The sequence below is a fragment of the Opisthocomus hoazin genome, chromosome 6, assembly GCF_030867145.1.
Source record: "Opisthocomus hoazin isolate bOpiHoa1 chromosome 6, bOpiHoa1.hap1, whole genome shotgun sequence".
Lineage (NCBI taxonomy): Eukaryota > Metazoa > Chordata > Aves > Opisthocomiformes > Opisthocomidae > Opisthocomus > Opisthocomus hoazin.
This window is the reverse complement of record NC_134419.1, coordinates 16,575,105-16,860,354: the sequence shown is the minus strand read 5'-3', so window position 1 is coordinate 16,860,354 and position 285,250 is coordinate 16,575,105. Positions and strand designations below refer to the sequence as shown.

Sequence of the window (285,250 nt, the reverse complement as noted above, 5' to 3'; positions counted from 1 at the left end):
TGACTTTATTATAAAACTTCCTGTAGCAGTCAAGAATCGTGAGCTGGTATTTTTTAATTTTTAATTTGGGTTCAGATTTTCCAGTAGCTACTTGCCTGCTCTTGTGTCTTATTTAAGACACAATTCTGAAATACAGGATGTGGGATTCAATACTGGATTGAGCAAAAGTGGTTGTAGTTTTAATAATTAATTTAATACTTTAGCACTAAAATCTTTGTTAAATCCTATCCTTAAGAAAATAAATTGGATAATGGGTGGTTTGACTTAAGACATTTGGAAGTTCTTTTGAGAGTTGCACAATTTTCTTAACATATTACTAATTTCCCATGAGTGTTTCACTTCCCGTAATAAATACACCCTTGTCAGCTTTTTAGCTGGCATTAATTCTTAGCATGTTATTGTTCTGCTTAACATAATAACATCTAGTAGAGCAAAGAAGCAAACAGGAGAGCTAGAAAAAAATACTATCAAGAGGAGGTTTCTGATTACTCCTTCAGAGAATTGTTATCTAAGGACATGAATGAGCCTGAACTTAAAGAAAAACAGAGTATGCAATACTGTAAATAGGACCAGGATCATCATTACAGCTTGCCCAAGACAAAGCTTGCCTCTTCCACTAACAATAGAAGAAGGTGGTTAAAGTCCATGTGGTTTTCGTAATAAGGGAGGGAATAAAAACAGCTAGATATGAAATAAAGTGAGATTATCTGAGATTATGTTCCTACTTCATAATAAGATGGTAATAATAGATGGGTAATTTACAGATAGGGATACTAACAATGACAAAAATATACTTCAGTAAATATCTAAATAGAGGATTACTGTTGCTGAAGAAGTATTTTAATCATTTTTCCAAAAATGTGCCTGAAAATAAGAACAGGAGGTTATAGATTATAGGTTTATTTGCTTTGTAGGTATTTTGTTAATGAAAGAATGATGTTACGCAATTCGCTAATTTGCACTTTTAAAATTACCTAGAATAATTTAGCTTTGTTTTAGACAGGTTACTGGGTTAAACTGTATGGTTAAGTAGCTGACTAATCTTAGAGTGAGATTTTAAAAGTGAACTGCAGTACCTCAGTAGCCTAGTATACAAATTCCACAACATTTATATAATTGATGTCTTTTTACAAGATAACTTCAAGAATATACAAACAAATGCTCCAAAATTCTGAGCTTCTATATGCATTAGAGAGTTTCTGAAGACTTTACAGATGTTAAAGTCATGTCATCCTCTTAAATTCCTGATTTTCTGGACTGGAGAATTAAAGCTGATTGAATCTTCTTCTGTGTCAGTTCTGCTCTCAGTGCGCGTAAATCAGATGCTGCCTGCTTTCGCATCTGCGGAAGAACCAGTAATTTAAGGAATTCCAATTTCAGGAAGTTTGGGGAGTTGACAAGCATATGGGTTTATATAACTAAGACTGAATTTTATACAGGATGGCTGAATACAGGATACATCTTTCGTCTTTAAAATTTTACACATCTAATTAGATGGCCTAGTTCTAGCAGTGCTTTCTTCTGTACTTTGCCTTGGTGTTTTCAGCGACAACAGTGAAATGCATTGTTCTTTCTGTTCCTTGTTACACAATGAAGGAGACCTAAGGAGTACCTCCACCCTGGATTACCCAGTAAACAGGGGCATGGGCAATCTCTGTGATGTAGAGGACTCCAATTTCAAGCATTCAATGCTGAAAAGCTATCCAATGTGAAGGCCTGTACCATCATCTTCCTTCCAAAAGGAGCCATAGGCAGCATTGGCATGGAATAAAGCAGATGAAGAGGACTGCCATCTGCTTGAAGAGCCATTCTCTTTTTTTTTTTTCTTTATACCATTTTAAAAACTTTTTCTTACCCATGGTCTACGACTGATCAGTGCCTCACCAAGTATGTTCCCTCAATTACCTTTACAGTGAAATGGGAATTTTATGAAAGAGATTGTGAAGCTCAGCCTGCATAGTACCTTGAAAACCTGCTTGAATGCCATACATTCAAAATCATCTAATAACCTGGTGTTCTGGAGTAATTTGGCTCAAATTATAAAGTTACGACAAATAACACCATAAAACTAACAGCATAAAACAAGAATTGTTTGGCAAATATTTACATCAGCTAAGGTTTGGGAAGATCTAAGGTTTTTTTTATACATAGTAACATTTAGACTGTTTTAATTAAAAGGCAGAGTACCTTAATTTCTATAATGAGTTTCATTTTTGTATCATCCAGCTTCCTCCTCAGTTGATCAAGTTCATGCTGCACTGTAGTAATCCGGATGATTGTGTAATTCTATATGAAACAACAACAACAAAACTTTTAAGTGCAGCATTAGTGCATCGCTTCATTCACTGGGTGTTACTCCACCCCTTGGAGACAATCCTCTCAACTTTTTACAAATCCCCTGCTTTCCTCCAGTGCTTAATGTGTGCTGGGCTTGTCTCCAGTCTGCAAGCTGTCCGCTCTTTAAGAGAGGGCAGCTCCCTTCAGCTGCCAGCCCTTCAGCTGGGTGCAGAGGTTCTTCCACTCCCTATTGCTTTGGGAAGTTAAGATCCAGATCAGATCTCCCAAGAAACAGCACACTTTTTTGCAGTTGTCTCTTATGGCTACTCCCCACGTATAATAAAAAGGCATACTTCAAATAATATGTTTTTTCTCTCACAGGCTTAGCATCACTCTGTCACAGCACATTTATTGATGAGATATTGCTACACTCCTTTAATGTTCAGTGCAGACAAACTCCTGGTTACACAGCACATCATTTCAGCTGTAGCTGTAGGTGGGCCTGTCTTTGAAATAACATGTAAAACTAAAATTCATGCTTTCAAAGTGTAGGTTCTGATATTCAGCTTGTGTAAGTCAGCAATGGTCCCTTGATTTCAGTAACACTGCGGGGCATGTGTGTGTGGTAATCTCTTGATCTTCCAAGTCTTTAAAAATGCTATTAAAGTGCCAGCTGAAGCAAATCATGTGATAAAGCTGCCCGTGCAAGGGGTCATTAAGTGATACCTGTAGCTTGTCATCTCTGAGCTCCTGCTGTAAGCAGCTCCCCACCCAGGGGTGTAGCTGCCTGAGCACAAGGGTCCAAGTCCCAGCTCTGACACCACACAGCTGTGTAACCCTGGCTCAGACCACTGAGAAAGCACGAAAGATACAGTCCTGAAGGAAAAAAAACCAGGCAGGGCCATCAGACTAGCTGAGGGCTACTGAAGAATCCTCGTGTTGTTGGGTTGAGTCACCAGTGCAGACAAAGCTGGTGGAAGCAGGGAAACCAGCAGCTGTGGGATCTGTTCCTGACACCTCCTGCCTGGCTGATGCCTGCTGGGCCAGCCAAGGCCCCACACGGAGCTTACAAGGGGTCGAGAGCCTCACAGCTCATTAAATCCCGGCTATCTTCGGTGTGTGCTAGCCAGTCGATAACTGCCATATGCGGGTTAAATTGTGTGTGTCCTTCACATAAGGCCTCTTTGTGCCTAGCCAGAGAGACCTAGAAAAACCTGACAGCCCCCACAAAAGGAGCACTAACATATCTGAACATAGCTAGTAACATAATGTAATATCAACCCTATGAATCTTTTACATTGTAGATATTTATATTAAGATAACTCAAATAATACACATTCGTATGTAATATACACTCTTAGATTGTATATGTATATGAAGAGTTAGAATGTACCCTCAGCAAGTTTGCTGATGACACAAAACTTGGAGGAGTGGTGGATATACTGGAAGGCTGTGATGCCATTCAGCAAGACCTGGACAGGCTGGAAAGTTGGGCAGAGAGGAACCTGATGAGGTTCAACAAGGGCAAGTGCAGGATCCTGCATCTGGGGAGGAACAACCCCATGCACCAGTACAGGCTTGGGGCGGACTTGCTGGAGAGCAGCTCTGCGGAGAGGGACCTGGGAGTGCTGGTGGACAACAGGTGGACCATGAGCCAGCAGTGTGCCCTGGCTGCCAAGAAAGCTAACGGGATCCTGGGGTGCATTAGGAGGAGCGTGGCCAGCAGGTCGAGGGAGGTTCTTCTTCCCCTCTACACTGCCCTAGTGAGGCCCCATCTGGAGTACTGTGTCCAGTTCTGGGCTCCCCACTTCAAGAAAGATGAAGAGCTACTGAAGAAAGTCCAGCGGAGGGCTACGAGGATGGTGAGGGGACTGGAACATCTCTCCTACGATGAAAGACTGAGGGAGCTGGGCTTGTTCAGCCTGAAGAAGAGAAGGCTGCGAGGGGACCTAATAAATGCTTACAAATATCTCAAGGGCGATTGTCAGGAGGATGGGGCCAAACTCTTTTCAGTGGTGCCCAGTGACAGGACAAGGGGCAGTGGGCACAAACTGAGGCACAGGAAGTTCCGTCTGAACATGAGGAAGAACTTCTTCCCTCTGAGGGTGACGGAGCACTGGAACAGGCTGCCCAGGGAGGCTGTGGAGTCTCCTTCTCTGGAGATATTCAAGACCCACCTGGACAAGGTCCTGTGCAGCCTGCTGTAGGTGACCCTGCTTCGGCAGGGGGGTTGGCCTAGATGACCCACAGAGGTCCCTTCCAACCCCGAACACTCTGTGATTCTGTATATACATTCTCCCTTTCAGATACAAGAAAGGGACACTTATTTTCCCTAGTCTAGCTTCAGATTTGCCAACAGACTGGCTTCCATTAACGCATTTAGAAAATTAGTAGATACAGCTGTTGGTAAGGGTGTTTCCCCCTTATCTTATATCTTTTATCTTTTTTTAAGTCCTCTCTGAACTTCCCATGATTTGACACCAACAGCATGACAGGAGACTCATGGTTGCACAACAGTGCAAGTGCAACCACTCCAAAAGCCTCCGAGATGTTTCTCGTTCTCCAAACACAACTAGAATTCATTACCTCTGTATTTGAAATTTGGGATCATGTGAACAATGTATAACTGAACAATTCATTAATCATACTGAACAAAAGGGGATTTTGTTACGAAAAGGTGTACAAACACAAAGCAGAAAGAATCAAATGCTTAGACTCGAGCACATCTTCAGTCTTTTTGAGAAGAATTCTACACCTCACATCACTGAGGACTATTTGACTGCTAAAGCTAGTTTACAAGTCATTGGTTGGTGACGAATTTGTTACTATAATTTATATTTTGTACAAAAAACACCCAGGCTGTGTAAAAAGAGAGATTAAATAATACAAGCAAATACCTTGGAGTTTGTCATATTGTTTGGTCGTTTTTGGCTCTCTCTGGCTTCCAATTGCAAGAGTAATTTCTGGTGGTAAAGCTCTAAATCTTGTCGCAGTTTGTTTAAAGCATCCTCCAGTGAAACTGTAGCTTTCTTAGTTTCAAAGTACTTCTTTTTCCATTCCTCACGAACTACACAGGAAAACAGTAATGCTGTTTGGTCTTGTTCACCTTATCGTAAGGTCTGTTGAAGACAGTAACGGCCAACTAATCTCACAAGATTCAGTTGGCCAATGCATGCATTAAAAATTGGCAGTATGTTTCTTTAAAAAAAGCAGTTAGTGAAAATCTTAATTAAAATTACATTCACTATAAGTGCAACTGAATTTTCATAGAATAGAATCATAGAATGGTAAGGGTTGGAAGGGACCTTAAGGATCATCTGGTTCCAACCCCCCTGCCATGAGCAGGGATATCTTACACTAGACCAGGTTGCTCAGAGCTCCATCCAACCTGGCCTTGATCACTTTCAGGGAGGGGGCATCCACAGCTTCTCTGGGAAACCTGTGCCAGTGTTTCACCACCCTCATGGTGAAGAATTTCTTCCTAATATCTAATCTCAATCTGCCCTCTTTTAGTTTGCAGCCATTCCCCCTTGTCCTATCGCTACACAGCCTTGTGAAAAGTCCCTCTCCATCCTTCCTGTAGGCCCCTTCAGGTACTGGAAGGCTGCTATAAGGTCGCACCGGAGCCGCCTCTTCTCCAGGCTGAACAGCCCCAACTCTCTAGCCTGTCCTTGTAGGAAAGGTACTCCAGCCCTCTGATCATCTTCGTGGCGCTCCTCTGGACCCGCTCCAACACATCCATCTCCTTGTTATGTTTGGGGCTCCAGAGCTGGACGCAGTACTCCAGGTGGGGTCTCACACAATCACCTGCCACAAAAGGCTCTGTCTGTCCACTGAGATATAACACAAGGTCCAAACCCAAAATTTCATTCAGCCTGGCTGTTCTGTGGGTTTCAGTGGCACAATAAGTGCTCCAGACCTGTGAAGACTGGTACGCCCACCACAGCCCAAAGTCCACAGCTTTACTGTAACGGAATACTTAGCACTATACAGTTATGCAAAATTTGAGCTCTGCAGGCCAGAGATTTTGAACAGCTCAGTTTTATATAGAAGTCCTAAGACTATGGGAGAAGTTATTTACCTTTACACTTGCCTATGATTCCTCCTATATTGTTAATGTGCTATCAACAGCTGGCACATAAATCCCCCCTATATCTGGTGTGGCAGTCTTAGAGCCACATACATCCACTGGTCTGCAAAGTGTCTTAAATGACTCCTTCTTTCAAGGCATATTGTAGGAAATCAGGACAACTGCTTCTCAGAAACCTATCAAAAAGAACCCGGCTGTTGGAGGACTATACGGTATGTAACTGAGAGTGACTGTCAGCATGGCAATCTTAGGAGCATGTTAAATTCCTCCAGAATATGTTCTTCCCTTCATACCTTGTGAAGAAACATGTCTGCAAACGCGCTTACTTATGAAACTACAGGTCTCATAAAAATACTTCAGAAGTGGAGACGCTTCTTAAAGAACCTGCAGAAGCTGTTTGAATCCTTGTGAAATACCCTTTATTTTACCTAACTGGATAACATAATTTAAGACAATGCAGAAGCCATTTAGGGCTTATCTCAGCAGGATAAATTAGCTTGCCTTGCAGCTCCATGCTACTACAGATTCACTGCTTCAAGTACCCAAGTTTGGAGGTTTTTTTAAATACAACTTCACCACGCTGCAGAGCACAGTACAGCCATGCCCATATCTGAAAGAATGCGCTTGTCTTCTTCTTTCGACAATGCTACAAGCAACAGTTGAGACTCCTAGTGATTTAGTTGTATTTAAGTACAAAGAGAATACTCTCACAACATCAAAGTGATTAAACCTCATCTCTATGCAACTGGAATGTGACAGGGAGGATAGTTTAAGTATAAACTTGAAAATAATTTTATAAAGAAAATTTGGGTGGGATTTCAATGAGATTTTACCTTGTTAAAAAACAAGGTTTGTCAAGCTTGTCACGACAGGCTTGTAACTTCCATGCCATAAGCCGAATATCATTAGATAGGAGGAACAAAAAGTATTATGCTGGCAATTTGACTAGAAGTCCTGTCAGCACAGTAAAATCCTTTGTAAGCACCGGCTAAAGTCAGGTTTAGAACGTCAGCTGCCCCGGGCCTCCAACAGCAAAGCGGCCTGCAGTAGCTCTCTGGGCACTGCACTTGGGGGGACATGACTTGAATGGTTTACAAATCCCAGGGTATTTCTAGATTTACAAGACTGCCACAAAAAAAGTGGACAGAAATATTGCAACCTTGAATCTTTCCAGTATGCTGGAGTGAGCCTTCTTGGAGCTACTGGATAGCAAACTACTCTCTCTGTAATTAAGCTCACTGACAAAGAGACAAACATTTTCACCTTGGTTTCAGTGTCATTTCTCAGTCATTCCAAATTCCAAAATAAATTAAAAGTGTACCGTGGTATCTCCTCAGCTTATTTTGTTCCAGGAGCCCTTTAGCTTTTTTGATCAGTTCTTCTCTAGTTTTTTCCATATGCTTTCTGTCTTTCTTCATTTGTTGCAATTGTTCTACCATCTTGTTTTCTAAAGATATTATAAGTATATTTAGCAAGCATCTGGATACCATAAGTAGGAAGGATCAGTCAAGATTTTTGTAATGCACCCATCACAAATCATGCCAAAAGCTCTGTCAGAACAGGCAGTAGAAATTATTTTATTTTAATAAGTAGCTCTTTATATACTATATAAAGATATTTCCTCCTCAACATACTTTGCAATATGAAATCCTGCCATACTCTATGAAACAGCCCATGCAATTATAAATGTCTGGAATTTTCCAACCACAAACAAAAATTTGTAACAATAGTGTGAACGAATGTATGTACAAATTCTTTCATAAAGTAGGCATTTCTGTCTTCATTAACTATGCAGTCTTGACTAAATGTTCACTTCCCTGCAATTTCTTGGAATCACATACTCACTTGCTGCCTGCATTGCAGGAACTTGCGCTGGATTTACAGAAATTGCCAGAAAAGGTGGACTAGGAGGTGAAATATATTCTTTCGGACAAGTAAAATGATTTTGCTTGTTTTCATCTGCCTATAGAGTCGAAAGACACCACTGTAAGTATGTAACTCATAATCCTGAATAATTACAGTAGACACATGCCCTGAAAGTGGCCTGAGTGAATGGACGGGCTGCATTTGAATTCTGCATACAAGCTTTTTTATTCTGTTACCAGTACAAATGATTACTAAATTACAAAAATAGATGGACATTTGCAAATAAAATCAGAACACTGAACACTTACATTGCAGAGAGCATACAGACAAAACGTAGACTATTGCCAATTGTTCTTGCCTACATCCACAATCCCACAAGTTACTGGTGCTCCCATGCAAGATCAGGAACAACAGGCCTCAAAACTGCCACCTGGCTCATTGCTTACGAAGGCTGGACTGCCAATTTCTAAACTAAAATTTATAATACCAGATGTTAAATTTCATTATTATTTTCACAAGACTCCATTACTACCATTTCTGCACAAGACCTCACTGGCAACAGTTAATAGTGACAGCTATTATGCCATATAGTTGCATGTGGGTGAGGAGTCTTCCTAATTATGTTCTTATTCTGATACTATGACTATATCATATCTATGTTTTAAAAGGATTTTATAGTTTTTATCAGAAATTTTGCTTGGCTTGAGAGAAGAAAAATTTATCCCACAGGAAATGTGAAATTATAAAAATGTCACCGACAAACCCAATAAATTGTCACTGTCAAGAAACCATAAAAAAATTCAGCTAACATTAATAATACTGAAACAGTTATTGTATATGTAGTTCCTATTAAATTATAACCACAAGTATAAGTTCTCATGATTTCATTGTTTAGAAATACAGTTGATTTTTCATTAGCAAATCTGCTAAGTAGCACTGCATGAATTAACTTTTCTTAATTTCTCTCAAATCTACATTTGAGTATTTCATATTTCTAACGAGTTACCTGTCTTATAAAATTAGACTATTTCTAGGCGGACGATAATATTTTTTGCTCAAGATTACTAAGAATATGTTACGTTGAAAAACACACCTGATTATCCAGTTTTTCACCAGGATCAGCTATAGACTTGCTAGTTCTGCATTGCTGCAAGCTAAAGATAAAATCAAAGCAGCAAGTGAAAATTCATGTAATGAAATGTTTTTTTCCCCTATTTTCTTTCAGTTACTTGAAGTCTGTAAAAGAAGTTTCTATCTATGAATTAATATTATCCATTATTTTAGCAGATTCATTATTTACTAACCTTTGCTTTTTGTGTACATATTCTGTGGTTTGATCTTCCGTTATTTTAAGAATTCCAGCATCCTGTGTTCTGTCTCTTCGCAGTTTGGTATCTTTTTGACGGTCATTATTTTCCATGTTTGTTAGTTCTGTGACAGGATAGTGATGATCAAAATACATAGATTACACTTACAAAATTCAAGCTGGTTTGACTGTCTATGCCTGGACTTTCCAACCTGTATTAGAAATTCAGTGAATCAATGCAATATGTAGTTATCTTTGGGGTTTGGAAATGTTGTGTGAATAACAGAGGAAAGAAATAAATAAAGAAAAAGGTATTTTTGTTTTGAGAATTTGTACCTAACTAATTCTGGTAACTAGTACAAGAAACATTATCACAGATAAGGAAACCACTTAATTATTTCACCTTCCCTAAACTAATTCTGTATCTAACACTTTCTACCTTTCAGAGGGTGAAGATCCCCTGCAAACTGGGGCCAGCAAAGAAAGGGACAGCGAAATGTTTTGTGTTTAAATGTTAAAGAATAAATGTTATCTGCTTTAAAATACACACAATACATATCTCAAAAAAAAATTGCTGACAGACCTTACCTTTACTACTACAAATCCTACATCCTTCATCATTCAAAATAAAGCTATGGAAAACTTTTCAGTTATATATTTACAGATATATATTTGTATATTGAGTGGTCCCATACCTAACATCAGTTAACAGGATGATGGAGGAACAAAGCTATTTTTGAGAGACTATGACTGGAAACTGAAATTACTGAAAAGTCATCGATGAAAGCCTTTTTTAATACACTCTCCAGACACGTGTCAAAGAATACAACATGCAAATTTCTGTTTTCTTACTCAAAGTGCTAGATATCCAGAAAATCATATCTATGAAAAATTGAATATTGCCTTAATAATTACTCATTAAAAATTTGTAATAGACTAAAGTTCATATTTTTTACACTAACTGTAAAATTCTACTCAAATAGTAAGACTTGTCTTTCAAAAGTATCTCCTCAAAAATATTTATGGTATAATTTTGATGCTGATATGGCAGTAGTCATTCAAATCCAGTTGAAATGTGTTAGTAATTTCTTTCTTGGTAATCACTAAAAATCTAGGAATATTAAGAACATTATATAACTGTTCAGGGACTTAGTGGCCCTCAGTATCCATAAGACACCCCATGTTAAAGGAAGCAGTAGTTAATAGATCTCTTCCAAACAACATTTTCTATTTTGGCATAGAACTGTTATCTAGTTAATGTTTGCTTTAAACCCCTATACACTTTTGTACTATTTTCACTGTAGTCTGCTCAAAGAGTTCTATCACCTCTCAGTTTTAGGAATGCCACTGTTCAATAGCATATAAATAAACATTATATGGGACAGAGGGAGGAAATGCTTCCTCTTCACTAGTAATGTAGCCATGGATAAGATGACAATGAAAGTGGAAGTGAATAAATGCTTTCCCTGATATACTGATAACAAGATTTTTTTCATTTAAAATTGCTGTTGAATTATGGGATCATTATCCTCCAATCTTTACAGTAGCTGCTTAGTAATTTTTCCATATTAATAAGATTAGACAAGTGCATCAACTATAGTAAAAAGTTTCCCTGTATCAGTCACAGTGATACAGAAGGAGTCATCCAAAGTAAAACTACAGCCCTTTGTAATATAATATTATTATTTAAAAAAATAGAATACTGTTCTGATAGCAATATTCCAACTCATGCTTTAACTATAGATTCCTTAAAATTTATCTTTCCTCTGCCAACTTTCTAAAAAGCATGCTTTAGCAAAAAGATGACAATGAACAGTAGTACCCTCTCGACATTGAATGTGATTTGGGGGTGTCTGGTTATTCTGGCCTTGTTCCTCACTGTGGTTTATATGAAGGGTAAAAGCAGTTCCTTTGGCTTTGTCATTCCACGTAGGAGTGCTATGGTCTTTTTGATCTTGGCTGAGATGCTTTTGCTGAGAGGTCTGTAATACCATATCACTCTTTCCAGCCTCCCAATCTGCAGCATTTGAATGACTTGATGTGAAGAGAGATCCACTGGATCCATTTGGATCTGCATAATAATTGATATTAGAAAACAGAAATATTATTTCATTGTAAATTTTAACTATAATTTTTTTATTCTCCTCCTTCATCTTCATCCTTCACTACATTGGTTAAACTTACCTTTTTCTCTCAACTGTATCTGTTTTTCTTGAATCCTGTTGTTATGGTCTTGCTTATGTTTTGTGTACAAACCTGGAACAGGTTCTTTCTTACCCCATTCCACAGGACTGTGCACTTCCTGATTTTCTAGCTGATGGCCACTTTGTATGCTTTCTAAAAATTGTTTGGTTTTTTCAGGTTTTTGTTGGGGAAGACTGGATAATCTTGATCCATGACCAAACCTATTAGTTTCTGCATTAGAGTGACGTCTTTGTTGAGCTGATGATGATAATTGGTAAACATCTTCAAAGTATTCCACTCCAGGTAATAAATATAATTCAGGATATAGTGCCTAAAATATGTGGTATATTCATCAGACAGGACTAAAGAGGAAATGTACAATGTAAAAAGTTTCTGAAAATGATCATTTAAAAATCACCCGATACATACATAAGGAGGAGCAAATGACTTCAGTTCCAGTTCTGTTTCTTGCTTTGCTTTCACCTTGGAAGATAAAGAATGGAAGCATAACCAATAAAATAGCTTTTATTAATAATGTTGCATATCACTTAATTTCTGTATTCTATCATCATCTTTACATACCACATTTTTTCATAACCAGCACTATCTTCTGTAATGTCCTCATGAGGAAGAAGGAACATAGTCTACTATTCTATTTTCTGACATGGTACTTAAACTTTATTTTGTCTATTTGTCAAATCTCAGTCAGAGTACTGAATATGTTTTTTTATCCTTTGCATCTTCTCTTATGTTTCAAAGGACCTGATTAACAGTCACAGCAGAAGAAAATCTTCAACTTCCTTTACTAAAAGTTGCTTCAAGCTGAATCTGAATAGAAGTGCTGAGTCTCACATAATTTTCTCTATTCACCAGACACAATCTGCAAAATATTTAATCTATATAGAAAAAAAAAATCTATTACTCTCCTGTGTTTTCTTGTATTTATTTTCTTGATATTCTTTGTGTGATATACACTTTCAGATTTCAACAGTTGTCCTAAAAACAAAGTCTAAGATAATCAATGTATATTTGAAATATGTGCTCCAACAGAAGAAAAAACCCCAGAAGACAAGAAATATAAGCTTATATTTAAATAATGAAATTTAACTAAACATGGGGCCAAATTCTAGTCTCAGTAATGGCCAGACAATGCCATCGATTCACTGTTAGAGACACGGGCTATGTGCAAGAAAAGGAAGAGCAAATGCACACGATTTTAGCTTCAGTTTATTTTTCATTTTAAGACTCTTACTTGCAAGTAGGGTACAGCTCTTAGTACTGGTTGCATTGTTAGTGTTGTGAAACAGAAGACTGGGGGGGGGAGAACCACTCCACAAATATTTGATCATGGAGATGTAATTCAATGAGGGTTACCATGACCCTCAACAACAAATAGACCAGTTAGTTGGTTTATTGCTTTACACTTTATAACAAAGTTAAACATCAAGCAACAGTAGATACCACAAATTAAAATTATATCTTTAATTTGTTGCTAAAAATCTTCACTTGTATCTACCAATATCACAAATATATTTAATTTTCTATCAAGGTAAAATATTTTATTAATTTCCTGACATTCTAAAGGAAACTGTAAAATTTCTCCATTTATCTCAGAACTATTAGTGGGGACGAAAAGACACCATCTTACTTATTATTATGTTTTTCCACCTACTTTTTGCATATTACTTAGTATTTATTCTAGTCTTCTGTGTGAGTAATTTTAGTGGTAACTCAACTACAAATGAAATAAAGAACAGCACCAAATTTCCAGCTTGTAATAAATTTCCAAATCCGTGAGAAGCAGGTGAAATGACAGGTGAAAAAAGTATTCTATACTTACGTACCTCACTTAAGTCTTTGTGTGTAACAAGAACAAGCTTTCAGTTGGACTGATTTTCAAATTTATTTAATTTTTAGCTTGTAAGTTTAATCTTTAGTTTGTAAGATACATAGAGAATCAATGTGAGGAACAGTTCTGATTCAGAGATGTAGGCTTTTGATGACATACATATGATTCTATGATTCTATGATCTCAGGCTGTATTACTGGACTAATTAATGGAACACAAATGTACATCTAGAGAAGCTTAATTCAGAGACTGATCTTTTAAAGGCTTTTGGGCATGTCACAGCAGGAATCATTAGAGCAAGTCTGATTTACTCAGCTCCCATTGCAAATTCTTCAAGCACCATTTTCCCAACCATGTACTGGTAATAAGGACCTTAGGGAGATTTTTTTTTTTTTAATGCAGCTGGATTTGTCATATTTAATCCATTAACTTATAAAAACTAGCATCCTTTCACTGGATAGTAACTAATTAAATATGATGCTTTAACGGATGTTTCTAATATACCTGTCCAGCTGTGCCTTTGTATTTGGGCAGGTAGATGTGCTCTGACAAGAGCTTATGCTCCAGCATGTTTAAAAACAAGTGCTAACAGTGCTCCTGAAGTTATCTCTATTTTCTTGTGATATTATCTTATCTGCAGGAACAAAATCTGTGGTTTACATCATAAAGCAGAACAGCATTAAAGAAAAAAAATTATTAACTTACCACTGCTAGTTTTTTCCCAATGCATTTTAAAAATTTGAATTTATCTGCAACAGCAACTCCACCCAGGTACTCTCCAAGCTTCTCCCGTAGCACTCTTAATGTGATGTGAGGAGACACCCTAGAATGTTGTTATTCATTAATACATCTGTAAGATGAAATGATGATGGCTAGTTAGTAAGAGGGGGAAGATAATGCTATATACATGCTGGTTTGCATGGACAGAATTAGCAAAAATTAGAACTATGTCCTAGAACTGAACCTAACTACATGTAGGCCAGAGAGTCTTGCTGTGGTAGAGTCAGAACATTGTCTTACGATATGGTAGACTGTATTACAAGGGCTTTCATAACATTAACTAGCAATACTCATACTTTAGAAACCCCATACAAAGGGAGAACATGGAAGTAGCTGAAATTTGGAAATGACTCCTTCAGAATGCTCCTGCTCATCTGCAGATGAATAAGAAAAACATTGGGAACCACAGTCATGCATTTCCATGTAGGTGATAAAGTTCCATGGGGTCCATGGACTGTAGAACACACCCCTTCAAGCACCAAGGGCCAGAGGAGACTTCATCACTGCCCCCTTTAAGTAGCAGGTACACTCCTCTGATTGTGCCTTCTCCAATACAAATTTACAATTGGGTGTATGCATGTGTACAAGCAAATGTCTTTTAAATCAAAACCAAACACTGCAGTGTGAACATTTCCACCATAGTTTGAGGATGAGAGAGCTGATGCAAATATGAATTGCATCATTTAATGTACTACTGGAAACCACGCAAATATTCATGAACTCCATATAAAAATCACTATAGAATAAAAAGCATTTCCGCAGAATAAAACCAAATGTGCAAGAGGCACACAAAAGCTCTGCAGCACAACATAAGCAATTCTAATTGCTCCTATGCTGCCATTTAAAATAAACGAGGGTACAAATTCAGGCCAGAGACTGTTAATCATCCATGCTGATTAAGTGTTAGTAGAATACCTAGCATGATTTTGGCCCAGGCAGCTCTCACTCATCAAGCAAGGCACAGACATACCTTGGGGGATAGCACATGCCATTCTCAGTAAACAGTACAGACAAGAACATGCCATCCCTTCAATTCGGACAGGTCCTCAACATTAACTTGTCAGGGTTTGTCTGCACTTTCAAACAGCACTATATGCCTTTATTTCACGCCCTCAGTTTCATCTCATAAACACAGCACTTCGGTGGGCTACAGTGCTTCCCTTGCATTACTTCCAACACCCTGGACTTACAGGACCCTCCTCAAGATCATAAATCTGCCTTGCAGCACAGCCATGCAGCAGAGGAGACCAAAGTCTGCAGAGTGGAAACATACAGGCCACACTGCTTGGTCCCTGTGCATTTAGCGCCTGATTATTTCTTCCCCAGCCATTTTTTTCCCACACTTGCTGTAGATATTAGCCCTAATGTGATTTATTTCAAAGGTATAGAGAAATATGTGAAAGACGAATACATGATTCAACAGACATCCTTCCAAGGTCTTATGTGCGAACAGAGATTATGTATAATTCAAATATCTCTCATTCACTATCATTTCTTCAAGCTGATGTCTCAGAGAAGACACACCCCTTGAACGGTCTTCTGAAACCCAATAAATGCAAGCTTTTTCAGATGCGGTTCTAACACTGCACATCCTTCACTGATAATGCCTGTCCAAACTAGCAAGCAAATCTAAATCTATGGCATTTATGAACAGCAGGGAAAACATCTAAGTAACTACAATGTATCATGGGAGAAAATTATCTAGGTATACAGAACCTGAGATATAGGGCAGAAATTTATGTGAGAATGATTTGCCAGTGCAGCTGCTAGGAACATGTAATAACATATTTCTTACTTGCTGCCACTGGCTAGCAGAAGACTAGCCACATCTGAGTCTTTTGCTTTAGGGTGTTCCTTTAAAAGTAATGCAAAGTAGAAATCATTGCAGCCATCTCATCTAGAAATAACAGAAGTATGGCTTCTGTGGTGAGCAACGAGGAATAAATAAAAGATCACAGAGGCTGAGAAATCAAGTTCATGGGAACAAGAACTCAGAGCCACAGACAACTATACACTTAATATTTTCCTCTAATTTCATGATTAATGGAACTGGCCTGTACTTAGACCTAGGAATCCTTTGTTAAGCTGACTCAGTACTAGGATTGTCAAGCTGACTGGACAGTGCTATCAACAACGTCCAAACAGCATTAGTACCAGCAAGGCTGCTGTTCCCTCTCCTGGATTATAGTAAGAGAAGTTTTTTAAAATATTTTTTTGTTTTTAAAGACAGTGATACACTGGCCAGGTGCTAGTTATTGCTAACGCTAATGTACTGCAGCATCGCATAGTACCCATAGAATAATTAATTAGCAATTATTTAAGACTCATTAGCAAGCAACAAACACCCAGACAGATATAACCCCACTGAAATCAATAAGCATCCTAATCTAAGTCGATGCCTCAGAATTGAGCCTTAGTGAAAAAAATTTACACCAGAGAACAGAGGGCAGTAACAGATGTCCAATCATATGAAATGATTTGAAGTTACCACGCAGCCATGTATTTTGCACCTCTGCTGAAGACTAGAACAGCAAACAAAATGGATATATGCACTTTTTTCCTCTGGTTTTGAGCAGCCTTTCAACAAAAGAAGCTGCAAGAATGAATACATTCTGCCTTAGATGCTCATACCTGACTGCTGTCAATCTTTTCAGCTACACAGTATATTAAGTGGACAATACAAGCTTAAATTTAAATTAGTTAAACCCATATTCCCTGCAGTTTAAGCTAAATTGACAGGTTTTGCACAGCAGCAGACAAGGTGCATGTAAAGGCTCAGTTTCAGTACACATCTTTACGTTATTTGATTTTTCTACAACTTCTTACCACACTAGATACACACAGATTTTGTCAGTAAAGTGCTTAGGAGTACAAAACAAACTTTCAAAGTTATGAAAACTACAACTCTCTGTGCCAGATTTGGGCCTACGACTGGGAACCAGGGTGTTCTTTCACTAACTCATCTAAACAGCTACCTGACAGCACACACAGCCTATGGTGTGGTGCGGAACCTTCCAGAAATACTGCTGAAGAAGAAAGTAGATATGCTGGTGGTTGCATGGGCTGTAATGCTTCCCCTTTAGAAACATGGCTTAAGCTCTTTCTTCGGACTGAGAGAGCTCAGATCGTCATATCCCTGTTCCTGGGATTTGACAGGCTATCCCGTCTTCATCAAGCCACTCTGTCTTGAAGCTGGCCCACTGCCAAAAAGAATTCAAGATTTTGATAATCAGGCTCAAGGAGACAGAAAGGCTGTAAGACTGTGATTTTACAACACAAATTATTCTGCAGAAATACTAGCACTGCTCTGGAAGTGCATTTCAATGGTCTACACCAAGGGCTGCAATGGAGAGAAGCTTGATACAGTCCAAATAAACATTACGCTAGTCATGGGCAGAACCTACCCTCCAGAACTTTTTAGAGAACAAGTCTCTTCTGACAGACGTAATTGTGCTCTACAGAGAAACAGCTGGAGTAAATGACCTGCCACGTACATGAAGCCTAGGATTTTACTCACCTTATAAATCCGGCTGAGATGAATTTGCTTGTAAGAGCTACAGGAACTGTATTCAACTTGAAGTTCCACACTTCTTCTGGGACATAAAAAACATGGAGCTCCACCAACTAAATAAAGAACAGATGATCATAACTGTAGATATATTATAATCCTCTTCCTGCATGATTTGTTTTGCTTAGGTGGACTTTCAATTTCTGGAGGCAGGAATGGTTTCTTCGATGTTAGTACATGGACCAGAAGAGTGAGGCTCTATCTGACAATGATGACTAGATAGTGAGAACAGCCACGAGCAGAGCAATTTGTGATTGAATGCCAGCTGACAGCATCAAAATAAGTCACATTAGAACAAGCTCAACAATGGAAACAAGAGAAAAGAGAGCCTGTGCTACTGCTGTACATCACTCTGACAGCAATGGACAGAGCTTACCAAAACCAGTTGATACTCTGGAGCATGTCCTGCTTGCAAGCATATCTCAGCTGAAATCCTACCTTTGTTCATCTCATAAAAAATGCAAAGCCCTCAAAGCTTGATCCAAACAGTATCACAACTTGACCTTGCCAGCAAGAAAAAAAATTCTAAAATATTTCTGACAGTTGTTAGTAATATTAGCTACCTTGGAAGCACAGAAATGCTCCTGGTAATGTCTGCAAAAAGAATAACTAAGCCTGCTCTGAGCAAGGTTCACTCAGATTGTGCTCAAACCTGTGGAAGTTGTGAGACTGTTAATGTCTAGGTTTTGTTATTTGTAGTGAAAATCAGATGGTATTGACAAGGATGATACACTTCCCTACAATGAGAAGCCATGCAAACAACCTACATTAAATATTTCTGCAATTGTTATTAAATATACACTAGAAAAGAATGTTTTCTACATACACTAGGTTAAAAGCATGGGGTTTTTTTTCCTCTTGGGTCTCCTAGAAATGGTGCAGTGTTGCTTATTTTAATATAATTTTTTTATTTGTGAAATCTAAAAAATCTTTATTGAAAAGTACAAAAACTCACCTGTGATGTTCGTGGTCTCACTTGATTGAATGACATGTTGGTCCCTGTACTTGATCACAGCAAATACCAGGTGGGCTTTCTAATGTTCTTTTTGACCAAGACATTCTTTAAGAGTTAGTTTCATCATAATCTCTTACAAGAGAAGTTACTCCATTAATACCCTCTATTTTCATTTACTGTTCTTCTTTCCGTTTATGAAAATGGAAAAGTTGTTCCTGTGCTGAGGCAGAAAGCTTCCAGCTAACTGCAGACAAACAGACTCAGCCACACCTTCTACACAAGTGAGTATCACCTAAGTAACTGGGGGAATTGCTAAATCACAGCCCTGCAGCTCCGAGAGATCTGCCCTGGTGTATTTCCCCTTAACATTTTCTCCCCTCGCACAAAAATACTTTGCCTGTATACGTTTATCTACACAATTGTACTGTTTTCCTAAAGACACAGACCTAAATCCCCACAAAATAGGATTCTTGCAGCTTCTGGGTTTACTGCTGATAAAGGGACAATTACTGCGAATGGCAGCCAAGCCACACGCATGGCCCACTGCGCCGGCCAAACGCAGTATTCCAAGGAAACTCGACCATGCCGTGTGACCACCTCAGAAAAACCCTTCGATAAACTAGAAACCATGGTTCTGCCCTGACCTTGTTATGACTTTCCTTGGTGCTCTCTCACTTTGAAGGCTCTTCCAGCACTTTCTCCTGCTGAACGCCCTTGCTGTTCTCCTGAACACCATCTTGGCAGCTCTCCCTTGTGCCCCTGCTACTTCTAATTCACCTTTTCTGGAGCGCCAGTGACCAGACCTTCTGGACGACCTCCCAGGTCTTGCCCTGGCTCCATGCGGTGGAACTAAGATTCCTCACGTCAGCGGGCAGCACCTGCTGACCAGGCCGTGTCTTCACCACTACCCCGCCAGGCGCTCTCACGAATGGCCTGACCGGCACATCTTGTCCCTTCTCCAGCTATTCCCAGCCAAAGGCACAGCAGCCTACAGCACAAGCTCTCCCCGTTAGTCCCTCTATATATGCAAGATGTTACACTTTGCCTTACGACACGCCACCTCATGCCGTTATTCCTGGCTTCATGGTCATTCCCGGGCTCTTTCTGCAGTGAACACCCACCTCTGCCAACGGCAGTCAAGACCCAAACATGCTGGCAAGAGAAAACTTACTAACTTCATTCCCTCCACCTCAAAATAAGCTCCACACTAGTAATTCCCTGGATACTATCACCGACATTTGCCACCTTGGTCTTAATACTGTCTTCTGGCTTTATCCACTTTATAGACGAATGTGGCGGGGGGGATCTTATTTCTGTGTTTCCAGGCGGTTCGCCCCTTCCCGGGTGTGCAGAGCTCGCAGGCCAGCAGCCCCGAACCCCAAGCACTAGTGAGAGACCCGGCCAGCGGCCTGCCCCCGGGACAGCGGCCTGATCCCCGGCCAGCGGCCTGACCCACGGGCAGCAGCCTGCCCCTCGGCCGGCGGCCTGCCCCGGGCAGCGGCCCACCGCCCGCCCCGCCGGGCCGCCCCCGCCCGCCCGCGGCCCCGCAGCGACCCCCGCGGCCCCGCAGCGCCCCCCGCGGCGGCGCGGCCCCGGGCGCGGCGGCGGTTGCGCAGGCGCCGGCGGGCCGGAGAGTTTGGGACGCGCCGGGAAGTTGGGGCTGGGTCCCGCCGCCTGCCGCCGCTCCCGCCATGTCGGGCTCCTCCAACGTGGCGGCCATGAAGAAGGTGGTGCAGCAGCTGCGCCTGGAGGCCAGCGTGACCCGCGTGAAGGTGAGAAGCGGGGACGGGACGGGACGGGACGGGACGGGGCGGACGCGCCGCCATTACGCTGCCCCGGGGGCCGCGCCCCGCGGCGCTCCTCGGAGGGGCCGGGCCCGGGCAGCCGGCTCCGACCCGCCCCGACCCTCCGTGTCGGCGACGCACCGCTCCCAGGCTTAGCCCCGGGGCTCCGCCGGGCCTCCCCAGCCGAGCCCAGCCCAGCCCCGGGGAGGCGGCGGCAGCGGGAGGGGACGCAGCTGCGCCGCCGCCCCGGGGCTCGGCCCCCGCGGGTCCCGGCCCGGCGCGCCCTCCCGCTGCCCGCAGCCGCTGCGGGACCCCCGGGCCGCCCCCCGGCCGCAGCGCTGCCGCCCTCTCGTTTGCTCGGTGCGGGGGAGCGCCTTCTCCGCCGGAGTGCGGTTCGCGGTTCGCAACAGGTTCTTCGGCTGGCCTGGCCCTGGCCCTGGCCCGGTAAAATGGAGGCTTCGCGGCGAGGCGTGCTGAGCGCGCCTGGCTGGGGCGTCCTCGGTGAGACTGGGCTCCGTCACTCGGGAGAAACTCGGGGCAGACTGAGAGGACAAGGTGCCAGTGCAGGGGCCGCTTTCCGAAACTTGGAGCGTTCTTTTTTGTGAGCTCAGAGTTACAGCAAAGAAAAGCAAGACAGCGAGTCTGTTCGCTGTTCTGCTTCTGGGTAGGTACAGCCTGCCACGAAACCCCCATGCTGTCCCCTCGTAAGGATGGCTTTCCTAGGGAAGATAAAATGCCAGTGCAGTCGGCTAGAGCATCTTGAACTAGACACTGTATTTTTAAGCAATTTATGCTAGAACAAGGATCTTCATATATTTAACAAAGCCATCTCCAAGGTGTTGCTCATCTTTCACCCTTCAAGCTTAGAAGTTTAAGATGAAAATTTTCCAAATTATTTCTCATTCTAATATTGTGTAACTTCTTTAGGAAACCAAAAAATTATGATGAAACTTGTATAAAATTATTTGGCAGCATTCTTTCTTTTTGATGTAGTTGCATCCTCAGTACAGAGCGTGCAGTGAATTCTAATGCCAGCTTTTCTTCTGACTAGGTCTCTCAGGCTGCAGCAGATTTGAAGCAGTTCTGCCTGCAGAATGCACAACATGATCCCCTGCTGACAGGAGTATCATCAAGTACAAATCCATTCAGACCCCAGAAAGTTTGTTCATTTTTGTAATTACATGAACTACTTTGGTATCTTTCAGTGGTAAGTTCTTGAATTACGATTCATAAACTCTTCTGTCATTAAAAATAGCTGGCTTTAAATGAGACTGCCTTATTAAAAGTATTCAGAAGAGACATCTGACTTGTGCAGCTAGTGCTGGGTCTCGATCCCCATTTCAGGCCGCTCTTCCCCTGTTCGGGTGGTAGCCCCGTACCAGACACACACTGTTCATCAGTGTTACGAGTGGCTCTGCCAGTTTCTGTTGCTGGGCGACCAGCTGCTACTGGGTTGGTGGTTGTACAGTAGTTCTGCTGTGTCTGCTGTGTCTTCCTTCTGTGGAAGGGTATTATTTCCCTTTTCTCATGAAAAAGATCATCCCCAGATGGCATACGTGGTGAATCCTTATTGTGGCAGGTAAAGCGGACTTTAGTTCTTAAACTTTTAAAGAGCCCTTCTGAAGATAGGCTCAGGGTGGTCTCCAGGAGCAGCACTGTCCCCTACAGGATACGCCCTCCGAGTCTAAAGAAGGAAGGATGTAGTCCAAGAGTTGCATCAAGGCCCACACGCCACTCAAATAAGCTACTACCTGGGTAGCAGTTTAAGTACCTAGGAACAGCTGAATACTCATTTGGTTTTTCATTCCAAGACCTATGTAAGTTCATTAGCGCTACTGCTATCGCTATGAAGACTACTAGTTGGCATTCCTTGAAAGTTCTGGTGATTAGATTTTAGACTAACCTATTTAGAAGGGCAAGTGTTAGACCCATAGTAGTCTCACCAAGACTTTGAGTCACAGTAATTTGGTATTTTGCCCTCAGTAAATGCATGATAATTGTACTGCATCCCTCTTCCCCATTGTCCCTTGGCTTGGATCTGTTGGGGGTGAAAGGATGTATGCTGTTTCAAAGCAACAGATACACAGTTAACCATAGTTCACAATCCTTAGAAATCTCACAGCGTGTCTTAACCTTGAATAATTCTGTTTTTCTAGCTGACTTACATCACCCAAAGAAATGCAGTTTGCTTGATTTCAGTTGTGTTATTTAGGCAGCTTTATAGAAAGGTGACCACAGTCAGACTGAGTTGTTAAAATTGTTCTCCCCTCAAGCAGACTGTAGAAAGCTTCCAAAAAGTTTGTGTATAAACAAGGTGGTTCACGCTAGTGAAGACCAGAGTAGTAACGATATAGAGTTTGATGCTTAACTGTTCTAACAAACAAAACCACCTCCCCTGTTGTTCTGAGCAATGAATTATAGCAGCGTAACAGATGTGCTTTAGAGTTAGTGTAGCTTTTAAAGTTATTTCTATTGTGAATTTTATCAGTTATTTTTACTTAACAGATACTATTCTTGAGCACTGACTTGTGTTCACACTCCTGTAGCTTCAGTTTTGGGCAGTAATTCAAGGAAGAAGTCAGATCATCTGTAAGCATTATAGACTGATAACCTACAAAAACCCAAATAAACCGTACTTTGCTCAGTGGCACATACCGTTCCCCACTCAGCTTTGTCAAGGCCTAGTAATTCTGGGCTGTGGATGTCAGGAAGTACTGTGTCCTCTGTCTCGCATGCATGCATACACAGGGCATAAAAGGCTTAATATTCTCTATCTCAATTACAGTTCTTACCTTCCCCCTTCCTGATTTTGGAACGGAGCACTTGTTTCTGCTGATGTTACAAGCAAAAGTCATTAGAACAGCAATTTTAGTTACACTGCCTACATGGAAAAAGTCTTTCCTTCACTGTATCTCTTTCAAGCACTTCCTCAAAATAGTCAGTTTCTTAGCTGTAAACCTGGTGTTTTCAGGATGAGCCAACAGAGCTCACATTTGCACAGTCAGCACCACCTCTGTGAAGAGGAAGTGTAATTTGTTAGTTACGCAGCCTCCCCCTACTTTTCAAATGCTAAGTCGATGCCTGGTATTTCTGTAGGCACCAAGAGACTAGAACAACTTTTTCTGTCCTTCCACTGAGCAGTCTGGCTTCCAGGAGATCCTAAGCGTCAGTTCTTTTATAACAGCTTTGATTATCTTTTTTTACCCTTGGGGATAGCTTCATGGTTTTAAAAGTTTATTTTATAAACTAATAATTTTATAAAACAGCTGTGGAAAAGAGGATTTATTTTTTTCTAAGTAGCTGTCCACGGCATATTCTGAAGGTACATATGTGTTTGTAGAGATTGACTTGCTTCATTTGGCACTGATACTCTTCTAACTACATTTTGGTTTTGTTTTTCAGATCTTTTAGCATCTTTTCCTAGCTGCTGATGTGTGTATGGGCAGAGTGCCTCAAGGAGTGGCCTGGTTTGAAGTCTGTACAAAAGCTTAGCTTTAACGTGCCAAATCTAACTGTAAAATTGCTACTGTCGTCAAACCTCTTACCATCTACCTCTCCAAATGAACTGTATGCTAGTTACAATACTTCTGTTTCATAAGGGAATCAGTTTTATATGCCAAGCAAAAAATAAAAGTGTCTTGATTTAGTCTGGTCTTGAAATTACTGTAACAGGTTGATTAACTTCTGGATATACTGACACCTCACCAGCGTGTCTTTAAATACGCCGTGCTGCTGCAAGTTTGCCTGGGGTTGACAGTCGTACAGAACAATGAGGCTTCATCAGCACTATACTCAAAAGTGTAATAGAACAGAACAAAAATTTTTGGCTGTTAGTTTATAATTCAACTATACAGCTGTCCCATATCGTAGTCATTAAATAAAGACAAAGAGTAACTTAGTTATTCTTCATCTTAAAGAGTAATTCTACTCTAGTAGATGATTTGCTCTATGAGCGATCTTACTCTTCAGGTAAATATGAAAAAGTACTTCTTATAGCTGCATACTAAAATAAAGTAATTCAAAGAAAAGTTAGCTTTTTTAGCTGCCAGTGAATGTGCAGACTTAAGGCAGAACAGTAGTTTATTCTGCAGGTAATACCAGCCGGAGTACAGCTATGAGGCTGAAGAGGCATTTTTAAGATTTTAATGGGAAAAATCCTGCGCAGAGACCTCACGCGTTCAACTGAGCAGCACTGTTAGATGATGTAGCTTTATGTACTTCCTGCAAGCTGGCCTTACAAATTCTTTCCCATCAGTGTTTATTTCTTTTCTTATACTTTATATATACTCATACACCTCTTCTAAATACAACATTTACAGAAGAGATCCCTGTAGGAGTCAAGTACATTATTGCTGTAACTTCAGCAACATGGCTATTTTATGCAAGATGTTAATGAAATAAAACACCACAGACTTCCTGGATTGCATACAGCCTTCTCAGTGTTCTCTAGGTAGGAGACCATTTTTGGAAAATTATCACCATACTGTCAGGAAACAGTATACTGGGAGTTAGAGATTTAACATATTTCTCTCTTACCTGATCAGTGGAAGACATCTGGATTTAGCTGCTTAACAGAAAAAATGCTGTGTAACTAAAAACATTTTATTTTGAGAATAACAAAAATGTTTACTGTCTTTAATGTTGCAAAGTGTAATTAATCTCTACAGCACAGCAGCAATCATGGCAAATCTTCTATGATAGCTAAATTACAGGCTGCTCTGACATTGCTGTAGTTTTTCCTGCTAGACTGGAAAGAGTCACTGTCCTTGTCATGTTGGATTTAGCTGCAAACATAGGAAGAGAGAGATGCGTCCTACTTGATCTGCTCCTGTAGACAGTTTTAATGTTTGCGGTTTGTCTTTCTGCAGACAGATACTGTTAAGTATCGTTATCATTAGTTTAGAGTCTGAGATAATCCACAGTTCAAAGCAGTTGTATTTCTGGTCATCAGCAACTGGGAGATAGCTGTCCCTCACAAGTGAAATTTTCTTCTACTTGTGTCCATTTCTCGGCGCTGAAATTTAAAAGAAAATTTATTAACCAGCAAATTCATGCAACAGGATACAAACAAGGATGACCACTCCAGTTTTGAGAAGGGTAGGCAGTGAAATGTGTCACAGTCACAGTGTAGCTGAGTGTTTATAGCCAGCTTTGCAAGACTAACAAGGGAGAAGAATTAGAGATTAGCGATTTAGAGCTAAAGAACAAGTAGCAGCTCTCTGTCTACTGACAGTAGACAAAGTGTCTTTTAAACAAGCAAGATTATCCGTTTCAGGGACTACACCAGGAGCACTGGAATTTTTGTTCCAGTACAGCTTGGATACTCAAGTTTTGCCAATCAACTGAAATTCCATGGTAAAAATGACTGGAAAAATAATTTATCATTGCCTAGAGTAATACTTCCATTTCACTCGGAGATGTGCAGAGGTCAATGTTACTTTCCATTCACTATTAAGAAGTGACATTTATGTAAATAGCTTAAATCATTTTTACATGACAATTCCTGCACTCACCCTGCACAAAAATAGCTCTAGTCAAGTTTACTAGGCTTCCAATAACAGCTTATACCAGGGGAGCATTTTTCACATTTGCTTCTATCTGTATATGTTAAAGAAATTACATTCTGCACATAAGTAGTCATGGCATATTGATATTCATCCTTGCTATTTTTATTTTTGATTTACAATATAGCAGAATGCTTCTACTTTGCATATTTCTCAAAATATACCCCTAAGTACTAGTTAAACACTTGCGTGTGGAGAACTGCATTTCTACCACTTTTTTTAGGCCAAGATTTGTGGTTACATGCATGTCAGATTTAGTCTGCCTACCCAAGCAGGACTATTATTATTACTTAGACATACCTTATGAATCCATTCATATTCTCCAAATTTGGAATCAAAGGTTCCTTTTTGAAGAGACCTCAGCTTTAATGTAAAACGCGGCCCAAGTTCTTGAATTCCCACTTTCTTTTCACTCTTGAAGATGTATCTTGGGGAAGAAAAAAAATAAAAATTAGGAAGTAAGTTATAAGAACGTGCTCTCTCATTTGTGAGTTTTGGGGAAAATGTCACCTGTGGAATCTGAAAAAGATGTAGTCTCGCTGGTTATGAAATGTAGCTACTTGTCTTCCAATGAACTGAGGATCGTGTGGGAAGAGAGAAGCAAACATACGACCAACAGAATGGCCCAGTCGTGTTGTAAAATTGTTGAGGATTACTTCAGGTATGTGTTCTGTGGGCTCCTTCCCTTTTCGCTGAAACAAAAGCAATAGATAAGAATGCAAAGAACAGATTGAATGCAAAAGGATTTTAATATATTATCAAACAACAGATTGAAATAAAATAGGGGGAAGACAACCAGGGCCAACCTCTTGTAACAGGGCTGGTAAGATGCCCTAATCATTTCTTCCAAACACAACCTAAGTTCGTATAGAAGTAAAGGAGCAGCTGGTAACACAAGGATCTTTAGTTCAACAGTATAAATTGAATGAAAAAGCACAAATTAATAATTTTACTCCTGCACGAATTTCCACTCCTGGCAGCACCCATTATAGCAAATAACGCAGACTACCTACAACAGGAGTCTTCTCTCTGTACTAACGCCAGCTAGGAGTATATGGGATTCTTCTTTAATAAGAACAGATGAGGTTTAAAAATTACTTATTTCAAAAGAGAAAAAAAAAGAAACTTTTTACTGCAAATTATTTAGAGCTAAGTAAGCAATACTACAGAAGAGGTGACAGGGCTGTAAGAGTAAAAAAAACTTGTTTTATTCCAGACTAGGAACTACATCTACTGAAATCTCTTACACTGCTGATTTTCATACACCCTATTGTGTGTATACCATACGCAGAGTATTCCCTATTGATATAGGTTATCAGCTGCTATTTATTGGCATGACTACAAAAATACTTGGCAGATAGTTAAAGAAATTCAGCAAATATGAAAATGGAAATACGTTGCTTATGGAAGCAGAATATGCTAGTCCTTGGCCTCCTGTTAGCTTACAAAAAAACACGTTTACAAGGTCAGCTGAATCATACAAAAGTGCAACCAGTTTTGACAGTTCAAGCAGACTGAACATATTTATCACTAAACAGCAGAATACCCATTTTTCAAAATTTTGTTGGAGTCTTACCTTTATTTCTTTACGCAAACGGACACTACTCATTCTAAAATGAGCAGTTGGACCATCAGGCAGATGACTTAAGAGAAGACCATCTGTTCACCGCGTTAAAAAAAAGGCCTGGTAAAATTCAGCATGTATTTACAGAGGAAGATTTTCTGCAAAATGCAATGTTACATTACACTATTATATCTATAACCTATGCCTGATTTACAAGGTTTTTGAACATACATTCATAAAGTAGTTAACTAGTGTGCTGAAGTACGTCCATTAAATTTTGCTTCAATAACTAACCAGTTATCTTCTATCGCTTTCTCACTTACTAATTAGTAATGTTTTATCTAGTCAGCAAAACTAAATAGAACTTCCTGTTCAGAAAAACTTTTTAATTAATCGAACTGTTAAATTTACTGGAATAATAACGTTTATCCATGCATTACAAACTAAAAAAAGAAAAAGCCCACACACTTTCTTTAATAATTCCAAGTTGCATTAGCCATCAGATATTCAAGTTGGCACAGTGATTTTTAACTCCGTAGTTACGCTGTAAACTGCACAGTGAACAGAAAAAAATCCAGAATAGATCTTCGATGCACACTACAGAATTATTTTCTTTCCTTAATAGGCCCAGAACTAGTGTATCTATTTTAATAAATACAGAAAAGGATACTTGGTATTTTGCGATCTTCATTAATGACAATTAAATCTGTAAAGTCCCTTGCAATACACTGTGGAATAATTCTTTTCAAAGCCAGTCCCCTTCGATAGTAGACATGCGAGTTAGGTATAACAGTAGACAGCTGTTCACAGAATCTCACTGTTCTCTGCAAAACACAGGAGTTACATTGCAATGTGGTAAATACAGTGCCAAATTCAAATATTAGGGGAATGGAGGGTTACTCATTCCAGCTGCCCTCCCTGATGATGTATTACTTGAGTATCTATAAACATTTGAAGACAAGCTACTAAATTACTTCATTCAGTCAGTGGAAAAAAAAAAAAAATATTTGCAGTAGAGACTGCAGCACACCAGGGACTTTTTTTTAAAGGTTTATTTTTTCCCTGCCTCAATCACGGAAAAGCAGGAAAATTCCAAAAGCATAACCTCCAAACTTACTATTTATTACAGACATTGGTCTACAAAAAGTTCGTAACATTTCAAAATACAATATAACACTTGCTTCAGGTACTAATGTCTGAGTTTCCAGATAAACCGAGGTGTACTTTTTTCCTGTTCTTAAAACCACTTCTAAGGTTTTCACAAATGTCAGTAATCTCCCCAAGTAAGTAATGTAGATCATTTGCACACAAAAACACATGCATGAAGTTGGTTTTTGTTAGGAAGGAAACAACCGGTGTTAGAGAAACTAATAGATTACATATATATACACAAGGTTATTGATAATCACTAAATAAAATGGCAGGAAAAAAAAAAATCCATGTGAAAGCTATTATTTTCAGCTTTAATTTACTGACCATAGTGTGAAAACCTTGCTCAGAACTCCCCAAGTAAAACATACGTACCCCACGAGGTCTGTCTGATGTTGTAATAAGAATCTTGGGAATTGTCTGTCTGTTGAAGTACGGGGCAAATTCATCAGTTGCTTCGTCAAAAGCAACCTGGAAATACAGAAGTCTTGTTAACCCACCAGGTATGAAATAATTGAAGAAGAATTGTTCAATCTGATCTAAATTCTGATGAAACTGAATTTAGTAGGAAAAATTTCAATTCACAAGATCTATCCTTTAACTAATCACCACATGGCATGTGTATTTTACATCTTTAAGAATCTAGTGTGATGCACATTGGCAGGTTTTACTATCAGTAACAGTAATGCAAAAGGCAGTTATCTGATGCAGATAATGAAAGAATGACATCACCTCTTAGTGAACCCATCACACGTAAGAAGTAATTCATCAACACCTTACCAGGACAGTTGTGAATGTTAAGATTCATCGACCCATTTTATGTCCCCTCTTGGAAAAAAAAATGGTTAACTTAATAGCACATGCATAAGTTAAGCAGTTACCTCTTCATCGTTGGGATCTACAGTTGTCTCATCATACTCTCTTTGATTTTCAATAGTTTTTGGTATGGCTTTCGGGGGTGCCTACAATAAATAAGTTTATTAACATAATACATTAATGTGATTTTTCAGTGTATTGTGAAAAACATATTCGTACTATCATGATATTATCTCTATTTCTATACAGAGTTAGAATATTTATTTTATGCCAGCTTTTAAAGAAGTCACAACACCACTTTGATTAAAAATATGCACAGGTACTGGGACACCAGAGAGCATCACATGGGAGGAAGAGCATCGCTAGAACAGTGGCACTGCTGAATTTCAATCTAATTAAGAAACGGGGTTCCAAAACAAAACAAAAAAAAGAGAACTTTCTATCCACTTCTCTTCCATGGAAGAAAAAAGCTCTGCTCTCAACAGCAACACATTTTAGCCTTGACATCTACAATTTAACGACTACCAGCCTGTAACAGTTTACCCTGTTTACCTACACACTCTTACGAGATTGTGATAACGCAGGAACTCATAACTGACTGCCTTCAACAGCCAGTATGCTTCTGAAGTAGTTCAGGAAAAGAAGCAAACCCCTTGTTCGTGGCTAGGCTTGGCAACAAGCAGACAGCTGGTCTGGGCAGGGTTTGGTCAGATCTGATTGCTTCAATTTATACAGAAATCACTTACTGGAGTGTAATTCCCGATAACATCAACACGATGCCATAGCAATTGCATCGGGCAGATAAGACTTCTCAGGAAGGGCCTGCTCTCAAGCCGTTATTTGCTTAAAACTCAGGCTGCCCCACCATTTCACACACCACCACCACCACCGCTTCAAAGCCAGGCTCTGCCACCTCCACCGCACAACAGCGTGCCTCCGAAGGCAGCCGCGGCCACCGGGATCACCGCTCCACCTCGCCACAGTCGGTGGAGTGACCCTCTCGCTCCGGAACCCGCGCAGCCCCCGACTGCAGACCGACCGGCGGGGCCCCGCAGCGGGCACGGCCTCCCCGCGCCGCGCCCGCAGCCCTTACTTTGTCTCCGAGGGCTTCTCGCTCCTTCCTCCGCTTTTTCTTGGCGGCCAGCTTCTCCTGGCGGGAGAGGGAGAGCGATGCGTTAGCCAGACCCGCCGCCCGGCCGTGCCCTCCCCCCGCCCCCCGGTAGCGACCGCCGCGCAGGGCCTTCCCCCACCTTCCTCTGCTGCTGCTTCCAGCGAAGGAACATGAAGTGGCGCCGCTGCTTGTTCTTGATCTCGGACACGCTGAAGGTCGGCGGGAAGAGAACCCGCTCCGGGGCCGGCGGCCCCCCATCCCCCGCCGCCGAGCGCTCCGATCCGCCGCCGCCAGCCATGCTGCCGCCGCCGGGCAGGAACTGACCCCTCACCCTTGACCTCTGCCCCCACCCGCCCGGAGAGCCGGCTCTGCGCCTGCGCCGGGGCCGCCGGTCGGCAGAACGGGCTCTCGCCGCGCATGCGCGGAGGGGGCGGCCGGGCGGTGGTGGGGCTGGGCGCGCGGGCGACCGTGCTGCGGCGGCGGGGGCGGGGCCTGGGCGGCGGGGGCGCGCTCGGGCGGGCCCGGCTCAGGCGGTGATGGCGGGCGGCGTTGGGGGGCCGGCCCCGCCGGAGGAGGCCCGGCTGGGCCCCGGCGCCGGTCGTCGTGCGGCGAGTCATAGACGGGCCCGGGCCCAGCCCCTCCCCGAGCCCGGCGCGGCACGGCGGGGGGGCGGCGGCGTCCTCCCCCGGCCCCAGCAGTGACGGCGCTGCCGGCCCCGGCCAGCCCCGCCCCGAGACGAGCTGAGCGTCGAGCACGGACTGTTGCTGCCGTGCGGATCGTGATCAGGGGGCGGGGGGGCTTGGGGCGGACGCGGCGCTGCGGTGGGTTTGCGTACGCGGTGGTGAGGCCCTGCCCTCTGTGCGCATCCTGCCTGCAGCCGGGCTCGGAAGGAGCCGTGGCGCGTTGTGGTGGTGACGTTCCTCAGCACTGCTCCATTGAAACCCGTTAAAAATCACACTGACAGGAGGACCCCTGCAAGTAGCTCAAGAGATTTATGTAGAACTAGAAATGGAGGTGTCTGTTCCTGCCCTGGTTTTCCAGCTCAGAGCTGTGCAAGGGTCGCCGCACAGTGAAGGCTGTGCCCTGTTCGGTGGAAATGGGGTGCTCAGGGATTTGGGGGGGGGCTGGGCTAAATTTGAGGCGTTTTCAGGCTCAGACTGTAAGATGCTGAGCCTCAGTGCGACTGATTAGTTCCATTTGTCCCCAGGATTGTCTCAAAGCTTGGAATACATCTACTAATTTTATATACAAATACTATTTTGCGTTACTAAGTTCCTCTTACTAGAAAAGCGAAAAAGAAATCAGTTAACAGAAATGCATGAAGATAAGGGGAAAAGATCTAGAAATAACCTGAACTAGACAATGTCTCAAGCCTGCTTCTCTACTGCGAATGAATTTAACTCTGTAACTCAGCTTGCTTCAGCTGAGGTTATTTCTGCTTAACACAGATATGAATGAAAGATCAAAGGCCTCATTGTGCACAACGCTGTGTTTTTCTGGCCTCGCTCCCATTTTTGCGGAGAGAAAATATTTCAGCTATCCTTAGTGCCTTAAGGATAAGTAGTTTCCATGGTAATTAAGGTTTGGGGGATTTAGTTGAGAGTATATTAAACAAGGACATTCTGTAACTTTGTCTCACTGGCCAATGCAAATATCAGAGATTGCAAGGGTATCTCTAAAAGTCATTAGCAGAGATTTTGATCGCTGCTGTTAGCAGAGCTAATAGGGAATTCCAGGTTATTTGTAGCTTCAGTTTGCAATGGTGTTTCTGTTGGAATCATTGCAAACTGATGCGCAGCACAATTGCTCACTGAGTGCTTATTTGTGGAAAAAACACATTAACTTTCTCCCTCCTAGCAAGAGGGGAGACAACCTCCTAATATTATTCAAAGGCTCTTCTTCCAGGGACTCACAGCAACAAAATAATGATACACAGTAGTCCAAAAACTTCCTAGGGCTGGGGAGGGGCATTACAAAGACACCAGAAACACATTGTGGACTTAGTGAAAAGAAGATCCCTAACAAGGTACAATTATAACTTCAATAGAAGGCCCAGCTAATAAATTCATGCATGGTATTAGCTTAATTTCTTCATAGAGAAGGTTCCAGAGTCCTTTGCTTATTTTAGCTATGAGCTCTGTTCTGTGTGAGTAACATTTTAACCAGGATGTTTTTGGTTTTTTGTGGGTTTTTTTACAACTAATGTAGCGTTGGCAAGAAACCACCTTTTGGAAGAAGCTGCTTTGTTAAAAAAAGAAAAAATAAAACCCAAACAGAAAACAACAGTGGCTTTGATTTGTGTAAAACAAGTAAGTTCTGCAGCGGAAAGTGATGAATGTAGACATTTATTTTGTGTCAGCACTAAGGAAGTTTGGAGGAAACCTTTCTGTAAATTGCCACTGACCCAGCTGCAGTAGTGGAAGCACCATTTTGAGTCATATTGGTAGAGGACTGGAGTTTTTTTGCTGTTCTGTCATTTTAAACAATTGAAAAATATCTTGGGATTAAGTTGAAAGGGCAAAAATTCAGCTGAGGAAAGGGAATCAAGTTAGAAAATATTTATGGAAGGAGACAGCAAAAGAGGTTAAGGTGCTTCTGGAGTCAAGGATTAGAGAACTGTTTTGAGGTTTTTTGTTTTTTGGTTTTTTTTTAGATAAATAACCAACATTTTGCTATTTTCCTGTTTTGTTTTTCTTAATTTAGAAACAAGGAATCATATAAGGGTTTGGGTTGGAAGGGACCGTTAAAGGTCATTAGTGATCTAAAGCTCAATAAGTCACCTAGCTCAGCCCCCCAGCAGTGAGCGGGGACATCTGCAACCCCATCAGGCTGCTCAGAGCCCCGTCCAACCTGGCCTTGAATGTTTCCAGGGACGGGGCATCGACCACCTCTCTGGGCAACCTGTGCCAGTGTTTCACCACCCTCATTGTACAAGATTTCTTCCTTATATCCAGCCTAAATCTACCCTCTCTTCATTCAAAACCATTCCCTCTCGTCCTGTTGCAACAGGCCCTGCTAAAAAAGTTTGTCCCCATCTCTCTTGTAGGCCCCGTTTAAGTACTGGAAGGCTGCTGTAAGCTCTCCCCAGAGCCTTCTCTTCTCCAGGCTGAACAGCCCGAACTCTCTCAGCCTTTCCTCACAGCAGAGGTGTTCCAGGTCTCAGATCATTCTTGTGGCCTCCTCTGGCCCCACTCCAACAGGTCCATGCCTTTCCTGTGCTGAGGGCTCCAGAGCTGGATGCAGGACTCCCACCTGAAGGTAGAGAGGACGTACTATTTGTCTTCAAGCTTCATTACACTGAACAAAATGCCCCAGTGCTCCAAACTGAACAAACCATTGTCTGTTGGAAGAGAGATATGCCTTACAGGCTTCGTTCTTTCTTCCTACAGAATAGTGGTTTTCACTTGAAAAATAGAACAAAAACCTGTTGCCAGGATTCTTGGCCTGTTAGCAGAGTAGAGGACAAGGGAGAAGTGACTGATTTTGCTCTAGGACCAAATCCCCCAAGCAGTGCAGTTGGAAACAGTATTGTCATGGATCTAGAACTGGTGAGGAGAGGGGAAATAAAGGAACATGAGGTCACAACGAAACACAAGTAAGAAGTGAGTTGTCTCAAGGTTCCGTCAAGGGCTGGCTTTCCTGAGGTCCACAGTTATGGCCCTCAAAACCTTCTGCAGGATCCCTAGGCCCTCTGAGCTTTCTGTTGGTGGTGGAGAATACATTGGAACTGTTGAAGTCAGTGCTATGTACTGGTAGCCAAGCTAAGTTGGAGAGGCTTGTGCATTGAAACAGCAGAACGCAATGCGGAGCGGCAGTGTGAGCTGGAGCCCTGCAGTACGGCTGTGTGCCCTTGCGGCAGCACCCTTTGTTCAGCTGCCCAGGAGGGCTGGCTGGCGGGAGTGGACTGCTGGAGTAAGACAAGTAAACTCTTCTTATTCTTGCCTTCATCTAGTGCTCCCATCCCTTCATGGTGCTGTGTGGATGATGAAGTTGTACCCCAAAGGTCTGGGTTTTGTTATGCCTGTGAGCACCTCAGCCTTGACACTGCAGAGCAGTTAGTACAGCTTCGATCGCGTCCAAGCCTTCCCAGGCCCCTCGAGAGAGATGTTCTTTGCACTCTTGCTTGCAGCCTCTCTCCAACAGGCATTCTCAGGGGCTCCCTAACAGTGCTGACTGCATAGCAAGGTTAGTGATGGTAGCTTTCCTCAGCTGGTAGTTCAAAAGTTATAATATTCACATTTGATACAGAAGACAGGAGTTTCCACCATCAGGAGACTAGCATCTTTCCTTTCAATGGAACAATCAAACCACAAGCTTGCAAGTTTTTCAGAGGTGAGAACTGTCTGCATTCTTCCAAATGGAGCTGTTGTTGCATGCAGGATAAGATACAAAAAATGCTGGACCAGCTAGCTACTGGCTGGGGCACTCTCTGCCTGAAAGGAAGGAGTATTGAGTTCCTGGCCAGGTCTCAATATTCTCCCTGTAGTTTGCGTTAAGAAGTTACACAGCAAAGCAGAAACAAGCTGGCGAGAATGGGTTGTAACCAGGTTCAGTCTCTAGGTGTGTGCCCTCATCACTGGACTGAAGAGTCTGGTTCCTTTTATGCTCCTGGCCTGGTGCTCTGTTGGGCTGTTTGCACAGTGAAGAAAGGGCAATGTGGTCTCACCAGGGTGGAATGTTCAGAGGGTGGTGCGAGATGCTCCATGTGACAGTGAAATCTGTGTATGAGCCCACGTCACTTTAACTGAGGAAGGAGTTGAACATGGCCCACCACAGTATGCTGTCATATGAAAAATGCACCACCCCTTTTTAAGGTAAAGTTTGCTTTGCATTTTGTAGAGAGCCTAGGCCTGTGATGCTTGTTACGCGTTATGGTACCAAGCCACCTGGGATCTCTGGTGTGGAAAAGCCTTTTGTTCATCCAGCTAGGCGTAAGCACAAAATAAATGCCAAACTGCCTAGCTCTTTCCAGACTGTTTCCAGACTTGGGCATACCCAGAGCTGTTTCTCCACTGGAGCCTTACACAGGGGAGCAAAGTAAAATTACAAGGTGCCTGTGCAGGAACTGCGTGGGTAGCTTTCAAGATCATCTGTTTGGGACTTACAGGCTTGCATTCCTTCGTGGATCTTGTTTACAGTCTTTAATTTCAGTATTTTCAGTCACCTAGGGCAGTCTCCCTAATGGATAAAATGGGGATCATGCTCAATAAATTTGGGTATTATTTAACATTTCAGGATAAACACTAGATCTGACTGTGTGCTACCAGTGCCTGTCCTCATTCCATAACTCAACACAAAATTTAATTATTTTCATATGCTTTTCTGGATTACTCTTCTTTACAGTATCAGAGCTGTGTATAAACACTAAGGCTCTTATTGAAAAGAAGGTATTATGTCCATTACACAGATGGGAAAATTAAACACATTTGCCGGAACAAAATTTATCAAAGATATCTATGAATTTAGAATGCCCAGTGTAAGACGCCCAAAGCTGGAGATTTTGAGAATATTTAGCACCATATGTTCAAACCACATCTATGCTCAATTAGGCTCACGATCAGCTTCACCATGCTTAGGATCATTCTAGATGTCAGATTCCAGATGTCTCAAGTTCAGCACTCAGCAAGTAAAGAGTGCAGACCTAGTGTCTGTCCCTGAAGTTAAGTTACGGTTTGTTATACTACAGATGAATAAGGAGACCAAATGACATTTTCTTAGTCAGTTTTCATTCTGTAATGCCTTTGCTCCTGAGAGTTTCTTTACGATCTTTGTGCTTTTTGTAGCTTTTGTGTAAAAAGTCCTAGGTTTAAGAAAGCAAACAACGGTAAAAAAAGCAAAGGTCCCTCTGGATAGCAGCTTTATCTTCCAGAGCATTGACACCCCCATCCCCAATAGGTATCACACCAGAATTTGCTGGCAGTGCACTCTGTTACCTTGTCTAGGTCATTAATAAGGACATTAAGACTTTCGGCCCTTGCGTGGGTCCCTGAGGAACACCACTAGTAACCAGCCGCCTTATTGATGGACTTTGTGCTACTGGTCTACATCTGTTGTGCTCCACAGCCCAGCGATTTCCCACCCACCTTGTGGTACATTTTTCCACTCCATATTTCACCAGTGCAACTGTAAGGGTCCTGTGGGAGACCATGTTGAAGGCCTTCCTAAAGCCAAGGTAAATAGCACGTGCTGCTCTTCCTCCTCTGCTGAGCCAGTCTTCCCATCAAGGGTTTGCCCTTGGTAAAGCCATATTACACCAGCTGTTCCCAGCTGCCTTTGTGTTCCTCAGGTGCTTGGAAAAGTCTTCCAGGAGTATTTGCTCCACAGTCGTCCTGGGGGCAGAGGTGAGTCTGACAGACCTGTGGTTCCCTCGCCCTTCTATCCTGCCCCTCCTGAAGTTACAGCAATTCGGCTTAGTGTAACCCTCTTGCTGCACCGTGCGAAGAGCAGTGATTCCTGATCCATTTAGATGGTCTGTGTCTAACATCTCAGAATGTTATGTATGTGCATTGGCGAAAGAAAAAGAAGTCAAGAGTTTGGAAGCCTGAGAGAGCAGAACTTAAATAATCTGAGGAAAAATGAAGCAAAGGAGAGCATTTGAAAAAGAACATATTTTTATGTGGTATTCTTGCCAAAAAACTTGCAAATGTATTATCTAATAATTACGGAAATTCCATAGTCCACACACATGGACATGTGAATGTCCAGTTTTAAGGCTCATTAGAGTTTAAAAAATTACTTTACAGCTGCTTTATTTATAGATGTCAACACGATCCTAAACATGTAGTTATAACCCACATTACAACAATTCCTTCCCACAGGATCTATCAAGGTGGTACAGCTGACCATTATCTTAATCTGGGTAGATCACCCTGGTGAATACGGGCCATCTGATTTCCTGCAAGTCTGTCAGCACTTCTTGTTAGTTAGTAGATTAAAACTAATAGATAATGAATTAATTGTATGTAAGCGAAAAAAAAGATAAAGGAGTTTGCTGGAGTTTCAAGAGCTGAGTGCAGAAAACTGGAATACTTCCCCAAACAAAATTCTATAAACAAGAACATTGTAATCTGATACATTTAGACTTTTTGAGAAATTTATCCAATAACTACCCATGGCAAAGTACTGAAGAGGCGTCTACTGTTTCCAGCCTGGTATTTTGCTGAATTCGTTTTGCGGCTTCTGGAGATCAGTATCCTTTTCGAAAGAATCATCCTGTAAAAGGGAAGCGAGTCAGTGGCAACATTTCATCAGCTTTGTGGGTCTGCAGGAAAACTTGGGTTTCTTGGGGGGTGTGGGCCTCTTTGTAGGAAGCAATGCTGGTATCTTTCTGCTGGTGGCAATTACACAGAGCTAGGGCTACCTTAATAAAGCATTCCTTCACGTACTGGAGAAGAAAGAGTTTATCCAGCATTGGAGTATAACTCATTTCTAGCCAGATATTTTTCAGTATATGCTACCTTGTGTTTTCATTTTATTTATTGACTTCCTGTTATTTTATGTTGAGGTGTATTTGCGCTGTAGTGGAATATTTCTCTGTAATAAATATAACTCGGTATAGCAAATAATTTTGCTTTGTCCTCTTGCAGGCTGCCCACAGATATCTAAGAATTTTCATCTTGTTTGAAGTTATTGCAACCTAATTTGTAGGTGTTACTGTAAAAATAAGGTATCTATATTGTTACAGAGTAAAATACCTTAAGTGAAACTGTCATTCCCCTTGCAGATCACTCTTAAGTCCATGGTATCAACACACGTTATCGACACTTAAGTATGTTGCTTAAATATTCTTCTATTTTAATACATTTCAGTGTCTGGCTGTATTAGTCTTTAGCTCTTAGGAGATACTTTACATTTTAAATTGGGAAAAAATATTCAGGACCGTTTCCTACTTGGCATTATTAAGAAGTCAGAAGTATTTATAAATGGCTAGTAACATACATTAGTTATTTTACAAATTTGTAAGATAATATTTGCATAAGAAACAGAAGTTGTGAAGTGATACATAATGAGGATTTGTTCCACAGTGTTACCAGAATCTTTGGTAAGGTGAGCTAACTTGAACAATGTGCATTTTAAGATAGTTAAGTGCAGGCTAATATTTCTAGGAAAGAAAAATGTGGATCAGTTATCTGATGGAAGACTGCATTATGAAAACTAGCGATACAGGAAAGCAATTAAGGGCATGCAGAAATGCTGTCCTTGTGGATAAATGTGGGGAGCACGCTGTAGCAATAGGGATTTTATTGGCAGAGCAGTATGTCTCAGCCTGATACTGAGATAAAAAACAAGAAACTGGTTAAGCAGAACTGTGTGGTTGATTTGGGATCGAGAAACCCTTCTTACAGAAGAGGCTTAAAAAGCTTAATCTCTTTAGCCCATCAGTGAATCACATAAGAGCTCACTCACCTGGAATTATATAAGTAAAGAGAATAACTGTAATCATAGAAATCTTCGGTTTAGCGGACAAATCTTTCAAAAGACGTAGTATTTGAAAGCTGAGCCAAAAGTAATTTTTTGATTAAAAATCAAAACCAAAACAAACAGAAAAAAACCTTTAAACTAACTAAGCCTTGGAAAAAAAATTTAGGTAGATAGGCCTCTGAAATATTCCTTGTCACGTGAAATCTTTAAATCAAGAAGGTGGATTTTTCCCAAAGGAAGTGTTCTAGCTCCACCAGAAGTTACGCAGATGACACTTGATCTAATTGTCACCTGTACTGTGCAAAAGGTCAGGCTGGAGAATCATGGTGCTTTCTTCTGGCCTGAAAACCTGGGATGCTATGAGAAATTAAAACAGAGCAAGAAACCCCTTTAAAATGTTTTATAAGAATTTTAGAGTACCTCCCATAGTATTCGGATAGTATGTGGTTAGAGAGTGCAATGAATGGATGTTTTAAATATTACAAGTTAACAGACGTTTTTAGCTACATCACAGGGGTTTTTTCCTGTTTTTATTGCTAAATTTTGATGAATAGTCACTAGAATTGTAGTATCTCTTTAATCTAAGGCTACCCAGCCACTTTCCCCTGACAAGATTCTGTTTCTTTTCTTTGCTGGTTTATCAAATCTATTAAGACTGATATTTCCATGCTGGATGTTCACGTCAGGATAACTTTCTGGAAAGTCTATTTTTATATTTGGCAATGATCATAAATGACATCAAAAGCGAAATGACTAAAGCTAATAAAAAGAAATGCTAATGCAAGAAGTAGTTCCAAAATATTAGACAGATCAGTGGGATGGTTTGGGGATTTACCAGGAGATTTCCTTCTTTTTTGTATTATAAACTCGCAATGGCAGAAGTTTTTTTTCTTGTGTGTTGATAAAATACGAACATGCTTTCGGACGTTTATAAGTGCTAATCACAAAGTGACAAAGGTAATGAACATTGTAAGACATTTAGCTGGCAACATATAATAATCCCAGTGTCAGATAACCTCTTTTTTCCAGTATGCATATGTGGCTCTTATTAATGAAACTCAAGCTGCACATAATTACTAGTAACAGAAAGTCCCTGGCGTTTACCTCCCACGTAAAGAGCCACACCTCTCCCTCCAGGAAATCCAGAGAGCTTCCCAAGAACTATCCCTAGCTCTGGCCTAGATTTCAGCCTCTTTTATAGCATTTTACAGTAGAAGCTGGTCAGAGCCAATCCTGTCTGGTGCACAGGGTTTGACTGAGTGGAGAAATGAAACTTATCATGAAATCCAGCCTTCAGTTAGACCTTTTATTACAGTAGCTCTGTTGCTTGGTCTGCATGGTTCAGCAAGTTTGGTGCTCTACCCAACACAGAATGATGCCAAGGGCTATCTCTGTTCTCTACAGTAGGAGACAGAGCACAGAACAAAAAGCACCACTTCAGTAAAAGTTACGCTGCAAGATGACAAGGAGGAATTAGCTAAGATAATATCTTCCTTTGTCTATATGTCCAATTTAACCATATTTTCCTTGTGCTTGGGAAAATATTTTATTTGCTAAGTTTGTGTGGAACTGTTTATGAAAGAGAATGTACGACATGGTTACCTTTGGCAGGAGAGGGTTAGGCTGCATGGTTCAAGCCTTATTTTTTTATTTCACCAGGAGAGTTTTGAATGCATCTGAAAAGAAATGACATCATTCAGTCTGATACCAGGATTGTATCCATCAGCTAACAATGCATCTGGTCACGGCCTCTGCAATTCACCTGCAAGTGTAAATCTGCAGTACTAGTGCTGGTGTGGGATTCAGAACACCTGTCCTATCCTCAGTTTCGTTCTGCATAAATACTTCATGGTAACTTCTGATAAGTCCTTTTGCGCCTTATTCTTCTACAACATTAGTGAGAAAACATTTTTGCCTTATACAGGTAGATAAGCATAACATATATTCTAGAAAGAAGAACAAGGGCCCAGCAAATCTCATAGGGAGTCCTCTCCTGGGAAGCAGAGTCACTGAAAAGGAGTTGGAGACTAATAGACCACAATGGGTACTGCTCTGACACGGTGACCAGAATGGGGAATCTAACTCCTGATTGCCCAAGCAAGTAGATATTGAGAAAAAACAGAGAGGTTTATATTTCCTCTGTATCTGACACTCATGTAAGGCAAATTGGAATGTTGTACATGGCATTTGTGTCCTAAATTCAAAAAGAGTGATGAAAAATTAGAGGGATTTCATAGAATAGATGTGAGACGTGATTAAAGGATTAGGATAGTCTCCTTCTAATGTCGGGCTCAAGGAGTTCCACCTATTTAGCTTATCAAAGAGAAAGTTAATGGGGGCCATTTACGTACCTTTCTATGTAGTAAATATCCATTTGAGAATACATGGCTTAGCTCTAGCAGACAAAGATCCAAGACCTGCAATCTTAATATATAGTTACCCATAATTAACTGTAGAGAGGGTTACCAAGAATTATGATAACTTTTCTGTTTATATTTATATCAACACATGATATTTCCCCCTTAAAATGATACAATCTAGTTCAGACAGGAACTACTTCAGGGAAATCTGCTGTCCATTATACGGGAAGTCAGACTAGAAGATCACACATGTCACTTCAGGCTTTCTAATCTGTTAATTAATCAGTTTATATAAATTCAATTTAATTGGTTCTGTGATTGTTACTAAACAGTATTTTTAATGTTTCATGTTTGACTGCAGCCTCACCTAATTTTAAGTATTTCTTACTGTGTGTGGGTGGTGGAACTTTGTCATCCTACCAGCACCTCCACCTTCATCCCTAAGGGTTGCATCATTATCTTGTTACACAACTTGCAGGGCTGATATTGTTGATATGATGCCAACCACAGAATTGTTGAGAGATGGAGTGGTGGCGTTGCTGGAGATCCCAACAAAACCGCTCTAGATCCTGCAGAAGTTGTTTATCAAGAGTAAGTTCTGTTGTACTTTTTAAAAACTTAACTAATATATACTGCTCAGATGATTGTAGTCTCTTTGCAGGTCTCTGTTGAGGATTTTTAGCATGTCACTCTAGATTTTTTTTCAACTAAATGCATAATTTTTGAGGCTTTTATCCAGGCTGAAGCTGATATTCAAAATCTTGTTCTCACTTGTTCATTCAGCTGTATTTTACCTGGGAATGGACTGCCACACTGACAAGGATGAACCGCATCCATTGGCCATGCTGTTGTTTCTCTGCGCACCCCTCAAGCTTTGCGTGGAGAGCAGCCTGTCCTTAACATCGGCTGACAAGGCAGCAGTCCGTCTTCTGGGGGACCCAAAGATTTGCTTTCCTTTGGGCTCAAGATCTTTCATACCATTATGCCTGTTGGCAGAAATGAAAAAAGGGAATTTTGCTGTTTCAGGCAAGATGTCAGTCTGGTATCCTCACCTGCGGGCTGTACTTCTGGGTATTATCCTGCCTTAAGAAGAGGCAGGCACTCCACAACTCTCTGCAGTACAAAACTCCTTGAAAAGTGTTATCCCCTTCATGTTTGCATTCACAAATTGTTTCCATTTTTCTCATTTGAAAAAGTGAGCTGCAGCAGGTAACCCTCTTCACGCTTTTTGTTGTCCCACATTTTGGTGCCGGTTAATTCCCTGTTAGCTTCCTGAACTATCTGGCCTTTAAATACTTCTTACATTTCCAAGAATTTTTAACAGTCACTAGCTAAAACTTCAATGCTACTGGATGTTCCAGTGTATTCTCAAACCAAGCTTCTACCTCCTGTCATTTGGAAAAGACATTACATGTGTATAGTACTAGAAGAGGACAGTGTGGCAGAAACCAAACTATGTACTTAGAGTGAAAAGCATTTCAACAGGTTTTAAGAAAAGCTTTGTTACTAGCTAAAAGCTTAGCATGAAGCCAGGATAATCTTGCGACTAATAATATATTAAACTCAGAAAACATTGTTTAGTAACAGAACTTGCTATAGCATACCGGAAGGGAGCCCACAGAAGGAAGGAAATGAACAGTTCGAGTCTGTTAAGGGTAAATACTGTTTATCCCTCCACCCACAGGCATACATCTTACTTGTACTGCTACTACATATCCTAGACCAAGTGTCAGAACCATAATACCTCAGGGAGCTAAACATATAAAACTCCCATGACAGAACTAGGTTCTGGGACGGAGCTGGCTAATAAGCAATAAAGAATACCAGAAGACTATACACTTAATAAAAAGGATTAAAAACTGGCAAGAACCCTACTCAATATCTGAGAAAGCTGTAGATTTTGTACATGAAATGAGAGATGGTCCAGTTGTATAGGAGAGCCATACACTGGCCAAATCAAAGTTGCACAGGCAAATGTAGCTCTGTATTTCCTCACTTTTGAATGCTTTGTTTCACAGTATTAGAGTTCTTTGGTTGTAAGTTTCTCTTTATATACAGTATGTTCATACATCCATATACAAGACATACTGGAATCCTTTTCAGTATTAAGCCATTTGGGACATGGTCCTATGGAAGTTTGGAGTAAAATCAATCAATCCAAATACCTGTTCTGTTAAATATGCTTTCTTTTCAGCCCAAGAGTTGGTTTTTTTTAATAAGTCCAAAGAATTAAAATCCATGAATTGGAGTTATGTTGAAGTAAGCCGGGGGGTCTACTGCCTGCAATGGAGGGAAATGGCTGAGCTGCGTAGAAAGGCAGTCATTTGGCAGAGTCGGGGCATCTGCAGTGACGACCTCCATCTGGGAGTATTCCAACCAGAAAATTCAAAGCACTGACAGATACAAAACTGTATCAGCAATGAAAGAAATAGCATGGGGTTTTTTTCTTTAAGAACAAAACCATGAGTTCTGATTGAGAATATTAGCAAAAAGTGTCTGTGTGTGAAATATTTTAAAGGCTTATGCCTTTGAATGTATTAGGTCCAATTCCCAAGGCTGTTGACAATTTGCCGATTGCATCATTTTTGGTTGTAATTATGAGAGATTACTGTCAGAAAAGCTGACTTTCATTTTTGAAGACCAATCCTGAGAAGATACTGGAAAACCAGGACTCACCCTCAGTATTTCTGATCATCCTTTAACAGTTTCTTCTGATGGAGTAATACTGGTAACATAATAGCTTTGCTAGAGAGCTTTTGAAAACTGGTCTCTCAAGCTTAGAAAATCTGTGTGAAGAAAGTAATAGTTATCATTCAAACTTGACGCCAGACTCTAATTATTACTTCAAACACAAAAAGAACACAGCCTCAACAGGATTTTTTTTTTTTATTTTAATCTCTTCGGTACACCGTGGTAGCCACACCCACCTACATCCTCTTAGAAGAAACAGATTTCTCTTCTCCTGAATTCTTTGCACAAATATGTATTAGTTTGTGCAGTGCGTTCATAAACTTGTCCAAAGTTTAGCTCTTCTAGTTTTTCACTCAGCTGATCTTACTGTCATGCTTCATACAGTGCTACATTGAAGTTACACTAGACTTACCTCAAATGCTGTTAGCTCGTGACATTTCGCTTGCTTAGTGAAGATACCCTGCTTATGGTCTCCATGGTAAGGGCCATGAAGCTGCTGAGTTTCACTTTGCCTTTACCACATCAGCTGAAGTAATCTAATCAAGTTGGTTGTGTTCAATAGTGTTATGTTTAAGAGCATCGCTTGATCCCACAAAGCGCTGGGCTCATATACCTAGAGAAGATGGAGGCCACAAAATAAAGATTAGTTTCTTATCTGCCATATGGTTTCACCTTTATTGCCTTATTTGTCTAGCTGACAGTCATTTTAGTTGGACTGCCAAGCTAAGCCCACAAACTCAAATAGCATGATTATATGCTTTTCAAAGCAGCCCAACAACATACTTCATTCCTCATTTCTTAGACTGATTGTATATGTTAAAACTGAGGGTGCTGGAAAGCAAAGCAATTTAATATTAAAGAAATACTGCATCTTGTTGAAAAAAATATTGAAACCATAAGTTCTCGGTTCCTACAGGATCCTAAGCAATGTTCTCTCTCTCAAGCAAAAAAAACAAACAAAAACCAAACCAGAAAACCCTAACTGCATATTTTGACATATAATATAGGTCCGACTTGCAAAAAGCAGAGGTTTTGAAATTTCCCTGAGATTTCCCTACAGTTTTCCAGTAGAGGCACACACTTCCTTAAGAAATTTGATATATGAAAAATATGCATGAACTTGTTTTTGTAGTCATATTTGTGGCTTTCTTAAAGGTTGTCCATAGACCTCTGTACACCCAGGGACTGAAAGTCATTGCCATATAGTACACAGTCATATTAGCGTGTGGTAAACATATTTCTTTTAAAGGGGCTTTTCTGAAAATGCTTGTTATTTTTTTGTTGATATGATCTGCAATGGACTGGTGGTGCAGATCCCATATGAAATACAAGTTAAAATTAATGAGGAGGCCTTAGTTAGGGTAGACCCTCCCATGGAACAATTTCCTGACACGTCACCTTTGTTTGGAATTTGGTTTATTTGAAAGGGTCTATGTTGTCAGACTTATTTTAGGGACCAATAATGAAGCACAGAGGAAGACTTTTTCTTAAAGAGCTAGAATAGGACTACGAGGAGCTGTGTGTTTGTGGGGCAGATGAGCTCAACCATCAAGAGTGTAACAACCTCTCCAGGTTGTACATCAGGCACATTATCATACAGTGACTTGATATTGTCTCCTGTTATGCAATCCTGGGAATGGAAAAAGCATGAGGAGTCATCCAAAGGAATGAGAGGGAAACCAATTCTGCTGTTAGCAGAAGAATGGTACCTCTGTTTCTTTTAATTTCTACTTTGCTGTACAGTGCCAGCGCCAAAATGAGACCTGCAGAAGTGCTTGGGAATGAGTACCCTCATCTTGGCTTTCCCACGTTGGTTTTTCACGGTGTTTAGCAGGCAGAGTGCACCCAGGATATGTTCTTAGTCCTTGAGGGAGATCTTGAATCTCCCTGGAGAAGAAAAATTCTTTCTGTCCACGCCGCTCGTCTTCTCCAGTGCTAACACCACAGGGTAGGACTGAGGAGATACAGCTTTCAGTCTTCATGCTGCCAGAGACAGGCTTTGAAAAAATGCTGAGATGTAAAAAAAATACCTCTCTAAAGGTGGGGGTATCACTTCTTCCAGATCTGGGCACTGAAACTAAAGGCACAAACAGCAAGAGAGACAGTGTTCACCAAGAGGACCTTCATCTCTGCCCAGCTCCTGCCTCAGAGAGGTTCTATCAAAGAAACTACTCACGCACGTGGCCTCTCTGACGCCCATCCGAATGGGCACCTGGCAGCGCCGGGGGCAAGGCGGTGGTCAAGCCAGGATGTGAAACTCCTGCTGGGGACATTTCTGCGTGTTGGGACAACATTACCACCCTCTAAACACGGTTTGTGTCATAGACACGAAAGGTTCAGATTTTATCCTTTAGATTTTACGGGTCATTCCTGTGTCTTTGAAGTGCTGTTCCTATTGAAAATGAAGGCAATTTCCCGCTGATATTAATGGGGTTAGGATGTGTCCTTGTCTCTATTTTTGCTGTTGTTTCCTTTGTTGCAGTAGACCTGTTCCTTTATTAAAGCTTTTGCCTGGGGCGAAAAGAAAAGCCACGTTACTAAATAAATTATGAAATATTTACATTTGCGAAGCCAACCCCTTATGCCAAGCTCCTCCTCTGATATTAAGATGACACTTTTTATAAAGCTACAACTTCTATACTGCCATTATTCCTCTGTGGGATCCAAGCCCAGGAGGTGACAGAACAGCAGCCCACCATGAGCCAAGTGACAGTAAGTAATATCTAAGAATGCTCGCCGAGTTTGACTCAGTCCAGTGAGAAACAACTATTTTAGACTGATGGTGGTTTATTTAGTGCTGGAGAGCAAAGCAGGGTCAGAGAAGAAATCAAAGAAAATAGGAAACTGGGAAGGTTTCTGAACTAACCTTGAATTTTAGCTGAGAGTAAAAGATCGTATGTTGTAGAGATATCTAATAATAATCCCAAGCACAAAGTGTTAAAGGCATCAGTTTGCTTATCACTATTTATGTTCTAGTTATTTTCTTTTGTATTTGTATTTACTTTTTTGCCTGCAGTTCTCTCAATGCCACAAGAATGAATGAAGCTGGCTTTGGTGTCACAATCCATAATGAAATGATCTGCAGTTACTCTTGTGAATGTTTTGCATCTCTTGCTTTCATTGTATTTTTTTATTGGCTTTAAACCTGCACAATAGCTTCCCTCTTTAAAAAAAAAATGTTCAGCATGTTGTTCAAATGTGTGTAGTTTGAACTGTTTAGCTCAGCTTACTAATTTCTCCCTCCTACTTTTACATATTTAATGCTTTTGACTTTGCCTTTGCCCCACCTCTTGTAGGTTTGGTAACAGATAGGTAGCAACTTTCTCTCCAGGTGTCAGGTTGTTGGGTTGGGTTTTTTTTAGTATTTGGCTACATCACCTCCGTTTATGCCTCTCATTTGTATCTCTTGAGTGGCACAGCTGATGGAGGCTGTGTCTGTAAAGTGGATAAATGTAGAGGAACTGTCACAGGCAATGAAACATCCTGGTAACTGGATTTCTGCACAGCTAACTCCTCATGGTCCTCTGTCACCAAACTCCAGGTCTCTGACCTCCCTGGTGTCGCCCAGCCTAATGTTCCTTGCTCTTTCTCTCTGGCTCACCTTCAGTTCTCTGGCTCTCGCTTCTGAGTTTTCTTCTCCATTTCTCCTGCAAGCTGTCTTTGCTCCCATTTCTCTGGTTCTTCATGTCTTTGGGCAGAAAAGAGGAGGGCAGGTTGGTGGGTGGCTGGGGACACAACTGTAGTAATTTTCTCTGGTTGCTGTGCAGCATTTCTTCCATGGTCTTTCCTTGCAAAACGTCCCATGCAAAACTGTCAGTTCCCTCATTCTCACCTTGACTTTCATGAAAGAAATGTTTGGAGTAGGTAGAAAGCAAGAGAGGAAAAGATGCAGATTTCCTTCGCGCAATGCCTAGGATTTACAGGGTCAGTCTGTGACTGGGAGCAGCTTCCAGAGCAGGGAAGGAAACAGTTTCTGAAATGTGCACTGAGCTGGGCATTTCTAATCCTGAACATGAAGTGGTGGACAGCAGTGCTGAGCACGCACATACTGGGGCAAAAATACATTTTTAAAACTGCACTATAGCAAGAGAAACACTGATTTTTGCCTGGCAGAATCTTAGCCCAAAAAGGAAACCTGAAGAAAGACAGACACAAAAAGGCCTTGGAGCTAAATATTCTCACGCTTCAGAAAGACAGAAGCAAGGAACGAAAAGAAAACACTTGATGACAGGGCTTTTCATGAGCTTTTGGCAGGTTTCGGAGTGTCATGGGGAAACCGTGTACTGCTGTAGTGTGACATGTCATTTGCAGGCATTAATACATGTGAAGGCAGATTTTTGCATTACTGTATTATGATGCATAACTGTGTAGCTAATTTGCATGCAAAACTTCTATGATTAATAAATTAGGCAATGCTAGTACAAGTGTAATAAAGCAAATCCCTGTAGCAATCGCCAGCACTGCAGCAAGCAATATTAAATCCTGCGCTCTGTTCCGGTAAAGCTGGGCATATTTGGGTATCTGTTTGCAGTTCCCAAGCTGCAGAGCCATCAAAGGAGACGAAGAATGTTCCTTGCGTTTATCCCTCTTACAGATGAATCGGAACAGTCACCAGCTACTTTGTGTAGAAATACCAAACTCACTCAACTGAAAGAAAATAAAATCAAGAGGATTTACTAAAATCAGCTGAGTAAAAGTGTAACATGGCTGTTTATAAAAAGCAAGATGTATTATTTCAAGTCCTAATGTTTTGTGTTTAACAGTCTGAGTAAAATGAACGTATCAAATATGCATAGAATAGCATACTTTTAATACTGGGACAATCCAGTTAAAAACCATAAAGATAAGCATACAATGGGCCTGCATTAAAAAATTGTATTATGGCCTAGCTCCTGTCCGAGGCTGAGATCTGAAAAGTGCTACACCTGATTTCTGAGTTCGTATGCAGCTTCTTTTACTGCATTCATGCCAAATTCATAAAGACTATGAAAAAATCAGAAGATTAGGCCTTTAGTGTGGTGTCTCCAATCTAACTAGAAAAGCGTCGGATCTGGCTAAGTTACTCAGGGTATCAGGGTATCTAGAAAACACTGATACTGATATTTGAGCTTGAAATTTCGGGTCAGGCTCTCTGCCTTGTACTATGAAGAATTTATTCCCCGCTACAAGGGGTTTTTCCCCACACTTTGCCTAACATAAATTTCTATTAATCTCTGTTCTCATTTTTAAATTTCTGTCTTTTTTAAAAATGTCTTGTGGAAAAAAAAAGAAGTGCATCATATTCTTGCATCACACTCCGAGCACAGTTGGGCTTTGGCTCACCCCGAGCGTTTAGAAGACACTGCCAGCACTGTTCTGTCCCCCCAGCGTTTTACCCGGGGCGTAGGCAGCTTCCAGGTTCTGAAGCAATTGCTATACTAAGTATCCATTGATGTGTCTTTCCCAGAAACTGAAAATGAAAGAATAAAAGAGATCCACACAATAACTTATGGGCGTTAACATCTGGGTGGAAGTTTCTCTGGGGATAATTACGTGACTGTGCTAATAACGCCAAGGATGCTTTGATACATTAAAACAGATTCTGACAATAATGTTCTTGAGCATTTCATTGCTGTCAGGAGTCAGGAGTGTATATATTCAACAGGAGAGAGGGCTGAGAGAGGCCCACATGTCTGCAAAAATAGCCCTTCTCCCTTCACACCGCAGGCAAGCTGAGGAAGCCCTGTTTGACACAGGTGCTTACATTAGATGCATTTACTGGAACCCTTCTATTCTGAGAGCAGAAATCTGCACAAAGTGTGCTGAGAGGGGAGCAGCACGTGTGGTTTGCAGTGGTTGCCGGCAGACTGGGCATTACTGGCAGAGAGACAAGCAAAACCTCCTGGGCTTTGCTGGACTGCTGTACTTTTTAAAAGCGGATCTAGCACACTTTAAAGCAGACTTTGCTGTGGTTCAGAACTACACCTGCGAACCTCCGTGATAAGTCCAAGTGCCAGGCTAAGTTAGCACGCCTTGGAGAAGGCAAGGTTCCCAGCTCCGTCAGAGAAGTTTCTCCCAAAGCTTCCCTGGCCTTGCGGGCAGACAGCTGGCACCAAGCCCCAGGCATCCTTGAGAAATTCTCCAATACATTGCCCGTCACTCCCATCGTGAGGGCTCAGTATATTTTCAGTTGCTGTGGAGACACCAGAAGCAATCTCACCGTAAAGGCTGCCCTGTGAAGTGGACTCAGGCTGCAATGCCTGTTCCTCTTTGCCAGTATTGTAATTGCCCAGCTGGAATTAAATTTCACACAGTTTGCATTTTTATGCCTTCAAAATTTTTTTTTAATTTTTTTTTTAGTTTTTCTCCTAATGAGGTTAATGTCTAATCCTTTGACCTCTTGCACAAAGTCTGTGTGAAATTGGACTCTTCCAACACAGCAGACCACTACCCTAACGATCCACAATTACCCATGTTACAGCAGCATCCACAGGGATACAGGGGTTTTGCAGAAAAATCATAAGGGGATTTTCTGGAGCAGTGACAGGGAGAGGGAGTTGTGCCCATGGTCTGGGGTGGTGGTGGCCATGGCGAGGGCAGGAGCCGTCCTGGAGGGTGAGCGAGCGGCATTCCGGGAGGCTGTGCTTGCTTTTCCTGCCCCTCATGAGCTTGTCAGGCGTGCTGGGACTGAGTCTCGGCTTGTGGAAATGATTACAGGCAATTTATATCAAACAACAATCCCTAGTGTTGTGTTTGTTACAAACTTGGCTGCAGTACAGTAATGTTTAGTGGATTAATAATGTCAGCTTTTGGCCGCTCCTACTCCCTTGGCAAATAATTTTCATGTATAATAAATGTTCTCATTTAATCTATCTAGAACAGAGCCCAAGGGTCAGAATAGCCATACCTGCACGCCGAGGAGAAGACTCTGGGTTTCCAGACATGAGGCCAGGTTTCTCCCCTCTCCATGCCAGGGTCCGAGACTTCTGCCCTTCTGCGGGATCAGCTTTGCTGGGCAGGTCCCCCTGCCATCGCAGCAGGGCCACCCCAGATGTCCCTTCCACAGAGGAAGGGCTGACAAGTCAGAAGGGGAGCGGTGGGCAGCAAAGAGTCACTGGAACAAGCAGACATTTGTTGAGAATTTGGCATTTTGAAAAAGAACAGCACATTTTAAAATGAAAACCTCTATGAATATACATAGAAAATATCCAGAGACAAGTATTTCTTACCAATTGATCCCAGTGCATGCTGTGAAGGCATATGAGGTTGAGTAAGGGGCGGATGGTCTTGCCTTTGCACAGGAAGCCTGAGAGTTACAAACCCTGGTTTATCTTCTTGATTGTCAATCTCTTTTTGGGAAAAAAGAGAGTCTGCCCAGGTTTCATAATGTGTGTAGTAGAAATACTGGGATATGCAAATATGGATGTTACACAACAAAAGCAAAACTGAATTAAAACTGTTTACAGTCAAAAAATGAGAGAAGTAGAACTGCAGCCTTTTTATTGCTACACCACTGAAACGAGTGTGTGTGCAACCTGGCTATTGAGGTGCTTGTATTGCTGCGTAGGGTACAACTCTCCATCTTCCCACTGCTGCTCATGCCTCCTCGGTAACAGCCAAAATGGAGGCTGCCAATCTTGGGTATAATGAAAGAGGAATGTTGTAAGTAGTCTTGTGAAGCTTTATGACAGCTATGGATTCATCATATAATTGAGAATAACAATCAGCACTTCAAGCCGAGTGACGGCAGGTTGACTTCTAGCCTGGGGAGCAGGGCTGTGGCAACACGGCTGTGGCAGCCGGCGGATGGAGACTCTTTGCTATCGCACTCGGTGACCCAAAGGCTGTGGCTGAGCATCTGCCGAAAGCAGCACAGGCTGGGGCAGAGCCCGGGGGGCCCTCTGATGCCCCACAGCAGGGACCCTCACCCACAGCGTCCCCAGCGAAGGATTTCTCACCGTTCCTGTGCACAGAGGTCACACATGTGGAGAGTCATGGGCAAGATGTAAGGGTTCAGACAGGCTAGGTTAGGCTAGGTTAGGCTAGGTTAGGTTAAGTTAGCTTAGCTTAGCTTAGGTTAGTGCCTGCCATGAAAATGTGGACCAGAGAAAAGAATTGTATCTTGGCTTATCTGAGTAACACCATTGCTCAGCGTTCTCTGTCACTGGCAATTTTCACTGCCACAGACAGGTGTTGCTTGACCACAGCTACTAAAAACAAAAAGTAGGTATGTAAAACAATTTGACAAGCATCAGAGAAAAAACATTATCGAGCAAACTGTTTATCAAGTGTTATTTGGTCATGTGCAGGGAAAAGAAAAAGTCCTGCTTTGTGCAGAATATCTAAATTATCTACATTATTTTCACTGAGCTATGAGACTCGGGTTTGCCTTCAATCCAGATCAACTAAATATAAAATCTTTTCCTGGATAATTCTTGTTAAGAAGTCCAGATACATGACTTTTATTTCTTCAAGAGGTATGCACAAACGTTTTATGAAATTAAGTTGTTTGGTACTTTGTACACTTTGTTGTTTGGCTGATTTTTCAGAGTGAAACGGGAAGGATATCTTCGACAACTTCATGTAGTTGTGGGGCGTTTCTTTATATCTAATTCCTTTCAAGACACTGTTGTGGAGAATCAGTGGTACGGACTACAAAGACAGCAAAACAGAAAGATTAGCAAGACGGCCAAGTCTTCAGACTAGAGTTTATATCAGCAATTAAGGAAAAAAATACAAGTGAGACAAAATGCTATAAATGTATTTAGGAACATATTAAATACAGATATACTTTTGAAATCTGAGCCTACGAGTGCATCAGGATTTTGCAAATCAGCTTTGTCTTTATAGTGAGTCCATGCAAACTGCAGGTCCTAAGCCTGAGACTGAAGGTGTTGAAAATTAACAGCCTTGGTTGTTGTAGTGTGAAAATGTAGGTGAAATAACATCTTCCTTCAAATATTTTATTCTCTTTTAATTTTAATTTTTTACTAATTGTCTCTATGTTTCCTTTGGCAGCTATAAAACATAGTAACCAACCACAAATAACTATAAAGATGAAAGAGAGAGACTGTGAACACACCATTTTAGTCTTAATTTATTTTGCTTATGCCTAATTTTGACATGTTTATTTGTTTATAAGATTGATGTACGTGAATAAAAGCAGTAGAAATACTCCCAAGCTTTTGGTTACAAATGATTTAAAGCTTATTTCTTCTCTAAAAATTAGTCATGTAAAAATGAAGCCTTCCTGTCCACAGATGTACTCGTCTCCCTGTCTGTAGCCAATTACATCAGCTCGTTAAGCGATTCAGCCCAAACTGAGCAGAAATGCTGTGACTGATCTGCACGGTGCCTGGAACATGGGGTGATTTTGAAGCATTTTGGGGTACTTTGCTCAGCCCCGACAGCCTAGCCAACGAGAGAGGTTTCTGTTGTTCCTCCCGTCTGGGGCCCAGCGTTGCTCCCAGGTTCCCCAGGGACACCCGTGCACAGCGACGGGCTTTGGTGAAGCCTTGTGCGGCAGCGGCTGGCCCGGTGCTGACGGCAAGAGGAGCCGGGATGAGAGCGGAGCTGATCCGGCACCCAGAGAAACAGAGCCATAATTTACCTGCAAACTGCTTGCTTTTATAGCTAATGAGGTGAAGGTCTCGCACGTCTGGTGACTCGCAGGACCATTTTTCAGAGTGAAAATACAATTTAAGGGAGACGTTTCCTACCCTTTCTGTGGCACAAGGGCCCGTGCTGTCTGGGGGGAATGGTTTGTTATATCAACGTGAAAGCATCAGAGCAGCTTTCATAGTGGACTATCAAACCTCTGAAGGCTTTGTAGATGTGTTCGTTCTGCATACAGATGAACCCACCACTTCGCCAAGCTTGCTCGGCAGCGCGGTTTAAGTCTCCGATGCAGGTCCATTGATCCTTGTATTCCCTTGAAACAGCCCATTTGGAATGATCGTTAATGGAATAAAAGGTAGAATTCAATGGTGTCCCTATTAGGTTTATGTTGTAGACATGGTAGTCGAGAGAGCAATTTGAGGGAAGTTTTTGGCCAGAATGCTGCCAGGATTCAGCCAACAAATCAGTCTTCAGTTCCTGAGCCACCCAGGCCACGTAGATATCTGTGGAGAAACACAGGGTGTGGGAAATCGGTCTTTCATGTTCCTTCATTTAGGAGGGGACTGAAAAGCATCACCTAAACTGGGCTCATTTCATTCAAATGCGTGAAGTGGGGCAGAAGGGATTTTGCCTCCTCTCCTTATTTCGACCTTTGTTTCAGAAGTTCATTTCTACTTTTCCTCCTTCTCCTGGAAAAACCGTTACAATCAACCAGCAGGAGAAAAAGGAAAAGAAAACAAAATTTGAAGCCTTCTTCATAACAAAAAAAGCGCAGATGATTCAAACCCCATTTTTGTTCTTTGCTGTTACTGTTGAATAGCAGGAAATGAGTCTTCTGAAAAATCTCGTTACTGAACACCTTAAGAAGGTGTTTGAAGGACCAGACAGCTTCTTGTTTTGTGGGACTGAGAGAATATTATGACAGGACACATTTCCCTGCCATCAGTTCCATTTATTTCTGAAGTTGAACTTCTTTTTTGCCCTCAAAGAAAATACCAATTGTCAAAGAATATATTAATCACTTATGACTTGCTTGAGAATGCATGATAGATAGCACCAGATTCTCTTACCGTCTATGAACAAGTGTGACTTTGCAAAGTGGAGAAAGGTTTCCCCGTGAGCTGACTGGAGTTTGGAGAGGTGGCGCAAAGGGGCCGAGGGCAGCCTGGACCCTGCGCAGAGCTTCTTCAGATATGGGAGATCGGCTTGGAAGACGTTGGGGACGGAACAGCTGTAGATTCTTGGGTTATAACTCAGCATCTGTTGGTCTGAGAAAAACCCAAAGAAATTAGCACATGCAGAATTAAAGTAGGTCAAAGCGAAGCAATCGAGAGAGTAAAGTTCTGCCTTGGAAAGGAAACCCAAATTCTTCTTAATCTTCACAGCCTATCTCCTCAGGGAGTTCTGTGTCAAAGCATCTTGAGTTGCATGTTAAAGACATGTTTAATTGCTTTGTATTCCGACTGGCCCTGCCGCACGTAGACCGGGTGGGAGAGTATGCTTGGGTTTTTCCACAAATACCTCATTAATCTTAGCAGAACTGTTAACCAGTGGTCTCAGTCCTCTGCCACTTCCACCCATGCTGATCTTCAACCCTCTAAGCAGTCACACAGCGCTCAGGTGGCATGGGTAAATCCAAGCCTGTCCGTATTTACAGGAGTAGTTTCCAATCAGTTACACTTGCCAAGCCAAATGCAAACAGAAGAGCTGCCAAAGGGTCTAGTTTGGTTTTCGGGAGAACAGAGCTTGACTTTCAGCATCTGGATTGAATTTGCAGAAGAAATGTACTTTTCTATACAGTGTGCATCTTAACTGTAGAAGTCCTTACCATGGATATTGTAAAGAACAAGGGAACAAATGGGCTCATTAGATGAGTTCATGGAAGATCAGTCCATCAGGAACTTTCCAGTCTTTCCAGCTCAGGAAATCCCTGAATCACAGATTACCAGAAGCTGGGAGGATGGAGCAGGAAAAGCATTAGTGTCCATGTCTCATTTTCTAGTCCTCTTTCCCTAAACACATGCATAGATGCTTTTCCACAAAACGAGCCTGGTTTAGAAAGCTCTGGGGTGTGGCCAGTCTGGCCATTTGCACAGCTTATGTGCTTCATTAATATCATTTGAGGTTTGTAACTGAAAAAAGAGTGAAAAACAGTGTGAAAAGCATTAAGAAGCATACCAGTATGACCTCTTGTAACGCCTCTTCATAGTGCCTCTTCAGGATTCCAGTACCAGATATCACTGTCAGTTTGTTCTGAATTTTACGGGCATAGATTTGGGGTTTTTTTTATTTTTAGTATTGCTATTTTATGTGGCAAAAAGTACCTGGGTACATTCTGGGTGATATTTATTCCATAGTTCATATTTCTGACGTGTCAAGGCTACTACACCAGCTCAAGCAGTGGTTGTCTTACATTTTAGAATTGCAGACAATTGCAGCTGAACATGCTATTATTGGTTAAAAGTGATTAATCGTCCTACTTTATATTTCCAAAACATTTTGTGTGCATGGATGGAGTTTACCCTTGGCATGCAGTCGTGACTACTATTATCCCAGTAGTCGCCATGGGGAGATGGAGACAGAGAGGCAGAGTGCATTTCCCACATTCACACAGGAAATCGCTGGATAAACCTAACTGAAGCCAAGAACACTGTTTCTAGGTCCCGCTTGGTTTCCCAATCTGACAACGAAGGATAAGAACAAGCAATTTTTGAGGTGAAGCCTCAGGGAAAGCAATGAGAGAGGTGTGGTCAGGCACAGGCTTTCCTAGGGAGAAGCTTTTCATACCTATTTCTGTGAACTGGTCGTATTTGAAGGTTATACAGATGGCCGTCTGTCCGTAGGACTCCCCAGTAGCTGGATACCCATAACCATCCTCGGGGACAGGAGGGAACAGGGGCACGCTGTGAACAACCCAGAAGCCCTGTGATTTGTCCAAGAGCAGAAATCCTGTCAAAAAAAGTTATTGCAAATGAATTAAGAGGGGAAAAGCTCTGAGACGACATAGCTGTGTCCTGCTTTGGATTTGCTGCTGCAGACACTACACTTCAATGTGTTAATGTCTAAGGTAAACTGGCTCTAGAGTAAATTAATGGATTATAGGAGACACTAATATTGTATTAAAATTGCATTAATTCTCTCCTGCACAGTCTAACTCAAACTGTCACCATGTTTCTTTCGGAAAAAAGAAAATCTTTTCAAAACATTTTCTCTTCCTCTTCTTAAATTTTGTCTTCAAAAAGTCTGATGATCTAGTGGCTGTAACGCTCTCTCCACTCCTCCTTTTCCTTCCCTTCTCATGTTGACTGCGTGAGAGGAAACAGATTCTGCCAACCCCGTGCCTTCTTCCCCAGGCCAGATGCCCCTCCATGGGTAGCGGCAGGGGGACGGGCTGTGCCTCCCCCTGCAGCAGGGTGCTCTGGGGAGGAGCACGGCTCCCGAGCCGTCCCCATTGCTGAGGCCTGGACATACAGCCCTGCAAAATGTCTTCACCCCAGCGTCAGGCTGGGCAAACCCCATCTGTTTCCTTAATGCAACATTTAGACCTCCACTGAAGGGTGCGCTTATTTAAAGCCTTGCTTTACTTTAACTGCCTACTTTAGTGCTTCTGTGATCTTGGCAGCTGTTTCTGATGAGGGAAGAGCAGTGGATGTTGTCTACCTCAACTTCAGCAAGGCTTTCAACACTGTCTCCCATAACATCCTCCTAGGGAAGCTCAGGAAGTGTGGGCTGGATGAGTGGACAGTGAGGTGGATTGAGAACTGGCTGAATGGCAGAACTCAGAGGGTTGTCATCAGCGGTACTGAGTCGAGTTGGAGGCCTGTAACTGGTGGTGTCCCCCAGGGGTCAGTACTCGGCCCAGTCTTGTTCAACTTCTTCATCAATGACCTGGATGAAGAGTTAGAATGTACCCTCAGCAAGTTTGCTGATGACACCAAAATGGGAGGAGTGGTGGATACACCAGAAGGCTGTGCTGCCATTCAGTGAGACCTGGACAGGCTGGAGAGCTGGGCAGAGAGGAACCTGACGAAGTTCAACAAGGGCAAGTGCAGGGTCCTGCACCTGGGGAGGAACAACCCCATGCACCAGTACAGGCTTGGGGTGGACCTGCTGGAGAGCAGCTCTGCGGAGAGGGACCTGGGTGTCCTAGTGGACGACAGGTTGACCATGAGCCAGCAGTGTGCCCTGGTTGCCAAGAAGGCCAATGGGATCCTGGGGTGCACCAAGAGGAGTGTGGCCAGCAGGTCGAGGGAGGTTCTCCTTCCCCTCTACTCAGCCCTAGTGAGGCACCGTCTGCAGTACTATGTCCAGTTCTGGGCTTCCCAGCTCAAGGAATATGAGGAGTTACTGGAGAGAGTCCAGCAGAGGGCTACAAGGATGATGAGGGGACTGGAGCATCTGTCCTATGAGGAAAGGCTGGGGGAGCTGGGCTTGTTCAGCCTGAAGAAGAGAAGGCTGCGAGGGGACCTTATAAATGCTTGTAAATATCTTAAGGGTGGGTGTCAGGAGGATGGGGCCAAACTCTTTTCAGTGGTGCCCAGCAACAGGACAAGGGGCAACGGGCACAAACTGAAGCACAGGAAGTTCCACCTGAACATGAGGAAGAACTTCTTCCCTCTGAGGGTGATGGAGCACTGGAACAGGCTGCCCAGGGAGGTTGTGGAGTCCCTTTCTCTGGTGATATTCAAAACCCGCCTGGACAAGGTCCTGCTCAACCTGCTGTAGGTGACCCTGTTTCAGCAGGGGGTTTGGACTAGGTGACTCACACAGGTCCCTTCCAAGCCCTACCATTCTGTGATTCTGTGATTCTTGGTCTAGAGAGAAAGAGTTTGGAGGGGTTTATGTTTAGGATGCCTTTCCCTTTGCATCTTGTACTGCTGTTGCCATTAGGTTCAGGACGACATGGTCTGTACTTGCTGAAAGGAGCTGTACAAGTTTCAGCTCTTGAGAACAGAGGGTCCATAAGCCCTAAGAGTTCTTCAACACAGCACAGGCACAGCAAAACCGAAACAGAAGCTGCAGCATAGATGACTATACAACAAACCACGCATCATTCAAATCCTTCTCCAGTTTTGGTTTAGGCAGGAATTTTGGATACGCAAAGAGATAAACAGACAAGTAGATGCTATCCAAAACTTTAGAAAGGAGAAAATAGTAGCTTGGGACTCTTTGGGACTCCTTGGGACCAAAGGACGTACCTTTGGTATGTCCTCTTTTCCACCCGTCAGAGTCTGATTCAGGGACCTCATCGTTGTATATCGCATATGCAATGCTGTTCTTCTGCAGGAAAACACACATTTCTGAAACATGACATTCAGTAAAATGCAGGCATTTAAGCAAACATCTGCTGGGAACAGAAGCAAGAATTCAGGACTTCTCTATGTCAACATCATGAGCCTGTCCTTCTCCCAGTTCAGCTGACACAGTCTCCGCAGAAGTTACAGTAAAATAAACCTGAAGACTCAGTATTAGGCGCCCGGTTAAAATGAAGTGGAAGTTCTATCAATCATTGCAGTAGCCATTCCTCAAGAGGTTGAATATGCTCACTAAGACAATTTACATGGGTTTATTGGGCTCTTACTTGCAAAGAAGTTCCCCCCTCTTTTTTTTTTTGCCTGTCTCTGATTTAGCCGCCAGATCCAGTGAAAATGTTCGCTGAGGAAAAATAGACATGACAAGTCTTCTTATGAAGGACAAAGCAATTAATGCTTTCTTTGCAAAATATTTGCATATGGCTGCACCTTATTTCCCTTCAAAGAAGTTGGGACATGTTTCCCCTCCAATGTCCCTGAAGTTTGTAAACAGTTTATTACAAGCACAGCGAGACCTGGAATAGGACAGTTGACCGAGTTGCCAGTATTTGACTGACTTCTGGGAGTCTCTTCTTCATCTAAATTGATGACACTCTACCACTAACCCGCAGCAGAAATGCAAAGACACACCCAGACACCCAAGAATACTATGTAGATGGTAAAAAAATAACTATAGGCAGATCTTGTGGTACTTTATAATTGCTTCACACAAATATAAATGAGGTGCCTGACTGTGAGCAAAAAGAAAAAAGGCATAACAAGCAGTGTGTCACTGCTGAAGCAGTTACGGTGATTTCAGGGGGAAGAGCAAAACCCAGGTTTGATTTGAGACGGAGGGTGAAACACACGCACATGAGAGGGCTGAGGGCGAGTGTCTGTAGTAGTCACCATGGTCTGAGTTCACAGCCAGTTCACAGTTTCGGGTGTTGCTCAACATGAATTGCAGAGAAGAACCAAAGGGATCGTGTACCAGCACTCATTTTTCTGATGGGCAATACTTTAAGTGTGTGAAAGGCTTGATTAGAAATTAGAAGTTCAAGGATAATTTCTAATTGTAGCCAAAACTGCGAATGATCTGCCCAGCTGTCAGGGTGCTCCCCGTGATGTGTCTCAGTAAATTAGTTGGTCAGGTCCGGCCGTACCTCTACATGATTATTTTGGCGGTTTGATTCATTTGCATGTAATATCAACTAAGTGTACTAACAAAACGATAATGAAATGTCACTTGCCTCAGCTTCGTAAGTCTCGTAGAGCTGCTCGAGCGTTTGTCCCAGTGCGCCCTGTGTCATGTTGACGAGGTATTTCCCGAGCTGCCACTCCGGAGCCAGGGCGTCCAGGTACAGGTATTCCAGCCCCAGCAGGGCAAGCTCTCCTTTGGCGTGTTTCGGCAGCTTGTAAAGAGCAAACCTGTGACAGGGAAGAGCAACTGTTTTTTTACAGCCGTCCTGTTTGAATGTGTAAACCAGTACCTCCCTCCCGCCGGCAGATTTCAGAGGAGGGCGACGCCGGGGATGCCTGCGCTGGCTGGAGCGGGACCGGTGCCGCCAGCGTGCGGTGCGGGCAGCTCAGCCTAGAGGACGTGTCCCAGTGCGGGGACCGGCAGCTGTTCGGCAGCACAGGACCTGCTGCAGGCACATCTGTTCTGCTCCTCAGCAAGCAAGGGAGCCTGGTTCAGCACCGAACTCGCCTTGCTGTGGCCAGACTGCCATTGGCACCCTGAAGGAATTCGAGGTAGCCTGGGTTTGGAGCCCCGTTTAGCCACCAAATCCCTATTGCTCCTAGTTCTGGTAGAGAACCTCAGGTCCCAAACTCAGTCTGACATTCTTATGGTCAACCTGGACACCTCTTGCCAATACATTTTTTTTAATATATTATATAAATAGAACTTTAGGTGAAATAGATAAAATTATTAAATTTATTATCACTAATTAATTTATGAAAATTTAAAAAATGCATAATGTTATTTTTATATGTATTAAACCCACAAAATAAGTATAAAGTCATGTGACAATGTTGTTCCAATCCTACTTTGCATAACAGACTCACACTCTGCTGAACAGTTGCAGACTGGATATTTGCAAACCATTAGTCAGAAACACAAATCTTTTCAAAATTGTAGAGTACTCAATATTGTCAGTGAAGGGTTCAGTTCATATTAATGTCCCTGATGAAGTACACAGGTTTTCCCAGTGTGCAAGTCCACGGGATTAATTGCAAAATAATTAATTGAGCCACTTTCTTTGAGAGCTGTACTAGAGTAATTGGTTACATATGTCAGCAGTAAGAACTGAGTGGCATTATTTTCAATCCTACACTATCTACCAAAAATGCAGCCTGACTGCGCTTAACCCTTCAAGTATATCAGGAGGAGTAGCCTTTCCTAGCTGATTTACGGTCTCAAGCTGGTCAAAAAAGGCATCTCTGAAAGCAGGTAAGAAGTGGCAGGAAAGCATTTTGCCAGAGGAACATTCAATCTGTGAGAAATGCACAGACAGAAGCGGGACACACACCACTGACGACCCTGGTAATCCGCCTGCGTTGCCTCTAAGTGATGTTCCTTAAATATCCCAGAAGAAATTGTTGCTGATGACAGATCACAGAGAAGAGCAAGAAGGGATTGATAGCAAGGCTGGGCAGAGCTGTCCATGCCGGAGAGTTGCAACAATCCCTTTATTTGAAGTGAAGATTTGGAAAGGAGAGGAACAGCAGTAGTTGCAGCAGTACGAGCTGATCCAGGAATTGGTATACGAAGCCTTTCCAAACTGCTTTGAGAAGTGTTGGAAGAGTTGTGCTCCCAGGGTGTTCACAGCCTCCCATCTGACAAATGCGTGTCAGCCCGTGTGCTTAGAGCAAGGCTCGTAGTTGAGCTATCAGTAAATTGCCCGCCAGTTCCCAGTGGACGCATGTTTTGGCCCTTTCCAGAAAGCCAGCTGAGTGCATTAGCAATTAGAGTTGTATAAACATCTTCACTGCTGTTTGTGCGCGGGAAGCTTCTCAAGCGTGCAGGCATCTGTGGGAGCAGACTAGAAGTTATTTTCCCAAGAAGCAAGGAAAAGCAAATCTGCTTATAGCCGATTAGCATTGTCACGTTGTTTGCTTGTGACTTAATGCAAACTTACTACAAATAATCACGTCTTTACTTCTTAATCACAGCTTTACTTCTTCCCCCCCAGCTCCAGAAAAAAAAAACAGTGTGCATCCGTGGCTTCAGTCCTTGACTCAGCACTTCTCAGAAAGCAGAGTTTTGGCTTTTATTTGCGTGAAATTCTTCCCACAGAACACAGGGAGTGTTGTGCCCTCCTTAGCGAGCCGCTCCCACGGCCGTGTGCTCGGGCAGTCCCTGCGCGAGGTGTGGAGAGGATGGCAGGACAAGCGCCTGAGCGGTGCAGAAACACGGGGGGACTCGGGCCAGCGTGTGGTGGGAGCTGCCAGCCCAGCCGGGGAGCGCCGGCGGCAGCAGGGCGGGCAAGGCAAGCCATTCCCCCAGCTTAGTGGCAAATGAAAGGGTGCATCAATACTGGGTAATTATGGAATAGTGCAGGATGAAACCACTGAATAGTAGGAACTCACATAAAGCTCTTGCTAACTGAATCTGAAACCTGCAGTGCTGTGTTTGAAAGGGCCTTGACGTCTTTCGGTTAAGAGGAAGCATTTCTCAGCAGTTTCAGTTCTGCTTCTCCTATCAGCTTCATAGCAACCAAATCCAGAATCAGGCAAAAGTTGACTATTTCTTGTCAATAAACTAGGATGACCCCTGCAGATAGGCAGGTTTCTCTTTCATTTGATTATGGCAAATTGGAAGGAAATCCCTCTTGTCCTGCCTGCTAAGCTTGGCAGAAAAGAACACGGCTTTACCTGTGCAGACCCCCTCGCTCCCATCTGGAAGGGGTCCCGCGTCGCTGGTGTTCACAGGCATGGCGGCACAGGTGAATTACTCCTAGTCACAGCTCTCAAAGAACTTCTTGAAGAATTTGGATACAAAAATTGTGTTCATTTAAGAAATGTTTGTTTTCACTTGCTCTTTTGTTTTGTTTTGTTTGTTTGTGGTTTGCTTTTTATTTTTTTAGCTTCAGCACACACAGGCTCATTCGACAAGGAGTAATTGCAGTCTGCAGAGAAATTAAATTTCTTGTGCCTTTAAGTTGTTGGGTAGCTACACCAACTGAGAGTCTGATTCCTGAAAATCTCACATCATCCAGAATAGCCTTAGCAAGGGTGACAAGTCCCAGGGAGGGATCAGACCCTCGTACGTTTGATGTTACGCCAATAGAGAGCGAAGCCGGGTTTCTGCCGCTGCCTGGGTAGCCTGCCTGCGCTGTGAAGAGCCCATGCCATCCCTCCAGTGAGCTCTGGGTGCAAGGGAAGGCACGCGCAAGAATAGCACCTACTTCTTTTCACTTGTTTGGCGAGAAAGATACTTTTCTTTTAAAGTCTCTTCATATTTATCTCTGAGAGGTTTCCGTGCTCTTTTTTAAGAGTCCTCGTTTCACTTGTTAAACCTGGGTTGGATATCATGTCATTACACTTTGCATCTTCCATCTTCAAAGCACATTAACCCAATTAACCATTTGATGCCCAACCCGGGCTCGCTGCGGGCAGCAGGACGGTACCAGCTCCAACGCGCCGCAGCCCGCGCGCTGGGGAACGACCTCTGCCCTGCTGTCAGAAGGGCAGACAGCGCTTTCCGCACCTCTCCCGCTCCCTCCTGGGGCCAGCTCAGCATCCACTTCCCCTCAGCGATGGCAGCAAGGGGACGAGGCCCACCACTGCTGTTTGGGTACAAGCAATGAGGCCAAGGGTGAGATAGGGATGCTCTCCCCACTTGGCTCGGTTCCCTCAGCCGCACGCTGGAGCCCTGGCCCGGGCCGGGCAGCCCCAGCACTGCCGCCGGTGAGTGCAGCCTTGGCACCCAAACACAGGTTACGCTCCCTTTGATCATGAGACATGAACACTGTGTAAACCGGTGATTATTTTTGCGCTTAGTCATAATGCAGTAGGGTGGTTGGTTCAGTGAAATGAAATCACATGTCAATAACTTATCCTGGGTTTTCCAAACGCCACATTCAGCTACGACTCACAGGCAGACAGAATTAAAACAGTGATTGCCACGCGTTACTTCCGAGTGATCCACCTACTTCACGCGGTTTAATCTCAAGCGTTGTTTACTCACCCAGCGTTTCTCCACTGCACGGTATGTACTTACCAATCGACTGTCTTCCCGTCTTCATTCCTGCAGGAAATCTCAGCTGCCCACAGCGGTGCCGAGGAGAGAAGCAATAGCAACGCAGGGTGACACCGTGCAGATCCTGCAGGCATTTTGGTTTCTTGGCTGCACAGGGCGCGCGCCGAGTAGGCTCTGAAAGGAGAAGTGGTGTTGTGTGGACTGTCAGCTCCTGCGGTGCGATGCAGTGAGCACAGCCCAGGCGGTGGCCCGGGATGGCAGAGCCAGCCCGGGAAGTTGGGCTTCTGCTGCAGGGATGGTGCTGGCAGGGGGGCCAGGGCTCCCAGGAGCCACTGGGAACTGCTCAGGGTTCCTTTGGGCAACAAAATGGCAAAATGGCAAAATGACTGTTGTTAAGTAATTTTTTTGAGAAAACTTTCTTTCATACTTTAGGAGGTAGTATTTTGACTATTTAAAATAGTCAAGGTATTCTGTTTTTTTTTAAAAAAAAAAGCTGCAGATACCAAAGCCCTTTTTGTTTTCTTTTTAGTGATGCATGACTGAAGTATGAGTTTATTACAACTATCTGAAAAAAATTCGGTGTTCACACCAGCAAAACACAATCATTTCCATCTCACAACTTCTCCTTCCAGCCCTTGCAGCAAGCGCAGCCTTTGCACCGCTCCTGCGAAGGGGGTTTCTGGCAGAGCGCGGAGCCCTGCCCGTCCTGGCTCCGGCGGTGGGGGCCTTCCTTGGGCTGCGGGGACTGAGCCTCCAGGGACCGGCAGGCAGGGAAACGCTCTGATCTCTGAGCCACAGTCATTTACTTACAATTAGTTAGCATTTTTTTTAAATCATCTTTTAAGTGCATTAGCATTTCTCTTGGGAACAAACATGTCTGAATTGAGCAATTTTACATCTGATAATGTTTTCTGCAACTCACGCATAAAAAGCTTTCATTTATGTTTTGGTGTGTGAGATATTCTTTCTCCCTCTGCACCATGCTTACATTAAAAGGTGCTGATTTACATTAAAAGGTGTTGATACCAAGTACGGGAGATTTCAGCCTCAGGGAAAGTCTAGTGCAATAAGCTCTGGAGATTTTAGCAGAACAGAAATCCTCACAACCTCTGCAATATTTTGCCTCCTTTCTAGCGCAGCCTCTCCAACACTGTAATAGGTGATGTGTAAAGGGGGGGTGTTTGGCAGGAGCAGTATAAAACGGAATCGGGCTTAGCGCAAACACAACCAACGATCCCAGAAAGCCAGGATTTTGGAGATGTGGAACATAACCTGAATTTTGCTGTTCAAACTCCCTTCTGATCCCTTTTGTGTGAGATCAGAACTGTCACACCGTTGTGAGGAAACACTTCCAACCAGCCCAGCTCGGTCTGTCCTTTCTTCTTGCTCTCGGGAATTGCAGCGTGCATGGAGGGGGTAAAAAACCACACAGTGGGCTGAGAACATGACGGCAGATTCCATTTTCTCTTTGGGACTTCTGCCTGCTTACAAAGCAGCCTTCCTGTCCCTCATGGAAGAATTGCTTTGATACCCACCGCTCCCACTCGGCCTCGGAGCAGCAAGTCCCCGTGCCCTGCGTGGGTGGCGGGAGGTGGTCGGGGGGACGGGGAGTGCTCGCGGGGCTCTGCCTGCTCGCGGGGGCCTCTGCCACACAGGGTGCTGGCCACATTTGCCAGCTTCTGCGTGAAAACAGAGAGGGCTCAGCGCACTGCACATGTGGAGCCTAGCAGCGGTTGTGAGAGCTGGGTGGGAGTGCTGCCTGCCCTCTGCACGGCTGTACCTGCAGCGACTGGATGCACTGGGACACGCTGGGTTCAGAAAGAGGTGATAGGGGGGAGGCTCAGTGAAGGTTTGTATAGCCAGGACTAATCCAAAGATGACAAACGAGACGCTAGTTCACTGTTACTCATGTTAAATGACCTGCCCTCCATAAAATTTTAAAATTCTATCATAGCTGCTGCTAATGTAGTAATATTTTCCTGAAGCATTTTTTCTTCCTATCAAGACTTTGCAATTGGTAATGGAAATAGTTTCATCACAGGTAACCACAGAAATAAAGGCTATAAACACTGTCTATGTTTCATTGACTGAGCATAACTCAGGCTTCCACTGAGTTCCTATACAACTGTCACATATTTTCTCTGCAGATCAAGGATGTAGAAGTCCTCAACTGCGAATATGGCAAGAACACAATTAAGTTCCTTCGCCTTCATAGAGAAGGGAAGAAGCACATTGTTAAAGAGGTGGAAGTGTGCACACATCTCCGGCTGAATTCTGCTCAAGAGTACCTGGACGGAAACAACTCTCTTGTGATACCTACAGACACCATAAAGAATATTGTCCTTGTGTTGGCCAAAAAAAATGGGGTATTTTTAACTAGCCTTGCTGTTTCTTATGACTTCATTTGGAAGTGTTTGTTATACTTTTTTTTTCAAAACGCATCAAAAGAATCCCTCCCTCCATCAGCATGTCAGATGAGCACTAAAGTCACCTTCAGTGAGCTGGGAATTTTTTCTCCTCTAGTGCTTATCCTGCAGACTCCTCGTTAGTTTTCCAAAGCTTTTGTTTCTCACAGAGCTAGCAGTATTTGTAGTAGATTTATCTTATAAGATCCATTCTTTTTTAATTTAATAGCACATAATACTGTATTATTCCTATGTAGCACTTTTAAACAGAAGGTCTCAAAGTATGTGAGACTCCTCTTAACTCTGTTAACTGTGCTCTTACCTCCTTCAGTTGCATCTATCATAATGACAATCTGTAGGGCAAATTCTCAGTCTCGGTAATGAAATCCCGTCTTTAGCCTGTAAAGCTTAATCAGAATACCACCATGATTATTTCAGCATTATGTCCTCAAACCATAAGGCTTCTGTAGCAGTTTCTCTCAGTTCAAGGACTGCAGCTCGCTATACCACAGAGTGGGAGATGTTTGACGTGACTCTGTAGCTGCTATTTGCAGCGTACGCTGCAAGCTGATCAAATGACGGCACAGTGCGCAAAACCAGAGTTGAGAGAAATCTGCGTTTTTAAAAACATTGATCCTTCCCAAATACTTACAACAATTAGAACAATCTACTTTTGTACACAAGGTAATTGCTTCTTTCTAATAATACTGTTTGTGTCTTAGATCTCAACTCTGGAACAATTTGCCATAGATATCTGCAAACACTTCATGACCACATTTTGCCAAGTGGCGTACGTCAAAACCTATGTTCAAGAAGTACCGTGGCAACGTCTGCACGAGGTATCTGAAATACTACATTCAGTTTGTTTGTGCTGGAGCCATTTGTCACTCTTTTAGTTCCTGTTTTCAGGTGATGATGTTATTTGCTGCACTCTTACCTATATGTCTCCTCTAAATTGCAGAATGGCGTTCCCCACGTCCACTCGTTTATATACGTTCCTGATGGGATCCGCTTTTGTGAAGCTGAGCAGTGCCGAAATGGTGAGAAAATAGTTTGCACCTTCCCCTACTTCTCTGTAAATATTTTTGCCAATAACAGATGAAGATGGCTTTAGACACAGAGAAAGGTTTTACAGGGCTGACAGCACAGCCAAACCGCTCCAGAGATCTAAACCAAAATATTTCTGTGATCTAATTTTGTGCTCCCTGATCTCTGAGACATGGCTGAAGAACTAATGTAGTTCACATTTGTATGCATATCCTAGACATACAGTAGTTACAACTGCACATAGAACATAACTGCTATATATTGCCACAGGATTTACTAGCCTTCTGAGAACGGTCTGCTGACTTTTTTACATTATACTATATTCTGCAGTCTCACTATTATCATTGCCCTATAAAGAATGCATCATGAAACTACACTGCTGTAGGCCAATTGCCTAGTTTGCAGTTGTTTTCAAAACCCTGTCAGCATGCCTTGGTTTTATTTTTAAGAAAGATGCAATTTCATTGCTGCAAGTCAGGTTGGCTTGGACATCATCAGCACTCACATCTATGTGCAAACAATTTTTCACATGAAAATACTTCAGAGTGTGCTTATATTTTTGCACGCCACGCTGTTTGGCTTCACTAAGAGTTTTGTGATACTTAAAAGACATAGGCTTTCAAGCTCAGCTGTCTGTCCATAAATTGGCATTCCAAAGGGATTGCAAAAATTATCTCTTCTGGCTGTGACTCACAACAAGAGCTAAATTCAATCTCACTGTGTTCGTGTTTCGTTTAACCCGTCTCTCAGACTACTGGGGATTTAGCTGAGCCCACTACATGTTTTCACACAGTGGGTTTAGAGGTTTTGTAGCATTAGTTTAGTATCTATCTTTTATTGTCCTAATGTAACTTAGAACTATTTCCCGTTCTGCCTTCACTCCCTATTTTCCTAACACATCAGTGTTAGGACCAGTGATAAGACCAGTTTCACTTGTGGACAGGGCACAAGTTCTGAAAGGCTCCTTTGAAAATTGTCCCTGTGTTCCAGCTGAAAGCAAAGAGAGAGCCCATACAAGTCTCCGGTGCCTCTTGGCCTAATCATTTTTACTGTTCCTCTAATCTTTTTTAATGTTCCTAGTAATGTTGACTACTGCTGTATTTTTGGCACCCTCAATAGTATTGACTTTGGTTTCTGGAAAGTATTAAGAACGAAACCTGAGTAAAAAAAAAATAAAGTAAAAGAGTTTATGCTTTCTTGAAAAGCTGCTTCTCTTAATGTACCAGTTTAGTTAATTTTTTTCATCACCTTGAAAATTCAACATGAAATTCTGCAATTTTCTGCCTTTAAGGCTTACTGAGGAAACTGCCTTTCCTTCTTAGTCTTCCCTGCATATAGCCCTTTGTTTTTCTTTAGGATTCTCTGCCTAGGTGAACTATAACCAAAGAGAAGATTTTCAAATCCCTTTTATTTTTCTTAGAAGAGAACCTTCTCTATCTTTAGCATTGTCCTATGCACCTATCAGCCTGACACAGAAATGTATTTCTCAGTTAATCCTGTTTTTTAATGTTTTTCTCATCATTAAAAGAAACCTAGTGAGGCTTAATAGAATTATAGGCTTATTTTTTGCTATTATATTGGCTGATAAAAGGCTCAGAGGTTTTTTTTGAAACTGAAAACATCATAAGTGACTTAACAGAGTCAACATTTGACAGCTGAAGACAACAGAAGCACAAAACACACCGAAAGCACGGCACAGGCTGTTCACCTCGCAAGCCTTGCCTAGGCACTGTGTTCTTCAGCGTGAGCGTCAGTTCGATTGCGGCACAGCCAGCCAGCCTTTCAGTAAACCATTTGTTGCAAGGAGCTCTTTCAGACAAGGCTGTGCATTTGAATATGAGATAATACGTCTCCAGGTTCACTGATAGTGCCTGCACTACATTAATACATGTGTATTACAATCTTATCCCTAAGCAATGAATTCATCGAGATCTGAACAAACCCCAGAATCTCCTGTCCAAGGACAGTCTCATCTTTAGATTTTTTTTTTCAAGCTTTAGTAAATAACAGGGTGATGTAGCCAAAATTATAGATACACCTCTTCAGACCCATTCAAGCTCAATAATGAATGTAAACAAGAGAAGAAATAGATAAAATGCAGTTTTGATAATTTCCAGTGACAGAGCATTTTAAAAAACCCAAACCTCTAAACAACCACGCCATTTAGAAATATCCATCACAGTGGAATTATTACCAGCACAAATTCCTGCAAAGACACAGTTTAAAGACAAAGTCTGTCAGTTTTCCCCGAACAAGGCAGGATTACACTGCGCCAGATGTACTGAAGGATTAATTTTGAACTAGCTAGCGTGAGCACCAAGAGCAGCACTGAAACAGCAGCTTGGGCTTCAGACACCGACTGTCTGTACAGGCTCTGAATAAGCCTGCATGCCAGAAAGTTTCTCCTTTCTGAATCTGCGTTTTTGGCAGCCCTGGTCAGTGACATTTTCAGTTATCAGTCTGGTATGCTCTAAAGGACTGACCACTTGAAATTGTTTAGCCACCATCCAAGAGGTTTGTCAGAAGAAAAAGTTCAGGACATAACTCTTTGGCCTTTAGAAGATGCTAATCCACCCACACAGCAGTAATCTACAACAGCACATTCTGTAAATAGTGGCCAAGTGCAACACCACTGTCCATTTGAACGCGCAGGTGGCATCTGCACCAGTGCCCGTTGCTGCCAATGAGCTGAACTGCAGGGATCTGCACTGGCTCCCTGCCCTCGCGTTCTTACGGACGCAAAACCCACAACAGGATGGGTGTGTAAAGCGAATTTCTGACTGAGGCTCCAAGTCCGTGTACGGAATTTCTACACTCGTCTATGTTGTTTCAAAAGGCTCACCTCACCTCTCCCACACCCAGCAGCACTAGCAGCCTGTTATTTCATTTCCCTTTAGAGCAATCAGTAGTCCCTGAACTGACATCAGTAAGAGCCAACCCAATGCATGTCCCAGCTCCAAGGAGGTGAGAGAAAGGGTGTCCTCAGCTCTCCTTGACTGCAGGTCACTTGATGGGATTCTTAGTTTTCTACATTGAGCTCTGATTTCAGCAGTTTCTGTCTTGTTTCTTACCTTTCGGCTCACATCAGTGTGCAAAAAATTATTTTTGCAAGTAGCTAGGCTTGCAACAGAAGCACACGAGTGGTGCTGGAGAGAGGGCTTCACAGCTCTGGAGCTGTCACTGCAGCTGCGCACCCAGAGGTTTCTTTCCTTTCTCTCTGCCTGAGAAGGAGCTCATATTGTCTTGCATTTTTGGATCACAGGTCCTCTGGTTGTTTTTGCTGGAATTAAAGATCTGAAACTTATGAAGACAACACAGTCTGGATTTGAAGGCTTCTATAAGAATGAACACACCACGCTTCCAGAAAGGAATGACAGGATTTTATGTGGAGAGCTCTTCTGCAAATGGTCATACGGCGAATGCAGGGATTTTGACTTTGACTGCATATGGTATACATCAAATCAAATAATATTTATTACTTAATCTGTGATCCCAGAGTCCCTCTATACAATACAGGAGGTGTGAGGACCAGATCTGCAGCTGCTGTGCAGCGGCCACTCTCGCCACTCTCAGTGGTGGTGCTGAGCACTTGTTAGGACAGGCGAGAGGCTCGCCTTGGGGTACTCCTCTCTGGGATGGTGCATCAATGGACGCCATTTAAACAGGCACTTCAGTGTTCAGTACAGAACACTCTAGGAGAACAAACTAACAACTACTTTGTTAAATACTTTTAGCAAACAACTGTCTGTGAATTATAGAGCTGGGGGGGTGGATTTGGAGGAGATGGGACAAAGAAATTGTTCTTCCATAAGATCACATGTACTATGTATTTGTCAGAAAAGACAGAGAAAATATGAAAACCCCACACCCCCACAGTAAAACATTATGGGTCTAGACAGAGACAGCTAATATAAGAACCTGTGTTACCTCTAGGAACAAGGTCCGTGAATGTATCCTTGAAGCGTTTTCTGGGCCACCCGACTGCGGAGAATATTCACCCTCTTACCAGAAAACTGTCAACAATATCCAGATGCTCATACTTTCCAAAGTGTCAGAGGTATCTTCTTTCCTCCTGCTGATGTTTTACTTAAACAATAGCGAATATTAATCAGATCACTGAGAAGACCAAAATGAGCCTGTTCTTTCCTCTGGCAGTTCTAAGTAAGACTGAAAACTGTTTGGTGGTACAGCTAGATGGCCTGAAAAATATAAGAGCACACGGAGAAGTTCATACACTGCTCCCCAGCTGTGAACACAATGGAGGGGAATATCACTCGGTGCATGGCAGGACATGACACCAAACTGGGAGGAGTGGTGGATATACTGGAAGGCTGTGCTGCCATTCAGCAAGACCTGGACAGGCTGGAGAGTTGGGCGCAGAGGAACCTGATGAGGTTCAACAAGGGCAAGTGCAGGGTCCTGCATCTGGGGAGGAACAACCCCATGCATCAGTACAGGCTTGGGGCGGACCTGCTGGAGAACAGCTCTGCGGAGAGGGACCTGGGTGTCCTGGTCGATGACAGGTTGACCATGAGCCAGCAGTGTGCCCTGGCTGCCAAGAAAGCTAACGGGATCCTGGGATGCATTAGGAGGAGTGTGGCCAGCAGGTCGAGGGAGGTTCTCCTTCCCCTCTACACTGCCTTAGTGAGACCCCATCTGGAGTACTGTGTCCAGTTCTGGGCTCCCCACTTCAAGAAAGATGAGGAGCTGCTGGAGAGAGTCCAGCGGAGGGCTACGAGGATGCTGAGGGGACTGGAGCATCTCTCCTAGGAGGAGAGGCTGAGGGAGCTGGGCTTGTTTAGCCTGGAGAAGAGAAGGCTGAGAGGGGACCTTGTAAATGCTTACAAATATCTTAAGGGTGGGTGTCAGGAGGATGGGGCCAGACTCTTTTCAGTGGTGCCCAGCGACAGGACAAGGGGCAACGGGCACATACTGAAGTATAGGAAGTTCTGTCTGAACATGAGGAAGAACTTCTTCCCTCTGAGGGTGACGGAGCACTGGAACAGGCTGCCCAGGGAGGTTGTGGAGTCCCTTTCTCTGGAGATATTCAAGATCTGCCTGGACAAGGTCCTGTGCAGCCTGCTGTAGGTGACCCTGCTCCGGCAGGGGTGTTGGACCAGATGATCCACAGAGGTCCCTTCCAGCCCCTAACATTCTGTGATTCTGTGAAAAGTGAAAGGGGTGCTACAACATTGTCTACATATTCAATAGACTGCATTTGATCCACTGTACATGGGGAGGGGGGCAGGGGGGCGAGGGATTGCATTGCTTTTCTTCACAATGAGTGAAAATACTGCCAGGCTGTTGGCTGAAAAGGTGGCCTAATTAATTGTCTCATTCATTTTCATGGCTTCAGGTACAGGTCATAGAAGTCATCTTGAACAACACTTTTTATAATGTCGTAGACATGAAGAATCTAGGCTTGACCAATGACAAAGAAGTAAGTAAATGCTCCAAACACGACTTGCCTGGACTCTTTAGAAATGCTCAGCCTTGTACCATAGCAGCAGTTCTGCACAGAACAGAGCTAAAGGGAGTAAACTTTCTCCCCCAGTCCCTGTGAAAACTCCACCTTACCTGCAAAAGAGATTTACACTGATTATAGAAGAAGGATAATTGCCTTCTTGTGTTGCTGATAAAAGCTAAAGGAGCACAGTGGAATGCTTTGAAGCTCAAAGGGATCTGTAACAGAGACTACCTCTGAAAAATTATTCCTGTTTTCTCCACCGAATTTGACTTTTAGTGATAATGTCAACCTGTGCACTTTAACCAGGCAGAATGCATCATGGCGTGCTTCCACATAACCAGGCAGTGTGAAAAGCTAGCCCACTATGGCTCTTTTTTCTGCTCCGCTTGCAGCACCACTGAGGCCAGGGAGCATCCCTGGTGCAGTGGGGTTACAAGTAGGTTAGCTGGGCCACAGGCTAGCTCTAGGTGTCAGAAGACCAGTGCTCTAAGGGAGCAGTGAAGGGATGTTTCTGTAGCCAGTAGGAGCCAAAGCAGATTGGTCCTACAGTGGACAAGGTATAAGCTTGGGATGAGGCAGAGCGTGTAGGAGGAGATACATTTGCTCCTCCCTCCACAGCTGCTCTAGCTGACAGCCAGGTCCAGCTGAAAGTCTGTTACATTACCCTCACGTGACAGAGAGAAACTGGGCTATTCCATTTTGTATCAATGGTTTATAGGCTGCCTGTGCTCTAGTCTGCCTCCCTAAGGCTTGTGATTCTAAGGCCGCCCTGCCCTACCCTTGCCCTCATTCAGGTGGACATTACAGGTCCACTTTCACTTGAGATAACAGCAACATCTACCATTGATGTTCGTAAGAGAAGGAAAGGACCTGGGCCTGATTTTGAGAGGAGGTGAAGAGCTGCAGTTTCTGCTGTGATGGCACTGGCACATCCCTGTCTCAGAAATGACCTCTCTTTGTGCTCATTCCCCTCAGGTTCTGGTTCCAGTGGAAGCTCCCTATGGCTCCTGTGCTTGTACGCTTGGCAGGAAGAAGTTCTTAGAAGCGCAAAGCTACGTGCTAAAAGATGAGCGGCAAAGTCAGTTTGGACTGGCAGCTGCCCAGGGAAACTAAACCTCTTGGCTACACTCACACCTTGCTGACAAACTTGGAGTGTGGCTTTCCTGTCAACGTATACTCCTTATTGGCCTCTTCCATTGCTGACTACTTTTCCCTCTATGAACTCCTGAGGTCTGAATTTGTGAAGGAGCCTCAGAAATTCAGAAATCAAAGTCTGTCCCTGAATCTCAGTGTCATTTGCAGATTGAAATCCCCTATGCTTTTTTGAAAATCCCAGCTGGAAACATTATAGACAATTAATTTTTAAACCAGCTATTCCCAGATCTCTTAATGAAACAATGAACTTGATAACCTCTGTAACATGCTTTTGACATGTAAAATCAGCAACTCTGGATATTCTATTTATTAATGTTCCTTTAGTAAAATGAATATACAGGCACGAGACCAGATGTTTCATTGACGTAACCTGTCATGACCCCTTGGTGCCACACTGATCTACGGAGCTGAGGTTCTGACCCAGTAACTGAACTGAACAGGGAATCAGTCAAACACTGATTTCTTTGTGAAGGAAATGAAAAAAAAAAAGTATCTTGTATATCTTCTTTGCAGTGTGAATCGTTAAACTGTTGACTAATTTCTCTGCATGTATTCTGACTGCATGGCTGCTGCGGCTACTCATCAGACTATACAGTTACTATATAATTACTTTTATATTAATCACTGAGGTGTTTGAGGTTTTGGGCTATCTCTGCACGTTTAATTAAATCATTTTCTGTAGTCTAATAATCTCATATTGACTCCTGAGAGGGCAGGCGTCAACCTGAGTAACCCTGTTACTTTTGGGAAGGGTAGGGAGAAAGCTAGACAGACAGACAATGCATATCTATCTTTAGTTACCCCAGGTGATAGCTTTGAACGTAGAGATAAAACTATACAGCCAGCAATTCTCATCCTGCAAACTGTGGCTACCACATTTGCAACAGAAATCCTGCTCAGCTTCTGACAGCTTCTACCCGCTGCTCTCATTTTCTCCGGGCATCATTTTCACAGACTCCATGTGACAGAGTGCAAATCCAATGGGAAACGCCTAAGGTTACTTCTGAAAACTGCAATTCAGATGCCTTTGTGCCTCCTCGATTTGGCAGACCTGCAGCATTCCTCTGGGTACAGTCATTAAATTCATAGGCACCAAAAATGAGGAACATGTCCTGCACCGTGTGACGTTTTGAGGTGCTTTGCAAGATAGGAGCTTCCCTTGGTGAGCAGGACGTAACAGAGAGAAGGGAAGACACAAGCCTGAGATATCTCCTGAAAAGCAGCAGGATAAACGATACCACAGAGCCAGTCTGTCCCAGATATGCTGTTCTCTGGTCACTAGCCAATTCTGAAAGTTTTCTTTACAACACTTTTAGCTGTTGCCAGCGACTTTTTTTCTTAACTTGTTGGATTATGTTGTATTGTAATTGTGGGCTTATGTCTTGCTATTTCTGCTATTTTTAGGTGCTTGTAATTTATTAATATATCTTTTAAGGGCAAATAAAGAGCAACATCAAAAACAAACTAGTATTTGACTATTTACCAAATAAGAAATTAAACCATTTACTACTTATATATAAATGCAAACATTGTAGGTAACAGAAATGTGTTTTATTTCAGCCAATTTTACCGCAAAGAGTGACCAGTCTTGTTCCAAATGACAGTTCACTACCAATAGATGGAGAAATAGATAAAAAAAGGATCTTACTGAACATTTAAGCATTTACCTTTTTCTAAACAAGGTAGATCTTCACAACCCACTTCCTTTCTACTGATGAGGAATTTATTGCATTAGTCAGAAGATTTCCTTTGTTACTATTTGTGCTTCATTTGTGGGCTTGTAGGGTAGTAGTGGACTAACCTTCAAGGCAGAATGAGGACACAAAGCAGCAACCAGTTGTTTATTTAGGCTTTCCTGTGGCAACAAGCACACATGTACACTCATGCAATGCGGCTTCTGTAAACCTCCACAGACATGGTGACATTCAGCAAGTCCTTAAAGGCATCTTGGCACAGCTCCAGCCAGCACTGCAAACCTGAGTAACTTACGTGGGCAGATTGCTTCTAAAGAAAGTACTTAGGCAATCGGAAGAAGCGCAATTTTTCCATATGGCAATTAGATTCAGATAACAATGGCATAAATCATTCTTGAAAAGGGGTCTTAGCCAGACTTACCTGGGCCTGAAACCTGACCAAAATACACTGACAGTAAAAAAGAGCAGACAAATCAAAGAAGGGAGAAAAAAGAAAACAGTCAGTGAAGACAAGCATCTCTCCTGTCTGGCTACTTCATAACTGAAAACACAAACTCAAAAGAAACAATACTGGAGGGACTCAAAACTAGAAAAAGAAAGGGTAGAGAAACATTTGGTGCAAAAGGAAATATAACAGCAGAAATCAGAGTGCCTGAGTACTGAGGGGCGCTTCTCCACCTCTCAAGAGTGGCATTAGGCATGAATTCCCACATTAGCATTTACATCTGACTGGAAAAGACAAGAGCTCCAGTTTTAATGGCCTTGTATCCTGCACTGTGTCCAAATCTTCTAGATTAAACATATTTCCAGACAGAAAGACCCAGGCAAACTGGCATGTGACACCCATATAGAAGGGAGGAGGGAGTAGAAGAGAGGGAGCAGAAGAGGAGTATCCTTGCAAAACAGGGTTGCTACACCCAGGCACGCACCTGGTTCTGCATTTTTCGCTATGGTTTGGCCACCAGCTGGGACATAAACACAGCTTCATGTTGTTTACTCATTACTTCCTTCCTCCTGCTGCAACCCACAAGTACAAGACAGAACAATGTTACTCTTCCATCAGAGATTGGTGCAAATGATGAGCCTTCCCTCCCTTTTTTGATACGATGTAGCTGCTACAAAGTCAGGGGAGTCCTCAATGTAGCAAGTACTGCAGAGTGTTTACAGAGCGGCAGCTGGGTTACAGCAATCGTCTGAAAAGGGGAAGAGAACATTTTGAGACGAGTGCAAGCCTGCCAAAGTCAAGACATTTGTTGTTGCCTTATCAGCAGATCAGCTGATGACACAGCAGTCATAACTGCTGACTATTGCTTTAGCAAAGATGCTCACAAGTGCAGCATATAAATGCAACAGTGATCTCCAGTATTCACCAGCAGCCTTCAGTAGCAATGAAACTCTCCCAAGGAGACCAAGGGCCACTTACAATCTTCATAGTGCTCCCCTTGGGCTCTCCAGGTGTTCAAGGTTACAGTTGCATTCCCCAAATTTACAGAGTTTATTAAGTCAATTAATTTCCCATGTGACTTTTGTGCCAAACCCCATTCCTGGAAGGGAAGGGAGTGCTGTTCTGACTTGGAACTAAAGAACTAGAACACAGACAAAGTGAGACGATGTTTTTCTGGTCCTGCTCAGACTCAGCCTTCAAATTTTAGATAATATTGACATTAAAAAAAATGAGAAATAAATCTGTAGCTTCCGCCACACTCACAGAAAGTAAGACCCTCTGCTTTTCAAATAACTGTGATTGTAACTTAAGTGGAAAGAGGAGTGTTAAAGATTACTTTTACGATTAAATGCTGATTTTTTAAAAAAAGGAAGAGATAAAGGACTTGGTAGATTTTGAACATGTTGAAAAAAGCAGTGAAAAGAGAGAAGAGTTAATTTACCAAGTAATCAGTGACAGCAAGGGCCTAATGTCACATTTTGCCTGGGCCATTTCTAACCAGGAGTCATGCATGGGTGGCTACTCCCTTCACTATAGCTGCTGAGTCTTGTCCTATAATTATAAGAGCAGAGAGTTTTCTACAAATTTATGAAGTGCAGCACATTAGAGCAAACTGTTTTAAAGGGAACAATAACACACAGGGATGGGACATATCAGCAAGCAGACAGAACAATTTTCTCTGGGTTGAGAAAGTGACCTTGATGGACAGGCACAGCCACAGCCTCCATACTTTGCCAAAAGTTGCCTTATGTGTGCTTTAGGTTTGGTACTTGGCAGTATATTTGGATGCAAAGAGAACATGCTATGCGTTGTGTATCTGCAGCTTGAGAGGACAGCGAACATCAGAGCTGATGATCAACACCAATATATATTTCACAACCACCACACCAAAAAAGGAATACTGCAACACTTTCATTTAATTTTTAAAAGTGCTTTGAAAGATTCCGATAGACATGCACTAGTGGTATTAAGGGAAGAGAAGGGAGAGGGAAGGGGAGGACCTTGGCTGCAGCACGTGTGTCTGTTCTTGTGCTGGCCATGGGGCAGGGGAGTTGACTGCTGCTTTACTCCTTACAGCTGCCTCCAGGAGAAGGAGGCCACTCTCGAAATTGCTGGTTCCCTGTGAAGGCAAGGAGACCTGCAATGCTGAGACCGTCATCACTCTCACCCCCAGTACCAGCTGAGCAGTCGCACACCTGGCAGCTTAGACACCACCCAAAGCACAGGGAACTGCAGAACTGCAGTATGGACCTGGTGTCCAGTAAAGCCCATCAGTCGCTTCCTCATCTCAACAGCAGCTGTGTTTTCTGCAAGAGGAATAGCAGCTAAAAATAATCTGGTTTTGACTTCTTCTTTCAAACCCTCCAGTTTCTTTTAAAAAGATTTTTTGTTCTCTCAGAAACAGCAAAGAGAACGTAACAGACAAAACCAGAACGGTCACCTGCACAAAGAGCACAGTGGTATTAGAAAGCTCAGAGAACAGTAGGAAACTACAATACAGATCAGGGACAGTAAAAAAAAAAAAAAAAAAAGTTACAGTTCTGAGCAACATTCCCTTTGCAGTGAGATTTCTGTTAGGCCTCTGCTTGTATGAACCAATTAGCAGTGCTGATCAAAAGGGGGATAAAATCTGGATGTTTCTGAATGCAATTAATTTGCTCATTAAAACATGTTAAAAGAAAGAACAGTGCTCAGTAACCACCAAATGTACTCTCAGGGCTGCACAGTGGAGATTTTTACTCCCTCAAGGAATAAATACATTTTACTTTTAATTCTGTGTCATCCATAAATCTACAAAGTGTGTCAATCCCACACCAAACATGCAAATCGAGAAAAAGAGAGTATTTATTTCATCCTTCAGTAACATAACACTATGTATTCGCCTCCAATAATAATTCTACAAACACAGGACTGGTAGGCATCTCTGGACTGCTACACGCAGCTGCTTCACATAATCCTTTTCATAAACATACCTAATTCTGTATTAAAATATTTAGGAGCTTCGTGTATAATTTTTCAATGACAGCCTATAATTAGCCTGATACAGCCTGTACCTGAAAACTCCCCGAGGCAGGGATGATGCTCTCTATTTGAATCTCATCTTCCAGAAGATCCCTACTCCCAGTAGGTATCTCTGGACACTAACAAACTATGAATAAATCATAAGCAGAATTCGGACTGTGACTTACAAACCTGCTGCTAACAGACTGATACCTGAAGTGAGCACAGTACAAGGGACAGAAAGAGAAATGGTGGATACACCACCGTCTTCTGTCACGCGTCTCAAATTCCAAATAAATACATTGTACAATATAAAGGTTAGAAAGGGTACAAGAAAGCATGCTGCTGTATATAGTTTATGTAATATACCATATACCGTGAGCTTTACCTACAGCACAGCTATTAATGTGGCTTTATCCCATCTCAAATCTCAACACCAAAAACCATAAGCAACATTCCTAGCACTGTAGCATCAATAGCCACCTTGCACTTCGCCAAGGCAGAAGTGAAGGCAGGGACACCACCTAGCCAGGAGATAACAGGAGCTACTTCTTCCTGCCACTGGGTCCTGTCCCACCTGGCAGAAAGCAGCACTCTGTCTTACCTTCTGCCTTCTCAGCTGCACCCCTTCACCATTTCCTCCCACACCATTTTCACTTTCACCACACTCCCCTCCTTATTTCCTGCTTCCCAGTTGCTTTGCTCAGCCTCACAGATGCAACCCCACATCCCAGTTTCAGGGGTCATCATAAAGCTCTCTGGGCCAGAGAAGACTGTGAGCCCAGACAGTGCTCAGCACCACCCCTGGGCTGTCCCCCAAGCGTTGGGTAAATCACCCTGCCACATCAGGGCCAACGCAGCACCTCTGCACCACCGACAGCTCTAGAAAGGGGTAAGAGAAGCACAGATGTTACTGGTGAACTGCGATCAGGCTTCTCCTTCAGCAGTATATAACACTAGATAAGAAAAAGCAAAAATAATGAAATCTTTAAATATCTTGGTAGGTGGTATTAAAAGTAATCACAAGAACATAGAATATTAAGTAGGTTTTGGTACTTTTTTAATGGGAAAATGGAGAAAAACAGGAGCTTCGATATACCACAACAAAGAAACAAAGAATGTAAAAGATCTGTAAACTGAATCCAAACATAAGCAACGCTTTATTGGAATATTGCAAGCAACCCATCAAATAGGGAACTGGTACAAACAGATTGAACAAGACTCTCTTTTAACAGAGATGTATGGTGACAAGACAGCTTCTTTCTGTTTTCAAAACAAGTATTTAAACTGTTAAGTAAAGCGTTAAAACCAAAATCAACCATTACAGCACCAATGACAGACAATATTAAAAGTGTGCAGAATTTTACTCTTTTTACAAATTTCTGCATAATGTTAGAAAACAAGTTATCATAAATTAAAAAAGAAATAAAATGAAGCTTTTTCTGTTTTGCAAAGCAACACAGACTTTTAAAAACCAACTATACTTTACATAGAACTATTATCAAAAACAGGTGAAAACAAGCTGAAAATTTAAAGGACAGCAAAAAATACACAACCCAGTTTCACCTGTCAGCAACACCTTCTGCTATCGAAGGGGTTATGTTAGTTGTATGTACAGCTTTAAACATTGCAGCATACCACGAGTAAACCTTAATAAGGTCAAAATAGGACCCTCTGCAAAAAAGGGTGAGTTGGCAAGTGTCAGTCCCATCCTAAAATTATGAGTAGTAACAATTTTAGTAGGTCTTCAGTGTAAACTAAAACCTACTTTAATTGGTTTCTCTCTCCCAAAGATGCATGTAAACTTTATTTGGGTTTGGGTTTTTTTTTGGTATTTTAATTCAGGAAATCAAGAACGTCTGGTTCAAAAATGAGAATGACATACCTACCTTTTGTTCTCGATACAGTGATGCAGCTATCTCAACATACTCGTTGACAAATCCTAAAAATTGTTATGTACTATGTAAAAAATACACACCACCTCTCTCCCTTCAGACTCAGTATATAGTATATTGCCAACTCTATCCAATAGGATATATATTGTAATTTGGTTTAAATTCTTAATAGATATATTCTCTCTTTACAAAGTTCCATCACATGAAACCAAATTGCTTATTTATTGTTTGAGGCACAACATGACCCTGATTAGACAATTCGCTATAAGGAGTTGTTCTTTAGATGTTGTGTCTGTAGAGGTTTTACGTGATATTCATAGATTTTCAGTGCAGGCCCCAGTTTTAATGAAAGTCCAGTCAGTACATCATTTCTTGTCATCAACAGTAATGATTTGCCATCAATTTCCTATAAGAAGAATTAAAGAGTTGATAAAGACAAATGTACAAATCTAACAGATGAGAACAGTCATGCAATGAATGGAAGACTACTACAGAGGATCAATGAGAAAAGAAATAGCAGCCTTTATTTTCCTGAAACTGTGTCTATAGCTGCTAAATTCTGCTGTCTGCTTTCCATATGCTCATCTGTGCTGACTAAGGTAGAAATACTATTTAGTCAAGCACAAAACCCAAATGAGCCTAATTTCAAAATTCCCTCCTTGTAAATGTTTCAAATGAATAGGTACGTGTGCAGATTGCCTCATTACCAGCTATTAAGGGAAAAACACTCTTAAGAAGAAGCCTTATGAAGTGCATTTCAGAAGAATTACCATTGACAGCGATATGCAAGTTTGGACTAGTCAGTACCTGCGAATAATTTCAGGTACTTTCTTTAAAAGGCCAACTTTCCCGTGTCCTGTGAGCAAAAAAACCAACAGACTCCTGGAATCAGAAATTTTAGAAGTGCCTAACTGTGGGGCTCAACACTCTGAGGGATCTTCTCGTCCTCCACTTAAAATGAAGGAGGCTAAAAGGAGGAACTTCCCAGCTTAGGTCTCAAGAACCCCTACTTGTTCCTGCCTAAAATTCCCACTTTTAAATCACAGATATGCGTGGGGTTCTTTTCTCTCAAACCTTGGCTTTCTGACCTACTTGGATTATAAACCCTGTAGGCTTTGGGGTTTTTTCCACCTCAAAACCTTGCTGTTTGTTTGAAAACTACCTGTAAATGATTTTTCAAAGGTCAAAAAGGAAGAGAAAGAATCCACATCTCTCAACTCCCATCTCTGTTTTAGACAAGGGACCATCTTCTTCTTTACACTTTCCTACAGTTCAATCACACTGCACTACTCAGGAAACAGGAGCTACAGCTACACAGCAATGCATTGCCTGGTGTCTCAAAGCACAGCCAGACCTCCCAAAGTCATCATAGCCCAAAGAAGTATATAGCCTTACGACATTCTTCTGCACTGGACTTCACTCTACTGTTGCAGTCTTTTTTACTTTAATTAAAAAACCCACTATTAAATGTTGAATTTGTTATCAATAGCCATCAACCAGTTCAAATGCTTGCACATATTGCTGTTGTCCATGACAACATATTGGCAAAATTTTGTATTTTTATAAGTAATACAAACATCACACATCAGTTTATCCCACTGCAGCATCTTCCTTAGGAATATTAAATTTTGTCTTGGAAATGTCAGAGATCCCGTCCTTGATTACAACTCGATGTGAAAAGAGGAAGACATATTAGAGTTCAGCTTGTCCCAACCGATCTCTCCTATGATTTGATAAAGTTTATAAATACAAAATGCATGGACAAACCACAACATAGTCAAAGATCAGCCAGGAGTGGAATTTCTTCGAAATGTCCCCCAGAGATATGACTGCTAATGCCTCAGAGGAGCGGAATGTAACAGTGTTTCTAAAAGAAAAACATTTCCAATAACTTTCTACCCAATTATAGCAGGTGCCTCTTTCCAATTACCATTGAGAATGTTAATGGTTAAAACCAGTTTCTATCCTCTCTTTCGCATGTCACAATTCTTTCTGTGGGAATTTTGACACCAGTGAGTATTTTGCTCATTGCTATGACTGATCTGAAGTTGCCTTTTCTGCTGCTGTTCAACGATGCTATGGAGGAAGAACAGCCTCCAGCTTCGTAGGATCCGAATGAAGAAAATCCAGTACCTGGAACAGGAGAAACTCCAAGAACAGGAAAAAATAATCTATACTTTTCCCTTCTTCTTCCACAGGGTTCCCCGAGGATTCTAGAAATGTTGGTAACTACTAAGACTTTCATTATATAGAAAACTGATTCTCTAAACATGTCTGGGTAGAAATAAGTGATTATATGTTCAGAATTCAAGTGGTTTATATCTCTGCATGTAATGTAAGCTTTACCTCTTCCACTTCTTTTTTGCTTTCCACTTAAACCTCTTCCGTAGCTTTGTCATAGTCATTCTGTTTGGTTTGTTGGCACCGGGTAAGATTTTGTGTGCTACGGTGACTTCTCTGAATTTCTTCTCTGCTACTTCTCTGTTTTCTGGACTTTCTTCAGGACACAACTTGAACGCCAGCTTTTGGTATGCCTTTTTAATGTCATCTGCAGAGGCACTCCTCTGCACAACTAGAGGTAATAGTAATTCCCCACTGTGCCAGGATGACCTCAGCAGCAAGAGCATACTGTCTTCAGCAGACCACCAGAGAACCAGTTAAGCTTCAAGTCCTCCCAGCACGCTTTCTGCTCTTTCTCCAAGTGACTGAGAATTGCAAGGTTTTACAGCACAGCTAACACAAAAGCATGACAGCCAGCATGCTCACGTGCTCCACTGTGCCATGGCTCTGCTAGGAAGCAACAGGGGACAGAAGATAGCATCAAACCCCAGTCTACCTTCTGACAAGGCACTACAAAAAGGCCAACAAATTACCATTAGGTTACTTGGGCTTATCTGGCTATGACAATACTAAGGGTTAGGAAGACACATGGGCAATAATGAAGGTCAGGCATAGTGCTAGCATGTCTGAAGACATGGCAAACAGCTTCAGTCTTCAAGTGAGCCACAGCTCCCTGTGGTCCCAGGGCTCCTAGAGAAAGCTCAGCCACGTACTGGCAGGCAGCAGCTCTTTGAAGGTGTTCACAGCCTCATCGTGCATCTGGTCTGCCTCTCTCTTTAGTTATCCTGTGCTCCCAACTTCTTGGCTTGTCTGATTTGCTTGCTGAGGTTATGGTTTGTTGTTATTGGGCAACATCTTTCAGTTGAATCTGTTCTCTTCAGTGAACCCTTTTGACTTGCTGACATCAGTAGAACTCCAAGAAGGAATAATATATAATCATCGCACAACCATCACTTCTTACCAGCACTTAAAATACAGTTTTAATAAAACATTCTGCAGTCCTTAAAATGTCTTCTCATTTTCCTTAAAATGTTTCAAGAAAAATTCAGGTCTTAAAAATTCTTTGAGTCACTTGCTTTGGGTGAGTCCAGTTGTATTCAGATTCATCAAAAGAAAGTGTGGACTCAGTTACTGTTGTGTGAAAGCTGAATGTAATAACAGATCTCATGATTACATTCTGGGCTATGGATGTTTTGTAAGGAAGCCATTGTGCTACCCCTTCCGAAGCAGCTCAGTGGAAAACAATTTCCCAGCATTGTAGGTGAAACAGAATACTTTCCTTTACCATTTACAACCTCCTTCCCTTCCAGCACATATTCAGGGCAGTGGCAGATCAAGTGAATTTAGGTTTCTGGGGCCCAGGCAAGCTGCCCTAGAAATAGAAGAGAAAACCAGAAATGGCCAGAGCTTCAGCTGCATGCCTGGTCGCTCTATAGACAGATGATGGCTCAGGGTTCAAAGTGAACCTGATTGCACTGCCATACCTGGAAGGTCCTGATGATAAACACCATAAGTACACAGAGTTAAAATTAGTGGCTAGTAAACAGTGTAGAGGAAACAGAACACCACCACTGGTAAGAGGTTAGGGACAAGGTTGTTCCTGGGGCTGTTCCTCCTGCAGACAGGGAATGGGCTGGCAGAGCTGGCATGGTTTTACAGGCACTTGCTGCTCAGGGAATGGAGGGGGAAGGAAGCAGCAACGACTTCTGCTGTGAGTGCCCATCCCACATCTCCTGGCCGCATCCTGGTGGCAGCTGTCAGCCTCTCTCTCCAAGGCTTCGGCATAAAGTGAAGTTGGCAACGGAATCACAGCCACATTTCTGCCTGTTACTATCCTGGCAGAGTCCTAGCAACATATCACTAAAAAGCAGCTTACTTCACCTATCGTCCTGAAGCCACTTGCCCTCACTGCAGAATACCAATAAAACCTCTACACTCTTCTTCTATGCTGCTTTTCATCAGGCTGTTGCAAATTGCTTTGCCAAAACTCATGAGTTAGCCTCACCTTGCTGCTGCAAGATCAGTAGTAATTACTGCAGTATTATTGACAAGCCAGCTGAGGTGCAGAAAGGTTAAGATGTTTGATGAAAGTCAGAGGTATCTGTCAGTATAAGGAAAAAAAACCCCAGAGGCTGCAATTACTTTGCATGTGTGGGTTTTTTTAAGCTCATTTCCAGGGCTGCTGAGGAGACATGGATGGTGGTATTAAGGAATGGATACACAAAACCTGTTTTGCCTGTTTACCCGTCTTCAAATTCTGATAAAATTAGTAGCCACTGCAGGAGCCTCTCTCTGCACCCTGCCAGAGAATTACCCAGCACCAGGTGTTTCACCCCCGAGAACAAAGAGCTAAAATCAGACACACTGTTACACTCCTGAATTACAATCAGATGGTATTTCACTGCCCAGGTGCTGAAGGTCAGCAGGATTAACCTGACCAACAATAACACTATTTCACATTAGATGTACAGTTTCCCTGCAAAGCTGCCAATAACTTGGCACTAGCTCAGTGCCTTGAAAGGTCAAGCCACCTGTTTTGTTAACTAAATGCAAGCATTGGTAACTAATTTCCTGGTAGATGCATGCAAACCTACAGACTTATCAGGGAAGGTGCTGAACGGACAATCTGGAGATGCAAGTTCCTTCCGTACGGAACAGGTGGGCCATAGGCCAAGTAAGCCATCTTCCCTGTCCTGCCCCACTAGCAGACCTTACCAGTGTGCTGACAGGTGAGTTACAAGACGCCATACGACTGTTAAGCTCTTTGGTGATCAAATCTACCAAAAGAAGCCATCCATTAGCATCCAGCAATTACAACGCCCAGCAATGACGATCCAACCTATTTCTCAGACTGAGTCCTACACACATGCTGCTCCTGTGCTGAGAAAGATTCTTCCCCTTTATTGCAAACTTGTCCTTTCTCTGTTCACTTGTGCTGCCAAGTTCAATGCAACACAGCAGCCCCTTTTTCACCCTAGGTCTTCAAAAGCAACTTGTCTCCTAGGAGCCCCGAATTTTGTAAATACTCATGAGCATATTTGCCCAGTTCGCTAAGTAAGAAGGGAATTACCATTCACAGTTTAAATAACAAGACAGTTCAACTGAGTGGGTTGTATAGAGAGACTGAGTCTAAGCCAGAAAATTTGTTTAAATTCCTCACCTTTCAGACGGCTGGTTTAAACAAACTTCAACCTGTTATCCACACCTTGTAGAACAATGTTATTACTGAAAGATCATAGACCCATGGATTTTCACCCAATAACAGACTTGAATCCCCCCATTAATGTGGGATTACATTAACATATAATAACAGTATATAACCAGGAACGTGGCAAAAATGTGCGAGATGAGAAACTGGTGACAGTCAAAAGGTGTTTCCTAACAGATTTACCTGCTCTTGAAAAACATTGGCTTGTTCTTCAAATCCAGCTGTTCTGAAATAATTCACAACATCGACAACAGCCCAGTCAGCAGGATCTGGAGGTCTCCCGTTCTCTACCGAACTGCAAAGAGCAAACCCAGACAAGTAATCACTACATGCATGCAGAGCGTCTGCTGTTTATTTGTGTACACCCCATGTACATCCTGTCCTTCCTTGTTCCCCCAGGAAAAGTATCCTTTGACACGCCTCGATACAGAACGGTCACTCCTGTTGTCCATTTCAAAGACCTGATGCTGGGGACAACTGAGGTACCTCTCTCTTCAGAAAAGAAGGAAGTACATGAATCTTCACATCAGCCAAAAGTAATCAGTCAGAATCTTTTCCCGCAAGTGTGCTGCCTTTGCAGTTGGAGAACAAAAAGACTACCATGACTGAGGTACCAAATCCCTGCCTTTCAACACTGCAGCTTGTTTTCAGCTACCAAGTACTTATAAAGAATTGCAGTATGTGGATTGTTCTTTTCCCAGATAAGACTGTGCTTCTTTATAATACAGGTAGAAACTACTGGAAACCATCTTTACCTTGTAAAACCAAATAAGAGAGGTGCCAACAATTGGGATTAATTTCTCAATATAGAAAATTTCCCAAAATTGTCTTTGGACAAATCTATGGACTTTTAAAATAGCTATGAATCTGAGAAAACATCTGTTAAACACAATCAGAATTAATTCCTTCCGTGATTGATCTCAGGCAATTGCTTTCCACAGTAGCCAAGACAACTAATCATTCATATTACTATCCTTCTCCTGCGTTTTTTATTCCTCAGCCTGCCATCACCATATCTCAGATAACCTTTGTGTATGTGCAAATTCTTGGTAAGAGAGACACACAGTGAGATGGATTGCCTTTCCTGTAGCAATTTAGGAGGATGAAGAGGAAGACATCAAAAGAAAGAACTTATTTGACATGTTTCTCCAACTAGAAGTCCTAAAGTTCATGCCAGACATTTTCCACTGTTCTGCATGCTTAACCATAATGCTAATGAGGAAATATCGAAAATGTACAGATCAGGGCAGATGTCAGAATCGTACCTATTTCAGGTGCTGAAGCTTACAGGCAGGACTGACTTTCAACAGCACCAACTGGAGAAGAAACACAGATTATATTCTCCCAGCAGTATCTTTGTTCTGTCCTTCAAATTTTTCTTTTCCAACTGTCACCACCTCTGTCTTGCCTAGACTTGTATGTCTTTCAGCAAAATAACTGAGTGAATCAAGGGCCAACCATTTTTCCAACCAGCCATGAAGAGAAGTGAACAGAATCACATACAGTGCCTCCCATCACTGTTTCTACAACACCCCAATTTCTACAGCTAGCTGAGCCCTGAGAAGGAGGACTACTGAATACAATGATTTTTTCTTCTCCCCTAACTCTTGGAATGTACCTGTCAATATGGCAACGAAAGTCTGGCCCTGGGGACTGACACTGCAACCTCGATATCACACTGTATGCTGCACCTGGCCTTCTAAAAGCAGTTTCTTTCACTTATCACATGGAATATACACATACCTCAGAGCAAAGAGCACAGGGCCAGTTTCTTACTTTTGCTCATCAAGTAATGACTTACCTCATGAAAAGCTTCACTGATTCTGATTATGTAGAAAGGCAACACAGCAAAATGGAAAATGAGACTGTCTGGCCTTATCAGAGCTGCACTTTTATCTTTTTAATCAAAGAATTACTTTCAATTAAGATTTTTGGTGTTGTGCACATTCTGAGACTTAAGAAGGAAAATATGAAGAGCACCACACAAAACCTACATGTATTTGTAAAAGCAGCATCTGAAGAATTATATTTAATCTTTGTATTTTCCCTAAGACATACACTATCACTTTCAATAACTCATCTTCTACTTAAAATTCAAAACAAATAAAAAAACAAACCCCCAGCAACTCAGTATTTAAAGAAACCATAACAAATCCTAGAAGATATTGAATTTAATTCTTCCTAAACAACAAATAAAAGATTCAACCTGTAAAAATACCTCCTAACTGTATTTTGCTTACTTACCAAAGCACTTTAATTTCAAGCTAAACATGGTCCCAAACCCTCCTTCCCACAATTTTGTATTTCAGCCCAGGGGCGTTAGTTCTTCATGTAGCTCTTCTTTTACCACTAGGGAACCACAGTGTGGTCCAGCCCCATTCCAGGCTCAACTGCAATGACTGCCTTAGTCATTAACTAATCATAGGAAATAATCACAAGTTCCTGCCTCCAGGAATAGTATCATGCTGGACCTCAAGTGGAGCCAATTTCCACAGCTAAAGTTGCAGAAGACTCAAAGGCATGTGACAGGCTGTTGGAGGGTGGCTGGACTTTAGCCCACCTACCCACACAGATGCTCATTTGGCTTCTAGACTTTAACAGACTCCTCCTTGCCCTGCTGTTGCACATGGCTCTGTTCTTTAGACAAGAAAAGGAAATATGTAGCAGCCATAACCTAGCCTTACACTGGCTTATGCCAGACATCCTGGATGCTGTAAAATCTTAAGAGGACTGGCATTTTAGACTTCGTAACGTAGTACTAGATGCACTGATAATGAATAAAGATTAGGCTTGTCTGCTTTTCACCACTGTCCCTGTGCCTTTATTGCCATCATGTGGCAGAAGTAGTGAGGCCTGAAAGGATATAGCTATGAACAAACAGATTTTATCCAAGCTATTTATAACCACTTCAAGAAAGTGCCAAACACTTCCTTTCTAGATATGCGCACATACATACTGCACACATTAATTTAGAAACCACAGCTCCTGATCAGTTTAATTACAATCCCCATCAGTTTTAAAAAGCCACCTTTGCAATTAGTAGCGGAGCCTTTATCACCTAAGCCTCAGGGGAAAAGGATTAAATGTAAACTGTTCTTGCTTTGACTGCGTCCCTTCTCCTCCCACCACAGAGTCCTCATTGTAGAAGCAAGATTGCCAACGGAAGGCGGCTGCAGAGGAACGTACACAGTATAAACTATTCATAGTCACTGAATAGGAAAATGCATTTTATGTTGGTGTGGTGTAACCAATGTCTCAAATGAAGGGGAAGTATGCTGATTTGAATGGCTGCCATCAGATCTTTTGATGCTGTGTAATAATCGGGTGTTTTACCAGCATCCTGAAGTGAGCATTATAATTATTATGATTTATATTACTTTAGTGCCTGGGAGCCTAAGCATTGTCAAGTTTTTTTGGAAGGCTTACAGAAAAGACATTTGAAGGAGAAGAATGAGGTGCAGCTTTGCAGAAGTGTTACAATTTGAGAGGACAGACTAAGAACTCTCTCTCATACCTTTCTTTGTGAGGTTTTTTGTGGGTTTTTTTGTTTTTGTTTTTGTTTTTTTAAATATACCTATATATCTACCTCAGCACAGCTTCTATAACCCTAAAGCAGCAAAGCCAATTTTTTCCACACAGAACTCCACTTCTCAGATCATAACTTCATTCAGAATTACTAGTCCTAATCTAAGAATTGCTGACCTTTGAGGATGTGGAAATTCGTCCTACCCCCTAGCCTGCAGTCTACCACACTAAAGAAAATTGTGGAGAGGTGCACCATATGTCTCCATCTTATTCCCATCCTAGGTCTGAAGTAAAAACCCAGCAGTTTAGGGCTTCTCCAGCAAACAGCTTAAAATATCTGTTCCAGAAGAGAACTGACACCAAAGACATACGCTGCTGCTACGACTTCTCATCTCTAGATGGCTGGGCAGTCAGCAGGGAAAGATGTACGTCTCTCTGAAGGAGACAGAGAGGAGACTTCCACACAAGACACTTCTGTCCATGAGGCACAGGTTCTGCAAAAGCCACTAGCAGGCACGTGAGCATAGGTAGAGTATTGGTTACAGTGCTACCATTTGCTTTAGTGTCTGATTGAGAGGAGAAATCAATGGAGAAAGGTATACCCTTAACTTTCAGTTACTAGCTTCTGCATCTCTCCATTTCTATACAGTCCTCCCACATACCACTTTTAACCAATTCAGTGCCCGAGACTCTTCTATTTCGAAGCTGAAATACAATAAAAGTAACTGAGAACAGGGAAGGCTTGAAATGAGCAAAGATGGGGGTGCCCACCCTTGCCAACTGTATTAAGTCAAAGGAAAACTACAATCAAAATCCATATGCTGTTTACATAAACTGAACACTATTGATTCACTTACTTTTTGACATCCAGAGAGCCATTTTCCTTGTTTTCCATGTCAACAGTTAGCATGAAGAAGACAGAGCTTTCTTTTACTTCAGCAACTGATTGATGGGGGGAAAAAAAGCTGTGTTTAATTATTAGTAGTATAAAAAGAACAACATAATGTAACAGAAACAAGCATTCTACAGGGACACAATCATGTTTCCACCTGAGAGCAAAGGTGCTGTCAGACTGCTTTCCTGAGAAGCCTGACAAAGCTGACAATAGCTAATGAGCTAGGAAAAATTGACCTGTGCTTCAGACACAAGAAATATTTCATACCTGAAAACCAAGGAAGGTAATGCTACAGTTGATTATTTTTGAAACTAATAAAATTGTTATCCAACTGTATATTCGTACACATAGAGATTGACCTGCAATATATAGTGAGATATCAAGAGGGCTTATTGTGCCTTCAGTCGCCCTGCTATACAGAGGGTCCAAACAGACGTATGGTCTTATTCCCAGTGAAGTTTCGAAATCCATAGCCTTGTTTTACAAATCGGGAATCTGGGATGATACAGATGAGCACAAAGTGACTTATACCCATGTCACACACACACATAAAGCTGGTAAGCAGAGTTACTGACTGAGTGCCAAACTCCTGAGGCCAAAATCAGTATCTTATCCGTAAGGTCATCATTCCTGCACTAGCACAGCTTCTTCTATAGATATGGTATACTGAACTCTGAAAAGAAAAGGAGCATATGAAGGACACAGGATAAAAATCCAGTCTGTTTCCCTCCTCGCAGTGTGCTGGAGTACTTTCACCACACAGCTTTGTCGACCACTCCACGGAGCATGCAGAAACGATCTGAGCCTTTTCTTTCTGTTCTCAAGTAAGCCATTTCTATTTCAGAGAGCACCAAAGAACTGACCAAGGACTCAGGATGTTCTTGCTGTAGCATTAATGGATGCCAGTGAAATGTTACAGAGCTCTGGGAAGTACAGAACAGGGAAATCACGCTCTTCAGCTAAAACTTTACAAAAACAGAGGATAGCAATTAATGCTGCTGCTAAAAAAGAAAAAAAAGACCCTTTACTATACAGCTAGCAGCATGTAAAACACTGAGAAACCAATAACAAACTAATCGAAAAGATGCTTCTTCCTGCACTGCTGACCCAAAAACTCCACGCATTCCTTCAAACCACTTCTCGGTTCACCTGAGGTGACTGCAAAACGACAACAGCACCAGCCCGTCCGCGGAAGGTCCCCTCGCCCCGGTCCCGGCGGCCATCCCGGGCTCGGGGCTGGGCACCTTCCGCGGAGCCCGCGGCCACCCGGGCATCGGGGGGTTCCCGGGGCTCCCCTTCCCCCGCGGCGGCGAGGAGACAGCTCCGCCGGGACTGTGTGACAGCGTTCACCATTTTACAAGCATCTCCGAAACCGTTCGCCAGGCAGCACTGCACCACATTGTCATTTTTTGGCCGGGGGCGGGGGGGGGAGGGTGGGGTGAAGTAAGACAGAAAAACCTACCTACGAGCAACTAAACCAGAGCATTGCTACGGGCTGCTCCGGAGCGGCGGAGCCCCCGGCTGCCGCCCCCCCCGCCGGCAGCGGGGCGCTCCGAGGCGGCTCGGTTTGACACCGGGCAGCAGCCCCGCCTGGCTCCCGGCCCGCTCCCGTGACGCGGCCGCCACACACGGGCCGCACCAACCGCCGCCCGCGTCATGGCGGACGTTTTAAAGGCACAGCGCGGTGCCGCCGCCCCCCCCCCCCCTCCCCGACTACGGCTAGGGGGCCCGGGGCGCCGCAGGGTCCCCCCGCCTGCCGCCCCCTTCCCCGCCAGCGCTCGCCCCGCGGGGGCTCGGCAGGGCACCCCGCGAAGTTCGCCGGGCCGGGCGCGGGGGAGCGGGGACCGGCGGTTCCCGGGCGCGGCTTCCCCCCGGCAACGCCCGCCTGCGGAGCAGCGCTGCGGGCTCGGGCGGCCGCGAACCCACCGGAGCCACGGCCCGGGCTGCGGGACCTCCGCGCAGACATCGCTGCTCCTCCTGCCGAGCGGGGCGGACGGAGCAGCGGTGAGAGCGGGGGGTGGTGAAGGATGCGGTAGCTTATCCAAGGACACTTTACACAGGGTGGGAAAGCGGGAGAGCGTATAAATTGACGAAAAATTCATTTCTAGAGTGAGTTCGCCAACTTGCAGATGAACCGCAGACTGACCTGGCTTTCCCTGGAGCACGGCAGGGTCGGGGTGCCGGGGATGGGGACCCCAGGGACAGCACCGCTGGGACTGGGGCAAGGCAGAGGAGCGGGCAGCGGTTCGCAGGGTAGCAACATCTCTCACACGTGTACGCGCCGTACCGTACCCCGCCAGGAGACGCACGGGTTTGCTGTACAGTGAGGCACAGCTCAAAGCGTCCACAAGTGGCTAGGTCTGGCCCACTGGCAGCAACATCTCACCCGCACGGACTAACAAAAACATCGGCAAGTCTCTCCAGCAATTGCACTTTTTTAAAATTACGTTAATTTTTAATTCCTTCTTCCCTTGATTGAGGGTGTTTTCTAACAGCACGGAAGCATTACCGGGATACCGTGCTGCCAGCGCTAGGGAAATGCAGCAAGTCACGGCAGCCAGCCCACAGGCCCTGCCTGCCCTGCACTGGGGCTGTGCACGCTTCCCTGCACAGCACGCTGTGACCTCTTGACCATCCTTAACAGTCCGGGTTAGTACAGGTTTGTGTGAAGTTCCACCTGCAGAACTTCCTTTCGAGTCAAACCACACCAAGGACGCCCTTGCTGTTCACTGCGAGGCAAGGGGGACGTTACAAGCTACCTGGGGATTTGAGCAGAACTAGCTGGTGACTTCAGCCTGATCTCTGCAGAGCAAGTCCTGGCTCCACACCAGGAGTGCCCCGGCCGGCACTGACAGCAGAGCTGCTGGCCAGCAGAGCCAGCCTGGGGCTGCCCCAGGCACCCGGCACCTGTCTCGCGCCCAGAAGCAGCCTTCTGTATCCTGGCTGCACTTGTGAATGGAGATCCGAGCCACCGAACTGCTAACCAGACACACTTGGAGCATGAAGATCACAGGAGAAGTGCACTTTTGGGCAAAGGACTGCAGACATGACTTCCCCCGCTATTTCATTGTGCCTGGCTTACACGCTGCCAAATAAATAACCAATGCTCACAAAAACTGTGCAAATACTGGGACGAGTATAGATAGAAGCATTGAGAACAGAGAACAGAGAGAGTCCTCACTGCTCTGGGTTTTAAACAAATGTAGATAAGCAAGTTAAAGACAGTATTAAGCATACTGAACCATAAAGAAAACCCTCATTACTTCACATCCCAAAGAGTACTGTAAAATGTGATGTATTTGTATTGGACAAGCCACGCAAGGCAATTCTTTTTTGTCTCTGAAGAAATAAGCATTCTAAATGAGGCCATAGTGAGTTTTCTGCATCGGCTGGTTTCTAACTTTGGTAATGAACTGACATTTAAGGATACAAATATAAACCAGCTATTTTACTCACTCTCTCTCCTTCCTTCCATCATGTTCTTCAATTAATCCTTCGAGTACCTGAAGTGAGGCTCATGCAGTGCGTGTGTTCCATCTAAAAGACCTTGAACAGCAGAGAGAGGAATTTTAGGAAAACAGGCTGTGGAAAAATTCAATGTGAAACATGCTCTGCGGTTTGTATTTTCATTCGTCAGGGTAAGCTAATTTAATTAAAATGATATTATGTCTGGAGGGAGACAAAGCAGGAAAGTGAATTAGACTTTTGTTTTACTATTTGTATCCCATTCTGGCAAAAAAATAAAAGAGTTTCCAGGCCAGGCAGGGAAAAAAGGGAGACCAGGGTTGGTAGATCCAGGTTAAGGGGTCAAACCTGAGTGTTTCTGAACAACTTCTGTGACACAAGGAGAAACACGCAAAAGTCAGCAAAGATATTAGACACCTATTGACCCTGTTTTCTGGGTATTGGAAAATGGCAGTTTTCTACTGAAAAGATTTCTTTTTGTTTCTGTCCGTGGAAGTGCCATCAGCACATGGAGACAAAATGCATCACGCGTGTGGCAAAGGAGAGTGTAGCACCTCGTTAGCTGTGCAGCCAGCACCGAATTTCAGCTCCCCTAGAGCAACATAAAGCCCTTTAAGCCTTTCTTATTCCAGTATCCTGGGTAAAACACAGTTAAACACGTTCACAGGGAAAATGAAGTGAGAAAAAACCATGAAGGACTTCTGTGGTTCCACCTTGAGGGAAGCCAGGAAAGCTCCTCTGCGAACCAGTCTCACGCAGGGCAGAACGGATCACATCCGTTGGTTTTGACAGTGAAATATGTGTTTTACAGAGAGGACGGTTTGGAGCTAGCCGCGGGCTCGACGGCAGGCGCCCACACGGCGGGCACCGGGTCCCAGCCGCCCCTCAGCCGCCCCGGGCGCGAGGCGGCACCAACGGCCGGCGGGACCGTTAGGGCCCGCGCCCCGCCCTGCTCCGCCAATAGGCGCCGTCCGGCAGCCGCGGGGGCTTCTGGGAGCTGAAGTCCCTCGGGAGCCCCCTCAGCGCGAAGACACCCCCCCCCGCAGCGCAGCGGCCCCCCCTCAGCGCGGCGGCGAGCACGGGACGCGGCTTCCCGCGCAGCCTTTCGCCGCCGCTGACCGAAACACAGCGTGGGATAAACGCTGGCAAGCGCTGCGCGGTCCCCCTGGGTGTCCAGGGAGACGTTTCGGGGCTGGCACTGGTCGCTTGTGGTTCCTGGTGGCCAGAAACGCTGCTCACGGCGAGGAAGAAAGTTAAACCAGAGACAGCCAAGACGCCGAGAGATGTCATCCAAAGGTAATGAGCGGCCAAATCATCAGCTCCTCGTAACGTGCAGCACCAGGGGCCCTGAAACGGGCAGGGGGCACAAGCTGCTCTGCCGTAATTATTGTCACAGGTCTGGAAGTGAGACGGCTTTAAGATGACTGCTTGCCACCCAGACTGAATTCATTGATAGCCAGTTCCAGTCTATTAATAACAACAGTCTAAAACTCCCTTTGGCATCACTTCCCTCCTAGCAGTGCAGGGCTAAAAAGGGACCTTCCAGGCTGCGGGGTTTGACCTCCTGCGGTCACAGGCGAACCCTCACGTACCCACGCTCGCACCAGCCGCAAGGAGTCTCACCCCGTCGGAAAGCCTGTGTCTGGTTCCCCTTTAGTGGTGGCTATGAACTCCTAATTTACAACTTGAAAAATACCTATATAAACTTATTTGTTCCTGTAGTATTGCTTAGTTTAATAGTTGACTTCTCTGTTTCTCTGGTATTTACTTGCTTACACAGACTTCGCTGTCTGAACAGCCACAGCCCTGCTAGACTCTCTGTACTGAGCGAGCTCTGCACTGTCTGAGCCCACTGCCCTTTCCTCTTCGTGCACGTTCGCCTCCCAGGAGCAGACGCAGAGCCACTCCCTGGGTTGCGGCAGGGTCTCAGCAGCACCTTCGGCCTTCCCTGTCTGCTCTGCACAGCCCCTCGCTCCACACAACACCCCTACGGCACTGGTGAATTTGGTCATCCTAGGACTGCTAAGTACCTTGGGGTCTTTTCCACAGTCCCTGCCAAACACCGTACACCCAGAAAGAGGTGAAATCCCTGTTACCAGTGCAGGTTGTGCCTTTCCACCACTTTGCTCTGAAAAAAACGTCTTTCCTCACTTCAGGTCTTTTCCAGTCCAGTACGTATTCTTTCTAGTTTGCTTGAATGGAATTCTGCCACTTACCTTGCTCCACAACATCAACAGCTTAATACCCGTCATCCTGCTCTCCCTTCCCTACTTTGGCATTGCACAGAGGAATGAGGGACAGTTCCCAGCAGAGCCCTCCAGTCTGCCCGTGGGTTCAACCAACGAAGCACCTCTCCGATTCCTGCCTTGGCCAGGATGGTCGTTCAAAAGCCATGCTGTGTCTTCTTCACAGTCTCTTTCTGACTTGCCAGGGTTTTCTGCACGACTGAGCACTGTCGCGTTGCTCTGCTGTTCTGCATAAAGCCTGGACAAAAGGCCAAAAATATCAGTGGTGTAAAGCAAGTGTGGAGGGGGAAGGCAGGCAGAAAACCCATGACAAGAATACAGCAGAGTGACTTCTACCAACCTGGCATTCATTTCTAACGCAATCGAGTGGAAGTGCGTGTTTAAGTACCAGGTCAGAGCACGAAGGCCAGTCAGTCTCGATTTGTATTCCATGCAGTCACCTGGGTACACTCTTATAAGCTAAAAAAATGGGTCCTGAGATGTGCAAAGTTGTGTAAAAGCTCTAGGTTTCAGGCTCAGTGCATGGGTTAAGAGTTCTGCAGGTCACAGTGCTGAGTCAGCAGCACAGCTCCCTCACTGCCAGCCAGGAGGGGAAGAGCACTGCTCAGATTTACTGACAGGGCAGTAATTAACAGCATGGCAAAGACCCTCTGCTTTGTCCTGATTGGGAGTCCCTTAACTCTTTGCTTTAGTATGCTAACGTCCTTTTTACAATAAGCATTATCCAAGCTTTTTTTGTAATTGCACAAATCTCCAGTAAGATAACCGGAGTCGCACCCTCTTCGCACCAGGCTAAAACAAACGTGTACAGCAGCTGACTACAATGCAAGCCCAGGGGTACCTCTCTGCTTTTGTTTCCTCTGGTTCCCAAGACTGAATTGCTTAAATAAATCTTCCTGCACGTGAATTATATCCACTTCACTGAGAATTTCCTGCCCTACTTATTTTGTTGTGTTCCTTCTTATTCTGCTAGTTGCTTATATTTAATAAAGCTACTGTCCAGACTTAAACCCTTGTTATTTTAAAGCTTATACTTTACATATATACAAAAATTCACTGTATAAAACACAACTCATTCTGCCTGTACTGTCAGTAGTACCGACCACATATTTGCCTAGCTTGTGATAATGTAGCAAGAAGCTTATAGTAAGTATTCATATGAAATACCAACATTGTAAAACAGATTCCAGCCTAATAAAAACATTTTATACAATCATGGCTCAGACAGCTCAGTGAAACAGCTGTTACATCTACGGGAAATCTGAAAGGTAGCACTTTGGTTGCATGAACAGAGGCAAGTGAAAACGCACAACATGCTGACACGCACACAGAAATGGAAAAAAATGTAATAGAAAAATGTCAATAAAACACAAGCAGAAATCTCAGCTACATTGCAAACACCACATTAAGAAATTAATGCTAAGGTTTTTCTCCACTTTGTTAGCAATTTTTTTCCTCCAGGAGTGAAGAACCTGCCTATCACTGAAAAACCATCAAAAGCCGGATTTGGATGCCTTGGCAGCTGAGTGACCCACATGGTGACTCATGGTGCCAGCGCGACTCACAGGTGCTTTTGCTGCAGGGGAGGTGGGAACCCCACTGCTGCCAGACAGCTTTCCCCAGCGGTGGTCTCAGGGCTGGCGCTCTACTCTTCTGCTCTTCCTCCTCACTCTCCAGACAATATTCACAGCAGTGAGGCTGCCATGTTCTTAATAGCAAGACGGTCCTGGCTGTAAACTTGCCTTCCAATACCTCTCTGGCCTCCCATATGAGCTTTGACTTCCCTGGACACTGTGGCTGGGAACTGGGCCCAGTACAGACCCCCACGGAAGCCAGCATGCCTACGAACCCGCTCACGTACCACCCTTTCAAGAGACAGAGGAGACCCGCACCCAGACCGAGGGAACATCCTAGTCCACAAGCTGGAAAATATTTTCTGCAGGGACAACCCCAAATACCTCCTCCATTTCTGAAAATCCCAATTTATGCACTATTTTTACAACAGGTAAGACTGATGTTTAGTTTCCTCAGTAGCCACCTGACAGCAGCAGGCAAAATGTTCCAATGCAGTTGTGCTGAGCTCTCCCCCATTTCAGCGTGGGGACATAAAGAGCCTTCTCTACGGAGAACCTGCCCATGGAGGCTTCTGCTCAGTCCTACATAGGCTTTCTGGGGTGGCATGGATTTCCACTTAGAAGTACTGTTGTAACATTCCTACATCACCTTGCCACCAAAAGCTTTTCTTAGAAGCCAAGGTCAGTAAGATTCAGGACCACATTTACACCCAGTGAAGCGGAGCAGAGGCTCAGTCACAAACTCACCTTGGCATCAGGAGTCCAGCCGAACCAGCCTGTTCCTTCATAGTTTTTTTCTAAAAAAATATTCTGAGCATGCAGAGAGATCTACGCAACACTCGGATAGTGGCAAGCTCCTGTAGGGTGTCCACCTTTGCTAACCACAGCCATTTTGCGGAACGATCGTATTTTCAGATGTGTTCAGGCGGATCATTCGGTGAGCTTCTAGGGCGGTGAAGGTTTCTGCCAGACGTGCAGCAGGCAGAGCTGGCCAGTAGCAGGCAGTTCTAGCCTGCTTTAGAAACATCCAGATTTCAAAGATTTGTAAAGCCCCCACGTCCTGGTAAATACCAGCATCTTCTTTAAGCGCTACAGTTCTGGTGTTACTGCCAGAACTGGTACCGCTGTGGCAGACCAGAGTACGGCATTTCTTCCATTGATCGGCCGTTGGGGGTGCTGCTCCTCAGGCCCCCGAGAGCACCATGGACCCCGAGCAGGCTGTTTTCTGCAGTTCTCAGTCACGGGTGCCAGGCGGGAGCTTACGGGTTCTCTGTCTGCTCACAGGCACTGAACTGTGAGGAAACCAAAAGAAATCACAACAACCCTACGCATTGTGTGTAAATATGAAAGATCAAAGGATGCGCACACTGTCTGGCAGGCCGTGGTTGCCAGCAGCACCGCTGACTGCAAGAAAGGAACCACTGTTGCAGCAGGGCAGGCGTCCCAGGCGCACATCAGATGACCCTGTTTCCCCTCTCTATGCTCTCCTTTGATAGAAAACAAAACCAAATAGATATTCGCCTGTGAACATGAGCAGACATGACGTTCAAGGTTATGCATTGAGGCTGTAACAGTTAAACTGACCTTTTAAAAACTTGCTCAGCTCTAAATTGATTGATGAGGCTCTGACCAGGGACATTCTCAAGAACAGGTTTGCTGTAACTTTCCTTTCTCTCCAACTGCTCTGGTGGTCACATAATTCAGAAAAATATTGAACAATGTTTTTGCCTGTACACATTATAACTGCAATTAGTAGAGATACGCCTAAATCTGATCAGCATTCAGCTCTAAAAATGTATATCCTCTCTACTACAAATACTATATATTTAATGAACCAGCTTAGAAGCACTTTCAACTTTTTTTGGTGACAATCTTTGGTTGAAAGCAATGTATTTATGAACTTTCAAGTGCACATAATACAGAAATATGATTGTGTGCTATTAAACCAGACCCCCAGATTGTAGCCTCTAATGAAAATAGGATTTATCAGTCAGAAATTTTTAGTGGAATTTTCATACAGCTTGTGCAATAATAGAGTTTTGCTGATGCTGATATGAAAACCAATAAAAAAAATTGCAATGAATTCTAGAAGGATTTAAAGGCAAAATCTACTAATACATAAACAACAAATGGTTGGTATTGCGTATATTATCTGACATGTGACTGATACAGTCCAAATTTCTGATTCCCTACTGCTCTTAAATATCCTCCAAAGCTGTTGCCGTGCTCTGTAGCTGGCATTTCCCACACGCACCGCCCCAGCCATGTAAACGTGCCATCTACTGGCAAATGAACACAACCGGAGCGCTTTGTTACAGAGAAGCTCAGTGAAGGTGGAATCATGATTCACTTTAGTTTACAGGTTTTTGTAGTAATCTGGAACACACAAAAAAAAAGTTTAGGAACTGTCAGAGTTGAATTCCGTTAGTCAATAAGTAGTTGCAGAATTAAGATGAGTTTAATAACTTCAGACGTAATACTGGGAATTCCCTAAAGCACAGCTTTGGGTTGTACAAATCCCAAATAAAAAAGCATTTGCATTAATATTTCAGGTTTCCTGTGTGGCTTTAGAAAAGACCAGCTAATTTATGAGACTTTAGGGAGCTGTTTTTCCCCCAGCGTTCACTGCAACACTTCTCTTGGCAGGAAACGTACCTTGCAGCTGACTCAGGGCTGTTACGAAGCTCTCTTCCAGAATGGGGGAGCTCTGGGTGCTTTGGCCAGGGGAGAAGGCTCTCTGATGTGGATGTCCTCCTGCAGACAAGTCCCTGGGTTACGTCCTAAACCACAGAGCAGATACTTATATAGAAGGAGAACCACACTCCTGATATGAACTAACATGCTAACATTATCCAACTGTATCATTACATTATGCACATTATATCATGTAGCCCTTAGAACGATCCTGCCACCATGACCTTGTTTGGGGTACAATGTAGTGCTTTTACTAAGGCTGCCTGCTCAGCTCCTCTCACATTTTCCCACTAGTAAGCAAGCTTGCCAGATACATACTTCCTAATATGTATGATAAGAGAATAAAAGTGAAATAAAAAGAATATATTCACTGGGTATGCACATTATCCTTTTTGTAAGGTGGCAGTTGAAAGAGAGATTATTACACAAACTCTGGGCATTTATGAAATAACCAAATATTGATTGCTTAACCTCAATTAACACACCTGTGAGACAGGTGAATTACATTGTTATACTCATTCAAGGCATCACCTATCATTAACGGAGTCCTGATGTCTAGATCCCCACTTCATGCAAACATCAAGTAGAAAGATGATGGTAAAGATGGAAGAAATTGAAAGGACATCCCAATCGAGCATTCATGTTGTTGAATTACTACTTACATAACTATATATACATTCAAAGTAGCAATGGAGATACACAGTAAAGAACAGTACTTCCAGCAGAAGACAGTTCGTGTGATATTGCTGTGTAGACTAAAGCATCAATACACCACGAAATGTAAATGAGAAGGTGTTGGAGTTTTTTGTATTTAATCAAATTATCTTGATGGTGGAAGAATTTCAGAAAGTTAATCAAGCCTTCTCAGCACTCCAGTTTTCTCCTTATTGCCCCAGTCACCAGTATTTTTTCCTGTAACTGACTGGACACACTCAGAACGTCCCGCACTACATGCCAGACTGCTGAGACCTGGCTCCATTTGAGTCCACATACCTACAGCCGTGTCCTTTCTGATCTTCCACAGCATCTTGGAAGCAAAGGAAGAAGTCTCCAACTTCTACCCCCCAGCAAAGGGAAGCATCTGTTACTGTGGTTGCGTGTATATGGGAACAGATCACTGACCTCCATCCTCAAACTCCTTCCAACTACAACAACATTTTCATCCTAAAGGGCTTTTGTGCTGCACCCATGTCCACGTGTTGCACGAAGTGTTTTCTCGATCTTGTCCTTAGCAAAGATGTCTCATCCTCAGACAGGCTGCTTCGCAACACAAAGAGCAGAATTTGCAATTAGATACTTAGATGGCTACTGTGTAATCTATGAAAATGTAACTCTTCTAAGCTGAGCACTAACAAAGAACGTGCAAGTTTGTCGCTGGGTCTTTTCCACATACTTTGCTGACCATGAGCTAATGCAAATGAACACCACAAATATGTTGCTTTCAAAATTTAAAGCAAAGAGCCACATACACACAATTTTTAGAAGAACATTTTTGCAGAAACATTGGTATTTGACCCTCTGAGGGAGGGAACAGGACAACCAGACGATAAGGATTCTAAAGGAAATTTCACTGGCTTTGAAACACACTTTTGGGAACTCATCCCACTGCTTTCACGGAACCCTCCAGCTGCTGTTATCCCACTGAGGTAGGAACTTTTTGTAGTAGTTAATTATAAGAATAAACTACATTTTCAGTATATGCAAGTTGCTTTCAGGCAGGCATCCCTTTTTGTAGTATACAAAAGAAAAAAAAGCAAGCAACAACAAGAGGTCAAAATGTGACTAGACCTCAGGAAGGGCAGCTACCTTGAGATCCTATGTTGCCCCGAGATACCCATGTTATCCTTCTAAAAAACCCAAGACTTTACATAATTCCTATGTAAGATGACAAATATTTACTAACTGTAAGACATTTAAATATCCTTGTGGAGCTCTAACCCATTTACTGGAAGTGCTCACTGCCCAGCCTGACATAAGACACTTATTTTACCCCTTTTGTCAGAGGCCTCAAATGAGTTGATTCCTCAAACTGCCAACTAAAACAATTTTTTAAATGTGTGCAAGACCCACACTTGTATAACTATGGTGGTCATACAACTTTTTTTTTTTTTTTTTTTTTTTATTTTTTTGGTAAAACACATCCAGATGAGCTATACACACCCCAGCTGGAGAACGGAATTGTTTTTTTACCAGTTTCTTATGGTATGGTTCTCCAGTTCTTCTCTGGGGTAAGTCCTCCTTACATGTTGCAAACTAGAACAGCAGATTTGAATGACACCTTCCAATCTGCTGCTCAACATGCTGTGTTTGCATGGGGACTATAGTAAAAGCAGAAGACAATCTTTTTGCAGTTTCTTAGCTCAGCTTTAGAAAAAGCACAAAGGTCTTTAAGATGTAATAGAGAATTTGTACTACGAAATCAAGAACAACAGAAAACCACAGCCAGCAGGCGCAGGGCAGCAGAAGCAAAGGGGCCGCAGCTCACGCCTCAGCCAGCAGGTACCAGAGTCTCTCCGGACAACACTTGCAGAAAAAGCCTCCAGACAGACAATGCCAAGACCATGAACAGTCTTTACTTCTATCGGTTGTTTCACAGCACAATGAGACACAGCACAACGTTTGTACAGGATCTGCAGACAGTTTAAAAACAGGCAATTATCTTTAACAAAAAGCATCAAGTCTGAATGTAAAAATACGAAGACAAACGACACTGCAGCTAACGATCACCATGCCTGCCTTTGATTGTCTAAGAAGTCCAGCTCACTGACTTCTCCTAGTGCCTTTAACGTTCTCCACACCATCTCCTCCGAACACCCTAGTTTGTATAAAGCTTAATGGGTCCCAGTTCATAGGTGCAGTACGTTTCCTAACCTTTTCCTCTTGCTTTCAAACCCTGTTTGCAGCACACGGGGAGATGCAACGACTCTCATCATACAACATTCCGATTCACAAAGAAGCAGCACGAGTGTTGTACATAATTTAATTTGCACTTCTGTATATAAATGTTTACTATATTGCACACTATTGAAGCACTGAAAAACATCTAATTATTTGCAAAAATTAGTAAAATACTTTAAAGGATTTAAAAATAAGGTTTTAATGCAACTGACAAGATAATAAAAAAGCAATTTACTTAATGAGATACAATCCTTTATGTTGGAAATGAAAGTTACACACAACTAGAGTACAATTAAAATATACCATATAGTTCAACACTTAATTCCTCAAATGTGTAAAATTAACAAGCTTCTACTGTCATAGATATACAGTTTTTCCATATTATGAAAAGGATTTTTCAAATTAAATACAGGTAACAATATTCTGTAGTTATATTTTACGACTGTGTTTAAATGAGAGGGTTGTATAATACTCACATTGTCAAATGTACTCACTAATGCCTTGGAAATTGCACACTTCCCCTCCTTTTCCAAAATAGAATCTCATTTCCATACTGAAGTCTATTATGCCATATCAGAAAAGTGTTTTACTTTATAACAGGATTTTCATAAAATTAAAAAATAGCATAATATCATGGCATTAAGATGACTTTTCCACTTAGGCCCACGTAGAATTTAATCTGGATATCAGACAGACATGTCAGAACCAATTTCCTAGACTTTTGTCTTATTGTACACGCAAGATGAATGATTACAGTATTTTGCAAAACAGAAAAATCTCTGAACCTTACTAGAATTATAAATGTAATGATTAAAAATTAAAATAACAGAATCAAATTGTGATCTCCAACATTTATTAAAATCTTGTAAAGTTCATAAACGACAACAAAGTTACTGTAGAATTTATCGCATACAGCTAGCATACAGCAGCATGTCCTTGGTCTAAATGAAATACAAAAGATTTTAACATTTTCATACAAAGGATTTCTTTAAATTTATTAATGTGATGGTATATCTGTTACATAAAATTTGCTACAGCAAAGTATCTTATACTTTTCTCGCACATATGTAAATATGGGTGGACAAAGACCGCATTCAGTGTCAGCCTCCTAATGACGTTGTGCAAAAATGCTCAACAACCTAAACATACAGAATGCTGGATGGTACGTTTCATTGTAAAATGTCTACAAAGGCTTTTCTTAAAGGAGTGTCATACAGATTAAAAGGAAGGAATGCCAGTGGTTTATTTGCACTGACATTCAAACAAATACAATGGCTATGTATCAATATAGCTCATTTAAAAAAAAAAAAAACAAACAATCCTTGTATGCATGTAAATTTATCATAAAATATGAGTCTAGTTTAAACTGTTTAGATGTGCTGTTTTAAGACAGGTCACTGAGCCAGAATCAAGTGTGCAAATAAAACTACTATGAGTAAGTTTAAAAGCAACCCCCAAAAAAGTGCTGAGCCACTGATTATTAACATTGAAATAAATGTGTAAAAGTGCCCAAAGCTAGCACATGGTAGCAGTATCTTTTAAGTCAGTTGGTGAGAGTATACAAAACATAATTAAGCCCAAATACTCGTATCTGTGTGACCATACATTCTGTTTGATTGAAAGAAAGTAGGTTAGAAATGAAGACACAACGCGACTAAAACAAACCCAGCTGTTGCAGTTTTTAAACTTTGTCTCTTTTCTTCGTGAATGAAGTGCTGTAATTCAGAAAATGATTGTAGCAGTACTCCATCCTCAGTTTACTAATATAGTATACCAGAATAAAAACTTGGCAATAACCTCTTATTCTTAACAGCTAACAAAAAATAACCGTGTTGATCCAGCGATGCATCTAGAACATTATTTTGCATTTGCTAAACCATTTGTTTTTCACAGCTAATGGCAGAGCGCATTTTGCTTTTTGTGGTGTGGTGGTTTTTATTTTAATGGATGCCTTTTTTAATTAAAAAAGGCTCAAAACAAGGAATACTTTGGGAGCCCAAACACTGGCTTTTTAATGAAAAGAAAAAAAAAAAAAAAAGGTGAATCAAAATGAATCATATTCACTACAATACTGACCAAAACTTCCTTAAAGAGTTTAGGGTTCATGTTCTAAAAAAAGCCATTTCATACCTGCCAACTGAAGTGCTGGTAAGTTGACTTGGTTAGATATGGTCCAAAATCCAGACCAGGTGGAATTACTCCCTCTCACAAGACTGTAAGCTTTCCATGGTACAGTCCGGCTACGGCAATTTACCTACTGCCTAGGTGGGAAATACAAAGGAAGGAGGCAGTGACGAAAACTGCAAGGATGGAGAAAACCAAGGCACGGGGTCTAGCTACTGTCCCCTACTTAAGCCATCCAATTGATTCTACTGAATTTTGGTCAGTCTCCAGGAAGAAATGTTTTAAACTTAATTTAGCAGACATTTATATGGCGATAAATACTACCTTCAAAAATGCTAAAAATGTTGGCTAGGTTTAGTCTGAGCTACTAAAAAATTATTATAAATTGTAGCATCAGACACAAGACAGACAAGAATTATTGGCTGGCACAGACTAGAAGCAACATTTATCTTTCACTTCAGTCTAAATCACACTAGCCGCAACACCTTCCATTTCACTCACACAAATAATACATTATTCAAAATAAAACGGAGCATTCTTGGGTAAAAAACTACTTCATTTTAAAGGGGGAAAATGAACAATACACAGAAACAAAGAACGACAGAAACCAAAGTTAAGTAGGAAAGTGGTCTATTATTCTGTGTTACTGCACAAACAGTGCTTGCTTAATTGTGCCTAGTTAGAAGGGTTGGTGCAAACTGCACACATGGAAGATGGCAATAAAGACCTCAGTCAGCTTTGTGGAATGAAGTAACTAGGTAACTGTTTTGACATATGATGGTCTCAGCTCCACCTCATCTGTTAACAGAGTGCAAAGATCCCAATGTGAGCCCTGATGTCATCTTGTCCTCTTACTCCTACTAAAAATCAGCAAATTCTTTCGCACATTTTTCTGTTAGAGACGCACGAATATCTTCTTCTTCATAGTCATCAAAGTTGCTGGTATCTCCAGGGCCTCTGCACTTTGGTATGAACGGAGCTTCCACCTGTATTGGAGGGGAGAGGGGAAAGCACATGAATTGTTATCGGCCTAATACCTTCAGATTTAACACTGCGATAATGAGCACAATGATACTCCCATTGCTGCTCAAATCCTGCCAAGAAAACAGATATTACAGCGACCCAGCTTAAAGTCATTGCACAAATAAAACCGGGCTAAGAAGGTGCAGGCCTAGATACGTGCATGTAAGTTGAGAAAGACTAACATCTCACAGACAAACACCAATAAAAAATTACTTCCACTTCAAAACAAAGTTTAGTTCTCTTCTTGCAGAAGAGCCCCTGCTCTCTTCAGCTCATCAGCCGCGTGGTGCAGCTCCCAGCACGGCGAGGGCTGCGTGTAACTGTTGCACGGTCATGGCGGAAGCAGAGAAGTAGCTGGATTGCCAACATCACTACTCAAAAAAAATCTCAGGGCTGTTTGGAAGCCCTCTCCTCCTACTTACCAACAATTCTCTACTTCCAAATAAAAACTAACCTAATACAAGTTTAAAACAATTTGTTCCGCATCTCCTACAAAGTTCCTCCTAGGACCTAACTGTGAGTGAGAAGCAAAAGCCTTCTCAAAACTAGGCCACAGTTGAGAGACCAGCAATGACTTGAAGGCGTCACTAAAACACTGTGCAGCAAGCCAGGGCAGCTCTAACTAATGATGAAAAACCCCTCCTGGTAAAGACTGCCTGCATATCCTCTCAAATCCACATAAATACTCAATTAGCCTTGAGATTCAGTGCACCCCATGTCAGCTGTATGATAGTAAGCCATTCACACTCGGATACTGGAACCAGTCGTTTTCCAGGACCCTCTTAACTGCTGCTTCCTAAAGTGGAGGGAACCTGCAGCCTCTTGAGGCTGACCTTACAATAAAGTCCTTGGATCTGGCTACAACTTAACAGTCTCAATCTTTCTGTCCCAATTCAGTGCACTTCAGCCCCTACTCATCTCAGAAATTAAAACTAAAGATGATACTAAATGGTGATACAGCTCTGCACAGGGACAGACCTGCATTTTTACTGGCTAACAGCCTATGCTGTCCTTATACATTCACGGGTGAAAAAAAAAAAAAAAGAAGTTGTTCCCAGCTTGCAGACACTGAAATGCTATTTTAGGGAATAGACTACTAAATTCCACATTCACTCAAGTTAACATTAATTCAAATCTTAATCTTTCTAGTCTATCACACCTCAAAGTTCAAAATTAAGCTTAATTACTTTTTAAAATAACCTAAATTTTAGAATCAACTGCATGCTGAACGAAGGAATAAGCAGGGCTTGGGCTGATGGGAGGCAATAATGAAGAATGGATGATAAGGCAGGGACCAGAGAGAATGGAAGGCCTAGCAGAAGGAGAGACGCTCTACTGCAACAGGTCTAGCACAAACTGGAGAGTGAGGCATGATTAGCAGCACCACAATTCTTCTTTTTCATTTTACAGGTGACTGATTTATCCACCCTTGTGGTATGCAAAATTACAGCAAAATTATTGAAGCGATGCGAATTTAAACCTGGAAATGCAAAGCAATCAGCCCAGTATCTCTCCCTGGGACTTCCCAAGGAACCCGCGTGCCAGAGGCAGCGTGGTGGGCAGACACAAGCCAGGCAGGCATGGCTCCAGCCAAGGCACAGGACCAGATCGCACCCTGCAGCCACGAACTGCTCAGGGCCCCCAGCAGATTGCTGATGGTGGCCATGGGAGCGTGTGGAAATCAGTAATTAAAGAGCTACAGCACAGACTGATACAAATTAAACTCTGCTGACTTTGGGTGGTACCACTATACACCCCCAAGAAATAACACTAACTTTCTGCATTTACAGAGTGTGGTACAATTGCCACAGGTGTATCCTTTTGTTCCTAACACACATGTATCTATTTGGGTGATTTATCCTGACAGAATACACAGTCTGTGTACACACCTAGCCTACAAAGCCACACATTTACCATTAGCTGAATTCTGTCTCTGTCTCTTCTCAAATTGATTTCCAATTACTCTCTTACAACAAAGCTCAGAGCACAAGAAAGACCTTATTTACATTTTAGAACATGCTCAAATGAGACACCTCAGATGTTTACCTATTATATTCACTAAGGAAATCACTAAAAAGAGATTGCAGGAGATAACACGGGTTTACAGCAGAAATATTGGCCTAAGTACAACCATAATATCAGGCAGTATTTTAATAAACAGCTAAGCCATCACACAAAGAAAACAAGACTATCTTATCTGGAATATTAAGTAATTGACTGGTTCACTAACGACTGTAGCATAACAACTTACATTACATTAGCTGCCAAGGAACACTACATTTATTCAGGAAAATACATGCTGTGATAACAGCCACTGTGAAAAGCTGGTATAAACCCAAAGTTTATTGCTGTATTTCTATGACCGTTTAACTGACATTATAACCTATGCTGTTGTTTTAGACCCATAGTATTACAATATTTATTCCTTATAATTAGAGCTTCAAACTCAGTCAGCATCAGTTTTCACAATCCTTCAGAACTAGTAATAGCTATTCTGACTGTACTACTAGTTCACATTTTAAAATATTTCTTGGTTCTGTCAAAGTAATTTTCTACAGCAGTGCACTAGCAATGCTAAGAATATTTAGTACAGTATTAAAACATCTTATTTAATATTATGGGGCCTGGGTGTCCCCAAACAACATACCAGCGAATCAAACTCAGTGCATATAAAACTGTCTCATAAAAAGGCATTAAGAAAGCAAAGAACAGATAATTACAATTCTGCAATGGGGAATCTTTTCTTAAAAAACGTCTATACTTAATACAAAGAATAGGAGATGTGTGTTAATTGTACCCTGTCTTCTAGTAATTAATACACTAGTGAATACTACAACAACTGTACTGTCAGTTTGTTTAGCCAAACAACTAGTTTCTTTTTATAAATTATTGTTAGTATTTAGGTTTGGTCTTTAAAATACTGCTGTTACAGCAGGAAGTTCACGTCTCTGTAGTCAAGACTGTTAGCATTTCAACAATGTAAACCAATTCCTTCAAATGTTATTGCTTAACTCTGACCTTTTCACCAATACCTAGACACAAAACTATTTCTCCACCTGAGTCTTCTGGGACAACACCAATGAAATTATTTAGTCTTTTATTGTTGTCTGTTGAAAAAGCAAGAATTCAGAGGTTGCATCCAAAAGAACAAATAATTTCTTAGGAATTTGTTTCCAGTAACATCCACTAACTAACCAGATATTGAACTCTGACTCTACCTTCAAGGGGAGAGGGAGCTTTGGAGCTACTAGAAGACAGACCTAGACTGAATTGTCATCATCCTCATCCCTTTCCCTGGCTTCCTCTTCCAGGTCTACTTTATTCATCCTGGCAACCACTAGTGTGCTCTCCTCTAACTGGTACGCTAATGGCTGCTCGGGCTCTGAAAATGTTCCCAGTTGCCTCTGTTGCTTTCATTCTTAAGCAGGCCTGAAGTTCATAGTGCAGACTGGGCATGCGTTTTCTAAAAAACACATTACAAGTCATGTTGGTCAGGCAGGTCTAGAAAACCATTCTAAAAATGCGAGAAAAAAGCATTCAGCAGAGCTCTTCCCATCGCCGCAGCTTATGGAACTGCAGTCAATTAAAGCACACTGTGAGAAGACAAAAATTCTTTGCAGACACTGAGGATTGAGTAGACACTCTCTACAGCTGATCCTGCCCCAGTCACACATAAAGCAAGAACAAGGAGGAGGGAGCACCCTTCTTCAGCAGAAAAAGAAAAGCTCTAGCTTTGGCTGGAGCTTCTCCACACTATGCACAGTCTGATTGCTAAGAGCTAGCTGAAAAGCAAAATGTATTCCCCTCTGCTGTGAAGGGATATTTATAGATGCCACTATAGCAGGGGTTAAATAAAAAGCGAGAGAGGCAGGAGATGGCTCATTCTGAGATATTCCAGAAATAGACGAAAGCACAATATGTGTTAAGAGAACATGAATGTACACAGAAGCCCAGGATAAAATACCAACACGAAACAAACATAATTCAATTCATATATACTCTGTAGAGTCTTAAACTCCTTTCACCTTTTCTCAGTTTGATTAAAGGGTCAGATTTCGGAAAGCAAAAAATACACAAAATAACTAGAAATTTTACTTAAATCCCTAAACACCTGTCATAGTTTCGATCAAGAAGGGTCTTACCTTTCTCTGATAAATGGCAATCCAATCTGTAGTTGCAAACCACTTGTGATTCTTTATGTCATTTACACCATTCTTGAGATTTCCATATCGTTTGGTCAAATCTACCTGGAGTAAATTTCTTAGAAGATCCTTTAGGTCTGAACTGAAGTGTGACGGGAACCTTACCTAAAATTATACATCCACAACATTAAAAAAAAATACACTGATTTCATCCTTCCCCCTGAAGTAAAACAACGTTCACAGAAAAGGAAACACTGGAGCCATTTTCTATTCTTCCTCTAAAATGTAGTAGGAATGCATGAAAAGAGAGATGACTATTGTGGCACATGTATTCCTGTTTCACAGAGCCTTTATCAATAGCACTCCCTTGTGCATCTACCCTTTTCTGAACTGAAAGTTTCTGGATCTGCTTGAGTTGGGGGAAAATATTAACTTCTTGAAATAATTATATAAAAGCTAAATTTAACTTGGTGTCTCACCAACACAACATCATCTCAAGGCATTCTCAACTGTTTTCTAGGAACAAAATTTTATACTCTATTATATATATACACACATGCATGCGCACACTGGAGATCCAGTATAGCATAGCATATATATAGCATGTAAGTTTATAGATATGCTCTGAAATAACTGAACATTCAGTAGTCATATACAAAAATTCAATCTGGAACTTTATGCTGTACTGTAATCCATTTCTGATAACTAAATGCACCAACATCAGAAGCCTTACGTAAATAATACAGCACTATTTGAAGACAGAACACAAGTGACTTCTCAATACAATTCATTCAAACCTGGCTGAGAAATATTTGAAGAAGATTCATGGGATGTAATCACATAGGGCTTCACTACCAAAAGACCTACTGACACCATTTGAGAGAAGAAAGGGGAAAAGAATAGGCAGAAAGCTGTATTTGTTGTGCCCACAGTCTCAGCATTTGACACTCCCTATCGTCAGCTGATCAATTATGACATAAATGCAGAACACAGAGTTATTTAACATAAAAACAAGCTGTGAAATCAAGAGGTCTGATAAGCAAGGACACTGCTTCAGTTTACCTGTCAGTATGGCTCTACTGTACTACCTGAGAAAATCAAAGGTTTTAATGAATGTAATACCTAGACAGCTGAGAAGTAAGGAAATATTAGTCCTCTACTTAAAAAAATGGAGTTAAGTGCCTGAGGTAGATTAAGTGAAAGACTTAAGCTTATAAAGGAAACATACTGGTAGCTGAGAACTGAATGTTAAAGTTTCCAGAGTTTAATTCCAGTACTGTTTCTACAACCATTCATCATGGAATCCGTAAAAATGGTAGAGGATTAACAGTACAAATGTCGAGCAAATTAGATATAACTGCAAAAAATGCCCAAGATTTCTAGTTCAGAAGATAAGTATTTCTTTAAAAGTATATCTTCATAAACAAATTCCCATATATTCATGGCAGCAGCTGAAGGGTCACAGTATTACAGCCTTTCAAAGAGCAACCACTTTCTTGATTTCAATAAGGTCCTAGACAGGAATGTGTCTCACTGCAGCGTACTGCAGGGCCTGCTGAGGCACCTCCCTTGATTAGAACTACAGAACGACCTGAGATGCTGCACAGCATGTGCTTATGTAGGGTCAAGGAAGAGAAGAACCATTAGCAAATCAAATGAGCACAAAGAAACATTAAGAGACAACACTGGCCAGCAGGAGAAACAACAGAATGATCGCATTTTTGTGCTGACACACTAAGATATTAATGAAAAATAAATGGAAAAAGTTGGAAACACTTTTTAAAAATTTTATATAACAATGAAAGCTGAACAGAACATGAGACGTCTTGAACTACAGGACTGCAGTAGTAAAGAAACCTACTACGAATTATAGAAACTCTTTAGGGCTTCTCAAAAGCCACAAAAATATTTCTAGAAAAGACAACAGCAAACTAAGCACACAGCTAAATAGTTGTAAATAGTCATTGGATTGTTTTTATCCAAGCATCAAAGGATGTAATACCACAATGTCTATAAATTTTGTAAGTTGCATTTTAAGTTTGAAAGCAGGGAACAAATTTTTAGAACTTTGATTTTTAATATTACTGTTACAATGTCTGTACTTAAGAATTAGACATTACAAATTTTTCTCATATTCTGTCCAAATTGCTCGCTATCTAGTAGCCCGTAAAATCTGCATCCACTCCACACAAAAAACGTGTTACAGAAATCATAGAATGAGTTGGAAGGGACCTGTAAAGGTCACCTAGTCCAACCTCCCTGCAGTGAGCAGGGACATCTTCAACCACATCAGGTTGCTCAGAGCCCCATCCAACCTGGCCTTGAATGTTTCCAGGAATCAGACATTGACCACCTCTCTGGGCAACCTGTGCCAGTGTTTCACCACCCTCATTGTGAAAAATTTCCTCCTTAAATCCAGTCTGAATCTATCCTCTCTTAGTTTAAAGCCATTACCACTTATCTTCTTGCAATAGGCCCTGCAAAGACAGACAACTGCATCTGAGAAAATACACAGAGCCTTCACTCACCTTGCCAGACACAATCTTCTCATAAATTTGAATGGGCTGATCTGCAAAGAACGGGGGATATCCAGCTGCCATTTCATAGATTAACACTCCTAACGCCCACCAATCCACTGCCTTGTTGTAGCCCTAGATAAAATGAGAAATACCACTGTTAGTATCATTTCCAACACAGTTTGAGACTTTCAGGATAGATCTATGGAATACAAAGAAAGCAAACGCAGTATTGCTTGCTTAATACAGAACTTCCAACCTAGTTCAAACCAAACTGAAGTTCACAGATTCCAACAGTAATATACGTAAAACCTAATATGGCGATGACAGTGAAACAGTAATGAAAGCGAAACATTTTGCAAACATTCCTGCGTCGAGTCAGTTGTTTTCACTCTGATGTGACATGACACCCTAAGTCACAGAAATGGGCACTATTTATTTATTCAAAGTGAAAATAATCTTGTTACAGAACGACTGAAACTTCTTTGAAATCTCAGGGAAATTTCATTAAATATAACAGTATGTCCTGTATTCTATACCATCATCTTTTTGCTTGATTATCTGCATTTGAGAATTCATTTTCATATTTAGTAAACTAGCTACAAGAGTACCAGAGTTTAGTTAATTAGCTATTATAGAGTCATTTGTGAGCTGATCTTCAAAGCCTGAGCATAAAATCATCAGTAAATTCTCTTTCACGTTAAAAAAGACAGAAAACCCCACCAACCCCATCAATTCTGTGTGTGTTCTCTGAGATCTTTTACAAAGCTCAGGGCTAAGACTCAATCTTTCCTGAAACATCTACCATGGAGAAATTGTAGTAGACGCACTGTGATTTCTTCTGCTGCTTTAGCTGCACAGGGGCAAAAAACCCTTTAAGCAACAAACATTTTCTGCCCAAATAAAAGTATTTTTGTTTTACTTTTAAAGACCTGCAAAGGGTATTTAATTAAACCACATATTAAACACATAATTTAACATTATGCATTACAGTTGTTTATATCGTAAGCAGTTCCATAAACTATAAGAATATTTTTCCTTTGCAAAACATGAAGGGCTACAGCTGAATGGCTCTATGATAAATAATATTTCTTCTGCGTTCCAACACCTAGTGCAAATACTAAACACAAACTGATCAATGGTAAGCTTAGACTGCACATACTTTATGTGTAAAGGGTTTGTCATGTTGGATTTCATGCTAAGTGCCTTAAACCTGAAACACTCTGCAACTAGTTACTTAATGACTACTGATTCATCCAACATGTGGTTCTTGTCACCTCCGGAGCTCCTGTTCTAGTCTGTTAACACTTCAGAATGTAATCACTCAGATCCGCTGTTCTGATAAGGATGCTAGTCAAATAACCTAAATAGAGATTCTTTAAATCCCTTTTTCCCCTCACAAGTTACGTGGCAAGCATGAAAGTTCTGTACAGTTATGTGAAAATTCCTGCTCTGGAGTAAGTTTTAGTATTAAAAAAATACTTGCAATGCAACGATTGCCTTTTGTGTAATTCACAGAGCTGACTAGTCAATATTTGATTTTTGGAAGTATCAGCAGTTGTTTATCCCTCCGAATTTACTAATTGGGTGATAAGTTTTAACTGCGTCAAATGCTGAATAACAAGACAAAGTACCTTGCTGAGAATTATTTCAGGTGCCAGGTATTCTGGAGTCCCACATAACGTCCAAGTTCTTCCTTTTACTCTTTTCGCAAAGCCAAAGTCCGTGACCTGTCATCAGAAGAAATAAATTGACTGTAAGTGCATTTCCACAAAGACATTTACATTTAAGTACCTTTGAAGTATTTTGGAAAGCTATTTCATACAGAGGAAAAATTTGTTTCTCTAATCACATAGTATCTATATATAGTCAGATCTAGCTTTAGTAGCCAGTCCTTCCAATACTTGTAATTCAGACAGATAGAAGATTTCTCATGATAAAATTAATAACTAACAGAAAATACATATTTTCCCCCTGACACAAGCTTCTATTTATACTTTAAAAAATCAGCAGGAACTATGGCTTACTAATCTTCCACATGTATGCAATTACATTTATAATTTTTCTTATACTTTTCACATCAGACTGTTTATACTGCTGAAAGTTTAAAGAACGTGAATATGAACAAGATATTTATCTTTTCCTTTAGCTAACAAATAAATAAATCACAAAAAGGGTCAAGGTATCTGCCAGTCTTGTAAATTTAGAATTTTGTTGCAGAAGTGTACTAAAGGTTATACGTAAAATTAGTGTGGGAATAAGACATAACAGAGCTCTTCCAGTAAGTTCTGATTCTGAGTATCTTTGAAAGCATCACCAGAGTCAATCTTATTTATTTGAGGACTGAGGGGGAAATGCAGCATTAACTGTATTCACAGATGCCAAGTTCTTGACCATTACAAATTCTTCATTCCACTTGTCACGTTTTCTGCAGCAAGTTTTCAGAACTCTGTATGTGGTATCACCCTCTCTGTGATTTTTCCTGGACCGTATTGTGGAATACATACAGAAGCCAGGGAGTTACGTGTGAAATTCTGGGATCAGTTTCATGCCATCAAGTCTATGCTTGTTTGGGCATCCGTTTCTTTTGTCTCCTCCTCCTTGGTATCATTTTCAACCCTTTCTCTGAGAAAACATACTGTACCACAATGGCAATTATTGCTGACTATACAATAACCTGCGCTGATGTTGCTGATACACTAGTGTCATAATTAGAAAAGCCAAACTCCAAGCTATCAAGGCAGCTTTTGCTTCATTTTTGGTAGAAACAGCAGCAATCTCAGCTGGAACTGAACGGAGAGGGTGACGTGCTGACTAGACAGACCTGCTTCAGTCAGCAAATAATTGTTTCTGTGTTTGCAAATGCCCATCAGTCTACGTAACAAGAATGGACTGCAGACATGGGACAAACGGTAATGGCTTTAAAATTAAAAAAGAAAGCGAACAGAGCTTTGAAACAAAATTTAGCTGGAGCTGCAGTATTAATATATGAACACAACTCCCCCCCCTCTCTGCTCAGAAGCAGAAAGGAACCAACCTCATACGGGAAGAGTGACTGCGGGACCCATTATCATTCGCAGTTTGCCCACCATCACAAAAACACGCTGTTGCATACAGAGAGTCACCAATTCTGGGGTAAGCCGTTCCTAGCTTTACATTAGTGGTGCTCCCCAACCACATTAATAGAACTTGTATTTCTCTTCTCCCTACAGTGTTATTTTATTCTCCATGCAACATTAGTTATAAACAACATTATATGTTAAACATACAAACAACAATATGAATCCTTTCTACTTCTCTCAAACACTTTTATTATGTACTTCCCTGTTAGATTCTGCTACAGCAAAAGGTGACACAATGTGGAAAGAAGAGCTTCTGCAGTTTAAGGACTGCAAAGCACTGCAGAGTGCTTGTTGCTGTACACCACCTTCCCATTTGACATTCAGATCAAAACCATAAGAGCTAAAAGGAAGACGAGGAGGTGCCATGAGAGGCCATTGTAAAACCAAAGTCACCATTTGCAGCACTGAAATTCTAATCTGATCTCAATTCAGCTCTTACTCCAGATGTGCTGAGGTTAGGCCTCTCCAAGCGTGGGATTCATCTGACTGAAATTAAGTACTACAGTATCAGTGTTGATATCTAAGCCGGTTATCCTAAACTACTTCTACAGACAACGCAGAGAACCAGACATCTTGGGGCGCCTTTCGTCTTGTTCTAGGGCAGACGTATAAAACAGGGCAGCTGAACAGAGCCATGTAATCACCTACTTCTCACCACATACCCCAAGGGAAACCTTGACAGCTTGCTCAACTGCAGACAGCTCCATTGTGCATACTTAATTTGTCAGAGGAAGTACAATGCAATGATTTTAACCATGAATAAACAGTAGGGCATTTTAACACTCCCTGAATACATGCTAACATGCCAACCAGCTTCAGACCATTTATTCTAAAGACATTTGTCAGAATTATCTAACCCTACACTGTAAGAAAAGACTCCACTCCCTAAATATATGAAGAATATCATACCTGGATGTATCCTTGCTGATCAATTAAAAGATTTTCAGGCTTTAGATCTCTGTAGATGAGGTCTAATGAATGGAGGTACTCAAATGTTAGCACTATCTGAGCTGCATAAAACCGTGCATGTGGTTCACTGTGAAGAATTAAAAGAATATTAAGTACCCCAATGCTATGCTAAGATACCGAAACAACCATGTAACTGCCAGGGACAGACAAATTAAGTATCTTTTAACTGGTTCTTCTACTGTGTAAAAAGAAAAAAACAAAGCAAACAGCAAACATTTTAGAATTGATACACTCATTCCCTAGACTGAATTTATGTCTTACAGCTAAAATACATATGCAAATCAAGATTAACGCATCCCACAATACAGAGCTTACTCTTTAAATTTTACTTCTGAGAACTATTATCAATTTTGGTGACAATATGCATAGGAATTCCTAGATTCTGTTGTGCATAGGTAATGCAGGCATTTGTGATCTAACTGAAAAATAAGAAATAATGACAAGTTTTTCATTGCCTGACTAGTTTAAGTCCACTGAAAGAGGGGTAAATTAAATGCACTTACCCCTTCAGAATTTTTTTTTTCAATACTAACAAATTTTACAAAACCCTCATCTCAAATTAGCAACATAAGCCTTTTTAAAGGAATAGTATCATTAACACTCTTACCTGAACCTTCCGATTCTTCTTAGATGTGAAAACATTTCACCACCAGGGACATACTCCATTACCATGTATAAATTAGAATTGTCCTAAGGAAGTAAGTAAACACACACAAATACATATTAGGCATGCTATAATCTCTGTAATTCCTACATACAGTATATTTTACTAAAGAATGAAAATTAAAGATTGTAGCCATCCAATGAACTTCACAAATATAAAGCAACACAGGTAGAAATTCTCAAAAAAGTGCAGATACACGTGACAAAAGGAGCACCATATATCTCAGAAAATCCATTTTAAAGTAAATTTGAATAAAGACAATTAGTAAGTCCCTGACACAGAATGGTGTATAAGTGACCTGAAGGAAAACAGGATAGAATCATAGAATAGTTTGGGTTGGAAGGACCTGTAGAGGTCACCTAGTCCAACCCCCCTGCAGTGAGCAGGGACATCTTCAACCACATCAGGTTGCTCAGAGCCCCGTCCAACCTGGCCTTGAATGTTTCCAGGAATCAGGCATTGACCACCTCTCTGGGCAACCTGTGCCAGTGTTCCACCACCCTCATCGTATAAAGTTTCTTCCTTATATCCAGCCTAAATCTACCCTCCCTTTGTGTAAAATAATTTCCCCTTGTCCTATCACAACAGGCCCTGCAAAAAAGTTTGTCCCCATCTTTTTTATAAGCCCCCTTTAAGTACTGAGAGGCCGCAACAAGATCTCCCCGCAGCCTTCTCTTCTCCAGGCTGAACAGCCCCAGCTCTCTCAGCCTGTCCTTGTAGCAGAAGTGCTCCAGCCCTCGGATCATTTTTGTATCCCCTTTGTGGATACGATGCCTACTGCAAGACAAGACCTCACACTCTTAAGATTTCAGAATTGACAGCCTGAGGTATTCTCAGCTCCCACAGCCCTTGTCTCAAACCTCAAAACTGTAAAGATTAAGGTAGAACATGTTTGTTCATTTTAAATGGTATTAAAAAAGAAGAAAAAAAAAAAGTATATATAGAGGACACATATCACTGTATGTTATGAAAATACTCAATTTCTTTACAGACTGACTAGCACACATTGTCATGAAAATAGAAGCTAACCTCAAAGTCCATCCCTTCATGGTTAAGACTGTCATTAAGACCTGCCTCAGGTATAAATCTCAAGCAAAAAAATCTGCAGAACAATTACAAATTTTCCATTCCTTTTATCAGTACAGAAATACATCCTTCGGTTTCTCTCAAAGACAGAACGATGCCTAAAGAGCACCCTGCTGTACAAAGGCCAGTTTCCCTCCAAAATAAGGGAAATCTGAGTTTAATTTATTTCTTATTTATTTGGAGATATCTGTTCAATTGTCACCTGATGAATCAGTGTGTGTGCAAGTGTGCACAGAAGTGCAGGAAGTCCTGCTCAAAACCCAGCAACAGTGCCAAGTTAAGCATCTCTGAAAACAAAAATACTTAAACTATTATACTGAAAAAGTGCTTTAACATCTAAAGCTTGAGCACGCACTTCCTTGAAACCCAAACAACTACTTTCAAGATAATGATTACCTTAAAAGAATACTCCAGTTTTACAAGGAAAGGAAAGTTCACTGCTTGTAATATTCTCTTCTCATTCAGTGTATGTTCTATTTGCTTCAGTTTGACAACCTAGGAAAAAAAAAAAACAATCTTCATTTTAAGTATGACATTTTATAGCTGTTGATAATTTTTGCAGTGTACAACAATTCATTGAAAGCAAGCTGTAACTTTACAGATAACAAAAACCCTTATGGATTACTAGTAAAATTACAGTGCTCAGAACGGATTAAGAAGTCTAACGACATTTTAAAGAGTAATACTTCTGCAATACAGTTTGCTGATAACTCTGGAAATAGCGTTTCTTACTACATACTGAGTATAGGAATCAGTAAGGAAAACATCTCTTTACATTTTCTTAAGAATTCTTTGCATTTATAATGGAGATACCTCTGCAGCAATATGACAGTTCAATAAAATCCATTTGATCCTTTGACCCTTTGCTACAAAAGGCAGGAAATTGTGTCAGACACATTTAATTACGGATTTTGTTACGTGCGAACAGGAGGAGACTGACTTATTTTATATAGCTCACACGTTAGTGAGAAGACTAAGGAGAACACGAATTAAAAATTTCCATTCTTATAAACAATAGTTGCTTCTGCCAGGCTTTTCCATGGGTTTTGCTTTTCTGCTTAGCAAATCATTTAGCAAAAGTATTAAAAAAATTAAATGCTACCTTCTTGGAATCCTTTATAATGTTAAGCTGCTAACACGGCAGCAAGTGGTAGATCTCTGATTGTTGGTCTTTCTCAGTAATTAACAAGTGGTTTCCTTGTGTTAAACCCCGACACTGCATAATCGGTTCTCTCCATTTTACTTAATCCCTATTGCACAATTTATCTATATCTCATTTTGAGAATGGCACGATTTCCAAGTCAAGTCGTGCGTGTCACGCTCCCCCCCATGAACATTTTACATGTTCAGAAATACAATCAAACTGCTATAAATAACAGATAAGCAAGATATTCCAACCCTGACTGAAAATGTGTTTAACTTTTAGATGCAAAAGGTAGTACCTATAAAAAAACCCCACACTACTGTTTTGAAATAAATGTCATACAAAAGAAATAGCGAGTTAAAAAAATTAAATGTCTTTTGAATCACAGATCTTCAGGGAACAAATAAAAATTTTGCTCAAATCAGCTCATTTGTGGGAAGTGTCCCCTTCATCCCTAAAAGGTGATGTTACTGGAAATAACTTGGCCATCAAAGTAAGCAAGCTAAAGTTTTAGTTTGGTACTGTGGAGCGTTCAGCTGCAATGCTAGACAAGGCTTCACTACCATTCGTGCATCTTTTGCTGGTTAGATGTCGGAGGGGGATGGCAGCAACACCAAAGGCTGAAGCTGCTGTTCAACACTTCCTAGTATCAAACCAGAGCCTCACAGAACACAGCTTTGCTCACATTAAACTCAAGCTCAGGGTGCGTCCAGTGACAGCTTCTTGTAGATCAAACGATACCTGGTAACGGCAGGTTCTCCAACAGCTTGTTTGTGTCTGAGCTTTTCTTAACAATATTTTTTTTCCAAAAGCAATTACGTAATGAAACTAGCCAAGTAATGTTATGTTTCAGCCTTCCTAAATCACGGCAGACAAATATAGGAGTAACAACCATAAACACAAAACTACTGGCTACATCAACATCTATTACATTTTTTCTTTCCCACATCCTGATGAATCAAGCATAAGATTGGGTAAAAAAGGGTCACACAATATGCTTTCTATTGTTTAAAGTAAAATGTAAATGAAAAATCACAGGCAGCCTGCACATTGTCTAATTTCAGACATCTGTATGTCTTCTATAATACACAAAGCAACAGAAATGTGTTCTCACTACACCATCTCCTATTTTTTGATCAATTAATAGAAGTTACTAATATAACACTAATATATTTCTAACAGGGTTAAAAAAAAAAAAAAAAAAAAAAAACAGTTGAATATCTGAAATTTGGCGATGGGCTCTCCGTGCAGCAGCGGGACACTCATCACACCCTGGGCTGGAGCAACACAGCCCTCAGGATGCCCCCAGCCATACTGAAGCAACGATGAGGTCAATTTCCACGCAGGTGGAAATGGTCTGGTCTGTCTTTCAGCTGTACTATGTTGGAATGTCTTTTTAATTTAACTGGATATTTTTTTAAAATAAAAGTTAGAAACCATTGTTACAGGAGAATGCTGAAGTTGGAAATTGAGCTCTTCCAATAATGCCAGAACTGACACTAAAAGGTAAGTTTACTTTAGTTTCTTCTTGTCTGACCATTATAAAGCAGTCTTTAATTAAAACGACACATCATTCAAGATCCAGGACCCCAAATCACACGTAAAGAATACTGGAACTGCAACTCAGGGAAAATGGTTTGATTATGTCACTGCCATAGTTCCATTATATAAAATTACTCAGGAATGTAATAATGCTTAAGTGCAAGAGTCCACACTGAGACAGTGCTGACTTTCATTTTGTCAGTTGCTGATCATTAAGTTCTCTTTGCCATACTAATATTTTCTCAATATGATTTTTGTTATACAGCAGCAAAGTTATATATAGTGCCTTATAAACTAAGAAGAGCTCTTATACTGAGGACCTTAGAATCTACTAATCTAAATAATGTACTTCTGAAAAACTTGTCAAAACCATTAAAAACAAATTGTATTCATCAATTTCTTAAGAATACTTCTTGGCATGCTGGAATTGTAATTTATTTAAAATTTTAACTACCAAATGACACTGCTTGCTCAATCTGTGAGTAGTAAGCTGTTAAAAAACCTAGGTGGAGTAACAATATAAATTCAGACTACGGCACTAAAGTTTTCAACTTGGAAAAAGTCTATTGTGTGACAGCTGTTCTGAGACTACTGTTCTATCTATACAGCTACTATAGATGCAACAGGATTATTACGTAGCTATGCATACAATAAGTAATACCTCATGGGATCAAGAATGGAAAAGAAATTATTCCACAAAGGATTTGTTAAATTATGGTTCAGAAATGAACATTTTGAGCATTTCTGATCCAAAGAGTCTTCCAGAATTTTGAGCTACCCTGCAAAAGCATTTGTTAATTTAACTACACCACTATATTTTGCTTTCGCCAAAGAATATACAGGTCACCTTACAAAAGCTAAGCAAAGAATTTAACTGATAACATTTTATTAATGCCTTGGACACTACTTAGAGCCTCATTAGACAGCCATTAATATTATCGGCTGTTGTAAGAATTCTACACAATCCCAACAACCGAATCTGCTGGCTAAAAAAGAAAGTGAACTGTTTAAAGTATCACCAGTATTCAAGTCTGATAAGCAAAAGCACAGCAAGTGCCACAAAGTTTAGCCACCGTTCCCAGACCTTTGCCTCCAAACTCTTTTGTACCACAAAAACCGCTATAAACTACACCAACCTTCTGTTTGTCCAGTATCTTCATAGCATAATACTGTTCTGTGGCTTTATGTTTCACCATCATAACTCTCCCAAATGAGCCTGTTCCAAGCGTTTTTTGCCTCTCAAAATCATCTAGGCCAGCAGTATTCTGCACGTACAAGGATATAATGACATTGTTTACAATTTAATACCCAAAGACAATTTTAACTGTATGAGTTGAATTCATTTATGCAAGAAAATTGAGTAAAATTATATTTATCAAAGACAACTATAGCCAACTATACTGTTGTTATAACCTCACGCCTGTCAAATTTTAACAAGAGATTTTGCATTGCAATCTTTAAACAGAAAAAGACTTAACTGAACTGTATCAACATTTCTACAATTTGTCCATACAGATCACACATACTTATTAAGAAATGTTTAGCAGTAAACAGATCATGAATTTCACATGCAGATAAATAATCCTCTCATGCTTCACAAACAAGAATATTAGAACATGCAAAAAACCCCAAGCTCTAGAGACAGTTCTACATGAGAGTTGTCTGGAGAGGATATCACCCAGTAAATTCTCTCACATATTCACTACCATAGCATTTCAAATGCTGCTTTAAAAACAGCGACCTTTCCCCAAAACCCTTCAGTTCAACTTTTAAAAGATTTCTAACAAGCTCCTTAACCTGCCCCCAAGTCCCATGCAGTAGAGTTAATACCCTTAATACCATGGGGGAAATTATTAACCGGGTAAATTATAGATGTGCTAACACATAGTGTTATAAAAAGACAGCTAAAAACATGCCAATAGATTTGAGTCTTGTCATGCTGATGGTGAACATCATTCCGAGTAAAAGAAAGCTCATGTTCAATATGAGAATTTCATCAGCTCAAATCTGGAGAAGACCCAAGAGTCTTTGCTGATGAACTTCAATGACAAAACTGACATTAAAAATGGAAACTCCTTTAAAAATCACTTTCAACTTATTTCTGTTTTCTGTCCTGCTCACTACAGACTGATAACATACTGATAACATTATCAAAAAAATGCAATAAATAACTGAATGCTTAAATGACTGATACCTGAGGGGGGCTTTCCCATTTTCTTAAAAAGTCTTCTTTGGCTTTGGCTAGGAACTCTTTCACTGAAAACACAGACAAAAAAGTACATTTTCATTAATGTAATTCATCATGGATGTGATGGAGATGCTTCATTAACAAAATACGCAAACTTCATCATCAACTTCTTTCTTCAACTCATAATACGCTATTTTCGCCATGTATGAAAGCAAGCACCAATGCCTCTAGAAATTCTACAATATTTCCAGCTGATCTCTAAGCTTTCTGGAGTAACTACATCATTCTACACAAATTACTTTAACTACACCAGCTCTATTAACTCACTACACCGTATACGCAAGCAGGCTTTAAGGTGATGTAAGACATTAACTCAGCTGGGAAAAAACCACAAACACCTGACATTTATAAATAACCATTCCACAAAGATAGACTTCTTATCTATTTTTGTTAAGTAAAAGCTAAATTTTCTTTCAACTGATTGAGCGTAATGTCAATCTCATTGCTTTTTCCCCCCATCACCTTTATTTAAAGGCTGTTTGCAAGCTCACATACCAAATGGACAGCATTACTGCAAGCAAAGACATAGCACAGGGCTACAACAACACTGCACATCAGGCGTGCCCACAGTCAGAGAATATGAATTTTTAGTATTGATTTTCCATTGAAATTGAAGGAATTGAATGACAGCAAAATTCTGGATGACTCTTTAAAATGTGCACCAACATATTTTGTTCAGATCATCTCTCAGCTGTTCTATTTTTTGAATATCAATTATCAGCCAGATCAATGCAGATTACTTAATGTACAGTCATAAACGAGCGGTGTTTCAGACATTGCTGTGGTTCTGAAAGAGTCACAGCATCAAGAAGAAAATATTCTACTGTTTTTGTGTTCTCTGAATCATTTCACATAACACAAGATTAGTAACAATGGATTTTCTGTACTGTGACGTTCTGCCACGAGGAATTTCTAAAAATACTCAATGTGCCAAGATTATTCCAGCCAATATCTAGAAATATGTTTTAGCAACTGTATTTTACCTTCTGACGGTCAGGAAAAATTAGGTTTATAAAGGGTTGTAAACAATCATCTGATGAATCAGACCTTTTTCGTAGTTTTCTTTTCAAAGAATACTTGTGTCGCATAGGGAACTTCAAAAATTCTCTTATCACTCCTATTACTGGTACAGTTAACGGCAGCAGCAAAAACAATGGCAGCCCTGGAGAAGGCTTGTCATTGATTTTTTTTGTTTTCCTTTTTGCCCCCCTCTCAAGTATGCTGTGGGACTAAATTACCACAAAATAATCAAGGGAGGTTTATAGCTCACACCATCACGGGCTCTGATGGAGCAGCATCAATATAATGGAAATTTCAGAACTGTCCAAATTTCTGGCAGACCTCAAGGTTAGAAAAGCGTTTAAAGCACGATATCCACTCAGTGGTTTTATTTTGAGACAAGCAATATCAGTGAGGAGGAACATATTTATTACCCTAAATTTATGGTTATGTAGAGTAAGAGAAACATAGTTTATATCAAAGGAACTGTTTTAAATTGGCATTAAAACACACAGAGTTAAAAATATTTTAGTGGGTAATCAGTAAAATGTTTGACGTATTTATCCTGCATGGGGAAAGTATTCCCATTGTTTTTACATTATGCGCGTTACTTGTGTAATGACTTTTAATGATCCTAATTTGACAAAAGGACAGAACTTCCTGTGGCATGAAATAATTTCTCAAGACAAAAAAAGGGAAGCTAACAATATCCAAATTCACGTCTGAGGATCCTTCTTCCATTAGGCGAACAGAGGTAACTTGATACGAGTGATGACTACTGACAAAAGTTTTTAAAATATCAATTTAAGTCAAAGTAGCATGAATATTATTTTCTCTTAATGACAAGAAAGAAACATAAGATGATCATTAAGATTACCAAAAAAGGTGAGCCTTCAAACTTCAGTGGCTGTAGCTTAGAAATTAACGTTAACTCTAACACTTACATAGCACAACCAAAACATGAAATAATTGGTCTCATTTTTTTCATGTTATTACAGTACATATGTCTTAAACATGCCTCATGTTATCTCCATTGCTCATATAAATAAATATTTTAAGTTTCCACATATTTTGCATTGAAATATAATTATTCAGTATTTATAAAAATATACAGCGGCATTTACAGGCAGTCTTCTTTGTTCTGCTTACGGAATAAAGAATGCTCTTTATGAAAAAAAAAAATGTGCTCCAGCTGGAAATATTCAAATTGTGGAAGCATGAGAAAAATCTCTCATTTCCAGAAGATCAGATCTCTTTCAAAAAAAATTCTACCTTATTCTACTTTCACTCTCTTTTTTTGGAAAGCAGCATTGAACAAGTATTTTCAAAATAAAGCTACCTAGTAGCACTCATTTATCTTAAAGTCACTATCTTATAAAAATGATTTCATATTCTGTGGAGTGTTTTATTAGAATTACATTTTCTCCCTAATAAGAAAGTGGGTCAAATTGTACTGGTTCTCATTTTCCAAGGTCACCTGGGCTCTTACCCCACAACACAATTCAGCAGGTGATTTCAAACAGAATTTAGGCAACGTAAGTCCCTACACTGCAGTCACTTCTGAAAACAGGGCTCAGAATTTGAAATAGGATAGGTACTTTTGAAAATTGTATCTCAATCACAAAACGTTAGCTCTTGCTACAGGAGAACACATTTCATTTCTACTTCTCAAGCAAAGACTCAGAATTTAGGCCACACAGAAAGCAGTGGCCATTGGTATTACTGCGATGATGCAAACAAAAGGGTTTATCAGATGACGATTTAAAAGTTTTGCTCAAGTGCACATTTTTAGCCACTTTACATTGTTACAATGTTTGCTTTTCTAGTCTTTAAACTCTTCCTAGCATCTGTGACTTTGGGCACTAATGAAGGAATGAGCATACCAAAAGTCTCTACAGGTTCCCCAAGGGTTTGCAGGAACATTCACCCACACAGATGAGATGATCAAGAGAGGAAAGAAAGAGAAGAAAAAAAAAATTTTTATGCATTTCCACAACAAACACATAGAAAACACAAATACATTTCACCCTTTCCCCTCCCCACTCAAGCACAGACCCTGCAATAAACCAGCCCTTTCCCACACAGACAGAATGACTCATGCCAAATCACAGAATGTTTGAGCAAAGAAAAGAGGAAAAAAACCCCCAAGGCTGCTAAATACAGTATGAAAAAAAGATGATGCATCACAGAAATAAGCACAGCTTACAAAACTTCAGGAGATCAAGTTGGCATCTTTAATCATTAATCTATTCCAAGACACACACCTCCAAGGAACTGTTGCTAACAAAAGTGTATCTATCTTCATTGCAGCATGCTGGAGCACAATAAAACCTGTAACCGGGTGATCTTCCCACTACTTCACACTTTGTTCCAAAAGACAGCATGTGTGAATGGCATGGCATGTGGTGGATGGCACAGAAATGGCAAGCAGTCTCCAAAAAAAAACTCACAACCAAATTTCAGTCCCATTGCCCAACAGCAGCAACAAAACCCCTCGAGAAGCCCAAGCCGCGCAGCTGAAGCTGCTGTGTGCAAACCGGAATGCAACGGGAATCCTGCGCGGTCGCCATGCAAGCACGATTTCATTTTGTAAGAGTGTCAAAAAAAAAAAGAACCCAGGAAAGACATGTTGATGTGCAGGTTCCCCGTAAGCACTTCAGAGTAAGGATCGCTCCTTGGCTGAGCGAAGATGAGGATGCAAGGACTGTATGCAGCAGTGTAGACCAGCAAAAAGACCCTACTCAGACTGGTTTCACTGATACAGCAGAAGCTGGAGCAAAGGAGGGTGAAACGGAAGGAGGAAGAGCTGCTGCTCAAAAAAGGCAGGGGCTGGAAGGAGAGGGCAAAGCAGAAGTGACAGCACTGGCACAAGGACAGCCACAGCAGTGGTGGAAACAACTGGGTGCATCAGGACAGACACCAGCTGGAACTGGAGAGGATGCACAGGTAGTCCCGAGATTAGCTAAGCACAAACACACAGCGAAAACTCAGCTCTTCGTGACCAGCAAGAGCAATCGTTGGCAAGAAGCAAGTTTTATGCAATGCAGACACCCAAAGCCCGTGGTAGGAAACTGGGGAGTCGCAAAAGGGTAGTAAGAAAAGGTGTAATGGCCAAGGAGTTGCAACTGAAAGCAGGTTTGTAACTTCTGCCTGCTTCTGCTCAAACGCCGGTCAGAAGTGATACTACAGGTGCAGAGGTGCAGACACGCGTGGGGACAGCTTGTATCTCGTCCAGCTGCACCCCAGGCAGCGCGAGGCCGGGCCTGCGGAGAGCTGTGCTCAGAACCCAGGCAGCACGGCCACAAGCAGAATGCCTGCTGCAAGAGATTGCTGTAGGCAAGTGGAACTGAAGATCCAGAGCCTCCTAGGCAATACTGGCATACAGGGAGGTTTTTAAAAAAACAGAACAAAACAAAGAAACCCCATAAACCAAAACAACTCAAACAAATGAAAAAACCCTGCCACACACAAAATCAAAAAACCCCTGAATCCATGCCCAAAGAGCACGAGATTTGTTATCTAAGTGTATTCACACAATGCACAATATTTGTGTTTATCAATTAGCTTTCGTATAAAAAGTTAGCAAGCTTATAAAAAAGTGTTAACTAATGGTATGTATAGGAGTACAATGAAGAGTACTCTGGCCTAAAACAGTTTAAGAGTGAGTGAATCAGAGAAAAGCTCCTGAAAAAATGTAAAAGGTTTAAGAGCTCTCAGTTGCAGGAGTGCAAGGACAGCAGAGGGAAAGGGGTCACAGAGGGAGCAGTCCTGAAGAGTTACCGTGAATTACTTTGCCTTTCTCCCACCTCCCACATACACTGTATTTGCTATTCTCAAGCACATCTCCCACAAGAGCCAGCACGCCAGATTTTTTTTGGGAGGGGGGGAGAAAAGTATTTGGATAGGATTCACCGCAAGAAAGCAAGAACTAAACTGATTAAGACTAAACATTGGGCACCACTACAAACCCCCATCTGCTGTGCTAAATGACAATCTCTGCTTGGTATTTAAAATGCCCTTTATCAAAATACAATTCAATTTCTGTTCCAAAACTGTAATATAATCACTTGAAGTCTGAAATTAAGTGGGCTATTTAATTAAATCTCAAAATTTCATTTAATGGAAAAAAAAAGTATGAAGACATTCTGGTAAATATATGCGTATATTTCATTTTTATAAAAACAATATTTATAGCCTTAAACATTACCAAGATGTATATAGATTCCTCAGTGAATCCTGTAGTTATGGTACCACATTTCAGAAGCAAGTGAGAAGCGTATGATTCAAGTTCTAAGTCCCACTCTCGCACCATTAAGCTGTTCTCTTAAACATCTTTAAATTTCTCTTTCAACTAGCAGGAAAAGTATCACAAGGCTTACAGCAAGACTTTTTCTACCCTGGCAAGTCTCTGAAAATAAACACAGCTAAGTGTCAATAGACTCAAAGGAAGTAGCGTGAGCAGCAGCTAACATTTTAATAGCTTCAATACACAAACTAAAACGGTATCACTGAAACAGACTGTCAAAAAGAACCAAACACGTTGTTTCTCACAACAGGAAAACAGTGAGGGGGAAAACGTCCAATGTGATACAAGCCTGGCGGAGGGCAAGTCAATCTTCTCTTAACATCGCAGTGAGACACGCTTACTGGCTCTTGTGAACAACCAACCAGTAAGGATTTTGTCTTGTTTCTGCTCTAAGAGATGCAAAGTCACAAAGGCTAAATTAATAATCTCTGCATCAATTTAGTATCTCGCTTATCCAACTTTTTACTTTGAAAGCAAGGTTTGATCTTATATTTCTGTTTTAACTTAAATTATGTTAAAAACCGGTGATGCAGAGCAAACTAACTTACCTAGCTGCAGTGGATAAGAACCTCCAGTTAATAAAGAACCCAAAATATATGGAGCAGTTCTGAAAGAGCTCGTTTGCTGGAATACAAAACCTGAAAGTTCTTACTGAATGAATGATCATGTAAGAATTATTAACTGCATACAAGTTTGCTATTAAAATGGAAGTGCTATTAACTAATCTAACTGCACACTGTAAACACTTCTGTGGAATACTGGGAAGGACTGGTAAGAAGTGGAGAAGAGAAGGGCATGCAAAAGCTGTGGAGAAAAAGGGAGAGTAACAGGATAAACAATAAATTAAGAGCAATTACAGCTGCAGTGCCTAAAGGCTAGAAGAGACCACTACAAACTGATTTTTGGGGGAGCACATTCAGGAATTAATTTCCATGTGCAGCAATTGTAAAATACAACTGGTTCTCATCCATTACAACTCAAAAATCAGAACAGAGGCAAAATCTTATTTTAATCCTGTCCGCAACTTCGAAGTCTTGAGCTAGACAGTTATGACAGTCTTATAAAAGGAAATTTGCAACAGTTAAGAGCTCCATAAAAAGCCCAATTTTTCTTCCTTTTTTTTTCTTCTTCTTAATTTTCAGTGCCACAGGCTATAACTTTAAGCTGTAAATTAAACAAAGCTGATGTCTCACTTAATTTTCCCCTCTTCACTTGACTGGCTAGACAGCACCAGCCTGCATAAGAGATGTAACAGCTTTAGACAAACCAAAACAGGAGCTGGGTTTTCAGCCATCAGAGATCAATACCTGTCTCTGTTGAATTTTAAGCAGTAGATATGCTACTGCACACAACTGCCACAGTCAGACTGACTTTCTTCTTCTTTTATTTCTATTAGAGATAACAAAATCAATTTAATTTCCAAATCCAATTTCTAGTCTTTCTCCCTTACTCTTTTTCTTAAATCATAAAGTACTGGTCCAAACTGAGACAGCAAACCCTGCGAATGCCAAACGTACAACACAGAGACCATTCCGGGGAGACAGGATCAAACCCAACACCAAGTCACTTAAAATGTGAATCCCTGAAATTTTGTTTAAAAAACCCAAAACATATAATGTAAATCAGTAAATTTATTCAGTCACAAACACAATCAAGTCTTGTACTAGCTCTGCTCATCTGAGTTGTACACACATATGTCCAGATTCAACTATTTGCCACCAAAAAAAGGATAAAAACACCATTCTTAATCTAAAAGAAAATCCAGACCTAATCTCATCAAAATTTTTAAACGAACATACTTCATTTTAAAAAGTAACTCCTCCCTCAAGACACACACAGATAAATGCCACGTTTTCCTAGTTACATCAAAAGCCCCCCTTCCACTCTGCCAAAAGACCCAAAACAACCAAAACCTATGAACAAAGCTGGGATTTATTACTCAAATACTACATTACTGACTATATGCAAGACTTTCTCAACACAGACAAGCAGAATACCTTATCTAACATCTGAGCATGGGACATGACCCAAAGTTTCTTGCAGATTCCTGGTGGGTGAGAGCTGTTCCATCCCTTTGCGTCTGTTGGTCCCTCAGGGTGCCACCTCTCTCTTGCCCAAGCTCTCCTTTCAAATTAAAGCATTATTGGCAACCTGTTGCTGAACATAGTTGATTTTTTTGCTCCAGTTCTCTAAAACACCAGTTAGAACTGGCAACCAGTTCATTCTGGAGTAAGTTTAAAACTAAGCTTTGGCCTAAGGAAAGGAGTCTCTCTCACTCCTTCCTGCCCTTGAAGTGGTCGACACATTCGTAGATTTGCTTCCTCTCTTGCAACAATCCACATGCTCTGAGGCTTCAAAGTCCAAGAAAAGCAGTGTGGTCTGTTCAGCTGCAGTTCAGTGTTCGGTACGGGCTGGTACAAACACAAACCCCCTAGTCCGGTCCTTCCACAGCTACTCGCTCCTGCCTCTCTATCAGACCTTCCTTCAAAGAGCAAAAGCATCCTCGTGGCTGACTGCCAAGCCAGGTCAGGGAATTAGGCCAGATTAAAGAGTAATGGACAGAAGGCAGGGGAGGACAAAGGAAACCAATTTTAATCCAAAGCAGCTCCCTGTTCTTTTCACCACATGAGCGCTCCTCCTGAGGTGAGGGAGGGGACAAGTGGGGTGGAAGTGGGCAAGTATGTGGGGCAGACAGAACTGCTCCTTTTCTGAAGGAATACTGGTTTGTGCTAGTGTAACATGACCATGAAAGCACAGCATTGGACTACTGAAAAGGCTTCAGAGTAATAATTCTAATTTTAGTTTATTAATCTTCAATTATTCTATTAGACAAGTTAATTCTATTAACTCAAAATTTTACATTAATACTTCTAAGTTTAATACAATTACTTTCAAATGCTGTACTTGAGACACCCTACATATAAAATTAGTTTGTACAGAAAAGGTTACGCAAGGAAGTGTTAACATGTAAAATCCTCAATTACCATACACTGATGTGCTTTGTGAGCAACTAGGAATTAAGCTTCATCTGTAGAGTACCACCCTCTATAGTTGTAGCAGAACTTTATCCAATAAGAAATCTAAAACGTTGCAACTACCACAGGACCTACAGTGTAAAAGACCACTTTCCTGTGTGAAATATAACAGGTATTACTTTACAAAGAAAACCAAAAACTGAAAATTGTGAAAATTCAAACACTTTTGTTTCTACAGTGCATATATTTCCATGGTTACCGGGGGGGGGAGGAGGAGGGGGAGAAGAATACATTTTAAGAATGAGTTCTAAGAACAAAATTTTATAGGGCACTACTATAAAATATCTTGTAAGTGTATCACATTCTTGAGTAAAGGTTGTTAGCAAATTCTAGTAGTTAAATACAAATATACAAAATAATCAGATTTTCCTCTTACAGTCAAAACCACACACCAAGAAAAATGTTTATGGCATCTGCCGCAGTTTTCCTCTAGTTAAGCTATCCACCCCTCTGTGCGGTAAGATACTGGCTAACTGCCTAGCATCAGCTTTCCTCTCCATATTACCGCTCCACCTTCCCTCTTTGTAAACCTTCTGTGACTAAAGAGGGCAACATGTTACTGGGCAGCTATGACAGAGTATGTTCTATAGTTAGATTACCAGAAACAGCAAGCAAAAATCTGGAGGGAGTTGTTCTGATCTGCATATTGACTAACAGCTTCCCTGCAAGCACAATGATTCTCACAACACTAGATACACTCATGCACAGATGTCCTTTTCTTTAGAAGTAACCCAAGCTTTACTAAACTCAGTTCTTCTTTATACTCCAAACTAAACAACTGCAAGGCCTGTTCACTGTATGGATGTATTTTACAAGTTGTTTGAAAAGAGCAGCTCCTGTGTTGCTTTTTCCTTTTCAAACATGTCTTGGAGGCATCAAAACAACAGTAGATACACCAACCTTGGTTTACCTGCACTCATGTCTAAGTCCGCTTCCCACAAAGCTACTTTGTCCCAGCCCTTGCATTAACAAAACTACACAGATTCTCATGTATGTGCGCTGGAATCAGGAAGACACATCTTCACAGCTGTCAGGTCAAATCAGCAAAATAGCTCCTCATCCCTTTGCAAGATGTGAGATTCTGACAGCTCGCTATACTGACATTTCTCCCGCAGAACACACGTTCAATATTTACAGGAAAAGGTTGCCTGCAGTAACCAGCCAAGCAGGAGAAGTTCATTTATAACCTTAAATAGCCGAGAGGCCAACTTCCTGAATAAGGAAGTCTCATGCAAATAAACACATTTCACAATTCAACATGCCGAGTGAACAACAAGTTTTTGTTTGCTTCACGATTAGGGCAGGCAAAATTAGGTAAGAGTGTTTACTATCCATCCTGATAAAGACTGAGACTTTAGTGAGAAGCTGGTTAAAGCCAGTGCTTATGTGGATGAAAGGCAGGCATAAAACTTGCACAGAAGTGAGTCGCAAACCCTGTAAAAAAATTTAAATGAAAAACCTAAGCCACATGAATTCTTAATGGCCTGGAGTATCTGTCAGTAACTACAATGAATAAAGGAAAACACCAAAAACATTACTCAAGTTACAAAACTGCCCATAAGAACGTCAATAATTAAAGCTGAGAAACTCTTGCTGTGAACTTTGGTCTGCAACAGCAGCACCAGCAGCAACTCTGAGAGGAACTAGCAACAAATAATTATATGAACAATTTGAGATGTAAACTAAAAACCAAGGAAAGAAGGAAACATTTCTGGTAACAAAATATACATGAGAAAGCTAACAACAGGGACTAGAGTAAGTCAGAGTTCAAGAGACGCAAGATTACAACGTAGCAAACACCCTTTCCTTTGGAAGAAACCCCAATTTCATCAAACGCATTTTTTGCTGCTCCTCCAAACCAAGCACCCTGACGCGCTGTTCACTGTACGGGTGCACTTAACGATGTTAATGCAGCATCTCTCGTGTTGCCTTTTCTTTTTCCAAACATTGCGTACAAGTCTCAGAACAAAACATGAACCCAGTTCAAGGCCTGAGAAATTACCCCAGTCCGCTGTCAGCGGGTAAGGGGCAACGCTGGGGAGTTTTTGAAAGGAAGAAACCATTAGTCCCATGCGCTGCATACAGGAAGATGCACAGTTCTGGCACCCGGACATGTCATGGCATCCTTCCATTTTCTATAGTCTTTTCAGCAGTGGGAATAATTAGTTGCTACTTGTTGTCCTTTGCCCTTAAAAGATGTAACTAAGGTAGGTCCACTACGTCCCTTCACTGCCACCCCTGAAACACCCCCGTTCTCCAGTGCACCCAAAGCTGGACAACAACCCAGCAGAGTCTACCAGCAGTGCTCATACTCTCTCCTCATGCTGCTCCATCTGTCTCCACACACATTCAGTAACTACTATCTTACGAGCGTAAAATTCCTGGATCAGCAACTACCTCTATCTGCAGTATTTGCAAGTACTAGCCCTATGCTGTACTTGGTGATACCTGGGAGTATTCAGCCCCTTCCCAGTGAAACAGAAGATCCAGCAGAACAGCACCTTTCAGAACTGGGGCTATTGAAGTTACTGGGCCTTCTGGTTTTATCTGGTCAAGAATGTTCTGTTGCTCCAAACAAAAACGCTAAACCAAAGAAATCAAAAAACAGGTTTTCCTTCTTCCAAGTCTTTCCAGGAAAAAAAACCCAACAACATATAACTGGAGCTCTCCTAAAAAAAAAAAAGCCAACTGTACTCGCAGCTGAAGAAAATATATCACTTTTTCATCGAGGTTTCACTTGTATCTTGGCAATTTTTCACAAGGAGAGCATTCGATTTTATCCACTGGCAGGGTGTAATGTTAACACTGCTGCTGTGAAGACAGCCCCAAAGGGGCACTGAAAGGCAGCAGTGGTTTAAATGGGGAACATTCACAGTAAAGACTTAACCTAACCCTCACTTGATGGAGCAGGAGATGGCCACCTTTCCCTTGTCGAAATTAGACTTCTCATTTACAGATCCTTTTGATTGGGAACTACTTGGTAACCAAGTTGCAGCTATTTATTTCTATTTTTAACGGAACCACGAGCCTGGATGTCAAGATGAATGAAACGCAGAGATGCAAAATGTGGAACAAAGCCCCAGGGAAAAGAAAACAAAACCATCACCCCAAAAGAAAAACCCCGACCGACCAACAAAACCAAACACCTGCAACCCCTTTCCACCTAGTTTGTAAGAAACGTATTCCTTTGACACGACCCAAAGGTAAGGGAGCACTGAAACAACCCCCGCCACGCAAGCTGCAGCAGTCACAGCTCCCGAGGCTGACGGCCACAGCCCCCCGCTCCCGCGGAATCGCAGCCCGGCGGCCCGGGGGACGCGGCGGGGGGCAGCGGCCCAGCGCCCCGAGCCCAGCGGGGTCACCCCCGCCTCCCCGCGGGGCAGGACCACCGCCAGCCCGGCCCCGGGGCTCTGCTGCCCCCTCCCGCACCTGCACCCGCTCCGCACTCGCATGGCCCGGGAACGACGGTCGCCCCTCTCAGGCCAGGGGGGATGACCTCCACGCGGCAGCATGAGGTAAGTATATATAAGCTGATCTTAGATAAGGCGGTGCGATGACTCCTCCCACTCTTGATCTCACGCCATGTACAAAAGCGAAACCTTCATAAAAATAGTCCCTTAAATTGGTAGGATAAAGCAAAACCACAGAGACACACACACCCCCCCTCCATATACACAATTGTCTGTTTTTCTTTTCAAGCAATCTCTCATCATCTCGAGCTGTTTTCTGAAGCTCCACACTATCTGCTTGAAACAAAAAGGCATCATTTCAGAAACTAACGTATTTGGGCTTTTTGCAAACAATTTTCAAAGGATATCTGTTTCTAAGGAAACAAATGTACAGAGTTTATATATTTAGATACAACTTTCAATAATATTCTAAGTAAGAATACAGTACTTCATAATCCCATTAAATTCAAAGTACCTTATAATAAGTAGTAACAGTGGTTCTGGAAAGCAAATACTTGCCTGGTAAGTTCAGTGGATCTATTACAGTATCTCATTTCAAATGAGACCCCCCTCCCCTATTGCCATGCATGACCCTCAACTATTCTGCTATCCCATTATTTAGGAAGAATAAAAACCATAGAAGAATAAGCTGGTTCAGACAAAAAACAACAAATGCCAGTTTAGAATTTTTAGGTGACAATTATAATAATTTCAAAAGGCCTCCCTGATTTGTACCAATCCACATAAAACAATTTATTATGAGTGGCACAGAAAATTAAATGAACTAACATGTATATCAATTATAAAATTTTCCAAATCAGATTCTGTGCTTTAGTTAATGATTTCTACCAGTTATTTCTAAAACAAAGCTTTAAAATTAAATTTCAAATACTAAAGACCAGCCATGCAAAGGAAAATGTTTAATAAAACCTCCAAATCTTTAAGACTAGTAATTTTTAATAGAAACCCACAGTGAGTCTATTACAAAAACAAAGAGCTCAGTAGTCAATGCAGCTATGCAGACAAGAAAGGGAAACCTGGTAGATTTTTCCTGATTGTGAAGACAGAACAAAAACATAGTGTCAAAGGTAACAGAAAAGACTTACCATTCATGCTGAAAAGCTAGCTTTCAGAAACATATTGCTCCTAATATTAATCCAACAGTTGATGAAGTATGTTAATCTCCACCAAATCAGTGCTTCAATCTCTAAACACACTTGCACACTAACCGGAAAGAGAGAGCACACAGAATCCAGAGAGCTGCTCTTCCTTACGAGCTCCTTGTGATGCAAAAAAACTATGAAGCATAAGATACCAGTAGTAAACCTAAATCAATATCCAGGACATGGGTATTTGGTTTTGCTCATTAACTACTTCTATTCTGACCAATGCTACCTATTCATGTCTAAAGCAACTCAAAATGGCAGGGCGAAAAACGCATGCAAACACCAGGAGGTTTTAAGATGTTCTCAATTATATCAAGCACTGGTTGTTTCCATGGCAACCTTAGACCAGAATTATCTGTTGACTTGTACCCAACTAGTAGTTATTCTAAAGCTTTAATCAATTCACACAACATACTCTGTACATTATTTCACATTTCACAGGTATTTGTCTCTACACACACACATACAGTAATTATTCAGCTAAATCTCTGTAAGTCATTCCACAGTATTTGAAACCAGACTGATATTTTGAACCAGTTACAGACCAAATAACATTCCTTTGACTATCCACCACACATCCATTTGCAATTTAGAGACTACAAAGATGATACAAAGCTGCACTAGTGGTGACTCTCCTGACCAAGTCATTAATGTGTTCTCTTACTAGGCACAGAGTTGGAAAATATTCGTATTGGTTCAAGAATAAAAGATTCACACAGATCTCACTGTCTCTACATTCAAAATCTAGCAGCTGCCTTCTCATGTCCTCTCCCTTTTCAATCTTCCAAAGAGGACCAAGCAACCAGGAAAACAAACAAACAAAAAATCAGAACATCGGTTCCATACAGTTGCAAGTGGTCACAGCCAAGATGTCTAAACTCAGACTGCAAGTACATCCTTCTAACAACTCCCATCACATCGCTTTCACCCTCCAGCAGTGCAGCACACCCACCCCGGTTACCAGCTCAGGCCGTACAACCACCCCCATGCTCAGTCAGCTTTCTGAAACAGACCCCAAGGCCCGCAGTGCCCTGAGCCACCTCTGCCCTGATAGATTCTGAGGAGTTTACAAAACACATTCATTCTTTTTGTGCATCAACCAAGATTCCAATGCACGTTAGAAAACCTGTATGGTTTAAATATCAAAGCAACAAAGCAAAGACGTTTAACTTTAAATATCAACGACTGAAAAACCTTTAAGGCCATAGACCACATAGCAAATTCCTCAAACCCGCAATACCAGATGACTGACAACACAAAGTCCACCCAACAAGTAGCAGGTCCTTCCCCTTCAGCAGTAACTGCTTGTAAAAGGACATACGTGGAAACAGACCCACTAACAGTATTTCATTACAGCAGGAGGTATAAATAACATCAACTTTCTTTTCAAATGGACTCTGCCTCAAACCTAAAACAATAAAAATTTTGAGAAGTCACTTTCCAAACTTTTTTCAGGAATTAAAGAGAGTGCTTTTGCCTCGAACTTCAAAAGTAATTCATGCTAACCGTCTGCCATGTAGCTTCATCTAAACCTCACACCAACATTTCATAAGTTGGAGTGATATGGGCAGAATAATTGAGACTATGCAAACATCCTTACAAGACAAAATGCAGTATGTTTCTAAAACACTGCTTATTCATTAAACTTTCTGTGAAATTAAGCTATGACTTGAATTCAGTGACCCTATGCCATCCTCTGACATTGAGCTCTCAGGCAAAACACACACACACACATATCCTGTTTCTCTTTCATTTTTCACAAAGAATTTTCACAGATGATGTATTATTCTGAAAACATAATTAGGAGCAGATAGAAATACTGCCTCCACTGTAGTCCTTATCTTCTCTATCACTACTTCAGCTACAGTGGTAGTGAAATGAGAATCTTGAAACGTAGACTTAGTCCATGTGTACCTACAGTATTTTTGTTTATTATTTTTTACAAATAATCTACAAATTGAGAGTAAAGGTTCAGGATAAAGTTTCAGAACTTCACCCCGAAACCAAAGCTACATAATCAACCACCATTCAGCTACCAGTTCAGTAACTTTGGCTCAGAAAAACTGCATGCAACCGCTGTGCTTAATTATGACTTAAAATAGTATTCGTGGAACAGCCATTTTCACCATGTTTATCATCAAGAGACACGACAGTCCATTTCCTCATCAAGATGTCATACGAGGAAGCCTGCCTTAAATAGCGGGGGGGGGAAGTAGTAGAGGCTTGTAAACAAACAGGTCACAATTTCTAAGTGTCAGTAGGTCAATACGATCTTTTTCTTCATGTTATATAAACAAAAATGCTTCAATGTTATTTTTTCAAATAGCTATTTACATAAAAAAGAGCTTCTACATAAACACAAGTATGTGTCTATTTTTACCAAGCTGAAAATCTTTTGGAGAAGTGGAAGCTCAGAACTTATGCACTTTCATCACTTCCCAACAAAACCAGTCGATCCTTTCCCATCTCATTTGGGAGACCTAGATTTCATCTATTTTAGGTCAGTGCATTAACACCTTTTCATTTCCATGTTTACTGCTTATCCTCTGAGAACAGATTCACTCCCTACCCATATCACATTTTAAATTGCAAGCAGGGACATGTATAAACACTTATTTTCTTCATGGTAACACTCTGATGCTAAGTATTTCCAATAAGGCCTACTTTCAACTGAAATAATTATGCTATCTCAAACCCACCAATGAATCTGAAATCTGGAACAAAGTGATCATCAGTTACCATATTGTAACATTTTAAAATGAGTATTTAACCACAGAGACAATAATTGCTTTGCACAATAATGCATGGCTTTAAAATAAAAAGAAGTTGAAAATCAAATGTCAATTTACTTAGACTGTGATTTTTTGGAAGTCTCTCTTTTATTACCCAAAAATGCAATCATGAGAAGTTCTAATCCATACAAATAACACTGTAAACTGTTCACTAATTAAGAAATTAAAGTTCATGATAGTCAGCATTCCCACACTAAATTAATACGTAATAGCTAAAAGCAAACACAATTTTATACTGTTTACCACTGTACAGAGCATTCTGATGTACACATCCCTTAAAACGATGCATGATAAAAAGCCATGTAAACTAGGAGTTTAATCCGTGCAGCAATGTCTGTCTATTCCAAAGTTAAAACATCACACTCTTTAATGAGTTTTCTATTTCTGCTGAACTAGTAGATATAATTTGGAAATAAAGGCAGTAATTTAGAAGTAAAAGTTTGTGCAAGCCCCCACCCCAAGAAGTCAACTGTGCTCTACGAGAAAAGAAGGGACAAGGGACAAATTCTCTTGCCAGCCACCAGTCCAAGAACCAGCCCCTCACCTCCCTCCGCCTGATGTAATATGCTACTCTTCAAATTAATACCTTCAAGTAATGAATTGTAAAACTGCCTCCAGAACGTATCACAGATCAGCGTTCGTATGTCATTACAAACACGCAAGTTCTTCACTTGCTAGGGAAACTGAAGAGCAAGTATCTACAAAACAAAGCAAACCCCCCACTTACTTGATTTGTCCCACAGGACGGCAAGTTCAGAGCACTGCTGGCTCTCACTCTCCAGAGCTGCTCTCTGTTCATGCGCACCGCTCTTTGAATGCCTATGGAAGAGGCGATTAGCAAACCCTTCCAGCCTCTGCAGCGCTGTGGCTGTCCCTGGGCACTGGTTGCAAGGTGCCTCCTTCGCAGCGGCCATCTACACACACCAGCGACGTTTCCAAAAGCAAATGGGAAAATATCTAAAGGGAGCTGGACAACCAGAGCCATGAAGCGCTCTGCATGTGTCAAGCTTCCTGTATGCAGCGTGTTCTAACCACTGCTCTCTTCTGCTTCCTGTTAAGAAAAGCTCTATAATCTACTGGTTTCCACTGCTAAAAGTCTCTTTGCATGTCAATCGAAAAGTGGTTGTTTTTATAAAAGTATCCAACAATTGCTCCAGCATGTGTTTTTGTAGCTTTTTAATAAATCACTTGTTTTATATTTAAATATATATTTTATGTTAAAATACTATAAACAACTTGTTCAGAACTAAAGATCAGAAGGCAGATTTTTTTTCCATTTACCACAACCTTGCATGAAGAAAAGTGACTGTTCTGCAGCTCTTCCCCTGTTATTAAGATGGAGTACCATCACCACAGCAAACGTAACCAGCTGTAATCTAGTCATTAGTAATCTCATGTTTTCAACTAAACTTTCTAAGCAAGGAGGTTGCTTGGAAAAACTACTGAGGTAACTATTCTTTTATTATTGGGGGGGAGGAAGTATTATTTTCCTCCTTTGAGAAAAATCAGACTGAAGAAGTTGAATTCTATCGTACATCTAAACACGACTGCATTATACTTACCCAAACTGGGTTCTTCTTAGTCCAAGAATGAACCAAATGCGTTTAACTTTTTCAGGAATAAAGTACCAGAATGCCCCGCTTTGGCAGATCCTCATCCAGCAGCACGCTCGCTCTCCCAGCCCCAAAGACAGCTGGAAGGAGAGTCACAAAGTCACGGCCACCAGCTCCCACATTGCCTATGGGAAAGCTTTGCATGCACATCTCCTGGAATTGCGTAAGAAAGTTTTTTCATTCAGAAGAAATTCCAGTATTTTCAACTGTAGAGTAAGTCTAGAAAGCATGATTTTTAATGGCGCAAAACACACGGAAAATAAATGGAAAGCTGTATTTACTATTAATTAATTTGTAAGTTATGTAATTTCACATGCTTACAATGGGTAGTACTAAATATCCATTTTGGTGAAAATGGAAACACATACATTAGGCAGGTTTCCCAGTACAGCCTCTGCACACATAGGATGTGGCTTCTTCAAAATTCAGGCTATTCTTAAGACTGAAATAACTTTTTCCACAATCTGTCTCCTGCCTTACAGTCAACACGTGGTAAAGACATACCTCTCATTTTTCACCACCATACTTCTCACTGAATAGTTCCCAAATGTCAGAAGATATCCACCTTTGGACATTACGTAACTATTTTATAACAGCTCTGTGCTTCAGAAAAAAAACCATCATGACAAACTGCCTATGATAATGATAAAAAAATAAAAATGCCAAGGGACAGACTTTACCGATTTGGCTACATTCCTCCTAATGGGCACATCCAGGCTTCTTGTGATCGGGCTCACAGTCACAACACCACAGTTTAAATTTCTAGACTCTATTTAAAGCACGGAAACGCCCTTTGCTTTCAAGCTCCAGACATACCCTGGAAATGTAATTTCTTTCTCCAGCACCTGTTCAAAACCTGGAACCAACCATCTAAATGGTTACACTCTACAGACCAGTTAGCAGCTCTGGATGAGCACCTGCTACCTCGCTGGTGACCAGGTTGCTCGCCCTGGCCAGGGGCAGGTATCGCAGCCCTCCCGGGATGCCATTACACTTCCTTTCCCACCTTACGCCTTCCACCCGCTTTGTCGCAAGGTTAGGGCTGACTTCTGTGACACCCCAACAGTTCACAGCTCTGCTGCCAGAAACAAGAGCTAGTGGAGACCATGCAGATTCGTTTGCCTTATCAGGGGTTGCAGATAGGCAGATGGGATCTATTATGTGCCATATATAACCAAACACTTTATGACAGAGTAATGCTATGCCACCTTCCATACAGCAGTATAAGAAATATTTACACAACAGCAGTATGCTCATTTCCCCATCTACTGAACTTCTTGGGGCCGGAAGAACCCCTCTGGAATTCTACAGCCGTGCTCTCCCAAAGCTCATTGCAAGTCTCTGGGCATCCAGGGAATCCTTCTGAGACATTATTATTTTCTCTGATGTTGGCTGTTATCTCCAGCAAACAAAGCCACCTGGTATGATGGTGTGTTTGTCTTGTCTCTCTCCTCTCCCATGGTTCTGAGCCTTTACACTACTGTTGCTTTATCTTTCACACAGGTCTTCCACTAAATCATTTTGCTTCCCGGATCTCAAAGAGGGCAATTTACAAAATTCACATCACATTATGTAAGCTAGAGTTTGCCAGCCCTCCAGAGCAAATGGAGAGATGTGGGAACTGCCAGAGAGCAACTCTGCCCACCAAAATCCAGAGCTCCTAACGCACCCAAGTGATTAACCTGGACACTTTCATCAGGTGCCAAAAAAAGGAAGCAGAAATAGACACACTCTGAGACCACAGAATTGAATTGGTTTAAGTGAAAACACGTTATCAAAAAGGGATTGTTAAAAGATACCTTAAGACAAAACCTGGATTTGCCAGAATTTTACAAACTACTGCCAACAAATTCTGTTATAGAAGTTCTCCACATGCAAAACATGAAAAGAAAGTACTGGTCATACTGACACACAGATAGTAACATACTTTCCTAATCTCAGAAAATTTGGGCATTGATTGGCATTGAGGAATGATAATACAAAATACTAGCACGCTGTCTTTCTGTGAAGCCCTTGTCCCATGTGGACTTCAATGTCTTCTTATGAAGTCCATGATTTTTAAAGGTGGAATCTCTTATTTCCTTTTACCTAATCTTTCATCTTACTGACATACTAATCTTCCAAACTAATGCAACATTAATTTATCCACATCAAGTATTTTATATGTTATATATGAAGCATAGAGCTCGTAAGCTCTGACATAGTTATCTCACTAATCAACAATGGATGATGCTTTTTTAAGGCAAAATTCTGTGGCTCTGCTTGTCTTAAGATTTCCACTTGCTAGCCAGCACTGCTTTTCCTTAGAACAGCTTGTAAACCTTTAAATACAATTAAATGCTTATACAGACATGTGCAAGCAGACTTGAGGTCATCTTACTCATGCTCCAAGCTAGAAGAAGAACCTGAGCCAGCTTTGACCTAAAGCTGTGTGGTGCTTGTGGTTAAGCTTGTACACCTTCTCAACAGAGAAAAAGCTGGCTATACTCCATCCACACCATGAATATCCAGATGTTCTACCCACTCAGTGCAACAGAAGTCAGATCAGATGTGTGTCAGCCTCTGCACAGGTATGACCCATCTAATCAGGCCTGATTCAGATGCATTTAATTTTCACCGAGTAACTTTTACTCTACAGACAGTGTCTGTGGCCTACGAAATCTTTGTTGCAAAAAAACGGCTCACTTCAGGTCAGTTATTTAAAAAACAACTTTTGTTTGATGACATTAAGACTAACCAGTTGCCATTCAAGTCCCCTATTAGTTTCTAGAGCCGGGCAGTGTTGAAAATCCCCTCTTTGTTCACACTTACTGCAAAATAAACCCGTGCTAGCCAACGTATGCCAGGGAGCTCCCAATCCTGGTGCCTGCCCAAGCAACACTGGTGCCGGGGCTCGGTGCCGGCGCGGCGGCTCCCTTGGCCTGCAGAGCTCCATCTCTTCCAAAGCGCTCCTGAACACGCTCCATTCAAACCGGCTAGGCATACAATTTATGGAAAGTGTTACACAGATAAATGTAAAAGAGAGCTGATTCAATGTTTCTAACTGGTCTCTAAAATGTCTGTTGTACAAGAGATAATGAACCTCCAGCTCCTTGCAGCCAAAGTCAATACTGAAACAATTTCCTTCAGGCAGAAAATCCATTTTCACTGAATTCTAGCCACTGGAATCTTGGAGATATTTGAAAACACATTAAAACACCCAGAGTAGGAGGGTAAGAGATTCTGCTATGAATGCGAACATTACACGCGTAAGCTACAGTATTTTGATAAATAATAATTCAGTAAACATTTTTAAGGCACTCTCCCACAAATTTATTAAAAACATCATAATAATGATAGCCATAGAAAAGGGCACTGTAGTCCTCTAATCTGATGAAGGCAACAAAACCATTTGTACTTTCCCTGATGGCTATCCCATCACCTGGTGCGCACTCCCCAGCGGCTGATGCCCAGTGTATCCCTCCCAACTGTAGGTAACAACACACAGCACTATAACCCAGCCACAGACTCTTTCAGCTTCTTGCTGAAAAAGAATCAGAAAATAATGCAGCTACGTGGACAATTTCTTTTGAATAATCTCTGCCAAAACATCATTTCTCAAGCTCTAAGAAGCAAATCTACGCTACCAGTCAAGGCTTAAAAATTAAGGATTAAGAAAGGGAGCACCCTCCTTCCCTTGAAAAACCTAGACGGTTAGGTAATGGCATGATTCGTGCAGTCCTGCTTTAATTGAATACAGAAAAAGGCAAACGTTATCATTTTAAAATATTCAAAATGTTTCCCAAGTCAAGTTACTATGAAATTCCTGATTCTTAAAAGAAGTACAAAAAACTCCAGCACACCTATATATCTTTGAGATGTATTTATTTTAAGATCTAATGCCATACTACTCAGTTTCATACACAGATCTGAAATCCTCTCACACTATGTCAAAACTGGGAGTGTCTTCTCCAGCATTTAGTGAAGCTTAACCATTGATTTCTTCCACTCAAAGACATACAGGAGTGTTTAAGACAAGTAACTGTATTCCTCGACAGGACATTGAAAGATGGATCCATGATACATAAAATAAATTTCAGATCACCTACAGCTAACTAAAAGATAGGTCTTAATTCCAAATCTTGAAACTTCTTATTTTCCTGGTTACCTATGAAGCTGAGTCTCAATCTGCCTGTTTATGCATGTTCTACTTCTCTTTAAGGGCTAAATAAAAATACTCTATCTTCTTATTTTAAATATTTAAATTAGTGTTTCTCCTTTTCAGCACTGGCCTTCACCCACAAATAAAAAAGACAAACTGTGACATTTTCTGCATATTTATTTTGTTTGTAACCTATAGAAGAATAACTTATAAATGAATAATCAAGAATTTTTTTCTAGAGGTTAAAGAAAGTTTATTTGCTTTAAAAATTGATGGCTTGATAAAGCACATATTTTCCTTTATGCATCAGTTATTTCCACAGTGAAAGTCCAACTTTAGTATTCATTATTTATTACAAAAGGAGTGAGTAATTATTTGATACAAAATGTTAGTGAGAGTTCCTCCATTTTCAAGAGCTTGAGGATCTCGCTGAATTTTGCAGGTTTCTTATTGACCAATAAAATATCTGTAAGTTGAAAGAAGCAGCCAACACATTTAAGAAAAAGAAAATGGTTTAATTGTCTAATTTTGAATTAGAAAATGCAGAAATGTATAAGCATTTAATAACTCTAAAATTTGTTAAATAATATATACTAAAGACCTAGAGTGTTCTGTACTATAAGCCTGAGGAAACATGTATGATATTTTTCTAGTTGTTACATAAAGCTTGAGAGAAAAGGATGTAAAAGAAAGCACACAAATAGCCATTTCATAACTTAAAAATAAAAGAACATTTTCATGAGAAATTATATAATCAAACACCATCCATTTTGAGTCTTGCCAGGCATTCATATTTCAGAAAGAATTACGGGTAGAAACGGAGGCAGAAAAAGGCTTCTTGAAAAAGCAGATGTGTTTTGATTTTCACTATACGTCCAGCACTACGCCACTAGCTTGCATTTCTTTAAAAAGCAGGATTTGCCAATATCTTACAGATTTAATGGCTTTCCATTTTGAAACCAAGATTTTTCAAAATGTTCATAAACAAAATAAACACAACCAGCAACTTCACCATTTAATAAAACACGAGAAAGTAAACCCATGCAGTCTTAATGTACCTTTATGTGTACATTTTTTCTAAAGAGGTTAACCCTTCCTAGAGAGCCCCTGAGAGCAGTACTAAGGCTGGGACTGCAGCACTTCTATAAATAGGACTGCCAAGAGGAAGTTGTTGCTATGGAAATACTGGTCATATTTCTATTTTGACTCAGTAGACCTCTACTGGCATCTACTGTACACCAGCTTCATTGCACCAGACATCTAATACCTTCATCTCTCACCAGGAAGCATGAATTAAGGCTCGCATGGTCCAACAGCTTCGTTTATTCTTTATCCATGATGATTCAGAAGGAATAAAAAAGTAACTGAGAACTTGAGAAAAAACAAGTCAAATTCAGCATCTGATTTTTCATATGCAAGCTAAAAGCTCTCCCTCTTCACACCAGTTTTCTTGTCAAAATTTGATAAATTCATCATAGAAGATGCTGTGATTTTCCACGTACACATACCACAGCAGCACATCAAGTTTGCTCATTTCCATCAAGACATTATCTGGTTATTTTGAAGTCAAATAGCTTGTAGTTGTAGTCCCAAATCTAGTGTTGAGAAGAAGGGGACAGAGAACTCTCATTACAAGCCAAATCTTCCACAAAACTGTCCAACTCGCCAAAGAACTGGATTCCTCTCCTTTCTAACATGACTCCCTCCTCCATGCTTTTCTTACAGCTTCCTTCAAGATGATGTGCTCACGGTCTGGACTGTCACATTGCAAGACAGAGGTTTTCAGAATCTGAATAAAGATTACACAACAGCTCCACAATACAACAAAGTTTATGGAACATTCATCTTTGACATAGCTGCTTTCACGCAAGTACAAGAAATCTTCTGAAAGCATTTGCAGAAATCTTCTTGGTCCACGTCCTTCCAGATCACAAGCTACTCCAAAAACCCTCCCTAGTTACTTCATAGCAATATTTAAGATAGTTTGACACACCATCAGTTCTGTACAAACTCTGTTACTTTTCAGCAAGAGAGAAAGTACCCTAAGACCTGTGGAAGTGTTTTTTGTTCTACTTGCATAAAATAGTTGTCTGCCAAGACTAAGTAAGATGCTCTTGCTTTTGGACAAATGAGGTTTCGAAAAAAACAGGTAAGTGTATGGACTTATTTAAATTAAAATACAAGGCGAAGTTTGGAAGAAATTTCCCGTTTGACCTCAGTAACTCTGTCTCTCTGAAAACACTAACAGCAGACAAAGGTTTTGGTCCACTTCATTTACCATAAAATAAACTGTTGATTAATAACGAGTATTAACAGGTTATCCGTCAAAATGAATACGATTAAGTTCCTGAATTAGAAGAAACACACTAAAAACTTTGACATTTTGCTCAGTATCTGTCTGGGTTGAAGGAAAAGCTACCTGCCCGAATTCCGACCGATCTCCCATCAGCACAATCATGCTGAAGATCTGTCTCTCCCACAGGACCAGTAAAGGCTCCTGCAGGTAAGCAGCTGCTGTGGAGGGATCTTGGCTACAGCAAGCTCCAGGCTGATGAACTCTGTATTTTCTAGAATTTGCAGGTTTGGTCCATCCTACCCCGGTTTAGCCACTTCCCTATATTACAGAACTGGCCCATAAGAGACACGTTTATGTTTGAAATTCCCTGCTCGGGGGAAATGAAGCGTTTTGTGTCCCAAGTCAAGAGTGCCTCACATAAGAAATGGTAATCAAACCTGAGAGATTGCAGGTCACATTTAGAGCTACTTCTCGATATGGGACAATGGGAGGAAGTGAAAGAAGGGACAGTAGCAAAATGCTCACCAAAACTGAAGTCTTTTAGCTAAAAATTATTTGTTATAGTAATAGTTACACCCTACTATCAGATTCTGTATTGTACGGTAAAAGACCAGAATGATAAATACTAGATAACCAGAATCATTTTAGTAACTCTTTCAGGAATCATGCCTGCATTTTAAATCACCAGCATATTCCCTAGAGGAAAAAAAAAAAAGAAAAAGTAACTCCACTTTGAGCTAAATATTTTAAATGAATACATTTGTTTTCCTACAAAACTGTAGCGCTCCTCAATCACATCACATTTAGGTTCAACTAGGAAAATATCCAAATAAGAAAGCAAGCAAAACCAAAGTTACTGCTTCAGAAGGGATAGTGCTTTTTCATAGAATGAAAGAGTACTGAGTGCAAAATAGAATACAGCAGTGGCTTTCACAAAGTGTCGTCTAAAGTACAGAACACTTGGTCACATGCTGCGCAGATGCACGTGCCTCTACTTTATTAGAAGCAGCTCCTGTATTCTGCACCTTACTGCGGGACTGCAGCCTGCCCTGGCGTGTCCTGGTCCCTCCACTCCTACCAGCCTGCTCAGCTTCAGATACTCTACAAAAACACGGGAAAGACTGGATTAGTTGAGATCTAGCACTACCCCCCACAGCAGCTAGAGTGGAAAACTTGGCATTAAATCCCTGGGAAGTAGAGGGGATGCTGCTGGCCCCAAGACAAGAGGCTGCAGAAAGCATAAGAGGATGTTTGGAAGTTTGTTAAGTGCTCCTAATACCCATTCTGCTAAGTACGCAGTATCCCAGTTACAGGAACTTGCATTAATACAGAGGCATCAGAAACACAGCTCAGACAACAGGATTTCTCAATATACTGAAGTTAATTACATTGGGCATACAGAATTTATGTTAGCCTGCACTTAAAAGGAGTAACAAATGCCATCTGCTGGTTTAAGACCAAACAAAATGTGAGGTACGAAAACTGCAATACCGAACAGTAAGTTCTAAAAGTACTCAGGCATTCATCTGCGATGCACTGGATAAACACAACCAAATAGCTCAGATTTTTAGAGGGGGAAATAATTCACACACCACCCTTCTCATTGCTGGCTACTCTTCTTAGTGAGGTAGCAGCAAAGTGAACAGATCTTATTTTTTTCCCTATCTGTGACGGGTTTTCATTTATAAATTATACTTGATATCCAGTTTGTTTCACGTAAGGTGAATTTATTTATTAGCAGTCTGGACATATTCTTAAATAGTATTTGCGTTTGGATGTAACAGAAGTAATTTCCCAAGTTTAAAAAAAAATACTTGAAACATTTTCCTTCTGCTATTTATGAAATGTGTTTACCAGCTACTGGTAAGCAAACAGGCACTTTACTTCCCGGTCCGTAGTATTCTTTGGCATCCCCAAGCGTCACTTTACAGTAAAGGCTGAAACAACTAAAGTTCAAGATGGGTATCTTGAAATTGAGAAAACTTATTTACTGCAAGATGCAATTGCCAGTAGGCAGAACGGCTGGCAGATCTATCGCTCACTCTTACACATACTGAGAGAAAAAAATGACTACAAATATGTTTAAAATATTCTAATATTTGTTTAAAGCACAGGAAATCAGAAAACACTTTTCCAACAACAGAAACAAGATTAAATGCATAGCTGCTCCTTTTCTTTCTTTTTCTGAACCTAAACTTGCCAAAATACTGTTTCACTTGGTATCAATTCAAGTAAAGACAGTTTTAAGAATAATAATGAGTTCGTAAAACAAAATTCTGAAAGTTGCACTACATACATATATCTCTCTACTCACAACACAGAACTCTGAGAAAAGCTGTAGAATCAGGTACGGATAAAATACACCATAACTTGTAATTCTCTGACCAAACTCCAACAATTCACAAGGCATGTCAGCTCTGCGTGCAGTATGAATGACAGCAAAGAAAAAAGGTACAACCCCTTAATACTGTATCCTTCAGCAGCCACATCCTTGCAATTGCATTTTCACTCAAAACAAAATGATCAAAAATTTTTTAATAAGATCAGAAGAAACTAGTGATGTCCTTCATCAGCTTACAGAGAATAACTTACAAGCTGTGCTGAACATACAAATTTTGCTTGTTTTTAGTGCAAAATCAGTGCTTGATAATACATAAAATCATTATTCCAAGAAGTCTGACGGTTATGCATTTTGTTTAAAAATCAAAGGTTTTCTTTCTAATAAGCAGGTTGTCATGATGCTGGCTAGCTCTATTTTAACTCACTCTGTTAGACTGCACAAAGGACAAACTTTTCCACAATTCAACAATATTTAAATTGATTTTGAAGTATTTCTTAAGTATAATATAAACTTTTAACTGACAGGCAAATAACAGCAAATAATCCTGAAGTATTTTTTAATTAGATGCAAGAACATTCATTAGCTGTAATTGTAGTTATCTTTAATTTGCTTTAAAGAGAAATAGGAGCAAACAGTAATTAAAAATGCATCCTGAAAATCACTGTATTTCATGCTGTGAAATGTCACGGAGAGCAGCTTCACATAGCAGGTCACCTTAGAGCACTGACACTCAACCCCATATTCTCCTCACCAAAGATACTGCAAGACTCATCTATACCACTGCTATCCAAACAATTCCCCAAACCCGTATTCAAGCAAAATCTGACCACGCAGTTATCTTTCCCTTTGCCTACCGAGGTAATGAACACTTAACAGGTAAAGAAATTTCTGTGGCATGGATCCAATGCATTTGATACTGAACAGCATTAACTATCAAAGTTCACCCTTCAATTTTCTTTCCACTGGTTTCTGTCTCTGATATTTAGAGACATGAAATGTTCATGACAATCTAAGTCACCTCAACATATACACACCTTGAATCCATTCTCACCTTAGTCTCAAAAGCCCAGAGACCTACCTGGCAAGAAATGGCTGTCACAGACCCAGGAGCTAACAACTGCCAGGCAAAGAGCTTCAGAGTCTTGCTCTGACCGTCCACAGATTAATTACAAATTTCTTAGGCTTATTATGTGCTGACTGTATGTATGAAAGCAAGCCAAGAAAAACAAGCAAGTGTTCAAAGACAGGTTTTTTGTTTTGTTTTTGAGAGACGCCACTGGTGTTTCTTTTGATTTGTCCTGATCAGCAGAACTCTTGCGAAGAAACCCGGCCCAAACTGCACACAGGGAAGCTACGCAGGTCAGGAGCAGAGAATTGTGACAAATGCCAAATGTCCAAGTATTTTCATCCTTAAATGAAAGATCTCTGTCAAAAAGTCTGGAGTCACAGAAATGTGCATGTCTAAAATGACTGCCAGCTTCACCGCACACCTCCACTGCAGATTGCACACAGGGAAAACAGAGAATTTGCCTACACAAGCCTTTACCATTCAGGGGGATTCCTGTTAATAACTGGGAACATTATCCTTAATCTTGCAGTGATATGGGCAACCTATTCGGGATGACTACTAAAAAGTTTTGAATATTCCTATTTTGAATAGGTAAAGTCTACCTTACAATAGCATCCTGTGGGCCCTTCTAATTTCTGGGAAGCAAAAATCCCTCTAATTCGGCAGAGCTGGAAGACATGTTATTTCTTGATTTTATTCTCTTAATTTACTTAAACCATTTTGAGAAAAATGCTTAAAATTTTGTAACTAGCCAGAGGCTTCTTTTCTTCCTCTTGGAAGAACAAACATGTTTCACTTAGAACTGCTCTCCGATGCTCATAACTCTTCCTAACAACCTCAATACAGAGTTGTTATTTCTGGGAGTCACATGGCATGTGGGAAGATTCTGGTTTTCTTCCAATTCCTCTCAAGTTAAACTCTACCCAAGAAAACTGCCAAAATGAGGAACCAGTTGCAATACATTGGGCAAATTTTTAAACTTATTTCCACTAGAAGCTCCACCTTCCTCCACTGGGGGGGAAGGAGAAACACATGGCATCCCATTTAAGTGACATAGCAAAATAATGAACTTAGTAATTGCAATTACTGAGCTCTCCACTCACGTCTCTTATATGACAGAAAAAACCCAATACTTAAATTACACAGAAATGAAAGCCTAATGAATACCAATCTTAAGTGAAAAGGACTGCTTATGTATTATTAGGTAACCTACTCTGACATTTCCATTCCTTTGCCTCTGTGAAGACAACACTTTCAAAAGAAAATATCAACTGATTAATCAGCCAAATAAGGCAAATTATGTATTGTTGTCATTTTTTAAATCACTGTTCATACCTAATTTTTCTGAATAGTTGTAAAAGGCAAACAACACTAATACGCTGTCTAATGCAACTATGCTTGGTTCCCAGAAGGATTACTGGGCATTAAGGACGTCAAACATGGCAAAGTTCTGAAGATGACTGGCTTTTGGGACTCCATGTTGAATGAGATTGTAAGTTCTACTCAGTTTGAAATCTACATTTGGATTGCCTTTTAGGCATGCCTCAAATCTATGCAACTTCTACTATATTCACCGAAGTAAAATACTACTTTGGCACACAGAATACAGTTTCTCACAGAGCTTTTCAGAGGGCAGAATGAATAAATAGGTCCTGGAAAACACATCAAAATAGGAACATATTACACTTGTAGTCCTTAATGATCCAATTCTCCTACAAGGAAAGGCTGAGAGAGTTGGGGCTGTTCAGCCTTCACAAGAGAAGGCTCGAGGGAGACCTTGCAGCAGCCTTTCAGTACCTGAAGGGGCCTGCAAGAAAGCTGGAGAGGCACTTTTGACAAGGGCCTGCAGGGACAGGACAAGAAGTGATTCAGATTTAGACTGGATCCAAGAAAGAAATTCTCCACTATGAGGGTGGTGAGGCACTGGCACAGGTTGTCCAGAGAAGCTGTGGCTGCCCCCTCCCTGGCAGGGTTCAAGGCCAGGTTGGATGGGGCTTTGAGCAACCTGGTCTGGTGGAAGGGGAATTGGAACTAGATGATTTTTAAGGTCCCTTCCAACCCAAACCATTCTACGATCCTACAAATTCTGAACCTAACAAGGTGCTAAGGGTGTTGCGGGGCTAAAATGCACACATGTAAAGAAGGGTAGAAAGAGAAAGAAGGAAATGGGCAAGAGGCGATCATGACAGGAATTATCTGAACTAACTCAAATCATGCTGCTCTTTCCTTAGTTAAAACAAAAGCAGTACGAGAAGATTCGTTAATCATCTGGATTTTGCTTACAGATTACAACCTGCTCACTTCTTGTTCTTTCTGGAGATTCATTTGTCAGAAATACTGCATTAACTATATCTGTACCCTCCTTATTATCACTAAGACCTCTGTCCATGAGCTAATTAAGAGCAGATTAAATACAATAGTAGTCCACACTCCACTAATGATGACTGCTTCAGTAACTCTATAATTATGTCCATCAGCATTGGACTAGTCTGCCTGCTGCACCAGCCCCTGGGGGGAACAGCATTCCAAAGCCAGTAAAAATACACCATCTGGATGTTGAGCTCTGAAGGTATCTTATCTCCTAGTTTCGTGTAGGACAACCCAACTCATGAACTCTAGGAACAGAGCAGCATATTCTACTCTCGTAACTGAAAAGCTACACTACCAGTTCAGATTCAGCAATGGTCTTTACTAAAAGATACCAAAAAATACTAAAATGGTCCTTACCTCATTAACGTTCACCACCACCCTCCACCAAGACTGTAGCATTTAAAATTGTATACAGTTCATTAATCTGTTGTTTCACAGAATTAACAAAGCCGACTCGGCAAATTGTCCAAAAGCAAATACAGGATACCAGACTTGTTTCCACTTTCTCTTATGCTTGCCTCACACACATTCAACTTGGATGCAGCTTACCGAGTTCCTTCCTCTCTACTCAGCCTACACAGAAGAGATTTATAAATCTAACTTAAAAACATCCCTAATTACAACAACTTCAGCTAGAAGAACAAAGCTTTACACATTGCTGGAAAACTTGCAGCATCATAGTCATTCACACTGAAACACAAAGTTTCTTTTCCTTCCTTCCTCTAAGAAAAAATAAGTATGTATATACTCACCTTAAGAAAAAGAAAAGAAAAGCTGATATTCTGGGTACAAATTTTGGTCCACTTAAAGCAACTAGCTCAAAGAACACAGATAAGAAAAGCATATTTTCAGTACAACTCCAAACAAAAATGTAACTAACAGCCCTGATAACAAAATGGTGGCAGTCACCTAGAATAGATACAAAAATAGCAGGGCAACAAACTCAGCAGGAACCTTTAAATCTTCTCCCTCTACCTACAAATTACTCTCAATACTATTAAAAAAAAAAAAGGGGACTCATATTTCTTTGTAAGTATTTTAATTTTTAACATCATATATGAGCATCATTATATGAATAGATACGTTATGCAGTGTTTTTGAAAAGCAGAATCTTATTTGGACAGTTTTTATTGAAATTATTTGTTTCACTCCCTTAACGGTGCAAATTCCTGTCTAGAGATACAAGCATGCAGATGCCCGATGGGGACACAGCCATCTGAAGACAAGAGGCCACAGGCTCACACCCTGTACAGTGTGCAGTGAGGCCACGCTCAGATGTTCTCTCTGCCCTTCTTCAACACATCCTTTTGCACTCTTGGTTTTGTAATCAAACAGTTCTTTGATATAATTTTGTCCCACATATACACGCGAATATTTTTCAGTTCAGTCTGACTGCTCAATATGCCAAAATTTCTAATCATATATTCCATCTGTTTTCATTAAGTTATAAGTGTAGTCGAAAAATAACTGCAGCCTGAAATTTAATATAAAACTAAGGCTTAAATATGGAAGAAATTTCAAATAAATTTGACTGTTTTTTGCTTAAATTAAAAATACGACTTCAGTGTTTCACATGCTTGAATTGGCATCGCCAAGTTCAAACATTGTTGTTGATTTTTTTAACATCAGACTTCTGACAGCAAACAATTTTTAAAGGCTGACTTATTACAGATTAAGAGACTAAAAATGATACAGAAACAACCGCCACATTTAATAAGGTCTGATTTTTGTCCTAAGTCAAATAAACCCCAAATTAGGGCCTCCTCAGAAAATATGTTGATTCAAAAGAGCGAAATAGATCTTTCTAAGATATGAGAGTAATATTTACACCAGCAACCTTGTGATTAATTATTGATGCAACAGGCTGAAACATTAAAGATAAAGGAAACTATGATTTCTTCTTTGCTTACAAATAATTCATGAGCTGTTAATACACAGCTTAAAATTCAAGTATTTTCCTATTCTCTGCCATTAAGTGTCCACATCAGGAACCTCTACGACATGAACACAGGGAACATACGATATTAGAATTCACCAGAATGTCTCTGACACTCAGTCAAAAATAAAAAAAAATTGCAACAGAACCGGAGGGGCAGGGGGAGAAAAGAAAGCAGCCGAGTAAGGGCTGACAGGCAAGGTATTGAGTCCTGATGCAAGACAGCACCAGGGAGCTGCCACGGGACAAGGTAAAACGCAAACCAGGAGCTAAGGAAGGGCGGGATGAGGGCTCCGCATCTGAAACAACTGCTGTGCGTGAGGGCCAAAGCTGAGTTTGAGTGCAAGGTACAGAGCAAGGAAAGGCATCTTCACCGGTATTTCCCCAAACAATTAGAACAGTTTTATTCTCTCACATTAAAAAAAAGTCAGGTGACAACTATGGCCTCATTAAAAAAACAGAATCAGACAAAAATTGAAATATGTTGCACAATTCAAGTCCCCAAGAGCATAAGCAAAATTTTTATAGATGGAAAGATGTCTGTCCTATCTCTGCTCATGGAGAAGAAAAAAAGTCTAACCCCTCACTGCCCTAATTTTTTTGCCTTTTAAATTTGAAGGACAACATTCCATGTCTATACACAATTCCACCCTTAATTCCGTTGCAGACGTTAATTTTAGAAAGTCAAAAGCCAAAAACTGATTCAACACAATCTCATTATCTCAACCCTTTCCATTTCTATTCTCAAACTGAAATGAAAACTGAATTTAGTTACTGACTGCCAACAGTGCACAAATGAAAGACGAAACACCCACTTCTTTAATATTCTTCAGCATTTTAGAAAGTTCTGACTTAGCAATACCTGACTCAGGATATGAATACCAAACTACAGACACACTTTGGGCGTGCTGAGAAAACAGAATGCTTCAAACACTAGTGTCTCTTAAATCTGCTTTGCTATCCTCTTTAGTTTGTATTTGATGTTGGTACAGATACTGATCGGGATGTTTAAGTTGTGAAACTGAGTGGCTGCAGCATCACTAACATGCTGATGTCTTTACGCAAAATAGAAAAAACACCCAAATCCTGACCTTGGGGTGCCATCTTGCCAGCCAGAGACAAGACCACTGCATGAAGAGTGACTTCAGAAAACCCACACAGCACTGTTGCTACCGGGCTCATAGGCAAAGGAATGAACACACCCGCAGTCCGGTGTGGACTGTGTTTGTTCATGTTTGTCACCTAACAGTACCCCTTGGAACCCAAATTATGATGCAGTCCAGACTACAAAGATAATTAATGTTCCTTTATCAGGTTTTGTTAAATATCGACATCATCTCTGTGGTGCTGCCAGTCGTTGGTATTTTTGTCTTTGTCACTCTCAAACTGAATTACTACAGATGGCAATTACATAGATTTAAGCTCAAAAGCCAAACTACAATTAGCACACAACACAACCGCATGCTCAGATGCAACCGTGGAACCAACCAGTTCAGAAACATTTAATCTGCTCTCCTTAGCCTTATCTGTCTTGTTTTACAGCTGCCTTCAACCTAGAAAATACCAATATTTTTCATTGCCTTGGAGATTCTCTCTTTATTCATTTTCATGACTGTGACAATTTGGTGAGGTGAGATCCTGATAGAAAAGTCCTAACATTCCACTTCGATCACATGCGGTATAGACAGAGATCCCAACCAACCACTGCAAGAGAAATATTAATTTCTACATAACTTCTGGGCCATAACTCCATGATTACAGAGTAAGAAAGGCAAAGATTTTGCTTTCCATTAGTCAATGTACTTTAAATAAGAGACATTTCATAATTTTTTAAAAGCTTCTACCATACACACATGGAAACAATAGTTATTTCTTTGGTGTTGAATATACTTTCACACAGAAAATGTCTACAAAACAAAATACCACAACACAGTTCTGAGCTCTTGACTTACAGCACACATCTCATTTTCCTTTGCAATATCAGAACATTTTCAGGACTGAAGTAAAGAAGATGGGAGTCTCCCCAGCTTCCTCATTTTGAAAAAGGATTTACATAGTTCACGTGAGTTTTATGTTTATTAATCAAAAAAACTGAAATAAAATCCTTGAAACTTGGCCAGAAGGACCAATGGTTAACACAGGACCCCATTAGGAGGCACTTTACCCAGAAATACATAGGAAACCTGCTCTGCGATAGAAGCCAAAAGTTTGCAAAGTACTTTCCCAGAGTCCATTTAGATTTAAAAATAGATAAGTAGTATTATGATACAGCAGTCACATGTGGTACATTTGATCTATTTTGAGCTAAAATTAATAAGCACTTTGAGAACGTGAAGTAAATTGATATACTAATTGCCATAAAATAGAGTATAGTTTTCTCTCCGTAACAGACTTGTCAATTTAAATGCATGACTTGTGAAAAATGAAGATACGCATTATTTTAAGCTACTACAAGTGTTACTATAAGCCTATGGCAATTTTAAGAAGTCACTTCACTGTATTGCTGTATGCCTAAGTCTTCTAAAAAGTTAATTGTTTAATAAATACTTGCAGTTAGTTGCCAGTTTTCAGATGAAAGGTGCTTAACAGTACCAACTAATTTTAAAAAGCTAACAATTTTCCTAAAAGCTATATTTGCCCTAACAGAGATTCAAAAATGGTTAAAAGCAATAGGACTGTTAAGCCTGACTGCATTGCCTCTGCCTTGTTTTCCTGGAACATCACAACTGAGAAGTAAGGATTTAGACAATCATTTGACTCCCAAGTTTACCAGCCCAGATTTTCAGTGCATCAAGCCTCAGTAGGAAGGTCAACAAATACTGCGGTTTGACCTCGGATAAGAGCCAAATTGTATCTACAAACAATTTTCACAATGTGATACCACAGCCTGACACATTTCTGTTATTCTCACAAAACACAGACAGGTGGGCTTTTAATGGGGTTTTTTAAAGTACTTCCGAGTTTAGCACAAGAACTTCCAAACGGTTCCAGCGAGCAAGGCTTACTACCAGTACCTACTCCCTTCTCACAATCCCAAGTTACCCTTTTTAAACTTGAGGTAATATTCATACCAATTGATCTCTTCTCAAAATTTCTAACAAATTCCTCCAATTTGAGCATAAGAATATACAAGCTACAAACTTTGCCACTGAAAAAACTACTGTATTACCCCTCAGCTTCATTGTTCATTCGATAAATAATAAGCAGAAATTCAACTGGCATTGGATAAAGTGAACTAATCCGCTATCAACCTACTGTCATAATAATTTTGAATATTCATGAGTAAAAACAGTAACTGACTAGTAAAAGCTACTACCTTTTTATAGGAAGACATTTACAAATCAAAATGTATAAACAACTACTTGTCTATATAACTTAATTCAAACACAAAACAATGTTTTAAAAACTTTATTTATATTTCATATTTTGGTATTCAAAAGCATTAAAAAGGTCGGAATTAGCATCATTTTAGTAACCTCAGCATGACCCTCTCTTACATATGCTTTGTAACAGCTCATACAGTCACGTATTCATTCTTCCTCGGACTGATACCTCCTACAGTACAGCGTACTGAACTGCCCTGGCAGTCATTCAGGATTAGGCGGCAAAGGAAATGTATCCATAGGGCTCCTCTGTGTAGGACGGAAAGGTCTACACAACTCCGGGAAGTAGCAGGACACACTGACAATGAAGGCTCCTGAAACCATCCTTGTGGAGTGGACACTGTCCCTGCCCCATGACACGTTCTTTAGAGCATACTATTTTCAGCTGCAGGTACTGATGCTTTTCTATCCCCCATGATGACCAAGCGGTATTTGGGTGCCTCTTTCACAAAGAAACAATTGTAACTGCCACAGAAATCTATATAAACAGCTCCTGAATACTTCAGAGGATTTAATGTATTATGTACCCCAAGAAATAAAGCCCTTATCACATCAAACAGGGCTCCTTGAACGAAGGGAAACATTTTACCTTCATCTCTCTGTGCTTAGTTCCCTACTCGTAAAATGGTCACAAGAAAACCTCCTCATTTAGCAGGATGTTGTAAAGGTAAATTCAATATTTGCAGAACAGTTGTATACTAAGACAATGATTTGTGCAAAAAGCTCCCAAGGAAAAGAATAACGTACAGTAAATTAAGCGGACAGACATGCACTGAAAATACTAAAGAAAATGCAAGTCGCTTAATGAAAACTGCTCAATGTCCTGTGCACTGAAAGCAGCAAGATCCTTTGGGGATGGGGGGAAGAAGGAGCACGTAACCATGCAGTTTTCTCTCTCACAACTCATAGGTGCAAGGGAGCTAGCACAAAGTCACCCAGGTAATTTTAATTCTGTATTTCCTGCCTTATAAAATTTGATTTTGCAACATTAATTTTTTTTTAATTTCTTTCTCATTTTGATAACAGAAACTTGGAAGTTTTTAAAAAATAAACCTAAGAGCCGAGCATCACCTTGTGGCATCATCTCGATTAAAAGGTGGTTCATCAGCAGACCCTCCCATAAGCCTCTGCCACATCAGCTACGAAAGTGTCTCTCTCAGAGAAGTCTTCAGACAGCAGAATGGCAAATTTTGAAAATACTGGGTTCCTTTCATATTTCTGATGACAAACAGTTCTACTGATCATCTTGCCTTCTTTTCAGATTTCTTCCTAATTCTTAAATTCACTTTACCTGCACTATGGTTCTGAATGGTACCCAGTACATCTACAGCCACAGATACAGAATCTTCCGATTCCCTGACTCATAACAAACAAGGGAACAAAATGAAGTTCTAGCATACCAGCTTAAGAACTCTGTAATGTCAAAATTGCTAAATTTTCCAGGCTACTTGAACATTTCACTTTATAATACAATGGAGACAGTTGGCCCGATACTGCACTGAAGAATTCTTTTTTGTTCCACAAAGTGATTAGAACTGTAAGAACATAAGCGGGGAGGAAACTACAGCTTCATTTTATTCTCTATCCATCGTACAGCGAAACTTTTGGTAACGTATCAAATCAAGTAACTTTCACATAGAACTTCAATATAAAATAGTTTGAAGTGATGTGTGCGTGTGTGTTATTGTATAAATTCCAATCTGAACAAAAACATAATGGAGACATAAAACTAATCCGACTGAAACAGACCTAGACAGAAAGACAGCTTGAAAAAAAAAGTGCAACAAAAAAAACGAGGGGGGGGGGGGGGTAGTACCGCAAACTGATCTTCAGGACAGTACCTATCATTCCAGCTGTACGTCAGTCAAGAGAGATAAAACCCATGCTGCTTACCCAAAGGCACATTGCTGCCGACCTGACCTGAGCCAGTTACCTGCTTCCATCATCCACTCACCACCTGAACAGAAACGGGCAAGATGCTGCTCGCTGCAGATTATCTTGATTCAGCCTTGGGTATTTACACAGAATGGATAACAGCCTACCTCTGCAAAGATGAAATTAACCCGAGAAGTCCGTAATAAGGCTTTTTTCGCCATGCTCAGCCAAAAAATACCTTGCTACAACTGTTCACAGGCCAGGTTCCACTGTGTGCTCAGACTGTAACTGGGGCTTTCTTGCTGTGTCTTTGATTCCCCTCTCAGGAACACACATACACACATCTTCACCAAATGATATCCAGGTATACTCCTCAACTGCTATAGTTCTCCTTCCTGAAATATTTCACCAGTGCACTGCCTGGTTCTTTTTTTTTTTTTGAAAACATGAATTTGATTGGTTTGAGTTTTGATGGATTTTTTTTTTGTTTTATTTACCTAGAACAGGAAAGCTGCATTTCATCCTTCACTTTCACTAAAAATTTATCCAACCCATATACCACAAACGTGATGGCAAGAAGAAGCAGCAAAAGAAACATAACTCCAGAGGGTTTGAACTATCGAATTCTTACCAGGCAAAAATACCGAAAACCACACTGAAATAACGTAATCTTTACTCTAAGCAGAGAAAAATTTTAAATAATATCTAATAGCTAAAAATACTAAAATGCAAAGTTTTTAATCTGAAATAGACACCAGTGTTTACTCTTTAAAAAAAAATCCCTATTATCCTGAAATACAATATAAAAATGTCTTCTTTTAATACAAAGTTAAAAAGTACCCTGTGACACCCTGTTTCAACAAGATATACATGTCCTCTTTTTTTAAAAGTGGAAATGTCTTGCTGATTACCTGAATACATGCATGATTTGAGGGGCAAAGTTCAGCAAGAATTACAATCTCGGCAGCCTGTGGTAACTTCTCTATTGGATTTTAGAAGACAAAAGACAAAACAGAAAGAGACAGCGCATAAACACCTGTTGGCAGGAAAGATACATGCCAAATACAACGTATTTTCTTTCAGTGAGAATACTAGAAGTGCTTGTGATTAAAATCACTCAATGGAAAGAACTTTAACAGAAAATACACTTCAATAAAGGAGATATTCACATTCTTTATGTTGCTACATGTACTAAAACAAAAACACTGGATTAAGACAAACTGCCTCGACACTCCAAGTAATTTGTTCCTAAGCTAGACTCTCTTTGTTAACCAATCGCCAAGTAATACCGATCATGCAACTTGAGTTAATGAAAATGTTGTATTGTCTAACAGAATCCCAGAATATCCGATTTCATTGTAAAAAGCTTTTCAGTTTCTTGACATGACAACGACTTCTTAAAAATGTTTTTGTTAAGAGGCTAAAATATTCACTGAGGTAAGAAAAAAAATTAATTGTACCATACTAGTATGAACAAGTGCCAGTAGAAGAAAAGCAGATCCCTTACCCATTAATGAATTAATATTAAAAATGCAAATTTAAACATAAATGTCCATTTTTTTTTCTACCATTAACCAGACATCCAAATTACATAACTACCTCACCACCACCACTACACTGCCAATGATTTATGGCCTATTTACAGGGAGGTTACATACATACCATTATCTTCTGATCAAAACTACTCCTGTTTGCAACAGTAGTATCATCCACACATTCTGAAATTCACATGAAAAATCAAAACTTTCTACAAAAGTACAAGTGCTTTATATGCACTTTATTTCCTTTTATATAAATGAATAAAACAAATGTACCTGATTTAAAAAAATTACACACACACAACATATTAAAAGACCTTCCCTTGAAACAGGCTTATTATTGTGGTTGCTTTAGCAGAAAGGATGACTAAGTTGTGAATGAAACAACAACTGGCCATCATCTCCACTCTTTTGTGCACTTGCTTAAAAAAAGGTAAACTGATCTCCGATTTCCTGTAGTACCTCACACAACTCTATTGAATACTAACATATATTATAGAACATTGAATTACTAATACACGAATGCTTCAATCTGTAACTGTTAACATATTAACTACCATTTCTTCCCATTTTTCTAACTTCAGCTCAAACGTATCACTGACCAGAGGTGTATCTGTTAAAATACAATAACATGTTTATAAACAATGATCTTGCCTAGAGCATAATTATATTTGTTGTAATAATACTGTTCTCCTCACTTTCGCTAACCTGAAAAATCATGAAGTGGTGGTGGTGGGAAATTTCCTCTTACACTTGCTCAGAGATTTTCCTTCAGTTACTAACTGAATTCCACCTATATGTACAGTATGTCCGTACTTCAGTATAAAGGAGCTATAAATATTAGGCTACTGTTGCAACTACATTTTTGTCTTCTTAAATTGTAACAATCTGAAGGGCCAGATTTATAGGTCATCAACCAGATTTGTAGGTCATAGACTTGTAGGTCATCTTTCAAAATTGTTCTAATTTTGCTGTCCCTTCTTAAATACTATAACCACTGAAGAAGTACTTGAGAAGAATGACTAGCTGGAAGTACTTTTTAAACAGCAACAACGTCTAACTCTAAGCACAGTATTTTAGTACTTCACATAGCAGTCCTCTAAGCTCAGTTCTAAATAATCCAGTGCTGTGACAATTAAGCTGTGTTTAGACCACAAAACCACACCAGTAAGAACAGACATCTATAAAAATGAAGTACTGTTTTCGTTTGTAGTTCCAGATTGTCTCCTATCAAAGGATACTGCAAAGTTGCGGCTGCTGCAGTAGACAAGTAAATACGATTCGGATAACCCTCCTCCAAATACAGTAAGAAACAAGAACCTCCTAAACAGTAACAGATGTCAGCAGCATCTGCAATTTAATCTTTCATGAGACAATATGCTCTGCCATGTGATGAAACACCAGAAAAAATTGAATGCTACCTTTTATTCAATAGTTCTTGATGTAACCACAAATAGAGAGATTTACTGTTTCATTATATTCTTGGGGCACAACTAAAGGTCCAATGCCCTCTCTATCAGCGAGGGTCTCCAAAGAAGAGTAACATTTAGGGATCTGTGTAACAGAGGATGACCAGACCTTTTTTCTTCCACATCCAGAAGTCAGTGCTCCTTGTTACCAACAAAGAAAAATTGGGCTTTTACATGTGTCTACAGTTTTATATTTTTTTTGACACATAACACTAGCATACTTCTGAATTTTGCAAGAGGAAAAAATATTCCTCATTTTACAATGCTACTGCTGCTACCTATATCACTAGTAAATATTTAACAGGGACTAATAATACTATTTCTTTAATCTCTTGCATCTTCCTGCTTCAGTATTTACTACTACTTTGACCCTCAGAAAACTGCCAATATTGTGTCTTACACCTGTAATGCCAAATACATTGTCTTTTGAAACTGCAGCATACATTTTCCTCAAACTCACTAAATGTCTCTTTTTTTCGTGATTAAACATACATTCAACAAGAATTCAAAACTACTTGTCATACAACTCTTGCCCTCTTCAGGCCATCCAACCACCACCACGCCACTTCAGAGAAATCCAAATTCCCACCACTGCTCTGTTTCACACACAGGTACCTGATCTCTAGTCTCCCCTCCCCAACTTGCAGTCACTTTCTATAATCCCCTCCCAAGTGCTGCACAAGTAGCAACCTCAAACTCAACAGACTTGCTTTGCTACTCAGCTTCTCCGTAACACGTCCGAAGGGACGACGTGTAAAAGGCTTGTATTTAGATGCCTTCTATACTGAACATCTACTACCCTGTTTTCCCAGCCACTGCGTTTTGGGCTAGTCCTCTTAGCTACAAGACTGGCAGCGGAACAAGTAAGTTTGCACGTATTAGTGGAAACAAATGAGTCAAGTCAGTCGATGGAGAAAAATACAACGTTCTGAATAGAACTGTGGAAAACCAGCCAACTACTATTTTCTGTTTGGGATTATTTTCACACAAAGACAGGCAGAACTACCACAAGTCGCCCTTTGAAAGAAAGGGCAGTAGGGCTACAAACTTTATTTTCACCTTAAATGAAAAATATGTCCTGCAGAAAACCGGTATCTTCAGCATTAAGTGGAAAATTCAGTTCAACTGCAGAAAAGGCAAATGCAAGAGATGCCTTCATTTTTCACATTGAAGATCATACTAAATTTGCAGTGCTTAAACCCCTAGCCTTACTGTATCATCTAGGCTAGCTTTGATATCTGGTTCTTTCACATCTCTCTATGCTACAGCACAGATCTGCATGTGTCTCGTCTTCCTCCCATTATTCCCTACTCACATGCTGTATCTAAAATGAGTGTGCATGTATTAGTCATCTTCCAGTTTTATTTGTCCTAACAAATACTTGAGTACATTCTGGAGCAATTAAAAGTATAAAGAAGAAGGCTGGTGATCCTTTTGATAACTTTGTCAAAACAAATTTTGCTCTGATGACCGTGAGGGCAATCACATTTAACAGAACTAAAATGTTACAAATACTATTTGAGTCTCAGCAGCTGGCAAAAATGGGACAGCTTTTGCTGACAGTATTTGAGAATGGCATGTTGATATGTATCATTACATAAGTCCGTCAGCAGCATTTCTGGTTGAAGGGAAGGTTCCAAGGAGCCCCTCAAACTACCAACCACCTCAGGTTAACCTAGCTAAAAGCTTAGATCAACACTGTGCAGAGCACTAGCATTTTCTCTTTGCCTTCACTGAAAAGCTTAACACCTTTTCTGCAGAGGCAAAACCCACTCACAACAATGGTTCTCCTGTTCTTCCACATACCTCTGCTGTATCGGTCCAACACAAGGTGGGGCCTTATTGTAAGAGAGGTCTATGAAATTCCTGGGTTAAAACAGCAGAGTCAGGTGGGCACAAGGGTTTTAACCATTTCCGTGACACTTCAGAGCAGCCCTCAAACAGCTGCAGCCCTAGAACAGCGCAGGAGGATCAGCAAGCTGCAGCTGCGAGCAGAGCCGCAGGGCTGACCAGGGCAGGAATTTCTCAAGTCAGCTTTACTGCTGAAGAGAATTGGTCATGTAACAACTCCGTCAGCAGCAAGTTGAAGAAAGTTTCATAATTATAGCCTCAAACTCTCAAGTTTATCAAGCAGATAATATAACCATGTTTTGGTTGTTGTTCTTTTTTTAAAGCCATCATACCGGCAAAAATCAGGTTCTTCTCTGAAAACACAGCTCTTGCCAACAGAAACCATGAAATTGCTCCTAAAAGAGGTCCTGAAAAACCATTCTAAGTAACACTGACAATTAATTGTGGCTATAACTGATTTTGAAATACAACTAAATCATCATACAACACTGTCCTACAGTTGAAAAGCACAATGCTTATTTGGTCAAATTACGTTCTGTATGTCAATCACTTAGCAAATGCTTTTCTTTAATAAATGGCACAGTTTCAAGCATCTGCTTAAAAAAAAGAACAAACAAAACCCACCATGATCAAAAAACCCCAACTCTACTGAAGGGAACAACTCCATAGTATCAGTTTAGCTCCTGAAAATAGCAGGCTTCTAAAGCGACATCATCCATTAAAATTAAAAAAAAAAAACAACAAAACAAAACCCTGTTTGAAGGTATGCAAGTAGCACCTACAATTATCACAATTAAAAGATCAGATAAAAAGTACCGCTTCGGTACAGAAAACAATGGACTTCACCAGTACAATGTAAAACTGTCTTATGTCAGATGACAGGAAAACATAGGCAAGGACTGCTAGGCATACAGCTAAGTGCGCAAAGAAGATTAGGACTGTAGGTAAATAAGGGACCCACCAGGTATCAAAGGAATATGCTAACGACGGCTGAAACTACAGAATGTGCCAAGTATACCTGGCATCTGTGGCAGAACCAACATATGGAATGTGGCCTTGGATATCTGGCATGAGGCTACCCACCGAGGTTGCAATGCCACCTCTGCAGCACAGCATAACTCCTGGTTACAAGACCGAGCGGACTGTAACATCAGCAGAAGATCGTTGTTCCTGTGATACATACATGCTTCCCCTCACAGTATTTAGTAGGCTTCATGGCACCCAGTTCACCTTCACACCACGTCTTGGAAAATTCCACTCTGCACTTATACTTCTCTTCCTCAGCTTTTGCCCTGCCCAGACCGCAGGAGACGGGATCTCTCACCATCAGAAGAGGCAAGATGCCAAGTGGACCAGCTTGTACTCTGGTCTAAATCCACAGCCAGGAAAAATACTTTAAAGAGATGGGCACATCCATACTGCTGTTCATGGGGTCCCAAAAGTTTAGCTCCCTCGTAAGGTGAGGGATAAGGTGGGGAATAAGGTGGAACACACACACGTGCCATGGCCGAAGTGGGATGAGTGGCAACCCCTCCTCCAGCTTCTCCAAGATCTTTTATTAAGATGCTCTCTGCTCACCTTTATATTTATACACTTCCCTCTAAGGCTCTACATGATGCAGGATCTCTTCATCAACTACACTGGCTCTGACCAAACTGCAACTAGGAGGAAGAAGTTTCATAGGATGACCCTGACACCCACTGCACCAACTTCTACCTTCTCAGGCAGAGCATCTCTGACCAGCATTCATCAGGTCCCTCTTCTGGGATGGGAGAACATGGATAAGACCCAGACCATACTCTGCTTAGTGCTCCCTTTGGTTCCCTATTTTTACACTTCTTGTCCCACACTCCTCCTCCTTTTACCAGCTGCTGCCTGGTTTCTCTCCGTTCTCTTTTTCTGCAGTTCCTCATTCTCAAGGAGGGCTCTAATGTTTTACCAGGAACAAATTGTCACCTGTGCCTAATGCGAATAGAAACAGTGATTTGAAGTGACTGCTTAACAAAAGCAAGCACAGGGCAAGCATAGGACACTTCTCACTTCCCATGCCACACAATTTCACAGACCATATCCTCTACCTATCCCAGACAGAAAAGATGTCACTTACATAGTAATTCTTCATATGGAAATCATTCAGTACCTTTTGCCATCCTTGCCAACCTCTTCCTGAGTGTTGACCTTAGATGCAACATGTTTGAAATGCCTGTTACCTAGACGTGGTAACAAAGGTTACATAGCATTGAAAACAGCAGGAGAGGAAAAAAAAAAAAATGTGGACACACTGAAGTTCCAGAATGTTCTACTATGGAGTTCAATATGAAAAAACCTAAGTTAATATGCAAATTAAACAAAGTCTGCATTTGAATACTAAATGAGCAGTTGGATAATGATGTAGGTAGAATCCAAAGAGCAATCTTTTGGCAGAAAGCGTGTCATAATAACAGACAAAATTTAGACAGAAACTGTACTGTTCTTCGGTATTAGAGTAAACTCTGTGAAAAACCGAAGCTAATTTTGGTTTTGTGTCAGTTTTGCATCTGCTTGTTAGCCCTCAAGAAATTAAAAAATGAAAAAAAATCTGCTAATTTGCAAAAGAACCAGCAAACACCATAAGAACCACTACAAAGCACTACACACCCTGAACGTCCCAGGTGATTCCGCATCCCACAAAGCTGCTGTAGACTTACACTAATTGCAAAACTTATTTGTCTTGGAATTTCATATTCATATAGGCCATTAAATTAAGCTGAATGATTTATCACCTTATTTGACTCTGAAGTTCAGTTCACATAAACAAGTACCACTAAAACATAGATTTTTAAGCCAGCAGAGAGAAACCAGCTTGACTACAGGATGCACTGTTGCAGTCTACTGCTTTAGGATGTTTAACTCAGAATTCCCAAAGCAGAGTACCAGCGCTGGCATCTGCAGCGCGTGCATAGTCCTGGATGTCACTGAGACACACCTACCCACCATACAAGTCTTCACAAAGACCAAATGTATGACCGAAGCATTGAATTTTTTAAAAGTACCCAATATAGAATAGTCCTCGACAAGACAATTAAAACATATCTCCTTTAATCACCATGACACTTCTTAGAAGGAAATACCATGATCCTTCAAGTTGGTTTGGCACGACTTTAGATATGTAATGCTTTTTCTCTCTCACCACCTACTCTGTTTTTCAACAAGAAACCATGATTAAAACCTCCAGGCTCCACATTAATCTATGGATCAGTTAATAAAATGCTTGAATACAGGTAATTTGCATTAAAAACTTCATCTTAATAATAGACTTTGGTGCAGTTAAGTAACATTCTTCCCCTGTGCAAAGCAAGACTAGATTATCATATGCTTAACAATTAAAATTTAAATATACAATAAACCTATTACTGTTAGCTGCTACAAGACAAACAAAGAATTTCAAACTGCCTAATATCATAGTAATCAAAACTAATCTTAATTAATACTACAACGCACCTGCTGATGTATCTGAGTACATACACCCTTAATTATGTCATTTCATGAGAGGGAAGAGCAAACGGATTCTGGGCACAGGCAAAATAACAATCTTTTCTGTCTTTAAAGTTTCCATCTTTGTGCCAGAAATGCAGTTTCCTTTGTTTTAATTTCTTGAACCACACTGCAGCTGTAGAAGTCTGTGGGTTCACAGCCGAGCGCTAGCAGCAAGTGCAGTAGGTTAACAAGCACATACTTGCTGGAAGCAGCTTAGCTTGAATGAAATAAATGAAAAGTTCCTGATGTCCTCTGTTTAAACATTACAGCATTTTAACAAGAGGGTAAGAGCTAACAAGACGCAGATGGGTAACAAAACCAACGCTTACCTTTACAAATCACCCAGCGGATTCACTCATCTCACAATGTGTTGAAGGAGGATTTTTCTATGCCTCTTGTTTTACCATCACTGGTAAGACACTCTACTACTTCAGTGTTAGTCCACCACACTTTCTCTTGAAAGAAACAGTCAATGCAAGGTACAACAGCAATTCTCTGCCCTTCCTATGAAGAGAACTTGGCTCAAAATGCTCACCAGGCTTTCTCTGGTAGATAACAGCTATGTCATGGAAAAGATTTTTGCTTTCTCAGTCTCGAGGCCCACTTCTCTTTCAAATGCAAAGTGTATTTATACACCCCTATGATTTTCTGAAAGACCTTCTAAAACCCCCAAAACTGTAGATAGATGATATCTCAGTGTAAAGGGACATCGAAAACAAACTGGTTGTTTAGTTGAAGTCATAAAAATTGTGGCTTTTAAAAAACAAAAACAAAACAACCCTCCAAATAACAGACAACAAAAACCAAAACAAAAGGTGTTTCCGCACATTTACTACGTAGTAAAATGTTAAGCAACCCACACAGTTAGCCTAACCCTTACTACATGTGTATCTAGGAATATATACCAAAACTTACTACATCACAAGCTAATAAGCCCTCTATGACTACAGATGAACATCTTCGGGCAGGGAATAGCAGAAAATAGTTTAATGAATGAAACAAAAAATTTTGGTACACTTCTTAGTTTGAATATCAAATTGACAAAAAGAAAACTGAAACTAAACACAAAACAAAACTATAAACAAAAAACTCTTCTAAAATTTTATCGTCTTAAAGATCCATATAAGTGTGGAGATGGAAAGAAGCAATATTTTGCTATATTTTTCTCTATCATCATATAACTCTAAAAGCTTGAAGAAGCAAAGTCCAACTGCTAGGTGCTAACCTCTCTCACTAGAAACTTCAAGTCTTGAAGTAATTAATTCATTATACAAACAAAGGCAGGTGGGAAAGGGGTAGTTTGGAGTAATCATGCCTCCAAGAAGTTAGCAGGGTGATGCCTTAGGAAACTGTTGAGTTAATCCAAGAGCTCAATGCTAAGAAAAGAGACTCCTTTTTCTTGCCACCTCACCATTTCACTGCCAACAATGCTTTCATCGCTTCCCTTGAATCTGTTGCCATCTGATACCTCAATGAATTGATTTGGCATGAAAAATAATTATAGATAACCCAAAGGAATAAAAACCACATAGTTTTCTGCCTGTGTAAAACAGCTTATCAATGGATGGGAAAAACACTAGAACTGAGACCCATGAAGGGTCCAGGAATAAAAATGTAGTTTTGAACAGTATAAGCCACCAGATGGGCTCAGCTGTTTTGTGAAACCTTACTCTTAGTGAATGTTATTCTGCTGTGATGCTGAAGAAGCAGCAAGCAGGATGCCAAAGAGACAGGCTCAACCTAGCACTGAAGAGACTGCTGTCTACCAGTGCTGATCCCAAACAGGGATCCCCGGGCAGGGCTACCCAAGTATCTTCCTTTTAGCTCCCCGCACAGCAACGTCTACAAATGTAGCCTCAGATTGCTTTATCCTGATTCTCCTGCTACACAGACTACTCACTTTCATCTTGTGTTTCCCATCTATCTGTATTCACTTTATTATCTAAAACAGAACATGTGGAGAATGAATTGCCTGGTTTGTGTTTGTACAAACAAAATGGGGTCCTGATTCACAATTAGCCCTCCTGAACACTAGGAGAACACAAATAAATAAAATTACACAGAGCAATGTATGTAATCCTTTACCAACCATAGCAGGGGGTGAGGGGATGGGGGGGGGGGGGGGAAAGGAGGGTGATTTTATCTTTTAAGTTTTTGCAACTCGTAAGACAACACGTTTCTCGCTTCACTTACCTCCTCACAGTTCCACTGCTACTTTGTCCTCTGTCCCATTCCCCAGGAAGCATTTCTACCTCACAGCACAGAAACTGCGTTTGGTAGGAACAGGCTTGCAGTAAAGCCTGCGACCACAGCACCACAGCTCTCCTTTCAGCAACAGCAGCAGGCCCGGCAGCCCCTACCCTGTGCCAGCTATCCAGCCTCCCCTCTGTGCCGTGCCCCACCCGCGCTGGTACAACTGCGAGCACAGCTGCACTGAACTGGATCAGGAAGCCAATCCAGGTTAACTGAAGTCCCTTCTGCTTTCCCTTTTCTGCAGGGTTATTTTTAACTTAGATCAATCTCAAATTCAGTTCACCTTGTTGTCTCATAAATAGTTGCTCCAGCACACTTGAGGACACAGAGGCAGGAAAAAAGTGGCAAGGGACAGAAAAGCAGAACAGCAACTGAAAGAAATGCTTACAAAATAACACCTTGCACCTGTAACAAAGACAAAGCTTGAGAGCAGCACTGCAGGGCAGATGCTTTGCCAAGTTCTATCCCTAAATTTCACAAGTTTTTAAGAAAAATCCCCACTGACTCAAGGTTCTGAACACTGAGAACTCTGCAAGCTTAAATGACCAGAAGCACTGATTAACAAAAATATGCTCTGCTCGGATCTGATGCAGAACCCACCCGCTGTGTAGCAGAGACAATATCCTTTATCCTTTACTAACTGCTGTCGTTCAAAAAAAAAAAAAGCTTCTGGCTAAACAAGCCCTTTATGATGTCTACAGTAAGGATGCAAGCAAACCACACCAATTCCGACAGCCATCCAAAGGCCTTTCCACAGCTCTGCCCAAAGCAGAGATGTGTCAGTCATGGAAGAACTTCACCAACCAGAGCAGCTCCCCGACAGCCTGATGCACGGTGGGGAGCAGAGCCCTCTGCTCGGGCAGGGCAGCCCGCGACGCCATAGCTCCCAGCGTCGTGTCCTCACAGTTCTTCCACTTACTTCTGTGTCCACATTCTGCTCCCTGTACCAATGAGACAGTTAATTTTTGCAGCACAGGCATAGCCTTAATTGCACTAAGGAACAATGTGACTGCTGCCAAAAATATAAGAAACCTGAGTATTTTTGACTGTGTCATTTCTATGAATGTGGACATATGGGTAAATGAATGAACACTAAACAAACCCAACAACAAGGGATGTCAAGTAATTTAACACACTCTGTCTTTAAAGCAGTCTGAGCCTGTAATAAAGGCCTAACTACAACAGCTAAATACATAAACTAATTCATCACTCAGGGGTCCTTCTGACCTTTTGTTATGCTATCAGGTGGCTATCATTTACTGAATGATAGCCTCTCTCTTTGCTAGTCCAAGCTGTGAACAAGCATTTTGTTCTTAATTAAAGAAGAATTTTCAGACAGTGCATACTGGTAGTCTTACCTTGGTTATTACAGCAAAGGAATTTTTAGATATTTCTTCAGCAAGTAATTATAACCACTTGTGACTTTCAGATGATGGAGCTACATATTGCTGAAACCTAACTGATCAATAGTGAAACAATAAAAGCTCAAAAATATAAGGAAAGAAGCTTTAAATACATTGTTTAGAGATGTTATCCACACACAGTCCATTCCAGCATCACTGAAATACATATCGTTAATTACTCTTTATATAACACATACTACAGCTGATGTTCTAAAATGTGTAAACAAGGCTCCAAAAGCTATCCATTTCAAAACCAGGGAGCATACACAAAATGAGCAAAAAGACAACAGCTGTGGAACAAAACTACACTCAGATCAAAAACACTGAAACAAGGATCTCTGGAAAAGTGACAGTGAATCAGCAAACTTGGAACAGTAATGGACACAGAGCTTTCCCGTCTTTACAAGACACAAACTTGTGGTCTCTTTTGGTCCTCAATGGGTAAACACAGCAAAACGACCCAGCACTGCATGCACATGAAAAACAAGAAAAAAAAAAAATCAGTTCTAAGAAATGCCCCCTGAGGACATTAAAATCTACTGGCAAAGGAAAATTTAGAAGGCTGCATCTTCCTGTCAAGCACATTTCAAAAGACGCACTACTTAGAGAATAACTTTAAGAGTTGAAAAGAGAAGAATTGACTACAATAGGAACTCTGTCATACTGAAGATACTGTAGTGGGAACACTTTGAGGAGGAGGAGGAGGAGTGAATGAACATAAAACTCACACGCAGGAATACACATCACACACACTGTACTTGGCTATTTAAAGACCACAGAAGTCACAGTTAGTAAAGTCATGTTAGATTAATAAATTCCTCAAGCACTGCAAGCTGGAGATCTGGCTACCAGGTAAGAAGGTATGTGTACGGGATTATGTTTTGAAAAATCATACATAGTTTAATTTTAAATATACATTTTAAGAGCAATTTACTTCCACGTATTGCTACAGAAAAAGCAGCAAGGACCATCTGAATCCTGGCTAATGCAACTCGGAAGCCAAATCCGCGTAGTTTCAGGATCTACTGGAAGAAGAGAAAGTATACAAATCTTCCACCAAACAAAGACTGTATTCTAATCACCTGGTCTCTAATCCAGTTTGGTGATTAAAAGGAAAGAAACAGACAATATCACAGCTAAGTACTCTTGAATCTAGGCAAAACAAACAAAACACCAAGTGAGATTACTACTAATTTCTAAACAAATTTCTTGCTGTCATGTCCGACATTATCTTGCACACCTGAAGTGGCAAATAACTCAGAGCCATACATAGTAATTACTTTAAAAATATGTATTTTTGAGTTAGCTGAAGAAAAAAAATTACCAAACTTTCTACAAACTTTACAATTTGCAGGGCTGACATTCATTCCTGTTTAGAAAATAGTCCTAGTAAAGTTAAAACGTTCCAGTTTCATATAAAATTAATAATGATCTTGAAAGTAACAGATCCACTCACTGGATTAAAAAACTGCTATATGACCTTTTTTAAACTCAGAAATGTGTTGTAGTTATGTTTCCTTTTATGTTGTGTGCTACTTTAACAAATGATTCCAAGATAATGAATATTAATAAAGCTAACATTTTCCTACACTAAATGCAACAAGTTAAGGTAGACTCCCTGTGGCCTTTTTTTTTTTCAAAACGTAATTAACCACATGTTGATATTTTTAACTCGTAAGTTGCAAAAGAAGTTCCCAACTACTGTAAACTGAGCAGCTGAAAAAAACCCACGAAACAATGAATTGAATAATTAAATAAATATTAGGATGAGGGATCAAACTTAGAGAAACTTTTAAGACAACAGACAATTGTGTCTCTTCAGATTTCAAATGAAAAATATTTATATTATTATTCTAAAAGACTCTCAGAATTTGCAGGCTGCTGTGCCCTGTGGAAAACCATGGACCTATTTAAAACAGCCACAGAGTTTAGCCTTAAGTTTCTCTTGAGAAAAGGATCACTTTTAATTTTGGTCCTCCAAATCAAAATCCACCATGTATTAGGAGAACCTGGAACAGAAGGGCATAGAAAGAAAACCTTAACAGACTAAACTGAAGCTTTCCATCTTCTGTATATACTTATCTCGCCCTCCCTGCTACTCAAGCCTGATTCACTGTTTTGGTGGCTAAGCTTAAGCAACTTCACCAGCATTCAGGTTTCATTCACCTGCAACTTCTGCCTAGAAATACTCTGAACACTTGCTCCATTCTGCTACTGGTGTTCACATACAACTGGCTTGTTAATTCACTCCCACAGTGGAGAGGCATAAAAAAGCACTGAAGAAACTTGGATATACACAGAAAGCTAAAATAAACACGAAGAATAGAAGGGCCACCGTTAGGTGAACAGCATTTACTGTGCGGACCACAGATAGTGAGAGAGGTCTCAAATTACACTTCATGAACTAGTAAGTAGAGTTATCCAGGGAAGCTGCATTACCCTTCATTGTTTTTTTCAGGGACCTTAGCATGTCCTTGATCCACACAATACCATATGCTCCATGCATGGATCAAGGGCATAACATCACTTTTACAAGTGAAACCTGGGTATTTGTCTGTCACCACTTCAAACAACTTCATTTTCAGTGTCCTGTAGTTTGGAACACGTGCTACTAAGGACACATAGTACACAAACCAGGAAAACTGGCTCAACCATGCAAATACATATCAGAAACACTAAAGCTCCATCACGTTTTATGTTTCTTTAGTTTTTAGTTGTCCTGTATCATATGAATAGATTACACATCAACTTTCACTGCCAGTAAACCAAATATTGCTTCTAATAATTTATTATGTGTATAGTATTCATATACTATTGATCCTCCACAGCAAGTGAATCCTGGTCTTTCTCAGCAGTATGTCAATGGTGATCAATTCCTTCTCCTAGTTCAGAAGTTGTATCATCATGGAGCTTTTTGCTGCTAAATATACCAAGTAGTTGAACATCTGAGCTTGATGTCTCCACCAGCATTTCACTTTTAAACTCTAACAAAGAGAGACAAAGGACTTCTGCAACAAATGCCTTCTGCAACCTAAAAAATCACTGTATTTGGTAATATGAGAAAAGGATTTATTAAAATGGAAGTTAATGCTGTGTGGTGTAGTGTTATTTAACTGACAGACTACTAGCAATACAGCTACTATGAAGTACAAAACATGTTTTGTCATCTGAAGTACTTCAGACAATCCACTCTCTCTCTGCACACATGTAGGTGTTATTAGCCTTCACAGGTAGGGTAAAATACTTCCTATGAAAAATTAATGCACTCAGCTAAGTAAACAAAAAATAAAAATACTAAACAATAACGGTCAAGTACTGATAAAACATTTGGATTGCAAAGTCTGCAACAATAACGAGAGAAGAAGGAAGAACTAGAAGGCAAAGCCCCACAGCAGAGCTGGGTAGGTGAGGCAGAGCCCCCGGTCCCATGGCTGGCGACTCCCCTGCCGACCCCGGGAAGCCAGCGCAGAGCTGTGCAGGCAGGCACCTGCCCACCCAAATCGGGTCACCCACTCCTACCCCAGACCTCAGTAGTAAACACACAAAAAGTAAACAAACTGCAAAAAGAATAACAAAGTAACTTTGACGTTTAAACTTCTTTCCATTTTAATAAGGCACCTGCAGCAAAAAAGGGCACTGTCAGGAACACCTGGCTTGCACAACCGGCTGCTCGCTACAACATGTCTTTTCTCTTATCCATCACAAACATACCCCAAAGTTTTCCACTAGAAGCAGAGGAAGTTAACTTACTAAAAATAAAGTCTCGGTTGTTTTTTTTCCCCCAACAATTGGATCGGCACCACGTTATTTACAGATTATGCTGAAATACTTGGGGACAGCCGGCCGGACGTGACACCCAGCAAAGAGCCCCCCGCGATGGCAAGTTCCGACCTAGGTTTTTGTCTTCCATTTTACCCGGGATCAGGAGCGCAGCGCTTGCGGCGAGGGCTCCCCCGGCACGCTCCCCAGCGCCGGCCGCACGCCGCGGGGTCACCGGGGCTGCACGACCCGGGCGGGATTCGGAGCTTCCGACCTACGTTCTCCGCGGCGGGCCGAGAGCCCTCCCGTCGCGGACGGAGGGCGGCCTCCCCCGCCGGCGAGGGTGTGTTCAGGGACGGAGAAAGAGAGCGGGCCGGGCCGAGGATAGAGGCTGGAAGGCTGGCGGAGGCGCCGACACCTGCCCGCCGCCGCCCCGGCCCCGCCGGCGGCTCCCCCTTCGGCGGGGCCGGACACCTGCTGCGGGACAGCCGGACGCGCGGCCCGGCGGCCGCAGGCGGATTCAGCCCGCCGACTCCCCCCAGACGCTAAAGCCCAAGGCGGGCGGGAGGGACGGAGGGAGGGGCGGCTCGGCGGCGGGCCGCGGCCGGGGCGGGCTTCCCCGCGGCGCCGAGCAGGCCGCGCCGAGCCGGGGGCCTGCGCGGGGCTGAGGGGCTCGGCGCCTCAACCGCTAGGCCGCGGGGCCTGCGGCGGCGGCGCGGGGCGGGCACGCCGGGCCCGGCCGACGGCCCCTCCTCGGGGAGCGGAGCCAGGCGCCGGGGCGGGGGCGGCGGATCCCCCTCACTCACCGCTCTCGATCTCGTTGCCCTTCTTGGCGGTGGCCGCGTTCCCCATGGCCGGGCCGGGGGCGGGAAGGATGCCGGGCGGCTGCGGCGGGCGGGCGGGGGGCAGGGCAGGGCTCGGCGGGCGGGGCGGCACCGCGGGCGCGGCGGCAGCGGCGGCTGAGCTCCCCTCGCCCCGCGCTGGGTCTCGGTGTCTCCGGCCGCCGCGGAGGAGGAGGCGAGCGCTCTGCTCCCCTCCCCCACCCCGACACACGGCGGAAATGACGGCCGGGGCGGTGCCTCCTCCCTGCTACGCCGCCCGCCGGGGGCGCGCGGGGCGCTGCCGCCCCGGCCCTGGCCCCGGCCCCGGCCGCCCCGGGGGAGGGGGCTGCGGCGGCTCACGGAGGGCGGCGGCGGGCGGGCTGCCCTCGGCCTCCGCGCACCCCAGCTCGGCGCCCGGCCTCGCAGGGCGGCGGGGGGGGGAGCGGCCCTGCTCCCGGCGCCCTGCCCGCCCGCGGAGCGGGCCCAAGGTGACCCCGGGAGGCCGAAGCGCCGCGGCCCTGCGGCTGCGCCCGCCCGGCGCCGGGGGCTCCGCCGCCGGCCCCCGAGCATCCCCGGGGACGCCCGGCCCGCGCCCTGGCAGCGCCCGCAACCCGCGTCTACGCGGCTGAGCAGGCTACGGGGGAAAACATGGGAAGGAAGCGAGCTGCCAGGAAACGCTTTTTGCTTTCCTCCCCCCTCTTGCTGCCGCTCCTGTCAGAAATAGCTACAGCTACGCGTTTGCGAGCGGTATTGTGACTTCCAATTTGATGATGGCTCTCTTTAAATACATACATATATTTACCATGTGAAATGCTTTGGGCGTTGTAGCGCTGGCAGGAAACGCCTGTCGAAAAGAAGGCTCTGTTTCGTGTGCCGTGAAGTGGGGAGAGCGGGGAGCAGAAGTGCCAACCTCGCAGGCCGCGAGCGGCGCGTATCCTGCCAGGACAAGCTCGCCGCAGCCAGCCGCCTCAGCAGCACCCTTTCCCGAGGCCGCCGGCTGCGGGCCTTGTTCCAGCAGCGGCCGTCCTGACTCCCGTCATTCACAGAGGCCATCGAAATCCTCTCCTGACTCCCCGGGCTGCCTGCCGGCGCAGAACACGCTCTCACGGCCTAACGCTGAGTTACCGTACACTCCGTATGGTGGGATTTTACACACGTACGCTAATGCACACAAAAGCAGATACTTTGGGGAAATTTCAAATTGATCTCCTGGAGCTGTGCAGTGGAGGACGCTGCCTGTGAACGCCGGGCAGACCCAGCCAGCGTGTGGCTCTGCCTTGGCAGTGGTACAAACTGTGTGGATTATCCAGCTGCAAAGTTTTGGGAACGCTTAACTTGAACTGTCTTGAAGTTTTATAGGTTAAAGTTCTACCAATCAACACTTCAGTTAACGGACTTTCTCTTGGTTTTCACCTCCTCGCTCCCGTTATCCTGATCTGAGTGACACTGCTTGCTTCAGAGGAGTACCTGTGTTTTTATGATTAAAGAAGCAGTCCGGGGGGAAACCAGGTCTTTATTGCTTTGAAGATCAGAAACAAGACTTAGACGTAATGAGGAAATAACCTGCAAACCATTGAGGGTGGTAAAGCTGCTACCATTGAGGAGGGCTGTCTCATTTTGCCAAAGTTGGAGCCTCTGCATTCTTTATGCACTTAGCCAGCGGTTCAGTGAGTTACCGGCAATTCACTCTGCCAGGGAAGGGCGTGTAGATTGCGACGGCCAGATCTGCACCTGGAGGAGAATTTAAGCTTGGGAAAATGAGAGGCCATCGACCATCTTTATCACTCAATGACAAAAAATAGAAACCTGAGGTGCTGTAGTATTTAAATAAATGTCTGAAGATGCTGATAGGTAAAGGTGTTACCCCAGCTTTAAATGTTTCCCCTGCTCCAGCCATCATCGTTTTCATTTTGGCCAGATTAAATCTGAGTCAGCTGATTTTCATCCAGGTGCTGACAGGCATTTTGATATCCTTGAGATGACAGCAGCTAACAAATGAGATATGCTGCAGCATCTGTAGCATATTCTCGGCATTACAGCTCATCCCTTCACTAGCAAATTATGCTGCATAGGCTCCATATGTGAGGATCCACCAAGGTCCAATAGCCGTTACTGCCCTTCAGGATTTGCTGGACAAGGATCAGCTGGTCGTTGCACGTACTCCAGCAAAATCCTATGCATACGCACAGAGCACCGCATGGATATGTGCAGCAACGCGTGACACTAGGTCTCAGATGAGCGCATGCTCTGAATACACACCCAGCACGGACGGATTTGCATAAATGCTTATACCCAGATACTCTCCTAATCAAAAACACAACAAATGTAAGTTAGCAGTGCTGGGTAACATTAAATGAACCACTTCCGTGGTCCTAGCATTACATGCCTAAGTGAAGATAACAGAAACAAGGACTTAGGACTGGATGTTTGCATTCTTGTTCACATCACTTACACAACTTATATTCACAAGTGAATATTCATCAACTAATTGCAGAACATACCAATGTAGTATAGATTATCTATGTTATGTATATATATTTATTTAGCATTCAGAGCATCAACTTTTATTCTAGCCCTAATCTTCAGTTTGCCTTAATTTTCGTACATGATATACTTTGGTTTTCTTATATAAAATCCTTTGATGCTGAAATGCCTCATATTGCTGCTCATACAAAATTAGTTTGTCTACTTTCTTTCGACACAATTGGTTAAAAAATCAAACCATGCAAATATGAAAAATATTCCGTTTGGATACGTTCGAATATTTCAGTAATGGTGCAATCTGAGAAGTTCAAATTTCATTCATTTTGCTGGTCTGTATAAGATTTAAAAAAATAGCTATACTCTGAGAAAGTCAGCTCAGCAGTTTCAGAACTATACACATTTAATGATATAGTTTCAGTGACTTACAGTGGGTTTTAACCCATTTTTGTACGTATTTGTTGGGAACAATCGATCAGGAATATCCTAGCAAGACCAATCTTTTTCTCCAATAAAGCCTAAAGCTCTGTAGCTGACGTATAGTTCCTGACGAAACTTGCATATTCCACTCTCCATAGACTCAGAACTGAAAATGAGGGGGTCATTTCAGGACAGAGAAGATAAATTTCTGTTAGATCAAAGGCTTTCATGTGCTGCTAATGGATATCGCTTTTTCATACGGTAATTACTTCTGGAGCCACATATCATTTCACTCCATAATCATTCCAATTTCTAGATGAGATAGCAGCATTTCTGTAGCAACTACAGCAGTTGTCTTCAATACACATATGAAACAAGTCACTAAATTTGAATCATTAGATATCTTAATTTTCTTCCCTTGCATTTAAGGTGTGCCTGCTTTGCTAGGGACTGGCAGACATAGACGGACGGTTTTGTCCATCCATACCGATAATTCTTACCCTGAGGATGTAGGCTCTGCTCGGGTTATGACTATGTACCTGCCTTAGTTGTAATTCTCTTTATATGGCCAGCCTGCCTTACCATTGCAGCAGTGTCGGGAAATTGCAGGGTCTGAATACCAGATGTGACTGCCATTCCCCAAATCCCACATTCCTGCATATCTGAATACCCCTGACAGCCTCCTTCTCTACTCCTAAACACTGATATATTTGGCATTTAACCCTTTGTTTTCCTTTTAGGTTGTTCCAGACTCCTGGCACATTTCCTGCTCTCAGCTAACCCCTGCTCTGCCAGCGTGGGATGTTTTTCTAGCAGGTTGCTAACGTGCCAAGAAGCGTATGTAGCTCTTGGTGAATATGGAAGTTATTTTCCAAATTTCACAGCTTCTGACCCAGAAACAGGAATATTCATCACTGCAGCATAATTTCAGACCTGCCAAGAATATATCAATCATGTCATGTAGATGTGCTAAGGGAAAGGATGAAAGCTGGAGTAAGGCAATTCCCCCTGCTCCGTGCACTAGCTCTACGGAGAGCGATGAAGTACATCCTTGCGCAGGTAAGACCAGACCCACCGATGCCAAATTCATTCCTGTTGAGGTCCCATCCTCACAGAGAAGAGTGAAAGATCTTACATTGTGTTTCCGCAGTATCTGAGATTTTCAGCCCCTGAATCCACAATGAAACTAGATCGACTTGGCTAACAACTTGCTCTGCCAGATCTCCTGAAAAATATTCTTTGATGCCCTTTGACTGTGAATCTAGAAGGAACCTGGAGCCTCAGGAAAGTGTTCTGCATGCTGTGACTGTTACCATTTAGAGGGACATTTTGGTTCAAAGAAGTACCCTTAATTAAGGGTAACTTGGGCTTCCTTCAGCGTGACTAGGTACACTTAAAGCAAGAAGCTCCAAAGGAAGTTTATGCTAGCAGCCAACACTTCACCACTGTCACCCTTCCCTTCTTGGCATTAGGTGTTTCCCAAGGTAGCCACTGGTCAAAACCCCCGTGTAAACAGAGCAGCAAAGGGTTTATACATTCCCTTATTGATTTTTAACTACACTTACTTCACCACAAACCTCTCAAGAGCCATAAAGCTGCAAGGTGTTTTTTTTTTTTTTTCTGGTGTTTTAAACATAATTTAAAGATACAGATACATTTGGGCTGTGCTTTTGCCATCAGTATTGCCTCTTGATTCATTTGTCAAAATTACTATGGATAGTGGCTATATATTCATTCATAGGAGGTGGCAGGTGCTGTCTTGTGAGTAGACATGTTTTTTGCAGAGATAAACTACAGACTTCCTTAATAGCCAAGTCCAGCTGCTCAGTTCTTGGCCTTTATCTCCTATGATCATTCGGGAGAGGGGATGTAGTCTCTTGCTATCAGCCAAGCAGCACTTTTTGCAGTTGCTTACAATTGTTCTGCAGATTATTCCACATTTGTAGAAGATACTGCCTGAAAATTTGTGATTCAGAAGAAATTGCTAATTACTGTTAAGGAAAATTCTTACTGACCTGCCTCTGTAACTGACTTTGTGTTCCCTTTGTGGGTATTTGGCTGTCATTGGGCTCATTTTAAATGTTTCCTTATCCACATCAAGAGCAGTCCTTTGCTTTCCTACACAGGTGCTCCAGACTTTTTTGAATCCATGATAGATTGCTCAGCCTAAGAAAAGCAAGATATTTTATAGTATATTTATTTGCTGCACTTCTGAATAGTTGATTCTGTACAAAAAACAAGAAACGAACAGCAAAAAAAACCTTAATTGCACATTTTGTTCTTGTATTTTTAGTAGTTCAGCAATGTATTTGAATTCCAGCAGGTAAACCATAGAAGAATGAAACTTAAATCAAAATTGATGGTATAGTTGTCTTACATTAGATTGTAGTCTAGTCACACAGTTTTTAACAGAAAAACTGCTTGTGTAGTCAAAGTTATTCAAATGCATAGCTGTTTAAAAAAACATATAGTAAAACACTTTCAGGGTAGTTGACCTCACTATCTGCATGCTTATTGTAATTGAGAGGTGATCAATATTATAAGGATGTTTGTTCATACTGTATATTGAGCCTCTGAATCACTTACCTTTTACAGAATAAAGAAGATCAAAACCAAAAATAGTGGTGTTTTTTAATCTCTCTTTTTAGATCTTCTCTACAGAGATCTCCACGTTAATTACAGCTGTTAATTTAAAGTAGACTATACTAATATTAAATGCCTCAGTATGTATTTGTCTTCAGAATTAAAAATGACCTTAATTCAGTTTAGCCTAACTCACTTTGCAAGTGAAATAGGCTATGTTGAACGAAGGTCACTTTAATTCTAACTAAGAGAGTTCACACAAAGAGTTTACCAGGCTTTTGTACATAGTCTGCACCCAATAAATTAGGAATGGTGAGGACTAGTAGTTGCACACCTAAATCTGAGCTTCACTGCATTCTGCTCTGGTGCACGTCCTGTAAATTGTGTCACACTGTCATGTATCACTGCATTGGGTGAAGAAGTCTAGCTAAAAAGCTTTTTAAGGCATAATCAGCTCTTCGGCTGTAATATATTTAGCAGTGCCATCTAAAAATAGAAAAAACAGTCTAAGATGTTTTTCTTGGTTTATTATTTATATCTAGAAGCATATTTTTTAAACAGAAACAAAATCGCTTTCCTAAACCTGGAATTTTACCCATTTATCTTTCTACAACCTGTTGACTTTCTTTTACGGTTGCAGCACAGTCCCTAGAAGTACTAGGAGCTGTGCACATATAACTAATTGAAGGTAATACGTGTCCCATTTGCTCTCATGGTTATTATTTCTTCTGCACACACCACATTTTTCTGCAGGTATCCTCTGTTGTGAAGGAAACAGCCATCCAAGGCAGAGGTGTCAGCAACATGCAGTGTGTTCGTGGTTCACACCCCTGGCACTAGCAGTCAAATGAATACAAGCTTTCCCTTAACGTTCAGCTTCTCTCATCTGCTTTATTTCTGCTGTTATTCCTTGCTTATGATCTCAAGCTCCGCATGCTTTTCTGCCTCTAATATCTTTGTCTTATGCTGTTTTGAGCTCTTGGTCACATCTGAAGTGTCAGAGCGCTGTCCAGTCCAACACTTATTCAAGTACCAGTTTCTTGGCAGATTCCAAATTGCCTCTTCTGGCATCTGCTTCTCCCAGGAGCCTATTTCTATTATTTGCTCCCTTTTCTGTTGAAAACCAGTGGCTTTCTAAAATTGGAAGGGTTTTTTTTTAATCTACAAACCTTCATTATATCTTACCCTAAAGGCAGGCTAATTCCATACTTTATTGTAACACCTGCAACAGATAAAATTGTCTCCCCAATCTTATGAACTACAAAATACTTTAAAATCTTCAAGTTCAAAGCATGTAATATTCACATGCTTTGTTTTTATATAGAATGCAATACTCTTTAATTTTTTGTAACAGCTTCATGAATATCCTCCTTTGCCTGGATTGCTGAAAACTGTTAAATACGACAAATGCATCAGCACTTGTTATTTTCAGAAGGAAAACCTCCTTCTGGTTGACTTGCTTTACTGCTTCCAGACGTATATCGAAGTGTTCTTGCCTTCTTTTCCAGTAGTTTCTGGCAGTTCCAGAGTTTGAGCCTGTAAATGCTCTAATATCTTCTTGATGTCTTTCTTTGATTTCTTTTTATTGCTAGTGCCGTGAATGAGGAGTCGTTCCAGGCTCAGAGGATTACAGTAGATGTTCTTTAATCATGTGCATCTGCAGTGCCTTTTCCTCAAACTTACAAACCAGAAAGTTAAACCTCTAAAGGAACATTTACACCAGTAATGTTTTGTTATGAGAAATAATAAGCAAAGAAAATTATAGTATCATATTCATAGATGTGAATCTGTTGGGAGAAAAATCCATGCAAGAAACAAACAGTAAAATCCACTTTGCATCTGAAAAAAAAGCAGCCAAGAAACCAACTTAGAAAGTTTGTTTAAAAATTGTAGATCTGTTTTTGGTTTGTGTTTGACTGACAAAACTAGAAGGAGAAATATCTATGATGCTAGCCAAGAAGAACATACTAATCCTCAGCAACACAAAGTGGCTATTTCAAGTGGTTGTAGTGTGAATGTCAATGTAAAAGCTTTTTCCTCTCAACTCCAGAATCTGAGAAACCATTGGCAGAATGTGTTTTGATATTAGTAGATGTTCTGTACATTTGATAGATGCATGACTGATCCACCAAGAGAGAGAAATTGAATGTTTTCAAGCATTTTTTTTAATCTCATGAGACAGAGATCTTTTGACTTCTACTTGCATTTAGTCCAAGACGGATTTTCTTTAAACTCAGTTTCACATCTGAAATGTTGAGCTCATTTTCTAATAAGAATTGAAATAAATGTAGTCCTTCCAGTGAAACTTTTATTTTTTTTTAAATCCATGTTAAAAGATCGTAGTCATGTGAAATACAGTTTTTTTCACAAGAATGTGAAAGACAGGGCTTTTTAATTGGTATTAGGTATTGCCATTTTAATCATTGCTTCACATGAAAGAACTTCAGTCATTCAATTTTGTGCAAAGGGCAGATGCATTCCCAAGTAATATATTAACCAATAAATGTCTACATATAAAAACTACCCTCAAGCATTTCTCGTTTCCAATGCTGTAATTCCTTTCAAATAATTTCTGGTAAAGACAATCAATCAAGGTCTCGAATAGAGGATGTATAGAAGTCTGACCATGTTAGGGATAATGTCTGCACTTATTTATGTTATGTCCAGGTGCAACATTTTAACTCATAGGTGATGGGATTTTATGGGGAGATCGCTTGAGACAGCTGCATTTTTGTCCTATGATATCTCTCCTCAGAAATATTTCCTTCTGTCTACTTTTATCTCAATAAAAATTATCCTCTGATTTAAATGTAATTTTCCTTTGCTCCCCCTAGTTTTACTTCTTTATATTGCTAAAATTAAAAAAAAAAAGAGTTCACAGAGCTAATGAAATTCACCAGCACACTTTGATGGTGTTTAGCATCCCTTGCTTCATCCAAATAACTGGGACATTAGATCTTATATTCATTAATAAGGTTGAACATAAAGACGCAGTCATGTCTAAATCAGCTGGGGCCCTACCTGGTCGTTACTGAAAAGAAAAGCCACAGCTGAGATTTCTAATTCCCTGAGCACACACACACAGAGGGGCAAAGGCCATAAAAGCCGTTGTTGAGGAGAAAAGTATTTTTTGTGAAGTTTTGAATGAAATCCTGCTTTCTTCATACTCAATCGAAGTTTTGCCATCAGTGACATCAGGATGTTATCTGCAACACTGTGCCTGGGTTGTTTTTCTATTCTTGCAGCTTCTCATAAACTCTTTTAAAGAAAATACTTTGCTAACATTCTTTCTTTCATTTCTGCCATAACATTCCACCAATTTATTGCAGAGATGAGTACAATTAGCCATATCCATTCCCTCAAGGTTAGCATGGGACGATATACTGAATGGGCACAAAAGATGTGTTAGAAATGGTTCTCCTGGGTAAATAATTTATTCCTATAATTTCTTAAGAAAGATTAATTCAGGTTATGTTGTTCTCCATCAGTTAAAAGCACTTTCCCTACGGAGGACGGGGAGAGGATATTTCCTTTCTATCCACTACCTGTTTGAAGGGGCAGCTAAGTGATTTGTATAATGATCCTTTAACATGCAAATATTAGTAATAGCATCAATGGCAATACTTATCACTTATGCAGTGCTTTTTCATCCATATGTCTCAGGATGAGACAGACAGATGAAGTCAGAGGCTTCTGAAGGTTTCAGTGGTGTTGGAGAGCGGTAGTCCCATGGCAGCTGGGATTTCAAGGTAGGAAAGAGGAGAAAGGCTGGAGGAGGTCTGGGGTGAGGAGCAGAACCCGTCAGGGAGGGCAGCTTCACCCTGCTGTGGAGAGGGGAGCATGGTCACTGGTAAAGGAATGAAAGGGTGCAGGACAGAAGAGAAGAAGGTTTGAAAATGGTAACGGGAGAGCAAAACAAAGCCAGAAGAATTGGAGCACATACATGTGCAGAGAAAAGAAAACAGATAAAGTCATTATGGAAAAGAACTTCTAAAACTTGCCTTACCCAGAAGGAAAACACACAGTATGGTCTTAAGACAGAAAATAGCAGAGGAGGTAACGTATTTAATTTGGTGAGAAAAAGTGCTGCTTATGACTAGGAGAACTTGTGATTTTGTTACAATCTTGGCAATGCACACGTGGTCCAGGTTCACCCCTGCCTGTGTGTCTGCTCCATGTGTGGAGCTCTCTACCCACTCCCTGATGGCTCTGAGTCAAATAATTTGCAGACCTCTGTTCTGAACACAGACTTTTAATGTATGTTTGGACAGCTGCATCACAATGAGGGCCTAATTTTGAATGGGGTCTCTGTTTTGTACCATAATTGAAATAATAAATTGTGATCACTCAATAATGTTGTCACTATCGTTTCTTGGACATAGAAATCCCATGAGATCACAAGGAAAAGTAAATTACGTTAATATTATCTATTATAGCCACAAAATTGCAATCCATGGGCTGAACCAAATCCAAAATTCATTATGTTTATATAAAGTATAATTGTAGTAGTCTTTTGTTTGTTTGCTACAACAAGGAGTTGTGAAGAATTTGAAGGCTTCCCCTACCCCAGGCTGCGTGTTGCTCCATAGGCAGGGTGCTCCGCAAAGTTCCTTTCCTTTTAGTGATGTTAGAGACTATAGCACAGAGAGGACAGGCCCCTTTAAATCTCTCTGGTTTATCTGGTTGCTTAGGACAACCCCTGTAAACATCAGTGGAACAACGTGGTCTTCAAAAAGCTGGGGAACTTGAGGAAAAACTAGGTCGCTTTGGAAAGGACGGATCGTGCGTATCCGTATCTGCATGAGGAGACATACGCTTTTGCAGAGCCTTATTTTGCACTTTTCTTTTGGAATGCTCCTTGCTTTTATGGTCTGTTTTAATTTGTGATACATGGCAAAAATAAATGTTTTCTGGCAGCAGCCTTTTTTCTTGTTTTCTATATTGCTTTCTGTTGTGACATAAATATTTACTGATTAAATATTTATATATAATGAAAGAATAATGTAAAAAAGAAGACTGACTATACGAAAGTGACAACTGCTTATCATTTTATTTGGACAGTGTGTTTTTATTGTGCTTTTTGAGGCGACAGCTTTAAAAGGTGACAAGCCTATTAGAATGCTAATTTAAAAATACTGTGGAAATTAAAAGTGAAAATGTTACCCTTTGCAATATGAGTTGCCAATTAGACATGATAAACAGAGGGGTTAAATATTAGCTAGCTGATAAATATTTCAAAGCTTCTTCTTACTGATATGAAAGAGCAGGTTTTTTCTTATACACAACTCTGAAGAATTAAAAACCCAACAAGCTGGTGGTTCTGTGTCCCTGATATTTCAGAACTCAATTTTTTTTTCAGATACTGTTTTAGAAATGAGATTAAAAGTTTGTCTAGTTTGTCTCCTCTCCTGGCAGTGTTCCATTACAATGAGTTGCTTCAGAAAACTATTACTATTACTGCTATACATGTTATTACACTACTACTTTTCTAGATTTAAAATGTGATATTCTTCCTAATTGTCCCTCCCTTTCATTGCTGTCTATAAAATAATCACCATCTGTGCAAAATATATAGACAGATGAACTTGGTCATACATGAACAACAAGTTAACTTTGATCTCCATTTTATGTCTGTAATAGTTAAATCTCCATTTAGCTCTGGTTATCATTGTAGCTGTATAACTTATACTCAGCATAAAATCTCACCTCTTAAACTGTAGCTATGAAAAACTCATGGTACAATGTCATATTATTTCATGTATAAAACCTCTGGTTTTGTGATTAAATGATGAAAGAGGTCTGAAGGAGTAACTTTATTAGACTAACTGAATCTCACAGATGAATCTAAAGTTATTTGGAGCTTTTGGTTGAATCCTGTGAATGTCACTCTTCCGTTCTTTTTTTCTGTGAGAGAAAAAGGAATTTAAAGCAATTCTTGTTTATGTAGTCCTAATTCATATCATCTTAAGTCTTACATAGTCTTTCAAATGAGAGCAAAGTAACCAGAATATATAACTGAGTCAGAACAGGGAAAAATGCAGAACGACTACATTGAATGTGAATTTAAATCTTGTATAACTGTCGCTGAAACTTTGAATGGTAAAATCTCGTCAAGTATCCATGGACCTGCTGATTCTGGTGCACTTTTTATACAATGTGAAGTTGTACTGAGTCATTTCTCTTCTGCCTACTTTGTTGCAACAGGTTTTTAGCCCAACATAGGGGTGGGACAGGACTTGGAGAGTAGCAGAGTCACAACCTACCACTGTCTTCTCTGGATCATCAGCTAAAAAACTCCTTTATTTTTAAACAGAAGCACAGTGCTTTAAAGAAATTAGGGTTATTATCAGACTATCCTTTCTACATTTGCATCATATTCACTACCTTAAAGAGAGGTAAAACAGCTTTTGAGACATGAGCTATTTTTACACAGCAATCCACATAAACTCAGTGAGATCATTTCATAGTGTGCTATTCCACAAGTCCTCGCTCCACACATTTCAGTTTGTTTTATAATCTCTGTTATAGTTCCTGTTGGCGAATGCTACACAGTAAAGACAAATTTTCTGTCTCTAAAAATGATAGGACAAGAGTGAATAGACATTATTCAGCCTGTAGAAAATACTGCCTGTGCTGGGGTATTCTTAGTTCTCCTGCAAGTTAACCCCTATGTTGTTTATATTTTCTAAAATCAGAAATTCCTGTTGTAAATAGCAAGCAAGATTTGATTGAAAGGGTTAGGTAAACAAAACTATCGCCGAACAGGGAAGTTCCGTCTACAGTCTGAATTAAATCTCACATACATATCCAGACAAACATTGATTAAGTTCATATGAGATACACAGTACAAAAGTTCCTTGTGAAAGATAACACAAAATGGAAAAGCAGTCTGTACGACAGAATTTCAAAGGAAAGATGCTCAAATTCCAGGTTCCTCTGAACCCTGTTGTATCAGGGCCCTGAGGGCACCAATAAGCCTTAATGGCCCTGACTAGCCTCACCTGGAGCATCCCTGACATCCATGGGCTCAGGAGCTCTAAGTTCAGCCCTGAGCCCTTAGTTATTGCTGGAGCTACACTGGAGGAGAGCTGATCTCCTGCACAGGCACAGCCTGGCTATGGCCCCTGTTGACGCTGAATTGCAGCCCATGGGATGGATTCCCGGCTTCGTATCAGTCTTGCCTCATTGTTGTGGATCTGCTTGGCAATTGCTGGACCTTATCCCTGCCTGTGGGCTGACTTCCCAGCCTGCCCTTGGACCTGCATCATCACCACAATCCTGCCTTGTGTTATGGGCTCTTGGCTGGGTCTGTCCACCGCCTGCAGGTCTGTCTTGCTTACCTTGCTTGGGTACCGTGGAGCTGGTCTCTAGGGCTATGGAATCTCCCTTGGCTCATGTTCTCTTAGCAAGCAGCCCTGGTCTTTCTGCCCCCTGACATGTTGCATCTTTGTAATGTAAATCTGAACTCTTACAGGCTCCTTTAATTTGCAGAAGACCCAGACTGCTGCCCATAGCCCAGATCCAGTCAGCACTTCCATTCAGTGCCTTCCTATGGTCTGTATTGCCTGCATGCAGAGCTGTTCCATCTAAGCAGATACTGACCCTGCATTACTCATTGCTGTATGGCACAAACTCAGCTTTGGTAGGATTTGCTACATGTGGCAAAAGAGGCTACTATAATCCTAGACTTAACTATTCCTATAAATGCAAATGGCTAGTCATTGTCCCCACGACACAAACTCCCACTTTCTCTCCGCAGAAATATCTTGCCACTTCTATCACTCTTGTGTCTCCTACTGTGACATCCCAGTTTGAGTGGGTGAGAAGTGATGTGTGCTGACTTCACACTGCCCACCTCACCAGGCTAACAGGCTCTGCGGGAGACTGAATGGCAGTGCAGAGGCGCCTGAGCATCCGACCCTATGTATAACCAAGTCAGCCCTGATGGATCAGAATTCAGTACATGTAGTTAGATGTGTTCGCACTCTGCAGCCCGGTGCATCTTGCAGTACTGGTATTAGGTAAACTTTTCCACTGTCAGTGAGATGTCTCTTGCACTGCCCTGGAGAAGGCAGTATTGAATCCATTGTTATTTCACTATATCGGTTTCTCTGACACCTACCTAGTAATGAAATGACTATGAATATGGAAAGACTTTATCAGCGTACCACATACTACGGATAAATCTAACATGCCTTCACAAAGAAAGCTATAAGTATTATTTCTATTTTATAGGTGGAAAAAAAAGGAAGCATGTATACTAGAAAAAATCTAAAAGGATTCTATAGTATTGTCATTAGAAAGTGTTTCTCATCACTGCAAAATTAATTTACAGTTGTAGAGAAGAAAAATGCTTTCCCCAACAACCTAAAACCTGTTAGCCCATGCAGGTGGAAACTACTTTGAGGTAGAATGGTAGGCCTAAATAAAGAGGTTCTCCTAGCACCTAGGATTTTTTGAGAAACTTGAGCATAGAAACAGTGAAGAACAAACATATTTCAATGTTTTAATAGTGCATATTAATGAAATCTAAACTTCAGATTAATATTCTGCATAGTTTTATTCTATTTAAGTAGATATCAACACTTCAGTAGCCCTTTTTGTATGAAAAATATTGTATTTCTGTAGCATGAAGTTCTCTGTAGTTTAGCTGATATAAAGACTTGTATTTAAAACTAAGATTTCAGAAATAAATTTGCTAGTTAACTCTACCGTAGGACTACTCTGCAGAACAAATTCTGAAGATATTGTATGAAAAAAATTGATTTAAAACTATATTTTTTTAAGAAACTTGACAAGGCTATGAGTTAATACATCTTAAATACGTCAAATTTTCTAAGTCTATGACATTTAATCTATTGAGCACATGCATGGGAACTGGGAGGACTTCTGCACTTTGTTCTGCGAGGGAGTCTGGAGGTCATGTTGCAAGCAGTGTGAAGTAAATTAGATGAATGCTGAAAATAATTTTCTCAACCTTGTACATATTTCAGATCATTATCTCCTGTGTGTCTTTTGACAATGTACTTATCTGATGGGCACAAATTCATTGTTGACATGACATTGAACCAAAAGAATTGGAATAAATTTGAATCTGTATCCATTTCCTTAAGAGTTGCATAATGTTTATCTTATAGGAATCTTGTGAGAGTAGTCGAGTGAATAAAAGCTTTTCTTATGACAAAGGTATACTAACCTATGGATTGAACAGATGCTGAGAACTTTTATACTATGAAAGGACTACATGAGAAACAGTACAACGTTGCTGGGGCAGGAATCTCTCTCCCATTTTTCTCAGTGATTCCTGACCATAATGCTTAAATAATGGTTTAGTTCCTATGTCCTGTTGCAAAGGAGGAGCTGCTCACACCCCTCTACTTGAGCCTACAGGCCAGCAGTAGCATAGATAGTGTTCAGTAACACTGTATGATCTTACCCCAATTTGTGAATATTTATGAAAACTGTTTTTATTTCCTGGGTGACCACATTAAGTTAGTTGACCAGCAGTTATAAACTTCCTTCAACTTATGCCTCACGTGATCTTGCAGCCTTAATACAGTGGAAATAGTTTTTTTTTTTTTTTTAACTGGCTTGATGGCTGCTCAACAAAAAGAAAGGCCTCTCCAACTGCTGAGGTTCTGGGACTCCCTTTTTCTTAAACAGGGGCAGACAACAGATGGGAACGTGAAGAGATTACGTGAAAAAGAACCTCCAAGCTTTGATTACTAAACAGATAAAGACACTCTGAAATGATATTTTTCTGTAGTTAAACATAGAAGTGCTCATGTCTTAAAGCTGTTCAAAAACATGCCTGAACCAAAGGGGTCCCATTAAGCTTGAGTTTAATTGACTATAGTCTATGGATACCCTTGGTGTTATGGTATCTACTTACATCAGTACTGAATTTCACCCAGAGCGTGTTTGGAGTGATGAGGACTATAAAAAGTTATTGTATATGAAATGCTACGTTGTGTCAATATCATACGGTTACAGCTTGTAAATTCACATTGATCTGTATAATAAAAGATGTTTACAGTAGCAATGAACTCAATCAAACACATGTTTGCTGATATATAAAAAATAACAAGCCTTCTTGCTGGGCATTTGATTTCCAGGAGATAATCACAGACAGTACTCTGAAGATTAGAGAGAGAGGAGATAAGAAGCTGTGACAGGCTGGCAGTATCTGCCTGAACGACCATCCCCTATTAGCAGGTGTTGGTGCTGCTGGGAAGTGGTTGCACAGACTTTTGCTAACACACTGAGCAGACGGCTTGTTATAAAAGAAATGGGTGTTGCTTTTTGAAGCAAAAAATATGGTTGGTCTGAGAAGTCTTGTAGTGAGAATCCTGAGGGAATAAAAAGCATAGAGAGGGAACAAAAAGTATAGAGAGGGAACAAAAAGTATAGAGAGGGAACTTGAGCTGAGCCTTGTTTCTTCATTGGTAATGTTTCCTAGTCAGTCACTAGTGTGATTTTGACTGCACAGACTATGTTTGGACACAGTTTTATACCAAGTGGGAAAATACACCTGTTCAGAAAAGCATAATTAAAACTACTTTGTAAATATATTCCAAGAGAAATGTCGCTCAGAAAAAAACACAGCTAAATTTCATATTATACAGATATATGCTGGTCCTGTTTCAAAGTTCTTGAACTTCATGTTTGTTACTTCAAATGTTTTGAAACTCTGTTGTCTTGGCCTTCCCCAGCACTAACCCTTGCATGAAGGTATAACCTGTTTAAAAAGCAGAGGCAAAATGCAATTTCAGGCTTTCCGGACCATATCAGACTGTGCATCCTACTGCACCTCTATAAGCTGATGGTTGAGTGGACAGGAGAAATAGGTTTGCATTTCAAAGACTATTTTGTGACTTTGTTCAAAGACCAATGCTCTTCAGAGAATTTAATTATCCTTTTTGTAATTTGAAGAAATTATATTTGCTAACTTTGAGATGGATTACACATATGCAGCATTACAGCGCTCATAATTCTTTAGGGAGGATGTCACTAATAATAGGAAAGTTGAAATAGAAACCATGCTCAAATAAATAATCAGCCTATCTCTGAAAGATAGGATTGATCTGATTGCCCCCATCATTCTTCTACTGTAACTATTAAAAGTCATAAAGGTACCCATGATCCCTGGATGGAAAAACAGGAAAAAACCTAAAAATATTCATAGAAATATGATTTCTGAGAAAGCACATTCTTCCTGATTTCTAGTTTTCTGTTTTGCCTATGTTTGTTTATTTGTGAAATTCATAAGATGATCTTCATGCCATAAAAAGTGTTTTTATTGCTAGTTCTATTTACAGTAATTATCTAGGCACATCTGTTGTCTCAAGTACATCAATGTTCAATATTTAAACTACCTCAATATTAAGAATAAAACTCTACTTAATACTCCTAATCAAGCATTTGTGTATTTAATACCCTGTTTTGGTTTCTTACTAAATTTTGTTAGCTCTGACGTTTCAACATGGAGGGAGCACGTGCCATGTACTTTCAAAGAGACTCAGAATGCAGATCACATTAAAAAAAGTAAATCTGATCTGCTTCTGGGAAGCAACAACTAAAAGCACATTCTGGAAGAGATTAATGCCTCCCAGGAATGGAGATGAGAAAAAGCATTAGTGCTGACAGGCTCTGCTCTGGTCTTTGCGGGGAGGCTGTGTCACAGGTTGCGATTTCCCAGCTGAGTCCGGCATCTGTTTGTACCAGCCCTGCTCTGGAAAGGGCCAGCGTTAGGTGCACCTTGGAAGCACAGCTGTTAGGAAAAGACCCCCAGGAGCAGAGCAGGGCACAGTCGTATTGCCAAGCCCCAGGTCTGCCTGTGAAGAACAAAGCCACGGCTGGGTACGGCCGCTCGTCAGAAACTCTCATTTGTCATTCTGCTCTTCTGGCTGTGTAACATGAGGTGCTCAGCAGAGAGGTGCACCTCAGGCTTTGGGGCGTAGAGACCTGCTTTTGGGTACAGAATGCAGGCACGCAGCTAAAACAAAGCAGGCAGGATCTGCTGTAGGCCCGGAGCAGGCTTTGACCCGCAGATAACACGCAATGCATGTAAACCGTGCAAATGCTTTCATCTGCAGTCAGTGGCAGCATTCCAAATGACTAACGGAAAGAAAATCAAACCTTTCCCTGCAAGCATCCTGTAACACAGCTTTCTCACAGCTGTGAGAAAAATAAAGAATGCTTACCTGGCGACAAGCTTAGATCCCATTGCCTCAGACTTAGCATGGGATTTCTTTCATTAAAATTTAGATCTGTCCCTACAAACGCTTACCTACACAAACAAGCATGTGAATTTCCATGAGATTACATGTTTGTGGGCAGAAATTATACCTCTGCTTCTTTTTTTTTGACAAGCCTAACAAAGGTTTGAGGGGTAAATAAACGGTAACTTCTGCGTATCAGTAAAAACCACACTGCAAACTGTAATCAAAGCCAATGAAAAATACCATGTCTGTAAAAAGTAAGAAATTCTTCAACTTTACAAGCTACAAATCCATACCACACATGAGAAAACAGTCTGACATCTCTCTAGGATTCCCTAAAGAATTTTTCACGTGGCTTTCTGCCCTTAACAATCATTCTAGTATTTGCAAGAAGCCCACAATCTGTTCCTATTAAAATATCAGCTTACCTTGCAAGATGTTAAAGTAGAACAAAAACCATAATGCCGATCAAGCTGCAATTAAATTTTCAACCAACTTGTTTCACATCATTTAACATTCTCAGCTTTCTCCGTTCCAGTTCTTTCTGACCAAGAAAAATAAAACTTAAAGCTTATTTCTTTCTAACTACCTTAGAAAGGCAGTTGTAGAGATCCCCGCAGCAGGCCTGTTTTAGCCAAGAGATCGCGCACAAAAGGTTAGGCTGAAACTGGTTGTAAAGCTATGTAGCAGTGAGGAATGTGGGATGTCAGAATGTAACAGTATGAATAAAGCTAACGGATAAAACAGAAGAAAACCTGAACACCAGCAACCGGCCTAAGTCAACCAAAGCCTACGGCTAGTTCCGCTGCACACCTAGATCAGCCGAAATCCAGCGCCACGGCGATGTCCACTGTTGCGCATCCGACCCCTTACCTTGGCAAACAGACCCAGGGGATACTACACAATCTGTGGAAAAAATGGGTTACATTTCAGTCGGGCTTTTATTTATTCTTATCGGAAAATATTTTTAAGTTTTTTATTCTTTCAAGAACATTTACTTGACAAATGTTTCTGCATTTTTTGATCCATAATGCATTTCTCCGAGTAGGTCCCACGCCTGCTGCTGGGACGCGCGGTGCTTCGGTGAAGGGCCGAGCAGGCTCTCCCAGGGCGGCGAACAGCAGGCACGCACACGGGAGGCAAACCACCGGCGGCCAGACCAAGCGGGGACGGGGAAAACCGAGCACAGCCCCGGGGGGCCGGCAGGCGAGGCCCGGACCCGCCGAGGCGGCCGCCCGCCCGCCCGTCCGCCCGCCCGTCCGCAGCCGCCGCCAGCCTCGGGGCCGCGCTCCCGCAGTGCCGCGGGCCCTTCCCGCCGCTGCTGCCTGCCCAGGCGGGCGGTTCCCGCTCGCCCTGCGGCGCCCGGGAAGGCTCCCCGCACCTCCCGCCGATGCCCGCTCGGTGCTCCCGCGGGACTGCTCAGCCGGGGCCGGCGGGGAGCGCCCGGCCCGCTCCGCTCCCTGCCCGCGGCAGTCCTCCGCGGGGGTCCCGGGGCGCCTCCCGTCAGCCGGAGCCAGGCCTGGGGGCTCTCGCCCCGCGGTGGAGGAAGGCGCGGCCCTGAGGGGACGAAGCGATGCGGCCGCTCGCCGGGCACGGCTCTGCCGCCGCGGCGGTGCCCGCCCCGTTGCCAGGTCCTCTGCTCGCCGCCGCGGGCGGGCGGGCGGCCCGGGCCGCTCCCACCGCGAGCGGGCGGGGGAGACCGGCAGCTTGGGACGGCTGCCCCCGCCCGCGGCGCCGCCCGCCCCGCTCCGCCCAGGCCGCCCGCCTCTCCTCGGGCGCCGTCCCCGCACGTACCCGTGGGGGAGGGCCCGTCCGCCCCGCCCCGCCTGGCCGGCCGCCGGCGGTGCCCCTCACAGGGAATGGTTTCTCCCAGCTCCCCGCCGTAATCTCCCGCTCCTCCTCCAGCTAGTGCCCGGCTCGGCAGGCGCCGGCTCGGATGCTGCCGCCCGGGAGGACCGGAGAGCTCGAGGGCCTCCCGCTCCCCGCCCCGACAGGTAACAGCGGGGCAGCGGCGGGGCGCTCGCCCTCTCCGCCTCACCCGCCGCCTCCCGCGCCGGCGGGGCACGGGCTGCCGGGCGCGGGGCGCTTTCCCCGGGGAGAGGCGGCGGAGCGGCCGCCCGTGGTGATTCAGCATCGAAGGAGGGGCGGCGGGGAAGGGCGGCTCTGCCCAGCCTGGGGCTGCGGGGGCCGGGGAGCGGGCAGGGGTGCGGGTCCCGCCCCGAGCCGTGCCGGAGCGGCGTCTGGCGGGGGCGCGGGGAACGGCCACCGGCCCCCGCTGCTGCTCGGGTGCCCGGCCCTCAAGGGCAGCGCCGTCCGCAGAAGCGGCCCCTGGCCCCGCAGCCCTCACCCGGGGCGGCGGCGGGCGGCGGCCCCGCGGGCAGTTGCCGGAAGGCGCGGGCAGCCCCCGGGGCGGGGGGGGAGGACGAGGACAGCGGCGTGCGCGTGGCAGCGGCAGGGGCGAGGAACAAGGAGGCGTTTCAGCGCTAAAGGTATTAATTGCCCGCCCCCCCCCCCCCCCCCCCCCCATAAATTTTGCCTGCGAAGTCCGTCGCCTGTGCCGGTCGCATCGCCTGGACGGCCGGGTCCCTTCGGTGCCCGCGAAGGTTAAGATGGGATCGTCTCTTGGCGGTGGTACCCGGTGGAGGCTGGAATGTGGAACGAGTTAAATTAAATCTCGGGAGATGCGAGTCGAATCCCTTCCTGCGCTGACCTGGATGCCCACGATCGGTGGGAGCTTGTGGGATTTCTGCTGTTGAAACCACACGTAGATGTAAGCCAAAGGGAGAAGCAGTTGGTGCTGGAATTTGAACCTGCTGCTGAGCTCTGCGAAACGGACGTAAGGTCTCAGTCCGGATTGCCTTTGTGCCTTTCTTAGGTGTTTGCAGCTGGAGTACCAAAGTTAGATTTTATTTCTTCTCAAAAAATCCCTAAACCAACCAAGCAACCCCCCTTGGTTCCGAATACGTTTCTGCCAAAATGCTTCATTAATTTTATGTACCAGGGTGTTAGCACCTGTCTAAACAATACTCGGAGAAATCCTACTGGTTGTTTTCACACCTGGAAGACTAGAGGCAGTTTTCTGTGTGGGAATTGGTTGCCCCCCAAATTCTACAAAATATACAGTGACTTGGCATCAGTAGAAGCTTCTGCCCCTGCTTGAAGTACCGGGATGTGGTTTTGAATAGAAATAGAATATGTGTCAATACTGCTCTGAACAAAAAGTGACAGAAGCAGTTGTTATGCCAGGGGGTTTCCTGCATGGTGACTAAATATAATGCCTGCACTGACATATGGAAGTATTATTTTTGAAGCCAGATTCTCTGAAGACAAATGTTACAAAGTTTCAGAAAATTACATTCTATTTCATACAGAATATGTAATTTCTTCCATAACGAAAGGATGTGTTTTTACCTGTAGGTATTGGCAATATTATGCAAGAGAGTCTAGAGCAATGGTTGTCAATTTTTTTATTTCTGTAAGAAAAATGCCCCTTTTCTATATTTCTGATGGTTTGGATACATTCTGCATCCTTTTGAAAGGATCTGCCCACCAGTTTGGGAGTGTTAGAAGAGGCCAGGAAATCAAGCCTGTCAGCGGTCATTAGGTAATTATTCCAGTAATCTAGCAATCATTTTAGTAATCTGAGGCTCAGGTTTGCAATCAAGTAAAGGTTTGTTCCCATGCTTTTCCAAAGCCGACAGTATTAAATTGGCAGTGTAGGTTAAGTTGTGGACAAGTCTGAAGAACGGGGAGATGAATTGGTCAACAGGCAGCTAGACACTAAACCATCTTGCAATCTTTTGTGAGGTTAGGATTTTTTCTAAGGTCTTTATAATGCCGTCTGTTGATGTTGAAAGCCATAAACATGTTGTTGAAGGTGAAATGTGGCAGACTAATGCTGACTGCTGAATGTGCTTGCTCTGAATTATCAGCATCAAGAAGGACTGAAATACGGTTTCTTGATTTGAATCTCCATCTGTGGATATTTATTAGAAATTTAAAAAATCTCTGTAGGATACATATGGCAAATGAGTCATTTCTTGAACTTCTGTATTTTCTAATGTTCTGGGTTTTCTTTTTTTCTTCCCTATGTTTTAATGTTGTATTAAGGAGTAGTTATGCATTTAATAGGTACTTGCAGGTGTCACATACAAATTGAGAGCACATTATTAATTTAAGGATGGAAATCCATAGAAAACCAAGACAATCAAAATGAAATCTTAAGGTCTGAAATAATAGAGAAATTGATAAAGTTTTCCAAGCTACTTTTCATCTGCTTTTTTAAAGCTTCTGTCTTGTCTTAAAAAATGAGCATGACAACAAGTTGCAAGGTAATTTTTTGATATGTGAGTCACTAACATTTTTTGGTTTTGTGCTATAATTTTATCAGTGGAAAGACAGCTTGTTAAAACCAACGGTGCTTATTTCTCATATCTATAAGTTTCTGCAAGCCTTCAGAAAATTTTGAGCATTATTACTGCCTTGAAGTGTTGTGACTTTTGGGCCAATCCTAAATCATAAAGACACTGAATTATACTGATAGGCTTTGCATCAGTCCCTGAAGAAAAAGAGGACTGCTTGTCAGTCTTTTATTTTTTTTGATGAGGCATTCCCATCATCCAGGGTTGGCACAGTGACTCTATAATGATCTGAGGGGGGAGGGAATACTCCTATTTTCCTAAGAGAGGGCTGGAGTCTGTATGAAGATACTGGGAGTTTGTTCTATTTGGAAAGATGCATACAAACTGTAAAAGTTAAGAAAATTCATTGGAAATGCTACAGCATATGTGTTGGAGGATATTAGGAGGATTTTGGTTTTCCCTTGTGAACCTTACAGTATTTAGCCTCAGACTGACTTTTGTTTTCTGCACACCTAGGAAGTTAATTGGGGCCATTTGACTTCCAGCCCTAGGATTCAGATGGCCTTTATTAAGCACGAGGAAGCTCTTTAGAGCTCCATTAAGGCTTACCTAAAACCCCCGTCAGAATGGTACGTTGCAGCTACTCTTTTTGCAGACATTATGAGCTTCCTTTAAAGCTTCCTGGAACCAATGAGCCTTTTTAACATTAATATTTAAAATACTAATGTATTTTAAATTTAGAATGGAATTCATTGTTGTCTACTACATTGATGGGTAAGAGAATCATCCATAATTGGGAATGAATACAGGAGAAAAAACGTGACATACTGAAGCAGTCAACCTTCGAATCTGTTGGGCATTAGAGCAAATCTTCCTGTTCCACAGCAGGATCCCTCTTGGAGCCAGAAGCTTTCTCAGACAAGGAGGTTCCATAGTGCCTCAGTCTACTGGATACTCTTCTTCCTGGTGGTGGGTGCAGGAACCAACAGGTTCTGTAGGGGATAAAGTCTTAGCTTTTTGCTTGTTCCCAATGTTCTTCCTTGCCTTGTGTCTGAAATGTTCATACAGCTGTACAAAATAGTTTTAAAACATTACCACATTAATCTATACTCATTTATCGACATTCTTGCTCTTGCCTTGAACTCCATTCACCAGGAAACAAGCTCTAACATAGCAGAATATATTTTTGATTTTGTGTTTTAAAGGACTAAATAAAGCAGACATCATTGTTCTTGCCTTCAGTATCAGTTTTAGTCCAAATACAGGATCTCTAGAGTAAAGACCAGTGTATATAGTTGTAATATTTCTTTGCCCAATGTTAAAAATATAAGTTCAAATAGTTTAGAATGTTGAAGGTATAGATATTAATTTAAAAATATCTTTGTTTCAAAGGCAATATTTAAGAATATAATCACATCTTTTTTGATGAGCATTCATCTGTGGAGACACAGAAACAGTAGTGGTTTATGGAGAGCCCAAATTAACAATAATGATGAAATAAATACGAAAGAAAACAACATTATGATTTGGGACTCACTTTTCACTTCCCTTTCTGTGGAGCAAGTGGCATGCCAGTTCCCACTTATGCTTGTATTTGATTTTAGAAGGATTCCAGATGAAAGTCGGATATGCACCACTGCTCAGTTGCACCTTAGATGGCTACATTACTGTTAATTGATAAAAAAACTGACTGCCTGAGAAGATGGAAGTGCTTTATGTTGCATTTCGGAAGCCCCTTCTGGCCAGCAGTAGTAACAGAGTGCTAACAGTCGCTTTTAAGAGGAAAGAAAGATTAAATCCACTTTTCATGTATAATAAATGCTACAGAAAGACTTGGGTGGGGCGTAGGCTTCACGGTTAGACACAGCGATGTGTTGACAAGTTTATTTTCATCCTTGCTTAGTAGCAAAATGCTAAATATATTCTTCTTTGGTTACATTAAAGTATGTTTCCTTCCAACTTTGTCCTTGGGTTGACATGTGTTTGTTTTATTTTTAGTGCTTGAAAACCAGCACAGTAGTATCCTGATAGAGTGCAGTGGAAGCAGTGGAGTCTAGCATGAGAAAATTAAATCAGATGCTTAATACTGAATTCATACAGGTGAAGAGGCAAAGATCTAGATACTCTTTATGAACACAAAAAAGAGTCGACTGACAGGGCAGAAGATTGTGAAATTTGATGGGGAGATTGCTCTTATTTGTTCGCTCAGAATGGATTTATCTTGAAAAATACAGAATAGAGCTATGTGATGGGAATCTGCATTTTCTTTGCTTTTGTAGGTGGTTGTCATATGTTTAGTGTTCATTGAACATGAAATTTCTGTGAATTTGTTGCATTGTTTTATCCTTCCAAGCTTATCTTGTTGGTGTGGGGGGTGGGAGAAATGTGCTAAAACACTTTATGTGAATTATTGATGTAAGAGTTCTGAAAGATGTGCAATTTATTGACCCAAGAAACCCCACCTTTTTTTTCTCACATTTTATTTCATGTGGCTTTTTAGAGGGATATAAAATTAGCCTAACACTTTTATCTTTGTGTCAACCTGAAGTCTGTGAAAAAACTGTAAATTACTAGTGAGCGTTAAGAATTAGGCATTAATTTGAATAAAAGATTTTTTGCTTAGAAATGAACAAGAGTGATGTGAGAACATGACTTTGGTACATTTTGTACCGTTTTAAAAATGGAAGCATTTAATGAAGAGAATGCTTCTGAGGATGGAGAGGATATATTCAGGAAGTAAAAGAAAGCGCATGATGAGACAGGAATCAGTGCTATTTTGGACTGTTGCAACATCTTTAGTAGAGTGGGAAATCTTGTAGGATATTGACCCAGAGCAGCATCTACAAGTGAAGAAATAGAGGAAAAGTAAGGGAACAATACAGAGTTAGATTTGAAATTCTTGACACCAGCTGAGAAACGATGCAGTTAATACCCCCAGCAGTTGCTTAAAAAAGCCTATATGTTATTTCCTCTGTTGCCTCTAGGTATGAAGAGGAAACGAAGGGACATTGTGACCTTTCTGTCAAAAGCAACACCCAGGAATACAAATGCATATAGGAAGCAAGTCTCTGATATTTTCTGAGAAAATGAAACAAAATTTATGAGAAATGAAAATAAAAAATAAGATATATTCTTGTGAGTGAGTGTCTGGGAGTGTCTGATGCAGGTAGTCAGCACACCGTTTAGTTTCACTGATAACAAAGAAATACCTATCAGTCATGGGACGTGCATGCATAATGGTGTTGCAACTGTTTGAGGACAACAGATTAGTGGTCCAGTTGAGGCTGACTCTTTGCAACAGCTGGATGTAAGAAAACTGGAACCAAGACAGTGTGAGGAGCCAGGGGGAGAAGTCCTCTGTGGGAAGAGACTTCAGGAGCGATGTCCATATTTCACTATCAACTCTGTGCTTCCACAGGAAATTGTGTCTCGATTGTGCTGAGTTTCCTCCTGTAATTTCCCACTGTTTCAAAGTCCTTGAATTAATCTCCTCTTCAATTTTGGAAGATGTACCTGTCCAATCATGGCCCAAGTAGAGGCCTTAATCCTTGGTGGATTAGTTTTTTTGGTTGGTTTTTTTTTGTTTGTTTGTTTATTTTAAATAGAGTGAGATTTTCATGCTGAACAACGCAGCTGCCTACACTGACTACATGTAGGCTGGCTGTGAAGGCAGAGACACCAGTAGGGTTCTACATTTATACAGATGAATCCACTGTTGTGTCTTTATATCTGAAGAATAAATGTGATTGCAATGTCATCTGTGGGATTTCATTGTAGAGTTTTTCCCTACTGATTTGTGTGAAAGGGAGAACCATACTTCCTGTGAACTGGGAAAAATGCAACAAACCATGGTAGAGCTACTGAATTTTCAGAGCCTTATTTCTTTGTATTTGTGGTGTAAATAGGCACATTTGTCTGATTTTCTATTTCACTTGAATGGGCAAGCAAGAGACACATTCTCTGTGGTTCAGAGAGAACGTGTACTCTTACAATTTGCAAATTAAGGGGGGAGGAAGTAAGAGGAAATGTCTTTTATGTGTATTGTAGCCTTTGCACATGTGGCTCTTGGCTTCATTCTACCTGTATATAATTTCTGAAGGATGACACTACAGCTAGTAGGACTACACTTTATTTGAATGTATACTTTTTCATCTCACTAGAATCTGGCTCTCCACCATACTTTGTTCTTGTAGGACAGATGTGACAGCAGTGGTGCAGTCATCTTGTCTGGTACATGCAATGGGCCTGACTGCTGTAAAACTGACACAAGAGAATGGAGTCCAGTTGATTTCTTGAGAGTTTTCTTAATTTTTTTTTTTTTTTTTCTGTGGGGAGAAATAACCCATTTGAACACAAGAATTTTCCAAACCTTTTACTGTCAGATGGCCTCCATGGTCCACAGTCCATCCTTATTAAAATGTATTGAGCTGTCGGATCAGACCAACCTTTTCTTAATGAAAAAGAAAAATAATATTATGAAGAAAAGTCATCTGGTGAAATGATGTCAGAAAACAATTTCTTATTGATATAAATTGACATTGTAAAAGAAAACAGCCATATTTAAGAAATGTGAGTAATTTTAGGATAGTACAAAAAGAGTTGTCCCAGGAAAGGAAGTAACATTTTTCTTTCCATCAGTTCACAGAAGATTTCATTTGGTTTAGAAATTGCTCTATGAGGTTGTAATCCCGGCCTTACTGAAGACCAAATAGGTTTGATTTAAAAACCTGAATCTCATTGGTCCAAGGCTGGAAGAGAATCATAACCATTTTACTTATAGCAAATTATGAACTATTCCTCATCTTTAGCTTACTTCTCTGCTACTGTTTTATGCTATTGTGGTCTTGACCTCTTCATTCTACATTTGGAGAAATCCTTGTTCCGGTTACAGTACTTCAGGTCTCTGGTGTAACTTTTTCCCAGTCATCGAGTCATTTTCTGGTTTTAGATTTTACTTCTGTTTAGTTTATTGTTATGACTAAATCCTGCTGACTTTCTTCCCATGGCTCTTGCCACACTCTAAGTAAAGTGAGAAATAATACGTTCTTTTCTTATAACATGTATCATGCCTTTCTCTTTTCACCCAAAACACAGGGAGAAAATACCTAGAAAGGGTTAAGCAAGAGATCTAGAAAGTGCTAGGATGGGCTAAATAGGAAGGAGCTGCTGCTGCAGCCTGTCTTTCCCTGGTGTACCAGTGCTGCCTGAAACTGTATCAGCTGTCAATTATTGATAGAAAAATCTCTTTCCAGAGGGCTGACTCTTTGGATAGGTTCAGCAACACAACACTAATGTTGAGCGATTTAATTTTGCTATTTCTGCTGCAGAATTATTTTAAATCTGTTTCCATATCAGTGGGTGATCCTGGTATGAGTGTTTATTCTGCAGTATGTAATCTTGTCAGGTAAATCCATGATAAATAAACATTTTGCGCTCTTATCAGTAATTTGTATGCAGAAGAATTTGGTGTATGATCCTGCCACATGCTGCTGCTAAGTTGTGGGTTTTTTTTCCAGTATCGCTCTCTATTGCATACTATGTTAATTGAAATACATTACCTTCAGCTTGAATGCTTATGCATTCTGTCCATCATGTATATTTTGGAATTAATTATTTTTCCAGGATTCTTGCGCCTTTTTTCCATTTTTATATTCTTTCTCATCCACCCTTAACCTCGCAGTTTATCTTTCCTTAAAATAAAGAGAGCTAGATTCAGGAGCATCTTCTGAAATCTTGCTCCATTAGGTATTCATAATATGCTTCTGGAGAACAGCATGAAGGTTTTTCTGTGGCAATATATCTATATATCACCTGCACAGTAATCTGTGTTTCTGACCCTGTGCATCCTACATGAGCTCTGAAATATGAAGCACTGCCTCTAGACAGCCAAGCAGTTCTGAAAGTGATACTTGAAGCTTATAATCTTTGTCGAGAAAGAGAGAAATTCAGAGGCAACTCATTTTTAGCTGTAATCTCTGCTGTGCTGAAGGTTTAATTTAAATGGACTGTAGTTTTGATGTGGATGAGACAAGGGTTGATCTAGTTACCAAATGAGTCTGTGTACTCCTGAATTGTGCTGCCAGCAGGTCTGTTCTGGAACTGAAACACTATGATATGAAGTCCAGAAAAGTCAATAGAAATGTCTATATTTACTTCATTGGGCTATGGAGACGATCCTGTTACATATGGCTTGATCTCATTTACACTGTAGACTTGAGAGAAATTTTGTACCTTATATGTATTTCTTCCAAATGATGGAACTGGGAAATTTCCTGGAGAAAAGCTCTTTCTTCCTTCAAGCAAAAAAGCATAAGAAATGGGGAAGAAGTGCAATAATATTCAGAGTCTTGAATCAATAACAAACTATGAATCCCAATTTATTCTCCATTTCTTTCTGTTTGGATTATCAATGGTGGTCTTCATTCTCATTTGTACTAACACTTTGCATTAAATATTTGCTGATTTATTCTTCTGGCTAACAGGCGTGTTGTAACTTTTCCACACCTTTGTATTTATAAATGCATTTGGCTCAGTTTGGTGCATTTCTTTCTTCCCTGTCTGCGGTCATCAGGTAATTGTAATACTCCCTGGCTACAAAAAATTCTTCTAGAATATGAAGGGTGTGGTAAGTCTGAGAGACAGTCAGAAGCACAAAACAATAAATGTGGTAATTTTCAGCCTAAGATAAATAAAAAAGAGCACGTGGATCAGTTCTCAGTCATGTTTTATTTTGGGGGTGGTGGTAGTGTGTGTTGCTATAACATAAGAAGAAATTAATGTATTTGTTTCTTTTGAATGTTTGAAAACCAGTTAACTTTGCAACCAGCATGTGTGTGTATGAGTTTATGCCTTTCTGCTTCATTAAGAATGCACCTTTAAAAAAATACAAGATTAAAGCAGTGAAAAATCAGATCAAGCCCTGCTGAATGAATTGAATATTCCACTGCTCTAGCCTCTGCCTGAGGACTTCTGTTTCAGTAAATTTCTCAAGCATAGCTCTTAACCAACACATAATGAATTTTTTAAAACAAAATACACAAAGCAAACAAAACCAAAAAACCGAAACACACCCTCCAGAGCCAATTGCTTTTAAATGTTGCTTTTTGGGACCTGACCAAGATGGATGAAGACAGGGCTAACTGTGATACTGTTCCAAACTTGGAACTGTGCTGCTGCTGTGATTAAAGTCACGAAGGCAGATAGGCATGCTTAGGGCTGTTATCTCCTCAGATTTTGGAGTTATTTTAACCTACATTAAAAGCTATGATGCCATTGTCAGTATGGTCTCTGGACCTCGGAGGCAGTGTGTGATTGCTCAATAAATAAACTGCTCAGTACTGCAGGGTTGCCTCAGTAGTGCTGTACTGATCATTCAGAAGGTACATTATTCTGATCTTGTGAGTTCAACCATATCCCAGAAAATTACTTTTTGGTAGGTTGTTCTCATGCTTTGTTCTTTTAAGCAAAAATTAAAGCTAGTGTGTATGAAGTCTGATGCATTTCATTTTTCTTTCTTGTTTTGGGTAATCAAAGTATTCAATTTAGGGTCAATACTTAAGGCATGTTATTTTTTCTGGCGTTCTGACTACATGCTGTATTTCTTTACAGATGAGCAGTATATACACAAAATATTCCTATAGTAGGATACTGGAGTCTCATCTCATTAGTGATGAGGATAGTGACTCTATTTAGATCCCATACAATGGATAAAAATAGCGTGACACAGAGTTTGGACCCAGTCCAACCTTTTAAAGGAATTTTTATAAATTGGGTCAATTCCAGTTAGAGAAGCTTCTGAGGAGTCACATCCTTTTGAAACTGCTGATTTTCTCCTGTTTTCATTTGCAACAAACATTTTCAAATCGGTAGTACCCCACTGAGCCCCGAATACTAACCTGTGCGAAGGAAAGCATGTTTTGCTTTGGAACGTTTTGTAACTGCTGGAGTTTCTGTCTGGCTTTATCAGCTGTTTGTAAAATATTATTAGCACTGAGTGTTGGTTGCAGTAGTCTTAGTAATACGGTAGGCCAACTGCAAGTATTTGACTTTCATTTATTCTTTACAGAGTAGAAGTCCGTGGCGCAGTCGTTAAAATATCAGAGGTCTACCAGCCCTCGGTACCAGCATATGAGTATTTCCAGTGGGGCTGAGCAAATTGATTGGAAGTGTCAGTGTAATGTGATAAACAGTTCGGTGATCATGCACGGGCAACTTGCTTGTACTGTCACGGTCAAGAAGACTTTGAATAGATGTGCCTTGTGAGTCACTTGGTAGCTTATTCAGGGCCTGATTTTTTGTTTAATATTTTCACATCAGGCGCTGAAACTGCAGGCTAATATCTGCCAGTTTATATTTCGGGCTGGTGTGGGAGCATCATCCTTACTGCTAAATTAGATAACATTGTTGTGTGGTGGTATGTGAATTAGGGTGATGTAATCCTCCGTTAGAGTTGTCATGATGTGTGATGTCTGCGTTTAGAGGAGCTGAAATAGGTCTATGAAGTGTAGGCCTGTAAGTGAGATGCAACGAGCCAGACTTCATGTGGGACTGAGGTGTGGCTCTTCCAATACACAGAGTCTGTAGAAAGGATTTTAACCATATTTTGTGTTCTTGTATCCCTGAACTTGAGGCTGTTTTCACTCCAAGGTAATGCCACCAACTTGAAGCAAGGAAGGGAAAATCTGATGTGTGAGGGGGAACCTTCTAAAGGTATGCTTTTTTTTTTTTCCTCTCCCTTCCCCAAGATCCTTAGTAGATCTCCCCCCAAGGGCTATTAGTAGTATAAGGAATCACTGCAAATATATCAGCTTCATTAAAGCATTAGTGCTTTTTCTGTTATGCTACGACAACTATGCTGATATACGTAAAATGTTAAATTGTCTTGTCTTGTAGATCCCTAAGATCTCTAGCTCTTGTTAGAGAAATAAATCTTCTGAGAAGTGAGTGATAGAAAAAGAAAGGAATAGTTTAATTCCAGCAGTGATTAGTGTGTGATGTACAGAATTTAAAACACCCTGTGGTACATGTTGGTGTATGTTGACATGCTGTAATGAACAGCATGGATGGCGCAGTGCACAGTCAAAAGCAGAGCAGAGGTGTTCCCACAGGTGCCACAACTCAATTCCTCTCTTAACCCTCTCTTGTTTACCTTTTCCCCTACCAAAACCACACTGTTAATGTCTGACTTCAATATGACTATGGCACACAATCATTATTGCACTTTATCATCTCTTTCTCTCATTAGTGGCCATAGCTCTTGCCATAAAGATTGTTTGCCCTTAGTGCGCGGCGATCTGACAGTCAGCGTGGCTTCCTGCACCCGTGGTCCCCCAGACAAATCGCACAAGGGCCCTTCGGCGGTTTGTTTCGCAGGGAGTGCTTTATTTGAGGTGGCACGGCTCCAGCCCTGCTACGGGCGGTAGGTACCATGCCACTCGCACTGTGCCACTCGCCTGTCGCTTGCGGAGCTGGTGTGGACAACGTGCGCAAAAGTAGTGTGCGTTTCTAGGCTGAGAATGCCTAGATTACTCCAATGCTGTTTTAAATGGAGGTGGAAGGATTGTTGGTGTTCCTGAGGTAGGTAGTTACAGTAAATACAGATGGGTTTCCATTCAGCAATGTTCAGGGGAACTTACTGTAATCAGAGGCTAGGAATACTTTCTGTTCTAGAGCTAGTGACATGCTGCCCTGCTGACAGATTTATGGTGTTACCAACACTTACTGAAACGGTGAACAGTAGTATGAGACCTATGCATTGTCTATGCTTTTTGGTGACAGAGTAGAATGTTAAAGCTGATTTTTCTTTTTAGCAGTGAGTGATGCAGGTACATGTTTTCTGAAATTCTGATTTTACTGTATAAAAAAATGGCTGTGCTTTGGTTTGTTTGGGCTATTTTGCCAATATTTTTCCTTGCCATTGTGAATGCTAAATGATGTTTATTAAAATTCCCTGCATTTTATTTATGTTATTGTTTTGTAAGTCATACAGTTTCTTTTCACTTGCCATGTCAATTATTTTCTGTGTTTTGCTGAACAAAAAGAAGGTTCAAGCATTGTCCTTTTTATTGTAGTCTTCTAATTCTGGCATGCTTTCTTAGATGTCTGTCTTTTTCAATATTGGGAACATAAATGTGAAACTCTATACTACTCATTTTGCTAACAATCTGAAATGTTATTATGTTAAAAGGGCTTTTGAAGGGTGAGAATAAGGCAACAGATAGTCACATTGTGTGCTCTGCTATGAAAGACACTTTGGAGGTCAGTTTTATACAGAAAATCAATCTTCAGCTTTGAAAGCTTTTAAATTGATTTAAATTTGGCCAAGGATGTGAAGGTTCATTTTGGAAAATGGATGAAAGAGGGAGCAAAAAGAAGCAATAGTTCTCCAAGACAACATTGAAAAGGAAAAATTGCTTCTGTGCCAAATTCAGATCTCTAAATAGTGAGTATGAAGTGATTAACTCCCGTGAAACACTTATATTGTGACATTTCTACTGTCTTGACAGCTTCTGATAAATTTCCCATTTTCCGAGTCAGGGATATATACTTACCATTTCATTGACCTTTTGGGACAGTAAACAATGAAAAAAATCAGCCCAAAGCTGTGAAGTGTAAAGTCAGGAAAGACCAGAAGGAAATCTCCCATGAATTGCGACTGCAAAGTTCCTGAGGCTCTATGCCGACATGCGTGGCTGAGCCTTGGAGCTGGCACTTGAAGGGTTGCCTTCTGCCCAGACTCCAGCCTTTTAAGATAACACACCTTTTATGTTCTCTGGCAAAAGATACAGGTTCGCTGCTGTGACGCAGACTCTGTTCTGCATTGTGTTTTGAAGGTAGGCTGAAAGGGTCAGGATAGTTTATGCTTCCAGTGTTACTAGATAGGTATTGTAAAATTACATTTATTATATAAGCTGTGTTGCAGAAGGCGAAGAGTTGATTACAGGGCCTCTACTGATTGGGGTCTCAAATGGGAAATGGCAGTTATAAGGTTAAACTCACACTAAAGTAGCTGTAACCTATGGATTTAGAGGTAGAGTGCTGCCACCATAGCTTGGTTTGGTCGTTCTGGTGGTTTGCTAGTTCAGAGAAATTTTGGAAGTTTTAGAAATGTTGACCGTTTGGATAAGCTACATCAGAGAATTGTTTTATGGAACTGCACGATTCAAAAAAGTTTTGTGTAAATCATGCTGTTTGTATTCTGGTGTAGCTTGTAGCTGTCCATTTAGCAAACCAGACATCTGAGAACTCTGTGTGTTCACTTTGTCTGAAAGAACTGCTGAATAAACATCTCGTCTCATTTGGTGGTGAGAGTGAAGGCTGTTGAAATTAATAGATTTCCATTTACCTCAGAATATTTTGAACCAAGCCCTAATGTCCATGCATTTTCAAGTGAGCTGACAGATAGCCTTTTAAAAACAAGCTTATCACTTCGACACATTGAGCCTCAAAATAAGGATTGCTTTTTGCATCTAGCATTTCTCTGTAGGAGTGAGAACTTGCCACCAAATTGTTCTTTCAGCATGTTGCAATAAAACTGCTTGGCTATACTTGGTTGTAGCAGGAACACTTCAACATACATTTTGTCGAGACGCCTAGTAAAAAAAATCAGACGTGTGTGTGATGCTTTTAATCCTGCAGTTTACTTGCTGTAAATCATTATTACGGTGCTGTTTGAGGGTGGTAGTGAAGAAGGCATTTTTCTCTATTATAATTTCTCTTAATGCCTTGATCTTATTTTGAATCAGCATTTTATAGCTTAATTCCAGATCAACAGTAGATTATAGTTTTGTATAACGGGGCTAGATCTCACATTGCATCTTGTGGTTTTTTTCACTGCTATGGTGTATCCAGCCTTTCACACCCTAAGATCTAAGGAAGCAAAAAACTTAATTGTTTAGATCAGACTGAAAAAACCCAGAACTCGGATGTTTGCTAGGTCAGTGCTCTGAAGATTATATTCACTTCTTTTTCATGTTTCTGTGAAATTTTTGTTATTTTAATTTGCCAGCTAATTGGGGAGTGGGGATTGCAGCACTGTGATGTTGTCCTTCCTTCGGTATGGTCATCTGCCAAGTTCTGTAACTCTATCTTCAGTGTGTCTCTATTTTAGAGTTAAGGCTTCTTTTGTAGGGAGCTTTATGGTTTTCTTCCCAGCTACTGTACATTTCCAGACACTTTTGACAACACTGAGTAAATTGCACTAATGGGCTGGGAGGAAAGCAGTCTGCTAGTTTCAAAAGCTATTCTAAAATATTCCTCTGTTGGTGAGTGATTACTTGTCTGTACGCAAATAATGCAGGAAATTAAAACGACAATCCAATTTTGGTAGCGTTTTACCTAGGTAAATAGGAAGACAATTAAGAAATTATAGTTTTTTTCATAGAATCATAGAATGGTAGGGGTTGGAAGGGACCTCTGTGGGTCATCTAGACCAACCCTCCTGCCGAAGCAGGGTCACCTACAGCAGGCTGCACAGGACCGCGTCCAGATGGATCTTGAATATCTCCAGAGAAGGAGACTCCACAACCTCCCTGGGCAGCCTGTTCCAGTGCTCCATCACCCTCAGAGTGAAGAAGTTCTTCGTCATGTTCAGATGGAACTTCCTGTGCTTCAATTTGTGCCCATTGCCCCTTGTCCTGTTGCTGGGCACCACTGAAAAGAGTTTGGCCCCATCCTCCTGACACCCACCCTTCAAATATTTGTAAGTATATATTAGGTCCCCTCTCAGCCTTCTCTTCTTCAGGCTGAACAAGCCCAGCTCCCTCAGCCTCTCTTCGTAGGAGAGATGCTCCAGTCCCCTCACCATCCTTGTATCTCTCCGCTGGACTCTCTCCAGTAGCTCTTTTTGAGAAGTCTTGAAGTACGTGCCATGGTTTAAGCTCTGAAGTCAAGTCTGCACTTCATATGTGTGAAGTTAAGCAGATGCATAGCCCATGGAGCTTTTCAAACTGGTCACCAGTAGTGTCACAATAGCTAGGAGGAAGGAAGAGGTTCACCTTAAAAATGGTGCATTGGGTGATGCAATGTTGTCTCTGCTTTGGAACATGATGTATTTTGATAGTAAATGATTCTACCACTCTTAATCCATGAATCTGTTAGATTAAATCTACTTTAAATGTGTGTATGCAATCTGGTCGCTTTTTGTTAGGGCACACAGTAGTGGTTTTGTAGTTACGGGTATGATTCAAGTTCGACTAAAGAATCTCGTGACTTGAGTGGAATATATTTTCATATTGCACTACTTTAAGTTTGAATTTGACTGCCACTTCTCTATTTTGATCTAATTTATTCAACCTTTTTCTGGGATGCTTTCTCTTTGGGGAAAAAAAAGGGTCTGATAGCATGCAGCTCCTATTTAGAGATTAAAAATAACCTTTTCAGCTCCACACTGCTGAGTACCCTACCTCTGCTGTCCCTGGAGGAAAAAAGCTCCTTTTTTCTTTTTTTCTTGTGTCTCTTTCGAGGACAGGACTGTGTGCAGTGTTTCTCACTTGCTGGCTCTCTCACACCTTTGCCAGGCAACGGTAAAGATAACATCTCATCTTTTTTTTTCTGCCTAGAACACTTACTCAGAGTGCTTGTTTGTATAAGAATGTGGTAACCTGGTGAAGATGCATTCACTTCTTCACAAGCCTTTCTCCATTTATAGGTTAACTCTTTTTGTTCAGCCACCCTTGAATCGGTATGGGTGAGCAACAACCCTTTACGGTTTGCGTGTATCAGGATTTCAGGAGGGAAATCAGGGTACAGCAGGAACATAAATCCCTTTCTGTCTCAGTGTGAATTCAGAGAGTCCAAATAGCCAAGGTTAAGCAAGTTCTGTCAGTCCCAGTTTGGAAGTAGAATACTTTCTTCCGTGTTATTCCAGTCTCTTAGCAACAGGTCTTTCAGGTGGGTTACTAGAGAGATATGTGTACTGGGTTTGTGTGGCAAGGTTTTGGTAGCAGGGGGGCTACAGGGGTGGCTTCAGTGAGAAGCTGCCAGAAGCTTCCCCTATGTTTGATAGAGCCAGTGCCAGTCAGCTCCAAGATGGACCCGCCTCTGGCCAAGGCCAAGCCAGTCAGCAATGATGGTAGCACCTCTGGGATAACATATTTAAGAAGCGGAAAAAAAACCTGCTTAAAAACATTTTTCCAGCAGGAGGGAGGAGTGGGAACCCCACAGACACCAAGGTCAGTGAAGAAGGAGGGGGAAGAGGTGCTCCAGGCACCAGAGCAGAGGTTCCCCTGCAGCCCATGGAGGTCCATGGTGGAGCAGATCTGCACCTGCAGCCCATGGAGGACCCCACACCAGAGCAGGTGGATGCCCAAAGTAGGCTGTGACCCCGTGGGAAGCCCACGCTGGAGCAGGCTGCTGGCAGGGCCTACGGACCCGTGGAGAGAGGGGCCCACGCCAGAGCAGGTTTGTTGGCAGGGTTTGTGGCCCCGTGGGGGATCCACGCTGGAGCAGCCTGTTCCTGAAGGACTGCACCCCATAGGAAGGGACACACGCTGGAGCAATTAATGAAAAACTGCAGCTCGTTGGAAGGACCTGTGTTGGAGCAGGTCATGGAGGACTGTGTCCCGTGGGAGGGACCCCACACTGGAGTAGGGGAAGAGTGTGAGGAGTCCTCCCGCTGAGGAGGAAGGAGCAGCAGAGACAACATGTGGTGAGCTGACCGCAACCCCATTCCCCATCCCCATGTGCCGCTGCAGGAGAGGAGGCAGGGAATTTCAGAGTAAAGTTGAGCCTGGGAAGAAGGAAGGGGTGGGGGGAAGGTGTTTTAAGATTTAGTTCTTAATTTCTCATTACCCTACTCTGCTTTGATTATTAATAAATCAAACTAATTTCCCCAAGTTCAGTCTGTTTTGCCCATGACGTTAATTGGTGAGTGATCTCTCCCTGCCCGTATCTCAACCCACGAGCCTTTCATCGTGTTTCCTCTCCCCTGTCCGGTTGAGGAGGCGGAGTGACAGAGCGGCTTCGGTGGGCACCCGTGTCCAGCCAGGCTACACCATGACAATATGCCTCTGCATTGTTGTAGTTGGGTGCAGGTTATAGGTTATGCTTATCTAACAGGTAACAGCTCGTCACTCACTTTGAATTTGATGCATTCGTAACCTGCCAACACTGCTGCCATTGCTGTTGCATGAGCCAGTGGGCCCTGCAGTAAGGTTTGCCCTGTAACTGGCAGTTCCGTCGGGCAGCAGAGGCTGCCTGCAAAGAGGTCTGCGCTGCAAGTCTCTTTCCTTCAGCACGCCTGAGACAGCCGTGCTCTGACCGGGGAGTGGGACTGGGCAGTAATAACAAATCAAGAGATGCGAGCTAGAAGAAGGTACCTGGGGAGGACCTGGGTCAGAGAATGTACTAACTCTGGAGTGATTTCTGCTGTGTAGCAGTCAAAAAGAGGAAAGACGTCTGGGAGCTTCTGGCTGCCAGGACCTGTGGCATCGCAGTGTTGCATCTCAACGCTCTGTCAGCGTGTGCCTGCTCCTTCCAGCTCCCTCCACTCATCAATAGCCCTTCACTTACGGCTCTCAGAGGTGTGCTCCTGTCTCTCCCATGTGACCTGTTCCCCCAGTTAGAGCGCTGCTCACCTAAACTGTAGTCTGAGGAATGGTTGCAGTTTGCTTGGAGGACTGCAGCCTCCTCAGTAGCCTGGTCTTAGGTTTTCTTGCTGCAGAATTGGAACTTCTCATGGTACTGCACTGGGGACGTACAAAGCAGGGAGGTCTAAGCAGGAGCAAGTCTGCTGCTCCCGTGACTTAGCCTACAACTCACAGCTAGTGCTCTGGGTAATGGAGATGCTGTACCTCTCATCTGTCGCTTGGCGTGGTGGGAAGAGAAGCTGAGACTGTCCAATTCCATTGGACCTGTATTTTCCCTTTGGAAAGGAGATGGTCACAGTAGGAACCAAGGAAAGGACTGCGTCATGTGTAAAATGTTTTGGAAAACTACTTCTAATTTAGAACTACTGGTGTTTTGGTATTCAGTGAAATGGTTGTTTGGAGATGGGCGACTTAAGAAAAGTGAAGCAATTGTAAACAATTTTGAATTATTATGTACAAGCTTAAGGCAGACTACAGTTTAACTTTATTGGCATAGAACAGTGCTTGTGAAAAGTCAAAATCCTAGAGTAAGTTTGAATACCGAGTACAGTAATGATCCCTTTTGTCTTTGAAGAATTCAGTTTAAATCGGGATTTGGCAAATAGACTGCATATATCTTTGTAAGAAGATTTGACATCGCTGGAGGAGCACATGCTTCAGCTGTGATGATGAAAATTATGTTGTCCATAATCTTGTTAAGGAAAGAGTTACTTCAGTGACCAGTCTGCAGAGATTTTTGTGAGAGTTAGTCGGTCTGATTACTTTGTTTTCCATATGGCCAAACTACTAATTGTCCGTAGAATACTCTAAAGGTGACCATAAATCTTTATCATCAGCTCATGTATGTGTGCTGAGAAGTTGACTGATTGAAAGTCACCGACCTTGAGTATCGGTGCTTTCTATTTAAACAGAAGAGGGTATTCTTCTTGACAGAGTAGAATAGTTTCTATGTAAAGAAAAACAGTAATTCATTGCAGTGCAGTTTGGAGCTTTATGGTCCACCTTCAGAATACAGTGTGTTATAGTAACTTTGGGCAGATATTTTTCTGTGATTACAAGCTGAGTTAAAGCTCTGTGAGCTGCTTGGTTTTTATTACCATATCATAGCTTGTAAATCATGCTGTATTAGTAAGGGCTGGCATTTCTCACGGGGAAATATTAGTCGTCTTGACATTCTTCCAAATTTGTTAAAAGTTTTTAGCCAGTACAGTGGAAGAACAACTGCTAGGCATTTCTGTATGTGCATACAAGTCCTTAATTGGCTAACAGATGTACTTCAGGATTATTCCCAGGAACTAAACATGTCTTGTCCTCTGAGGGTATTCTTAGCTTGAGAAACAGATAACGTACAATATTCAGTGAGTCATTGCGCCCAGCACTGCTTTTCCTTCACAGTGGTTTTAAGAAGGATGAATGCTTTGCTTTCCCATCTCTGTGTCTAATTTTAGTAGGCCAGTGGGCAGGAGGACTTTCAGGCCACCTTCTCAGATGATGGCATCCAAAACACTGAAACTTCAAGATGACCTGCCAGTTTTAGTTCAGTTGGGGGAGGATTTTCTTAATGAGTTCTGATTCAGCAAAGTATGTTGCAAGTAGGTATGGCTGGGTGGTACTGTTGTGCTGTTGAGCATGGTATATGTGTATAACACACCTCCTGTTCTTAATTTCTGGATAAATACACAGGGTCACGTTTTAGTGTTAATTTGTGGTACTCCCACTCCAGGGAGATTTGATTCTCTTATTACAAAGCAGAATTTGGCCCCTAGTACATAGACAACAGTCATAAAAGAACCATAACCTGTTCTTTTTATCCTTTTGTGTTAATGGACTGTTAAGGGTAAATTTCTGTCTTGAAAGAAAGTAAGATCTCGCAGCTCAAGGTATCTGCTTTTATATTTTCTTACCAAGAGGGTGACTTGTCCAGAAAATCGTAGAATCATAGAATCATAGGTTGGAAAAGACCTCTGAGATCATCAAGTCCAACCATCCACCCAACACCACCATGCCTGCTAAACCATATGCCGAAGTGCCACATCTACACATTTTTTTAAACATCTCCAGGGATGGTGACTCCACCACCTCCCTGGGCAGCCTGTTCCAATGCCTGACCACTCTTTCAGTAAAGAAATTGTTCCTAATATCTAATCTAAACCTCCCCTGAAATGATCGTATCTCTCTCTTTCTCTGTCTGACATACGTACGTATATATTTCACATCATACGTCATGGCTGATTTGACGTTACTCTAATTTTCTGCTATTTATAGAAGAAGAAATTCCTTGTGCTCTATATAAAGCTATTGAAAAGAAGTTTTGCAATGACTGCAAGTGGCAATATAAAGTAATCTAAAGCTAGCGTAAGGAATTTTAGCCACACATATAACTGCAGAGAAGAAATGAAAGCATTTAAAAATCAGTAGCTTGTGTATGTTTTGAAAACTAATATATTTGTTTGAAGCAGCCTGCCAAAGACACCACTTGTTTCCTTGCAGACTTTGTTATAACAGTGCTGCATGCTTGAAGTCATGTAGCAGTGTGTTTAGAAGTGTTTTACTCCTGAGGTTTTTTCTCAGTATTTTAGCCCATTGTTCTTACGTGCTTAACCTGGACCTAAAACATTTTTTAATATGCAGGGTTTTCACATGTGGTGGTGTGTTCATGGGGAAAAAAAATTGGAAATTTTGCATCAATGTAGACATGAAAAATAGCATTTTAAGCAAATAATTATTCATTTTAGAAACTGACAATTTAGTAACTTGCCAACCAAAAGTGTCTGTGAAATGATGTCCGTTGTGCCATGAAGTGGTCACAAAACCGCAGCCATATGTTACCAAGTGACTACTGGACAATTGCTTTAAAAAATGTTGATAAATGAGAAAGTGGAAAAAGATTATTAAGGTGAGTTCAATTATTTCCCATTTGGTACCTGAAAACACATAATACAGTGTGTCCGATTTTTACATTTTTAATTAAGATATGGTTTAAAATTGCTATAAATTCAGTGAGCTTTGTAGAGATAACAGTTTGTAGTATTGATCGAAGTCAATGTTACCTATTTTCATGCCCAGAATCTCCCACAAATGAAAACAAGAAAATGAGGTAATATAATCTGATTTTGAAAATGAGTACTGCAAAATTATTTTTCCCAGAAACAAAATGATTGAATTGTAACGAACAAAGTTTTGATTTTAGTCACTTGATCAATCTTTTAAAATAAGCGTTACTTTTGAATTGTTATTAAAAGCATTTCCATATTTATTTTTCTGCTTTTTATATTTTTTTCAGGATTTCCCCATAACAAAGTTTCTCATGTTTTTTTTAACACAGATATCTATCCATTCCAGAACTAATATTTGCTACAACCAGAGACTGAAATGGTATGACTGGAGCTTTTAATAATTTGGCTTTAATAGCTCCATCATTTTCTGAGAACTTGGAACGGAATTTGGGCTCTGCTTCTGCACTATCCTAGGTTATAATGCCATCCTTGCCTAATGAGGGAGGTATGCTAGTCTTGGATTTTTAATATAGCCTATTAATTATTCAGTATGCTTGTACCTCTAATTTTCAACAAAGTAAATGTATTTTTACCTCATTTGTATATATTATTTGAGATGTAAAGTTGCTGATAGTTACAACATTATTTTTCAAAGATAACCATGGAACTACTCCTCTGACTTTGAGTTCGGAACTACCGTATCAAAGCACAATTAAAAGAAAAGTCGGAAAGAAGAAGGACGGAGTCATCACTGCAAATGTCGCTGGCACAAAATATGAAATTGGTAGGAAGCTACATACTTTGTTTTTATCCTCATAGCTATTGACGCGAGTGAATTACGAATTGATGGGGTGAATTAAGGGACTTTGTATCAAGCTGACAGTGAGACATTTGCAAAGGATTTTCGTTTGTAAGGAATCTTTGTTCTTCTTTTGTAGCATTGAGTTGATAGCTTTGAACACTGTGCATCCAGTACTCCCCATTTGTTACTCAGAATGGCCTTGAAATGCAAAAACTTAAGTAATCAGGAAGGCTGTGGAAAACCCGTCTAATTATGAATTACGTATGTGTTTGGAAGTTTACTTAAAGCCTTGAAAGATGAACAGTGTAAATTTGATGTTAAATACTCTAATTATGATACAGAGGTTTCTCAATAAAATCTGCCAATGTTTTGTGTTTTGGTGCCTGGGACTACTTCAGAAAAACCTTTTCTCCTAGAACTTCAGTTATGCCTGGCACATAATCAGTCTTTTCTCTATATTAATATAATGTATACATTTGCTTTTGTAACTACTGTACCTTGACCCCTGTCTGCAGTGACACTTAAAGCCATCACAGTTTTAAAATTAACATATGTGATAGCCAAGATTAAGTCTAAAAGCTGTGCAAGTGGACTTTTACTAGATGATTGTGGAATGCCCTGAAGCCCTTTACAGTTTCCGCTAGTGGTTCTGTATTCCGTATTCTGATTCGGTACGTAATGTCATGACAGGTTTGCAGTAGACTGATGGAAATACCACAAGATAGATAATAGCTTGCATGCTAACATTGTTTTCAGATAAAGAGATGAATATTGGAAGTGTTTAAAATCTTAAATGATTTTTTAAATTTTGAAAATAAATGTATTTTAGAGATTCAAAATATTCCTTAAGTATGTGATTTCTCCGTAGTACGTGTAGTAATACGAGAAATGGGATTTGTAAAAACGCGTGATGAAGATGAAACAGCTAATCTTGTATGGAGTGATTCTGCTGTGCAACAAGAAAAGATTGCTGAACTTCGGAACTATCAGGTAGAGTGGTAGTTAGGATTTCTGATGTGTTTCAGTAAACTGCTTCACTCTGAAAGGTTCGGTAATGTGTCACTTTTGGTCAGTTGCCTTTTGTATGGAGAGGAAAAAAACCCCACAAAACACCACCAACCAGACTGCAATAAGGCTATACCATTACATACTTTAAAATCCTGTTCTCTTTTCCAGAGTTATTTGTTCATACCACTTGGAATCTGGTGTTTAAATATTTGGGGCTGTTCTTTCATGCTTTTGTCTGCCAGTTGGTGTTGTGAATGATCAGAGTTTGAAAGAAGATGCAAAACACCATTTATAAGTTGCTCATAAGCTTTTAAGCAGTAAGTTAACAAGCAGAACTCTCTCCACAGTTTCTGTGAAAAATAATTCCCTTTTTTACCATTACTTTGTGATAGCATTCTTTTGTTTTTAGATAGCTTTGTGAATAAGAGTATGATAGTCTCCTTTCATGTCTGAAATGAAATCAATGGGCATACTCATGTTGGTGGAGAGAATACAACTCGCAGTATCTTTAGTATTGCTAAGAATACATAGCATAATGTAAGATATTATCTTAAATAATTTATTTGTCACAGTAATTATGTTTGCCTGAGCATGCAGTTGAACATTTTAAATGATTGTATTAGGTATGCCAGGAAAACTAAGAAGTACCAACTTTCTTTTTTTCTCCTTCCTCAGAGAATCAACCATTTTCCAGGAATGGGAGAGATCTGCAGAAAGGATTTTCTGGCAAGAAACATGACTAAGTAATCTTTCTTTTGTTATTAAGAAATTTTTCAGCCACAGTATTTAATGCAGCAGAATACTGAGTTATTGCTTATAAGCTTTATTTATTTTTATAAAGAGGCTGTGAAAGGACCAAGAATAATTTTCAAAGTTTCTTAATAGCTTGGACTTTGGTCCTGGATCTGTAATATCGACTGAGCTACTGTATCTCTCCAATTGACTTCAGTGGGAAATGGTGTGGGTTCAGTTCTCTATCTATACATTGCAGAATGCAAGAGAGCCTTAAATTGTTGTATAATACACTTAATACACCGAGGCATATATCCTGTAATGGTAGAACAGAAAAAATAGCTAGTAAGTGGATGGATATTGTTTCTTTAAAATAATGACTGTTATTTTGTATATGAACTTTAAAAAATGTGAAGCGTCTTACTATTTATACAAGAAATAAGTCAAAGAGGCTCATTTCTCTAATTATAGATTCTCCTCACTCTAGTGGAATAAGTGGGTTCTGAGGAATTATCCTAGCTGAGAATCTGTGAGTAAGACCTGTAAGAAAACAATACCAAATAATGATTCAACAGCCTGATAATAAGGAAAAGTTTAGGGATAAATGTATGTGAATATTTTGATTCTTCTAGTCTATTTTAAAGAGCAATTATTAATAGTTTATCTTTTGGCCCCCAACGTTACCTACATTGCATTTGCTGTTACCAGAACAGAATTTGTTTTCATATATTAATGTAATTAAAGGGATATCTCCTCTCTCTCTCTCTCTCTCTCTCTCTCTCTCTCTCTCTCTCTCTCTCTGTGTCATTCCTTTTCTTTTTCGTAACTACAACACATAGCATGTAGAATGTATGCAAGTATTGTAATGCAGATATTATGTGCATTGCTATGGTGTCTACATGTGTTCTATGTGTGGGCCAGAACTCCTTTGTGTCAATACATGCTACACACACACTTTTCACTGTCTCTTGCAGACTTAAACTCTGAGTGAAAACACAGGATCATAGAATCATTAAGGTTGGAAAAGACCTCTAAGATCATCAAGTCCAACCATCAACCCAACACCACCATGCCTGCTAAACCATGTCCCAAAGTGCCATATCTACACATTTTTTTGAACACCTCCAGGGATAGTGACTCCACTGCTTCCCTGGGTAGCCTATTCCAATGCCTGACCACTCTTTCAGTAAAGAATTTTTTCCTAATATCCAGTCTAAACCTCTGCTGATGCAACTTGAGGCCATACACAACTTCAGGCCAGAGATAGTGCCTGGAGGCAAACAGCTATCTGGAGAGGTCCTGGAAACAGTGGAACAGCATAGGTCAGCCTGGTAGGCAGTGGTATTCCTGTGTCTTGATACAGTTCTGTGATTTTAAAACAACGTGTGAAATGGACGAAAGGCTCTTGTTATCATGCACCCATTGTTTTTAAATACAGTCTGTTTATACCTCTCTCAACCTACTGAATTCTGAGTCTGAAATATAATTTAAAGGTACTCAACGCAGAGATTGCATGTATGATAGATGTGGGAATAATTTCTCTGATATGCTGACTCTGGGTCAAACATATCTATGTTGTGACTTCATTTAATATTAGTGGATGTAACAGGGTTTTAATCAGTCTGTTTTTTGCAATACTAGCCTCACAATTCAATACTTAGTATTTGTAATCTGTAAACATCAAAATTATATGCCTTGAGACTGCTTGTGAAACGGACACATGTGTGTGAAATCACCAGTCAGTTGCGATACATGTTTGGGAAGGCTCGTGTGTGTAGACTGGAGGATTTTGTTCCATACAGCTGCTGTTTTGTCTTAAAATTTATTTGAACAGATTAGTGCGGAAACACTAATTCTGTTCTCTTGCTTTTCTGCTGCATGCAGTCTTTTCTATTCCTGACTCGTACAGAATAGCTATGAGTTTTGTACTATTGAGAGTTCATGAAACAATGGCTGAGAATTGGTGGAGAGTAGATTCTTCTACTTCTTTTCCTTCTACCTTTGTTGTTACACTGATCTCATCCTTCAGTTTTATGCAAGCTGTTGGAATGGAGCGAAAGAACAGATCTACGAGACTCTGAGAGGCAAATGCTTTTCAGGAGGAATTGCGCTTCAGGAATTCCTCTTACAGCCAATATCCAGGTGCTCTGGATCACAGGACAATGTGGTTTTCACATGCAGAAGGGTGGAAGGGTGTAGTGTAATACATAGCATATGTAATAAGGAAGAAGACAATGCAACATGGAAAGTGTAGGGACACAGACTGATGGAGCAGATAGAAGCAGGAATGTAACTGAGAACAGGAGGAGGCACAAGCGTTGTTTTCAAGGGGAATAGTCAGAACACAGAAAAGAAAAAATAAAGTAGAAGTGCCATTGTAGGGCCAACTAGATCTTAATTTCTGTAAATGGTCTCTTAGATGAGACATCGTCTTGTGAAGGACAAATGTGGTTACAGAATGCGTGCAAGAAGTGGGGGAGAAGGTGTATAGGAGGAATGGGAAGGGGAATAGGCCCATCTATGAGTTGGTCTTTTTTGCAGCACCTTTGTTGTTTACATTTGAAAGGCTTCTGAACTGATCATGGACCAAGAAGCATTCTCATCCACACCTAGCCACCAACCTCCTGTCATACTTGAGAAGTCAGGCGATCTTGAAACCTAGGCAGTGGAACCTGCGTTATTAGACTGACAAGTCATGTCTTTAACCTACGTTTTCTTCAACATCTGTGATTCTTTTGTACAGAAAGCACTCTGAGAAACAAGAGCAGTCTGACCACATCTGTGAGTTAAAATAGCACTCAGAAGAACAATAACTTGCTGTTTAATTGTCAGACCTCCTGCTAAGCACAGTAGTGGATAGCAGATGTGCTGGAAAATAGGGCTATTGTAATGGAATAGGTCTTGATTCCACAAGCTACTTGATGATGTTCCTAAGCCATTTCTGAATACGGCCAAACAGGGAAAGAACAGAGCTGAATTCTTTCACTGAAAGTTTTGGTGAGCACCAGAAATTGTGAATGATGGTTAAGTATTCCACTTTGTATTATTAAATATTTATAGTGTATCCAGTTATGCAGAAGATAGAAAAAAGCAAGTAGATCTGATGTACTTGCAGTTGCAAAACAATATATCTAGAATACCATGAAGTTATATTCATTGAGTAGGGAGTAAGTGTATTGAAACCTGCAAGTAAGTTAAATGGCAAGTGTCTATCATGTAACACTTCAGGATGCATATGGTAAATAATTTGGAGAGGAATGGAAACTAACATGGAAATTGCTTTTTGCCTAAAAATAGGATAATTTCTGCCTAGATAAGCTATTTAGTTAGCAAGCTAATAACATTTGTAAATATATACCAGACGGAGAGTAGTTTAAAAATACACATGAATCATGAATTACAAATATATCTTTTTTGTGACTATGTGGTGGCTTTCTTCAAACCGGATTTGTAAAAATAGTGGTTACAGTGAAGCTGCAGAAGCACTGAACCTTGTGCAGTACTTCAGGACTACTACAGCTATTGTGGTTTCTAGAGAGCATTTGTTGGGTAGTTGGCTAAAGAGTTTGGTGACAGTGTATCTATTATACCAGTAGGGCTTGGCGTCAGTCCGAGCCTTACAGATGTGGCTGGCATCTCTGTTTTTTTCCGTTAGTATTGGAGCCACTTAAAGAAAAAGTGTCTTATTTGCATCGGGAGTGTTATGTAGGCTCATAGTAGAAATGAAAAATTGAGATGGTATTGTCTCTTCTATGTTTAAGTTACCCTGATACTATTAGTTTCTATTACCAAAGTAGAAGTACACCTAAATCTGCAATTATTTAAAAGGTATTAAAATTCATCATGGTGCCATTTTTTTAAAATCTAAGTTGAGGAACTTCCTATGTCAGTTAATTTCTTTTTAAACAACCAATCACTTTCTATTGATCTATGGATATTTGTATGTTAGAGGCGTCCACCCTATGTTACAGAGTAGTTTTGAGCTACCCGAACAAATTTCATAGGAGGTTATGTATGAAATTTCAGGTATTCTGAATACCTGAAACAAGCTAGCTGCACCAGTATTTAACTCGGCAAAGACGACATTTATTCTGCTGGGAGCTATGGTATACTAGTCTGCATAGTACCAATAAGTCCACATTGCTCCTATAACTTGACTGTTAACCAGTATTAAAGCTACTTTGTCTGAAGCTAAACCGTATGTATCCTAGCCCATACTGCCAGTCTGGTGTGGGCATATATTTCCTGTCTGCCAGATACACAACTTTCGGTGATGGAAACTTCTGCTAACTGAATTCTCTACCATTTTTCCACTTCTGTTTGTCTTTTCTGCTCTCAGACAACAGAGCTATAACATGAGATATGCTCACTACCTCACTGCTGCAGCTATTAAAGCAGGGACATTAGGACCTTGCTGCATCCTTTAACCAGATTCTGCTTTGGAGATTGTTCCCTACGGTTTCTTAACCTTATTTTTGTTTTGGTTCCTCTGTTCCCTACCCCCTCCTCCCCCTTGTCTTGCTTTGCATTTCTTTGCTTTCTTTTGACTAAATAAGGTGCTCAGGGAATCTCAGTCACAATATGCTGGTACCAAACACAAATCCAAGCTTCTGTGTTTTGCCCTATATTGGAGGTGCATGAGCGGTTGCTTGGCTTGTGTCAACGTATATAGATTGCAATTCCTTACTTTTGAAATGCCTTCAAAAGAAAGAAACAAAAAACTCTTCTGAAATAGCTTCCATTTTAATTTTAAATTCAATCCTTGTTATTAATATTTTTTGCACCCATGAAGAAACGCCAAATATCTCAGGTCTTTTTTTTGTATGTGCTGATCCTCATACATCCCCAAATACATACCAATATGAAACTTGCCAAATATCCCCACCCGTCCCAGGGGGAGGGAGGAAGAGGAATACAGGAATCTGGGAGTCTGTTAGGTAGGAAAAGATCTACAGTCACGTGGTCTTTTGTAAGCTGAATATTTCTAAGTATAGGAATAGCATTCATCTGAGTAACGGAACAGACTGTAACAGGATTGTTATGGATGCCAACAAATGAGATGAATGCCAGTAACATAATAAGCAAATATGATATGATAATAAGCAAAATGCACAAGATAGTCTGGTTTTGTTGTTCTTAAAGTATGCGTATTAATATGTTATAGACCGCTAATGATTCTTAAACAACTGCAGAAGTTTGCTTTCATATTCCAGCATTTTGCTAAAAAAGTTTCCTTGTCAAATTACTGTAAATGCTTTTCAATCCTGAGGACTGATGCATCAAAGTAGTTAAAAGATTTTAACTCAATTACACTCTGTTGTAGAATGATCAAGAGTCAGCCTCAGGAGTATGGTTTTATTCCTCGAACATGGATCTTCCCTGCAGAGTACACACAGTTTCAGAACTATGTAAAAGAACTGAAGAAGAAACGTAGACAGAAAACTTTCATAGTCAAACCAGCTAACGGTGCCATGGGACATGGGTAAGTTGCATGTTAACTTCAGTCTTCTTGCCCATTAAATGTGAAATCTGGTACTATTTGCGGTGTTAACAGAAGCTGTGTATTAGTGAGAAGTTTGTACTTAAAGTTGTGTGGTCAATGTAAGAAAGTTTGTGTATTGGGTGAAGGCTTAACAAGCAGAAACAGCTAAAATATAAAGCTAAATGGAAGTGGTATTTAATGTTGTTCCGAACGTGGCATAATTACACAATGCATTTTCTAATGAGGCTCAAACAATTCTTAAGATTAGAATTATTGTGAATTTATGTAAAGAATGTATTTATGGACCTGTTGTGCGCAGACTTACGGGGTGAGATTGTGTTGGGCATAAATGGCAGGGTCTTGGTGGTTGGGGATTCCAGGGGTGTAATGTGTGGAGAAGGTCAGGATCTTCCACAGCCCTGAAACCCACCCAGCCACCCCACTGTGTGCCAAAACTGCAGCCAGTCAGAGAAGCACAAACTTATTTAAGAGTGGCAGTCGTGAGGTGTGGGGAGAAAACAGAGGAGACCCTGTTGGAGCTGTGGCTGGAGGTGCACTCCTGGAGGGAGGTGACACCCATGCTGGAGGTGGACACCCCTGCAGAAACTGCAGCCTGCTTTTGAGTTGAAACGGCTTTGCCTCTGACAGGGCTGCACAGTAAAAACCAATGAGATAAGTATTGTGATTTCATTCTTAACTCTGTTCTTGGTTTTAGATATGTCAATTTTAGCTTTTATTGCTTTTAATATCAATTTGCATTATACAGTATAGTAAAGCTCTTAGTTCTTAAAAATATATGAGAATTACTGTAAAAGTAAAGCCCCCAAACTTTCCTGTTTTCTTATTTTTCAGTTGTCTCAATAAGGGCAAAGATAAGCTGAAGGGAAAGTTAGCAGCATATTTCAGAGAAATGTCTGCAAAGTACTTCAGTATATTAGTAGTGTTCAGCACCAGAACACTGAAATGTATCATAAATAATAGAGGGTAAGATTAAGGCAATGAAGCTATGGGTATTCAGGGTTAATAATGATACACTGAAAAATATTAGCGATTACAGTTATTTAAAAGCCCATGTAGTTATGGACTGTCAGTTTATAGTCTGTATATAAACCATTTGTTCATGCTGATATGGGGAAACGAGAATACAGAAATACTGAGCTTAATCTATGCCATCCTTAGTTGGACCGATCAGTATCCTGCTTTGCAAACATCATCACCGAGTCAGGTTAGTACTGAAAGTTCTTTGCAACCAGTACGATGGGCAGAAGTGGTGACAAGGAAAGGCTGGAAGCCTATTTTTAGAGCTGCTTGGGGAAGAATAATCACAAGAGCTGGAGACTGGTCGTTCTGCCAAACAATTACTAAGTGTAGAGGAAACCCATTATTACAAATTGTTGAATCAAAGGAAGCAGAAAGTTATTTTGAAATGGCTCATTGCCTGTTTTCATCCAGTGAAGCACCGTAAAGGACAGGAAGCCAAAAGCCATGTAAGCGAATGGCACTTTTTCTCTCCCCTACAAATCAGATCTGTGAGTCTCTTTCTCCAGTTAGACTTTAGCCTGACTACCTGGCTGGGTGACCGTGAAAATCTGTTTTGAAGAGTCGTGTCAAAGTTTCATGTTTTTAAAATAACTTGTTTTTTCCAGGATCTCTTTAATAAGAAATGGAGAAAAGTTACAAGCTCAGGACCACTTGATTGTTCAGGAATATCTTGACAAACCATTTCTTATGGAAGGCTACAAGTTTGATTTACGTGTGTATATTCTTGTAACCTCCTGTGATCCATTAAAAGTATTTTTATATCATGATGGACTAGTGAGAATGGGCACGGAAAAGTATCATCCCCCCAGTGACTCAAATTTGGTAAGTTGGTGTTCATTCCAATTTATTGCTTACACATGTACAATTTTACCTGTGATGTGTTTGGAGGAGGTAAAATAAAATAAATTGTGACATGAGATTTAATTTGGTGTTCATCTGGCTGAATTTTTGTGTTGTCATTGAAGAGAAAAAAATAAAATGGAAGATATATCACTCATGCTTTTCTATCAAAACCACAAGTATAGCCATATTATTGCTTATGTATAAAAACTTAGTATGACTTTGCATGCATGTATGCTAAAGAGTTTAAATATTTCCTAACAGAAAGCGAAAGATGTCAGTCATTCAACCCAGAAAAAATGAAGTAAAGAAAATGACTTCAAGAGTGGTTACATTTCTTTTCTACTTCTCTGAGACTCGGTTTGGGGTTGTGTAGGGGGAGGATAAGATCTGCCTCCTGCTAGATCATTGTTTAACATCCCTGAAGTTTAGAGCTTCTGCTGAGGATCATGCAGTGTTTCAGCCACTGTGTTGGAAACCTATGCAGAAAACAGAAAAACAGTGATAAAACGACCAGTGCAGGAGAGCGGTCGCTGCAATCCCTGAACGTGAGAGAACCTGCTGCTGATGCTGTTTGTCAGTGACTGCTTCCCCAGGGAAAGGAGTATATCCTTGATAAGCTAAGGACGATACAGCAGGGCTGCCTATAAACTTGCAGAGAACCAAGAGTTGGTAAGGGACATGCTACAGTTTTTGGACATTTTAATCCTTCTGTTCACTGTGTAGCATCTTCCTCCATTGAGAAGTGTAACCCCTCCCTTTTGGCACAGACCAGAATGCAGATGGCTGTTAAAAAAGTAGATTTGAAGCATTGGGAGGCATCAGTAGATCTGAGATTGTTATACCTCGCTGTACTCCATTGCTACCGTATCTTTTCTTTTCCATACCATAGACTTTTAGAGCTGCTTCAGTGTAATTATGCAATAGGCAACACATGGAAAGCCTTTTTCCCTTCTTGTCACTTAAAATTGTGTCTCTTCGTGCTCTTTTGAAGAATGCAGGTATAATTTGGAGCTCAGTTCAAATGGTGTATTTGGAAGAGTTCCAATATTATGTTTGGAATAGTTTGCTTTTAATATTTTTTATTGTTACTAATCTCAGCATTAGTAGCACTGAAATACGCTCTGAGCAGATAAACAGAACAGGCAGTCATTTCTATATTCTCACAACTGTTCATGTTGTAGTTTGTCTACTGTCTGAAATAACCGAGGTTAGCACTAATGAGATTGTTCTTTGGATGACATTGTTCCGCGGTAACATTGTTCCAGATAACTTCAGACTAAAGATCAGTTCAGATGTTTAACAAATGCTCTAAAAACGCTTTCATTTTTTTGTAGTCTGAAAAATAATTGCTTTTGTCTGAAGTAATTTGAATTTCATGGAAAGATGACATTTGTAACGACTCAAAACCAATAGGCTTCAGAACGATTCTCAAAGCAGTAATTGGAAGCCCTGGGAGAAATTCATTACTTGTAGTGCTAATACAATATATTGTTAACTAGCCTGCAATTAAGTTGATTGGTTTTCTTAATTTCATGAAGATTTTTTTTAAACATAAGTAAGTGTAGTGAGATAAATTACAGCAGAAAGCTTGTGTTATCTATTGGCTATCTTATCAGAAAGGAATTGGAACAGAAGGCTTATGGTCAGCTTAGAACATCAGCTACACTCAAGTGAGGAATCAAACATGACAGAGAACTGTCACTGTGATGCAGACAGTTATCATGGCAGTGTAAGTGGGAAGCTGAATTAATATCTCTACTGGGAGATAATGTAAACATATGAATCATGATTTATAAATTGGCCTTGGAAAGGTAGTTGTTTTTTTTTTTTTCCAAATGCAACTGATAACATGAATCTATTGCTGGTGAGATTTTGCTCCATAAAGGAACTATAGCACTCACTGATTTATGTAATGTATATCTTGAAACTTACCTCCCTCTGATGTATGGCTACCAGCCAGTCAAAAATGAGCAATTTTGGCAGATATCAACATGGCAGATGAATTTATATGTAAAAGATATTTTAAAGTATCACTATCTTGGGAACATTTCTCATAAATAAACTACAGTGAAAACTGAAATGTGGGATTGTCTATGAAACAGATGCCAGATTTTTTTTTTTAGTACTTCAAAATACCATCTTTATTGTTTGCTTCTTGTGGAATGTAATCATTCTGTAACTTATGATAGTTGCTCTTCACTTTTTTAGGTAGTTGTTTACATACAGACCTGTAAAAATGGCAGATATATTGTATTGCCTAACCAGATGTTGAGTGGTAGATCTGTTGACTGAAACTGGCTCAAACAGGAGCACAGGTTTTAAGAAGGCTAGAACAATCACTAGATTGCAAATATGAACTGTTTGTGTCATTATTGATTTAAGATATTTTTTTTCCTTTTAATGATTTTAAATTGGCCATTCCAGAGCTGTATTTAAGGGTTTTTTTATGTCTTTTCTCCCTTTTTTTAGAGTCAATTGTATATGCATCTGACTAACTACTCTGTCAATAAACATAATGAACACTTTGAACGGGATGAAACGGAAGACAAAGGAAGCAAACGCTCCATAAAATGGTTTACTGAGTTTCTAGAAACAAATAATCTTGATGTCACCAAATTCTGGAGTGATATTTCAGTAAGATCAAACTAATACGCTTTATTTTGTGTATTCTTAGAAAATTAATTGCTTCTGCCATCCTCTTTACTGGAATCCAGAATGATTTTTGAAACTGTATTATTCCAAGTTCTCGGCAATACGTGCCACAAAGGGCATACTATAAACGATGATTGTGTTTTTTAAAAGACTACATTTGTAATCAGACTCTGAATTTAATGTTCAACTTTTTCTGAGGGACAAAATCCCTTTCAAACAGTTATTCACAAAAGTGATACGGTACAAAGGAACCGTCCCATATAAATTCTTGGAGACTTTCTTTAAGTATAAAGTGAATTTTATGTGTGATTATTTACAAAATTGTAGTTAGTGTTGCATGTATCTGTGGACTCAAACCTGTGCCATTGAAGTCAGTGGTTATGTTACAGGTGTCTTTAGGTGAGGAGCAGGCCTAAGATTTTTAGAGCATAGGTATGTAAGAGTCTGAGAATATTTATTGAAAATTATATTGCAGAATGAAATGGGTGAGGATTGGCTATACAATGCTTTGTTCCCAATAAGCCTTTAGTATTTAAGTTATCAGATATCTAAAAGTACGTATGTACTATGGAAAGTGCAACAATATACTCTAGGTATGTAAAAAATTACATCTGCCGTAAGAATTGTTTTTTTATTATAGACCATTTATTTGGTATTTTAAATCTTATTTTTTAGTAGATACTTTAATGAAATTTGAAAGATTAAGGTTTGAATTACATTAGTTCAATATATACTGATGTCTTCTTTCCTGATGAATTTTTCTGAAAAAAATCCCTACAGGAGTTAGTAGTGAAGACTCTCATAGTTGCAGAGCCCCATGTTCTTCATGCTTATCGCATGTGCAGGCCAGGGCAAGCGCCAGGAAGTGACAGTGTCTGCTTTGAAGTCCTGGGATTTGATATTCTGCTGGACAGAAAACTAAAACCGTGGCTCCTAGAGGTAAACCTCTTTAAACAAATGTAAAGTAATTTAAGAGTACGGAAGTAAGCCCTGGCTGAATCCATGTTTCTGTTAGAAAACTTAAAAAAAAAAAAAAAAAGATATGTGTATTGCAGGAGGTACTGTTGTTGAGTACACAGATGGTGCTTTTTCTGCAGCATCCATATGGAAACACTGCCTTGCAGTGATTTTTGGAGACTCAGGTAAACGTAATTGTTTTCCTGGAGGGATGTTACATTTCAGATGTTTTGGAGAGTTTTAATGAGAAACGTGATGTTAATCCAGTTGTTATTGTAGCTGACCTATGTTGTTTATAGGAATTGGGTGCTACATAGATTTCCTTCACAAGTATGGGTCTGTAATATGGCTCTGGCAACTTTTGTGAATTTGGGGTCTTAATTTTCTTTTTTTTGGGGATATGTATTCTTTTCCTCTCCCGTGGCTTTTAAAAGCACCCCCATAAAGAGAGGAAACGAATTCAGTATACACAAAATGCCATCAAACGGGTGGTGTGAGTGGACCGGAAGAAGCGTTTCTCCTCTGATGTGTTAGTGGTACGGGGAAGCTTAAGTGGTGCTTATATGCATTTTCAACCAGGAGTGTTTGAAGTTTGTCTATTGTGTCTCTTTAATTACACTATTAATAACATACAAATGAAGTTCATTTGTCTTTTTTTCAGATTGTCTTATTATGTTAACTGGTTGGGAGGCTGGACAGCTGGAGGAAAAAAGCAAAATGTATTAAAAATCTGTCTGTTGACAATAAATCATGAATGTGATTTGGCTAGTGGTGAGCAAAATGTACACAATTAATTTACTGAATTATAACCTTGTTCTCAGGCCATTAATACTATCAAAAGTTGTTTTGTCGTGCTTATTTCTCTCTGGGGTTCACTATAACTTTAATTAAAAAATAAAATTCCTTCCCTGTTGCCATGCAGACATAGGCATATTTGATGGCTTTGATGTGGTAGCCAAAAGCAGCACATGACAGGAACTTAGTCTGTGCTACATGACATCTTCTGGTTTTGTTGAGCAAAGCCTACTATACCTTTGATTTAGCTCTATACTTCCAGATTATCATCTCTAGGTTGCGTGTAGCTTGCATATAAGTGTATGTAGTTAAGTACAGACTGAAGTTGGTCTGTATACGTGTTTCATCCAGCCTTGTAGCAAATGGTGACAGACCTCTCCTAAGAGAGATGGTGAATCAAACTGTGTAGTGAATCCATTGTGAAGGACACCCTGCTATCTCCTTGGATGTTTACATGCAGTATGGAGATCTTAGGGAGTTTGATTTGCCATTTATTATAATGGGTCTCAAGGAGAATCATACTATCCCAGACTCCTTGTTTATGAGGGAGGGATCTCATGAAGTAGTAAATGTTGCTCTGGTACTTTGCGTTACTGGAGAATACTTCAGGACTTGGAGTTGTGTACCTGGTTATTATTTTTTTAAATACAGAAGTCTAATTATTTTCTTTTCTTCTTTTGGTGATATGGGTATCCTTCAATTTATTTTGCCAGACACTGAGCTAAACTAACAGAAATGTCAAACTCTTGATGCCATGAAAAGCCAGTATTGAAGACTCAATAGTCGGAAGACTATTAAGCAGGTATTCTTTATTACGGTGCCGGGCACACGGGGGATCTCTCCTCCAAACGTATGCACCGAAGAGACACAGTTACTAGGTATTTATGCTATGTTAACATACATATTAATTACATTTCCAAGAAATGTTTATCATAATAATGATTTTTCCGAGAACTCATTAGGATATGGTAATGTCCGTCGCACATGTTTGTTTGGCGTCTCTTGGTGATCAGCGGGGTCTTCAGATTATCCTGCAGCCTCCTGATCTCTGTAGTTTGCATACCTGCACTCCCAAGGCCCAGCCACCTAAAGGGATTATTCAGGAGTCCCTTATCTTGCAACCGTCCCAATTATTCACAAAGAACCAAGACTTGTTTTGGTTGTGCAATGATTCTGACCACCTGAAGTGATAACATCCCCTACATGATACATTTGTTACATTTACAGTTATCACTCTGAAACTTAGTACTTCGTTTTCTGTACTCATCCACTAATTTTTACTGTGCTTGTTTCTGGATTTTTTGTAGCACCTTCAGAACAAAGGCACAGTATTTATACGTGTGCACACCGTATGTATACTATATGCAGTGTAGTAAAGATTAAATATGCAGTGCGTGTATATATGTGCACACTATACATAAGATATAGAGTGTGTCTCTATATATGTATATCTATATATATATATCTTTTTTTTTCCTAAAACAGTTCTGGCTTCTTCCCCAGCTTTCCACTCTTATCTCTTCCCACCATCTTCCTCTTGCCAAACCCTGCTTAGGGGAATGAATCATTCTTTCTAACAGTAGTAACGAGTACTATTCACAAGGCCCCGAATGTTTGCAGTGTTATGGGAAAATTGCCAAAGTAGGATTAGAATGGTGAATCTAGTTTCATGTTTCCATAGCTCATGTAGCTTTTCTGTTATAAAGAGAGCTTAATAAGCTATTATAAGAAATAAATTGTGCAACATTATGACGACTCTGCTTTCCTGAGATGACTTTTGTTTATATTACCTTGATGCGGTGTAGCTCTCCTGCTTCTTGGTGCTACTGAACTTCCGGAACCTTCTACCGAAGTGAGGTCTGTGGGAAATGCAGTATTGCCATCTTGTGGCACCAAATGTTTCTGGCAAGCATCTGTGCAGTCCCAGCAGCCTCCATCCTTTCTGAGTGGCAACAACTATGCAGATATTTCTTCAGTTCCCAGAAAATCCAGTTTTACTTTTTTGACCAAAATTTCCAAGCTAGGTTATTTTATGCAAATAGGAAGATCATCCAGTTGAAGTTCTTGGATGGACTCCAGCCGTGTTCAACTTCATTATATCCAGCTGGGATCACAAAGTTGTGATCATTAGAGAAAAAGGTCGGATTTTAATAGCTGCCTCAAGTGCAGGGTACTCAACTCCTCTTGTGATGTATGTGGGTGAGAGAAACTCGCCTTATATACAGATCCACAAATTTATTATTTAGTGTAACTGAACTGGCAAAATCTATTCAAAACTTTATCAGTCCAATTAAAATGACTTCAGACATCTGAAGCCAAAGTACCCAGCTATTGCTAATTCCTATTAATAAAGTAGTTAAAGCTCACATACAGAAGCCTGCTGGTATCTACTCCTTTCTTTTGTGTTACGCTTACCCTGCCTGTGCCCCTGGAGATCTGGAGGCCAACAAGGGGCAGGAGAGGTCTACTATTCCAAAAAAAGGTGGGTAGGTGGCTATAGCAAGTTGTCAGTGTCTTGTGCTCTTCACTAGGAAGAACACACTCTTGATGGTGAAGGTCGCTTCCTCTTTGATCTTAGCTTCACTTAGGTTTGTTTTTATTCATTTGCTGTCACCGTCCACTTACTGGCTGTTCATTCATTGGCCAGCAATTTTGCATTGTCTCCAGTTTTACCATAGGTGGTTTGTTTTATATTTCCTGGATTCTTCTCTGTGTTCTCTTTGTTATCCCTAAAGCCAGGGTTATCAAGTTCACAAGGTTGCATTCCTGTAGCGAACACTGCTTGGTCACTGTGATCTGTGTATATCGCAGAGTCTCTGGATTTTCAAGGCCTTCGCTATCATTTACTTTTACTTTTGGGGCCCCTCATGCAATCCTGCTTTTGCCAACAATCTTCAAGATGCGCCTTCCTGATAAAATTATGTTATATTAACACAACCTAGTCATGTGTATGTCCTGGTTCTTGGGTCACCGAACTCTAAATAATCGTCTCTCAGCAGAGAGGTACATACACAATGCTTTGGTAACCAGTTATGAATACCTATTGTGACAGTATGCTTGGTACGTTACCAAGATTACTTTACAACACTGCTGTCTTACAGATTAGTCAGCAACCATACTTCTAGTCTGGAAACAAGGGACAGCCACGTGAAAAATAAGGGACAGTACTTTCTTTTAAGGGATATTTTAAGGAAAGAGCAATTTTCTTAAGATGGTGTTTTTGCCGAAGACTTCTCAAGATTGCTCACCCATGACCACATTTTATAAAGCAAGACACTTTGTTCCGTATAGCTGGTATTTAGCCACTTACATGATTAAAATTATATGCAGATACGAAACAGCTGAATATGTAGGGTAATGGTATTTGCATTTCTTGTACTACTTAGACTACAGCCATGAGAAAATACAGAATCACAGAATCGTAGGGGTTGGAAGGGACCTCTGGGGATCATCTAGTCCAACCCCCCTGCCAAAGCAGGGTCACCTACAGCAGGTTGCACAGGACCTTGTCCAGCCGGGTCTTGAATATCTCCAGAAAGGAGACTCTACAACCTCTCTGGGCAGCCTGTTCCAGTGCTCCGTCACCCTCAGACTGAAGAAGTTCTTCGTCATGTTCAGACGGAACTTCCTGTGCTTCAGTTTGTGCCCATTGCCCCTTGTCCTGTCGCTGGACACCACTGATAAGAGTCCAGCCCCATCCTATTGACACCCACCCTGAAGATATTTATAGGCATTGATAAGGTCCCCTCTCAGCCTTGTCTTCTTCAGGCTAAACAAGCCCAGCTCCCTCAGCTTTTCTTCATGGGACAGATGCTCCAGTCCACTCATCATCTTCATAGCCCTTCACTGGACACTTTCCAGTAGTTCCGCATCTTTCTTGAACTAGGGAGTCCAGAACTGGACGCAGTACTCCAGATGGGACCTCTCTAGGGCTGAGTAGAGGGGGAGGAGAACCTCCCTCGTCCTGCTGGCCACACTCTTTTTAATGCAGCCCAGGATACTGTTGGCCTTGCCCTTGTTGAACTTCGTCAGGTTCCTCTCTGACCAGCTTTCCAGCCTGTCCAGGTCTTGCTGAATGGCAGCACAGCCTTCCGGTGTATCCACCACTACTCCCAGTTTTGTGTCATCAGCAAACTTGCTGAGGGTACACTCTAACTCTTCATCAAGGTCATTGATGAAGAAGTTAAACAAGACTGGGCCAAGTACTGACCCCTGAGGAACCCCACTAGCTACAGGCCTCCAACTAGACTCAGCGCTGCTAGTGACAACCCTCTGAGTTCTGCCATTCAGCCAGTTCTCAATCTACCTCCCTGTCCACTTGTCTAGCCTGCACTTCCTGAGCTTCCCTAGGAGGATGTTATGGGAGACAGTGTCAAAAGCCTTGCTGAAGTCAAGGTAGATAACATCCACGGCTCTCTCCTCATCTACCCAGCCAGTCATGCCACCACAGAAAGCTATCAGGTTGGTCAAGCATGATTTCCCCTTGGTGAATCCATGCTGACTACTCCTGATAACCTTCTTTTCCTCCACTTCCTTAATGATGACATCCAGAGTGAGCTGCTCCATCACCTTTCCTGGGATGGATGTAAGGCTGACCGGCTTGTAGTTCTCTGGGTGCTCCTTCTTGCCTTTTTTGAAGACTGGAGTGATGTTGACTTTTCTCCAGTCCTCAGGCACCTCTCCTGTCCTCCAGGAGCTTTCAAAGATGATGGAGAGAGGCTCAGCAATGACATCTGCCAGCTCCCTCAGCACTCGTGGGTGCATTCCATTGGGGCCCGTGGATTTGTGGGTGTCCAGATTGCTGAAATTATCTCTCACGTAGTCCTCCTCAACCAAGCGAAGGTCTTCCTTTCTGCAGGCTTCCTCTCTTACTTCCGGGGCCTGGGATTCCTGAGGGCCTGCCTTGGCCCTGAAGACTGAGGCAAAGAAGGTGTTCAGTAACTCCGTCTTCTCTGTATCCTCCATCACCAGGACACCCACCTCATTCAGCAGTGGCCCCACATTATCCATAGTCTTCCATTTGCTACTGATGTACTTGAAGTAGCCCTTCTTGTTGTTTTTGACATCCCTTGCCAGACTGAGTGTCAGGTGGACCTTAGCCTTCCTCATTGCTTCCCTGCATGCTCTGACAACATTCCTGTATTCCTCCCAAGTGGCCTGTCCCACTTTCCGCATTCTGTAGACCTTTCTCTTGCATCGGAGTTCCGCTAGAAGCTCCTTGCTCATCTGTGTGAGTCTCCTGCCTCCTTTGCTAGATTTTTTGCTCAGGGGGGTGCACTGGTCCTGAGCACAGAGGAAGTGATGATAGCAACCAGCACTCTTGGACCCCCCTGCCTTTGAGAGCCCTGACCCACAGGATTCCTCAAAGTAGGTCCTTGAAGAGGCCAAAGTTAGCTCTCCTGAAGTCCAAGGTTTTGATCCTACTTATTGCCCTGCTTCCTCCACGCAGGATCCTGAACTCAACCATCTCATGGTCACTACAGCCAAGGCTGCCCCCAACCTTCACATCCTCAACCAGTCCCTCTTTGTTTGTCAGTATAAGGTCTAGCAGCAAGCCTCTCCTCATTGGCTCCTCCACCACTTGCATCAAAAAATTATCATCAATGCTCTGCACTGATGGACTGCATGTGCCTGGTTGTGTGGTCTTCCCAGCTGATGTCAGGGTGGTCGAAGTCCCCCATGAGAACCAGGGCCTGTGACTGTGAGGCTACTTTCAGCTGTCTGTAGAAGGCCTCATCAACTTCTTCTTCCTGGTCAGGTGGCCTGTAGTACACACCCACGACAGTGTTGTCACCTGTATGAGCCTGTTGCTTAATTCTTACCCATAAGCTCTCGACTTGTTCTTCATCCACCCCCAGGCAGAGTTGGATACATTCCAGTTGCTCCCTCACATACAGAGCAACTCCACCACCTCGCCTTGTTGGCCTGTCTTTCCTAAAGAGTGTGTAGCCATCTATGACAGCATTCCAGTCATGCGAGCTGTCCCACCATGTCTCTGTATATGCAATGAGATCATGGCCCTGCGACTGCACACAGATCCCTAGTTCTTCCTGCTTATTCCCCATGCTGCGTGTGTTGGTGCACAGACATTTCAGAGAGGAACTCGAGCATGCCGGTTTTCCTAGGGGGGTGCAAGAGGATCTGCCGTGTCCATGTCCACCCTTAAGTTTGTTGGACTTCTGCTTCTCAGCTTGGGATGCAGCTAAGGAACATTTGTCACTGCTCTGATTGGCCACACTTATTCCCCAGCCAGATGGGATGGCTGGAGCATTGTGACTTTGCCCCCCACCCCCCGAGATGAGATACATTTCAGATGTATCTCACTGCGTTTCATTGGAACTTGCATTGTTCCTGTGATACCATTTTTCATAAAGCTGCTGTGTAACGCTAATCTTTTTTTTTGTTTGAGATCAAGTTCTGCGTCTCAGCAACATGGCTTGTGGAAAATAACCAACCTTCAGCAACATAAAATTCAGTCACACCTTATCTCTCTCAAGATGAGCATGAGTCAACATTGTGTACTTACAGGGGTGTTGGCCAACTGGATTGGCAGGTTGATGGCAGTGATCTGTTTGGCACCTGTGAGACCACATCTGGAATATTCTGTCCAGTTTTATCCCCCAGAGTAAGGGAGAGACATTGACAAACTGGAGTGAGTTCAGCAGAAAGGTGCTAAGGTGCTTAGAGGGCCGGAGCACATGCTGTATGAGGAGGAGCTGGGTGAGCTGGGTTTGCTTTGGCCTGGAAAGGGAGGGCTTTGTGGGATCTAACTGCAGACCTGAAATGGGCTTCGAGAGAAGACAGAGTCAGGCTGTCCTCAGAGACGCACAGTGAAATGGCAGGAAATAATCGGGCATAGTGCATAGGGGCATGGCGTGGAAAGGTTGCTTGAATGAAGAAAAACAGAGAGAAACCAATATCTAGAACAACTTCCTGTATGATCTTTTGGAATTTCTGTTCTTGTTTTGAAATAGGGAAGTATGTGCCTTGGTGATGCTCTGATAAATGCACATAGATGACTGTGCAAAGCCAATGTGCTGCAAATTACTTGTCAAGGGAAAAAAGCTTAAACTTTTCTTCATAAAAAGAACTTAAGGTGAGATTCTTACTATAAAAGTAACAGAACTGGCCTTGTGGGCACCCAAATTTGTTATGCCCATGTGGTTTCCACACAGATGTAAGCTCATTTGGGTTTTACTGTGAGGCTGGCCGTTGTTCCTTTATAGTTTAGAACTGTAACAAAAAAAAAAAATATTGTGTCAGCTTTCCACAGAGCACATGGATTGTATTCAAACAGTGGATGGAGAACATTTTAAGTAATTTCCTCAGGTACAGACAACCCCCTGTGATACTCAGATTGCTCTTAACAGTCACAAAAGTTAAGAGGATTTAAAAAGCATTCTGTTTGAAGGAAATGTTCACCACCTTACATGATCAGGCATAGTTCTTGGACTGCCATTTCAAGAGTACCTATATTTATTATATAAATATCTGCTGTGGGCAACATGTTTTCTTTGGTCTGAACAGAACAAACTCAAATATTCTGTTTTCTGACATGTTTCAAAATACATAAAAATGTTGTAAATTGAATTTCAGCTTATTAAATATATGTAGGGAACCTGAGAGTTTGCATTGTTTCTTACTGACTCACAGTCACAGTCCAGCAAAATCTGATGTCACGGTGAGCAGCGGGCACCGTTACTCTGTTGACAAAAAGGGCTTACTTCTCACTTCAATGTCTTGCTTAAGTTCTATGAAGTCCAAGCAAGAATAGTGTGGAAAGTAATATTACAATAGTTACATTATTGTGTGAAGTAGAATTGTGAAGAAGTCTAGAAATGAGTGGTTAATAACCTTATCAAAGGAATTCTGAGCTTTGTAAATAAAAACTAGAAGCGTTGCAAATTCCCATTCTTCTGGTCCCAAGAGTCTGTAAAAACATAGTGAAACCTGAAAATTCATCTCTGTAAAAGCTTCAAATTTTGCAAATATTTATTGATTTAACTAACATTTTCTTAAAACCTCTATTGCAGCTTATTGTAAATTTGAAAAGGAACAATTTATTTTATTTGTAGGTTTGCAGCAGAGACCACCTGTTTTACTTATATTCTTCAGTAAAAACTGTGTTTCACAAAGCACTTCTGCATCAGTCAATGAGGCAGCGTTAACAGAGGAGCGGACCATAGGCATTAACGATCAGTTAGGTGAGCACAGAGCGCCGTTAATGCTGCCCTCCCACGGTCTTCAGCAAGGTCAGCATTTCAATTATGTGATGAATGTATATATACATATGTATAAAAGAAAAGCTGTAAAAGCTTGGTTGCCCCTTAACCCAAGAGTTTAGCAATATTTAGAACATTTCCAGTTACCGTTAGAAAGAGCAACTGATGAGACTACTCATCTAGCTCTTCGGTTCAGTCCTTTCTTTCTAGTTTTATTTATCTGTAACAAAGACGACTTACTTTCAGTGACTTTTGTGCCCAGGGAGCCCTCTCCCTCTGTTGCCTTTGAGAGCCATTTTTGGGGCTCTCTCTCCTGCTGTCCGCTGACTTTTTCCTCTCTCTGATGCTCGTAGACGGGTTCTCTTTGCTCTCGAACAGTAGCAGTGAATCCAGTAAGCATTTGTCCACTAAGCATATGAGGCTGTAACTGGCTTAACATTTACCTTCAGTAGTAACTCCTACTCTTCCCACTTTTCCAGCGAATAAATTGTGAAAAGACTGCAGTTTGATTCAACATATAATAAGGTGCTTTTGTGGACAGTTGCCCAAAGAGCTGGTCTAGCAACTTGCCTCTATGTGGTGGTCTTGTCTATTGGATGACATGTTTCCGGTTGCTGTTTGGATGAACATCTCATTTATCATTCCAAGCAAACCATAATTTTACACTAATTAACCTGCAGAGCTTCCTTAGGCAGCGACTTCACAGCGCTTGGTCTGGTACAGGGATGAGGGAAGTGACACGAAGGCAGCACTAAGAGAGGGGCAGCACCAGTCCTTCTTGGCAGCCTGTGGTCATGCTGGACTAGGCTAAATGTGAAACTGCATCTGCGTGAGGCAGTTTGGTGGTGCTTAAACTGATCCATGTACCACCTGCGAGATCTTGGCCCTCCTCCTGTCCTTTGTTGGAGGTGTGCTCCCTGTCCCCTTCCCTGTGATGGCTCCGGTGCTTACAGGATTCCTTCCCCAGATGATGAAGGACCAATGAAAAATCATTTTTGGTGAGGTTAATCCCGATGGTGGATCATCGGGATCAGCTTTCTTGCTTGCTCTCTGTGAACCCCAGTGCCAAGACAATGAAGTAGGCAGGGTGTGACAGCTTGGGTTTGTGTTAAACTGCCATGGAAAAACAGCCTTCTGCTTAAGCTAACAAAAAGGGCGTTAACACTCTCACAATTTGTGAAGTTTAGAAATGAGTGATTAGAATGAACTTCATGACTGTCTTCAATCAAAGGTCTGCTCAATGATAGCCACTAAGAGCATTCTGTGTAATAGGATTTTAATGGCTTATAAATTTCTTTTGCTTTTTAAATTCTATTGTTAACAATCTCAATCACTTTAAAAAACAATGAGATCCCTTCCAAAACATTCCTGCTGTCCTACAGATTGAACAGAGATTAAAGCCCTGTTATTGAAAGGATGTAATATTTTATTCAGTTGATTTTAGGTTTGTAAAGTCATTCATGTAATCTGTCTTTACATTTGAAAGGTCAGATAGTGACAGATAGTGGAAAATTTGTTTTCCTGCTCTGTACTAAGAGGCTGCAGCAGTGGGAGGTGAGAATATGCTCTTTGACTGTTTTGGTAAGAGGTGAAATGCCAGGCTGAAATTTAGCCTGTCTTGGTGAAGAAGAAAATGGTGTATCTTACACATTTACAAAGTTTAATTTCTGTAAAATCAGAATCGTTTCCAAATGTAACAGTGGATGGCAGCCTTCACAGGAGGTGCTTCAATTTATGCTGCTTAATATAAGCATTACCGATACGAGAAGTACTCTACTGAGAAGTGTGTAATTATGAAATACACCAAGCTACACAACTGCTGTCCTTATAATCACTTCGATTAATTGTAAGTGCTATATTCAGTGAAATTTTAGTTATGAAGCCAACATTGAAGATTGCAGTTGGAGGAATTAAAAACTTACGTGGACATTTCAGTTCTGTAGCTACTTAAAACTCATAGAAGGTAGAGGAGCTAAAGTATCACTAGTAAAGCAGATATTTGGGAGATAAAACTGTGATTCTGTAAAAAGAATAGATGTGAGAAACATTGTGTCCAGGAGGCTATATAGAGGAATACTGGATTTGTTTATGAAGTAGTTTTTCTTTTCTGTGCATTTCTGTATACAACAGATCAGAAAATTTGAAGTTTTGAAGATAGATTATCCAAAGAAACCTAACGCATGACCCTGCCATAGCTCCAGAATTAGTGTTATAAAACTCATCCTGGGTAGGTTTAACCAGATAGCTGTTAGTTTAAGAGTAGTGCTGGTCATGGAAGGTATTCAGCTAGATCAAGTGTGTAGGTATTTTATTCCTTTGAGTGAGGGCCCAGGTAGTCTATAGTATGAAGACACCGTTAAGGAAAAAGGCTTTAGTTACCTCTGAGAACAACTGAGTGAAGCCTTGAGAAGGTAGTGTGTGGTAAGCCTGTAAAATGTTGTGGTATCCAGTTTAGTTAGTTGTGCTCTTTGCAGGGAGCATATTATCTGTATGCTCTGGAGATTAGATTATCTGCTGCTTGTTTTTTTCTGACATAGAAAAGGGTTTTTCTGCTCTAAAAATGTTACTTGTGGATTAAACCCTTTGTTTTGTGACTGAATAATGATTTCTTGCAGATTTACATCAAGAGTGTGGGTGGTTTTGCACATCAGAGACTTACACAGTGGGTTCAGGTTATGAAGTTTTGTGTAGCAATGCTGGATGGTGATATTCCCCATTTTTATGCCTCCCATCTCCATCTACACTTAGTGATAAGTAAAATTTTTAGCTGATGTTTATGGTCAGCTGTCAAAACTGCTTCTTAAAATTTCCATTGTGAGAAGGGAGATGCATGGAGCAGATGAAGAGGGTTAAAGAGGAAAGTTAGTGAAGCATCTTTGCATATAGTCATACTAAATCAGGAAGCAGTTGAAGCATACACATAGACAGTTAGTGTGGAATAGCTGATAAACTTTGAATTCACACCTGCTTTCTGTGTATTAACTTTCTGATGTAGCCAGTCGCTCGGATTTTGTTTGTATTGGTCCTGCATCTACTGCTACCTGAAATGTATTGCACCAAGCCAAGTTTGCAATAGCTATCCAGAACTGGATCACTGGTTACTCTTCAGGATTGAGGTCACAGTAGGACTGACATCTCAAACATTAGTTATGAATGGTATGTCATAAAAATTGAAGATGCAGGTGATACAGCAGTGCTCTAGTTTTAACTATGATTGCTGTAGCTTTTCAGCCGCTTAAATGACTGCATTAAAGTGATAGAAACCTTAGTGTGGAGTGATTGTGTAATGTCTCATAACAGCATTTCAAATGCCTTCTTACATATTTCCTAACCCCACTTTAATTTGCTGCTTTATAAACACAGTCAGTATGGTTTTGTTTGTTCAGAAGTACCAGATGCAGATTTTTGGCAAAATACACCCTGTAGGAGAGAAACTGTTATTTAAATTATTTTACACTTTTCATAGTGTTAATTCTCACTGGTGCTCGTATAAGTAACACATATTTATAATGTTTTTATCAATGTAGAATTTATGCCCAATACTATACACTTCGAGTTGTTGTAAATCTAGCAAGTACCTAAACCAAATCTAAATACAACAGTGTGCACTTTAGTATGCTATCAAGTTGGATGTTTCAGTGCTGTGTAAGCGTGTGTCTTTGCATCTCTAGGAATTCAGTATTGGACCAACATAGCATTTTACATATTCAATTAAGTCCTCATATCTAACTGCAGTCTCACTGGATTTAAGGATTTGGTGTACATAAAAAATTAGATATTATTTTGTTGGAAGCTTTAATAAATATATTTCTATCTGTTCACATGTTTTTAGTGCATGCAAAAATATTATTTCGAAGTAGAATATTTTTAGTTGCTACATGTTCATACGGAGTAGAAAAATTCAATACAAGGTACAGAATATACTTTTGTTCAATATCTAACATTTCTCCTGAATAAGGAGTTGGGGCTTGATTTTTTGTCTTTTTTCATTCCAGTGAACTTTTTGTGTATTTGGGTATTTGCTGGACTGAAGCATAAGGCTCTATGTTGGATCTTCATGCATATGTTTTTAAACATTCATAAAGCCTGCCTGCATTAGACAATATGATATCTCAAAATCAGAATATTTCCAACTTAGTTCAGTTGTCAGCTTTATATAATAATTGCAGCTCTAGTTAGCATTTTGCTTAAATTTCACATTAAAAATGAGATGCAATGTGTCTGTGGTCTTGTCAGCTTCCAGTATTCTCTAATGAAATGTTGGAGAACTGGATTTTAATCCTTGTGTTCCTTTCTCTGAATGCTTACGTTGGCTTAGCTGAAAGTGGAATGTTCATATTTTTTAAAAAAATGAATATCAAGAAATGTTTGAGCTAACACAATATAGAAAAAAAAATAGCCTTTGTAATGTGATAGGAGATGAACAGGTCAGTCTAAGGAGGTTGGTGAATTAAATATTTGGGTGAAAGTCATCCAAAAAAGAAGTACGCGCTTTTTCACTATTTCCCCTAAATTTTCGTGCTTTCTGTTTCAATGTCAAATCTCATTGCTCACTTTGTCAGCCTGCCTGCAAAACCAGCAGACCAGCTCAGTCCCAAAGCCAAAAGGTACCCTTTGGCTCTCTGCATAAGTGATGGGGGAGCTGGGACTCAGCAACAGGACAGCTGGTGGCTCACCAGCCAGAACAGTTCTGTCCCGTAGCTGTAGAGGCTCTACAATGCTCTGATGCATCTAAAGCATTAAAACATGATTTTAATGCACAACTTTTGCCCTCTGCTTTGAACATACTAACTGTATCCCACTTCTGATTTGCCTGGGGCACAAGATATTAGTTTTCAGTTCTGAAGCTCTTTAGGATCCGTCCCTCTCTAACCAGCGCTGCTCATTCCCTATCAAGGTGAGATTCTTGCCTCTGATTAGAACTCATCGCTCACATATAAATTTTTATATCAGCGTGAAAGGTGTTCCTGGAAATGTTGACGCAGCTGCTTCATTATCCTTTCTCAAAGCTTTCTGAAAGCTGAAGTTCTTCTGCAGGGCCTCCGATGCTTGGCAGTGGTTGTATGGTGGTTGGTTGAGACTCCTGGCTCTTAAGTGTGTGATTTAGTCTCTCTGATTCCCAATTGCATTTCTCTTGTTCCTCTATATGGTAACATTTTTAATCTCTTATCTTTTACTCAGCTTATAAGCTTTTTGTTACTGAGACTGTTAATTATTTTGTGTTTTCACACAATGTGCTAGTTTAATAACTCAGATCTCTAGGTGTTGCTGTAAAGTGTATCTGAATAGTTATTTAAATGTACTTGAGAAGACCTTGAATTAGAGCCTATTGCTGTCCTTATAGTAGTTACTTTTTAGAGAAGTGTTCAAAGTTGCTTTCAGACTGGGAATTAGAAAAGAGTTTAATTCTTCCTGTACTGGACTACCGTAGCATGGCACAGTCTGTTCTAATGTGTTTAGCAGCACTTTGCATGGTGAATTTTCTGGTTGCAGCAACCAAGACGAGATTAGATTGGATTCCCAGTGTCAGTACTTGAATGGTGTTCATTGTAAGTGTCTGGATAACTTGGTGGCTGAAAGGTGCATCTTCTGGTTCCCAGTATCTGTGATACTCAATGCTCTGGTTTTTTAAAAAGTACAAACGGAAAGGAGCTTCTTAACATGTATTCTATTAATCTCTGCTATATTTGAAAGAATGGTTTCTCCAAAGCCTGTTCCAATAGATGTGTTCCCAGTGAGCTGAACATTCCTGAGTCTTCTGTATCTCTTTTTTTTCAGATTAATCGTGCCCCAAGCTTTGGAACTGATCAAAAAATAGACTATGATGTAAAAAAAGGCGTTCTGCTAAATGCATTAAAGCTTCTCAACATACGGTAAACTTGTCCTCTTTTCTTCAGTCTAGCTCTCTTTCTGTTGCTCTGATTTCTTTTCTTTTTTTTTTTTTTTTAATTGACTAGGAGAACATGAAGACCTTTTGTTCCATCTTCACATTTTCAAAATATAAATGTTTCCCGTGCTGTCAGTTTTGCTGTTGAAATGAACCCAAATTTATTTTTTCTTCTTACTCATGTGCTTGCAAAAAAAGAGTAGTAATAGTAATTTTCATACTTGTTTTTTTTTTAATAAAATGATTTTTCGAACAGGTCTCGAAGTGGGGATATGAGTGCAGTCATGGGCTTGTGGCCACACAGGAAATATGCTTTGGTGATAGTTTCACATACAGTCAAAAGCCATACTCCTCTACAGGAAAACTTTGTAGTTGTGATGTGTTGGAAAAAATCTATGGCCGTGTTTGTACATTAAATTATAGTACAGAGTCCTTACAGTACACCTTAAAGTGTGAAAATATTGTAGCCATGAAAGTTAATATATATAAAAAAAATCTTAATGAGTGTTTCAGTTCTAATTTTGTATCATAAACTACCTATCACTGACTGGAAAATACAGATGGTGTACTTGCGATAAAAGTGCATCTCATCTTGGCTGCAGTGGATTGTCATATCTTAATATGGTTGGTGTTTCAGGACAAGTGACAAACGGAGAAATTTAGCTCAACAGAAGGCCGAGGCTCAAAAAAGACTCTATGGTCAAGGTTCAATGAAAAGACTCTTGCCAGGGTCCTCAGACTGGGAGAAGCAGCGCCACACACTGGAAAGGAGAAAAGAAGAACTGGTAGGAAGGAAGAAATGTGCTGTTTCTAGCCTATGGCTTACTCTTTCTTTGTTTTAATTGTCTTATTTTCTTAATTTGTAGAAGGAAAGACTTGCACAAGTACGTAAACAGATTTCCAAAGAGGAGCATGAAAATAGACACATGGGGAACTACAGGTAACTATTTTTGACTGTACTAGTAGGAAGCAGTCAATGCATTTTTTAGGAATAACAGAAACAAGTATTTGTGGTAGATGATAATTTTCTGCCAAAAATATGTAAGCATTTGTAGAAAATATATACATGTACAGCATGTAGTAAAGTTTTTTTTTTTTCAGATAGTTCTTTTTTTGATTCCAAATTTTTTCATGCACTGAGGCATTTATATGACATCAGTCACTCTAATTTTGTGCAAGACATTTGCTTGAAAGACATGATTGCTCACATTCAGTGTACCAAGAACCATGAGTGTCATTATGGACCTGTATTATAATCACATATGATAATTTTTATCTCTAGAGGGGGGCAATATAGGGGTGTGAGTATTCCCCTATAAAACATCAAATCTGAATGTTATCTATGAGGTTTGCCAAAAGTTCAGAAGCTTCATTGTTTCTTCCATCATTGTTGATAGAATGACGTTTGGAATACTATATTCATATTTTTGCACTTTGATTTTGGATCTTGGTAGGCTTAAATGTAAGTATCTTCAGATTCCGTGGTACAAAACGTTCAAAAGGAAGCTCTAACTTGATGGTTATAATAGGCATTGGCCAGAAAACAAGAATTTTGTTTTATGATGTTTTCATTATTATTTCTTGATATTTGCTTCAATGAGAAGTGAAAGCAAGGCCTGTGAATATTTGGCAAAAGAGAGCAGAGTACGGCTAGGAAGGGATGATGGGAGCATTTGCCCACTTTTATAATATTAATTCAGGACATTGGAGGTCTGAGTTCACGTCTTTTATTCTGAATTTACTACTGTTCTTTATCTCTGCTTTTTTGAGCAGACATTCTATAATTCCAAGTGAAGTTCTCATGTAAAGAGATGGGTGTTTCTTTGATATTTTTATTTTTGATGAATTAACATTTTGCTTACAAAAAGTCTTTCTTTGTTACATTCCCAGTTTTAATTACATCCTTTCTTGACATATGTGGAGCTGAACTAGTACATCAAAAGAACCGCACAATCAGGTGGTTATTTTCATGCTACTTAGCCTATAAGAAAGAGCAACATCATGATGCTTTAATACATTTTGTTTCTTCGATAACTTTAAAGTCTGACTTTTTAGCTGATCACATTTTAGGTTGCTTATTCAGTTCTTGATTGAAAATGAACCAAATGTTCTCTGTATTTAGCTTTTTGATTAATGTAAATCTATAGAAATATGATTTTTTTTTTTCTCAGGAAGAAGTGAAGTGTCATTTCATGAGGAATGTGCATGTGTAAAAGGGCAGAACAGCTTTGTGTTTTCTTATTACCATGTGTTTGCAGAAAGGCTGAAGAGTCGGCAGGGCCTGAGAAGTAAAGGAATCTTGTCTAGATGTGCAGAGAAATTTTATCTGAGCATTAAGCAGTATTTTCTCCTTGTGATGCTCTCCTGTAGAGCAGGACTAGCTTCTGTCAGGCATTGCCATAGAATCATGGAAGTTTTGGATGCTAGGATTGCTGCATGGGTTAATATTGCTTTCTGAATAAATATCCAGAGAAGCCTCAATCAGCCTCAGCAGGCTTTGATTTAATCTATGGATGTCAGTTCAGCAATGGCTTAGTCAAGTGTCTGTCTGCAAGCACGATGAGCCCGCTGATTCCAGTGGGAGTCCAGGGGTGGTCAGGGTAGGAGCAATGCTTTCGAGCATTTGTGAATTCATGAGGAACTAAAAAGGATGTATATGACTTTGAAATGGCCTGTAGAAATCTACATATATTAAAACAGATATCCTTTCTTTAAAGTATTGTTCTATGGCACATTTTCAGCAGTAGAATCAACACCACTAAAAAGGGTTGACTGCAACTGGATTAGAGCTCCTACAGGTGTTTAATGCAAACTGGAACCATCTTCACTTTGCTCTAGAACTTCATTGAGTCTAATGGGATCATAACCACCCTTTTTTCTTGGCAACAAAATCATCATGGAAGATACCTTTTCAAGGAGGAAAAGCCTGAAAGGGAAGAAGGAGAAAGAACCTTGTAAAAAGTTCACAAAAGATCCACAAAAACACAGAAGTCACATAATGCCAGTCAATATATAAATGGTACCTATGCTTTGCACAGTGCAGGCAGAATGAACTTATGGATTACTCCTTGCAGTACATTAGAAATTAGTCTCCTACCTTCATCCTTTCTGGGTGTGTTTCAGGCATTCATGACAAATGGATAGGAGTGGTTTTCTTCAAAGGCCGTTGTTGCTTGATGAGCATGAATTTATCACCAAGTCTGGCTTCTCATATTGTCATAGTCTCCTTACCTGTGATTTTAGAGAATAACGGGATAGCTGCTCTAATGGAAAATCAGAGTCACCCTGAACATCTGTGTACCAGCAGTTTTTTTTTTTCTTATTGTATCTATTTCTTCCTGTTCATTGTTTTGGAGGATTTAGCACTGAGGTCTTTAATTCACATCATGCCCATTAACTCCAAGCAATTGTTCAGATTTTCACTGCTTTGTGTCCTTTTATTGCTACCACAAAATATTTTGTGGCTCTGAATTTTACATGAAATATTTTGTTAGTATTTCATGAATCATTCATGTCTGTGTGCATCATTCACACCCACTGAAATTTCAGAGTACTGCAAGACTGAGTTTTGGTGTATCTCTGGAATGACCTGTATGGTGTTTCTTTTGACTGGCTAATTGCTGGTTTAAACATGAATGTGTTCACTGGGTTAAAATTAGATTTAGAGAACGATGTTCAGAGTATATGTTTTATAATATGATATTATATAATTATTACAGATGGCATGCACATGCATTTTAGAAGAGACTGTGAATTAGCTGCATTACTTTTCTTCCTAGTGTGATAGTAGCTCAGCTTCTATCTTAAACTCTTTTTTTTTTTTTTTCCGATTTTAGGCGAATTTACCCTCCTGATGATAAGACATTACTTGAAAAGTATGAGAGTTTGTTAGCTACTGCTTTCCAGACATTTCTTGCTGGGAGAGCAGCTTCACTTCAGCGGGAAATGAATAACCCTTTAAAAAAAATGAAGGTACTGAAGCACAAGAAGTATTGGCTTTAGGAGTTATTTATCTTGGAATTCATGACCTTGTGGATTAGTTTCATGATAATCATGTGTAATGGCTAATAAATAGCATTTGATAATGTTTCCGTCATTTTATTATTATTCTTTGTGCAGCTTGTGGGCCAGATGCTTGAATCTGGATGAACTGCAGTGGGCCCAGGGTGGAGACAGGCTAGATGGCTTTAAGCTACTTTATCATTTCCCTCATCCTCAGTCTTACCCCTGACCAAACCAGAGGTTGGCAGAAACTGCTTTTGAGCTGGTAATTGCCTCCCCCTTCCTCTAGTAATGTCCGCAGCCTGTTCATCCACTTGTATGGACTAGAACAAGAGATATCATAAAACCAGCTCCACTAGTTTAAGGCATCCAGAAACTCTGCCTGATTGCCTACTTATGTAGTCAGAAATAAACAGTAGGAAAAAGGCTATATTTAAAATAACCAACTAACGTGATTTAATTTGAAATCTGAGAAATAGTTTCCAATCTTTGTAGTTGGCATCATCCAGCAGTTTTACAGCAATCTTTGTTCAACCCTTTCTTCAGATTTTTATCTTTAACATATGTTAAGACTTGATTTTAACTTTCAATTTCATATTGACTGCAAGCAGAGATGCATGCATCAGAAGAAATACTTCTATATCCTCTTGTGGAGGAATTCATAGTCTTATTTCAGGAATTAGTAATCAAAGTAATTTCAAATTCCTACCAATTACTGCTTGAACTTTGAAAGGATAGGGTATGTCCTGCTTTGAGTTAATTATACCAAAACTCCCATTTCTAGGAAGAGGACATTTTGGATCTTCTGGAACAGTGTGAAATAGATGATGAAAAACTAATGGGAAAATGCACCAGGCAGCGAGGACCTAAGGTATTTGACTTTTGGATACCAATTTTTTATTTCACTCTGTAGAGAAGTAATCTCATAATTTTAAGTGGGGAGTTTAGTTAGCTGATCCTGGTGGAAGTTTTCTTCCTCAGACTTCCATTAGCCTGTTCTTTTTGAAGTATGAAGAAAAGCATAACTACCATTTGTCCAACTAAATCCCATTAAAACTTTAGCTGGATATGAGATCCTTAATTTCTTCTCTAAGCTATTTTGAGGAATTGTTGTGCATGGCAACAACTGTTGTACAAGAGGTTGCTTGATTTCGGTGTATGAAATGATTTTTATATCCTTAGCCTATCTCAAAAGAATGCTTTCATCTTTAATCAATTAGTGCCAGTAAGGAGTTTTGAGATCATGGGATAAAAGCCACTATGGAAGCTTGAAGGATTAATTATGATTATGATGTATCTGTAGCTTACTTATTTGCTGAAAGGGTTGTACAGTATATCTTGGAGCCTGTGTCATATCCAAAGTCTGCTTTTAGAGTGAATGTAAATTATTTTTAGCTTAATGCTTTCTGGTTAGGTACATAGTTCATGCAAGTCTTTGCCTTAAATACACCACATATCTCTGTAAGCCAGTAAAGATAAATAGTTTGGGCTTAGTTAAAATAAGTATGTTTCTTACATCTTGCAAATGTTTTAGATCAAGTCTGCTCAGAAGAGCCTACACTCATGTTCCTGAGCTCTGATGGATTTGTTTGTGGATGCATGTAAATTTTTTTTTACAGCATTTTATGTTTCTGAGAACACGATGTACAAATCTGGGAATTTCTGTACAAAATGAATGCTGGCAATTGTCCTGAGCTTGCAGGGATATTTTATATATGTGCAAGAATCCAAAGAGCTACATCTTATTACAGGTGTGCATGCTGGAAAGAGGATCTGCATACCCAATCTGGTATTAAGATAGATTTGCAGGAACCTCATTACAAATATGGGGATTTTGTGAGCTGGTGCTTCAACAGTGGCGATTCATTTAAAGAAGACAAAATAAAAATCCAGTCCACCCTGGCAACACACTCAACTGACATTCTTCAGGGATTCTTTTCCTTGAGGTTTTGTTTTCAGTTCTTTAACATAGGGTCACTTAATTCAAGTTACACATCTCAGACATGTTTTTCCTTTTTCCGGAAGCCTGTCTTTTCCCAGCACCCCTCAGAGAGCATGTATCTGTCTGGCTGACTGTATGCACATGGGCTTGATCTATGCTATCTCTACACTGGTTGCACACAAGCCATTCCCAGGCTGGAGGCCATAAACATTTCATAGGGTACTGAGCCCAAACTGAGAAACCTCTCTTAATTAGTTTCAAGATGAATTTTGATCAATTTATGAGTGAGACTATATGACATGGTCTTCTTTTTATGGTAGGCAAATGGATTCCATAGTTTACAAGCTGCTCTACCAGTACAATACTGTTTGCACTTTCAGTAGAAAGGAAAAATTGTGTATGACCAGAATTACCACTTTTTTCTTGTCCATAAAATTGATGAAATCAAAAGGGAAGTCAATGAAACTATCATATCCAAGGAGATAGTTTCTTTTCCTTGCAGCATGCACACTTTCTGCTGCACAGGATCTCTATTCCTGCATCTTTTTTAGGGTCTTGATATATTTCTCAATGATTTAAACCATGTCTACAGTGAAGCCAAGTGACCAGAGACTTCTCTGGTTACACATTATCCTGTGCACTCCCTTTGAAATACAGATGCCCATTCCAGATGGTCCTTGTATCTTGTAGCAAAAGAGCATCACCTCTTTCCTGTAAGGGGTAAGGTGCATATGGCTAATAATATGTGTTTGATTGGCCACCTCTTTGTAAAGGGTCTGCTATGAGATACGTGGTATCTAAATATGTATCTGTATAGAAATCTGGTGAGTGAGGTAGGCTGTAGAACTTACTGCTGCCTGTGAAACTACCAGTAAGAGAATAATCCAGTTGTAAAACTTACTGCAATCATAAAATCCTACAAATAAAGATCCATTAGCATATAAAAAAGTAACATATGCAAGATCTAATAGACAAAACAAACCTGCGGGAAAAGTACTTTTCACGTCATATTACCCAGCATGAAAGGTTCTTTCAGAAGGTCATAAAGTCCTGTCCTCCCTTAAAAGTCAGTGGCTGGCCTGCTGACAGAAGCTACTGTTAGGAGGTCAGATGCTCTGCCTTGGGCACGCTCTCTTCCTTGGAAAAAGGAACAGTCAGGACTCGGAAAACTATACAGAACAGCTGGAATAGTTAGGAGAGAGCAGTGTTTTACTCCTCATCCTTATGCGTACATAGAAGCATGTATATACATATACATTTATACATACATCTACACATAACTGAGGATATGTACATATCCTCTGTACAGGAGTGTCTGTATAAATAAGCTTTGCATGTAACAACTATACCATATTTGCTAGGAATTTCAGCCTTATTTTTATTTGAACATGATTAGGAGCTCAGAGTAGAAAACAAGTCAAAAATTTCCCAGAATGAGGGCGTTTTTGCCTGCAGTTAAAATATTACTGAATTCTGCTTGGATTGATTATTCTGGAAATGTCTGGCTTATTTGTAGCCTCTAGAGGGCACCTTACCCTTACACATTGTGAGGTTTACTCATGTTTATTACATTGCAGCTGTTTGTGCAGGAAAAAGAACGAAGGAAATAAAATAACAGATAGAGGAAATGAGCAATTACTTTTATTCTTCTGATATAAAATCAGATGAGTTTAATCAAAGAAAAATCAGGTTAGCATAAGGGGAAAATCAAGGTGATTAGAATTGCTAAGCAATCAAATATTTTAAGAGGTCAGTTTAAACCCAGATCTAGCTATTATCTGTCATTATTGCTTTTTGTAATTTCTTTGACCATTCTTTTTATTCTTCTTCGTTAATTGATGTGAAGGCTTGGTCAGGATGTTGTTATTGTTAGTGTAGAATGTGTGAGAAACATGCATGTAAGTGGGAATGAGATCGACCTTAAAGCCCCTGTGAGTTTTGATTGAAAATGTTTATTATACCTTGTATAACTCATCAGGAATGTCTTATCAATATATCTTTATGATACACAGCATTTCATGATTAGGACAGCTATTTCTGAGAAAGCCGTAAGTGTTGAGGCACCTTAATTTGTCCTTTTGGCAGGTAGATAGATACCAAAATATTCTTTGTATAATTAACAATTGCCAGGGCTCTTCCCAATTGAATGTTTTTCTTCAACTCTTCCTGATCTGATGTAACAGCTTGGGCTTGCAGAAACATACCGGTGCTTTTAAGTTAGTGGCAGAGCTCTCTTTCCTTCCTTGGCTGGAATAGAAGTTTAGGTAGCATGTGTTAGTTAAAAAGCGTATCTTGCAGGAACAGTATCTTTGGGACTTTTTTCTATCCCTTCGCAATAAATCTTGGTGCGTTACATTATGCTAAGATAACAAGGCAATTCATTGTGAGAATTCTTCTGTTTCACTCTGACCCAAAATATGTTCAGAAATATTAATTTTTTTAAATCTGAGTTTTAACTGCAGTCCATTAGATGACTAGGAAGATGAGGCCATCACCATAGCATCTTATAGTTGAGAGTTACTGGAAAGAAAATGCGTAGCTAAAAAGAGTGACCACATGAGCCTTCTTCGGATAATAGATATAACGGAGGATATTGCATTTTTCTTGTCTGCCTGATGGTAGGTGGAAGAAGAAAAATTTTCATTTGTGGTTTCTGTTCTTGCATCAATTTCTCTGTCTCCTGCTTTTTGATTTTTGTCTCACAGTATTCTTAGTAATAGCACAAGATTAATTACCTAATGACACTGAATCCCATGCGCATAGGGGACACCAAATACACTTAGTATAGCTTGCTATATTCTTCCAGTTTCTTTCTGCAGGATATGGATGAATCACTTTCTTTTTCAGAGGTGTACCAGCCAAAGTTTCCTGATGTATTTCTTTACTTCATCTTGATCACTGTTAAACCATAGCTTCAGTTATTGCAAATACCAGTGAGGGACTGAAACTGGTTATAAATGGTATTCTGTATCACTTGATTTATGATTTCAAACTATAATTCAATGTGTCTGGTAGTATAAGTCATACTTAATGTTTTTTCCCCCTTACTATATTATGCTACTCTTCATGTGAGAAAGATTAGAATTACTGTGTAGTGATTTTAATGAAACATTTAAGCACTTATTGTAAAACCAAGGACAAACTTCTGATTTAATTGGGGAGGGTTTAAATTTGTACAAATGAACCTGCCTGGATCAGGGACCTGGTGTGATGGTAACGTGTACATTTCAGATTGTGAAGGAATTCAGTTCTGTTTTTTTCCTTTTTTTTTTTTTTTTTTTTTTTGCTTTAGCCCTTGTGTTCAATGCCAGAAAGTGCACAGCCCTTAAGAAAACTTAAGAACTACAATAGTGATACTAGCTGTGATAGTGGTAGCAGTATGTCAGAATCGGGAGAAGAAACTGAAAAGGAAGATCACAATGAAAAAAAAGAGAAAAAGGTTTTGTATGATCTTGAAGAAAAGAAATACAAATCTTTGGAACGATCAGGTAAGTTAAATGATCACTTTTCCAAGCGAATCTAGCTTTCACGATGAACTATATAAAATGCTTCAGGATTAAGCACTGGTTTGCTTGTTCTGTCTTCTTTAAAATCTTTTATAAATTTATGAAAAGGAATTTTAAGAAAAGGAAAAAAAGAATATTCTTTTGCCAAGAATGCTAAAGAGAAAAATACACCTGGGCTACACTTGGAAGTGGTGCAAATGTTTCTCTTTGCTCTTAGACTTTTTTGAGCAGATTGTTATTTTTTTTTGCTGTTAAAGATAGTCTTATTAAGCTTGACTATAGAAAGAATAAAGAAATGTGTCTGGAGGCTTACAGAAGGTAATATATTCCAGATGAGATCCCTCCACAGATTTTTTTTTTTTTGGTGATTGTTTTCTTACTTGCTGCAGAGCATTAGTGTGGGCATTTTCTGTTGAACATGGTAGGTATAGAACGTTATTTTTTTTGTTTTAGTGGTGTGTTGACTCAAAAAATTACATGTAATTCAACACACATAACGCTGCTTCTAAACTTCTATTTTTCGTAGCAGCATCCTTTATCATAGAATTACAGAAAGGTTTGGGCTGGAAGGGACCTTAAAGACCAGCTAGTTCCAACCCCCCTGCCATGGACAAGGACACCTACCACCAGACCAGGTTGCTCAAAGCCCCATCCAACCTGGCCTTGAACACTGCCAGGGATGGGGAAGCCACAGCTTTTCTGAACAGCCTGTGCCAGTGCCTCACCACAGTCATTGTGAAAAATTTCTTCCTTATTTCCAGTCTAAATCCACTCTTTTTTAGTTTAAAGCCATTACCCCTTGTCCCGTCCCTACATGCCCTTGTCAAAAATCCCTCTCCGGCTTGCTTGTAGGCCTCCAGGACTGGAAGGCTGCTGTAAAGTCTCACTGATGCCTCTCTTCTTTAGGCTGAACAGCCCCAACTCTCTCAGCCTTTCCTGGTAGGAGAGGTTCCACCCCTCTGATCACTTTTGTGGCCTCCTCTGGCCCCGCTCCAACAAGTCCGTGTCTTTCCTGTGCTGAGGGCTTCGGAGCTGGACGCAGGACTCCAGCTGCGGTCTCACCAGAGTGGAGCAGAGGGGCAGAATCCCCTCCCTCGACCTGCTAGCCATGCTGCTTTTGATGCAGCCCAAGATATGGTTGGCCTTCTGGGCCGGGTCATGTGGAGCTTCTCGTCAACTAGCACTCCCAAGTCCTTCTCAGGGCTTCTCTCAATCCATTCTCCGCCCAGCCTGTATTTGTGCTTGGGATTGTCCCGATCCATGTGCAGGACCTTGCACTTGGCTGTGTTGAACTTCATGAGGTTTGCACAGGCCCACCTCTAAAGCCTGTCAAGATCCCTCTAGATGGTGTGAAGCATTGTTTAGCAGAAGACTGAATTAAAAAACTGTACAGCTGTGCAGGAGCAGATGAGGGAGACCGGACCTGCAAATATGGGATCCATCAACCAAATTTTCTTTCCTCCTTCCATATTTTTACAGTCGGGAAGCCACACACAGTAGCCACATACTTTTTGATCTGTAAGGCATATGCACTCTGTCATAAATATGATGCACGTTATAGAGGACTGGAGTCTACCTGATTAAAGCGGATGATAAGGAAGAAATAAATGTTCTCAGAGAGTATATAAAGCATGTATTATTAGGGGATCTGACATGGCTGACTGCTATGTATATAGTTGTCAGTGAACATACGTTATGGTACAACATATGTGCACACATGTTGGTCAAATCTGTTGTTAGTTACAGAGACTGAAAAATGGGCGTTAACAGAATAATAAGTGATTGCATCATTCATTTAATTTGTCTGCAGGTAGAATGAACTGGAAACCTTCGATTAAAAATATTAAATCTCCATCATATTCGTCCCCCACATCATCCACAGGTCCAATAAGGCGTTCTGTAAGCTGCCCTCGTTCAATATCAATATTGACTATGCAGTCACAGGCAGCTGAGCAACGTCCCATTTCAGCCAAAGCATCTCTGCAAATCCAGCGTGCATCCTCAGTGAATAGGTCTCATTCTTTAAATCGCAGCCCATCTTCAGCCAGAGTCTCTCAGACACCCAGCTTGGGAACTATGAACTCTTCAGGGGTGAGTTAACACAGCAGTTGCATTCAAAATACATTCCATTTCTCTAAAACTCAATAAAAGCATTACTAATTTTTACAGTGTCAGAAAACCTGAAGTACTATAGCCAATGCTATTTTGACAGAAACTCAGGAATGTAAGCTCTCTAGACCTGCATATGGCTCACTGTGAGTGCTAGCTTTGAGGTTTCAGTCTTCCTGGTGCAGCAATACAGATGTCACATTTTGTGAGAATGGACATCTTAGAGTTTTTGTGACTGGGAAACCTGCTCTCTTATATAGCTTTTTGAAGACAGAAATTAGTTTTTACCTCTCCTAAAAAGTTTCTGTGATCTGTTTGAGGACGGCGGGTTCTGAAATAAGGATGTACCTACTTTCAAAATCTTTACAGTAACAAAAATACATCAATATTTCAAAACCACGGTAAATACATCAATGTTTCAAAACCACTGTATACTCCAAGGGTAAATACATTGTACTGGAAAATAACATTAGTAAGACTTTGTGTGGGTGTAGATTGTAGAAGGTGGTGTAAATAATTTTCAACCTACTGTACCTAATTCGCATATACTTTATCACTGCAGTAGAGCTCTACTTCCAAAGTGAACAAATTTATAGGTTGTTCTTGTCATCTTTAGGATTTGCCACTGCAATAAAGGTCTTGGAAGCCATCTTTTTTTTTTAAAGTAAAGATAAAACTTCTTTCATTTTGAAGCCTGTCCCCGAGACAGACAAGCATTTGGACTCAGGTGGTCTAACTAAATAATTATTAGAATAAATAGATCAGATTAAAGACTTCTGGCTGTTTAGAATTTGTGTGGTTAGTTGTAATTTCACAATGTCCTTCTGAACCATACACTTTTTCCTTTTGTGACCAGACTGTCATCCTCTTTGGTAGCTTGCCTCCTTTTTTGTTTGCATGGTGGACCACATAGCCGCTTATCCCTAGGCAGGGTTTACTGGGATCAGTCCCCAGCATCATTCAGTATTGTACTGGGTGTTGCTGGCAGTGCATTTCTGTTCAGGCTTTGGTGCCTGACCTGCATCTTTCATCACCCAAATAATTAATCTGGAGATGGGGCAAAACAAATTGGCACTATGAATCCATATTTGCAGCCCTTCTCTATTGTGGTGAGCTTTGATTGTGAGAAATCCTTTTGTAATGCTAATTCACTTGCTTCATAGTATTTACTATCTCTAATCATAATTTTTATCCGGTAGAGCGCTCATTGTCTGTTTTGCCTGTGAGGCTTTGTCTAAATGATGAAAAAAGATCCTTTTAAAATTGTTGACATCTTGTGAAATACTCCTTAACACGGTTTTCCATCTTTAAAGTCAGCTAATAGAATTGGAAAGACATTAAGATGGTGTCTTCACCACAACGTGTTAAAGGTATTTTTTATCACATTAGCTATCTCAAGTTTTGAAAGTTCCCTTTTATCATCAAGATGTACTCTGAGAGTTTAATGAGACAGGGCTAATATAGATTTTTCTGTTCACATTAACTCTATATCAAATACAAATTACTGAAAGATTAGAAACAGTCTCTTGCCATCTGACATTAAAAATGGGCTACTCAAATTAACATTAGTAAGAAGCAATACTCTCTTTTTCATTGAGAAAGCTCCACCACAGAAATGATCTTGATATGCAGAACAATTATGTTGGGTGATAGAGCTTAGGTCATACTTCTTAAAATAATGTGAATAAAATTACTTACAGAATGGATAAGAACCACTCATAATTTAGCACTGTATTGTGAATGGAACTCTGTTCATAATAATTTTTGCAACGAAGAATAATATGCTATATATTACTGCTAGAATAAAATTAAAATTGATGAACTGTAACTTACTAAGAAGAAACCATTTATGTGTAATAAAGTATTAGTTTATCTATCCTTTGGGCAAGAAAAGAGCAGTATATTGCTGTTTTTGGAGGCTGCTGAGATCCAAATCTACTAAAGGTATGGAACTAAGTTTAGAAGAAACCATTTACTGTTGGGAATTGCAGGCACATGTTTATAGCAGTTAGAAACAAAAATGGATTTGGAAATATTTGCTATCTTATTTCAGCCACGTTATTGTATATCATACAGCAAAATATTTTTGTTATGCTTGAAAATATTTGTCACTTCCTTAAGCAAAAATATCCTTAAGTAGGTATTGTAGTTCTTAAAAAATACACACATTTAGAAATGCCTAAAAATTTTGCACTCCACTCTAGAAAAAATGTATAAATTAAGCCCATGTAATCTTGCAAACACAAAAGTATGCAAAAGTAAAGAAAGAGGATCAGAAATACTTCTAACTAGTGTCTGAGATTTAAAGAAAGCGCCAAGCCCCTTTGGTCTTATGCAGACACTGTAGGGCTTCAGGTTGGCGTTGGTATAAAAAACATTGATATTTTAAACAAAATTCTGGACGACCGAAGACACTGTCAGAACTCCGAATGACCAGGGTGGGAGCAAATTGTCCTTACTTGTTAATGCTTCCTGAATTCTTGGCACAATGTTGTATAAAATTGGCAGATTCTGTTAAATTGTTGCAGTGAAGAACTGAAAGGAAGTTTTTTTATGACAAAGAATTTCTTTCCATTGTATTAAATTTAGATTGAAAGTCTGTTATCTAAATTTCAAATTTGTATTTTAAATGGTGGGCATCATAAATATCGAATACTTATTTGTTTATTCTATTTCCAACAAAATTAGATTTGAACTGTTTTTCTTGAATTTCTTGATAACTAGAAGTAATAGTGATGCATTAGTGTATGAGACGTGTCTATATTAATTATGTTAGATATTACATCTATCCATTTTAATACTGTATTTTATGTTGCCCTATTTAGAATTTATTTTTATCAAGGAAACATCTTTGTAATGTGTTCTAATGACATGCCTGAAATTTTTCCTCTCTTCATATTGATTTTTAGAGTGAGTCTTTGCTGCAGCAGAAAACAAAAGAGCAAGAAGTTGCTTTGACAAAAGAAACTCTTCTCATTATCAATGACATGAGAATGAAGTTCCCAGGTAAAACAGATGAAGAATCAGAATTAATTATAGAAGATGTAAGTATCTATAAATAAGAAAGAATAATTACAGACTAGACATTGTTTTGGCCACTAAAATAAAGGGAAGTAGAAAGCTTGATTTATGATTCATGAGCTCCTGTGGCCTTAAAACTTCCATAACTCAGTGTAATTCAAAAGATTTCAAAAGCTTGGAGCTTTGCATACTTTCTGACCTTAAAAGAGCAGCACTGAGAACATTCCTATGTCTTTATAAAATATATGAGAAGCAATCAGGAAGGTTAGGAAAATTCAGTTTTTCATTGTGGAGAAAGTTCAAACTTTTAAGTAGGCTCAGAAGAATATTACAATTCATTAACAGTTTATATTTCATCTGATATTGTTAGTACAGATCCTGACATGTTTAACTTGCTCTTGAATAGGCGTATGAGAGAACTCAGCATGGCATACTGCAAGGCAGACTGGAAGCTTGTTAGTCATAAACAACGGCAGTCACGCTCTTTTTGACTCTTCTAGTTTACCAGCTTATCCTTTCTTACATCCAGCGTTTTCCTGAGCCTCATCATTTAGTATCAAAAACTTGTGAAACAATGCTCAATCTAACGGGAAATTATAAAGCAAAACCTAATATTCAGAAATATTAGCAGAAAATACATGATGTCTAAATCCCTTTTAAATATCTAGTGCAAAGAAATGAACATCAGTTGGAAAAGAGAAAAAAAAGGATAGCAGTTCTTTTCTCAGTCTAGCAGAGATGCGGAGGGATCTAGTAATTTAAATTAACACCTGTATTCTGATGTAGTAAGCACAGTCCACGATGTGTTAAAATTCATCGAAGTCATTATCTTGTTGGAAATGTCCTTTGCTCTGTGAGCTTTCAAAATGTTGATTATGTCTCTAGTAATCTATGCAACTACATCATAGTGGAAAGGAATACACCTGTAATGATGGCTGATTTGGGTGATTCTGGAAGACAGCATTCATAACTAGCATATTTAGTTTCTCATCTTAGAATCAGAAATAAAGTGCTTCATTAAATTTTTTTTTCAGCCGTGAGAATGTGTGTGCATTTGTGTACGTGTGGGAGTGTGTATGCGTGTACACTCCATCTAGTGGTGCTTTCTCATACATTAGCATGGTTATAAATGCATTTTCTTACTGCAGAATTCTTTTATAAATTTGCCTGACCTTAAGCAGTTTCTGATGGGAAACAATATTTCATCATGGAAGGACACAAGTGATGATATATTAGTTGTCAGTGAGGCAGAACTTGCCATAGGTCTGGAATAGAATAGAAAGATAAAATTAAAAAATTAAAATAAAACTGTATGTTCACAGCTCGAGCTATTTTGGTAGCACTTAGACATCGTAAAAGGCAAGTATTGCAGTTCATATATGATCATTTATGGAAAGGATGTTTTCAAGGTATGTTTAATGTCCTTTATGCAGCAAAACCCTTCACTATATAAATAGATTAACAGTTGTGCATTAATGAACTTATTGCTGAGTTCAAGGAATCCGAGCTGAGTCAGTCAAGACAAGTTTCTACCTGCTTTGTAGTCTACGACTGTCAGAATCAGGTGGGAAAGAGGGTAGGATTAAACTGGAAGATTGCACACATCTTTGCAAACTTTCCCCACATAAACTTGCAAATATTTTTCTTTCAGAGAAAAGTTCTTTTCACAGACGTCTTTTAGATGCTCACGCTTTTTAGCATTAGGAATGCTCACAAATGAAATGCCAGATTTCAGTTGGTTTTATATGTATTTCTTTTATCTTGTGTTTTGCAATGACTACAGATTATGGATAATTGGAAGTATCATAAAACAAAAGTGGCATCCTATTGGTTGGTAAAATTGGATTCTGTAAAGCAACGAAAAGTAAGTGACATTTCATTTTCTGAAGATCATCTGAAGTAGATGCGTAGCAGTGTTTCTACTGGTGTTCAGCAGTAGCTGGGATTGACTTGGAGGTCTAAAATACTGCCTATTAATACTAACATACATATGAATTGATTTTATTGCAGGAAATTATGTTGCTCCATATTTAGACAAGCATAATTATCTTGGAATACAATTTCAAAAACAATTTCTTAAAAAATTAGTCTGCTGAAAGAAAAGCAAACAAATAAATGTTTAGTGCTTACACACCTGATTTTTAGCTAACATAAGTGTATTGATTCAGCAGATTTGATTGATAAGGGATAAACCAGTCAGCAGTTTCAGACCAGGCATATTAAAACTCCATTAGAGTTAGTGATATTGCACTTGGTTACTTGAGTCTTTGACCCACAGTATTACAACAGATCGTGTTGAATAAAAAATAGACCTGCCACACAAAGATTATTGACATTGTTATAATGTTCAACTAATTGGTTTAGTCTTGCAAAGGACTGATTATATTTGTTTATCATTCTGTCTTCACTCATCTGCTACCTAGGAGCTACTGTTGTGCATTACATCTAAAGAGTTTTTAATCTGTTTAGAACCTGACATATGGTAGTATGTCAGTCAAAATCATCTTCGCAGTGTAATATTTATTTTCCTTAATGTAGCAGAAATTATTTCTATTATTAATACTTTTGGGCCCCTAAAGTAGTATTTTGGGTCTTTCTCTGCCTCAGTCACTGACACATTATGTGGATTAGCGTATCAGTTCCAGGCATTTAATCTCTGTGTGTCTCAGTTTCACAATCTATTTTTATAGACCATAAAAGAAAGTAACTTAATCAAAATGCTGCATACACGATAAATATTATAATTGGGAAAGGTTGGTAGATTGTTACAGGAGAACGGAAGAATGATTTCAGATCCTCATCTCAAATTACTTTTTATAAAATCAACAGTATGATCCTCAATCTTTCAAATTGTATTTTATTGAATATTACATTAAATGCTTGTATTTTCATACTGGACAGAGAAAACATCCATTTAATGTGATGTCATATGATAGACATATATTTGACTGTTCAAGCTAAGTTCAAATATTAAATGGAATATGTGTCCACACAGCTTTCTAAAACTAAATTAGACATGACAAACTGAAGAACTTGGAAATGTAGGAGGCCGTAATTTAATCAAGATTCTTCTCAAGCCATGTCAAATGGCAGCACAGATCTATAATTTAGCAGAATTAATTCTTGTGCCATTGACAGCACTCAGAAGAGCAACCAACTTAGTTGGCTGAAGTTGTGTCATTTTTTGTTTGATATCAACTGTTCTGCTGAATATTCCTTTGCTTAAAAAGATCTCTTATTTATTTTTAATTACAGGAAAGAGTGCTGTCATCCCAATACACAAGCACATAGGTCTTTTCTGTTGTTTGTACATGGCAGTTTGTAGCCTTTTGCCCAAAACCAGAGACACTCTTAGTGGGGACTTGTTCAAAATGGTCATATGGAGGAAGAGCTGCTAGGAGGGAGGGAGGGAGGAATAGATCGGTAGATACATACATAGGCATGCACACAGATAACCAGAGCCCAAAATTCACACTGCTGCTGCAGTGGAGACCTCATTTTCTCAGCAGAAATCTTTGGGACAGTTGGAACTGGTGGGGAATGTGTTGCTAGAATTACTTTCTTTAATCTATGATGCCACAGGCGTGGAAAGAAGTCAACAGACTGGGCCCATGGTTGCAACGGAGATATAGGGCTTTCACACAAGACTGGTTACGGTATCTCTTTCAACCCTTCCCCATAGGCCATTCCCCAAAACTACGGGAAGAATTGGGGGAGTGATAAATCTGGTCTTTGAGGGACTGCGGCTGTTTACTAGACATTCTTCAGTTGCCTTTCCTAAGCTCCTTTTGGCCATCTGGCTGAATTTACCTGTGTCTTTTTTTTTTTTAAATTTCTTTTCAATCTAGTCAGAATTTTCTCCTTTAAGCATTATTTCAGGAAGCCTACGATAAAGGGTCGTTCTGTCCTTTATCTGACTGACAGTCATATAAAACTGAGGGCACACATACAAAGTCAGGATGATACAGGTTGATATGCCAGGTCGTTATTAGCAGAGACTGCACAATCAGAAATGTGGGTTTCTTTGCTCTTCTTGTGAAGACATCTTTTACAACTTAGGAGACTTATAATTCCTGAAGCACTAGTGGGCCCTTCATCTTTGCTTGTGCTGGAAATGATTTGCCTTTTTTTTTTTAACTGCTTTTAACCTCAATCCCTTCAAGCAATCATATAGTTATCCTTAGAAGGGTAGTTTTTAAAAATGGATTAACTTTGACAATGACATTGCAACTGAGGACTGCCAAATGTGTAAGCTTTTGTTGATTTGAAAGAAGTATGTTTTATATTCCAGTGGGGTGGGTAAAGGAGAAGTGAGCTCAAGGTGGAGAATACTTATGCAAGTAAGGAATCTGTCTCAGAGGTACCTTCTGCAACTTTGTGAAATACAAACCAGAAACTCAATCCCCTTTGCTGTACTTACTGGGAAGTTCTAAAACACGAGAGGAAAATACCTGGGCAGTGTACTAGATTTCACAGTGTTCATCTCTGACAGGTATATTTTCTTAAGAATTATTCAGTATGATGTAGAAAAATTAAACTTCAGCTCATATTCTGAGTGTTTAATATTCCGGCATTACAGCAGAGGTACGGGAGGCATTTAGAAGCAAGTTGAGAGTAAACTGATGAAATCGATAGATGCTAAAATGAAATTTAGCCTCCCAAGACTTTTAGGAACAAGGGACTTTTCTGTGGGAGGAGTTGGGACTGCTTTGTGTTACATCACTTTACATAATTTCTTTAAAAGTGTTTTGATGGTTACCAGAGGGTCTGAACATCTTTTTCTGAATATGCTCTTTCATAACATCTTGTTCTATTACACCTAAATAATTGGTTATGTTAAAGTAAATGATGTAAATTAAAGTAAACAGAAAGATGAAGGAAAACCAAGGAAATTAACTTGGAAAAATGGGGATGTAGGTTTCATGAAGTTCCAGCTCTTGTGCAATGCCTTGTCTCTTTTCTTAAACGGAAGATCGAGGCCACGTTTGCAAACTGAGAATGATTAACTGGGACGTTTTCCCCTCTGGCGTATTGGCAATATCAACACAGTAAAAATGGCAGAAAGCTTTTTCCAGAGTACCTGGCAGTTTGCAGCTTGCTCTAAGATGCAAGGTTCAGTCCTTAGTTTTCTTCAACTCCAGGTGCTAAAGTAAAAGAAAATGCTGCACGTTGGCATCGTAGTTCTTCGTACATGGCTTTTGGACTAATGAGGGGATCTGTATGGGGTGGGATTTTTCTGTTTTACACAGGGAGATAAATTACTATTAGTCAGTGTAACATTGTAAAGAAATGTATGGTTGATCCTTTATGTAATTTAGGGGCTTAGCTGGTTCAAATGGATGTGTACAATCACAGCTACTGGCCATTTGTGTGGGAAAGCCTTAATCAGGCGAGACACAAGGAGAAGGCTGCTTGAGAAGCATTAAGACAGTAGGCTAACACTGCTAAGGGATTGTCTGAATATCTGGACCCATTCCACAAGCGTGGGGCAGTCCAAGGCCTGGGTTTAGCTCCTGCAGTCCCCAAACAGGATCACCATTCTTAGGTTATAATTTACTACTCTTTGTATCTCACTCTGTGAGGAAGAGACCGCAGGTGTGGTTTTAGTGTGTTAGACACCTGCACTCGTAAAGATACCCAACAGAGAGGACAGTGTTGTAGTCACATTGGGTGCATATGTGCATGGAATTAGTGCAAGACCTATGCATGCAGACTAGTCCTAGGTCTTCAAAAAAGAGCTTGAATATCGTGTAAATGACATATTTCATTGAGGTTGCCATTATTAGGCATTTAGTTTTTCTGTCCATTAAGCATTTCTCTTCACTACACAGCTCCATTGTGCGATTGCAAGCATTTTGTTTGTTTATGCTTTTTTTCTTTCATCGTCTCTAATCAGACTATTTACAAACAACAGTTTGTTATGCAGGGCCAAAATATTGAAGTTCTACACTATGCTTCCATACTTCACTGTTTTACTAAATCCTCTTTACCTTTTGAGAGTCAGATGTTTAACCATGTGAATCAGTTTGTCATGCACATCTGAAAGTTTCCTGGGCAAGTTTTGTACCTTATAAATCTTAGAATTTGCAACCTCTTGTACCCAATAAGTGAATACCTCCATCGGTTCACCATCCACTGGAGTCTGACAGGTTTTTTGGAAGATGCTGTTTTGCGAAAGAGACAGTAAGGGTGTCTCCCTTACAGGAAATCATGCTGACTTTTTCGTTAATAGGTTACACACACCATAGACCTTTTTTTAGGACAGATTTTACACTCTTCAGAGTGCCTGTATAGGGCCTACATACTACTTCGATCGCAGAACTATTCCCAGTTGTACTGATAGTATCTAAATAGACAGAAGGCAAGATACGCTTGAGCCTGTTTCTCGACAGTGATTATGGAGGGAACCTAGAGGCCTAACTTAAGAGAACATACCGATGTTTAAAGGCAGGCGAGATGAATCCCACCTTCCACGCCCCAGTTCAGTGGGATGTTCAAAGGCACATCAGAGAGGAGTCTGATGAGTTGGACGCGTGACTGCCTGTAAGTGTGTGTGTACACTGAGTAGCTAAGACTTGCTGGGTAAAACTCTCAGTGCTACACTGAAAGCAGCTCCCTGTTTTGTTCACCCACATCTTTACACGCTTGTATTTAAATATCCATATTTAATAAATCTGTTGCATTACCATAAACATTGCTATTTTAAATATCTTGCTGATTATTTTCCTGCTTATTGATTTCACTACACTGTTTTCTGCCTGAAAGGTAAACTAAAATAATTTGATCTAGGGTAATACTAAGATTCAAGAGGCATTAAACCAAAAGCAGCTTGTAGCTTTTCAGGACATTTTAGTTCTTTATAAAATGGATGGTATTTTAAAAGGGAGGGGGAAAAGAAGATATAATCTTCAAGTATATAATACTTGGGTTGTTAATTATGTTGCTTCTAGTCTGTAATTGTGTCCATTTTGTTTCTTTTTAAACTCTTTTTGTCATTTAAATGAGCCGGTATTGAACAGACTGACTAAAGTAGAAATGAACTTTTCTGTAATAAAAATAAAATATTTTGATTTGGTTTTGCTAAATGTTATTGACAGAAAAAGCATATCACAAAAGTTTGCTGATGAATGCACAGAAATGAAACATAGACATCTGTGGGAATTTATAGCTATGCAGTCATCTGTGTGTTTGTGTGTGTGTGCAGTGAATCAGCGAACAGTTGGTTTTAGGTTTTGCAATATGCCTTTGCTTTGATTTGCTTGGAATACTCCTTTCTAGGTTTTGGATATAGTCAAGACAAGTGTTCATGCAGTTCTACAGTGTGTCTGGAAGGCTCCAGACATTGAAAATTTACATCTGTACCGTCTCTTTAACCGTGTATTTAATCGCTTGCTTTGGAGCCATGGTCAAGGTCTATGGAACTGTTTCTGTAATTCAGGGTAAGCCTATTTTTCTTATTTTAGTCTTCTTTGTAACTTCGCAGTTACAATCAATCCTGGCGTACTTTGTTTCTCATTTTCATTTAAGAGAATGCTGTAATACATTGATCTTTTTTTAAAACCACCTAAAGATGTAGTATAATTAGATATCAAACAATCTAGGCCAACCATTTCAGTAACAGAATCAGACATTTAGTAATAATCTAAGAAAAAAGCCCTAATTTTCAAAATATCTGAGCTTTGGGTCAACTCTTTCATTGGATGGTGCACAATTTTGAGGCCAGACCACTGTAAGTGTCAAATGTGGACTTACCATCAACAGAAATCACTCTCAAATCTATTTGAGCTCAAGACTTACAAGGGAGAAATTCAGTCACAAGTGCAGCTGACATCTCATGCCAAATGCAATGTCAGTTCTGTGATTTACAAATAATCAGTTTGAATTTCTATGCTTGATTACATTCACTGTTTCCCACACTGGTGGGAATTTAATGATGTGCAGAATAGGAAGTGTCCACACTGAGGTAAGCAGATGTTTTAGCTTTGGGTAGTAAATACAAGTTTTCTGGGGGGGGAAAAAAAGATCAGGCCATACGTTAAAAGTTCAATATCCTACACTTATAAATCTACATTCCCGAAGTCAAAGGCATTCATGTAAGGATGGGTTTAGGGAATCAGATCAGAAGTATAAAATAATCTCCCCCTCCCCTGCCTGCACCCGCCAAATTTCTTCATAAAATAAGAATACAAATGTATAAGTATGAAATATATTGCGTAAAAGAAGATATTTTCTCTGTAAGTATATACAATGTATAAAGAATGGAAGGGGTTTTGATTGGCTTGCATTAAGGTGTTCCAAGAGATTTATTATATTCTCATTGATGAAGGCTTGTTGTTTTTGTGCAAGCCATTAGGAGTCCTCACTTTTTTTTCACTGAGACAGGCCATGGGAACATGCAGATGTCAGCCCTAAGATTTGCTAGAGGTAAGTACTGGGAATGCAGCATACTCTGAAAGTTAAAGTAGGGTGAGAAAAGGTTTCGATGTTTCCAGTCTGAAACATTTCTTTTGTATAATCCTCAACAGATGCAAGGTCCCTTCTTCATGCCAGCAGAGGTGTGTGAAGTCTTGAGTCCAAAATCCATTTTTGTTGTCATAAAATAGAACAATTACCTTCCCTTTTAATAACGTTATTATTTTGAATTTTACTTTTAGTGTGCAAATCTTCTAATATGCATGAAAATTTTTATTTTGGATTTTTTTTCTCTGCAAAGAACGTTTTTTGTTCAAAACCTTCGAACAACTCTGCTGCTCACTTGGCTCGGGAGAAAAGTCTTTGAGCCAGCGGAAGAGTTCAGTGAAGAGCAGGATTTCTCATCTAGCAACAGTTTCATTCATGCAGAACAAGACTCCACTGATTCCGAAGTGGAGCTAAATTCTTTGACAAAGATCCAATTCCTTGTAAGAGGAGTTGCTATGTAAAAGAGTCTAAAAATACTGTAAAAGTAATATACAAATGCGCAGTATGTGTAGAGATTACTCTGCACGTAATATACTTAATACAGAATTCACAGAAGAAAACAGAAAGGCTGTTTGTACCTTCCCAGTGTGTTGTTTACTCAGTTACAAGCATCCTGCTTGCCATGTAATACACAACAGACAACACATGACAGCACCTCTGTAGCAGAGGCCAACTTCTCATCACTCCTCCTTAGAGTTCATTGTGCCATTTAGAAGAACAGATTGGAATAAACATAGGGCATGTGTAGAATTTGGGGAAATATGTTGGGAAGGGGTATTCATGTGCTAATTCAGAAACACCATGTGTATATGGAAATATACGGAATATAGTACTTTGACTATCCGTAAGATATATGTCTTGGGAGAACAGACCTAATAGCCTGAAGGCTTCCCTGTACTGGTTAGATCTCTTCTAGGCATATGCTATTTTAGCAAGAAGAATGAACAAAGAAACAAAGAAAACCTCGGTGACATCACCGTGATGTAGATGGTTTCATAAAGCTTCGTTGTTTTACTGTATAATAAACAATTAAAATTAATAAGAGAAAACCAGTAGAATCAGCTGACTTCAGATGGTTATAAAAAGAATAACGCATAATTGACAATATTGGGCAATCAAGCATAATACTCTTTTCTGGGTCTGGTGAGGACTCCATGATTTCTTACTAATGTGTGGAAACTAAAGTTACAGCGTAACAAATTAAGCTTCCTTAGGTAACAGTGCTCTGATCCCTGTTGACTGCAGTATAATGGAGTATGAACTGAATCTCTAGCACATGGTGGAGACTGCACAGTCACATTTATGTGAAAGCTTATTAAAATTCACATATATATTTCTAAATCTCAATTAGGGTAACTGTATACCACTATGTTCATAATCGGCCATAGTTACAGCAGGCCACATGTTATTCTTCACTGATAAAATCCCTTATAACTGTAGGAAGGTGATCACAGACCTCAAAACCTGGAACTTAAGGAATTTGTCAGGAGAGTTTCTTCCACAAGTTTTTGGAGATTTATGGATTGAATTAGAATGTAATTATGTGTAGCACTGTGAATCTGTTGAATGAATGTAATACTTAGAACTTTGTCTTGCTGCTTTCTACCAACCATCACATGACTTCTTGAGGAAAGAATGAAGACAATAGATCAATTTCCATGTAAAAATACCTGTGCAAAGTTCCCAGAGAGGAAACAATATTGAGAAAAATATATTAAAGAAAATTGTAGCTCTTCAAGTAGTAGAATTATTCTGTTTATGAAATGAAACAGATTCGATGCCTCACAAAAAATATTTCTTAAAGAATTCATTATATGGATGATAAATAATGAGAAATGCTTGCATCACTTGAAAATTATGTGTGCAGTGGAAATTTTGTAGGACTGAAGAGTTTCAGCTGGAATAGACTATCTGGACTGAGGAGCCAGGCTGAAAAATCAGTGACCTATACATACAGCTTATCTTTTAGTCATTCACGTTCAGAATTCCATCCTAATACAGCGTAATTTTAAAAAGCTCGCTAGCCAGAAGTAAGCTTGCTTGTTCTTTGATGTTGTTTTAAGGACAACCTTTCCACACCAGGGATGTGAAATCTACTGCTGATCTCAGTGGACAAGGCAAAATCATCCTGGCTGTTGTGCTGAAGCCAGATGTAGCAAATTTTCCTCACTCTGTGAAGTGCTTCTTTCATAAACAAACAAAAACTCTCAAGCTTACAAACCATCTGTGCTACTGGATAATGTTTTCACTAAAAGGAAGTCTTCACAGGGACCATGTTGCCTTTAAAACAGATGATCTGTAATCTGGTCAGGATTTTGCGCAAACAGAAGTGTTGAGGTGTATGCAAAGAACTGTTGTCATCTTCTGTGGTAAAACATACCTGGTTTACCTTGGTATGGTAGGGTTTGGGTTTTTTTGGAAAGAGAAAAGGCTTTTTAAATAAACAAAAGCATGATGGTCTGCATTTCACAAAGGAATGGTCTCACAGATACACGCTGCAAGTTGCACTTAATTGTAACAAGTCCATATGACCAGATGGAATAATAAGTAGTATTTGAACGACTGAACTGAGAATCTCTTCTCATATGATTATTTGGATAAGGAAGCAGAGCACATACTCATCTCCTGTAAATTAATTTAATATTTGTTTCTTAGTATCATGTACTTAAATTAGAAGAAGAGTATTATTATGCTGTATAGACATTTGGAAATAATTTATTGTTTTTATTCCTTTAATATGGTATCACATTCACATTCAGGTGGTGATCTGTTAATAAGTGTTTTTTGTTATTCCTGTTGTAAGACACATATACAATTAAGTGACAGTAAATCCTTATGTGCTAAACCTAAGTAATGGCTCTATAAATGCTGTAGGGAACAGACTGAGTGAAAAATGGCTGCGGACATTTCACATATGAAGATTAACTTCTTAATTTGTGTTTTGGACTCAGCATCTGCCAGCTTTTGTGTTAAATAGCCTCGACCTTTCCTATAAACAGGCAAGGTCATGCTTTTTCTCTTGTTCATCTGTTGTTCAATCTGATTAAAGGAGTAAAGCTCTCAGATTGCAATTTGTGACAGATAACATGAAGTCGTGTCTTTTTGCATAACAGGAGCTCTTGGGAAACCACATTCGGTAAAAGCACAGAGGTGGTGACTCCAGAGCAGCTCCAGTGTTGCCAACGAATAGTACAGCTTTGTAAACACTGCCTGCTGGTGGTTTACAAATACTCATCAGATTCAAGAGGATCCCCAACTGCAGTTAGCCCCCACTGGGATGATACAAGGTATACGTTTCAATACTCTCTTCCTAAATTAGAAGGATAAGATTGGAACAGGTTTCAGTCTAGTTTGCTACCACTACACTTCTCTTTCAGCCTAGTTCACTATGTATTTAAAATAAAAAAAGGCAAAATCCCAACATTTCCTTTGATCCTGAGTTTCTATTGTTCTAATCTCTCTAGCCCACTGAAGTGCTACTAAAAGAAGACTAGATATACACATTTGGTGTGAAATTACTCTTATTAAAGTCTTGGTTGCCTATTGCCCAAGTAGCTGCAGCAAAGGCTTTCCATGAATTGAACTGAAAATTTCATTTCTTCCCCTTCTCAGATCCCTCAAAGTCAGTGATTCCAGATTTGCATTCCTAGAGGTATCCTAACGTGTGATACTTCTGGCTTCACATTCGCAGTGGGATGCTATAGGGGCACAGCTCCAGCCAAGGGTCAGGTAAGTGCCATCTGATTTACTGTATTGCACAGTTTTGCAAAGTTGATTGCCAAAACCTACAGATTGAAAGTTTTATTATTTCATCTTACAGAGCATAAATATATTTTCAAACCTTGCAAAACAGCATCATATAGTAAAAAAATTATTTGGCACTTACCCGGTTCCCCATTGGCTGGTTTAGTTCTCCAACTGGATGCAATAGGGATTGTAATATCGTCAGTGTAGGCATGACTGAAAATGCCCAACTGTGGGAGTCAATGACCTGCAATTTAACAGTCATAGGTGGAGAATTAAATGCAAGTTTCAAATTACTTGGGTTCCAAATTCTATCCAGAATGGCAATCTGAGTCATTATATATATAAACTTATAAATGCTTTGTTTATATAACAGACATTATTTCATAGAAGGGCTTCGTGATTTAAATATTATGTGAAAAGCAAACCTTTGATATATTATCTGTTAAACTTATTTTATGACTTAATTGCTTACTTGCTATATCTCAGACTAGTTATCTGATACACTGAACCCATTTGGATCTTAAGGCACTCTAACGTAATTTAAAACCAACCAGAAACTGAAAAATTTGCTGTTTAGTCACAGCAAAAGCAGAAGTATGTTAGCCACAAAACAAATCATATTCAATATTAACATCTACTGAGCTACAGCAGGAGTGTGGTAAAGTCATCTGGATTGGCTAAGACTAGAAAATCTTCAACCTTGAAGTTTTTTTGATTTTACTGTTAATACTGCAGAAAATTTTTCATCATGACCAACCACAAGCTATTCAAACTGATCAGATTAATGTGCTGCAGTTAACAGCCTTGCATTTGGAAAGCAGTGAAAGGGATGGTCCAACAGAACTTTCTCAGCTCCAGTTTCTGTGTTTCTTTGGATGCTGAGTGGAAGTTTATTCATAAATTTCACAGGCTAGAGGAATCTAAGCACTTTATATACTAAATATCAGTATGTCTTCAGCAATGGAGTGTTACGACAACTCTAATTACAGTTTTTATATTAATCTCCACAAATATTACATCTATACTGTGGCTATAGCTATATTCTAGTTAACCATGATATTCTGAATTTGTGAATGAAAGATACGCGTGGAAATAAATCCTGTTGCCCATTATGCTCCACAATTGTAAGGTAATGAACGATTTTTCTAGAAATGGGAGAACCACAATACTGTTTCACTTTTCATCTAGGTGTCTGTGTTTAAATGATACAAGAATCTGAACTGCTAATAATAGTTTTCTTGACTTTCTGTAAAATTGTGTGAAGTGCCAGAAGATCAGAGTATAATTTAATAAATGTAGAAGTCAATTTTTTAAGACTTTATAAAATCTTATTTGAAGAATTTTGTTTTTTCTGAGCACAAACCGATTTTTTGTTTTTTTGTGTTTGACAAATATTTGTGAAGCTAAAGCTTTGAAAGATTACAGATAGATAGCTCTTTATCTGAGAAAATTTATTTCTGCGGGGAGAGAGAAAAAGATAATGAAAGCAGCCACGGAGTTCTTTTTTCACCTTTTAGATTTGTTCTCAATCCCATCTCCTAACTGTAAATTCACTATATGTCATGAAGAACACGAATAGGAATATTAATATAAACGTGTATTAATGTCATTTTTTTCTCACAAAATTAAAGGTATAAATAAAACAATAGGAGAGCTCAAAAACTATAGCAAAATCTCTTTAAAATAATAGCTAAAATAAAACTTTTCATATTTTGATAAATTCACCTGTGTTACAAAATTAAGTAAAAAAACCACCAACCATGTACTGCTAGATCCTTACAGCTTGCTAAATAATCTTATCTATCATGTGGCGTATTCTCTGGGAAGCATTAGAGTTTTTTACTGTATCATCAAGCAAAGGTAGGACTCAGTCTGGTGATGTAGGGAACTGTCAAGCTCACCACCAATCCATGCCAAATCAGACTTTATTTTTTTGTAAATTATTTAAAAAATATATTGGTTATAATATTTTTATAACAGCTTTTCTCAAAGCTTAAACAAACCGAAAATGTACACTTTCTTACATAGTTTGTCTCCCTTTGACAGTGTGATGCTGTTTCTGTCCACGTGATCAGTCTTTTAACTTATTCATCATTAATCGATATGATTCACTAGAATGATGCAACAACTTTTAAGCAATAGTTTGTGTACAGTGTGTTGCGTTCATCCATCCTAACATTGACGTAATTCATTATGAAATTCTGATTTACTGTGGAAGTTGTTTTTGTGCACTTACTGTGGTCATTTAATGACTTCTGCAATTTGCTATTAGGAAATGATAACATGAAAAGGTTTAAGAATGAATATTAGGCATATGATAAATTATTTTTTGTTCTATTACATAAAATATCGGCTATGTAGTTGCCTGAATTTAAAAGGTAAGTAGTCATTGATGTGACTTACTAGGTTGTAACATCATTGTTTCTTGCTTTACTAGAGTAGTGATGATAGCATATCTATTTTTAGAGAATTAGAGCTGGAAACCAAAGCTGAAAATTTCTGGGTTTTTCCTAATCAACTTTTCTTTATAACTTAACTCTTTGTAAGCTGGTTAACATAAATTGTAGTATTTACCCAGTTTAAAATGAATAAGTAGTACTATAGTAACAGGGAACAATGGGTGAAGTATTAATTTTTGGTAGTAGTGTTACACAGGATGCCATTGTTTTATTTGTCCGCTTGCTTTAAACATAAAAGACTGGAAAGATGTTTGATCCTCATACAACATCTTGAAATTTTGCTAAGAGATTCTCTGAGTTTAGATCTGCTTCTTGAGTTAGCTAGTGCCTAATGCCCGGTATGTTTTATAAATAGCATTTATTTTACATAATTTCATGCATACAGTGATCTTAAGGTATGGAGCGTGAACGACTAATTCTTTTGCTCTTTTATGTCACTTTGTCTGTAAACTCTGCTGTATTTTTAAATATCCTTTCTAGGTATTTATTGCCAGGACCTTCACTATTCATCATGAAATCATCCTCGTCCAACCTTAGCTGCAGTTCATCTGGAATGCCTCGCCCTAACATTTTGTTCACACACAGATACAGTCACTTGTGAAGCAAAAGGAAAAGCTGCTGTTCTTTGTAAATAATGGCACTCCATTTTTTTTTTTTCAAATTAAAATTTGTGATGGAGCTAAATACAAGCCCTGTTATATATTTATTACCATATTATGATAACATTTAGCTGAAGACCTGCTGTAAAAGCATAGCTTTTCTGGAAATATAATAAACCTTGTTAAGTTGTTTACACACGTGTGAATGTGTAGATCTTGCTAGGTTTGTAAGTAATTTCTTCCTACTAGAAATGTTATTTTTGCTGCAGAATATACAAAATGGAATTGATCTTGAAGCCCCTATTACAGTGTTATATTATTTTGTAAGTACAATACTTTGACTTGAATATTATTTATTGTAGACTATACTATTTATTGTCTCAAATGTAATTGATCCTTTAACAAGGAAGACGGTTAAAAAACTGTAGTAGAACAGTAAATCTGCAATAGTCATTGAAAATATTCTGATCATTTCTTGGACATGTTTAAAATAATCCCCAAAACTCTGTAAGCCAAACCTAAAGCAGACTTCTTTTTATTTCTCCTCTGAAATTACAAGATCTATTTTATGCTGCTATTCTTCTTAAAGGACATAGTATAGTATCTTTTAGCCAAAGTGAAGGCATCTAGTATGCAAACAGTAAAAATATCAGTTGAGGCATTCGGTTTCTAATTGCGTTCTTGTAATAAAATGGAAGCCAATGTTTGTTACCAGATTTTCATTCACGTTACCGATGTCCTGTGCCTTTAGGTTTCCTTTGGGAGCAAGCAGTCATCTCCAGCTCGCACAAGCGTGCATAGTTTTTCTGTTTTACTGCACAAGTGGTAAAGCAGGCATTTTTAGGAGATACTGCAGCTATAATGTATTATTTCAACCTTAAACTAATTGGTTTGTTGTAGTTTTTAGCATACAAGCTGGTACCTACTGTAGAACGTATCCTTGCAATAGACAGTATTTTCTAGATATGCTGACACCTTTAAATGTTGGAAATCTAATTCATTAGAAAGCTCTCATTCCGATTCAGCTTCCTGGGCCTGGCTGAAGGGCGCAAAAAGACAATGAGCCAGAGCAGGAACCTCCTAGGAACAGGACTTGTAACCTGAAAACTTCATTCGGGTTTTGCTACGTACACCCATTCATCCCACCGAGCATTGTGCCATATGAGCCTTATTCATTATAGAAATAATTATTACAAAAATCACTTAATATAGATTTAAAAATGAATTAAGTTTTTTAACTTAACTTTGAGTAAAGAACAGAGTAGTTATTATTTACCAAAGACTTGTTTACTTACCAATCATGTAACTCTGAAACGTGTTTGTAAATTATCAGTATATTTCAGGTATACTTAAAAAAAGAATTTGGGGGCTAATTATCCTCAGGAGCAAGTATGTTAGAGGTTTTTTGATATCCAGAGATTTAAGACAAATTTAAGAGACTGAAGAGATTTGAAATTGAAGTTGTCTGCAAATTATTTTTGTTTTTTAAATTTTAGTCATAGCATATATCTGGGAATTTGGGTGAGACTTTTGATGCCTGTGCTGTAGTGCCTCAGCTCTAGAACTGCAGAATATATGATAATAAGACTATTTGTAAACAATTAAAACCACCTCTGTATAGAGCAGTCTTCTGGTCTGGAAAAGTTTTTCATTTTTGTGTTAATACAAGTTTAGTAGTATAGTACGTTCACATTAACTGTATATCTTTTGGTCCATACAGTGACTACTGGTTAAGCATACTGTGGTTATCTGCAAGACCTAATAAAAGCTGTAAATTCTCTCTTCCCTTGTGTTCTTCCCCATTGAGGAGGCTTCCATTGTATTCTGCTTTTGGCCATAAGGATAAAACCGGCGTCCAGCTCAGCTTGCCAGACTCAAACAGAGCCTTAGGGTAGTAGGTTCCCATGCCCCTTTTTTTTTTTTCCTTCTTTTAAACTACATGACGATCTCTGTTCTCAGAGTCTAGTGCTGGGACAGGTCAATCTGTGTAGAATACTCTGCTAACCGTACCTATGTGGTATAGCCAGATCTAGGAAAGAAAATACATTTAGCATGTACAAAAGTGGACCCGATGGTTGGTTTACGTCTGATGTTACTTAATATATTCATATTTCTGACAACCTTTCCTAAAATGGTACTGTGTTTCTAATAATGTGTGAGTCAATGCTTTCAATAAAGGTAATGCCACCCTTCCCTGCCAGCTCCTCAGAACCAGCACGTGTGGTCTGCGGGGAGCGAGGGGCTGCGCCTCCAGCCCCACTCCGGCTCGCGCTGCGGGCGAAGCATTCATTCCTTTCCTTCTGCAAAACAGAGCATTTCCTTCGTGGTCGGATATGTGGTTCTAGTAAATGAGCCTTTTAGTAATTAGCTCTGGCCTTGGGCTCCTGCAGGCACCGCTGGGACTGAGCTTGCGCCTGCTGCCCAGCAGATCGGGCGAGCCCTCACCCTCACCCTGCCATCGCGCCTGGGCGTGGGAAGCAGCTGACGAACCCAACGTGGAGGCGAGACCAACCTCCTGCGCGCCTTTCACGGTACAGCAGGAGCTCGCCTGTATTTGTGAGCTGTAGGCGAGCTGCGATCGGAAGGCAAAGAACACCGAGATTTTTTGTACCGTAGGGTGATCTTTGCCCATTTAAGACATGAATAAATGAGATGATGCATTTTGTGATGGTGTATGGTAGTCGTAGTAACTGGAGAAGAATCCCTGCGGTGCCGAAGCGTGGCGTGCGGTAGCTTTACCACAGGGGAGCGCGGGCGGCGGCAGCCCGGCACTGCCTGGCCTTCCTGCTGGTGAGGGGCGGCGGGCGGCAGGGCGCCGGGGGTCGGTCGCCATGCGCCGGCGGTGCGGGGGCTCTGTGGGCAGCACAGGCGCAGGGCTGCGGGTAGCCATAACGGCCTCAAACGGCGCCTGTCCCCGCGTCTGCTGTCTGGCGACGAACGGGTGTGGGTGGCGGAGCAGCTGGGGCGAGCTCGTGTGTCGGGTGGCTGTTCTGAGGGAGCCGGCTCTGCAGGGACCGTCGTGACGCGGGTGCTGGTTCCCCGCGTTGTGCCCCGGCTCTCCCGCCGCGCCGGCGCGAGGGCAGGGCGAGCAGCTGCAGGGGTGGCTCGGAAGTGCCGACTGCGAAACCGTGCAAAGGCCTCGCGCTTCGTTTGTGGTGTGAAACAGCTCTTGCCGTGTGAGAGCACGGCCTGATGGCGTCGGCTCTGCTAGCCTTTGCCAGAGAAAAACACCTGCTGGCGTCTGCGGGAGCTGTGTTCACTGAGGCGTGGAACGGGCCGACCAGAACGGGTGCTGCTTCCCGCAGCGGGGTGCTGGTCCGTGCCTTGCCCGTGCAAGTCCACCCTGCCGTGTTCTCAATGTGGCCTGAGGGTGTGGAGTTCTCTGCTGAAAGAAGGTGCTTTCTCTGGGTCTTGGTCAGAAGCTTGGGAGTCCAAATACAAAGAGCAAGGAAAATACTCTCAAAAGCATTGCTTTTTTGTTGTTAAAGGGAACATTACTTAAAATACCTCAGAAGGGTACCTGTTTGGTAGACCTTGGTCTGGAGTTAATGTCCTGTCTAGAAAGGAATATCTCATCCTTGTTGTGGGAATATTAGTCTCTAATTGTACAGGAAAGGAAACAAATTCGTCAGCTTCTAAAACTACATCCAAGTGCTTCCGTAGCTGAGCTAGGAGTTCTAGAACAAGCTCACTTTTAAATATAAACCCATAAATTTACAGTTTTTGACTTTTCCTGTATACTCAAGTGAAAAGACTGAATTGCACTGACAGTTATAACATCTAATTTAGGTGTTAGCAAATGTGAATATTTGCATGTTAGCTTTGCACGCAGTGTTAAAACAGTTAACTCAAAGCTGTTGCATTTATTCCCATTTTTCAGGAGAAAATAATTTGCTATTAAATGGCATACTTATTGGAAAATCTTTCACTCCAACATTTGCTAAAAACGTTTGTAATTTTTTCTGTATGTGGTAAAATTCCCATACATTAGTTGTTATTCTGCATCTGTGTTCTTTGTTCTCTGCCAGCCACCTCTGTTAAGTTCCCTACATTGTTCAAATTGCTTGTTAACATAGAAGAGTCTTTGTTGGTGTGTAAATACCTGTAGTACTTTAGGACTCTTAAGGAAATCAGGGATAATTTTACCATTTACATATATGGAACAGGAGAAGATTCTTGTGGGGGAGCAGGATACATTCTTGTGGTGTTTTTTTTTTTTTAATGTATTCTTATTTCTTCTTTTAAAACAAAAGGTAACATTTACTTAGTAAGGAGAACTCCTGATACTGACCTTAGAACCGCCCTCCTTTCACCACAGATGTTATTACTCACAGTGTAAAATAACACCGTTAAAACAGCAGCGTGTGGCCCCCGAGCGCCCTCTGAACAGGCCTGCCTGCCCTTAGCAGAGCCGAGCAGAGCCAGTTCCCGGCTGAAATGATGGCTGACGCGGGTGCTCGGAATCTGCTCGGCATGCCATGCCGGCTCAGGTGGCTGCACAGCGCTGTGTCACCCTCTGCACCTCCCCGGAGTCATCAGCGGCATGGCGAAGGGAGGAAGAGCGTAGGGAAGTGACCTGCGCCTGCCTTTCCTGCTGCGCCCTGATCAAACCACTGCGTGTGGCTGCTGTCACGCAGATCTGCTGAGCATCGTCGCGCAGTGCGCTGCTGCGGCGGGTTTGGCACATGGGCAGTTCCCTTGCTGCAGAGCGCTGGCTTTGAAGGCTGGGGGTGGCAGTTATGAAGTAGAGCGGAGCCCAAAATGGCCGTGAGAAGTCAGGACATCTGGTGAGAAAATGCATTATCCTGGAGCAGGTTTCACATTAAAGGTTTTCCTTGTGCCCATCTTTGTGGAAATGATTTGCTCTGGCACAGCAGGACAAAAGACTGTTTCTTTTAATGCTATGTATGATTTTTAACTGAGTGACGTAGTATCTGCTGACCATCTGTAGCATCGTACCTGCTCAGTTGTTACTGCCACAATTCCTCACAACCCACTGTCTCGCTTAGAAGCTTCTCAGGAGGACAGAGAGGACCTTATTTTCTAAATGGAAGCTTTCCATTTTTGAAAAAAAAAGCCATGCAATACTTGTATTCAAAACTTCTGTGTAGTGCACAGATGTCTTGATCTGACTCGGGCATCAGAAGCGCTCTGGTTGTCATTGCACAGGCGGGCTGGGATTCCTTTACTGTGCAAAGAGAAATGCAGCTCAGTGGCACACAGGTGGACCCGGCCATACTCGGCAGCGGTGCATTGGCACAAGAGCAGGCGGCGGTGGGCGCTCAGTACGCGTCTCCAGGGAGCGTGCGCCTGCGCCCCAGGCAGCCGGTGTGCGCAGGCACCTCTGCTGAGTGCCCGACGGTCCCAGCTCTGGCTGAGGTTGCCTCCTTGCAGCTCTGGCAGTGCTTGCTCTGCCCGAGACTTGTGTGCCACATACAGCTGCAGGTTTCAGTTGTACAAGTGTGTGTTTGGTGAAATAACCGATATGCGATATCCCTTGCAAAGGCAGTAAAGCAGTCAAACAAATAAACATTGCTAATGAGAAGTAGGGTAAGTTGTCCTGTGCAGAGATCTGCACTTTCTCTGGTACCTAATGAACAAAGGGGTGCAGTGTAGACATTTTTAGTAACTGACCACACTGGTAAATAGCAATCTCAGAGATATGTCAGGCTTGGAAGAGTTGGACTTTTTTCCAGCCCAGCTACCCTTTCCCATTTGGCCCTGTTAGGTGATGGCGGGCACTGTGCTGAGCAAGGTCATAGGGCACGCAGCTTCCTCCCTCCCTGCAGGATTTGTGCTCTTTGTGGGAGGGAGCTGTTTTTCACAACCATGTAGGATTCAAGGATTCATCTGAGTTCTTTTCTTCTGATTCAGAGAATGAAAAAAGTAGCTGTATCAAAATGACATGGTACTAGACAAATATGCTATAGGGCGGTTTAAGTTTCATCGTGTTATTGTTGGTTGCTTTGGTGTGTAATACGTTATGCAGCTAAAAGCAATTGAGAAAGCTTACTGGCATAGTGAAAAATAAGTTCCTCTGGTGCTTAAAGTAATTTCTACCAGCATTGGTAAGCTGGACCTGACAGCATCTTTCCAATCTTTAATTTACTTAATTTATGGGATGATTTGCCAGATTAATCGGCATGATTCCCTACAGCTGCGTGGCTGGGTTTTGCTCAGGGTGCACTAAACTTCACTATGTCGCATGCCAAGCATAAAGATGTGCATACCTTTATTTTTGTCTGTAGTAGTTTCAAAGTGTGGGTTCCTCTCCTCGCACCACATCTTCTGGTTTTGTTTTGAAACAGGGGACATGAACCAGAGGCAGCTCCCTAACTTCCTTCAGCTGTGACATGCCATTTGGCATACTCGGAAGCTAAATGTTTTACTCCATAGGTGTGCCACTAGGTATGACAGTACTGGTCACAACTGGTGAATAATGGGAGCATAGGCGGCAAGAGAACTTTCTTGGAAAAGCAGCATACAGTGCAGTGATTTCCCACTGACCAGCTCACGCTGCTCGTACCTTGCTTGCACGCGTCGTCAGAGCTGTCAGAGTAGCGTGGCTGTTCGCTGTGGTAGAGGAAGGCACCACTAATGCAGACCATTCTTGCTGAACTGTGAAAATTTGCCGGTTTTCTTCCCTTCCTTTCCCTCACCCCCAGCCTGCTCAAGTGGAGGAAACAAAGCATTGTACGTCTTCGAACTTCCAAGTGTTAACAAGTCTGGGTTTGAGGAAAAACCTTTAATAGTGATTTGAATGATCACCTAATGTGAACCAGTGTTCAAACTATCCCAGTATATGCTCTTACCTATGCTTGAATACCAATATTTTTATAGAAAATATGTTTGATTTGCCCAAACATTATCCAGTTAATATACTTAGTAACATCTCTGCATGTTATAGATCTTCTTTCAAGTACACAAATACATGTATTCTTAGTGAGACTAGAAAACCTACTTGGGATTAGAAAGCTGAAGGAACTGGATGGCTACTCTTACTTGAGAAACACCCACGTTTGGAAGAAGCTTGGCTCTCAGATGAGCTTTTGGAACGATGCGATCTATTTCACAGTAGTTTTTTTCTCCTGTACAGACTGCAATAACACAGTGGGGATAGCTTTACTGGCTATTACAGTCAAGTCAAGTAAATAAAATTGGTATACACTTTTGTTTTAGTTGGCTGCCGTATAACCTGTTCTGCAATTCTAGGAGGACAATTGTATATCTTTTTTTGTATCAACAAAGCTAACAACATCCAGTAATGCTAATATGCATATTGTCTTGTCAGCGTTTTTGTTATTTAGGAATTTGTATCTCACCTGAGTTGCAGTTTAGCTTGCAGAGTCGCAGCAGGAAGCATAGCGCTGTACTGTAATTACTTAATAAACAATAAATTGTACTTTACTGTGTTGTGCCATTGTGCTTTACTCTTTTTAAAGAAAACATTGTATCTTACAGAAGCAACTTTGCTTTCATTGCACATCTACTGGTAACCCATCACTCTGCCCTGTAGTGTAGTAACTGGAGTCTAACAACGCTCCCTTCTTGTGTCCATACCTTATAAAACTTCATACCAAGTTTTGCTGTTATGGGGAGAAGTGGTTTCACTGGTTGGTCGTGTTGGTCGTAGACTACTGAGTGTTGAGACTATTTCTAATTCTGGGAACTGTATGTGGAATTCTGAAAGCAACTGAGCCGTACGACAAAGCACCAGTGTAGTGCAGACTGCGTGCGGTCACCCTGCCTGCACAGCGTTCTGTCCCACCTCTGGTCCTCCGCAGATGCCCGTAAAGCCACGCGTCATGCTGCACACAGTAGCCAGTGCTTCCAATGGCAAGGACGCTGATAGCAGGGCCTGCTGCATCTGGGAGAGTTTGTCATCTGCAGGAAGTCCCCTTCCTCCCCTCCTGCTAATGCTGGGCTTCGTTTGTATTTTGATTCTGTAAGTCTGCATGGGTAAGCTTATAAAAAACAATTCTCCTTTCTGAGAAG

At 40.8% G+C, this 285,250-nt stretch overlaps 8 protein-coding genes and 1 long non-coding RNA gene across 24 annotated transcripts; 4 read left to right on the top strand and 5 right to left on the bottom strand.

The window, feature by feature from the left end:
* Positions 1-1,013: 1,013 nt before the first annotated feature.
* On the bottom strand, positions 1,014-19,616 carry SPATA1 (spermatogenesis associated 1). 2 transcript variants are annotated; one of them, XM_009944957.2, is made up of 13 exons: positions 18,876-19,616; positions 17,870-17,976; positions 14,278-14,395; positions 12,153-12,206; positions 11,724-12,054; positions 11,362-11,610; positions 9,538-9,664; positions 9,327-9,387; positions 8,213-8,330; positions 7,689-7,814; positions 5,175-5,344; positions 2,188-2,286; positions 1,014-1,341 (listed from the first exon to the last, which is right to left on the bottom strand). In XM_009944957.2, the coding sequence occupies exons 1-13, from the start codon at positions 18,909-18,911 to the stop codon at positions 1,237-1,239; spliced, it is 1,701 nt and encodes a 566-aa protein (XP_009943259.2). In that variant the 5' UTR covers positions 18,912-19,616; the 3' UTR covers positions 1,014-1,236. The 2 variants fall into 2 exon arrangements, with proteins under 2 accessions (XP_009943259.2, XP_075280936.1); XM_075424821.1 differs by lacking the exons at positions 1,014-1,341; positions 2,188-2,286; positions 5,175-5,344 and adding an exon at positions 5,373-5,419.
* Positions 19,617-20,466: 850 nt separating this feature from the next.
* Positions 20,467-24,305, top strand: GNG5 (G protein subunit gamma 5). Its single transcript, XM_075424820.1, has 3 exons — positions 20,467-20,647; positions 21,711-21,866; positions 24,062-24,305. The coding sequence occupies exons 1-2, from the start codon at positions 20,567-20,569 to the stop codon at positions 21,834-21,836; spliced, it is 207 nt and encodes a 68-aa protein (XP_075280935.1). The 5' UTR covers positions 20,467-20,566; the 3' UTR covers positions 21,837-21,866; positions 24,062-24,305.
* Positions 24,306-25,245: 940 nt separating this feature from the next.
* Positions 25,246-31,195, bottom strand: RPF1 (ribosome production factor 1 homolog). Its single transcript, XM_075424819.1, has 9 exons — positions 31,003-31,195; positions 30,846-30,902; positions 29,818-29,898; positions 29,312-29,407; positions 28,458-28,611; positions 27,800-27,882; positions 26,734-26,915; positions 26,524-26,650; positions 25,246-25,673 (listed from the first exon to the last, which is right to left on the bottom strand). Exons 1-9 carry the CDS (start codon positions 31,159-31,161, stop codon positions 25,632-25,634), a joined length of 981 nt encoding a protein of 326 aa, XP_075280934.1. The 5' UTR covers positions 31,162-31,195; the 3' UTR covers positions 25,246-25,631.
* Positions 31,196-53,398: 22,203 nt separating this feature from the next.
* On the bottom strand, positions 53,399-64,635 carry DNASE2B (deoxyribonuclease 2 beta). The gene is made up of 6 exons (XM_009944935.2): positions 64,448-64,635; positions 60,474-60,651; positions 59,131-59,212; positions 56,720-56,881; positions 55,003-55,200; positions 53,399-54,435 (listed from the first exon to the last, which is right to left on the bottom strand). Exons 1-6 carry the CDS (start codon positions 64,558-64,560, stop codon positions 54,080-54,082), a joined length of 1,089 nt encoding a protein of 362 aa, XP_009943237.1. The 5' UTR covers positions 64,561-64,635; the 3' UTR covers positions 53,399-54,079.
* Positions 64,636-66,446: 1,811 nt separating this feature from the next.
* Positions 66,447-74,458, top strand: LOC104338833 (uricase). The gene is made up of 8 exons (XM_075424091.1): positions 66,447-66,467; positions 66,574-66,792; positions 67,554-67,670; positions 67,793-67,871; positions 71,141-71,327; positions 71,812-71,935; positions 73,235-73,318; positions 74,321-74,458. Exons 1-8 carry the CDS (start codon positions 66,447-66,449, stop codon positions 74,456-74,458), a joined length of 969 nt encoding a protein of 322 aa, XP_075280206.1.
* Positions 74,459-80,780: 6,322 nt separating this feature from the next.
* SAMD13 (sterile alpha motif domain containing 13) lies at positions 80,781-97,357 on the bottom strand. Of its 3 annotated transcripts, XM_075424061.1 has the most exons (5): positions 97,184-97,357; positions 94,959-95,048; positions 91,465-91,549; positions 87,266-87,377; positions 80,781-81,940 (listed from the first exon to the last, which is right to left on the bottom strand). In XM_075424061.1, exons 2-5 carry the CDS (start codon positions 94,978-94,980, stop codon positions 81,797-81,799), a joined length of 363 nt encoding a protein of 120 aa, XP_075280176.1. In that variant the 5' UTR covers positions 94,981-95,048; positions 97,184-97,357; the 3' UTR covers positions 80,781-81,796. The 3 variants fall into 3 exon arrangements, with proteins under 3 accessions (XP_075280176.1, XP_075280178.1, XP_075280179.1); XM_075424063.1 differs by lacking the exons at positions 94,959-95,048; positions 97,184-97,357 and adding an exon at positions 92,965-93,093; XM_075424064.1 differs by lacking the exons at positions 94,959-95,048; positions 97,184-97,357 and adding an exon at positions 92,078-92,137.
* A 7,858-nt stretch (positions 97,358-105,215) lies between these two features.
* On the bottom strand, positions 105,216-178,542 carry PRKACB (protein kinase cAMP-activated catalytic subunit beta). Of its 3 annotated transcripts, none has more exons than XM_075424816.1 (10): positions 178,326-178,542; positions 124,906-124,967; positions 123,848-123,976; positions 120,422-120,520; positions 118,883-118,965; positions 118,216-118,342; positions 115,819-115,914; positions 114,197-114,319; positions 111,669-111,833; positions 105,216-107,489 (listed from the first exon to the last, which is right to left on the bottom strand). In XM_075424816.1, exons 1-10 carry the CDS (start codon positions 178,369-178,371, stop codon positions 107,364-107,366), a joined length of 1,056 nt encoding a protein of 351 aa, XP_075280931.1. In that variant the 5' UTR covers positions 178,372-178,542; the 3' UTR covers positions 105,216-107,363. The 3 variants fall into 3 exon arrangements, with proteins under 3 accessions (XP_075280931.1, XP_009943207.2, XP_075280932.1); XM_009944905.2 differs by lacking the exon at positions 178,326-178,542 and adding an exon at positions 141,434-141,635; XM_075424817.1 differs by lacking the exon at positions 178,326-178,542 and adding an exon at positions 137,855-138,185.
* Positions 178,543-178,908: 366 nt separating this feature from the next.
* LOC142361795 (uncharacterized) lies at positions 178,909-183,838 on the top strand. 2 transcript variants are annotated; one of them, XR_012764407.1, is made up of 3 exons: positions 178,909-180,151; positions 181,982-182,300; positions 182,392-183,838. It is a non-coding gene; the product is annotated as an uncharacterized LOC142361795 (long non-coding RNA). The 2 variants fall into 2 exon arrangements; XR_012764406.1 differs by having other exon boundaries at positions 178,909-180,665.
* Positions 183,839-197,872: 14,034 nt separating this feature from the next.
* Positions 197,873-284,596, top strand: TTLL7 (tubulin tyrosine ligase like 7). 10 transcript variants are annotated; one of them, XM_075424811.1, is made up of 22 exons: positions 197,873-198,039; positions 219,319-219,494; positions 219,645-219,773; positions 220,660-220,781; positions 221,475-221,542; positions 226,855-227,013; positions 228,660-228,876; positions 231,367-231,531; positions 232,330-232,488; positions 247,302-247,396; positions 248,048-248,195; positions 248,277-248,350; positions 251,247-251,382; positions 252,197-252,283; positions 256,647-256,842; positions 258,671-258,951; positions 261,879-262,013; positions 263,774-263,854; positions 269,269-269,429; positions 273,564-273,737; positions 274,063-274,179; positions 277,137-277,221. In XM_075424811.1, exons 2-21 carry the CDS (start codon positions 219,470-219,472, stop codon positions 274,109-274,111), a joined length of 2,661 nt encoding a protein of 886 aa, XP_075280926.1. In that variant the 5' UTR covers positions 197,873-198,039; positions 219,319-219,469; the 3' UTR covers positions 274,112-274,179; positions 277,137-277,221. The 10 variants fall into 10 exon arrangements, with proteins under 10 accessions (XP_075280926.1, XP_075280927.1, XP_075280922.1 ...); XM_075424807.1 differs by lacking the exon at positions 274,063-274,179 and adding an exon at positions 198,590-198,815 and having other exon boundaries at positions 197,874-198,039; positions 277,137-284,596; XM_075424812.1 differs by lacking the exon at positions 274,063-274,179 and having other exon boundaries at positions 258,743-258,951; positions 277,137-284,596.
* The last annotated feature ends 654 nt before the right edge of the window (positions 284,597-285,250 follow it).

What these genes read in the sequence shown, in the direction of transcription:
- LOC104338833 (XM_075424091.1), top strand. Translation starts at nt 66,447, where the DNA reads ATGGAAATAGTTTCATCACAG. An exon ending in TGGAAATAGTTTCATCACAG is followed by an intron (nt 66,468 to 66,573) that starts GTAACCACAGAA and finishes TTTTCTCTGCAG; the next exon opens with ATCAAGGATGTAGAAGTCCT. An exon ending in AGCTGAGCAGTGCCGAAATG is followed by an intron (nt 67,872 to 71,140) that starts GTGAGAAAATAG and finishes TTTGGATCACAG; the next exon opens with GTCCTCTGGTTGTTTTTGCT.
- DNASE2B (XM_009944935.2), bottom strand. Translation starts at nt 64,560, where the DNA reads ATGCCTGCAGGATCTGCACGGTGTCACCCTGCGTTGCTATTGCTTCTC. An exon ending in ACGAGACTTACGAAGCTGAG is followed by an intron (nt 59,213 to 60,473) that starts GCAAGTGACATT and finishes GTTTTCCTGCAG; the next exon opens with AAGAACAGCATTGCATATGC. An exon ending in GTCACACTTGTTCATAGACG is followed by an intron (nt 54,436 to 55,002) that starts GTAAGAGAATCT and finishes GTTTCTCCACAG; the next exon opens with ATATCTACGTGGCCTGGGTG.
- SAMD13 (XM_075424061.1), bottom strand. Translation starts at nt 94,980, where the DNA reads ATGATGGAAGGAAGGAGAGAGA. An exon ending in GATGGAAGGAAGGAGAGAGA is followed by an intron (nt 91,550 to 94,958) that starts GTGAGTAAAATA and finishes CCCATCAATCAG; the next exon opens with TTGCTGAAGTAAAAGAAAGC. An exon ending in GGCTCTCTGGATGTCAAAAA is followed by an intron (nt 87,378 to 91,464) that starts GTAAGTGAATCA and finishes TGCTCTTTGCAG; the next exon opens with TTCGGTAGAGAACGGGAGAC.
- GNG5 (XM_075424820.1), top strand. Translation starts at nt 20,567, where the DNA reads ATGTCGGGCTCCTCCAACGTGGCGGCCATGAAGAAGGTGGTGCAGCAG. An exon ending in CCAGCGTGACCCGCGTGAAG is followed by an intron (nt 20,648 to 21,710) that starts GTGAGAAGCGGG and finishes TCTTCTGACTAG; the next exon opens with GTCTCTCAGGCTGCAGCAGA.
- PRKACB (XM_009944905.2), bottom strand. Translation starts at nt 141,620, where the DNA reads ATGGCCGCTGCGAAGGAGGCACCTTGCAACCAGTGCCCAGGGACAGCC. An exon ending in ATCAGCAAGGATACATCCAG is followed by an intron (nt 115,915 to 118,215) that starts GTATGATATTCT and finishes TTCTGATGACAG; the next exon opens with GTCACGGACTTTGGCTTTGC. An exon ending in TTGCCATTTATCAGAGAAAG is followed by an intron (nt 107,490 to 111,668) that starts GTAAGACCCTTC and finishes CCTCCAATACAG; the next exon opens with GTGGAAGCTCCGTTCATACC.
- TTLL7 (XM_075424806.1), top strand. Translation starts at nt 219,470, where the DNA reads ATGCCATCCTTGCCTAATGAGGGAG. An exon ending in TGGCACAAAATATGAAATTG is followed by an intron (nt 219,774 to 220,659) that starts GTAGGAAGCTAC and finishes ATTTCTCCGTAG; the next exon opens with TACGTGTAGTAATACGAGAA. An exon ending in AACTGTTTCTGTAATTCAGG is followed by an intron (nt 269,430 to 273,563) that starts GTAAGCCTATTT and finishes TTTGCATAACAG; the next exon opens with GAGCTCTTGGGAAACCACAT.
- RPF1 (XM_075424819.1), bottom strand. Translation starts at nt 31,161, where the DNA reads ATGGCTGGCGGCGGCGGATCGGAGCGCTCGGCGGCGGGGGATGGGGGG. An exon ending in GAGAAGCCCTCGGAGACAAA is followed by an intron (nt 29,899 to 30,845) that starts GTAAGGGCTGCG and finishes TATTTATTGTAG; the next exon opens with GCACCCCCGAAAGCCATACC. An exon ending in TGAAGATCGCAAAATACCAA is followed by an intron (nt 27,883 to 28,457) that starts GTATCCTTTTCT and finishes CGCGGTGAACAG; the next exon opens with ATGGTCTTCTCTTAAGTCAT.
- SPATA1 (XM_009944957.2), bottom strand. Translation starts at nt 18,911, where the DNA reads ATGTCATTCAATCAAGTGAGACCACGAACATCACAG. An exon ending in TGAGACCACGAACATCACAG is followed by an intron (nt 17,977 to 18,875) that starts GTGAGTTTTTGT and finishes TTCTTTATTTAG; the next exon opens with TTGGTGGAGCTCCATGTTTT. An exon ending in AACTCATTATAGAAATTAAG is followed by an intron (nt 1,342 to 2,187) that starts GTACTCTGCCTT and finishes GTTCTTCCGCAG; the next exon opens with ATGCGAAAGCAGGCAGCATC.